Below are 234,956 nucleotides of genomic sequence, written 5' to 3'. Positions count from 1 at the left end.
AGAAAATTCTAAAATCCAATGTCATAAAAAGGATTTTAACTTGTTTAATCACCTTGAAGCACTGGCTTTCTTTGTAGATCTTTATTCAGGGCTGATTTCCAGTTACACCTTATTTTTGAGCTGTCAGTTTTGGATGTCAACTTTCTTGAAATTGTTGCCAGCTTTTCCAGTTGTAGGTTGGCATATATGCATCATCATGCATTGTTTCCAGAAGTTTTGTTATATGAAAAAAAATCTTGTGATTCTGTGATAATGGATTGATGCTAATTCCAGATTTTCAGACCAGATATATTCAGTATGACATTGTTCTTGCAGCGCAACCAGTCCAATTTTGTCACTCCATCCATTTTCTGGGGAGGTGGGGAATAAGGTAGAAATTATATCCACATTATATTTAAATCAGTTACTATTTCACGCACACGGGTGGATCTCTGTTTTCCCGCCCTGTTACAGAGAGAAGCGAATCTCCAGTTGCCCCGTGAGAATTGGACGCATCACGTGCCCGGACCTTGTGTTGTTGCCATGGAGACAGACGCCGAGCCTAGCGACCGCCGTTTGAAGCTTGAACGAAAACAAAATGTCGATTGGTGCACCTGCAGCGAGTAACGAGAGCCGGTCGGGTTTGATTCACGGTAGGAGCGATAATATTAGTCCTTGCAGTCAGTAATGTTTGAGTCAGAGGTCGAGGTGATATTTATCCGGGGGTGGGGCAGGGCAGGGCCCATTGGCCCATGTTTCTCCAGTCACCTGGTGCTGCCAGTGTCCTACACACCTGGTCTATGAGCGGCTCTGATGTTACACTTCACTTTCGCCTTCCTCCTGCTCTGTTCGGGGCAACTTTTCTGGTGACGTCCGAATAATATGACCACGGTATACTTGAAGGGGAAACATTTTCAGGGCTCTGGGGAAAGAGCAGGGAAGTGGGACTAATTGGATAGCTCTTTCACGATGGGCCGAATGGCCTCCTTTCTGTGCCGTATGATTCTATGATAGGTAATTATTCTCTCCTCATTAATTCAAAAGGCCTTCTGATTAGTCGTCATCTTTAACTAACTTTTTGTATGCGCACTAAACTCAAACTCCCGGTCCAATTGTTGCATTTGGACGCTGCTTTTGACTACAAATAACATGTAAACAATTTTACTTACTATTATCTTGATTTTATGGTTACACAAAAACTTTTTTTTTAGAAACTCTTCTTTTGCAATTGCTATCGCCTATTTAATCTTTTCATTAGTCCAGCTGTCTGTTGTTGTTATTACTCAAGTGCAAAATTTTAACTACTTGTCTATTTCTGTTTTGCTTACTTTTAAGGTTAAATTTTGGGAGGTCCTTTTTCTTTCGGGTTACCATTGACTTTATCGTATTAGAATTTAACTGCAAAGCCATAATATAAGCTCTGTACCGAAGCGTCCAGATATGTGTTGTAAGTTTCATTTTAGAAATAAATAACTGCTATACATACCTGACGCACACCTTTAATGTTAGTGTGTCAAAGGGTGAAGATTAAATGCTGAATCAGGTTCCAGAGTTATGATTTGCTTTTAGCAACTGTTTTTTAAATGTAATTCCTATATTTTAAAAGTCCCAAAATTGGCTAATTCAATGATAAAGAAAGAACTGGCATTCATACAGGGCCTTTCACATACTCCCAAATATTTTACAACCAAGGATGTGATATTGAGGTGTAGTCACTGTTGTAATGTATGGAAATGCAGCAAACAGTTTGAGCACAGCAAAGTTCCACAAACAGCAATGACCACATAATCTGTGTTTGTTTTTTTAATTGATGTTGGTAATGCCAGAAGATCTTTTATGCCCACCCGAAAGGGCAGATGGGGCCTTGGTTTAACATCTCATCCAAAAGGCAGCACCTCTGATGGTACAGCACTGTTTAGATTATGTCCTCAAGTGTCTGGAGTGGGATTTGAACCCACAACCTTCTGACTCAGGCGAGAGTGCTACCACTGAGCCAAGGCTGACACCTGTGTAAACTACTTGGTTGTATTATGGCAGTAATATCCTTAAGACATTATTGGTCCAGATCTTGCTGGAGTGGGGCATCTCGCAGCATACGCGTTATTTAGACTTTTTCCTGCCCTTCAGCTCAATTTTTTTGCGCCGTAACTTGTTGGAAGTGCGTGTTTATAACGGTGTGGCAAAGGCAACAGGGCACCTTAGTGAACAGTGGGACCAATAGTGTATCTCCTTAACCAATGAGATTTAAGGATTGAAGAAACCGAGGAAGGATGGATCAGGAGGGTGAATTAGAGTCAAATCAGGTACAGAAAGAGAAATAAAGAAGGGGAAAGAAAGATTGGATTAAGAGAGAGAAAAGAGACAGAAAGGAAAAGTAATTAAAAACAAAAATATAAATGTGATATTTTTAAAATCTCCAACAACAATTCACAACCTGAAGGAATGAGACTCTACACTTACAATTGTCCATTTTCTGGGCAAGAGAGGTTGATCGGTGTTGCATTAGCAGTTATCACGTCATTGAACAGGGACTTACGCTGTTAGGTTCCGGCCCTAACGTTCTGTGGCGAGTTTAATGGGCAACTAATGTGCAAATCCAGCAAGTTCTTAAAAATAATGGGGAGGCTAAAGGTGAGCTGCCGTTTGTGCGAAGCAAACGGCGGATTGGCATAAATCGATCAGCAAGTTCTGGAGATTCGCAACCTTCACCGTATCTCTTAATCCTCTGAACTTGTTGGCAGGTTTGCGCATTAATAACTGCCCATTTTGTTTTTCGGAAGCTTTGGTTCCTGGAACTGCCTCCACTGAAAATTGTTTTTAATCAGTGCCAAGTTACCCAATGGGCTTTCAAATTCCAGTAAATATCATATTTATAGTAATATGGTTTTTACAGGGATTCATTTTTATTAATATTTCAGTGTTATTTTATGGTCAAATTAGTGGAATGTTGTAACTTTACCATTGAACTGCTAAGTGAAAAATGTCATTTTGGATGGCAAAGATCTTTTTGGTAGGAAGATGGTAGTGGTTGTTGGTGGCCAATCATCTCAGCCCCAGGACATTGCTGCAGGAGTTCCTCAGGGCAGTGTCCTAGGCCCAACCATCTTCAGCTGCTTCATCAATGACCTTCCCTCCATCATAAGGTCAGAAATGGGGATGTTCGCTGATGATTGCACAGTGTTCAGTTCCATTCGCAACCTCAGATAATGAAGCAGTCCAAGCCCGCATGCAGCAAGACCTGGACAACATCCAGGCTTGGGCTGATAAGTGGCAAGTAACATTTGTGCCAGACAAGTGCCAGGCAATGACCATCTCCAACAAGAGAGAGTCTAACCACCTCCCCTTGACATTCAACGGCATTACCATCGCCGAATCCCCCACCATCAACATCCTGGGGTCACCATTGACCAGAAACTTAACTGGACCAGCCATATAAATACTGTGGCTACAAGAGCAGGCCAGAGGCTGGGTATTCTTTGGCGAGTGACTCACCTCCTGACTCCCCAAAGCCTTTCCACCATCTACAAGGCACAAGTCAGGAGTGTGATGAAATACTCTCCACTTGCCTGGATGAGTGCAGCTCCAACAACACTCAAGAAGCTCGACACCATCCAGGACAAAGTAGCCCGCTTGATTGGCACCCCATCCACCACCCTAAGCATTCACTCCCTTCACACTGGCGCACAGTGGCTGCAATGTGTACCATCCACTGGATGCACTGCAGCAACTCGCCAAGGCTTCGACAGCACCTCTCAAACCCGCGACCTCTACCACCTAGAAGGACACGAGCAGCAGGTACATGGGAACAACACCACCTGCACGTTCCCCCTCAAGTCACACACCATCCTGACTTGGAAATATATCGCCGTTCCTTCATCGTCGCTGGGTCAAAATCCTGGAACTCCCTTCCTAACAGCACTGTGGGAGAACCTTCACCACATGGACTGCAGCGGTTCAAGAAGGCGGCTCACCACCACCTTCTCGAGGGCAATTAGGGATGGGCAATAAATGCCGGCCTCGCCAGCGACGCCCACATCCCATGAACGAATTAAAAAAACATTATATTTTCTATTACTCCAGGATCATCTGGGAGACCCCATGACCTTTTTTTCTCCATGACAAACCGTCTCCTCAAACTGTTCCACAGCCACTCCAATCACTTTTACCACCCTAGCCTCTCTCCAAAAAGTCCACCCTTACCTGTCCAACTACTTCCCCTTATCCAACCTCCCTTTTTTTAAGTCCTTGAACGCATTATTGCCTCCCAGCTCCATTCCCACTTCTCCCACAACTCTGTTCGTATCCCTTAAGTCTGCCTTCTTCCTTGTTCACTGCACTAAGTCTTCTCTCGTCAAAGTAATGAATGATATCCTCTCTGACTGCAACTCCGTGTCCTCCTCAACCTCGCTGTTGTCCTCCTCCACTGCCTCTCCTCCATGGTCCAGCTCCATGGGAATGTCCTTTCTTGGTTCCACATCTATCTATCTAAATGCATTTAGTGCATCTCCAACAATGACTTCTTTTCATTTTTTTTATGTACCCACGTGATGGCCTCTGGAAAACCCCAGAATTTATCCTTGGCCCACTTCTCCTGATCTACATGCTTTGCTTTGGTGACATTGTCTCTTGGAACGAAGTTAGCTTCCATATGTATGCTGATGTCACTCAGCTTTATCTTTCCACCACTTCCATCATTCTGTGCTGTCAAACTGCCTGTGTGACATTAACTTGTGAATGAGTGAGAATCTCCTCCAGTTGAAGGTGGGGCACATCAATCCTGGTTCCCAGCAAAAACTCTGTTTCCTTGCCACTGAATCTGTCCATCTCTCCAGTTGCTCATTCTGGATGAATGTTTTCAACCTCAACGTCCTGCTTGACTCAGCTGAGCTTCAAATGCCATACTCTATCCATTGCCAAGACTGTTTACTTCCACCTTCACAGCATTGCCTGCCTCCGTTCGTACCTCACCTGCCAAAACTCTTATCCACACTTTCATTACCTCTAGACTCAATTTCTCCAGCGGCCTTATTGCCAGACGCCTGATCTATACCCTCTATAAACTCCAACTTGCCCAAAACTCAGCCACCCATACTAAGTCCTGATTGCTCATCACATATGTCCTTGCCTACCTAGAATACCTCCCCGTCTCCTGAAGCATCAAATTTCAAATCTTCATGCTTATCTACAGATACCTCCACCATCAATCTATCTTATCTCTGCAACCTTATGTTGCCTTCCATAGTCCCTGATTCCCTGACTCTGGGAGGTGCATCCACCTCTCTCTGTTCCACCATTGGCGGTATAGCCTTACTCTGGCATTCCCTCTCTAAATCACTCTGCCTCTCTATTTCTGCGGTTGCCTCTAAAAACTTCCATAAATCCCACAAGCAATTGGTCATCTCAAGTCCCTCACAAAGGCATGGCATTCGTTGTTTTGTTGCTCTTCGAAGCACATGAGACGTTTTTCTACATTAAAGATGTTACATAAAGGCAAGTTGTAATATTTTTGTAATATTTCTATAGATTAGAATTTGGATATACAATAACGCATATATTTTGAAGAAAATTAACAGACTCAATATGCCACCTCCGCCTCTCCTATCCTCTTAAAGCTTTCTGCACTGATACTTCTGCCACTTTTCTTCTACACTAGATAAGCTTCTTCAGCTCCTGTGGTTCCTCTCCCAGCTAGGCAATTGCTCACAATATTTTCATTGAGGGTCATTAAAACCCATCCGCATCTCATGCCAGGTTCTTTTATTTTTTTGAGATTGCGCTCAGTTGCCAACCAGTCACAGCCCCCCCTTACTCTTTGGAATACTCACTAAGCAGATTAATTTTAGTGCTGAATATTGATCTACTGTCCATGACCTCATTCACCTTCTGCTTGTGAACTGGGTTTCTTGCTTTTTTGACAAGGTTTTAAGAGCAGATTTGCTATTGATATTACTATTCAATAACTTCTAGGGTTCATAGCCGTTATACCCATGTTATTTAGTGATTACTAATGAAATCTCTGATTGGATTGCTTTACCATATATAGACATACCTAGAGACACAATGGCATGCAAGTTATTTTATCAGGACAATAACTGTTTTAAAACAAATTCTACTTTTCATTTTTCTCCTTCTAGGAATGCAGTATTTTTTGGGAATTGATTATCATAATTTGCAGAAATTATGCAACATCAGTGGCCTACAGAACAGGTACCACACAAAATAATGAAACTGATTCGATTCTGTTTTGTGAACTGCTTACAGCCTTTACAGACAAGCGTACAGACGAGCTGCAATGACTCTGAAAGCTGCTGTTTCTAGCAAAACTGAAGTATGATTTAAATAAGTCAATTCCTGCCCTCCCCTAAAAAAAGATATAAGGTCAAGCTTTTATGTGACACTCAGCCTGGCTAAAAACAAACGAATTACACTACCCAAGGCAGAAGTATTTTTGTGATGAGCAACTCTAGCACTTGAACTCATGGCTTTCTGGTTGGGAATAGAACACTGAACCATTTGACTTATCAGAACATTCACAGTTTGAACTGATCTATTCATGCAGGATTATAGTGTCTCAGTATGACATACTTCTAGTGCTGTACCTTTATGTGATTCCTATGTCTTAGAGTTATCACTGAGTGAAATTAAGCCTCTGAAATGAAAGACTGTTCTATAAATAGGCACTAACAAGGTGATATCTGACACATGCAAATGTCAGTAGACCATATTTTAGTCTCAATTTTACACTAAGCACACTGAGTCAAACTGGCATCAAATCCACCTTTAATGAGCCAAGTTTCAATTTATGTCAGTATAGAACTAGAGTTCTTATTCTAGTACAGTTTATGCTACTGTCACCTTTGTTCTGGAATGAATTCTGCTTTTATAATGATTCAGTGCAAAGTTGGCAATTGAAACACTGCTGAATTGCAGAATCTAATCTTGTATGGCCATGAAACATCAAACCTTCAAGGGCTGTTTTGATGCTGGTGTGAGCTTAGAACAGGTGTCAAAATCATGTTCCAAAGTTCCAGGCTACCAGACATCAAAATCTAAAACCACCTTTCAAGGACATACTGCCAGTGCTATCTTTTCTCCTCCACCACTATCAGAAATGCTTTATGGAACGTATATTAAAGCCATGTATGCCTACATGGAGTACTTACGGAAAAATCAGTCACCATGTAACTTTTATGAAAGACAACCTACTGATAACAGTAGCAGGACTGTGAAAATTGATGGTCTTCAAATAAACAATTAAACAGAAACCACAGGAGATGTGAGAAGAAATACAACTGTTAAAACTGTAACTTAATACAGTGTGATAAAGCTACACTCTATGCCAGAGAGTGTCAACTCTTTGTTAAACCATGCATTAACCCAACTGTCTATGGTAGAATAAGGTCTTAGGATGAATATAATGAATGGAACTACTGGACAAAAACAGATTGTCTGGTGACCAGTGGGAGTCAGGCAAATTTATAGTAGGTACCTTGGCCACTGTCCTAGAGAAATGAATTTGAAATCCAAGCAGAGTAGTACAGGTTCAGCTAAGACAAGAAGATTTGAGGAAACCATTTTAGAGCTAACTAAATTGATATGGCTGCTGTAACTAGTATATTCAATGGTGTTGATGGAATCACCAGCGATAGCATTTTCTGGCTGATACGGTCTTCTGATGGAGAGTAAAATTAGGTCCAGAGTCTTGAAAATGAACATAGTGCATTCCACTTTGTAGATTCAATGTCTACACAGTGAACAAGGAAGGAACTTTGGGGCAGCTGTCTTCTTGGAAATGTGCAGTGTGCTTAGGGGTTGGGAAGACCTCAATCAAGTATCATGAGCTGTGGAAGATGATTGACTGTTCGCTGGAGTGGAGGATTGTAGAGGGCGGCGTGTGTATCTAGTGACTGAAGGAGCAACAGGACAATATGATCAAGCCCACTTAAAATGATTAAACATAGAAAATAATGATGGTATGGTCCACAGTCAAAGATGAACAAGAAGAAGTATGGTTGTACAACTAATTGAGAAGATGTTTTCTGCAACTTTCAATAACGATGAGGTGAGCTGCATCTGTTTTTAAAGTGGTTAGATAGTATTTAAACAATTGCAGCCTCTAATTGATATAGTTTATGTGGATCACCTCAAATCATGTCAGGGCAGGAACATATCCTGCTGAATGCTTATGATCCTGTAGGAAGTTTCCCATGTGAAGCTAAAAAAGCATGGAGATTCAGATTTAGAGAGTGATGTGAAGCTGAAATGGTCAATAGATGGCAGTTTTATTCAGTGACAACATTGTTACTGGGGTTTAAGGCTGAGGTAAAGTTGTCTTCTCAGAAACAGCAACAAACTACCAATAAATTAATCTATTGAGATTTTACACTGAAGGGCTGAATGTATGCCCCTGGCTCACTGGGAGTGCATGTTGGAAAATTGTGGGGCGTATGCCTGTGGTTTCCTAATATGTGCTCCATGCTGGGAACATGCATTCATAAAGTTCACCCTTGAATTTCAAAATAAATTTAAGTTAAATGTTCTAGAAAGGAATGGGAATTGATGTCATCTGTTTTGTACTTGTGAAATACAATCTTATTTTGACCTCAGCTAATTATTTAAAGTATTTTGGGTTATTAATCTAAAAATACTAAGCTTTTCTATTGTAATCAAAACATTATTATTCTTTCTTTACATGCTACCATCTAATGCCTGTTATTATCTTTCAACATATCATTTTTGGAAGCTTTGAAGATAAAAATAAGGGTTCTCCTAATAATGTCAAGCTTCTGAGCTAATGCTGCCATGAATTGACCCCGTGGATGTAGCTCTTCAAGTAAACGGGTTAGTTTGTCTGGAGTTGCAGAGGATGCAATGTAAAAACACTCCAAAATCCTTTTTAATGTCATTGAGCAGTGCCATGAGGTTGTTTGCTGCCAGACAATTAGCACTACATTCCTCTGCCTGGTATTAGCAAAGGGGTTTACATTCCCTACCCCAGCACCAATGCAAGTTGCTTCCAGGCACTAGCTGCCCACCAGAATTGCTCCCAGTTCCACCTACTCCCTCTGAGATCTAATCTCTCACTTCCGTCCACTCCTAGATCCTAGCTTGCCACCGTTTCCCATCCTGAGTCTCCATTTCCACCCATGCCCAGCCTCCAGGTCCCTCCTGGCCTGAGCCCGCAGGCCAGGAGTTGATTCCCTCCTTCTTACCCAGGAATAGATAAAATCACTTCGGCCATCTGAGGGTTGAAACCTCTAAATTTCCATGAGAGGTTAGATAAAAAGGTGAGAATTAGAGTGGGAGATAAGCAGTTAGTTTTAAGGAGAGAGAGAGAGACATACACCAATGTTATTTTTATTTTTGACTGTAACACCCACTTTGGAAGACTGACCTAGTCATAGAGTCATAGAGTCATACAGCACGGATAGAGGCCCTTCGGCCCATCGTGTCCGCGCCGGCCATCAGCCCTGTCTACTCTAATCCCATATTCCAGCATTTGGTCCGTAGCCTTGTATGCTATGGCATTTCAAGTGCTCATCCAAATGCTTCTTGAATGTTGTGAGGGTTCCTGCCTCCACAACCCTTTCAGGCAGTGAGTTCCAGACTCCAACCACCCTCTGGGTGAAAAAGTTCTTTCTCAAATCCCCTCTAAACCTCCCGCCTTTTACCTTGAATCTATGTCCCCTTGTTATAGAACCCTCAACGAATGTTAGGAAAATTTTCTATGATTCTATGTGTATAATTTTCTGCAGTATTTGGAAATGTAATGAATTGCATGCTACAAAATGTTGGAAGAATTAGTAATAGTTGTCATAGGTAGAAAAAATTGGTTAGTTATTTCTTTCAGTAATAGAATGTTCTGGTTAGTTAGTTTATAGCCCTAAGTTCTTATAACTGAGCTAAATGTTTAAGGGCTTCCTGAACAAATTTATAGGAACAGGAGTAGGCCATTCAGCCTATTCCACCATTCAATTACATCATGGCCGATCTGTATTTTAACTCCATTTCCGCCTTGGTTCCATATCCCTTAATATCCTTACTTAACAAAAATCTATCAATCTCAGTTTTGAAATATTCAATTGACCCCCAGCCTCAACAGCTTTCTGGGGGAGATAGTTCCAGATTTCCACTACACATTGTGTGAAGATGTACTTCCTGACATCACTCCTGAATGGCCTAGCTCTAATTTTAAGGTTATGCCCCCTTGTTATGGATTCTCCCACCAGAGGAAATAGTTTCTCTTTATCTACCCTATCAAATCCTTTAATCATCTTGAACACCTCAATTAGATCACCCCTTAATCTTCTATACTCAAGGGAATACAAGTCTAGTTGTGCAACCTAGCCTCATAATTTAACCCTTTTAGACCCTGATTAGATGCTGAGAGGATGTTACCCCTCATGAGGGAATCTAAAACTACATAGTCTCAGAATAAGGGGTCGCCCGTTTAAGACGGAAATGAGGAGGAATTTCTTCTCCCAGAGGGTCATGAATCTTTGGAATTCTTTACTCCAAAAAGCTGTGGAGGCTGAGTCATTGAATCTGTTCAAGGCTGAGTTAGACAAATTTTTGATCAGCAAGGGAGTCAAAGGATATGGGGAAAAGGCAGGAAAGTGGAGTTGAGGTAAAAATCAGATCAGCCATGATCTCATTAAACGGCGGAGCAGGCTGGAGGGCCTGAATGGCCTACTCCTGCTCCTATCTCTTATGGTCTGTATCATTTTGGTGAATCTGCGCTGCACTCCCTCAAAGGCCAACATATCCTTCCTGTGGTGCAGTGCTCAGAACTGAACCCAGATGTGGTCTAGCCAGAGCTTCATACAACTATAGCATAACTTCCACCTCTTTGTATTCCAGCCCCCTTGAGATAAAGGCTAACATTCCATTAGCCTTTTAAATTTTTTTTTGTATCTGTCCACTAGTTTTTAGTGATTTCTGTACATAGACCTCTAAATCTCTCTGCTCCTCCACAATTCCTTGCTTCTCACCATTTGGAAAATACTCTGATCTATCTTTCGTAGGTCCAAAGTGCATGACCTCACACTTCCCCACACTGAACTCCATCTGCCACAGTTAATCTCGCTGGATGTCAAACCACAATTGAGAGCCAGAGCTCCAGTCTCCATTTTCTAGGACTGTCTGGAGCAGGACTCGATCCCTGCACCTTCTGACTCAGAGGTTGGAATGCTACCATTAAGCCAAAGGATTCACTCCAGAAAGAACTTACATTTATATAGGGTCTTTCATGACCTCCGGATGTCCCAAAGCACATTACAGCCAATGAAGTACATTTGAAGTTTAGTCACTGTTGTAATGTAAGAAACATGGTAGATGGGGCCTCGGTTTTAACATCTCATCCGAAAGACAGCACCTCAGACAGTGCAGCACTGCCTCAGTACTGCACTGGAGTGTCAGCCTAGATTTTGCACCAAAGTCTCTGGAGTGGAGTTTGAAACCACAATCTTCTGACTCAGAGGCCAGAGTGCAATCATTGAGCCACAGCTGACCTCCAAATTATTTCAGTGGATTTTTGAGCATATGACTAAAGAGTTGAAAATTTCTATTCCACACTATATAAAGCCTAGCATTTTCAATGGAGGAACAAGGGCAGATTAGCTGAGAAGTAGGAAAGTTTGATGACAGTCTTGGAAGCTAGTCAATAATACCATTGTTCTTTTAATGTAATGACCTTGGCCTTTATAGATCTTCTGAATAAAGTCTGCAACCATGTTTAGTGAATTCATAATAAATTTATAATCAACTAAGTAGAGGTAAGGCTGGTAATTAATTTGTTGTACTGGACTACATAAACAATTCTCTTATTGCCCACCATGAATTCCCTTACGCTAAATCATTAATTGTACTTTACCTGGATTATTTTATTTTAATTCTGTACTGATTGAAAAATGAAGACTTTTGTTTGATTTGTTTCAGGTAGAAATAATAAGTTTCAGGTAAACTAGCGTTTTATTGACTTATTTGATTTTCAGGGATAATCCTCATACTACACCTGAGGCTCATCATTCATTCCTACAGTTATATCGAAATATATTCATCCAACCAAAACCCGTGTTACCCAAGATTCCTGTGCTAAAAAGGTAAGAAATTAAAATTGTCTTGCAATCAGCATTAGTAAGGATGAGGATAAAAATATACCATTTTAAAAAGGCAAACTTCAAAGGCTGAATTGAAACAAATTAACTGGGAAATATTGCTGAAGGGTATATTTAACTGAGGAAAATAAAACACTTTTAAATGATAATGTTGTATAAGCAAGATAAGTAAACTAATTGTAAGCAAAACAAGCATAGGAACATAGGAACAGGAGTAGGCCATTCAGCCCCTCGTGCCTGCTCCGCCATTTGATAAGATCATGGCTGATCTGTGATCTAACTCCAAATACCCACCTTTGGCTATATCCCTTAATACCTTTGATTGCCAAAAAGCTATCTATCTCAGATTTAAATTTAGCAGTTGAGCTAGTATCAATTGCCATTTGCGGAAGAGAGTTCCAAACTTCTACCACCATTTGTGTGTAGAAATGTTTTCTAATCTCGCTCCTGAAAGGTCTGGCTCTAATTTTTAGACTGTGCCCCCCACTCCTAGAATCCCCAACCAGAGGAAATAGTTTCTCTCTATCCACCCTATCTGTTCCCCTTAATATCTTATAAACTTTGATCAGATCACCCCTTAACCTTTGAAACTCTAGAGAATACAACCCCAATTTGTGTAATTGCTTCTCGTAACTTAACCCTTGAAGTCCGGGTATCATTCTAGTAAACCTACGCTGCACTCCCTCCAAGGTCAATATGTCCTTCCGAAGGTGTGGTGCCCAGAACTGCTCACAGGTGCGGTCTAACCAGGGTTTTGTATAGTTGCAGCATAACTTCTGCCCCCTTGTACTCTAGTCCTCTAGATATAAAGGCCAGCATTCCATTAACCTTATTGATTATTTTCTGCACCTGCTCATGACACTTCAATGATCTATGTACCTGAACCCCTAAGTCCCTTTGCACATCCACGGTTTTTAACTTTTTACCATTTAGAAAGTACCCTTTCCTTTTTTGATCCAAAGTGGATGACCTCACATTTGTCTACATTGAATTCTATTTGCCACAGTTTTACCCATTCACCTGATCTATCAATATCTCTTTGTAATTTTATGTTTTCATCTACACTGCTTACAATGCCACCAATCTTTGTGTCATCGGCAAACTTAGATATAAGACTTTCTATGCCTTCATCTCAGTCGTTAATAAATATTGTGAATAATTGAGGCCCCAAGACAGATCCCTGCGGGACTCCACTTGTCACATCCTGCCAATGTGAGTACCTACCCATTATCCCTACTCTCTGTCGCCTTTCACTCAGCCAACTTCCTAACCAAGTCCGTATTTTTCCCTCGATTCCATGGGCTTCTATCTTAGCTAACAGTCTCTTAGGTGGGACCTTATCAAATGCCTTCTGGAAGTCCATATAAATAACATCCATTGACATTCCCCTGTCCACGACTTTAGTCACCTCTTCAAAAAATTCAATCAGGTTCGTCAGGCACGACCTACCTTTCACAAATCCATGCTGGCTCTCTCTGATTAACTGAAAATTCTCGAGGTGTTCAGTCACCCTATCCTTAATTATAGACTCCAGCATTTTCCCCACAACGGATGTAACGCTAACTGGTCTATAATTCCCTGGTTTCCCTCTCTCTCCTTTCTTAAAAAGCGGAGTGACATGTGCAATTTTCCAATCCAGAGGGACAGTTCCTGAATCTAGAGAACTTTGAAAGATTATAGTTAGGGCATCTGCAATGTGCTCACCTACTTCCTTTAAAACCCTGGAAAATGAATTAATACATTGATTAAAATGGAAATGAAAAAAAAGTCAACTTTACAAAGCTTAGGAGAAAATGGAGGGAGAGAACTCTGGGAAGAGAATAGAAGTTTGCTAAAACAGATTCAAGGTTTATCAGAAATGTAGAGAGCATCTCTCTCTCTCTAGCTTTTCTCCCATCTCCCCATATGTCCTCTCTGAGCTCATCCATGCGACCCACTTGCTTGCTTGACCTCATTTGCACTAAACTGCTGACCACCCAACTTCCTTTCCTGGTCCCCATGCTAGCTGACATTGTACATGATTCCCTCTCCTCGGGTTCTGTCCCCCTCCCTTCAAAAAGTGCTCTCATCACCCCTCCTCAGAAAACCCACTTTTGACTTCTCAGTCCTCGCCCCATCTCTTTTTCCTCTCCAAAGTTTTCAAACGGGTGTCACCTCCCAAATCCTTGCCCACTTTTCCCACAGCTCCATGTTTCACTCTCTCCAATCAGGTTTCTGCCCCTGCCAATGAAGTACTCTTGATGTGTAGTCACTGTTGTAATATTGGAAATGTAGCAATTAATTTGCTCACAGGTCCCACAAACAGCTATGATATAATGACCAGGTAATCTGTTTTAGTGACATTGCTCGAGGGATGAATATTGCAAAGGACACCGGGGAGAACTCCCCCCCCCCCCCCCCCCCCCCCCCCCCCCCCCCTCTTCGAACTAGTGTCACGTCCATCTGCGAGGGCATACAGGGTCTCGGTTTAACATCTCATCTGAAAGACGGCATCTCCGACAGTGCGGTACTCCCTCAGTACTGCACTGAAGTGTCAGCCTGGATTATGTGCTCAAGTCTCAGGATTTGTAAAGCAGTTTGCAAGTTTTGATGTAATATGCTTCTTACCAAATGTATCAATATGCATCTAAAATTAGAAAACTGATTAAACTGCAGGCAACGTTTCAAGCATAAGAATTTATTTTTGCCTTTAAATTTATGCTTTTTTAAAGCAGAAAGTTGCACCTGAAATCCCATATAAGTGCATCAATAAAAGACGATCATATTTATCTGGACAAGAATAACGAGGAGGATACACCTTATCATTTAAAAAAAGAGGTTAAAACCCTAATTAGGATACTTAGAAAGATGTAAGTACCACTATTAGAAAAATGAATAGCGTAACAGTTATTATTTAAGTATTGATTTTTAAAAAAAACTCACTAATTTAGTAAAAATAACCAACTGTTTTATAAAATTATTTTAAATTTGTCCCATGCTAATAATTAAATTCTAAAGTGTACACATAATGCACCATTCTTCCCACTATTTGTATTATATGTTTGTAGCAAATCACTATGTAGTTGACAAGGCCAGTGTTAATGTGGTGCGGTTTTAAGAGCAGTTTTGTGCCGCAGAGCCATATCTAATAGAAGTTGGATTGAGACTGTCCAAACAGGAATCATATAAACTGTGCATCCCTTTAGCCCAGATCAAACAAAATCCTGGAGATGAAAGGACAGTGTGCTGTAGAGCTCTGCTCATGAGAAAAAAATTACTTTTTGAATGAACTGGTTAATGAGGGTTGGGTAATCAGAAGTTAACTGCTATGAGGAAACCCTCGATTATTACAGGGGACATTACTTCAAAGCTCTGGAGAAAAGCAAAAGACTCCACTTCCACATAAAATTGGTTGGTTAGAGTTTCTAACCCATTTGAGACCACAGATTGTTTTCAGTGATAGTGGCATTTAGAATGAAGGGACATAGATATAATAAATGTAAGAAGTTTAGGACTGTGAGAACGAGAAACTTTTTCAGAGGGTTGTGAGGCTATGGAATGCACTACCATAGTTAATGATTGAAGCAGAGACCATCTCAACATTTAATAATAGGCTGTATAGTTGATGGAAGGAAAGGGGAAATAAAGAGGTATGGGAACAGAGCAGGCACGTGGGAGTAGGACTACAGCTCGTGTGGAGGATAAACATCAACGTGGGATTGGTTGTGCTGACCGGCCGGTTGCTGTGTTGTAATTTCTATGTAATTCCTCCTTTGGTCATACTTCAACTTCTTAGCATCCAAAAGGGTGTCCTGTTCATCGTCCTTCTCTTGTAAATAGCGGGCCAGATTTTGCTGAAAAAATAACGACGTCTGAACGACGCATGCTGTTATTAATTCGCAAATCAGTCAACAACTTGTCGAGAGGAAGAGATTGCGAATCACCACAAGTTGCTGGCTGATTTGCGTAGCTCCGCCATTAGCTTTGTGAAAACGGTATCCTGCGCTTAACCTCCATGTGATTTTCATGAAGTTGCTGCATTTGCACGTTAATTACCCATTAAACTCGCCACAGAAAGTTAAGTCTAGTAATTAACAGCATAAGTACTTTTTTAACGGTGTGATAATTGTTAATGACTGCCAGTCAACCTCTCTTGCCCAGAAAGTGAACAGTGAACAATGTGGAGTCACATTCCTTCAAGTTGCGAATTGTTTCAGGAGATTTTAAAAATGTCAATTTTTAATTATTTTCTTACTTTTCCTTTCTGTCTCATTTTTCTCTCTCTTCATCCAATTTTTCTTTCCCTTTATTTCTCATTCTGTACCTGACTTGACATTGAATCCACCCACTCTAATTCACCCTCCTTCTCAATCCTTCCTCTGTTTATTTCTCAATCCTTAAATCTCATTGGTTAAGAAGATACACTGTTTGTCCTGTTGTTCACCAAGGTCCCAATGCCCTGTTGCCCTCACTGCACCATTATCAGCTTGCGCTTCCAGCAACTTTGTGGGCAAAAAATGTTAAAACCTAAAAGTGCATGAACAAGTCTAACTAAAAGGGTATGCTGCGAGATGCCCTGCTCCAGCAAAATCTGGCCCAGTGTAATATAGAGGTATCCCAAAGGAGACTCCCATTCTGTTGCAGGGGATAATTCCCTCCTTAAGCTCCCAGATATCCCAGAAATTCTGGCTAGCGGAGTTAAATCCACAAAAGTGGTCCACAAATAATGTGTAATAATGACAGCCTGCCTTTGTATGTTTAAATAATTGCTTCTATTGCCTCAGCACCCAAACACAATGGGGGCAGCCTTCAACTGATCTCTGGCCAGCGATTGTAAAGAACACGTTACAGGCCAGTATGATGTCAATGTGGCACGATTTACATGCAACTTTGTATAAGACTGCCTCTTGAAGGTGCAGCGATGTGCCCATACTGGATCCATGAAATGAAGAATGGGCAGTGCAACAGGACAAAGACGCAGGTGTTATGAGACTCTGCCTATTTTTCCCGTACGTTGTATCCCTCCAATGATGAACATGGGTGCAAGGAACAGGCAGCTTCAAAATCTAACCTAATGCTCCTTCTAGGTAAGTAGCAAAAGTAAGTAAGGTGGCTGAATGCTGGGTGTCAGTGGGAACTTCTTTGGTTGAGGTGGCCCTTTGCATCCTTGTGCTGAGTCATAAGATGGCCCTGCAACTGGCTGTGACAAATCCACTGCTAAATTGACTGTCTGGTACTGCTCGCGTTCTGGCACATCTACTGTCATTTGGTGAGGTTGAGAGACTGGAGGGGCCAAATGTGGTGTCGTCCTGAGAGTCTCGTCTGTGTCCGCTCCAGCTTTGCCCTTGCTACTAAGCACTGTCTCACCATGCTCACTGATCTGTGTGGGAGCAGACCTTTGAGCAGCAATGAAGGCAGTGCACCCCTCCAATAGCTCAATCTGATATTGCCAACTTTATTGAAACCGAACAAGACAGCCTCTTTGAGATTGCAACCCAACGCCTCCTTAGCAGCAGTTTGAGGCATTCATGAGAGATACTGTAACTGGGATTAAGATTCAGAGACTCGGGGCTCTGTTGCAGATGGCTTTGGAGTTAACACACGTTCTGTGGGGGACTGAAGTTTTAAAAGTAGTTATGACTGTGCAGATGCAAAAGTGGACTCCTCCATACTTGCCCTTAGAATTTGGAGGTGCTTGGGACATCTTCTAATGAATGCAGGAAATGTTGGTGCTCATTTATCATCCTTTTTAGAAGGCACCATGGATCATATTTGAAGGATCAGCGGGTTCAGCAGCTGAGAAAGGACATGAGCTGGCCCTCAAGCCGGGACGTTCTTGGTTCTCTGCCTCCACCATCTGCTTCTGCTTGCTCATGCCCTGTATTTCACTAATTATCTGAATTTTTTGGGGTTGTTGATTTGCTGGTGCTTGCTACAGCTGGAGTAAGTGACAGAGTGCTTTGTGGTGCTACAGGGGCCTGCAGCTTGTTCTTTGGGATGCCTATAGATAAAGAGAAGAATGTATGTTGGAATGGTGGCTGAAAAGCACTCCTTGATATTCCATAGCTACCAGTGCGTCATGCTTTCACATTTATTCTGCAGGTTAGTTCTGCAGTAAGCTTCAAGTCCCCTCCAAGTCACATACCATCCTGACTTGGAAATATGTCGCCGTTCCTTCATCGTCGCTGGGACAAAGGCCTGGAACTCCCTACCTAACATCACTGTGAGAGAACCTTCACCACACAGACTGCAGTGGTTCAAGAAGGTGGCTCACTACCACCTTCTCAAGGGCAATAAATGCTGGCCTTGCCAGCGACGCCCACATCCCATAAATGAATTTTAAAAAAAGCTTGCTTTATGCAGTCACCTTTCCAAATGTTCATGCAAAACTGTTGCAGTTTAATTTGGCAGTAGGTAAGTATGCCCAGCTTCACTATGGGGGATGCATGTGAAGCTTGGAAAGAGCTATTTACTGAGGGCTTAGCTTGCAGCTTCCATCAGAGTGCAATAAGATGAGAAGAAACTGATAGTGTCTGGCATCCTTTGCCTATCTACTTGATATAATTCAATGCTGGCTAGCTTTACCTTGGCAGACTTCCTAAGGCTATTCATCTTTTTCCTCATGTGCTTCCATGTCCTTTCGCTGTTGGAGACTGTATTTACCTCAACAACCACCTCATGTCAAGCAATAAGAACATTTCTTCTAAGAAGATTGTGTCCTTGAATGGCAAAGAGGGCAATTTTTCTTTTCTACACTTCTAAGAGGACCTCCAAACATATATCTGAAAATGGAGCCGATCTCCTTTCTGCAGCTATTTCTACCTCTACCCAGCAACAATTAACCTGCCCTTTAAACAGCAGCTTCAAATGTTAAGAGCTGCCGCTGCCTGCAATTTCTTTCCCCCTACTGTCAGCAAACTCCCTCAGACAGGTCGAGAGCTTGCTGTGCATATATAATTAGGCTGGCCTCAGAAAATCGAACAAGACTGACCCAGCAAGTGCAAGTTCCATTATAGTGCTTTTTCTACCCCCCCCCCCCCCTCCCCCAAAATGGAAAATTTCCTTCTGTGGCTCTGATGTTATAAAGTTGACTCTCCGCTTTTGGACTGAGACACAATATGTGACAATGTTGTGCCAATTCATCGTTTTTTTAGGAAAGGTTTTTATTGAATTGCACAGTTTATATAATTTATTGGGTTATTGCTGCAGATTGCATTATAGGTACATATAATGAGGTTCTTGCATTTTATTAGCACGAGGTATTGGGACTTGACTAGGTTGGGGTCTGATATAACATTCATAATTGCAATAGTCATCATGCTTATTATGTTTTCTTATTTAATATTGCATGCTTCTGAACATTGTGACTTAATGAGAGTAAGGCTAGTGAGAACTCTTCTAACAACATACACAATGCACGTATTATTTATAAATGACGTACAATATTCCCTGTTCTCTCTTTTAACTACTGAACAACCTAGTAATCTGGTTATGTGAAAGATAAAACCAGCAGTATAAAGTATAATTACAGTTTTTGAAGATCACTTTTGTAATAAATTACTGAAAGTTGTCACTGGAATATTCTATTACCTTAATATTCACACAATATATTGTGATTTTTATATTTCAAGAGTAACAGTTGAGAGAAGTACCGTCTCTGTACAGTTTGCCAGTAGGTTTGTTTGCTACAGATGGCAAAGCAAGGCAGTTAACCAGTCACTAACTGTGCCAAGGCCTGCATGTATTGTCTCAGGCCTGCTTATCTCCAACATCCTTCTTTCATATTGTATCACCTAAACCAAAAAGTACTGTATTTCAGGAATTTTAAAAAAACCTCACCATAAGAAAGTAATAAAGAAATTGCCCCAACAAAAAAAAATTCTGAAATAAATATGAAAAATTAAAACATCAAAAATATGGGAAAAGTCAGTAATAAAGCAACATTGCACTAAAATTATACTGTAAGCATTGAAAATATAAAAAAAAGCAAAGTTTTTGGCATTTTGAGATCTCCTGCACTCAGGAGTTTCACTGCTTCATTCCAAATGGGTGATAAAAGGAAAAAGAACAATACGTTATGGTGCTATGTGCTCTTTTAAATAATTTTATATGAAACCTGAAGCCTTACTGAGACTTGATCATGACATGTGTGCAAGCCCTCAGCAAAGCAGGTGCTTTCCCACCGCATTATACTGCTCTACACGCAAAGGGAGTGTAGCAGGATCAGGCTTCTAGCCTAGATAATGTGATGAGTACCTGTAGCTGTAGTACAATTGCTCTACTGGAGCGCATTATCAATCCCACTGTCAACCAAGTTGTCTGACGGCACAGTATAGTCATTGGCACGAGAGAAGTGGTGGCGAAATAAAGTTGGTGACATCAGCATACGTATGGAAGCTGACCACATATGAGTGATGACTGAGGGACAGCATGTAGATGAGGAAGAGGAGAACTCCGGAGGTAACCACATGGGGTTGGGGGGAGAAACTGTTGCTGGAGAATCTCTGGCTGAATTGGGACAGGGACAAGCAGAACCAGTCCAGGGCATTCCCATGGAGCTGGACTACAGAGGAGAGTTGGTGGAGGAGAAGGGTGTCAGCAACCACGTCAAATACCATGGAGATGTTGAGGAAGGATAGTGCATTGTGCTTGCAGTCTCAGAGGATTTGTTGGTGATTTTGATCAGGGTGATCTTGGTCCTGTGAGTAGGTGTAAGTTGGACTGAAGGGATTTAAACAGTTCTTTTTGGGAGAGACAGCCATGGAATTGGGTGGCAGCATATTCAAGGATCTTTGAGAGGAAAAGGTCAGAGATGGATCATTATTTGGAGAGGATGGGTGGGTCAAAGGTGGGCTTTTGAGAAGCCGGATAGTAATGGTTATTTTGAATGGGAGAGGGACGGGGTCTGAAAAGATTGAACTGTTCATAATATTGGCAAGCATAGAGGCCAGGAAAGGTAGCTCAGAGATCACGAGTTTCATGTTGAGGCAATAGATAAGCAGGAAGTAGGGCTTATGGAAGAGATGAGCTTGGTGAGGGCAGTATGAGATGAGAGAACTTTTGCAGAGCAACAAGGGAGTCGGTCCTTGGTTGAGTGAAGAGCCAGGGATGGTCAGGCCAGGGAAATAGAAGAGAAATTGGAGGCTGAAACAGCTACACAGATGGTCCCAATCTTGGAGATGAAGAAATCCATGAGCTTCCTATATTGATGTTAGAAGGTGTTAGATGATGTAGGTTGGTGGGAAAGGGTTTTGAGGAGGGTTGTCATGGAGAAAATGAGTCATGGGTTGTCCTTGCACTCCAGGATGATACAGGTGGAGCAGGATGATTTGGTTGTAAAGAGGGAGGCATGGTAATACTTGATGTGATCAAGCCAGATTTGGCAATGCACTCAAATCTGCAGACATCTGAATTTTGGGTGTGAAGGTGGAAACTGTTCTAGGGGAGGGGCAGTGTGTAAGCTAGTTAGTGATTTGGTGGGGTGAGGGCATCAAAGGGAGAAGTGAGGGAAATAATTAACAGGTCGACAATTATGTGATGTGGAGGGTCAGAGGAAAGTTATCGAAGGTGTTGAAGTAGACTTTTTTCCTGGGGAGACGGGTGAGGATAGTGTGTTTGGAGGTGGGCAGGGAGAGGTGGATGGTAAGGGTAACAAAGAAATGGCCAGAGATAACCATATCAGTGATCGCAAGATGGTGAGGCTACGTGAATTAGTGACATTGAGAGTGTGGCCGTGGGTATGGGTGGTATGTACGTGAAGAGTGAGTTTGAATGAGGACAAGAGGGCAGATAAGTCAGAAGAGACCGGGCAAGGAGAATTTAGGTGTAGGTTGAAATCATCAAGAATGAGGAGTTGCTCAGTGCAGAAGTTCAAGTAGGAGATGTTGGTGAGGCAGTTGACGTAAAGTGGATACGCAGTACTTTCAAGATGGCGGAAATGGGGTTCACCAGATTCAGAAAAGCTGGTTTCCTAACAGCAGCCTGTTACAAAGCTGCTTTGTTTTGTATCACCAGAGCTCATTTCCCCCTTAAAAAAAAATTTCAAAATCCACCAGTACAAAAATTAGACTTCTGTGTACTTTTTTCCCTATACCACAGCTGATGGAATATTGGGTATAGCTGCAGCTTAATCCATAACAAGTTCATGTCTCACTGCACTCCCATTGTAACATAATCTTTTTGTAAGGCATAGATGAGGCCATTGGTTTTCAATTTTCACAGAAAAACAAGCTAAATTGTATACTGTGACCCTAAAACTTTGATGTGGTGTATATGGACTTTCAAAAGACGTTTGATAAAGTGCTGCATGGTAGGCTTATTATCAAGATTGCGGCCCTTGAATAAAGGGGGCAGTAGCAACATGGATACAGAATTGGCTAAGGGACAGGAAACAGAGAGTAGTGGTGAACGGTTGTTTCTCGGACTGAAGGGAGGTGTACAGTGGTGTTCCCCAGGGATCGGTGCTGGGACCACTGCTTTTCTTGATATATATTAATGACTTGGACTTGGGTGTACGGGAACAATTTCAAAGTTTACAGATGACACAAAACTTGGAAGGGTAGTAAACAGTGAGGAGGATAGTGATAGATCTCAAGAGGATATAGATAGGCTGGTGGCATGGGCAGACACGTGGCAGATGAAATATAACGCAGAAAAATGCGAAGTGATACATTTCGGAAGGAAGAATGAAGAGAGGCAATATAAACTAGAGGGCACAACTCTAAAAGGGGTATAGGAACAGAGAGATCTGGGGGTATATGTGCACAAATCGTTGAAGGTGGCAGGACAGGTCGAGAAAGCAGTTTAAAAAAGCATACGGGATCCTGGGCTTTATAAATAGAGGCATAGGATACAAAAGTATGGAATTCATGATGAACCTTTATAAAACACTTGTTCGGCCACAACTGGAGTATTGTGTCCAGTTCTTTAGGAAAGATGTGAAGGCCTTTAGGGAGGCTGCAGAAGACATTTACTAGAATGATTCCAGGGATGGGGGACTTTAGTTATGTGAATAGACTGGAAAAAGCTGGGGTTGTTTCCTTTGGAACAGAGACGGTTGTGAGGAGATTTGATAGAGGTATTCAATATCATGAAGGGTCTAGACAGAGTAGATAGAGAGAAATTGTTCCCATTGGCGGAAAGGTCAAGAAACAGAGGACATCGATTTAAGGTGATTGGCAAAAGAACCAAAGGTGACATGAGAAAAAACTTTTATACGCAACAAGTGGTTAGGATCTGGAATGTACTACCCGAGGGGATGATGGAGGCAGATTCAATCATGGCCTTCAAAAGGGAACTGGATAAGTACTTGAAAGGAAAAAAAATTGCCAGGCTACGGGGATAGAGCAGGGGAGTGGGACTAGCTGGATTGCTCTTGCATAGAGCCGGCGCGGACTCGATGGGCTGAATGGCCTCGTTCCGTGCTGTAACCTTTCTATGATTCTATAAAACACTAATAAAAATCCTCAAATCCAATGCAATAAAAAGGGTTTAACTTATTCAGTGGCCATGAAGAAGTGGCCTTGGTCATAGGCCTTTATTCAGGACTATTTTTCAGTTGTATGTTTTTTGAGTTGTCAGCTTTTTGAACCTGTTCATCAGGTTGTCTGAATTTTGTAGGTTGGCATTTATGCAATTATATTGGGTGTTCATGGTATCACTCTTCTGCCATGAGAGATCTGCTAGGTTTTTAAAAATTATTTTAAAAATATAATAATTGTACCCTCATTCATAGTGGCTGTGAAGAAAACGGCTACTTTAGTGGAAAACGTGTACTCAGCACTGTGTATGTTTGAGACACACTTAAAAGTTTGAGACCCACCAATGGTTTGTTACCACTGGCAGATAACAGAATAGTAGAAGTAAATTCTTTGGATTCTCTTTGGATTGTATTAAAATCTTTGCAAAATGTAATCCCTGATATCTTGCTCTTTGTGTAAATTTTGATATTCATAAATGCACAGTTTGTAAATGTGCAAAGGAAAATATTGGCAAATGACTACAGATTACAATGCTGATGTGCCACAGCAGATAAAGAACAAATTGAAACCTTTGCTCCTAAATGTATAAAATAAATTGTTTTTATCTTGATGGGGACTTGTTCATGTGCAATTAATGCAGGCAAATAAATATAAAGCAGGGTCCTAACGAGAGAAAAAAGTACATTTAAAGAAAAGGCTGTGCTATAAATATTAAAACACCTTTGGCAAACAAATGCCACTGCCTTTCTTGCATAGATAACACCTTGCAATATCTATAGTATGGCCCAAAGTATATCTAGTGAGAAGTACTTCAGCAATTGGCATACCATCAAAGAATTCCATTAATCGTTTTTTTTCGGGGGTGGGGTGGAAATCAACCTTTTTGTGAAGGTTTAAAGATCTCCTGAAACTTAGTTCTGTTGAGCTGGTACTTTTGCCTTGATTTATAAGTATGATGAGAGGGAAAACAAAAACAGAAGGTAGAATTATCGTGGGCTTTACAAGCTTTAACCAATAAAATCATAGAAAAGTTACAGCATGGAAGGAGGCCATTCGGCCCATCGAGTCCACGCCGGCTCTATGCAAGAGCAATCCAGCTAGTCCCACTCCCCCGCCCTAACCCCGTAGCCTTGCAAATTTTTTTCCTTTCAAGTACTTATCCAGTTCCGTTTTGAAGGCCCTGATTAAATCTGCCTCCACCACCCCCTCTGGCAGTGCATTTCAGATCCTAACCACTCACTGCATAAAAAAGATTTTTCTCATGTCCCCTTTTGGTTCTTTTGCCAATCACCTTAACTCTATGTCCTCTGGTTCTTGACCCTTCCGCCAATGGGAACAGTTTCTCTCTATCTACTCTGTCCAGACCCTTCATGATTTTAAATACCTCTGTTAAATCTCCTCTCAATCTTCTCTGTTCCAAAGAGAACAACCCCAGCTTCTCCAGTCTAACTATGTAACTAAAGTCCCTCATCCCTGGAATCATTCTAGTAAATCTTTTCTTGACCCTCTCTAAGGCCTTCACACCTTTACTAAAGTGCGGTGCCCAGAACTGGACCCAGTACTCCAGTTGTGGTCGAACCAGTGTTTTATAAAGGTTCATCATGACTTCCTTGCTTTTGTACTCTGCTTCGATTTATAAAGTCTGGGATCCTGTATGCTTTTTTAACTGCTTTCTCAACCTGCCCTGCCACCTTCAATGATTTGTGCACATATATCCCCAGATCTCTCTGTTCCTGTACCCCTTTTAGAGTTGTGCCCTCTAGTTTATATTGCCTCTCTTCATTCTTCCTTCCGAAATGTATCACTTCGCATTTTTCTGTATTAAATTTCATCTGCCATCTGTCTGCCCATTTCACCAGCATGTCAATATCCTCTTGAAGTCTATCACTATCCTCCTCACTGTTCAATACCCTTCCAAGTTTTGTGTCATCTGCAAATTTGGAAATTTTGCCCTGTACACCCAAGTCCAAGTCATTAATATATATCAAGAAAAGCAGTGGTCCCAGCACCGATCCCCAGGTCTGAAAAACAACAGTTCACCACTACTCTCTGCTTCCTGTTACTTAGTCAATTTTGCATCCAAGCTGCTCCTGCTCCCTTTATTCCATGGGCATCAATCTTGCTGATAAGCCTATTATGTGCCACTTTATCAAATGCCTTTTGAAAGTCCATATACACCACATCAACCGCATTGCCCTCATCTACCTTGTCTGTTACCTCATGAAAAAGCTCAATCAAGTTAGTTAAACACGATTTGCCTCTAATAAATCCGTGCTGGCTTTCCCTAATCAATCCACACTTTTCCAAGTGACTGCTAATTCTGTCCCGGATTATCGTTTCTAAATGTTTCCCCACCACCTTTATTAAACTGACTGGCCTGTAGTTGCTGGGTTTATCTTTACACCATTTTTTTGAACAAGGGTGTAACATTTGCAATTCTCCAGTCCTCAGGCACCACCCCCATATCTAAGGATGTTTGGAAGACTATGGCCAGTTACTCCACAATTTCCAACCTTACTTCCCTCAGCAACCTAGGATGGACCCCATCCGGACCGGGTGACTTATCTACTTTAAGTGCAGCTAGCCTTTCTGGCACCTCCTCTATCAATTTTTAGCTCATCCAGTATCTCAACTACATCTTCCTTTACTGAGACTCTGGTAGCATCTTCTTCCTTGGTAAAGACAGATGCAAACTACTGATTTAGTACCTCGGCCATGCCCTCTGCCTCCATGAGTAGATCTCCTTTATGGTCCCTGATTGACCGTTCCCCTACTCTTACTGCCCATTTATTGTTTACATGCCTCTAGAAGACTTTTGGATTCCCTTTTATATTGGCTGACAGTCTATTCTCATACTCTCTCTTTGCCCCTCTTCTTTCCTTTTTCACTTCCTCTCTGACCTTTCTATATTCAGCCTGGTTCTCACTTGTGTTATCAACCTGACATCTGTCATACGCCCCTTTTTTCTGCTTCATCCTACTCCCTATCTCTTTTGTCATCCAGGGAGCTCCGGCTTTAGTTGCCCTACCTTTCTCCCTCGTGGGAATGTACCTAGACTGTACCTGAACCATCTCCTCCCTATAAGCCGCCCATTGTTCGATTACAGTTTTGCCTGCCAATCTTTGATTCCAATTTACCCGGGCCAGATCTGTTCTCACCCAATGAAATTGGCCTTCCTCCAATTGAGTATTTTTACTTTAGAGTGGTCCATGTCCTTTTCCAAAGCTAGTCTAAACCTTATGATACTTTGATCACTGTTCTCTAAATGTTCTCCCACTGACACTTGCTCCACTTGGCTGGCCTCATTCCCCAGAACCAAGTCCAGCAGTGCCTCCTTCCTCGTGGGGCCAGAAACGTACTGGTGAAGAAATTTCTCCTGAACACACTTCAGAAATTCCTCCCCCTCTTTGCCCCTTATTATTACTATCCCAGTCTATATTAGGATAGTTGAAGTCCCCCGTTATCACAACTCAATGGCTTTTGCACCTCTCTAATTTCCCTGCAAATTTGCTCCTCTATCTCCTTCCCACTAATTGGTGGCCTATAGAATACACCCAGTAATGTAATGGCACCTCTATTGTTTCTTAACTCTAACCAAATAGATTCTGTCCTTGACCCCTCCAGGACATCCTCTCTCTCCAGCACTGCAATATTCTCCTTAATCTCTACAGTCAGCTCCCTCCTTTCTTCCCTTCCCTGTCTTTCCTGAACACCTTGTATCCAGGAATATTTAGTACCCAATCCTGCCCTTTTTTGAGCCAGGTCTCCGTTATCACCACTACATCATATTCCCATGTGGCTAATTGCGCCCGTAGCTCTCCAACCTTGTTAACCACGCTTTGAGTTTACACACGTGCACTGTAAACCTATCTTAGACTTTCTTGTACTGTCTCTTAGTCTGGTCCCATCTACTACCGTACTATTTCTTGCTCTAGTGCTATCTTTCTCTCTCAATCCTTTGTGCACCTTGTTTCTCGTTTCTCATGCTACAAACTGGTGTCCATCCCCCTGCCACATTAATTTAAACCCCACCCCCCTCCACAGCATTAGCAAACCTCCCCCGAGGACATTGGTCCCAGCTCCATTGAGGTACAACCTGTCCGGCCTGTACAGGTCCCACCACCCCCAGAACTGGTCCCAATGCCCCAAGAATCTAAAGCCCTCCCTCCTGTACCATCTCTCCGGCCACGCATTCATCTGCTCTATCCTCCTATTTCTATACTTGCTAGTGCGTGGCACCAGGAGTAATCCGGAGATTACTTACTACCTTTGAGGTCCTGCCTATTAATCTCTTTCCGAACTCCTTAAAATCTGCCTGCAAGACCTCATCCCTCTTTCTACCTATGTCGTTGTAACCGATATGGATCACAACCTCTGGCTGCTCACCCTCCCCCTCCAGAATTTTCTGCAGCCGCTCAGTAACATCCTGGACCCTGGCACTAGGGAGGCAACATACCCCATCCTAGAATTATGTCTGCGGCTGCAAAAACACCTGTCTGTTCCCCTAACTATAGAATTCCTTATCACTATTGCTCTAATAATAATAGCAACATATCCTATGCTATCCTAGTGAAGTGCATTTTTGTTCTGTTAACTCATGTATGATTATTGTCAAACATCAAAAAGAAAGAAAGAAGAATGAATTTGCATTTATATCGTGCCTTTCATGACCTCAGGACGCACTAAAGTGCTGTACAGCCAGTTAAGTATATTTGAAGTGTAGTCACTTTTAATGTAGGAAACCAAAAACACAACAGAGGAAAGTAAAATGTTGATAGTGAACACACTAAATATTTTATAGTTCAAAATTTGCCTTCACAGTTAATCTTGTAACAGATACCACACTATAAAGATGACTGAAAATACATGACAGTACACAAAAGGATGCTCTCTTACACAGACAATATTTCCACTCCAGGGAAATAAAATGGGAAAAATTCGATAGGGGCCGTTTTGGGCGTAGGTAGCGTGATGTGCTATTACCCTGTGCCCAATGGCCACTGCGCAGGTGGGACAAGTTTCAGCCCACCCGAGGACTTACCCGCAATCAGCGTTCCTTTCCAGGCCTTGCAGGTGGAATCAATGCAATTTGCACTTTCTACCACCAGAAGGAGCTCAATCTCTTAAAGGGAGGATGTTTCTTAGAAATCTCTTAAAGGTAGCTGTTATTAGCTGAAAATAACAGTCTACTGTCTGTACGGAGTCTGAACGGAGATCAGACATTGTACACGTAAAACACAGAAGCAGGTCCCATCCCTATGGTTACACACTGATGAGTTATGTTAAAACATTGAAAAAAGGTTGCACACCACTAAATCCCACATCCTCCAATCTGCATGCCAGACCTCACCAATGTGCCGATCTGAGTTGGTACCAGGCCTGCGAGAGTGCATGCATCAAGGTTCTCTGCTGATGCACTAGAGACCTTGGGTGCAAGAGGTGGTCAGAAGGAGTGACATCCTATATCCGTGGGGGTGGGGTGGGGTGGGGGGGGCAAGAAGCCCTCCAGACATATTCTCAAAAGGCAGTGGGAGGCAGCAGGGTACGAAGTCAATGCCAGATGCACAGCATCATGAACATGGATGCAGTGCAGGAAGAAGTTCAATGCTTTGACGTGAGTGAGGTCAACTGTCAAGTGGCGTCTCCTACCAACTGCACCATGCACCACACCGCCCATCCCCCACATACCAACAAACTCTTTCCAGCAGTACTCAATTCTTCCAATCAGATGCTTCCTCTCACCCTTACACATTATCACTGTTTCAAGCCGCCCGCCCGCAACTTATAGGCCACACACACTGGCAGCTATTCAACCATGATAGACACATCACCCAGACACACGTCCCGCTTTCTTGCAGGAGAAGGTGGCGCATATCAGGAGGCAGCAAGTGGCAGTGGCATTTAGCCACTCGAGCCTATTCCACCATTCAGTGAGATCATGGTGGACCTGTGACCTAACTCCATATACCTGCCATAGCCCCATATCCCTTAATACCCTTGGTTCACAGAAACCTCAGATTGAACAATCACAAGTGAGCTAGCATCAACTGCCATCTGCAGAAGAGCATTCCAACCATCTCCCCCCTTTTGCGTGTAGAAGCATTTCCTAACTTCACTCCTGCACATCCTCGCTCTAAATGTTAGGCTATGTCCCTGCGTCCTAGTATTGAAGTCTAGGAGACCTCCAAAAACAGTTACAAATGTCTCGGCAGCCAGAAGCTATAATCCAGCCACTAACCTGTAAATCCTTTATGGTCCCTTTAAATAGCACTGGTGGTGGGTCCTTCAGCCATTCTAAGACACGTTCAGATGGTCGGGGTTAAGACTGTGTGTTGAGTTGAGCGTTAAGTCCCAAAATGGTGTCATCACTTTAAATCAGCATTGCACACTGATTGAAGCCATTGTCTCCCTACTTTACATGATTCCAGCGTTCGTTATCTGCGCCTTTGCTAACTCCTATACCTAGATGGCGTCCAACGCATGGCATGCTGGAAACGTGCGTGCGCATCCAAGATGCCATCTTGGATGTTGGAGAGGCCGTGTAGTACCGAAACAACGGGTGCTACATGGCCCAATTTAGTGCCCAATGCTTCCACCGTTTAATAGAGATTCTCAGCATGCTGGAAATCCTTTGTGCTAAGAATCTAATCCACATAAAAAATGGTCATCAACACAAAAATTATCTGAGAAGTAAATAGAATATGGTGTTACTGTGAAAGTTATTTACTTTAAAAATATTTTAAGAAAATTACCTGGTGTGCTTAACCTGAGCATGGAATGTAAGGGTTAATTCATATAGGCGTGCTGGTCAGAAAATCATGGATATGACCCACAATCCCTAACTGGAGTGCTGAATTTATCCTATGGAGAAAATGTTGCCAATCAGAGAAAGCGATTCACAGGCTGTACCTGGAGCAAGGAAAGCACCAGGAGGCATGGTACCCTTTCTGAAGATCTACCCTAGCCATCCCAAGCCTCCATAACTGATCATTAAACCGGCAAATCACTGCTATCCAACATCTCTGCCTCTTCCACAGGTGCCAAGTGCTGCTTCAAGCCAGTGGCCCAACACAATGTAAAATTAATGAATGGTAAATCTATAAAACATGCAAGGAGTTTTAAGTGTCAACTTAGCTCAGTGGAACAGTCTCTCCTCTCAGTCTGAAGGTTGTGAGTTCAAGCCTCATTGCATGACTTGAACCTATGCTGACACTTCAGTGCAGTACAAAGGTGCCATCTTTTGGATGAGTTATCAAACTGTGGCAATAAAAAGTAAAATACTGCAGATACTAGTAATCTGAAATTAAAACAGCAAATGCTGGTAACGCTTGACAAGTCAGGCAGCATCTATGGAGAGAAAAACATAGTTACCGTTTCAGGTCGATGACCTTTCATCAGAATAGGCGTTCTGACAGGACTCCGCTTGAAATTATCTGGTATAAGTGGGTGAAGCATGCACTGTGCACACTCCGTCCATTTGTACCAGGCAGTGAGCGGTCTAACTAGCGGTCCTTAGAGGGACCGCTTGTTGTCTACCCGTGAAAAGGGCTGGCCAGAAGGAAAAAGAGTTCTCCTCGGCTCCACAACAATATAGCAGACTACTGCTGGGCTGTGCTTGATCCACTCCTAGATCGGCCCCTCACTCCTCCCCAGGCCTGACTTGCTCAGCGGGGTAGCTGCCTGATTTTCATCCCTCCCACAACTGGCAAGTTGCAACGGGACGCCCACAGCTCGCCAGCGACATTCAAATGGTCCGACTTCAGGTGGGCAGTGTGGCCATTGCACTGACTTTGCATCCATTTTGGGCTTCTACTTCCTGTGATCGATCAAAGATATGGCACAGAGGAGTCCTGCAAATGTTTTTTTTTAAAGTTGACTACAAAAAGACATAAAATCATTTACCATCCTTGCAGTTACCCCATATCAAAGCACTCATTTAAATTGCTCCTGCTCATGCATATTCTCTCATCTATAAGCAGTGGCAGAAATACCTCATATATCTGGCCTCAACTATCACCAGTAAAGGAGAATAGTCACGTAATATGAATTGACATAAAATACAAACATTACATAATAATTAATAGTAAGTAGCACATTAATTAGTGTTTTAGGTTTTATTTTTATGTTCAGTGCTTGATTCAATGTGCCCTCCTTCAGCTGACAAGGAAAGACAGTCTGGGCTGCTGCCTTTTAATTCAACTCTATAATCATTCAGTAGGTATGAATTAAGTGTTAGAACAAATGGCACCATATGAGTTTCGTCACCCCCCCCGCCCACAAGTTTGATAATCATGTTTCCGTATAGCATTCTATGTTGAGGCAAATGAGTTTGCGTGACAGATAGCTCTCAAACTCTCAACCTATGGGTTAAGACATTCTTGACTAGTTGAGTCAGTCCGTCAACCAGCAGATTAACAATAGCTTTAGTATTTGCTTTGTGGCACCTCTTCTAGTACAACGTTTACATGCCAATTTCTACTTCCTTAAGATAAGCACAACCCAAGCAGGTATTTCCTGTAGAAGCTTGGTATTCTTATGAACCTTTGACTTGTGACAATGACCTAGTTGCATGTAATAAAGGAAAATTGTAATATGCAAAGGATGTACGTTGCTTAGATTTACACTGATGTTTCTAATGACCAGTAAGGAAAGGAAGTCAGTTGATTGTTTTCCCTGTTAGAGGAAACATAAAATACAACTACTGTGTCTGCATTTTCTTGAGCAAGTGAATAGATCACTGGCTGTTATTTTCAATGACTTAAGGAACAGTGTGATAGATTCAAGGGCTAAGATTTTGCTGGAGCAGGGCATCTCACAGCATGCCCTGTTGGTTGGATTTGTCCCTGCACGTTTAGGTTAGAACATTCTTTGTCAACAAATTTGTTGGAAGTGCGAACTGATAATGGTGCAGCAAGGGCAAGAAGGCATCTAGGATCTTGGTGAACAATGTGACAAACAGTGTATCTCCTTAATCAATTAGATTTATGGATGGAGAAATACACCAAGGAAGGACTGAGAAGAAGGGTGAAATAGAGTGGGTGAATTCATTGTCAAATCAGGTACAGAAAGAGAAATAAAGCACAGTTAGCTCATCATCTGTAACATAATTTTCCCTTCGGCAGGCGGTAGTGGAAATCACAGATTTGCTACCACCCTATAATCTAAGTTTTTGTCCCCTCACTGCACAAATAAAGTTAATTCTTGAAATTTTTGTTAAAAATTTCAGGTGATAGTGGAGCGGGCAGGGTAGGAAGCCATTTATGGTAGCTCCCGTCAGCCTGCCACCACTTCTGGAATTTCCTGCTGGAAGTGGCAGCAGATATTAAATACAATTTGAGATTTTTGTTAGTTTATGGACATTTCTGTTTTAGACTGTATAAGTTGGCAAATAAACAAAGCACTTTAAGGCAAGAGTTAAAGGTAGGAATTGGGAAACAGTGGATAAAGCAGTGGGGGATGTTTTGCTTACTCAAAAAAGCGTGTGGATGGGTCAAGGGAGGAGACTGACAGATGGAAACATGCTGGAGAGGGGGCAGCTGACCATCTGTAAGGGCCCGAGGATATTTTGGATGCTAATTTCCTAGGGCCCTCTACACCTTATGGCTGCCAGACCCTGCTTTCCTAATACTGAAAAATCCCGACAACCCCCAGTGTTGCCAGACTCTGTACTCCAGTACTCTTGGACCCCTCCTCAATCCTGCTGAACTCTGGGACTGCCCTCCATAGGACTTCTCACACCCCTCCTGCTCTCAGATCCCAATTTCTTCTCAGAACCACCCCGAATGCTCCCAGACCTAGTAGGCCCTTCTAGTGCGCCATGATCTCAAGGCAGTACCAGTGGTTTCAGATCATAGGACCCTTTTTCCATTGATCCCAGATCCTGACCAAAACTTCCCGAACTCATCTGAATAGTACTCTTTAATGCCAGGGTCGTCGTCCTATTTCTTCCAGACCACAGGACCCTTCTGAAACTACTGTTAGAGTACGTGACCCTATCCCGCTACTGCCAAACTGCAGGCTCGATTCTTAGTGTACCTAGATTGTGGAACCATCCCAATTGCTGATAAATCAATGCCCCTGATAATTCTATTTGGGATAACACCCTGTTCTGGATCACCATGGGACCTGAGCTAGTAAAATATTAAAAGTCTTGTGTGTGCATGCACTTCCTGTGCTTCTAGGAAGTGTCGCGTCTTGCTATGTCTGTCATGCCTAGCAGTTACACTTGGATGTCATGCCTGGCTGTCATCTTTAAGCTGTTATCATATACTTACCTTCTAGTATCTCCAAAGTAAATAGCCCTCCAGTGCTATGCTCCCCTGCACCAATTTACGTGATTATTCTTTAGTCCAGTTCATTGTCCATTTATAAGGACTATTCCCCAAGGCTTCCAAATTTTGGCCTCAAAAATCCTTTGATCACACTGTTAGATGCTGGGATCCAATAGCTGATAAGCTCAGCCATTGACCAAGCTGAAGTATCTGAGGTCAGTATGTAGGTTCCCTCACTTAAATAAAACTGGTGGGTACCCACGCTTCTAAGGGCATATCTCAAGTGTCCAGCAGAGCATGAGCAGCAGTATAAGTGGTGGCCAGCAGCTTGTTGAATCTGGGAGAGCCTCAGCCTAAACTTCAATTTTGAAAGGGCCTGGCAGTCCCCTTGGAAGGAAGCCAATCAGAGTCAAAAGCTGGCAAAGTTCTTTAGGGCCCAGGCCTGGATCCCAAGGTGGGCCTCACATACGCTGGGCAGAAGGCAGGTTCGCCTTGTTTCTCCCAGTGTACCAGGCCAGGGCCATAAAATCCCTAGTCTAAGAATTCCCTCCCTTGCCCATACCCTCTCTGATGAAAGTGGCCATTTTTCAGGTGCACCGAGGCTTTACCCCAAACAGGCCCCTCTGGAAACTCAAACCGCAGAAAACCTATGTAAACGCCAGAGTTTCTGCAGCTTTCCCACTGAAGTTACAGTGGATGAGCAAGAGAACCCCTGCGGAAATTCACCTCCATGATGTCTGCAGCTGGAAGAAAATGCATTCACGCGTTTTTGTTTGACGACTGTGAATTTTACTTTATACATAGTTGTGGCTCGGTTGTAACACTCTCGCCTCTGAGTCAATAGGTTGTGGGTTCAAGTCCCCTCCAGAGACTTGAGCACATAATTCAGTCTGACTCTTCAGTGCCGAATGAGAAATTAAACCGAGGTTCCATCTGCCCTTTCAGTTGGATGTAAAAGATCCAACGGCACTATTCGAAGAAGAGCAAGGGAGTTCTCCCGGTGTCCTGCCCAGCATTTGCTAATCAAACAGCACCTAAAAAATGGATTATCTGGTCATTTATCTCATTGGGACCTTGCTGTGTGTCAATTGGCTGCCATGTTTCCGACATTATAACAGTGACTACGCTTCAGAAGTACTTCATTGGCAATAAAGCGCATTGGGTTGTCCTTGAGGTCGTGAATTACGCTATATAAATGCAAGTTTTTCTTTCTTTACTGCTAACTACTATGCGGAGCGCGGGATCAGCGATAAAAGGAGGAGCAAGAGAGGAGAGAAAGCGGAGCGCGGGATCAGTGATAAAAGGAGGAGCGAGAGAGGGGAGAGAGAGCGGAGTGCAGAATCAGTGATAAAAGGAGGAGCAAGAGAGGAGAGTGGAGCGCGGGATCAACGATAAAAGGAGACAGAGCGGAGCGCGGGATCGGCGATAAAAGGAGTAGCGAGAGAGGAGACAGTGGAGCGCGGGACTGGCGATAAAAGGAGGAGTGGGAGCGGAGCGCGGGATCGGCGATAAAAGGAGGAGAGAGAAAGAGTGAGTGGAGTGCAGGATCAGCGATAAAAGGAGGAGAAAGAGAGAGCGGAGCGCGGGAGAGAGGTGAGAAAACACTTAAAGTGACGTCAGCACAAGGGAAGGAGCTGTTTGGTGAGATTCTGGTGAGTGTTTTTTTTAAGTCTTCAATTTTATTTTTGTTAAGTTTAGTTAATAATATAAAGTGAAAACTAGAAGGTGTAAAATGATTAACCCAGCATCAAAGCTCAAGGTCAGGCTAGGGTGTGTGGCCCATCTAAGAGTTCTATATACAAACGCACAGAGTATAAGGAATAAATTAAATGAACTACAGGTTCATATTCAAACTAGAGGGTATGACATGATAGCTATTACTGAGACATGGCTGCAGGATGGTCAGGATTGGGAACTAAATATACCGGGTTATAAGGTCTACAGGAGAGATAGGGAAAATGGAAGAGGGGGAGGAATGGCCTTAGTGATTAGAGATGAAATCACTTCAATGATAAAGGGGGATATAACGAGGGGTAAGCAGCCAACAGAGACCTTATGGGTTGAATTGAGAAATAGGAAAGGATCTAAGACTATAGTGGGAGTTGTGTATAGGACCCCTGGCAGCAGCTCTGAAGTGCTAGATTGTATAAATGCAAAGATTAGACAAGCATGTAACAAAGGCATAGTGGTCTCAATGGGGTCTTTAACCTTCACATAGATTGGGAAAAACAGACATGAAACTGTCAGAAAGGTAGTGAATTTCTTGAGTGTGTCCGGGATAGTTTTCTGCAGCAGTATGCCCTAAAGGCAACAAGGGGGCAAGCCATACTAGATTTAGCAATGAGTAATGAACCAGATTTAGTTAACAGCTTAACTGTGCGTGAACATCTATCCAATAGCGATCATAACATGATCAAGTTCAAGGTAGTGTTTGAAAGGGAAAAAAGTGGATCAGCTGCTAAGATTCTAGACTTGGGTAAGGCTGACTTCAATGGGATGAGACAGAGACTGTCCACAGTAAACTGGGCAAATCTGTTAATGGGTAAAACGACTGATGATCAGTGGGAAATGTTTAAAGAAACATTTAACTTGATACAGAATCGGTTTATACCCCTGAGGGGCAAGAACTCTACTTGCCAAAAAACCAGCCATGGACAACTAAAGAGGTAAGGGACAGTATACGACATAAGGAAAGGGCATAAAAAAAGGCAAAAAATGGCACAGATCCTGGCGAATGGGAAAGAAACAAAGATCAACAAAGGGTCACAAAACAGATAGTAAGAGCTACAAAAAGAGAGTATGAAAAGAAACTCGCAAGGGATATCAAAACCAATACGAAGAACTTTTATAGTTATATTAGGAAAAAAAGGGTGGTCAGGAGCAGTGTTGGCCGCTTAAAAACTGAAAGTGGGGATATTGTCATTGACAATTGGGAAATGGCGGACATGTTGAATAATTACTTTGCGTCAGTATTTACAGTAGAAAAAGAGGATAGCATGCCGGAAATCCCAAGATAATTAATATTGAATCGGGGACAGGAACTCAATAAAATTAACATCAGTAAAACAGTAATGAAGAAAATAATAGCACTAAAGAGTGATAAAGCCCCAGGACCAGAATGGTTTCCATCCCAGGGTTTTAAAGGAAGTAAGTGAGCACATTGCAGATGCCCTAACTATAATCTTTCAAAGTTCTCTAGATTCAGGAACTGTCCCTCTAGATTGGAAAATTGCACATGTCACTCTGCTTTTTAAGAAAGGAGAGAGAGGGAAACTAGGGAATTATCGACCAGTTAGCCTAACATATGTTATGGGGAAAATGCTGGAGTCAATAATGAAGGATAGGGTGACTGAACACCTCGAGAATTTTCAGTTAATCAGAGAGAGCCAGCATGGATTTGTGAAAGAACATAAGAACATAAGAAATAGGAGCAGGAGTAGGTCAATCGGCCCCTCGAGCCTGCTCCGCCATTCAATAAGATCAGGGCTGATCTGATCCTAACCTCAAATTTAAATTCATGTCCAATTTCCTGCCCGCTCCCCATAACCCCTAATTCCCTTTACTTCTAGGAAACTGTCTATTTCTGTTTTAAATTTATTTAATAAAGGTAGGTCGTGCCTGACGAACCTGATTGAATTTTTTGAAGAGGTGACTAAAGTAGTGGACAGGGGAATGTCAATGGATGTTATTTATATGGACTTCCAGAAGGCATTTGATAAAGTCCCACACAAGAGACTGTTAGCTAAGATAGAAGCCCATGGAATCGAGGGAAAAGTACGGACTTGGTTAGGAAGTTGGCTGAGCGAAAGGCGACAGAGAGTAGGGATAATGGGTAGGTACTCACATTGGCAGGATGTGACAAGTGGAGTCCCGCAGGGATCTGCCTTGGGGCCACAATTATTCACAATATTTATTAATGACTTAGATGAAGGCATAGAACGTCTCATATCTAAGTTTGCCGATGACACAAAGATTAGTGGCATTGTAAGCAGTGTAGATGGAAACATAAAATTACAAAGGGATATGGATAGATTAGGTGAATGGGCAAAACTGCGGCAAATGGAATTCAAAGTAGGCAAATGTGAGGTCATCCACTTTGGATCAAAAAAGGATAGAACAGGGTACTTTCTAAATGGTAAAAAGTTAAAAACCGTGGATGTCCAAAGGGACTTAGGGATTCAGGTACATAGATCATTGAAGTGTCATGAGCAGGTGCAGAAAATAATCAATAAGGTTAATGGAATGCTGGCCTTTATATCTAGAGGACTAGAGTACAAGGGGGCAGAAGTTATGCTGCAACTATGCAAAACCCTGGTTAGACCGCACCTGTGAGCAGTTCTGGGCACCACACCTTCGGAAGGACATATTGACCTTGGAGGGAGTGCAGCGTAGGTTTACTAGAATGATACCCGGACTTCAAGGGTTAAGTTACGAGGAGAGATTACACAAATTGGGGTTGTATTCTCTAGAGTTTCAAAGGTTAAGGGGTGATCTGATCGAAGTTTATAAGATATTAAGGGGAACAGATAGGGTGGATAGAGAGAAACTATTTCCGCTGATTGGGGATTCTAGGAGTAGGTGGCACAGTCTAAAAATTAGAGCTAGACCTTTCAGGAGTGAGATTAGAAGACATTTCTACACACAAAGGGAGGTAGAAGTTTGGAACTTTCTTCTGCAAACTGCAATTGATGCTAGTTCAATTGCAAAATTTAAATCTGAGATAGATAGCTTTTTGGCAACCAAAGGTTTTAAGGGATATGGGCCAAAGACCGGTATATGGAGTTAGATCACAGATCAGCCATGATCTTATCAAATGGCGGAGCAGGCTCGAGGGGCTGAATGGCCTACTCCTGTTCCTATATTTCTACGTTCCTATGTTCCTAATATAATAAATAGAGGCATGGCAGGGCACCTCAGTCCCATCGAATGCATATCCTGTGCCATGTGGGAACTCTAGGACGCTTCCCGTGTCCTGGACAACCACAGGTACACGAAGTGTTACTAGAACTAGGGGCCACAGTTTAAAAATAAGGGGTCTCCCATTTAAGACAGAGATGAGGAGAAATTTTTTCTCTGAGGGTCGTGAGTCTGTGGAACTCCCTTCCCCAGAGAGCGGTGGAGGCAGGGTCATTGAATATTTTTAAGGCTGAGTTAGATAGATTCCTGATTAACAAGGGAGTCAAAGATTATAGTCGGTAGACGAGAAAGAAGGGTTGAGGTCGCAATCAGATCAGCCATGATCTTATCAAATGGCAGAGCAGGCTCGAGGAGCCAAATGGCCTACTCTTACTTTTAATTCGTATGTTCGTATGTAAGTGTCGTCAGCTGGAGGAGCTTAAGCTCCAGATTTCGGAGCTTGAGCAACAGCTGCCATCACTGCAGTGCATTTGTGAGGTTGAGAGCTACGTGGCTAGCAGCTTTCTGGAGGTGGTCACCCCACAGTCTATGAGAGTGCAGGCAGAGAGGGAATGGGTGACCGCCAGACAGACAAGGAGGACCAGTCAGGTAGTGCAGGCGTCCCCTGAGGGCATCTCGCTCTCTAACTAGTGTTCAGTTCTGAATATTAGTGAGGGAGAGGGTTCCCCTGGGGAGTGCAGCCAGAGCCAAGAGCATAGCACCATGGGTGGCTCAACTGTGCAGGGGGGAAGAGAAAGGTCAGGAGAGCAATGGTAATAGGGGATTCTATAGTTAGGGAAACAGACAGGTGTTCCTGCAGCCGCAGTTGTGATTTCAGGATGGTATGTTGCCTCCCTGGTGCCACAAGTATATCACTGAGCAGCTGCAGAACATTCTGGACGGGAGGTAGAACAGCCAGAGGTCGTGGTCCATATTGGTACCAACGACATAGGTAGAAAGAAGGATGAGGCCCTGCAGGCAGATCTTAAGGAGTTAGGAAAGAGATTAATAAGCAGGACCTTAAAGGTAGTAAGTAAACTCCGGATCACTTCTGGTGCCGCATGCTAGCGAGGATAGAGCAGATGAATGCGTGGCTGGAGAGATGGTGCAGGAGGGAGGGCTTTAGAATCCTGGGGCATTGGGACCAGTTCTGGAGGAGGTGGGACCTGTACAGGCTGGATGGGTTGCACCTCAACGGAGCTGGAACTAATCTCCTCTTGGGGAGGTTCACTAGTGCTGTGGGCGGGGGCGGTTAAACTAATTTGGCAGGGGGATGGGCACCAGGATGTAGCATTGGAAAGGAGAAACAAGGTGCACAAAGGATTGGGAGAGAAAGATTGCATTAGAATAAGAAATAGTACGGTATTATGTGGGAGCAGACTAAGAGACAGTTGAAGAAAGTCTAAGATTGGTTTGTAGTGCATGTATGTAAATGTACGAAGCGTGTTAAATAAGGTTGGAGAGCCGCAGGCGCAATCCGCCTTATGGGAATGTGAAGTTGTGGTGATGATGGAGGCCTGGCTCAAAAAAGAGCAGGATTGGGTACTAAATATTCCTGAATACAAGGTGTTCAGGAAAGATAGGGAAGGAAAGAAAGGTGGGGGGGGTGGCAGTATTGATCAAGGAGAATATTGCAGTACTGGAGAGAAAGGATGTCCTGGAGGAGTCAAGGATAGTATCTATTTGGTTAGAGTTAAGAAACAATAGAGGTGCCATTACATTACTGGGTGTATTCTATAGGCCACCAACTAGTGGGAAGGATATAGAGGAGCAAATTTGCAGGGAAATTACAGAGAGGTGCAAAAGCCATAGAGTGGTGATAAAGGGGGACTTCAACTATCCTAATATAGACTGGGATAGTAATAATATAAGGGGCAAAGAGGCGGAGGAATTTTTGAAGTGTGTTCAGGAGAAATTTCTTCACCAGTACGTTTCTGGCCCCACGAGGAAGGAGGCACTGCTGGACTTGGTTCTGGGGAATGAGGCCGGCCAAGTGGAGCAAGTGTCAGTGGGGGAACATTTAGGGAACAGCGATCATAGTATCATAAGGTTTAGAATAGCTATGGTAAAGGACATGGACCACTCTAAAGTAAAAATACTCAATTGGAGGAGGGTCAATTTTAGTGGGATGAGAACAAATCTGGCCTGGGTAAATTGGAATCAAAGATTGGCATGTAAATCTATAATTGAACAATGGGTGGCCTTTAAAGAGGAGATGGTTCGGGTACGGTCTAGGTACATTCCTATGAGGGAGAAAGGTAGGGCAACTAAAACTTTCAGAGCTCCCTGGATGACAAAAGAGATAGAGAGTAAGATGAAGCAGAAAAAAGGGGCGTATGACAGATGTCAGGTTGATAACACAAGTGAGAACCAGACTGAATATAGAAAGTTCAGAGGGGAAGTGAAAAAGGAAATAAGAGGGGCAAAGAGAGAGTATGAGAATAGGCTGGCAGCCAACATAAAAGGGAATCCAAAAGTCTTCTATAGGCATGTAAACAAGTAGTAAGAGGAGGGGTGAGACCGATTAGGGACCAAAATGGAGATCTACTCATGGAGGCAGAGGGCATGGCCGAAGTACTAAATGAGTAGTTTGCATCTGTCTTTACCAAGGAAGAAGACGCTGCCAGATTCTCAGTAAAGGAAGATGTAGTTGAGATACTGGATGAGCTAAAAATTGATAAAGAAGTGCTAGAGAGACTAGCTGTACTTAAAGTAGACAAGCCAGCTGGTCTGGATGGGATGCATCCTAGGTTACTGAGGGAATTAAGTATGGAAATTGCAGAGGTACTGGCCATAATCTTCCAAACATCCTTAGATACAGGGGTGGTGCCAGAGGACTGGAGAATTGCAAATGTTACACCCTTGTTCAAAAAAGGGTGTAAGGATAAAACCAGCAATTGCAGGCCAGTCAGTTTAACCTCGGTGGCGGGGAAACTTTTAGAAATGATAATCCGGGACAGAATAAGCAGTCACTTGGACAAGTATGGATTGATTAGGGAGAGCCAGCATGATTTGTTAAAGGCATATCATGTTTAACTAACTTGATAAAGTTTTTTGATGCGGTAATAGAGGGTCGATGAGGGCAACGAAGGTGGTATATGTCGACTTTCAAAAGGCATTTGATAAAGTGCTGCATAATAGGCTTGTCATCAAGATTGATGTCCATGGAATAAAAGGGGCAGTAGCAGCATGGATACAGAATTGGCTAAGCAACAGGAAACAGAGAGTAGTGGTGTCCGGCTGTTTTTCGGACTGGAGGGAGGTGTACAGTGGTGTTCTCTAGGGGTCGGTACTAGGACCACTGCTTTTCTTGATATATATTAATGACTTGGACTTGGGTGTACAGGGCAATATTTCCAAATTTGCAGATGACACAAAACTTGGAAGTGTAGTGAACAATGAGGAGGATAGTGATAGACTTCAAGAGGATATAGACAGGCTGGTGGAATGGGCGGACACGTGGCAGATGAAATTAAACGCAGAAGAATGCGAAGTGATACATTTCACTAGGAAGAATGAGGAGAGGCAATACAAACTAAATTCTAAAAGGGGTACTGGAACAGAGAGACCTGGGGATATATGTACAAAAATCATTGAAGTTGGTAGGTTGAGATAGTGGTTAAAAAAGCTTATGGGATCCTGGACTTTATAAATAGAGCCATAGAGTACAAAAACAAGGAAGTCATGAAATGAACCTTTATAAAACACTAGTTCAGCCACAGCTGGAGTATTGTGTCCAGTTCTCGGCACCGCACTTTAGGAAAGATGTGAAGGTCTTAGAGAGAGTGCAGAAGAGATTTACTGGAATGATTCCAGGGATGAGGGACTTTAGTTATGTGGATAGACTGGAGAAGCTGGGGTTGTTCTCCTTGGAACAGAGAAGGTTGCGAGGAGATTTGATAGAGGTATTCAAAATCATGAAGGGTCTAGACAGAGTAGATAGAGAGAAATTGTTCCCATTGGTGGAAGGGTCAAGAACCAGAGGACACAGATTTAAGGTGATTGGCAAAAGAACCAAAGGTGACATGAGGAAAAACCTTTTTACACAGCGAGTGGTTAGGATCTGAAATGCACTGCCCGAGGGGGTGGTGGAGGCAGATTCAATCATGGCCTTCAAAAGGGAACTGGATAAGTACTTGAAAGGAAAAAAAATTGCAGGGCCACGGGGTTAGGGTGGGGGAGTGGGACTAGCTGGATTGCTCTTGCATAGTGCCGGTATGGACTCAATGGGCTGAATGGCCTCCTTCCATGCTGTAACCTTTCTATGATTCTATGACTTGACACTGTGGGGGTCATTTTAACTTTTGGCGATAGTGTGAATTGGGCGATATGCGATCGCCCGCCTGTTTTACAACTCACCCGACATCGTCCATTTTACACTATCACCAAAAGTTAAAATTACCCCCAGTCTCTATTCTTTGTACTTAAATCTTGCAAACCCGTGCTCCTATCCACTTACTTCTACATGATGCTCCCTGAGTATCAGGAGGCTGAGGTGTGGGTGGCTGAAGTGCTACATCATGTAGACTATCAACTCAAGCACAAATATTTGCAAAAATGTTTTGAACAGTATGATGCTAATAATAATGAATTATAAAATTGAGAGTTGGAGGAAAACTCATTAGTCTAGATTTTCTGATCAGCGTTATTTTAACATCAGCATTAACCTATTTAGTTTAAAATAATGCCGATTGTAACATTGAGGTATTGTCTCACGTGTTAATTTTCCAACATTGACTGGTTCTTAAGTTTGACAAATAGAATAGTATTCATATTCTCTTAAAAAATAAATATCAAAAACAACCAGTAAATGAGTATTGATCATTTGTCTTTGAAATATGAATGTTGTAGGAATATCACTAGAGACTTTACAATTTAACAGCTTAGAGTCAAGAATACCCTTCATGCCATCTTCATGTAACTGGTAAATACAGAAATATTTGGATTCCAGTGCCTTCCATACACTTTTGTGAAAATGGAATATATTCATCATCTTGTCATCACCATGATCAAAATCTTTTCTCAGCTGAAAAAGGAATTCCCCATGTGATGAATAACAAAACAAGAAAAATATCAATTTAAAATGTAGAGAAAAAAGTAAATGAAAAAAAAATTGTGTTGCTGTTGATAAACCTAAAGCCTATGTTAGAAAATGAGTGGTGTTCAACTGCTGATTAGATACAAATAAACCTTTCTAAGTGACCTTTAAATAATCATAATACACTGCATGTCATTTACTGTATTGTATCAACTCAACTGTTCATATCTTTATAATTTCATTCTTTAGAAAACAATATTAGGCTGTCTACAGCAGCTCTTTGTGTACTAGATTTTTAAAATTCAGATTACTATTTTAAGCCCATCAGTCATGAATCTCCAACTTAAGAGAGCAGAATTTTTTTATTACATCTTACAACAACATGCATTTATACTATTAATGTAGAAAAATGTCCAAAGGCACTTCACAGAGGCAGGAGGTAAAATGGATGCCAAACCAAAGAAGGAGAAATTAAGAGGGTTGATCAAAAGCTTGGTCAAAGAGGTAGGTTTTAAGCAGGGTCTTAAAGGAGGTGGAGAGATAAATGGCGTTAGGGAGGGAATTCCAGAGAGTGGGACTTAGGTAGCTGAAGGCATGGCTGTAAATGGTAAGGCAAAATGCGGGGGGAATGCACAAGAGGCCAGGGTGAGATGAGGACGAGGTTCCAGGGCTGAAGGAAGCTGCAGAGATTGGGAGAAACGATGCCCTGGAGTGATTTAAACACATGGATGATAATTTAAAATTTGAAGCAGTGTAGGTTAACGAGGACATAAAAACATAAGAATATAAAAAATAGGAGCAGGAGTAGGCCATCCGGCCCCTCGAGCCTGCTCCGCCATTCAACAGGATCATGGCTGATCTTTTACCTCAACGCCATTTTCCTGCACCATCCCCTTTAATATCTAGCCCACTGGGGCAGAGAATTCCAAATATTCACCACCCTCTAATTTCTCCTCATCTCATTACTAAATGGCCTACCCTTTATTCTGGGACTTTGACCCCTGGTTCTAGATTCCCCAGCCAGGGGAAACATCCTTCTTACATCTACCCTATCGAGCCCCGTAAGAATTTTGTATGTTTCAATGAAATCACCCCTCATTCTTCTAAACTCTAGAGAATAGAGGCCTAGTCTACTCAATACGAACATACATACGTACGAACATATGAATTAAGAGCAGGAATAGGCCATTCGGCCCCTCGAGCCTGCTCTGCCATTTGATAAGATCATGGCTGATCTGATTGTGACCTCAACCCTACTTTCCCATCTACCTACTATAATCTTTGACTCCCTTGTTAATCAGGAATCTATCTAACTCCGCCTTAAAAATATTCAATGACCCTGCCTCCACCGTTCTATGGGGAAGGGAGTTCCACAGACTCACGACCCTCAGAGAAAAAAATTCTCCTCATCTCCGTCTTAAATGGGAGACCCCTTATTTTTAAACTGTGGCCCCTAGTTCTAATCTCTTCCATAAGGGGAAACATCCCCTCAGCATCTACCCCTTCTAATCCCCTCAGGATGTTATATATTTCAATAAGATCACCTCTCATTCTTCTAAACTCCAATGTATACAGGCCCAACTTGTCCAACCTTTCCTCATAAGATAACCCCCTCATCCCAGGAATCAGTTGAGTGAGCCTTCTCTAAACTGCCTCCAAAGCAATTATGTCATTTCTTAAATAAGGAGACCAAAACTACACACAGTATTCTAGATGTGGTCTCACCAATGCCCTGTACAACAGTGTCAAAACATCTCTACTTTTATATTCCATTCCCCTTGCAATAAATGACAACATTCCATTTGCCTTCCTAATCACTTGCTGTACCTGCATGCTGACTTTTTGTGATTCATGAACCAGGACACCCAGATCCCTCTGTACCTCAGGGTTCTGCAATCTCTCTCCATTTAAATAATATACTGCTTTTCTATTCCTCCTGCCAAAGTGGACAAGTTCACATTTTCCCACATTACACTCCATCTGCCAAATTTTTGCCCACTCACTTAACCTATCTATATCCCTTTGCAGACTCCTTATGACCTCTTCACAACTTACTTTCCTACCTACCTTTGTATCATCAGTAAATTTAGCAACCATACATTCGGTCCCTTCATCCAAGTCATTGATATAGATGGTAAATAGTTGAGGCCCAAGCACTGATCCCTGTGGCACTCCACTCATTACATCTTGCCGACCTGAAAATGACCCATTTATGCCTACTCTCTGTTTCCTGTTAGCTAACCAATCCTTTATCAATGCTAATATGTTACCCCCTACACTATGAGCTCTTCTCATATGACAATCCCGCCACTCCAGGAATCAGTCTGGTGAACCTTCATTGGACTCCCTCTATGGCAAATATATCCTTTCTTAGGTAAGGAGACCAAAATTGTACACAGTACTCCAAGTGTGGTCTCACCAAGGCCCTATATAATTGCAGTAAGACATCTTTACTCCTGTACTCAAATTCTCTTGTAATAAAGGCTAACATACCATTTGCCTTTCTAATTGCTTGCTGCACCTGCATGTTAGCTTTCAGTGACTCATGTACAAGGACACCCAGGTCCCTTTGAACATCAACATTTCCCAATCTATCACCATTTAAAAAATACTCTGCATTTCTGTTTTTCCTACCAAAGTGGATAACTTCACATTTTTCCACATTATATTCCATCTGCCATATTCTTGCCCACTCACTTAGCCTGTCTATATCCCCTTGAAGCCTCTTTGCATCCTCCTCACAATTCACATTCCCACCCAGTTTTGTGTCATCAGCAAACTTGGAAATATTACATTTGGTCCCCTCATCCAAATCATTGATATAGATTGTGAATAGCTGGGGCCCAAGCACCGATCCCTGTGGTATCCCACTAGTCTGCCAACCTGAAAAAGACCCGTTTATTCCTACTCTCTCTTTTCTGTCTGTTTACCAATTCTCAATCCATGCCAGTATATTACCCCCAATTCCATGTGCTCTAACTTTGTTCACCAACCTCCTATGTGGGACCTTATCGAAAGCCTTCTGAAAATCCAAATACACCACATCCACTGGTTCCCTCTTATCTGTTATCACATCCTTTATAATAGATTCCAGCTATTTTCCCTACTACTGATGTCAGGCTAACAGGTCTGTAGTTCCCTGTTTTCTCTCTTAACGTGGCTTCCGGGTTTCCTGTCGTAAACCTGCGCAGTGGGTGGACTGCGCACTCGCATCACAGGCTGTTAGCTAGAGGAGCCCTATTTAAAGGGGCAGTCCTCCAAAGCTGCTCCTGGAGCAAACACCCAAAATTACCGAATGGAGCAGCCCAGGGGAAAGGCTCGTCCTAGATTTAGTGATTCCTCACTCCAGTTGCTACTGGATGGGGTGAGGAGGAGAAAGGATATATTCTATCCGGCATATAGGGAGGAAGTAGCCTGCCTCTGCCACCAAGAAGGCCTGGTTCGAGGTGGCAAAGGAGGTCACCAGCGGCAACAACGTCTCCCGCACACGGTTACAGTGCAGGAAGCGCTTCAATGACCTAACTAGGTCAGCCAAAGTGAGTACACTTACTCATTCTCCTACACTCTGTCTTCCACATCACCGCCCCCACCCCCCAACTCATTCTGCACTGCCAACACTATATCGCATCACTCCTCACACCCACTCAAACCTCACCTTCAACATACCTGCACTTCCTCACCTCCCCATTACTCACCCCACCACGACTACTCAACCCAATCCTCATACAATGTCATGGCTCTGTCTCATGCTCACCCTCTGATGCATTTCTTTCACGGTTAGTCGCACTCAAACCAATGCATTCATTGGTTGGCCACGTCACCATCACTCACTCATGCGTCTGTACTTTCTCCCCTTATAGGAGAAGAGACCCCAGAATGCATGGGAGAGGGCAAGGTCCGGAGGGGGGCCACAACTAATCATCATCCTCACAGACATGGAGCAGGAGGTGCTGAAGCTGAGCCGCACCCTCGAGTGCCTGTCCGTCGGGGACGTCGAGCCTGGCACCCGCCAAACGTCTGGTGACAGAACTTTAACATTCAGCACACACAATACGAATTGATGTTAACACGCCTTGCCGCCTTCAGCACCTCAGTATGCTCATCGCAACATGACACATCTGTGATGCTTAATATTGCCTTCTATTCTCTTACAGGGCCTTCAGCAACCGCAAAACTTTGTCTGAAGTGACAGAGTGCCCTGCTGCGATAAATAAGGTTTTCTCCCCAACTGTCAAATAAGCATTTGCATCTCCCACTGGCTGCTGGCTGAAACACGTCTGTTGCAACAGGGAGTGTTTCCCACAGCACGGGAAACACGCTGAGGATCCTTCAAAATTTCACCACTGCCAAAATGTCTAGTCAATCAAGTAGTTCAAGTACCTCAGCTATTAGAGAAACTATGCAAATTATGACCCCGCCGGCTTTAATTGCTGGTGGGACTCCCGCATTCGGGAGGCGCACGCGCACCCGGATGTGTAACTGGGGAACCTGGAAGTCAGCGGGTTGGAGCCAGGCTCTGAACCCGCTCCGGATTTTAGCGATTTTTGGAGCTCCCAACGTACCCGCTCCATCACTCGAAGATCGGCCCCAAATATTTGTTTAATTTCTCTGCCATTTCCTTATTCCCCATTATAAATCCTCCTGCATCTGTCTGTAAGGAACCCACATTTGCCTTTGCAGTCTTTTCCTTTTTACATACCTATAGAAGGACGGGGGTGATGGATGAGCAGGACTGGATCTGGGCAGCAGAGTTTTGGATGAGCTGAAGTTTATAGAGGATGTGAGGGTGGCCAAAAGAGCGTTGGAGTAATCAGATCTGGGGGTGACCATGGCATGGATGAGCGTTTCAGCAGCAGACCAGCTGAGGCAGGGGCAGTGATGAGGTTGTGGAAGTGGCAGTAGGTGGTCTTTGTGATGGAGAGGATATGAGTTTGGAAGCTCAGCTCTAACATCAATGTTGTTTGTTTAGTTGCCAGTAAAAAAGCATAACTTAAAAATGTTACCAAGGAGCTGGTGATGAATAGAATATGTGTCCTTGTGGAAGAACCACCTTTTAAAGCACATTTAGCAAAAATGCATAAAGTTAAAACCCACAAAAAAATGAAAATGTACAAAAGGCAGACGTTCAGTTTATCACCTATACCACCTACTTCCACCTCCATAATATCACCATCTCAGTTCCTACCTCACCTCACCACTGCTGAAATCTTCATTTATGTCTCTATTTTAACAGTGCTGTTCTCTCGAGCACCATCGTACATGAACTCCAACTCATCCTGATCTCCACTGCCTGGATCCTACCCCACGCACAATCTGCTTACCAATTCCCGCCCTCCGCCCCCCCCGCCCCCCCCCCCCCCACCCCCACCATCTTTATACACCTCTATATTGGTGCACCATCCCTTAGCACATCAATTTCAAAACCTTCATGCTTGCCTATAAACCTCTTTGTCACATCATTCCTGTGAAACCCATCCAAACCCTATGTCCTTGCTTTCATCCTCTGCTCTTCTAATTTTGATGTGGAGATGCCGGTGATGGACTGGGGTTGACAATTGTAAACAATTTTACAACACCAAGTTATAGTCCAGCAATTTTATTTTAAATTCACAAGCTTTCGGAGATTTTCTCCTTCCTCAGGCAAATGTTTCAAGATCTCCTTGAAGCCTACGCATTTATACATATTGAACAATAATACATGGTGTTTACAGACTGCCCCTGCAACTGCCCGTTGCCAAGGCAATCACCGTGTTCAGACAGAGAGGTGTTACCTGCAGAACCTCCGAATACACATTCAACAAAAAAACAAACAGGGAAAATTTTGGGACTTCTAATTTTGGTGTACTGTGTGTTTGCCCATCCCTCCACTTGCTCTCACACTTTGAAGTTCTCTCTCTAAACTCCTCTGTCTTATTACATCTTTCCTTCAAAAGCATCCTTAAATGTACCTCTTTGGCCACCTCCCATAACTTATCTGCTGTTCCTGCTCTCATCTGACTGCCAATGCTTTGAGCCAATTTGCTATGTTAAAGGTATAAATGTAAGTTCTTGCTTTGTTCAGAATAATATAGGTCTTGAGAACTGCCATAGAATTATATTCCCCTTTGTAACAATATTGTCTGGAATAACCCAGCAATATTTTTCAATCTGTCAGCATCCAGATATCAAAAATTGACAGTTCTATATTTGGATGGTGTAGATACAATGACACCAATAGAGCAATAAAATAAAACCAGGTACCATTACTGAATGTATTTTTTCTTGTCTCTATTGCCATTGTCTCTGCTGTTATTGGCACTGTATGACTTTATTTACAAAAGTTGATGATTTATTAAAGTTGTCAGGATGACGTCTTTCATTACGGAGGTACCCTTTGTTATTGTGAGAGCTTCTTTTTCAGTAAACAAATCACATTGTTCTAAGTCTTTAACCGTGACTGCGATAGCTAGGGATAGCTTGGAATAAGATGAGTTGTATATAAATAAGGATTCATCCATTCACAGCTGCGTGCGAGCTGACATATGATCTGAGAAGCTCTAGATTCTTTCAGTATAATTGGTTTCATAAATAATAACCCCATCAGACCATGTCAAGGCATCAGCTAATTTATCTATGGCATCTCATTCTGTCATAAAAGGCTGTCCAAACAACACAGTTAAATGAAACTTAACCAGTTTATTTCTGTGCTACTTGCATTTTTGACAAGAGCACGATACAATGATGTGTAAAATTAATCTTCAGTACAGTTCTGTAAGAGGAAATTATGTTATCCTTTCCCTGGAAAAGCTGCCAAAGTTGTGATTATAGTACATTTGTAGAAAGCACATTAACGCTGGTGAGAATTTTATGTAGATTTTGTCACATTAAGTCCTTCTGCTTAGATTACACCCTGTGCATGTCTCCAAACTTCCAAGGATGTCAAAGACAAATATAGCCAGTATTGCTGTTAAATTATATGTGGGCACAGTTACTGCAGTAGTTTTGTACATTGTTTTTCACCTCTGGAACCTGAGTTTGAATTCAGTGTAGACTGATGCAATGATTTCAATGGATGGAAAATGTGGGCAGTGCACCTGCAATTTTCTGATAAACTGCCTGCTTTGGGCAAGGCCCAGCCAAAAATGTCTGATAAAAAGCAGCCTAATCCTATATTCACTGCAATTTATTAGATACATTTATACAATTGGCAGAAGAAAATGTGTGTTTAGCTTTGTCTGTGACTGAAATATAACTATACGTTAACATTTTCTGAGTAATCTACGAAAACAAACAAGAGAGATAAAGCAAGAGTGCTATCTATTTGGAGAGTCAGACAGATCTGATTATTGCCTTCTCACATGCTTTTCAATCTTTTGTAGGCCTTTTCACAGAACACGTTCCGAACATCTGACTATTTATAAAATACTGAAGATGTTTCCAGCAATCAATACACAGTTTACAGACAGTGTGCTGAAACAACTCGGTCAACAGCTGATATTAGAATCATGGGATAGAGGTTGCATAGGTATCTCTTCTGTATCTTGCTTGTATGTTTGTAATATACTAATTTTGAATTGACAATTTTTATGTTTTTTCTTTTTATTCCATATACTGAAGTAGACATAAATGTATATGGATTAAATCTTTCCAGATTCTGCTATCTTACTACCCTTTTTGTGTGACTAATCCAGTTCACAAAACAGTTGTCATAAAATAGGTCATAAATATAGCGATGAGTGAACAAACTGGATGTCAGTAACCCCAAGAGAAAGTACTCTGATCTTCCTTGATTATTCTCCCTCCATTTTTAAACTAGATATAGTACTGTTTCAGTGAAAAAAGCCTTGGGTAGGATTATCTGCTGAAGTTATCCCTGGATCCATGGATAGCAACCGTTTGAGCTTCTATAACTGCTGTCAGAACTGTCAACAGAGGCTCTACCAAGGTGGGCGCCACTGTTGTGCTGATGGAGCTGACCACTCGGTCCATGTTGGACAGAATGGTCTGGGCGAATCCTTGTCACAAGTTGGAGCTGTACTTGAGCTTTGAGCCATTGTGTGCAAGCTTGCTGGCCGGCTGCCCAGTGCACCTAGCATTTCCTGACGTATGCCCATCAGCCTTCGGCAGCCTCAAAGTCAGCATCTGAGTCCTCGGTAGCAGAACTAGTATGCGACATCACCCTCCGGCAAGCTGGCACCTGTGGTGTCCTATCCCCCCGCCCTAGCTCCTGTACACGTGATTCACCATAGCAAGACTCCTTCTCCAGCCTATCCTTTAAAGTATGCGCAGTGCCAGTATCTGAGCTGGCAAAGTTATGAGGTGCTGGCACTCTTTTCTTTCAAGGCTATGAAAAGAAAAGCATGATGTATATTCCTCTCCTGGACCCAAAACCACAGGATCATGCAGACAGCATTGATCTTGTTTGCTGTTATGAGTTCTGCCATTCCCGCACTTCTATTAGGAGCTCTGACTCTGTTATCAAAGCAAGTTTGGAATTCTACATTTGTCAGCAATTTCAAAATGCTAACTGCAGGTGTGCTCTGCCATGCACAAATGCAGTGGTTTAAATGCAGATTAACCATTTAAATAGTGCTCAGCTACATAATTGGAGCCGGCATTGCATTGGTCAGCCTACTGTGTGAATTGGAGTTTGCAACATTTACACGTGCTTTTAAAAAATCAATATTGCGGGTTAATGGGCAGGTTCTTCCAAAAACATTCACTAACTTACCATTAGCTTCCAAACAGTGTGGCAACAATTTCCAAACTTATAACAACACTTAAAAAAAATCTTTTATTGTACCAAACACTAGTCTCAAAATAAAAATTTCATTCAGAATGATTATTTGAAAATCTCAGTAGTGATCCCTTACATTCTGATAAACTTACTAACAAACTTATTAGGGGTAATTTTCACCTTCACCATTTGGACTTTAAACTGGCAGAGCGGATTACCCGACAGTTATAGAACCTGCCCTACTTTCATTTCCATTTAATCAGGCGGGTTTCCTAATGGGCGGGCTATCGACCAAGCGGTTAAGGTGAAAATTATCTTAAAATAGCCTCCCTGTGGGAAAGTGACTAGCCTTAGCTTGGTACCTCCTGACAGTGGGGATTGAGCCTGTGCCTTGATATTCAATGTGTTGTACCACTATGCTACAGAATACTTAAATCTTTAATTTAATGTTCTTAAAAGTTTAAATTTTTAATTTAATGTTCATGCCACTTGGCAGCACCACAGAAATACTGGTGCACCAAAATGTAGAAAAAAGAATAAATCTGGGGTATTGTTCAAGGAAAGTTCACAGTACATTTTACAACTGTATGATATTCTTCCATAGCTTACCAAAGCAATTTATAAAACTGCAGTGCTCCACATTTATCTCAAAAATATATTTTTCAATTTATAAGTAGGAGCTCAGGAAGCCTACCTGTTTGCATTTTATCCTTAATTTTGAAAATATACAAGTTTTTGCAAAACATGCCCATTGTTGCTTGCATTTTGTGTATGATACGGGAATAGACAAAGTCAACATGGATTTATGAAAGGGAAATCATGTTTGACAAACCTACTGGAGTTTTTTGAGGATGTAACTGGTAGAATAGATAAGGGAGAACATTTGGATTTTATGTGGGACTTTATCAAAGGCCTTCTTAAGAGGTTAGTGTGCAAAATTAAAGCACATGGGATTGGTGGTAATATACTGGCATGGATTAAAAATTGGTTAACAGGAAACAGAGAGTAGGAATAAATGGGTCTTTTTTGGGGTGGCAGGCAGTGACTAGTGGGGTATCGCAGGGATCAGTGCTTGGGCCCCAGCTATTCACAATATATATCAATGATTTGGATGAGGGAACCAAATGTAATATTTCCAAGTTTGCTGACGACACAAAACTAGGTGGGATCGTGAGTTGTGAGGAGGATGCAAAGGGCTTCAAGGCGATTTAGACAAGTTGAGTGAGTGGGCAAATACATGGCAGATGCAGTATAATGTGGATAAATGTGAAGTTATCCACTTCGGAAGGAAAAACAGAAAGGCAGAGTATTATTTAAATGGTGATAGATTAGGAAATGTTGATGTACAAAGGGACCTTGGTGTCCTTGTACACCAGTCACTGAAAGCAAACATGCAGGTGCAGCAAGCAGTTAGGAAGGCAAATGGTATGTTGGCCTTCATTGCAAGAGGATTTGAGTACAGGAGCAAGAATGTCTTACTGCAGTTATACAGGGCCTTGGTGAGACCACACCTGGAGTATTGTGTGCAGTTTTGGTCTCCTTACCTAAGAAAGGATATACTTGCCATAGAGGGAGTGCAGCGAAGGTTCACCAGCCTGATTCCCGGGATGGCAGGACTGTGGTATGTGGAGAGATTGGGTCGACTCGGCCTGTATTCACTTGAGTTTAGAAGAATGAGAGGGGATCTCATTGAAACTTATAAAATTCTGACAGGGCTAGACAGACTGGATGCAGGGAGGATGTTTCCCCTGGCTGGGGGGTCCAGAACAAGAGGTCACAGTCTCAGGATACGGGATAGGACATTTAGGACTGAGATGAGGAGAAATTTCTTCACTCAGAGGATGGTGAACCTGTGGAATTCTCTACCACAGAAGGCTGTGGAGGCCTAGTCACTGAATATATTTAAGAAGGAGCTAGATAGATTTCTAGACACAAAAGGGATCAAGGGGCATGGGGAGAGAGCAGGAATATGGTATTGAGGTAGAGGATCATATTGAATGGCGGAGTGGGCTTGAAGGGCTGAATGGCCTACTCTTGCTCCTATTTTCTATGTTTCTATACCACTGAAACAATTTTTAGACTTCTTGTCAATATCAGGGCCAGAATGCAGGGCAAAAGCAGATCCAACAGTATCAGTTGGGAAACCACAACCCTGAATATCCTCTAGCCTTATAGTGCGCCTCCGTCGTAAGTTGGGCAGCAGTACGACAGAAGGCCTGTGTTTTTGGCCTGCGCTGCCATTACCCACAGGGCTTTCCTGTGTGTGGAGGCAGAAGACGTGGGTACGGTTCTTAATGAATACTTTGCGTCTGTCCTCACAAAAGAGGGAGACGATGCAGGCATTGTAGTTAAGGAGGAGGAGTGTGAAATATTGGATGGGATAAACATAGTGAGGGAGGAAGTATTAAGCAGATTAGCATCTTTGAAAGTAGATAAATTGCCAGGCCCGGATGGAATATATCCCAAGCTGTTAAGCGAAGCAAGGGAGGAAATAGCGGAGGCTCTGACCATCATTTTCAAATCCTCACTGGATATAGGTGTGGTGACGTAGGAGGACTATTAACGTTGTACCGTTGTTTAAAAAGGGAGAAAGGGATAAACCAAGTAATTACAGGCCAGTCAGCCTAACCTTGGTGGTGGGCAAATTATTGGAAAAAATTCTGAGGGACAGTATTAATCGTCGTTTAGAAAGGCACGGATTAATCAAGGACAGTCCCATTTGTTAAGGGAAGATCGTGCCTGACTAACTTGATTGAATTTTTTGAGGAGGTAACAAGGAGGGTTGATGAGGGTAGTACATTTGATGTAGTCTACATGGATTTTAGGCTTTTGACAAGGTCCCACATGGCAGACTGGTCAGCAAAGTAAAAGCCCATGGGATCCAAGGGAAAGTGGCAAGTTGGATCCAAAATTGTCTCAGTGGCAGGAAGCAAAGGGTAATGGTCGACAGGTGTTTTTCTGATTGGAAGGCTGTTTCCAGTGGGATTCCACAGGGCTCAGTACTAGGTCCCTTGCTTTTTGAGGTATATATCAATGATTTAGACTTAAATGTAGGGGGCATGATTAAGAAGTTTGCAGATGATACAAAAATTGGCCGTATGGTTGATAGTGAAGTGGAAAGCTGTAGACTGCAGGAAGATATCAATGGACTGGTCAGGTGGTCAGAAAGTGGCAAATGAAATTCAATCTGGTGAAGTGTGAGGTAATGCATTTGGGGAGGGCAAACAAGGCAAGGGAGTACACAATAAATGGGAGGATACTGAGAGGTGTAGAGGAACAGAGGGACCTTGGAGTGCATGTCCACAGATCACTGAAGGTAGCAGGACAGGTAGGTAAGGTGGTTAAGAAGGCATACGGGATGCTTTCCTTTATTAGCCGAGGCATAGACTGTAAGAGCAAGGAGGTTATGTTAGAACTGTGTAAAACACTAGTTAGGCCACACCTAGAGTACTGCATACAGTTCTGGTCACATTACAGGAAAGATGTGATTGCACTAGGGAGGGTACAGAGGAAATTTACGAGGATGTTGCTAGGACTGGAGAATTTTAGCTATGAGAAAAGATTGGATGGGCTTGGGTTGTTTTCTTTGGAACAGAGGAGGCGGAGGGGAGATTTAATTGAGGTGTATAAAATTATGAGGGGCCTAGATAGAGTGGATAGGAAGGGCTTATTTCCCTTGGCATATAGGTCAATAACCAGGGGGGCGAAGATTTAAAGTAATTGGTAGAGAGATTAGAAGGGGGCTGAGGAGAATTTTTTCTCCCAGAGCATGGTGGGAATTCACTACCCGAAAGGGTGGTAGAGGCAGAAACCCTCATCACATTTAAAAAGTACTTGGATGTGCACTTGATATGCCGTAACCTACAGGGCTATGGACCAAGTGCCGGAAAGTGGGATTAGGCCGGATAGCTCTTTTTCGGCCGGCACAGACACGATGGGCCGAATGACCCCCTTCTGTGCCGTAAATTTCTATAGTTCTATCATTCCATAATTCCTTTGGGGTGGAACCTCTGCCCAACCCAAACAAGGTCACTCGTCAGAAGGGGCATTTCCTTGGGAATCTGCCGGCAATCTAGTATGCCAGGTGAGAAAAGGCATACCAGCCTGCTGTCCAGCAGAAATGGGACTCTGAGGCTTGGCTTGGACCTCTGAAGACTTTTCTACAATTTTTTCATTGTGCAACTAGATCGCTGCCATTTTCTGGTGCATTCTGCAGGACTCCTGCCAGAGTTACCCCTGAGGAATTTTGGTTCCCTTTTCTCTATACCCTGCAAAAGCTTTTTGCTAAGTTCAATAAAGCTATACAGTAATTCTTAATCAGTAATTATTTGTATTTTGTGCAGTATTTGGAAATCAAGCATTCTATATGATCCTAAAAGGCTGTGCCAGGCCTTACACGACGCTGGGTGACTTAACGAGTTTTGGGTATTCCACTCCTTTGTCCGATCCATTTCCAAAAATGGTATGAATAATTTATATTGTATATAATTTTATCTTGTTAATATCTAATAATGCAAGAGTAACAAAATACTGTACACATTGCTTTGTAGGTTGCAATGACCATGAAGATAAATACATTGAGGGTAGTTTACTTAATACAATTCTTTGCATGTGGGCAGGATTACTACTTAGCAGGGTTGTGCTCTTTCCTTGTTGGGTGGCTCTCATCATGTTGAGAAGGGGAGGGTTGAGGAATTTTTGGGGGGTAAGGGTTGGCACATTGCCTGGCACCTGAGAAAGGTAAAGGGTTCAGTGGAAACTGGGGGTTTATCAGTTCAAGAGTTAGCCTAGGATCTCTTCAGGTATGGGGCTTGGTGTGCCTGGGGAACAGGCGAGCAGGGAGGATGACCACATCTTGCAGTGTTTTCCTAGTTCCAGGCATAGTCTGTGCACCATTTGCTTCACTTGGCAGATGTCCCACAGTTTCTTTGACCATGTTTGCTGTGCAGGGTATTGGGTTGCTCTGGAATTGAGAGATGCACTTTTGTGCTGCCTGGAACGAAAGCTGGACAAATCTATAAGTGGATGTTTGGCCCACTACTAACATGCAGAATAGGACTGGGAGTTGGATTGTAAAACTGTCATAACATTCTTGACCTCCAGGTCTCCCTACCAGAAGTTACTGTGAATAGGACTAGAACATGTGCTGAACTGCATACAGCCAACCTAAAAAACTAGCAGAAATGATTGCACAGCCCAGAAAGTGGACAATTCAAATAATAACTCTGAATATAAGAGATATCTGTTAAATGCACAAGATTTATTATATTACCTCCAGAAAAATTAGATTTTTTATACTTTATTTGATGCATTTCCAGCATTTGGCAGTCTAAGATAGTCTACATGGAATCCCCTCCCCAAATCCACTTGAGTAGGCATGTTACTATTATGAATTAATAATACAATTAACATATCAACAAAATAGACATTTAAGATATTAAAGTGGTGATATTTTAGTTAAGCTAACATTTTTGATCTCTAAAATAAAGGAAATCTAAAATAAATCACTTATCTGAAGGATGAGCAATTTAAAATAAACACATGGAGGGATAAATTTTGCAAATTAGTGCTGTCAGTGCAGAGCTTCGCATTATGAAACTTTAATGGACAGAAAATTATTCAGGGTGCACTGACCTCTTGTGCCTAAATTCTTGATATGTACAATAATGGTTAGAAAATTCTGCAAGATGAACCGATCTCTGACAGTTACACTTTTCCAGCAGTCTAATTAGATCAAGTCAACCTAAAAGTAAAACAGTAGTTCCCCTAATTATAAGCAGATTTTAAAAGTATGTAACTATTGCTGTCTTTCCATTACGTTTTTACAATTTGCTGCCAGTCCAGTTAAATGTTGTGAGAAAATGATCATTAATTATCATATCAAAAATTACTACTTGTTTCTGATTGAAAAGAGCTGCTGAACTATATCGCAGGCTGCTAACTCCCAGAAAGGAATTGCATCTGAGAAAGACTGAGCACCTCCCTCCAACTGGGAACGGTTCAAAGGCAGGAGGCATCTTGTGCAGGTGTGCTGCTATCTCCCCTTAGCAAGAAGATGGACAGAGTAATATACAGACCACAAGTGGGCAGAATCCACTTGCTGGCAGAGGATGACCAGCTTGCATCCATTCTGCACTTATGAGGTCATAGATCTGGACCTCGGGAAACCTTATGATTAATTTTAGAAGAAGAATGTTTTCTGATTATCAAAGACTGCTGCTTTAGAGGCCTTGCCAAGCAACCTTCAAGAAATAATACCTTGTGTGGAGGAATCTACTACTTGAATGTGCGCTTTGTTGATGATCCCAACACTGCACTTCAACATGTGGCATCTGCAGTGGAGCCCTCCATGGCAGAGGCCCTAAGGCCACTTGGAGCATATGTCATCAATGCTCAGTCTGCTGCCATAGATGCCTTCAGCTGCAATGTCCAACAGGCTTTCTAATATTGCTTGGACAGGCTTGGGAATGGGATGGAGAAAGCTGTTAATTAGATTTCAACAATTTAATTGCTGTCATTAGGTCTGCTATCACGCAGATCAGTGGGCATGGTGAGACAATGCTCAGTGGCAGATGCAAGGGTGGAATGAGCATGGATGATGGTGCTGTCCCTCAGGATAACAACACATTCAGACATGAACATGGCCAGGCCACCTACGCAACTGCAGATGTGGTGGTGCCAGAAGCTGGGCCATGTGAAGACCAAGCTCACAGAGGTCAAGGCCAATCACAAGTGCCTTTCGTGGACACATAGCAGCCAGCCAACTCACATACTCCTGTAGTGGGGGAGCACATAGAAGAAGTACTAGGTTGTATAGGACAACGGTGCTTAACACTAGGAAGACACATGCATCATATTTAGGGTAATAAAAAGTGTAGTTGTTATGGTGTTAGATAACGTATCAGCAGGTGACATGAATGGGATTTTTGCCAGCATGTAGAAGGGTAGGTAAAGGGCATTGAGAAGATGTAGGGAATAACAGTTGATGCAATGGCTGGATGGGGCCTTAAGAGAAGGTCTTGTCAATAAGGAGCTGATGAATGATCTATCCTTGGCTCCCTCCTATTTCTCATCTACATGCTGCCCCTCGCATCATCATCTGAAAATACAACGTCAGGTTCCACATGTACGCTGACGACATGCAGCTCTACCTCACCACCACCTCTCTTGACCCCTCCAGGTTCTCTGATTTGTCACACTGCTTGTCCGACATCCAGTACTGGATGAGCAGAAATTTCCTCCAACTAAACATTGGAAAGACCGAAGCCAGAGTCTTCAGTCCCCGCCACAAACTCTGTTCCTTAGCCACTGACTCCATCCCTCTCCCTAGCCACCGTCTAAGGCTGAACCAGACATTTCGCAACCTTGGCGTCCTATCTGACCCTCAGATGAGCTTCCACCACATATCTGCCCTATCACCAAGACTGCCTACTTCCACCTGCGTAACATCACCCGTCTCCACTCCTGCCTCAGCTTATCTGCTGCTGAAACCCTCATCCATGTCTTTGTTACCTCTAGACTTGACTATTCCAACACTCTCCTGGCTGGCCTCCCATCTTCCACCTCCATAAACTTGAGCTCATCCAAATCTCTGCTACCCGTATCCTGACTTGCACCAAGTTCCGTTCACTTATCACCCCTGTGCTCACAGTCCAATTTGGCTCCCAGTCCGGCATCACCTCAATTTTTAAAATTCTCATCCTTGTTTTCAAATCCCTCCTTGGCCTCGCTCCTCTCTAACTCTGTAACCTCCTCCAGCCCTACAACCCTCCGAGATCTCTGCACTCCTCCAATTCTAGCCTCTTGCGTATCGCCGATTTTAATCGCTCCACCAATGGCGGCCGTGCCTTCAGCTGTCTAGGTCCTAAGCTCTGGAATTCCCTCCATAAACCTCTCCGTCTCTCTACCTCTCTATCCTCCTTTAGGATGCTCCATAAAACCTACCTCTTTGACCAAGCTTTTGATAACCTGTCCTAATATCTCCTTATGTGGCTTGGTGTCAAATTTTGTTTGATAACGCTCCTGTGAAGTGCCTTGGGATGTTTTACTGCATTAAAGGCGCTATATAAATGCAAGTTGTTGTTGGTTCTAGCAGCTGGAGGATATGCTTCAACCTCCTGCTTGTCTAGGCCATCTTGATGCTATTTGTTGTCTTCCTTCTCTGGGCGCTCCATAATCATGCTTAGTTGGATGGTGATCTTATACAGCATTCAGCAAATTACGATGATCCAGGCTGCATTATAGGATGCCCTGTGATCTGTAAAAGGCATCTGAGACAATGTGATAACATATCTATGGTGTGTTCTATTATAATTCGAGTAGATGCATGCACCTCATTGTATCTGTGCTAGCATATGACTGCCATTGAAGTACCATGAGCCAGGTGTGGAGTTTGTGGCGGAGGCCAAAGACTTTGGCTTCGGTCTTTTCAGTGTTCCAACTGGAGGAAATGGCGGCTCATCCAGGACTGGATGTCGGACAAAGAGTTTGACAACACAATGGCGGTGAACTCGAGAGAAATAGTGGATAGGTACAGCTTGGTGGCATCAGTATACATGTGCAACCTGACCCCATGTCTTTGGATGATGCCAAAGGGCATTAAGTAAATGATGAAGAGGAGGGGACCAAGGATAAATCCTTGACTGAATCCAAAGATAACATTGTGAGGATGGGAAGAGAAGCCATTGTTTGAGATGCTAATATTGGATAGGTAAGAGTGGAACCAAGCGAGGGCAGCCCAACTGTGTTGGACAACGGAGAGGTATTTGCAGTGTTGTCGACGGAGAGGTTGAGAAGAAAGAGGAGGAATAGTGCACCACAGTCACAGAGGATGTCTTTTGTGACTTTGATTAGGGCCCTTTCAGTGCTATGGCAGGGCAGATACATGGAGTTACGGGAAAGATGGGCAAGGATTGGGAGACGACAACATATTCAAGGACTTTGGGGAAGAAAGGGAGTTTGGAGACGTGGCGGTTGTTCCCATTTGAATAAATAGTTGCTGCGTGTAAGGGTTTTGCAATACTTTGAGAAAGCACACAAGGCTGAGACAATCTATGATGAGCATTTCCTGGCTTTTACCAACCTTCTGTTGCCACCTGGCCTTCAACCTTGCCCTTTCCCAAAGGTTCTCCTGTCTGACTGCCCACAGTATACAGCATCTCACCTTCATGTGTGCTCAGGGTTTTCAGCACTGCTACAGCTCCTGTGGTTCTGTTTCTTTGAACTGGTTGTAGGCCATCTTTTCTTTTGGAAAATGAAAAGACAATGTTAAGGGCATGTGAGTGGCATATGAGTGCATGCATGCCATAATGACCCTTTAAATGAAGTGTTCTCGAATATTAGCTGTAGCCCTTACGGTAGGCAGAGTAGTTTTGCATGTTTGCAAAAGTTGCTGTTTGCAGAGTTGAGTTCTCCTGACACCCAGATTCTGCAAGAAAAAGAGATAAGGAGGTGAGTGAAGGCTGTCTGAGTGGTAGCGAATGTGTATTAGGGTTAAGAATGCAAGAATTACCTTAGCTACCCTTGTGCGGTCAATTAACCTTTTCTGGCTCCGTGTGGCAGTTCTTGGGGTGCTGGAGGTAGCACTGACTGCTTCTGCCCTCTCCCTCCACACAGCCTGAATCATCCTCTCATGGGGCTTCCTCCCTACAGTGCCCAGCAATCTTACTGTTCTGGCCCTGACTTCTGCCAAAAGGTACTCCATTGTAAACAATTTTACAACACCAAGTTATAGTCCAGCAATTTTATTTTAAATTCACAAGCTTTCGGAGATTTTCTCCTTCCTATGAGGAAGGAGAAAATCTCCGAAAGCTTGTGAATTTAAAATAAAATTGCTGGACTATAACTTGGTGTTGTAAAATTGTTTACAATTGTCAACCCCAGTCCATCACCGGCATCTCCACATCAAAAGGTACTCCATAATGCATCTGAGAATCTGGGAGCCCTTTCCAGTGGCTCACATCTCTGAGGTTGCTGTTGCTTCAGCCATTCTTGCAGAAAAGTGATGCTTTTTTTTAAATGGCTTTTAACAGCAGTATTTCCCTCCCACCCTCCCAGCAGCAGTATCGCTATCAGTGATATTACCATTCCAAACCTGCCTTGTGCAGCAAATGAGGTCCCCGAAAGGAATTTGCAACATATTAGCAGTGGATTCACATCAGTGTGTGGCATTCTTGATCTGCCACTATGCATGACATAGGCAATTAATATGCATCCGAGTTCTGATTAATATGTTGATTGTTTAAATTGCTAAGCTTTTCGCTTCAAAGTTTCTGAACCACAACAGATTCCAGTCCGCTTCCACAAGTTTGAATACTTCTTTGATTTCCCCCTCCACTCAATTCCTGATCAATCAGCTCCCCTCTTGGGTCCTATGCTAACTTACATAGTCAGTGCTTTCCATTCCTCAGCTGATGTTGCTTTCCCCTTCAAAACTACACTCATCACCCCTCTCCTTAAACAAAAAACATTCTTGATCCATCTTTCCTCACGAGGTTGGATTTTCCTCTGTAAGCCTGCCCAAAATCAGTGAGGCCTACCCACACCAACCTGGATTTCCTGCCCTCTGCAACTGGCCACCCCTCCCCCACTCACTGCATGTAAATCTGGGTAGGGGTGGGCCTGACTTCCCAAACCATTTTCCTCCCATCGGTCCCAGATATCATCGCTCCCATGGGACTACCTGATGGAAGGAGATGGTAGGTCCAGGGTAGACTGGAGAAGATAATAGAAGGGGAGGGAAAGCAACCAGTCATGGTGGTTCATGTGGGAGCAAATGATATAGGAAAGTAAAGTCCTGAAGTCCTGCAAAAGGAGTTTAGATTAGGAATAAGGTTTAGGGGCAGAACATGAAGTGTGGAAGGTCTCTGGATTACTCCCCACACACATGTTGTAATAGGGAAGCATAGGAATGTTCGGGAGCTCAACACATAATTGAAGAGATGCTATCAGGAAGCAGGTTTCGGCTTTATGGGCATAGGTACCAGTTCTGGGGAAGATGGGAATTACTCCGCAAGGATGGGCTATATCTGAAAGGAGGGAAGTTAACATACTGGCAAAAAGGATAAATAGGGAAGTGAAGAATCATTTAAACTAGGATGAAAAGGGGTAGGGAAAATAAAAGCAATTGTAAAGAGCTAGTCGAGAAGATTGAAATAGATGAGGTTAATATATAAGTAAAAAAAGGAATTTAGGAAAAGGGATAGATTGCAGGAATATTAAAGGGAATAGAGACAGAAAATCGAATTGACCAGTTATAAGCAGAGGAAAGACTGAGATGAAGGAATGAAGGGGAAGAATTTCCAGGGGGTTTCCCCATTTCCCAATAGCTTCATGGAAGATTGGCAGAAACCCTGGAGAAAAGGCATAAATGCAAGTTTTTAGCCATTTATGCCGTTTCTCCAAAGGTCCAGCTGATCTGCTGAAGAATCCCTGTAGAAATTCTAGGCAAAGTTGTTAGCTTGATCAAAAAAAATCAAGAGAAAAGAGCATTGTTAAATCAAAAGAAAAGATGAAGTACATGTATTGCAATGTTCAAATTATGAGAAATCAACTGAGGGAATTAGGAACAATTTCCTCCCCCTGCTTCCAACTCCCTCCTCCCTTTCCCCCTCCTCTCTTAACCACATTGATGCTGAATACAATAAAATGAAATTGCCTTGTACTAAAGCTTTAAAATATATATTCAATAAAATCAAATTGGCCATGATAAAATAAAACTGTCCCAATTGCTCCCAATCCCAATTCCCCAAACATGTTGATGCTCAATATAATAAAATTAAATTGCCTGGCTGGAAAGTAGGTAATATATATGCAATAAAATGAAATTGTCCATCTGCAATTAGTATCCCAGTCCCGATTTTTTGAGTCTGCCAAAATGAGGGCTATTTCTTGCTGCTAATGGGGAGCTGCCTGCAATTGTTCAGTTGAAAGGTGTAAGTGATTTGAAGCAAGTGTGTGATGAGGGCAGCATCAAAGATGTGCCTTCAGTAATGATTTCTTGGAGGTTTTACTGCTGGAAGTGCAACAAAGAAGGTTGTCCCTGTTTGGTGCTGATATCTGTAAAATCTCAGATATAAGCTGCATGGATGGAGGTCACTGACTGAACTAATGTATTCCCCAGGTTTTCTATTCCTGGAAGCAAATGAGAAATAAGTTCACTGGCATCAGACTGCCAAGGTAAGTATAGGTACCTTTATATACATATGCTGCACCCTCAGAGAAATCAGCTGCAAAGCATGCACAGATCACCGACTCCTTTTGGCAGCACTCTTTCACTCAATAGATGCTCCGCAGCACATTTGCAGTAGGGGGATAATAATACCATGAACATAGCAGCTCACATGTCACCGGCAAAAGAGTACTGACAAGATAAACACCCTGCAAACATTCAGCTTCGAAAAGCTTGGCAATCAGTTACAGGGAGCCACAGAGCAGGGGTTCACTGATCTCATTGGTACTATTAAGTCTGCTTTCCTGCAGATGAGTGGTCATGAGAAAACACGAGCAGGGCCAGACAGCCAGTGCAGCCTGCAGCTGGTCCATCTCGGGACTTAGCTACCTGGAAAACTCCTACTGCAACACAGCAGCCACCTCATGCACGCTTGCCACTGAGATGGCACCTAGGGGAAGCTCAAGACTAGGTTTAAGAGCACATACATCACACACTATCATCAAGGGAAAGCATTGAGAAAGCAAACACTAGGCACACACACTGTATGGTTTCACATTATAATTATCTTTTTATAATTATAATACTCTATGCCTCTATTTATAATTTATAAATAGAGGCATAGAGTACAAAGCTGCCTTCTTGTGCTGGTGTGAAAGGAAGTTTTGTGAGTTGTTGAGCATGGAGAAGCATCTATAGGTGATGGCATTTTTATGGAGAGAAGGGAGTAGATGGACACAGGATTGTTAATGAATTAGCTAGATACGGTATTTAAGAGAAGTCTCCTGTATGAGAATGACACAAATCCCTCTTGCAGGAGGTTATCCTCTGCAGCCCCTTCATCCAACCAGTGTCCTCTTGCTGCTCATGTGGGCTTTTTCCTCTGGGGCATCTTTGTAAGGCAAAGTTGTGTAGCGTGCAGGGCACAACTATGATCCTTGAGACATTGGCAGGACCGCATTGCACGGTGCTACCAGATCGATCCAGATACCTGAAGTTTACCTTTAGCATGGCAATGACTTGCTCAATTATTACTCAGATGTATAAATGAAACTCATTACACCAATTGAGATACTGGATGGGCTAAAAATTGAGAAAGAGGAGGTATTAGAAAGGCTGGCTGTACTTAAAGTAGATAAGTCACACGGTCCGGATAGGATGCATCCTAGGTTGCTGAGGGAAGTAAGGATGGAAATTGCAGAGGTACTGGCCATAATCTTCCAATCCTCGTTAGACATTGGGTTGGTGCCAGAGGACTGGAGAATTGCAAATGTCACACTCTTGTTCAAAAAAGGGAGTAAAGATAAACCCAGCAACTACAGACCAGTCAGTTTAACCTTGGTGGTTGGGAAGCTTTTAGAAACGGTAATCCGGGACAAAATTAATAGCCACTTGGACAAGTGTGGATTAATAAAGGAAAGCCAGCACGGATTTGTTAAAGACAAATCGTGTTTACCTAACTTGATTGAGTTTTTTGATGAGGTAATAGAGAGGGTTAATGAGGGCAATGCGGTTGATGTTGTGTATATGGACTTTCAAAAGGCGTTTGATAAAGTGCCACATAATAGGCTTATCAGCAAAATTGAAGCCCATGGAATAAAAGGGGCAGTGGCAGCATGGATACTAAATTGGCTAAGTGATAATTAGACAGGAAACAGAGTAATGGTGAACGGTTGTTTTTCAGATTAGAGGAAGATATACAGTGGTGTTCCCCATGGGTCGGTACTAGGACCACTGCTTTTTTGATATATATGAAGGACTTGAACTTAATGTACAGGGCACAAGTTCAAAATTTGCAGATGACACAAAACTTGGAAGTGAGGATGATTGTAATAGACTTCAAGAGGACATAGTCAAGGTGTTGGAATGGGCAGACACATGGCAGATGAAATTTAATGCGATGATGTCCGAAGTGATACATTTTGGTAGGAAGAACGAGGAGAGGCAATATAAACTAAAAGGTACAATTCTAAAGCGGGTGCAGGAACAGAGAGACATGGGGGTATATGTGCACAAATCTTTGAAGGTAGAGGGACAGGTTGAGAAAGCGGTTAAAAAAGTGTACAGGATCCTGGGCTTTATAAATAGAGGCATAGAGTACAAAAGCAACAAAGTTATGTTGAACCTTTATAACTGGTTCGGCCACAACTTGAGTATTGTGCCCAACTTTAGGAAGGATGTGAAGGCCTTAGAGAGGGTGCAGAAAAGTACTAGAATGGTTCCAGGGATGAGGGATTTCAGTTACGTGGATAGACTGGAGAAGCTGATGTTGTTCACCTTAGAGCAGAGAAGGTTGAGAGATTTGATAGAAGTGCTCAAAACCATGAAGAGTTTAGATAAAGTAAATAAAGAGAAACTGTCTCCATTGATGGAGGGGTCGAGAACCAGAGGAGACAGATTTAAGGTGATCGGCAAAAGAACCAAAGGTGACTTGAGGAAAAACATTTTTACACAGTGAGTAGTTATGATCTGGAATGTGCTGCCTGTAGGATGATGGATGCAGATTCAATCATGGTTTTCAAAAAGGAATTGGATAAATACTTGAAGGGAAAAAATTTGCAGGGTTATGGGGAGAGAGCGGGGGAATGGGACTAACTGGATTGCTCTTACAAAGACCCGGCACAGGCTCGATGTGCCAAATGGCCGCCTTCTGTGCTGTAACTTTCTATGATTATACTGGTGTCCATTTTGTGTCTTGGGAAGTTGCATGGGTATTATCAGCTCGTGCTATAGAGAATAGCCTTGATCTCCCAGAAGCCACCCAGAGACTTGCCTTTCTGGGTCAAAGTGAAAGAATGAAAGATGAAAGAACTTGCATTTATAATGTACCTTTCATTACCTTGCGACATTCCAAAGGGCTATAAAGCGAATTAAGTACTTTTGGAGTGTAATTACTGTTGTAATTTCGGAAACCAAAAACACAACAGAGGAAAGTAACAGGCGGCCGTTCCGATATCGCCCATTTTACACTATCACCAAATGTTAAAATTACCCCCATAGTGTTAAGTAGCAGTGGTTAGCAGTAAAGAATGAAAGAAAGACTTGGATTTATAAAGTGTATTTCACAACTTCAGGATGTCTGAAAAGGCTTTACAGCCAATTAAGTACTTTTGAAGTGTCAGTGTTGCAATATAGGGAAACGCAGCAGTCAGTTTGCATGTAATAATGTCTCATCAACAGCAATGAGGTAAATGATTTTGATCATTTGTTTTAGTGATGTTGGTTGATGGATAAATAGTGGCCAGGACAGCAGAAGAACTCCCCTGCTTTTCTTTGAATAGTCCCACAGGATCTATTACATCCACCTGAGAGGGCAGACGGGACTTTGGTTTAACATCTCATCTGAAAGACAGCCCTCGGACGGTGCAGCAATCCCTTAGTACTGCACTGAAGTGTCAGAAGAGGTTATGTACTCAAGTCTCTGGCATGGGGATTGAACCCACAACCTTCTAACTGAGAGATAAGGATGCTACCACCGAGCTACAGATGACATCTGAGCAAAGTGTGCTGATAAAGTGGACTGCCTTAATATGAATACAGTGTGACAACTACTAAGGAAGCACCTATTCATTTGCTTAATGTCATGGTGCTGGTCACAAAAAAGCTGCACATTTTGAGACTGGATTCTTTTCTTGTTGATGTAGATCATAGCATGGAGCAAGTATGGCCATTCTACAAAGAAAGACTTGCATTTATACAGCACTTTACATGACCTCAGAATGTCCCAAAGCGCTTTACAGCCAATGAAGTATTGTCACTGTTGTAATGAAGGAAACGCAGCAACCAATTTGCGTACTGCAAGCTCCCATAAACAGTAATGTGATAATGACCAGATAATCTGTTTTTAGTGATGTTGATTGAGGACACCAGGGATAACTCCCCTACTCATCTTTGAAATAGTGCCATGGGATCTTATTTATAGATGCAGATTGGGCCTCGGTTTAACATTTCATCCAAAAGACAGCACGTTTAACAATGCAGTACTCCCTCAGTACTGCACTGTCACCTAGATTTTGTGCTCAAAGTGCTGGAGTGGGACTTGAACCCACGACCTTCTGACGTAGAGGCGAAAGTGCCACCAGCTGAGCCACAGCTGACTATGACTTCTTAGATTGGAAAACTTTCAATAAGCACAAAACTAACCAAATTACTCACATTTCTTTTCCAAACCCAACAATCTGGAACTAGAAATTACCACAGAATGAACCAATCGGCTGCTGTAATAATTTCTTTACACTTTTGGTTCAGTTTTCCTTCTTCAATCAGACTAATGCGTAGTGTTAAAAGAACTTTGATAACACAACAGATGCATAAAAAATTACACAATTCTGAAAACAGTCATTAAACTTATCCATAAAACTGGTCACTTAATATTAGAAATACCTTTCTATCTGAAGCTTAGGGCATCAGTTGGAGATTTTACCTGGGCCTTATTCACTGGAGATTTCCAGCTGAGTGTGTAAGAGAAAGATATAGCATAGAAGTTTTAATTTTCACCATGCTCCAGTGGGACTACAGTATCCAGAATGTACGAAGATAACCATGTGTTAGATGACAACAAGGTGGAAAATTTACAAATAACTGAAATGGAAAAAAACATCAAAAATAAAAAAAAATTAAATGTTCAGCCTTCAAACAGTTTAAACCATGAAATAAAAATTGTGAGCTAATGTATGTTTGGACTAAAATTCTTTTTGTGTTTGAGAGGGGCCAATATTTGTGTGAGACCAGTTGGAGATGTTTAAGGTACTTGTGATTAGACATTCTGGTTGGAGTCAGTCAGCCAGGCCTGGAAAGTGGAGTGTAACCGTTTGTTTAAGGTGCTGGTCAGAGGGAAAGTCTCCAGTGCAATGCTACACCAATGATCACTGCAGCAACAACTACAAATCCAGCATTGCAATCTAGTGAGAGGGAAAAAAAGTCTTTGGGAAAACATAAATATAAATCAAGTATTTGCATCTTAAGCAAATACTGCAAAATTGTTAATTTCTTAAAGTGTGACTAAGAGGTTTGTGAGGGAAGGGAAGAACAAAATTACATGTGTCTTAGCAACTTTTGTATAAAAGTATATAAGAATATACAAGACCAGAAAAGATCATTGCAATTCATCTAGCCAGTCCGAATGTCTAAGAAATATAATATTCCACAATACTTCTCAGTCCCTGCTATCAAATTTTTTTGCCAGGTATTGACCGAACTCTCTACATAGATAAATAGGAGCAAGAGTAGGCCATTCGGCCCTTCGGGACTGCACCGCCATTCAAAAAGATCATGGCTGATCGTGTAACTCAGCACCCTGTTCCCGCTTTTCCCCATTTAGCATTAAGAAACATATCTATCTCCTTCTTGAATACATCTAATGACTTGGCCTCCACTGCCTTCTGTGGTAGAGAATTCCGCAAGTTCACCACCCTCTGAGTGAAGAAATTTCTCCTCATTTCAGTTCGAAATGGCATACCCCGTATCCTGAGACTGTGACCCCTGGTTCTGGACTCTCCATCCATCGGGAACATCCTCCCTGCATCTAGTCTGTCTAGTCCTATTAGAATTTTATATGTTTCGATGAAATCACCTCTCATTCTTCTAAACTAGTGAATATAGGCCTAGTGACCCAATCTCTCCTCATACGTCAGTCCTGCCATCCCAGGAATCAGTCTGGTAAACCTTCGTTGCATTCCCTCCATGGCAAGGACATCCTTCCTCAAATAAGGAGACCAAAACTGCATACAATACTCCAGATGTGGTCTCACCAAGGCCCTGTATAACTGCAGTAAGACATCCCTGCTCCTGTACTCAAATCCTCTTGCAATGAAGTCCAACATATCATTCGCCTTCCTAACTGCTTGCTGCACCTGAATGCTCGCTTTCAGCGACTGGTGTACAAGGACACCCAGATCTCGTTGCATCTCCCCTTTTCCCAATCTATCACCATTCAGATAATAATCTGCCTTTCTGTTTTTACAACCAAAGTGGATAACCTCACATTCATCCACGTTATACTGCATCTGCCATGTTCTTGCCCACTCGCCCAACTTGTCTAAATCACATTGGAGCCTCTTTGCATCCTCCTCACAGCTCGCATTCCACCCCAGTTTTGTGTCATCTGCAAACTTAGAAATGTTACATTTAGTACCCTCATTCAAATCATTGATATATATTGTGAATAGCTGGGGCCCAAGCACTGATCCCTGCAGTACACCACTAGTCACTGCCTGCCACCCGGAAAAAGACCCGTTTATTCCTACTCTCTCTTTCCTGTCTGTCAACCAATTCTCAATCCATGCCAGTGTATTCCCCCCAATCCCATGTGCTTTAATTTTGCACACTAACCTCTTGTGTGGGACCTTATCAAAAGCCTTCTGAAAATCCAAATACACCACATCCACTGGTTCTCCCATATCTATTCTACTAGTTACATCCTCAAAAAACTCCAGTAGATTTGTTAAGCATGAGTTCCCTTTCATAAACCCATGCTGACTTTGTCCAATGCCATCCAAGTGTTCTGTTATCACATCTTTCATAATAGACTCTAGCATTTTCCCCACTACTGATGTTAGGCTAACTGGTCTGTAATTCCCTGTTTTTTCTTTCCCTCCTTTTTAAATAGTGGGGTTACATTTGCCACCCTCCAATCTGTAGGAACTGTTCCAGATTCTATAGAATTTTGGAAGATGATCGCCAATGCATCCACTATTTCCAGGACCACTTCCTTTAGTACTCTGGGATGTAGATTATCAGGCCCTGGGGATTTGTCAGTCTTTAGCCCCATTAATTTCCCTAGCACTGTTTTTTTACTAATACTGGTTTCCTTCAGTTCCTCCCTCTTACTAGACCCTTGGTTTCCTAACATTTCTGGGAGGTTATTTGTGTCCTCCTTTGTTCTGCCATTTCTTTGTTCCCCATTATAATTTCCCCCATTTCTGACTGTAAGGGACCTACATTTGTTTTCACTAATCTTTTTCTCTTAACATATTTATAGAAGCTTTTACAGTCAGTTTTTTTGCTAGTTTACTCTCATACTCTATTTTTCCCCTCTTAATCAATCTCTTTGTCCTCCTTTGCTGAATTATGAACTGCTCCCAATTATGGCAATTTTATATGTCTCCTCTTTGGATCTAATACTATCCCTAATTTCTTTTGTAAGCCACGGTTGAGCCACCTTTCCTGTTTTATTTTTGCGCCAGACAGGAATGAATAATTGTTATAATTCCTGCACACGTTCTTTAAATATTAGCCATCGCCTATCCACCATCATCCCTTTTAGTAAAGTTCCCCAGTCTATCATAGCCAACTCGCACCTCATACTTTCGTAATTTCCTTTATTTAGATTCAGGACCCTAGTTTCAGATTCAACTACTTCACTCTCCATCTTAATGAGGAATTCTATCATGTTATGGTCGCTCTTCTCTAAGGGACCCCGCACAACAAGATTGTTAATTAATCCTTTCTCATTACACAATACCCAGTCTAGGATCTCCTGGTCTGTAGTTGGTTCCTCAATGTATTGGTCTAGAAATCCATCACGTAAACACTCTAGGAATTTCTCCCCCACAGTATTATTGCTAATTTGGTTTGAACAATCTATCTGTAGATTAAAGTCACCCATGATTATAGTTGTACCCTCCTTGTATGCGTCTGTAATTTCCTGTTTAATGCCCTCCCCAACATCTCCACTACTGTTTGGGGACCAATAGACAATCCCCACCAACGTTTTCTGCCCCTTGGTGTTTCTTAGCTCCACCCATATAGATTCCACGTCGTGATTTTCCGAGACAATATCCTTCCTCATTATTGCATTGATTTCCTCCTTTACTAACAACGCTACTCCACCTCCTTTCCCTTTTTGCCTGTCCTTCCTAAATATTGAATACACCTGGATGTTCAGTTCCCATCCTTGGTCTCCCTGCAGCCATGTCTCCGTAATCGCAACTATATCATAATCGTTAATATCTATCTGCGCTGTTAATTCATCTACCTTATTGCGAATGCTCCGCGCATTAAGACACAATGCCTTTAGACTTATCTTTTTAAGATTGCTACTCATCTTTGTTTTATTTTGCGCTATGACCCTATTTGTTTTTCGCCCTTGTTTTCTCTGCCTTCCACTATTGCTTCTTCCCATTCTGTCTTTTGTTTCCATCCTTGTTTCCCCCTCCTCTGTCTCCCTGCTAAGGTTCCCATCCCCCTGCCATTCTAGTTTAAACCTTCCCTGACAGCACTAGCAAACACGCTGCGAGGACATCAGTCCTGGTCCTGCTCGGGTGTAACCTGTCCCGCTTGTATAGGTCCCACCTTCCCCAGAACCAGTCCCAATATCCCAGGAATCTAAATCCCTCCCTCCAACACCATCCCTGTAGCCACGCATTCATCTGGTCTATTCTCCAGTTCCTATACTCACTAGCACGTGGCACTGGTAGTAATCCTGAGATCACTACCTTTGAGGTCCTGCTTTTTAATTTATCTCCTAATTCCTTAAACTCACCTTGCAGAACCTCATCCCTTTTCTTTAACCTATGTCGTTGGTACCAATATGGACCACGCCTACTGGCTGTTCATCCCCCACTCCAGAATGCCCTGCAGCCACTCTGTGACATCCTTGATCCTTGCACCAGGGAGGCAACATACCATCCTGGAGTCACGTTTGCGGCCGCAGAAACGCATATCTGTTCCCCTTACAATTGAATCCCCTATCATTATAGCCCTGCCACTCTTCTTCCTCCCCTCCTGTGCAGCAGAGCCACCCGTGGTGCCACGAACTTGGCTCTTGCTGCTTTCCCCGATAAGCCATCTCCCCCAACAGTATCCAAAGCAGAATATCTGTTTGAGAGGGAGATGGCCCCAGGGGACTCCTGCTCTACCTGCCTAGTCCTTTTACTCTGCCTGGCAGTCACCCATTTCCTTTCTGCCTGCTTAATCTTTACCTGCGGTGTGACCACCTCACTGAACGAGCTATCCACGATAATCTCAGCATCGCGGATGCTCCACAGTGAATCCACCCGCAGCTCCAGCTCTGAAATGCAGTTAGCCAGTAACTGCAGCTGGACACACTTCCTGCACACATGGTCGCCAGGGACACCTGTAGTGTCCATGACTTCCCACATAGTGCAAGAGGAGCATATCACGGGTGCGAGCTCTGCTGCCATGACTTGCCTTAGATTTACACTGCGTGCACCTCTTGGACTCTCTTCCCACTTTCGGGACTCTCCTTTTACACTGTGCTCGCCTCTTGGAACTCTCCTTTTACTCTGCGCTCACCTCTCGGAACTCTCCTTTTACTCTGCGCTCACCTCTCGGAACTCTCCTTTTACTCTGCGCTCACCTCTCGGAACTCTCCTTTTACACTGCACTCACCTCTCGGACTCTCCTTTTACACTGCGCTCACCTCTCGGACTCTCCTCCCGCCCTCGGACTCTCCTCCCGCCCTCGGACTCTCCTCCTGCCCTCGGACTCTCCTTTCACATTGCGCTCACCTCTCGGACTCTCCTTTTACACTGCGCTCACCTCTCGGACTCTCATTTTACACTGCGCTCACCTCTCGGACTCTCATTTTACACTGCACTCACCTCTCGGACTCTCATTTTACACTGCGCTCACCTCTCGGACTCTCCTCCCGCTCTCGAACTCCTCGTAATTTACATGCAGCCTCCACCATTTCCTTGGCTGTTCATTCCATACATTCATTATCTTCTGTGTAAAGTAGTTAAATCTAAACAGTCATTTCACCCACCCTCTTCTAAGTTATGGATAATTTTACAAATTTATGCTCCCAGCAAGAGATTTGCCTTTTGGGAGCCCATATTAGAAATTCAGGTCAGTGGTGTCCACGGGATTTTAGGCCATTCCACACCAAATCAGAGCACAAGTTGGAATATTACAAGTATTATATCTGTGGGACCCTATATTTTTCAATATCAGTAAGTTGTGTAGTCATGTGATATATTGCTAAAGTAACAATGAGCATTAAACAGTTGGCACCCATGGTAAACATCAGAAACCAAATTGCAGACTATCTATAAGGAATGCAACAGGAGATGTACAAATTTTAATTAAAAATATATATCAAAACTGAGATATTTTTGTCCAATGATGCTTTGGTAACTGTCACTTTTAAACTCAGTCACTATGCGAAGGGAGTTGAGCAGCCAGCTGAAGTCAGTATCGCAAAGTATGTTATATTTGCTCTGGCAACAGATGTTAGACACAGTCTGATGCACGGGGTAATTTTCAACTGCTGGCTGCCCGTTTCTCATCTGAAAAACAGGTGGCTGGCAGTTGAAAATTCTGGGGTGGGGAGGAACCTTGCTGATGTCCCCATTGATGCCCAGGGCTAGCCTAATATGATCTTCAGGTGGACCTATAAATGGACGAGCAGCCCGTCCGCCTGTTTTGGGTGTAAGGCTGCTTAAATATGCAAATTGGGGTCCTACAACTGGTGTTGGACACCATTTGCAATTTTCAGGTATAAATGGGCAGAGCATATGCCATGCACATTTCTCCCACTTGCACCAGGCGGTGAGTGGTCTAACGAGTGAGACCACTGATGACAGCTCAAGAAATGGACCAGAATTTTTGGGGGAGAATTTTGTGAGGCCAGGAGTAGCAGGAGCACTCTTTCTAGCTCCATAAAAATAATGGGCCCGCTGCCAGTCCACGCTCAACCTCCTCCAGGATTGGTGCCTCTCCCAGGCCAAACCTGACAACCATTTCAGCCTGGGAGCCAGTCAAATTCCTGCACTCCCACAACTGTTGAGTTGCAGCAGGGTGGGTAGTTGGGTGCTCGCAGCTCACCGATGTCATTCAAATGAGGGCCGAACCCAAAATGGATCAGGCCTCCCAATGTCAGCTTTCGTGGGCAGTGTGGCTGATCTGTGACTTCCACTTCTATAGAAGTTGAATTTCCCACTCACAATGTTCAATTTTTTTTAATTCATTCATGGGATGTGGGCGTCGCTGGCAAGGCGAGCATTTATTGCCCATCCCTAATTGCCCTTGAGAAGGTGGTAGTGAGCCGCCTTTTTGAACCGCTGCAGTCCGTGTGGTGAAGGTTCTCCCACGGGTGCTGTTAGGAAGGGAGTTCCAGGATTTTGACCCAGCGACGATGAAGGAACAGCGATATATTTCCAAGTCGGGATGGTATGTGACTTGGAGGGGAACATGCAGGTGGTATTGTTCCCATGTGCCTGCTGCCCTTGTTCTTCTAGGTGGTAGAGGTCGCGGGTTTGGGAGGTGTGTCGAAGAAACCTTGGCGAGTTGCTGCAGTGCATCCTGTAGATGGTACACACTGTAGCCACAGTGCGCCGGTGGTGAAGGGAGTGAATGTTTAGGGTGGTGGATGAGGCACCAATCAAGCGGGCTGCTTTGTCCTGAATGGTGTCGAACGTCTTGAGTGTTGCTGGAGCTGCACTCATCCAGGCAAGTGGAGAGTATTCCATCACACTCCTGACTTGTGCCTTGTAGATGGTGGAAAGGCTTTGGGGAGTCAGGAGGTGAGTCACTCACCGTAGAATACCCAGCCTCTGACCTGATCTTGCAGCCACAGTATTTATGTGGCTGGTCCAGTTAAGTTTATGGTGACCCCCAGGATGTTGATGGTGGGGGATTCGGTGATGGTAATACCGTTGAATGTCAAGGGGAGGTGGTTAGACTCTCTCTTGTTGGAGATGGTCATTGCCTGGTACTTGTCTGGCGCGAATGTTACTTGCCACTTATCAGCCCAAGCCTGGATGTTGTCCAGGTCTTGCTGCATGCAGGCACGGACTGCTTCGTTATTTGAGGGGTTGCAAATGGAACTGAACACTGTGCAATCATCAGCGAATATCCCCATTTCTGATCTTATGATGGAGGGAAGGTCATTGATGAAGCAGCTGAAGATGGTTGGGCCAAGGACACTGCCCTGAGGAACTCCTGCAGCGATGTCCTGGGGCTGAGATGATTGGCCTCCAACAACCACTACCATCTTCCTTTGTGCCAGGCATGACTCCAGCCACTGGAGAATTTTCCCCCTGATTCCCATTGACTTCAGTTTTACTCGGGCTCCTTGGTGCCACACTCGGTCAAATTCTGCCTTGATGTCAAAGGCAGTCACTCTCACCTCACCTCTGGAATTCAGCTCTTTTGTCCATGTTTGGACCAAGGCTGTAATGAGGTCTGGAGTCGAGTGGTTCTGGCGGAACCCAAACTGAGCATCGGTGAGCAGGTTTTATATATATATATATATATATATATATAGATATAGAGACTTCAGGATTGTTTTTTGTATTTGAGATGTTATGAGAGTGAATTTGTTTTTAGAGTAGCAACTCTTTTATTTTTTCACTTTGAGGAAATAGATGAAAGAAGGTCATTATTTAATAAATTCACTTCTTCATTTTTTAAACTTTGAGGAAGTAACTCTATTCCCTTTAGAAGATTCAAGGAAAATGTTATGGCAGCGTAGGATAGTCCAGTACCTAATAGCAATTATAGTAAAGGGTATGCTCGATTCCCAGACCAGTTATCAAAACTTTCCCCAGATTTCGAACAAGGTAGTTCCTTCCATTTGCATCCTAGCAACACAGGACACCATAGATACCTGTACATCTTGAGCATCCGGTAGTGCTAAGGGCATTGGGTTAGGGTAGGGGGTGAGAATTAAGATCGGTTTCTGCCGAGGAGTCACTTAGAAAAAAAAATTGAAATATCATTGGGCGGTCCTAGAGCCCACTTGTGCTGCAACAAGGTGCCAGAGCAGATTTCCACTCCCACCCTCCCCTGAGGTTGGTGCCACAACTGCACTGCTAATGGTGTGGGTGCCCACCTGAAATATGCCCACCTCTGACCCTGGAAAGTGGGCCAGAGTTAGAGATATGTCAATGGAGTGGGCAGAAGTTCCATCCTACTCCAGATCCCTGGCTGGCCCTAGTAGTTTAAATGCTAACCAAAGAATTGTCACGTGAAATTACTGACTTAATGGGCACATAACAACAGCTGTGAAATCTCTTATGGACATCATTCAAAATGAAACAGCATTAATCATATGTTGAGAGTAGTAGCTATAAAACAGTTCTTTTATCTTTTACTTAAGAATAATTAAAAAATAGCACACCACTTTGGATTTAATGAGAAAAAAGCAACAGCAACTCTCACAGAATAATGAGGGCACTCACACACTATGATCAGACGTCCTTTGCCAGCATGGTCTAATCCATGTCTTTGAACTTCAAAACCAAGAGCAACTCCAATGTAAACATAAGATTACAAAGTATTGAATTGGACTTTAATCAAAGTACTGTTTCAGATTACCTACATGACATTGCCAGATATCAATGTGAATTCTGATTCACTTAAAGATTCACTCCCTTCAACTTCCCCCCTCAAAAAAAAACAATTATACATATTACCTGATGAATGAAGTTTCTGTTATAGCAAAGTAACTGACATTTTTAGATTCTCTGCAATTTCTCGAACATGATGTGAATGCACAATGGATGGAAAACATGATTGTTAATGATTTCACCGAGGCGCTGTTGAGTTCTGTCAGTGTATATGAAAGAATCTTCCACTAATATTAATAAATATAAAACAGTACCCTTTTAAGATCCTCTGATAAACGCAGCTGACATTTCCTGTTGGTGAATGTCTATGAAAGTAGCATGTCTAAGTATCTAATATGTTGATGAAATAACAAAAGCCCTGCCACAGAATTTTAAAACACTCACTGATCCATCAACATAATTTGACAAATCATGATAGATCTGTTTCCACTAGATGCATTGATGTCTGGTGACATCATTCAAATCCCACATTTGTAAAAAGATTTTTTTGCGAAGCTGGGCATAATGTGATATTGGACTAATAGGCCTTCTGGAGGACCATCTCTGCTGGTAAAAGTGCAGCACTCCCGTATACCCATGGACAAGGATACACGCCCTATTCCAAATCCCTGTGCTTCCCCCCACCCCCACAACACACATCAGAATTTGCAATGCTAGTTACATGAAGTGAAATCCTGGTGGAATTGAGTCCATACAAAATTCTGGCCCCCCAGCAGCTGATCCACCCTATCTGGTCACCAGAATTTCAGGGCCATAGTTTTCATAATTGATGTCAATGTTATATGGATTCCCATATATGGATTACACATGACTACTATATAGGGATTTGGATTTTCAAATGGTGTCAAAAAGTGCTAATTTAATGAAGTAACATTCTTGAAAACCAGAAAGGGGCGGGTCTGAAATGGTAGCAATTTTCAATGCATCCCCGCCCCCAACCCGTTTTTCACTTTCAAATTTGAGCCCATGGGGTCAGTTTCCACATATACGCTGATAAAACCCAGCTCAACCGCTCCACTGTTTTGTGTTGTCAAAATGCTTGTCATAGGAACATAGGAACAAGAGTAGGCCATTCAGCCACTCGTGACTGCTCCGCCATTTGATAAGATCATGGCTGATCTGTGATCTAACTCCACATACCTGCCTTTGGCCCATATCCCTCAATACCTTTGGTTGCCAAAAAGCTATCTATCTCAGATTTAAATTTAGCAATTGAGCTAGTATCAATTGCCGTTTGCGGAAGAGAGTTCCAAACTTCTACCACCATTTGTGTGGAGAAATGTCTTCTAATCTCACTCCTGAAAGGTCTGGCTCTAATTTTTAGACTGTGCCCCCTACTCCTAGAATCCCCAACTAGCGGAAATAGTTTCTCTCTATCCACCCTATCTGTTCCCCTTAATATCTTATAAACTTTGATCAGATCACCCCTTAACCTTCTAAACTCAAGAGAATACAACCCCAATTTGTGTAATCTCTCCTCGTAACTTAACCCTGGAAGTCCGGGTATCATTCTAGTAAACTTACGCTGCACTCCCGCCAAGGCCAATATGTCCTTCCGAAGGTGTGGTGCCCAGAAATGCTCACAGTACTCCAGGTGCGGTCTAATCAGGATTTTGTATAGCCGCAGCATAACTTCTGCCCCCTTGTACTCCAGTCCTCTAGAAATAAAGGCCAGCATTCCATTAGCCTTATTGATTATTTTCTGCACCTGTTCATGATACTTCAATGATCAATGTACCTGAACCCCTAAGTCCCTTTGGACATCCACTGTTTTGTGCTTTTTACCATTTAGAAAGTACCCTGTTCTATCCTTTTTTGATCCAAAGTGGATGACCTCACATTTGCCTACATTGAATTCCATTTGCCACAGTTTTGCCCATTCACCTAATCTATCAATATCCCTTTGTAATTTTATGTTTTCATCTCCACTGCTTACAATGCCACCAATCTTTGTGTCATCGGCAAATTTAGATATGAGACTTTCTATGCCTTCATCTAAGTCGTTAATAAATATTGTGAATAGTTGAGGCCCCCAGACAGATCCCTGCGGGACTCCACTTGTCACATCCTGCAAATGTGAATACTTACCCATTATCCCTACTCTCTGTCGCCTTTCGCTCAGCCAACTTCCTAACCAAGTCCATACTTTTCCCTCGATTCCATGGGCTTCTATCTTAGCTAACAGTCTCTTATGTGGGACTTTATCAAATGCCTTCTGGAAGTCCATATAAATAACATCCATTGACATTCCCCTGTCCACTACTTTAGTCACCTCTTCAAAAAATTCAATCAGGTTTGTCAGGCACGACCTACCTTTCACAAACCCATGCTGGCTCTCTCTGATTAACTGAAAATTCTCGAAATGTTCAGTCACCCTATCCTTAATTATAGACCCCAGCATTTTCCCCACAACAGATGTTAGGCTAACTGGTCCATAATTCCCTGGTTTCCCTCTCTCTCCTTTCTTAAAAAGCGGAGTGACATGTGCAATTTTCCAATCCAGAGGGACAGTTCCTAAATCTAGAGAACTTTGAAAAATTATATTTAGGGCATCTGCAGTGTGCTCACCTACTACCTTTAAAACCCTGGGATGGAAACCATCTGGTCCTGGGGATTTGTCACTCTTTAGTGCTATTATTTTCTTCATTAATGTTGTTTTACTTATGTTAGTTTTATTGAGTTCCTGTCCCCGATTCAATATTAGTTTTCTTGGGATTTCCAGCATGGTATCCTTTTTTTCTACTGTAAATACTGACGCAAAGTAATTATTCAACATGTCTGCCATTTCCCCATTGTCAATGACAATATCCCCACTTTCAGTTTTTAGGGGCCAACGCTGCTCCTGACCATCCTCTTTTTCCTAATATAACTATAAAAGTTCTTCGTATTGGTTTTGATATCCCTTGCAAGTTTCTTGTCAAACATCCAGCCCTGAATGAGCTAAAATTTCCTCAAGTTACATATTGAGAAGACGGAAGCCATCATCTTCAGACTCCGCTACAAACTCAGTACTGTCTCCACTGATTCCATTCCCTCCCTGTCTCAGGTTGAACCAGACTGTTCGCAACTATAGCGTCCTATTTTACGCTGAGCTGCACTTCTGACCCCTTATCCTCTACACCACAAAGACTTCCTACTTACACCTCCGTAACATCACCCATCTCTGCCCTTCCTGAGGACATTTTGCTGCTGAAACCCTCAACCACACATTTTGTCACCTTCAGGCTCGACTATTCCAATGGTGTCCTGGCCAGCTTCCCATCCTACACTCTCCATAAACTTCATCTCATCCAAAACTCTGCTGCTCATATTGTACCCTACACCAAATCTGGCTCACCCATTACCTCTGTCCTTGCTGACTTAAATTGGCTCCTGGTCCTCCAATACCTCAAATTTAACATTCTCATCCTTGTGTTCAATGCCCTTCATGGCCTCGCTCCTCCCTATCTGTGTAACCTTCTCCAGCCCTACATCCATCTGAGAACTCTGCGTTCCTCCAATTCTGGCCACCTGTGCTTCCCCCACTACCTTCGCCGCACGATTGGTGGCCATGCCTTCAGCCATCTAGGCCTTAGGCTCTGGAGTTCCCTCCCTAAACCTCTCTGCCTTTCCACCTCCTTCTGCTCCTTTAAGACCTTCTATGAAACCCACCTCTTTGACCAAGCTTTTATTAAACCCTCCGAATATCTCCTCCTTTGGCTCAGTTCCAGTTACACTTCTGTGAAGAGTCATAGGATGTTTTTCCTATGTTAAAAGGCACTTTATAAATGCAAGTTGTCATTGTAGTAGTCTTCTGGCAGATCACTAGAGGAACGAAGGCATCATCTGAACTCTCCTCATCACTGGGGATACAAAGGGACAAAGGATCACATGGGCAGTTAGGTTTTAAACAAGAGACTATGGGGTCTAAATTGTGCCACGTAGCACCCATTGTGTAGGCACTACGTGGACTCCGAAGGACCTAAAATGGCGTCCGGAATGCACGCGCGTGACATGCGCCGGATGCCATATTGGTAAAGATGTGCAGATAACGAACGCCGGCACCATGTAAAGTAGGGAAAATACATGGTAGATCAGTGTGCAGTGCTGATTTAAAGGGACAGATGCGATTTTGGAACTCAACGCTCCAGCCAACGTACTGTCTTAACCTTGAACAGCTGAACAGGCCTTAAACAGCATGGAGGATCCCCTACCAACACTATTTAAAGGGTTCATGCAGAAGTTTCAGGTTAGTTGATGTGTTATTGGTTCTGGCTGCTTATGCATTTGTAGAGATTTTTGGAGGTCACCTATACTTGAATACTAGGACTAGAGGACATAGCCTAAAATTCGAAGCCAGGACTTGCACTTCTACACGCAAAGGGTGGTAGAAGTTTGGAACGCTCTTCCGCAAATGGCAGTTGATGCTAGCTCAATTGTTAATTTTAAATGTGAGATTGATAGATTTTTGTTAACCAAAGGTATTAAGGGATATATGGAGTTAGGTCACAGATCAGCCATGATCTCATTGAATGTCAGAACAAACTGGAGGGGCTAAATGGCCTACTCCTGTTCCTAATTTCCTATGTTCCTATAATAAAGTTTCAGTACTCTACAGGGAGTGGACTGGCTAGCTGACAGGCAACAGCAAGGGCACTGGCGGAATGGCAGGAGTAGGACAGGAATGCTGTCATTCTGAGAGAGGACAGCAAGTTCACTTTCCATGGAGCCACTGCCACTTCTGCCTCCTGTTATGCGCCACCTTCTCCTGCAAGAAAGCTGGATGTGTGTCGGTGAATGTCCTGCAAGATGTTTGGGTGATGTGGCTGTCATGGTTGAATAGCTGCCAGTGTGTGTGACCTGTGAGTTGTGGGTGTGCGGCTTGCAACAGTGGTATTGTGTGAGGGTGAGAGGAAGCATCTGATTGGAAGAGTTGAGTACTGATTGAAAGAGTTTGTTGGTAGGTGGGTGATGGGAGGTATAGTGCGTGGAGCAGTGGATGTGGCGAGTGGTGCAGTTGGTAGGATATGCCACTTGACAGTTGACCTCATTCACCTTGACTACTTGGTCAAAGCATTGAACTTCTTCCTGCACTGCGTCTATGTTCGTAGTGCTATGCACCTGGCATTGACTTTGCCCCTACTGCCTCCCACTGTCTCGGGAGCATGTGACTGAAGGGCCTCATCCTCACTGCGGATATAGGATGCCCCTCCTTCTGTCCATCTCTTGCACCAAGGTCGCTAGTGCAACATCAGAGAACCTTAGTGCACTCTCTCTCACAGGCCCGGTACAAACTCAGACAGCAGATTGGTGAGGTCTGGCGTGCAGATTGGAGGATGTGGGATTTAGTAGTGCGCAACCTTTATTCAATGTTTTAAAATAACTCAACAGTTTGTAAACATAGGCACGGGACCTGCATCTGTGTTTTACGTGTGTGATGTCTGATCCCCGTTCAGACTCCGTGCGGACCGATATCTTATATTTTGCATATATCAGAGTCCCGCAAATGTTGAGCAGCCCAGTTGTTGCTGATTAAAATTTCCAGAGGTCCCATCATCACCATGCTGCACTTTATTGCAGCACAGATTCACTTCCCAATTGACTTCCACCACTTCCTGCAGCCACAATGCACCTTCCCTTTAAGAGGTGCAGGCTGCCTTTAAGTGGTTCTAGCCAGTCGCGATATCGGGACCCCCTGCTGGTGAACAGCCACTCAACAGTGCATTTACAGCTGGCTGGACGCAGCAATCAGGTAAATCACCAGGCAGCACGAATGTTACGTGTTGCCTGCATCTCAACGACCAGGCACGGGTTAATTGTGCAGCGTGACCCCTGCGCCCAGTTTCGGGGGTTATCCAATATAACCCCCTTAAGCACATAACTTGAGACCTGGAGCTGGAAGCTTAAAAAATGCAGGAGGTCAGTTTTTGTAGTTAGAAGCAGTCTGAAAGAAAGTTAATACCAAAAACAAGTTCGAGCATGAAAGGGACAGGATGTGTGGTTTATTATTTTTTTCGCTATGTTTTCAAGGAAATTGAGATAAGAAGTGGAATTTGCTTTGACTGTTACTCTGTATGTTCACTTTCTATCATTAATTGTTAGGCTTCATTATTTTAGTGTCTGGCCTCGTCTCACCAAGTTTCAATTTATCTTTGAAAGGATTGGAGAAGCACAAGTAAGAGAATGTGCAAAAGATAATTTATCCAGTTCAGCTCACAAGGGGATCCTATTGTTACACCCTTGGGTTACGCTTTCATAAAGTTAGATATTGGGCAGTGTGGCACATCAGCACTACTGTATCCGAGAAAATATCGATGACAGACCCTAAACCTGTAACATCTGTCTCTACCCTAGAAACGCTCAAGCCAATTATATATTGCCTCTACCGCAGTCCCAGCTGAGATCAGCTAATGCAACATAAAATAGCAATAAAGTCTGGAACCTTCCTGATTTGCATGGTTTAGGAGAAGATAATGCGTTACACCTTTGGGAATGTGACACTCGAATTTGAATAACATGAGGTAGAATTTCCCTGTTCTTTCATTGTAACTTCATCGGAGGATCAGCAGAAACCCCGAAGAAATGGCATAAATGGCCGTATACACTGTTTCTCCAGGGTTTCCGTCAATGTTCTGCCAAAGTTACAGCAGGAGATCAGAAGAACCCCTGTGAAAATTCCGAGCGCACATTTCCAACAAAGGTCATTATTTTTTTAACAATCTTTGTGACTGGCCCAAGGATAGAAAAGGACCTGTGAACTCTATCACTGAACTCTCTTAATTAGGGGAGAAAATCAACATAAAATAAAACTGCATGTTTGGGGAATTAGCGATTCTGCAGATGTTACCCTTTTGTAATTCTTAGCCAGTGAATCTTGCTGAATTTTCTGTAACTATTAATATTATTGACCTGGAAATTCTGGGGCCCTACTCTACTGGTGTAAGTCTGATGAAGTGGACCCGCCCTGCCCTCGTCCAAAGCTATAGACCCTGTTCCAAATTCTGGGGATGGGATTATTTGCATAACTGGGTACATTAGTAGCAGACGCTTCTGCCTGAGACAATCTGCTCTTTTCAGGTGGAACAAAGTCCTGTCAAGACCCAAATGGGCTGAAGAAAAAAAAATTTTTTTTTAACCCTTCTGCTCCCACTGGAGCCACTCCAACCAAAGAAGGTAATTGATCCTTTCTGCGATCAGTTATCTTATTCTATTGAAGGTCTTGCGCCTTTCAAAAGGTCTCAAAGGGACTCGCACCAGGATGAGTTCACTTGAGATCCTTCAAGGGCATGAAGGGAGGAATTCCAATGGAAGACCAGGAACACCCCCTGACATGACCCCTGACTAGGAGGAAGTGGGAGCAGGGGCACGTGGATGTAATAACCGTCCACCTGACTGAAATTTGAAAGATCTAGTCCAAATGGGGCAGAATCCTGACAGAGTCAGGATATGGTCCATTATCTATGACTCCCCCAGATATAAATGAGACTTGCACCGTCTTCAGCCCTAGGGATTTTGGGTCACTATCCTTAAATTATTTGTTGTTTCCTCAGTAATAGCAAGAATGATAAACTAACATTTTTGTTTCTTGCACATGAACATGTAAACATGAATGACATAGTGAAGACTAAATGCCACCTTTCAGGTTTAAACGGATACTGTTCAGAAGGTCATTCCTATTTTTTGTTTTCAGTTGACTCTTGGAGACAGCTTTGGCACCTTGGAACCAATTCCAGATCAGCAATTAACTAGCAGGGTTCTATCGGTGTTCACAGAAGCCAACTGTGAAATCCTCAAAATTTCCACCGGACAATATGAACATGTAAAACAGGTGAGTACATTGTTTAACTCTACTGACAATTGTTTGACTCTGAATTCCTCTTTTTTTCACAATTTTAACTGTCTGAACAAGAGAGCCAACAAGGAGTCACAAAAATGCTCTTCTTTTGTATTGAAGGAAATAATACTACACAATCACGCAGTGAAGCAAGAGCTGATCCAAGCCTGTCCCTTTTATCACCAATGGCCAAAACTGTCCCTCAATGCACTGGTTGAGTTAATTAAGTGGAAGAAATTTCCAGAAAATTATGGTTAGTGACCTTATTTAAGTGTGTTTCACTGCATAGATTTACTTGAGGCAATGCTAATCAAGTAATCAAATCATTGATTATTATTTGAAGAGACTGTATCATTTAATTTCCTGGTACAAAACATCTTCTAACGTAAGGCATATACCAATCTCCCATAATAATAGCTGGCCCAATGTACTCCTTTTGGACACTGACTCAAAAATTGAGAGGACAATATCCAATTTGGTCAAAAGCAATTTCATAATTTTTCCTCCAAGAAGAATGGTGGTTCACTTCAATATTTCAAGGGCACAATTTGGGGAAAACTCCTTTGAGGGCAGTACCTTTGATAAAATGTATTCCCAAGATAAAGAGTGTACAAAAGAATGCATTTCTTTTTTCTCCTATCTGGAAGGAGAAATAACTGGAAGTCTGCTGGGGAAATGACCATGATAAGACTTACAGCTGGAAGAGAGCTTCTTTGGTCCATATAGCAGATCCATCAGTGAACAATATTCATTGAAGAAGTGTTGATAGGCATTCTTCCCAACACTCACAAGATATATCAGAATTTTAACATTCGCATACATGGAAACGTCTTTAATCTGTCATATAGGTAGGACTAATGGATTGGCCCAGTCTGTAAATAAACATACTAAGGGAGAAAAAGTGAATTTGTGGAAAAAAAAATGATGGACAGATGCTTTTTTTCAAAAAAACATTTTCAATGACTTAATTAGTTCATTTATGTTTTTTTTTGATTGATAGATTTTTGTCATTTCCCATAGCTATTGACTTCTGATTTGTTATGCCCAAAAGGATTTTGACGTCTTTTTTGAGCGATTTAATTGGTTCAGTTTTAGTTACAGAGTTCTGTGGGGTAGATTTTAACTTGGGCAACCTGGAGTAAATGGGCTGTAGTGGCTCGAGAAAAGCTTACTTACCGCATTTACGCCAGCGCTTTGGCAGTCGCCACCCTCAAAGAGGCTTTCTGCTGGACGATTAGATCACCTTATCTCCCAGTCTTGCTATCTTCAGGGATCCATGGACATGAACTCCAAGATCTCTCACTTCCTCTACACCTGTCAGTATCCTCACACTTATTGTGTACTCCCTTGCCTTGTTTGCCCTCCCCTGTTTCAGCCATTAGATTGTTTCAATATGCAAATTAGGTTCCTATGGTGCACATAGGATCTCGATTGCAGTTTTGATGAACAATTGAGCAGAGGATGAGTTGAACACACTGCCCAGTTTTAACAGGCAGTACAGTAGAAAAAGCACCAAAAATGGTAAGTTTAAAATTAATGTGCTGCATTAATTAGGGCCATCTCAGTGTTGTGAAAGGGGTGCAAGCAAGACTGGAGGGATTTTTTTTTATTCGTTCATGGGATGTGGGCGTCGCTGGCGAGGCCAGCATTTATTGACGATCCCTAATTGTCCTTGAGAAGGTGTGGTGAGCCGCCGCCTTGAACCACTGCAGTCCGTGTGGTGAAAGTTCTCCCACAGTGCTGTTAGGTAGGGAGTTCCAGGATTTTGACCCGGCGACGATGAAGGAACGGCGATATATTTCCAGGTCGGGGTGTGACTTGGAGGGGAACGTGCAGGTCGTGTTGTTCCCATGTACCTGCTGCCCTTGTCCTTCTAGGTGGTAGAGGTTGCGGGTTTGGGAGGTGCTGTCGAAGAAGCCTTTGCGAGTTGCTGCAGTGCTTCTTGTAGATGGTACACATTGCAGCCATGGTGCGCCAATGGTGAAGGGAGTGAATGTTTAGGGTGGTGGATGGGGTGCCAATCAAGCGGGCTGCTTTGTCCTGGATGGTGTTGAGCTTCTTGAGTGTTGTTGGATCTGCACTCATCCAGGCAAGTGGACAGTATTCCATCACACTCCTGACTTGTGCCTTGAAGATGGTGGAAAGGCTTTGGGGAGTCAGGACGTGAGTCACTCGCCACAGAATACTCAGCCTCTGACCTGCTCTTGTAGCCACAGTATTTATGCGGCTGGTCCAGTTAAGTTTCTTGTCGATGGTGACCCCCCAGGATGTTGATGGTGGGGGATTCAGTGATGCTAATGCCGTTGAATGTCAAGGAGAGGTGGTTAGACCCTCTCTTGTTGGAGATGATCATTGCCTGGCACTTTTCTGGCACGAATGTTACTTGCCATTTATCCGCCCAACCCTGGATGTTGTCCAGGTCTTGCTGCATGCAGGCATGGACTGCTTCATTACCTGAGAGGTTGCAAATGGAACTGAACACTGTGCAACCATCAGCGAACATCCTCATTTCTGACCTTATGATGGAGGGAAGGTCATTGATGAAGCAGCTGAAGATGGTGGGGCTTAGGACACTGTCCTGAGGAACTCCTGCAGCAATGTCCTGGGGCTGAGATGATTGGCCTCCAACAACCACTACCATGTTCCTTTGTGCTAGGTATGACTCCAGCCACTGGAGAGTTTTCTCCCTGATTCCCATTGATTTCAATTTTACTAGGGCTCCTTGGTGCCACACTCGATCAAACGCTGCCTTGATGTCAAAGGCAGTCACTCTCACCTCACCTCTGGAATTCAGCTCTTTTGTCCATGTTTGGACCGAGGCTGTAATGAGGTCTGTAGCCGAGTGGTCCTGGCAGAACCAAAACTGAGCATCGGTGAGCAGGTTATTGGTGAGTAAGTGCCACTTGGTAGCACTGTAGATGACACCTTCCATCACTTTGCTGATGATTGAGAGTAGACTGATGGGACGGTAATTGGCCGGATTGGATTTGTCCTGCTCTTTGTGGACAGGACATACTTGGGCAATTTTCCTCATTATCGGGTAGACGCCATTGTTGTAGCTGTACTGGAACAGCTTGGCTAGAGGCGAGGCTAGTTCTGGAGCACAAGACTTCAGCACTATAGCCGGGATGTTGTTGGGGCCCATAGGCTTTTGCTGTATCCAGTGCACTCAGTCGTTTCTTGATATCACGTGGAGTGAATCGAAATTTGAATAGGAAGTTGGTTGGGAGGTGGGAGATATAGAGATAAAGGATATATACTATAATTGCAGGATTAATGAGGAGGAAAGCTGTAGACTGCAGGAAGATGTCAATGGACTGGTCAGGTGGGCAGAAAAGTGGCAAGTGGAATTCAATCCGGAGAAGTGTGAGGTAATGCATTTGGGGAGGGCAAACAGGCAAGGGAGTACACAAGAAATGGGAGGATACTGAAAGCTGTACAGGAAGTATGGGACCTTGGAGTGCATGTCCACAGATCCCTGAAGATAGCAGGACAGGTAGATAAGGTGGTTAAGAAGGCATATGGAATACTTTCCTTTATTAGCCGAGGCATAGAATGAAAGAGCAAGGAGGTTACGCTGGAACTGTATAAAACACTGGTTAGGCCATAATTTGAGTAGTGTGTACAGTTCTGGTCACCACATTACAGAAAGGATGTAATTGCACTAGAGAGGGTACAGAGGAGATTTACAAGGATGTTGCCAGGACTGGAGAATTTTAGCTATGAGGAAAGATTGGATAGGTTGGGGTTGTTCTCTTTGGAACAGAGGAGGCTGAGGGGTGATTTAATTGAGGTGTACAATATTATGAGGGACCAAGATAGAGTGGATAGGAGGGACCTATTTCCCTTAGCAGAGAGGTCAATAACCAGGGGTATAGATTTATAGTGATTGGTAGAAGGATTAGAGGAGAGCTGTGGAAAAATCTTTTCACCCAGAGCATGGTATGGGTCTGGAACTCACTGCCTGAAAGGGTGGGAGAGGCAGAAACCTTCAACTCATTTAAAAAGTACGTGGATGTGCATCTGAAGTGCCGTGACCTACAAGGCTACAGACCAAGTGCTGGAAAGTGGGATTAGGCTGGGTGGTTCATTTTCAGCTGGCGCGGACACGATGGGCTGAATGGCCTCCTTCTGTGCCGTAAATTTTCTATGATTCTAGGATTTGACAAGTGGTGTTCCTCAAGGATCTGTTCTAGGGCCTCAATTTTTCACCATATTTATCAGTGATTTGGAGGAAGAAATAGAGAGATGTATATCCAAGTTTGCAGATGACAATAAGTTGGGTGGCACAGTGAGCTGTGCAGATGGGAGCAGGAAGGTAGAAAAGGACATTGACAGATTAAGTAGTGGGCAAAACTATGGCAAATTAAGTTTAAGTTGGGGAAATGACAAGTCATCCATTTTGGATCCAAAAAGACAAATTGGAATATTTTCTTAATGGTGAGAGACATTTTTGGGTGTCCATGTACTCAATTCACTAAAAGCTAGTGCACAGGTACAAAAAGCAATCCAAAAGGCTAATGGGATCTTGGTCTTTATCTCAAGTAATGCTTCAATTGAATGGATTCTTGGTCAGACCCCATCTGGAGTATTGTGTTCAGTTCTGGGCACCTCTCCTCAGGAAGGATATATTGGCCTTGGAGGGGGTAAAGCGCAGATTCACGAGAATGATAAGAGAGATGGGGGGAGGGGTTAGAGGGTTAAATTATGCAGATAGCTTGCATAAACGTGGTTTGTATTCCCTAGAATATAGAAGATTAAGGGGTGATCTAATCGAGATGTTCAAAATTATAAAAGGATTTGATAGGGTAGATAAAGAGAAACTATTTCCTCTGATGGGGGAATCCAGAACAAGGGGGCACAATCTTAAAATCAAAGCCAGGCCATTTAGGAGTGAAATCAGGAAACACTTCTTCACACAAAGGGTAGTAGAAATCTGGAACTCTCTCCCCCAAAAGGCTGTGGATACTGGGTCAATTGAAACTTTCAAGACTGAGGTCGATAGATTTTTAGTAGGTATGGGTATCAAGAAATATGGATCAAAGACAGGTAAATGGGGTTGAGGTACAGATCAGCCATGACCTAATTGAATAGCAAAACCAGCTCGAGGGGCTGAATGGCCTACTCCTGTTCCTATGTCAGGAAAGATGGGTGCAGAGCTGGGAGGCGATTATAGGTTCATTGTCCTTTGAGATGACCATAACCATAAGACCATAAGAGATAGGAGCAGGAGTAGGCCATTTGGCCGCTCGAGCCTGCTCCACCATTCAATGAGATCATGGCTGATCTGATTTTTACCTCAACTCCACTTTCCCGCCTTTTCCCCATGTCCTTTGACTCCCTTGCTGATCAAAAATTTGTCTAACTCAGCCTTGAATGTATTTAATATCTCAGCCTCCACAGCTTTTTAGGGTAAAGAATTCCAAAGATTCACAACCCTCTGGGAGAAGAAATTCCTCCTCATTTCCGTCTTAAACGAGCGACCCCTTATTCTGAGACTATGCCCCCCTAGTTTTAGATTCCCCCATGAGGGGTAACATCCTCTCAGCATCTACCCTATCGAGTCCCCTCAGAATCTTGTATGTTTCAATAAGATCTCCTCTCTTTCTTCTAAACTGCAATGAGTATAGACCCAACCTATTCAATTTTTCCTCATAAGACAACCCTTCTATACCTGGAATCAACCTAGTGAACCTTCTCTGAACTGCCTCCAATGCAAGTATGTCCTTTCTTAAATAAGGGCACCAGAACTGTACGCAGTACTCCAGGTGTGGTCTCACCAGCACCCTGTACTGTTGTAACATGACTTCCCTGCTTTTATACTCCATCCCCCTAGAAATAAAGGCCAATATTCCGTTTGCCTTCCGGATTACCTCCTGCTGTATGTTGACTTTTTGTGTTTCATGTATGAGGACACCCAGATCCCTCTGTACCGCAGCATTTTGTAGTATTTCTCCATTCAAATAATATTTTGCTTTTTTATTTTTCCTCCCAAAGTGGATGACTTCACATTTTCCCACATTATATTCCATCTGCCAAACTTTTGCACATTCGCTTAACCTGTCAATATCCCTTTGCAGACACTTTGGGCCCGATATTACCATGGTGGCGGGTTCGCGGCGGGGGATAGATTGGGTGTGTGGGTAACGCGCCCGGTGAAATCAGTCTGCTCCGTGCACAATCGCAGGCTGATTGGATCCATTTACCTGTTCTTCCGGGTTCCCCGCTGCTGAGCTGCGCGGCGGGCGGACTGCGCATGCGCAGTAAGGTCTGTCAGCTGGAGGAGCTCTATTTAAAGGGGCAGTTCTCCACTGACTGATGCTGCAAGAAATAGGAAAAATTACAGCATGGAGCAGCCCAGGGGTTTAATGATGCCTCACTCCAGCTCTTATTGGATGGGGTGAGGAGGAGGGGGGAGGACAGAGATCTTCCCCCCGGCGGGCAGGAGGAAGCGGCCTGCCTCTGCCATCAAGAAGGCTTGGCTTGAGGTGGCAGAAAAGGTCACCTGCACCACCAACATATCGCGCACCTGCATACAGTGCAGGAGGTGCTATGATGACCTAAGTAGGTCAGCTAAAGTGAGTACACTTGCTCATTCCCCTACACTCCGTCTGCCACATCACGCCCCCACCCCACATCTCCTTCTGCACAGCCAACACTACTCTGTCACATCACTCCTCACACCCACTCAAACCTCATCCTCATCTTACCTGCACTTACTCACCTTGCCAGTACTCATCCCACCACTGCCACTCAACCCAATCCTCATACAATCTCATGGCTCTATCTCTTACTCACCCTCTCATGCATCTCTTTCACAGTCAGCCTCACTCAACCTGCCACTACCTGTGCTGCAGCCACAGAGCATGCATCACATATGTGCAGTAGGAAGCGTAAGGCAAACGTGTCATGAGCATGAAGGGGATGCACAAGGGTGTTTGAGGGCTTGTCATGGTTTTTACTTATATTTAATTTCTGATCAATTCACATTACATATTATATTGTCACCACTACTGCCACGTCTTTGCGAATCTTGTCTGGTTTGTGCAATAATGCCCTTTCCTGAGGATCACAATGAAGACCCACAACTGATGCCATCCATTGTGTCACTGCAGAGTGGGTGTAGGTGTATTTGCAGGGCTCTTTTGTGCAGACGACTGAGAGACGTCGGCGATGTCCCCGATGGCACCCTGGAAGGATGCGTAGGAGAAGTTGTTGAGGGCAGTGGTGACTTTGACAGCGACAGGTAAGAAGATGGTGCTCGGGCCAGCCGGGTGCAGCTCGGCATGAAGGAGGCTGCAGATGTCCACGACTACATGTCGAGTGACTCTGAGCCTCCGTGTGCACTGCTGCTCAGAGAGGTCCAGGAAGCTGAGCCTCGGTCTGTGGACCCTGTGGCGTGGGTAGTGCCCTCTGCGACGCATGTCTCTCTGCGGTTGCCCTCCCTCCTGCTGTGCAGGTGGATGTGTCACAGCACCGTGTTGTGGAGCTCCACGTGTCAGAGGTGGATGGCGTGGCCGGCAAGGCTGGTGATGCTGTTCACCCTCCGAGGAGGTCATGACTGCAGCTACGGCGGCCCCCATCTGGAAGATGTACATCTAAGGGGGTCCCAAGGTTGGTACATGTGTCTGGACACCGGGGTAAGTGTGCAAGTTTGTGAATTTTATTGTTAGGAGGAGGGTGGTGGAGGCCAAACTTTGTCCAAAGTGACAGAGTGGCCTCCTGCAATGCGTGAGGGTCTCCCCCCCCACCTGTCAAATGGACCTTTGCAGCTGCCACAGGCTGATGGCTGCAACACGTCCATTTGAACTGGGAGTATTTCCCCCAGTACGGGAAACAGTCCCAGTCAGTTGCAAAATCCCATCCCTGCTAAAATAACAGATCAATCAGGTCTGTAAACAACCTGTTCAATTACCTTAAGTGGCACCCCTCCGGCTTTAATTGCCGGCGGGAGTCCCACATGCGGGGGCTGCGTGCGCATGTCAGCGCGTCAGTGGGGAACCCGGAAATGGGGCGGGTTGGAGCCGGGCTCCTGACCCGCCCCGGGAATCCCCGATTTTCGCAGCCCCCCCGCCACGAACGCACCCGATCGCGGGTGCGAAAATCGAGCCTTCTGTGTCCTCATCGCAACTTGCTTTTCCACCTATCTTTGTATCATCAGCAAATTTGGCCACGAGACACTCTGTTCCTTCATCGAAGTCTTTAATATATATTGTAAATAGTTGAGGCCCCAGGACTGATCCCTGCGGCACCCCACTAGTTACAAATTGCCATTTTGAAAATGACCCTTTTATCCCGACTCCTTGTTTTCTGTTAGTTAGCCAATCCTCTATCCATGCCAGTATATTGCCCCCAACACCATGAGCTCTTATCTTGTGCAGTAATCTTTTATGTGGTCCCTTATCAAATGCCTTTAGGAAATCCAAATATACTGCATCCATTGGTTCCCCTTTATCCACCCTGCCCGTTACTTCCTCAAAGAACTCTAATAAATTTGTCAGACACGGTTTCCCCTTCATCAAACCATGTTGACTCTCCTTGATTGTATTATGAGTCTCCAAATGTCCTGCTACTACTTCCTTAATGACTGGTCTATAGTTACCTGCTTTCTGTCTCACTCCCTTCTTGAATAGGGGTGTTACATTTGCAGTTTTCCAATTCGCCGGGACCTTTCCAGAATCTAGTGAATTCTGGAAGATGAAAGGGAGGTCAGAGATGGGATAGCATTTGGAGGTGTTGGATGGATTCAGGGTGGGAGTATTGACAGAAGTTTTGAAGGGGAGAGGGACTATGCCTGAGGAGAGGGAACCATTGATAATGTTAGCCAGCATGGGGGCCATGAAGGCGAATAGGATGGTCAAGGTTTGAGTGGGAAGGGGATTGTGAGAGGTGGGTCTCATGGGCGAGATGATCTTCGAGAGGTTGGGATTAGGACAGAAAATGAAAAGAGATGGCATTCTGGATTGGAACGGGTGGGAGACTGGGAATTAATGGGGGGTGGTGGGCAGATAGCTGCAGGGGAGTAAGCTGCATGGATAGTCTTGATCGTGGAGATGTAGAAGTCCAGGAGAAATGAAGCAGTTCTATCTTGTTTTGTTCTCTTGGCTGTCCCTTTAATTCAGAGCATACTACCCACAAAGTTGAAAAAGGCACTTGCATTGTCCCAGACTATATCACTATATCACTTTGCAAAGTTTGTGATTATTGTTTCCATGATAACAGGATTGAGTGGAAGACTAAGACTCAATTTCACATATATAGGGGTGTAGATTCGGCTGCGTAATGCCCGTTGTGTAGGCACTGTGTGGACTTCTAAGAACCCAAAATAACGTCCGTGATGCGCACGCACACTTCCGGCGTGACGTGTGCAAGGCACCATATTGATAAAGGCGTTTGTGCACGCACATTTAACGAACGCCGGCACCATGTAAAGTAGGGAGATTATGAGACTCTGTAGTAGACCAGTGTGCAACACTGATTTAAAGGGACAGATGCGATTTTGGAACTACTCGCTCCAGCCAACGCACTGTCTTAACCTCGCACAACTGAACAGGTCTTAAATGGCATGGAGGACCCCCCGCCAACAGCGCTATTTAAAGGGATCATGCAGGAGTTACAAATTAGTTGCTGGATTATTGCTTCTGGCTGCTGATGTATTTGTACCTGTTTTTGGAGATCTCCTATACTTGAATACTGGGACGAGGGGACATAGCCTAAAAATTAGAGCCAGGACTTTCAGGAGTGAAGTTAGGAAACACTTCTACACGCAAAGGGTGATAGAAGTTTGGAACTCTCTTCCGCAAACGGCAGTTGATGCTAGCTCAATTGTTCATTTTAAATGTCAAATTGATAGATTTTTGTTAACCAAAGGTATTGGGGATATGGAGTTGGGTCACAGATCAGCCATGATCTCATTGAATGGTGGAACAAGCTGGAGCGGCTAAATGGCCTACTCTTGTTTCTATAATAAAGATTCAGTACTCTACAGGGAGTGGGCTGGCTAACTGACAGGCAACAGCAAGGGAAGTAACAGAGTGGCAGGAGTAGGACAGGAATGCTCTCATCCTGAGAGAGGACAGCAGGTTCATGTTCCATGGAGCCACTGCCACTTGCTACCTGCTGTTATGTGTCACCTTCTCCTGCAAGAAAGCAGGATGTGTGTCGGCGAGTGTCCTGCAAGATGTTTGGGTGATGTGCCTGTCATGGTTGAATAGCTGCCAGTGTGTGTGTGACCTGTGAGTTGTGGGTGTGTGGCTTCCAACAATGTGTGAGGGTGAGATGAAGTATTTGATTGGAAAAGTTGAGTACTGATTGAAAGAGTCTGTTGGTAGATAGGTGATGGGGGGGTGTAGTGCTGAGCAACCTTTAGTCAATGTTTTGAAGGAACTCAACAGTTTGTAAACATAAGGACAGGACCTACATCTGTGTTTTATGTGTGCAATTTCTGAACTCCGTTCAGATCTGTACCTTATATTTTGCAAATATAAGAGTCCCATAAACTTTGAGGAGCCAAGTTGTTGCTCATTAAAAATTCCAGAGTTCCCATCATCACCATGCTTCACAATATTGCAGCACAGATTCACTTCACCATTGACTTCCACCACTTCCTGCAACCATAGTGGACCTACTCTTTAAGAGGTGCAGGCTGCATTTAAGTGGTGCTAGCCACTTGCGATATCTGGGCCCCCAAATTAACCCCCATGCAGACTTTGGTTCAAAAGTGGATATAACTGCCTGTTATTTTTTAATGAGGCTGGCAGTTATGAAATTCTAACAAGCCTTGGCAACCATTCGAGGGGCGTAAAAAATAGTTAAGAGTTGCTAGTGGGTCTGAATCAAACAGTTTAGAATTTTCACAGAGGGACAGGTAGACATGCTAGGTACCACAATTAGGAAAGAATATGAGAAAAAATAACTGCTTATGTAAAAGTTGTTAGAAATCAACAGTTTAGCTTCTACATTGTGACCTTTTATTGTTTTTCCCTTTGAGGAGATAGTTATAAGAATATATATCATATTGTTATATATTCTCTTTGTGAAGGTATAGGAATAATTTTAGTAACTTAAAGATAATTAATAAACAGGGTTTTCTGCTTATTATCCAAGGCACTTTACTGAATGCTTACCTAGATGTTACGGCTAGTGAAGACACTCTTAAAGATATGAGGAGTTGGGACTCTCCTTGAGAATAATCTAAGATATGAGCCAAAATATCTATAATAAAGAAAGGTTAGAAAACACCCAAAATCTTAATCATTATCAGTAACATTTACAGCATATTAACTTCCACTTAGAATGGTGTCAGTGTGCGCTCCTGCTACAAGCGTTACTTCCTGTACCAATATGGTGGACGGCAGAATTCCGGCTGGAAGTGTGTGCGGACTTCCTGCCCGCCATATTGGGGACGTAGTCTGCTTTTGCCTGAGAAATGGGCGCTATTTGGCCCAATATCTAGCCTATTATTGCTGTCTAAACAAAAGACTTCTAAAGTTCGGAATTACAGCTTCAAATTTCAAAAGAATATCTTCAATATTCTTAGTATTTCATAGAAGATTATAGCACAGAAACAGGACTCTTAGGAAACCATCTGTTCACTTTTTAAAGCATTCATAATGTTTGTAATATATCTGCTAAGTACAAATTACTCAGTGCCAAGAGTGCTTTAAAAAGTGAATGGCTAGTTTCCCACCAGTAGGAACAGCCAGCAAGCCTAGGGCACAAAAGAACATAGGAACAGGGGTAGGCCGTTCAGCTCCTCGAGCTGGTTCTGCCATTTAATTAGATCATGGCTGATCAGTACCTCAGCTCCATTTACCTGCTCTTGATCCAAATCTTTGATAATAAAAATCTGTCGATCTCAGACTTGAAAATTTCAAATTACCCAGCATCCACAGCCTTATGGGGGAGAGAATTCCACATTTCCACTACCTCGTGTGAAAATGTGCTTCTTGATTTCACTTCTCCATGGCCTCGCTCTAATTTTCAGAGTGTGCCCCCTTGTTCTGGATTCCCCACCATTGACAATAGCTTTTCTGTATCCATTCTATCAAATCCTTTTTATCATTTTAAACACCTTAATTAGATCACTCTTTAACCTTTTAAACTCAAGGGTATACAACCTGAGTTTATGCAACCTGTCCTCATAATTTAACCCTCAAGCCATTTTGGTAAATCTGTGCTGTACCTTCTCTAAGGTCAATATATCCTTCCTCTGGTGTTCCATGCCATTTATGGAAAAATAGGCAGCAAGTATGCAAAGGAAAGACCATTTATCTTGGCACTTCCGCAGATAACACAAAAATTTCTACTGCATTTCTCACAGGTCTGCCAGACCTGGGAGACCGTGTTGACCTGCTCCACCGTCTCCTTCAAGACAGCTTGAGCCTCTAGTCCATATCAGAAAATTGCAGGTGGACTTGCTTTCTAATCTTCAAACAGTGGGCTAGATTTTCCTGTTTCTGAGCATATTGGGTTATCTGGGCAAAGCACATAGAAGAAAATCAGGTGAGCAGGATTGCATGGCATGCAATGCTACCTGCCCAATTTTCCTCTTGAGGTGATCCACTATGCCTCGTGAGTTCTGAACTCTGTGAGGAAGTAATGTATGATCTCCAACTCTTAGCATTTCATTATTTCTCATGAGTAATGATAGTTTATTTTTCTTGACTGCTTATTTCATATGGGGCAGGGTCCAATGATCGGCTCACTACTATTTTTGAAACCGTACATTGCTCTGGACGACATAAGAGTGCTGTGATGTACTGTATATTTGTTTTTCAAGATGGAATTGATTATTTGTTAATGATGTAAGCATCACTTCTTGAGTTGGTCCACTTTTTTCAATCTTTTTGGTGTTCTGCTCTATGAGCCTTCATCCCTCACCTAAGGTTCTCAAAAATAAGAAGTATTAAAGGCAAATCGTGTCTAACAATCTTGAGCTCTTGAAATGACGAAGAGGGTTGATGAAGGTACTCCAGTTGAGTGTATATGTAGTTTCAAAAGGCATTTGATAGGGTGCCACATAATAGACTTGTTAGCAAAATTGAAGCCAACGGGATTAAAGGTTCAGTGGCAGCGTGGATATGAAATTGGCTAAGAGACAAAAGCAGAGAGTAGTGGTGAACAGTTGTTTTACAAACTGGAGGAAAGTATACAGTGGTGTCCCCCAGAGGTTGGTATTAGGGCACTGCTCTTTATGATATATATAAATGACCTGGACTTGGGTATAGAGGGCATAATTTCAAAGTTGGAAATGTAGTAAACAGTGAAGAGGATAGAAGCAGACTTCAGGAGGACTTATGAAATGGCAGACACGTGGCAGATGAAATTTAATGCAGAGAAGTGTGAAGTGATGCATTTTGGGAGGAAGAATGAGGAGAGGCAATATAAATTAAATGATACAATTTTAAAGGGGGTTCAGGAACAGAGAGATCTGGGGGTTCACATACTTAAATATTTGACGGTGGCAGGACAATTTGGTAAAGCTTTTAAAAAAGCATACGTGAGCCTTGGCTTTATAAATAGAGGCATAGAGTACAAAAGCAAGGAAGTTATGCTAAACCTTTATAAATCACTGGTTAGGCCTCAGCTGGATTATTGTGTCTAATTCTGGCACCACACTTTAGAAAAGATGTAAAGGCCTTGGAGAGGGTGCAGAGGATATTTACTGGAATGATAACAGGGATGAGGGACTTCAGCTATGTGGAGAGACTAGAGAAGCTGGGATTGTTCTCCTTAGAGCAGAGAAGGTTAAAGGGAGATTTAATAGAAAAGTTTATGTGCAGACATGTGTGGCAACAAATATTGTTAAATTTCCCATGGAATTATAACAAAATAAACTGTATCGCCAGCAGCACTGGAAATCCGAATGGCTGGTATTTTCCAGCCAGATACACTGCTATTACGTGAGGCTCTTGTTACTCAAAACATTATTTTAAAATAATTAAATGATCTCACCTGCCTTAGTTGTCTTATTAAAGCTAGGTCATTGTTTGCATAATTGAATTTGAAAATTGCTTAACATTCTAACTTAACAGGGATAATTCTATGAAATTGTGCTGCCATCATGGAGCTTTTGCTGATGGGATAGCATATTGGGAACTTGGACACGAGTATCCCATGATTTTCCATCCTTTAAATCTGAGCGTAGTTTGGTAAAATTGGTCCTAGCATTTCAGCGCTGGTGTATTTTGTACTCTACTTTTATTTGTAAAATTGTATCTTTTGCTATTTTTCCAAAAACCTTGGTTTTGTATCGAAGCCTTTCCTGTAGTCATTTTAATTGTTGCTGCATTGTAACTTGTACCTAGAAAAGTTAATGTTATTGTTATGTACCCAGGATGAGAAAAGGCAATAAGGACCACAGCAGCTCGTCCCATTTTTTGCTGGACCATTTTACTCCTGCTCCCCTTACCAAGAGCCAAAAAAACACACAGACCAATGGTCAATTTCAGGAATTCTCCATCAAAAAATCTTCTCTGACCTCTGAAAAGTAATCAGACATGCCCCAAGCAGTCCCAAATCCATTAGCTGCATAACGGAATTTTTTTTTTAACTTCCTTCTGCCATGATCACATTGTTTTTCAAAAATGCTTCAATTGCCTTCCTGAAGAACTTCAAGGAGTCAGTCCTTCCTACCACATGTATTTGGGTGGTCCCATTGCATTGTGTGATTTAGATGCGAATCATAGAATCATAGAAAATTTACGGCACAGAAGGAGGCCATTTGGCCCATCGTGTGTGCGCCGGCTGAAAATGAACCACCCAGCCTAATCCCACTTTCCAGCACTTGGTTATGGCACTTCAGGTGCCCATCCAGGTATTTTTTAAATGAGTTGAAGGTTTCTGCCTCCACCACCCTTTCAGGCAGTGGGTTCCAGACCCCTACCACCCTCTGGGGGAAACATTTTTTCCTCAGCTCCCCTCTAATCCTTCTACCAATCACTTTAAATCTATGCCCCCTGGTTATTGACCTTTCTGCTAAGGGAAACAGGTCCTTCCTATTCACTCTATCTAGGTCCCTCATAAGTTTATACACCTCAATTAAATCACCTCTCAGCCTCCTCGGTTCCAAAGAGAACAACTCCAGCCTATCCAATCTTTCCTCATAACTAAAATTCTCCAGTCCTGACAACATCCTTGTAAATCTCTTCTGTACCCTCCCTAGTGCAATTATATCCTTCCTGTAATGTGGTGACCAGAACTGTACACAGTACTCAAGCTGTGGCCTAACTAGTGCTCTATACAGTTCCAGCATAACCTCCCTAATCTTATGTGCTATGCCTCGGCTAATAAAGGAAAGTATTCCATATGCCTTCTTGACCACCTTATATACCTGTCCTGCCACCTTCAGGGATCTGTGGACATTCACTCCAATGTCCCTCACTTCTTCTACACTTTTCAGTATCCTCCCATTTATTGTGTACTCCCTTGCCTTGTTTGCCCTCCCCAAATGCATTACCTCACACTTCTTCGGATTGAATTCCATTTGCTACTTTTCTGCTGATCCTCTATTTCAATACCATATTCCTGCTCTCTCCCCATACGCCTTGATGCCTTTGTGTCTAGAAATCTATCTAGCTCCTTCTTAAATATATTCAGTGACTTGGCCTCCACAGCCTTCTGTGGTAGAGAATTCCACAGGTTCACCACCCTCTGAGTGAAGAAATTTCTCCTCATCTCAGTCCTAAATGTCCCACCCCGTATCCTGAGACTGTGACCCCTCCTTCTGGACCCCCCAGCCAGGGGAAACATCCTCCCTGCATCCAGTCTGTCTAGCCCTGTCAGAATTTTATAGGTTTCAATGAGATCCCCTCTCATTCTTCCAAACTCGAGTGAATACAGGCCGAGTCGACCCAATCTCTCCTCATATGACAGTCCTGCCATCCCAGGAATCAGTCTGGTGAACCTTCGCTGCACTCCCTCTATGGCAAGTATATCCTTTCTTAGGTAAGGAGACCAAAACTGCGCACAATACTCCAGGTGTGGTCTCACCAAGGCCCTGTATAATTGCAGTAAGACATCCTTGCTCCTGTACTCAAATCCTCTTGCAATGAAGGCCAACATACCATTTGCCTTCCTAACTGCTTGTTGCACCCGCATGTTTGCTTTCAGTGACCGGTGTACAAGGACACCCAGGTCCCTTTGTACATCAACATTTCCCAATCTATCACCATTTAAATAATATTCTGCCTTTCTGTTTTTCCTTCCGAAGTGGGTAACTTCACATTTATCCACATTATACTGCATCTGCCATGTATTTGCCCACTCACTCAACTTGTCTAAATCGCCTTGAAGCCTCTTTGCATCCTCCTCACAACTCACGATCCCACCTAGTTTTGTGTCGTCAGCAAACTTGGAAATATTACATTTGGTTCCCTCATCCAAATCATTGATATATATTGTGAATAGCTGAGGCCCAAGCACTGATCCCTGCGGTACCCCACTAGTCACCGCCTGACCCCAAAAAAGACCCATTTATTCCTACTCTCTGTTTCCTGATAAACCCAGCAACTACAGGCCAGTCAGTTTAACCTTAGTGGTGGGGAAACTTTTAGAAACAATAATCCAGGGCAAAATTAACAGTTCTTTGGACAAGTGTGGATTAATTAAGGGAAGCCAGCATGGATTTGTTAAAGGCAAATCATGTTTAACTAACCTGATTGAGTTTTTTGATGAGGTAACAGAGAGGGCTGATGAGGGCAATGTGGTTGATGTGATGTATATGGACTTCCAAAAGGCATTTGATAAAGTGTCACATAATAGGCTTATCAGCAAAATTGATGCCCATGGAAAAAAGGGGCAGTGGCAGCATGGATATGAAATTGGCTAAGTGATAGGAAACAGAGTGTAGTGGTGAACAGTTGTTTTTCGAACTAGAGGAAGGTATACAGTGGTGTTCCCCAGGGGTCGGTACAGGACCACTGCTTTTTTTGATATATATTAATGACTTGGACTTGAGTATACAGGGCATAATTTTCAAATTTGTAGATGACGCAAAACTTGGAAGTGTAGTGAACAGTGAGGATGATAGTTTTAGACTTCAAGAGGACATAGACAGGTTGGTGGAATGGGCGGACACGTGGCAGATGAAGTTTAACGCAGAGAAGTGCAAAGTGATACATTTTGGTAGGAAGAATGAGGAGAGGCAATATAAACTAAGGGCACAATTCTAAAGGGGGTGCAGGAATAGAGAGACCTAGTGGTATATTTGCACAGGTCGTTGAAGGTTGCAGGGCAGATTGAGAAAGCGGTTAAAAAGGCATACGGGATCCTGGGCTTTATAAATAGAGGCATAGTGTACAAAAACAAGGAGGTTATGATGAACCTTTATAAAACACTGATTTGGCCACAACTGGAGTATTGTGTCCAATTCTGAGCACTGCACTTTAGGAAGGATGTGAAGGCTTGGAGAGGGTGCAGAAAAGATTTACTGGAATGGTTCCAGGGATGAGGGACTTCAGTTACGTGGATAGACTGGAGAAGCTGGGGTTGTTCTCCTTAGAGCAGAGAAGGTTGAGAGGAGATTTGATAGAGGTGTTCAAAATCATGAGGGGTCTAGACAGAGTAGATAGAGAGAAACAGTTGCCATTGGTGGAAGGGTCGAGAACCAGAGGACCCAGATTTAAGGTGATTGGCAAAAGAACCAAAGGCGACATGAGGAAAAGCTTTTTTACACAGTGAGTGGTTATGATCTGAAATGCACTCCATGAAAGGGTGGTGGAGGCAGATTCAATCATGGCTTTCAAAGGGAATTGGATAAGTACTTGAAAGAAAAACAATTGCAGGTCTATGGGGAAAGGGTGGGGGAGTGGGACTAGCTGGATGCCCTTGCAGAAAGCCGTCACGGACTCGACGGGCCTAATGGCCTCCTTCTGTGCTGTAACCATTCTGTGATTCTATGATTCTAAGAGCCAGCATGATGGGCCAAATAGCCTCCTTCTATGCTGTAAACCTCTACTGTTCTATAAGGTGCTATTTTGCTTTATTGATGTCTGTATTGAATTCTACTAAATACTACGATGGATTTCACCACCAGTTTAGCAAATATTTTTCAGTGTTGGTACATTTACGGTACCTCATGCAAATTTCTTATTGTTAAAATGTTTGTGAACTGATTTTAATAATACTATCATCATACATAAACAAAAATGGTGGATAATCACATTTGTTGAAGTACACTTGAAGCTATGGAAAATCTGCAGCTTGACCACTGATAACCTGGTAACATTTCTGCGTGTCTTTCTATGATGCCGAAAATTACAACCTAATTTGCTTCTAGGCTTTAATTTAAGTTGCTATGTATTAATCTGCTATGAGGTGCACTAAAGTGGCTCAGAGTGACCTCCAACTGGTTTTCCATCTCTCCCTTTGAGGAAACCCTGGCTTCTGCTTGGAACCTTCCCACAGCAACATGGCTGAGATTTGAAACTTACTCACTGCCGTGATCAGATTTATTTTCATGAGTATTTGTAATTTAAAAACACTGCAGTATGAAATAATTTCAAAACAACCAGAAGCAGTAATGAACCACTGAATAGCTATTTTGGACATTTATGAATGGTTTGTACCTATACTTGGTAATGTGACAAAATAATAATTTATAGTCACAGGAGAGGTAGAGAGTGATTTTGTTGTCACTTCATAGGAAATAATAGTTTCATGTTAAATATTTATTTTCAGAGTTGTGTGGCCTTGGGAGCAGTAGGATTGAAAAATCTGCTGCCACTGTGATTTACTATGGCCTAACTAGAGTTAAAGACACCATAAATCAGGGGACTACATGCCTCACTTTACTTGACCCCTACCTCTGCCAAGTTGGAAAGAAAATCTAATCTTCTTTCTCCATAGAAAATTTTGCAACCTGTTATACACTTCCCAGGTATAAAAATGGGAGTGTATGATGGTCTACATTAAATGTATTGACTGGACAATACCCTGCACTCAAGTATCCATCAGGTGTGAACTTCAAGATGTAAATTTAAGTCATATATTCAGTGGTCATATTTCACGACTGGGCTTCTGATGACCTGAACATTGGCTTCAGAGAAATCAATAGATTGATATCCAAAGCTCAGATCAGAATTCAACTTTGGTGGTACTTTTTATCAAGAAAACACTGTGGTGTGAAATAATTTCAAAAGAGTATGCTATTGGAACTTTTCAATTATGTTTGGAGAACAGGTACCTTGCCTCATATTTCATTAGAGAGCCATTGTCATCATCCATAGAAAGAGAACAATTTCCATAATTGTTTCTTTCCATCTCACTTTTAAACTATGAGCCATATTTCTGAAATCAAATGGTTGCACTCCTGCTCCTTCTGGCTCAACAAGCAAACTAAACTAAAGCTTACCTTAAATGGCCTTTTCTGGTCCCAGGTCCTCTCCTGCTTCTTTCATCTGGTGGAAAAGCCACAATGGCTTTCCTGCGCAGGCCACAGTTAAAATTGTAGTCAGGGCCCAATGAAGTCATCATACCCTGATCTGCATATTTAAAGAAGGGCCCTGCCGGCTTCAAGTGGGTGGCTGTGCCACCTGCCTAGAAGAGCAGGTTAAAATTGAAGATGGCAGGATCCAGGTGGAACATCGATGGATAAGTCAGCCAACCAATTTTAACTGTCCACCTGCCTGTTTTCTGCCGAGAGGGTAGGGTTAAAATTGCCTCATAAGAGTTAGGGAATGTGGATGTTCCTTGGACTGGAGAAAAGTTGGAAATAGTGCACCCTGGAGTATGTGCTGGGTCCACTTTTGTTCTTGGTATACATTGAAGATTTGGATTTGCGTAAAGGGAACACAATCTCAAAATTTGCTGACAGCACAAAAGTACTTGGTTTGGCAAATGGTGAGGAGGACTGTAGAAGATTTCAGAAAGATATTGACAGATTAGAATAATGGACAGACAGGTGTTAGATACATTTTAATATGAATAAGTGTGAGGTCTGACATTTTGGGAGACAAAATAAGTAATGGGAGTATACACTTAATGAAATAACATTGAAAGCTGTGGATGAACAGCCTCCCGATATCCCCACCATCACAGAAGCCAGTCTTCAGCCAATTCGATTCACTCCACGTGATATCAAGAAACGGCTGAGTGCACTGGATACAGCAAAGGCTATGGGCCCCGACAACATTCCAGCTGTAGTGCTGAAGACTTGTGCTTCAGAACTAGCTGCACCTCTAGCCAAGCTGTTCCAGTACAGCTACAACACTGGCATCTACCCGACAATGTGGAAAATTGCCCAGGAATGTCCTGTCCACAAAAAGCAGGACAAATCCAATCCGGCCAATTACCACCCCATCAGTCTACTCTCAATCATCAGCAAAGTGATAGGAAGATGTCATCGACAGTGCTATCAAGCGGCACTTACTCACCAATAACCTGCTCACCGATGCTCAGTTTGGGTTCCGCCAGGACCACTCGGCTCCAGACCTCATTACAGCCTTGGTCCAAACATGGACAAAAGAGCTGAATTGCAGAGGTGAGGTGAGAGTGACTGCCCATGACATCAAGGAAGCATTTGACCGAGTGTGGCACCAAGGAGCCCTAGTAAAATTGAAGTCAATGGGAATCAAGAGAAAACTCTCCAGTGGCTGGAGTCATACCTAGCACACAGGAAGATGGTAGTGGTTGTTGGAGGCCAATCATCTCGGCCCCAGGGCATTGTTGCAGGAGTTCCTCAGGGCAGTGTCCTAGGCCCCACCATCTTCAGCTGCTTCATCAATGACCTTCCCTCCATCATAAGGTCAGAAATGGGGATGTTCACTGATGATTGCCCAGTGTTCAGTTCCATTCGCAACCCCTCAAATAATGAAGCAGTCCGAGCCCGCATGCAGCAAGACCTGGACAACATCAAGGCTTGGGCTCATAAGTGGCAAGTAACATTCGCGCCAGACAAGTGCCAGGCAATGACCATCTCCAACAAGAGAGAGTCTAACCACCTCCCCTTGACATTCAACGGCATTACCATCACCGAATCCCCCACCATCAACATCCTGGGGGTTACCATTGACCAGAAACTTAACTGGACTACCCATATAAATACTGTGGCTACAAGAGCAGGTCAGAGGCTGGGTATTCTGCGGCGAGTGACTCACCTCCTAACTCCCCAAAGCCTTTCCACCATCTACAAGGCACAAGTCAGGAGTGTGATGGAATACTCTCCACTTGCTTGGATGAGTGCAGCTCCAACAACACTCAAGAAGCTCGACACCATCCAGAACAAAGCAGCCTGCTTGATTGGCATCCCATCTACCACCCTAAACACTCACTCCCTTCACTACCGGCGCACAGTGGCTGCAGTGTGTACCATCCACAGGATGCACTGCAGCAACTCGCCAAGGTTTCTTCGACACACCTCCCAAACCCGTGACCTCTACCACCTAGAAGGACAAGAGCAGCAGGCACATGGGAACAACACCACCTGCACGTTCCCCTCCAAGTCAAACACCATCCCGACTTGGAAATATATCGCCGTTCCTTCATCGTCGCTGGGTCAAAATCCTGGAACTCCCTTCCTAACAGCACTGTGGGAGAACCTTCACCACACGGACTGCAGTGGTTCAAGAAGGCGGCTCACCATCACCTTCTCAAGGGCAATTAGGGATAGGCAATAAATGCCGGCCTCGCCAGCGACACATACATCCCATGAACGAATAAAAAAAAACATCTTAGGGGTCAAAAACATAATTCCACATGTACAGGTAGATAAAGTCAGAAAAAAAGCCATAATATTTTGAGTTTTATAAATTGGGACAATATTAAAGAAGTAATGATGAATTTAAACAAAATATTGGTTAAACCACATTTAGAATATGATGTACAGTTTTGGTTCCCCATGATAGAAAACACATTAAAGCCATAAAGAGCATTGCAGCATTAGATTCACCAGGATGAAGCCGAGGTTGGGAAACTATAGTTATGAGGAGACTTGAGATACTGGGACTATTTTGACTGGAGCAGAGAAGTTAAGAGAAAATTTAATAGAGGTTTTTCACATAATGAGTTTTTGTAGAGTAAATAGGGAAAGTTTATTTCCTATGATTGGAATGATGAGAGGTATCAATTTAAAATTATCATTAAGAAAGTGAGGAGAAAGTTTAGGAAAGGAAAATTGGGCAGAGTGTATAACTGGCAATCGATCTGCTACTGCCCATATTATGCCCTGACCTAAGTTGAAAGTTTCATCCAGTGTTCCATCATTACTGGGAGTTTTTTTCTCTAAATGATATGATATCAATTGCTGCACAACACCACTCTGCTAAGAATTGCTGAGGAAACTCTAGGTAAACCAGAATAACTAATACATCTTTACTAGAGACTTAATTCAAACAATTTCAGACTTTAACTTTTTGAAATGTTGATAAATAAAGAACCTGCACTTATATGATGCCTTTCATGACCTCAGCATGTCTAAAGCAGTTCATCGGCAATAAAGTATTTCGACGTTTAGTCACTTTTGCAACTTCGGGAAATGCAGCAGCGAATTTGCTCACAAGCTCCGGCAAACAGCAATGAGATAAAATTACTAGATAATCTGTTATTGAAGGTGGTGGGAGTTGAGGGATAGCTGTTGCCCAGGACACCAGGAGAACTTCCCTTATCTTCGAACAATACTGTGGCATTTTTTATGCCATCTAAGAGGGCAGACAGTACCTCGATTTAACATCACATCCGAAAGATGGCACCACCGACAGTGCAGCCAGCACTCCATTAGTGTTGCACTGAATTGTCAGCTTAAATTAGGCAAGATTAGTGCTCAAATTTTCGGAGTGGGGCATAAATATAGTCCCTTTCATGTCCTCAGGATGGACTGAAATGCTTCACAGCCAATGAGTTACTTTTAACGTGTAGTCACTGTTGCTTAGAAAACAAATGCAGCAACCAATTTGCACACAACAAGGTTCCACAAACAGCAATTAGATGTGACCAGTTGATCTGCTTTAGTGGTGTTGAGGAAAAATATATGAAGTATGTCAAAATGTACAATATTTTATCCAAGCCATCACACATAAAACTGGCAATATGCTGCACATTTTTGGTTCATACATGGGGCATAATGATCATGTCATCGTTATTGCCAGTACATTGAGAAATAACCTACAGTTAACGAGGTAACATAGGAACATGAATAGGCCATTCATCCCCTTGAGCCTAGACTCCCATAATCACTTTGGACCTTGACTGTTCCTAGCTTTTCACCATTTAAAAAATACTCGCATCTATCCTTTTTTGTTCCATTGAAATCTGCATTGCGATCCATCTGCCACATTTTTGCCCGCTCACTTAATCTATTAATGTCTCTTTATAATTTTATGCTCCCGTCTACATCACTTACTATGCCACCAATCTTTGTGTCATCGGCAAACTTGGATATATGGCTCTCTATTGTGTCATCTAAGTCATTAATAAATATAGTGAATAGTTGAGGCCCCAGCACAGACCCTTGTGGGACACCACTAGTCACTTTCTTCCACTTCGAGTACATACCCATTATCCCTACTCTTCTACTGCCTAACCAATCTCCTAACCAGGTCAATAATTTGCCTTCAATTCCATGAGCTTTAATTTTAGCTAACAGTCTCTTATGTGGAACCTTATCAAATGCCTTCTGGAAGTCCATATAAGCTACATCCATAGACATTCCCCTGTCTAGTACTTTAGTTACTGTTCAAAAAATTCAGTTAGGTTCGTTAGACTTCACCTACCCATTACAAATCCATGTTGGCTCTCTCTAATCACCTCAAATTTCTTTAAGTGCTCAGTCACACTGTCCTTAATTATAGTTTCCAATAACTTCCCCACAACAGATGTTAGACTAACAGATCTATAATTTCATGGTTTCTCTCTCTCACCTTTCTTAAATAATGGACTTACATTTGCAATTTTCCAATCTAAAGGGATAATTCCTGGATCGAGAGAGCTTTGGAGGATTATGGCTAAAGCAACTGCAATTTCCTCTCCTACTTCCTTTAAACCCTGGGGTGGAAACCATCAGGTCCTGGAGATTTGTCAGTCTTTAGTGCCATTATTTTTTCTAATACTGTTTTCTTGCTTACATTAACTTTAGTGAGTTCCAGTCCTTGATTCATTATTAGTTTCCCTGGAATGTCAGGTATATTATCCTCTTCCTCTACTGTGAAGACTGACACAAAGTAATTATTCAACAAGCTTGCTATTTCCTTATTTTCATTTGCAATATTACCCGCATCTGTTTTTAAAGGGCCCGCATTACCCTTGACTACCCTTTTCCTTTTAATATAATTGTAAAAATTTTTTGTGTTATTCTTAACATCCCTCACAAGTTTCTTTTTGTATTCCCTTTTTGTAGCACTTACTACCTTTTTTGTCTTCCTTTGCTGTTCTTTATATCTCTCCCAGCCCCCTGGATCTACACTATTCTTTGCACTTTTGTATGCTCTTTGCTTTAATTTTATGTTATCGCCCATCTCTTTTGCCAACTATGGCTGTTTTATTTGGCAAGTAGAGCATTTGCCCCTTAGGGGCATGTACTGGTCCTGTATTAAGCTGAATTCTTTTTTGAACACCTCCCACTGTTCATCTGTAGTTTTACACAATAACAGTTTTGACCAGTTTGCTGTCAGTCTCTGTTTCATCCCATTAAAGTTAGCCGTACCAAAATCTAGAATCTTAGTAACTGTTTTACGTTTCTCCTTTTCAAACCTAACCTTGAATTTGATCATATTACGATCACTGTTAAATAAATGTTCCTTTACTGTTAGATTATTAACTAAATGTGGCTCATTACTCATTTACTAAATCTGGTATGGCCTGCGCTCTTGTTGGTTCTAGAAAATATTGCTCCAGAAAACTATCTTGAATGCACTCAAGAAATTCACTACCTTTCTGACGAGCTACTCTGCTCTTCCCAATCAGTATGAAAATTAAAGTCTCCCATTAAAACAACTCTGCTTTTGCTACATGCCTCTCTAATCTCTGAAAATGTTGCATATGTTGTAAAATATATAGATCTCTATACGCTATAGACACTTTCCGTTTGTCGCATGATTATAGATTGAGAAACATTCTGGGAGGGTAATATTCCATGGAGTTATCCCACTCCTCTGCTGTAACTTCAGTAGGAACCCTGGATAAAAAGGCGTAAATGGCATTACATTCTTCTACGGTTTCGGTGGCTCTGCTGCCGAAGTTATGGCAGACAAGTGGGAGAACCCCCAGGGAAATTCATCCCCTAGGATTCATATACAGATCTTTCTGTAATTCTAATTTATGATATCCAGCATTAGTTAAAAAATGGTTATATAGGAAGATAATTTATGACAGTAAATAGAGAAGCAGTCTCATTCTTGATGTGAGTTATGGTGTTGATACAAAAAGACTGAGAACTGCCAAGTGCTGCAGGCATGAGTGAGGTTGTAAAGGTCTTTCATATGAGTAAAATGACATAGATCCTGGTGAAATAGTTGTTTATTCTGTATTCTATAGGTTTATTCTGCAACACCTGGTAGATCTTTAGGCATCTTTTGTAATGAACTCTAAAGAATGTTCATGCCACTTATACAATTATGTATTATATCACGTGTAGATTATTATTTTGCATTTTTACACATGTGAACTATTGATCTTCTGTGTAATGAAATGATCAATCATACTGAATACAAAGAATACTCAGAGAACTGACCCTGTTTCAGATTCTTTCATCTGTTATTTCAGCTATGGCCTGAATACATAAATAGATGTTAGCAAACTGATATTACCATGTTTTCACAACTGGCAACCCAGCCACATAATCCTACCTACTCCAGTATTCATGTCACAAATGTACTGATTAATTTCAGCATTTTCATAGTGTTAACAACTTTTTTTAAAAAAGCTAAATACGTGTTGGCTACTGTGGAAGCAGACCACTACCTACAAAGTATCATGAGTTACTGAGAAACAAGCATGTCATTATTAGTGAATTTGATTCTGAAACTAAAATTATCTAAATTGGGCTTGTTCAAATCAATTTTACATCATTCTATTTCTGCCAGTGTGCATTACCTTTCATTTTGCCATATTAAAATATCAGCCACCATTCCTTATCTATGTAATTTATTCTGATTCATTTAATATGATTATTCTCCTTCATTGATTACCTGACTGCACAGTTTGGTATAATCTGTCAATTTGACTATATTAGTAGTATTTTGTAAACCTATTGAGAAACCTAGGTGAAGATCCACCCCCTTGGGCCACAACACCCTAGGGGTGGGATGGGGCTGGGGGGTTGGGGGTCAGAAATACATAGATGTTAAACACAAACGAATTAAATGCACTCTAATTAAAAAGTGATCCTGCAGTTGTATGATTGAATTCTAACAAAGTATATTAACAATAATCTTGCCTATAGATTTTAAAGCATCCAAACTGCCTAATATTTATGTGTTATTTTTCCTTTCAGTGCTAGTAAAAGAAGGCGAAATCAGTTCTTTTGCAGGATACATTAAGTCTGGCTACTGCTACATTTTCAAAGACACAGAAGTTCTGGTGAAACTTCCTCTGGGAAAAGCGGTAAAAGCTTTTGTGAATTGTACCCTGTACCATGTATGGTCTAGTTCAATGAACTGCAGCTCATCATAATTGTCAAACTGCTGTCACTCACACTATGTGTAAATGAATGAAATGTGGCTCAATTAACATCCTCTCTGTACTTTACTGACACACTTGACTTGTATTTTTGCAACTTATTTTGTGGTTGCATGAAAATTATTTCTATATTTTTTTCTTTCAGTATTTTGGAATATGAAAGTGATTGAATGAAATCATATGCATGTAAATCCCAGTAGTTTACAAATGATTTGCCAAAAAAAATGGATACAAATGGACTTCTGCTTTCATTCCACCTGAGTTACGCTGGTCAAAAAAGCTGGTTGAGTGTCAGTATTCGTTCAACTGTTGATCCACCAGGGGTGAAGCCACTTTGTTCTTGTTTTCTTATGTAGAAGAGGTCCCAATCTGCTGAGAAACACATGAGCAAACCTATTTTCTGTGACAGAAAAAAGGTTGATGCCCCGATAGTTACCGCACTCAGCTCTGTTTCCTTTGCCCTTATAGGTCGGCAAAATAACCCCATGAAGCCAATCCTTAGAGATAATTTAGAATTCCTATACCCAGGCAAACAGATGGTATAGATAGTCAATCACTGCATCCCCACCAGCTCTAAGACATTCCATTGATATATCACAGCAGCCTGAAGACTTGCTCAGCTTATTACTTGTATTTGCTTTAGCGACTTCCTCTTGTGATGGAACAGGCACAATGCTTGAGTCAGGTACTGTCATGGAAGCTAGTTGGGACAGCACTACAGAAAGAGGGCGGGTGGATGTTTAAGTTGGCTGCTGAAGTATTCTGGTTCTGTTATTTTGGAGAGCATCCTTAGCTTCATCTATAATTTTATCAGCCCAGGCTCTTTGATCATTGCTTATTCCACACCTTCTCCGTGAGTTAAGTTCTCTGTACAGAGCCGCATTCCCTGAAAAGCAGACAGAACACCATCTTTCAATGATGTCTGGATGTCTGAAGAAAGCTGCTCCTTCTTGATCCAAGAGCCTCTTGGGCAGCATCACACAATGTACTCTTTGAAAAAAAGCCATTCATTTCTGACACTGTTCTGTGATAAGGTACTTGAAGATGCTGTTAAACCTGCTCAACACATTGCCCAATATGCAAAATTGACATTGAAGTCATCCAGTTTGTGGAGGTCAAACCTTCTTCCTGCTGCTTTCTTAGTTAGAGCTTTCTTCAGGTGTGGACGAATGGGCACCACTACAGGTCTGTAAAGTATTCAGAGTCAAATTATAAATTGGAAAACTCTGATTTGCCTGAGTGATTTCCACCTGGTCCCTACCAGAATGTGGACAATTACTTTCTTGGTAACTCCATCATTCGGGTAACAAGTCCAGCAATGAATATTCTTATGTTGGAACCAAGATCCTGTAATCCTGAGGTGGTAGTTGCAACAAATGCAAGGTGGTGGCCAGTTTTGTCTTTTGGGTCTGCATTCCCATGAGGCTCATGACAGCTTGTCACACTCCCAAACTGCATTAAAGTCACTAAAACAGATTTTCTCAATTTCCTCTCCAGATAATTGTGGAACTCATCTTTAATTGATTCATTAACCTCCTCAGTTGGTGCATCAGCAACCAGCACAATTATATGGCTGTGAATTAGACAGATCCTGGCTTTAAGCAGTCACTGTGATAGTGGAGTACAGTTTAATACTGTAGATCTGTATCTAAGCTACCCCTTCTGTTTTGGACTCATCCGAAGTACGAGATCATAGGTATGACATGTCGCCCACCTGCAGCTCTCTGGAGCCAGGCCGTCTGACCGCTTGTTGTCCAGCAAGCGAAATGCGAAGTCGCGATAGCTCTTTCGAAAGGAAAGACGCCGCACCAGAATTGTTCCTGGTGCAGTGTCTTTCTGTCTGTAGCCATATGAACATCTCTGGCCGGCAAGACATCAGAAGGTATGCTCCCTGGTGACCTTCATGATGGGCGATGTGGTATAGTGTCAGTAGATGACCGATCCATCAATTAAAGAGATTTCCCAGCCAACTTGCCAAGTTGACATGGTGCATCTACGATGATCAAGCATAGATACCCTAGAATGGTTACTTTTTTTTTTATTCGTTCATGGGATGTGGGCATCGCTGGCGAGGCTGGCATTTATTGCCCATCCCTAATTGCCCTTGAGAAGGTGGTGGTGAGCCACATTCTTGAACCGCTGCAGTCCGTGTGGTGAAGGTTCTCCCACAGTGCTGTTAGGAAGGGAGATCCAGGATTTTGACCCAGCGACGATGAAGGAACGGCGATATATTTCCAAGTCGGGATGGTGTGTGACTTGGAGGGGAACGTGCAGGTGGTGTTGTTCCCATGTGCCTGCTGCTCTTGTCCTTCTAGGTGGTAGAGGTCGCGAGTTTGGGAGGTGCTGTCGAAGAAGCCTTGGTGAATTGCTGCAGTGCATCCTGTGGATGGTACACATTGCAGCCACTGTGCGCCGGTGGTGAAGGGAGTGAATGTTTAGGCTGGTGGATGGGGTGCCAATCAAGCGGGCTGCTTTGTCCTGGATGTTGTCAAGCTTCTTGAGTGTTGTTGGAGCTGCACTCATCCAAGCAAGTGGAGAGCATTCCATCAGACTCCTGACTTGTGCCTTGTAGATGATGGAAAGGCTTTGGGGAGTCAGGAGGGGAGTCACTCGCCGCAGAATACCCAGCCTCTGACCTGCTCTTGTAGCCACAGTATTTATATGGGTGGTCCAGTTAAGTTTCTGGTCAATGGTGACACCCAGGATGTTGATGGTGGGGGATTCGGCGATGATAATGCCGTTGAACGTCAATGGGAGGTTGTTAGACTCTCTCTTGTTGGAGATGGTCATTGCCTGGCACTTGTCTGGTGCAAATGTTACTTGCCACTTATGAGCCCAAGCCTGGATGTTGTCCAGGTCTTGCTGCATGGGGGCTCGGACTGCTTCATTATTTGAGGGGTTGCGAATGGAACTGAACACTGGGCAATCATCAGTGAACATCCCCATTTCTGACCTTATGATGGAGGGAAGGTCATTGATGAAGCAGCTGAAGATGGTTGGGCCTAGAACACTGCCCTGAGGAACTCCTGCAGCAATGCCCTGGGGCTGAGATGATTGGCCTCCAACAACCACTGCCATCTTCCTTTGTGCTTGGTATGACTCCAGCCACTGGAGAGTTTTCCTCCTGATTCCCATTGACTTCAATTTTACTAGGGTTCCTTAGTGCCACACTCGGTCAAATGCTTCCTTGATGTCATGGGCAGTCACTCTCACCTCACCTCTGCAATTCAGCTCTTTTGTCCATGTTTGGACCAAGGCTGTAATGAGGTCTGGAGCCAAGTGGTCCTGGCGGAACCCAAACTGAGCATCGGTGAGCAGGTTATTGGTGAGTAAGTGCCGCTTGATAGCACTGTTGATGACACCTTCCATCACTTTGCTGATGATTGAGAGTAGACTTATGGGGCGGTAATTGGCCGGATTGGATTTGTCCTGCATTTTGTGGACAGGACATACCTGGGCAATTTTCCACATTGTCGGGTAGATGCCAGTGTTGTAGCTGTTCTGGAACAGCTTGGCTAGAGGCGCAGCTGGTTCTGGAGCACAAGTCTTCAGCACTACAGCCGGGATGTTGTCGGGGCCCATAGCCTTTGCTGTATCCCGTGCACTCAGCGGTTTCTTGATATCACGTGGAGTGAATCGAATTGGCTGAAGACCGGCTTCTGTGATGGTGGGGATATCGGGAGGAAGCCGAGATGGATCATCCACACGTCCAAAGTTCTAATGGGCCCATCCACCCCAGGTGTGAAACCAGAATTTTCCTTCTCCTATACATATTTTCCTGAGGAGGCTGAGTGAGCCGTGTCTGCTTCGGTTTACAATCAGAGCTTTCCCTCTCCTAGCTACAGTTGGTTCACAGAACCTTATTCTGTATTATGCAGTGCAACCCCTCTGGATTTCCCCAAGAAGGACTTCCCACATCCACTACCCAGGTGACACGCCTCTACACCTTTGTATCCCAGCTGATGTTCTGCGAGAGACTGCCTAAAGCCTGCCCCAAAAGAGACCTTTTTTAAGGAAAATCTAGGCCAATATCTCAGAAGTCAGAACAAAAATATTGAACTGGAGAATTCTGAGGGGAGGTGAGAAGAAATAGAGAGGCTGGAACCTAACTACGCTATTTAAAATGGCAGTGCTGCTTATTATACTCCTTAGCATAAGACTGTTATAACTCACCCTAGAAGCATGTGTTTGTTTGTTCCACTCCACTACAATTTTATTTCTGAATTTACAAATCAACTGGTATGCCATTCCCGTTGCATGAAAGTTTATATTAAAAAAATTCTGGACAAAATTGATGTTGCTTATAAATTCCCAACCAAATGTATGTGGGCTTGAATGGCACACTCCTGGCAAGACTGCAGAGAGTTCAGTGTGAGACCTGGGAATTATGCGGGAACCTGAATACTCTGGGTCCAGGTCTTTGCGCTGCGATTCAGGGAGCCCTTTATGGGGCAGAACTTTCAACTGTATCAAACAAACTTCCCTTCCGTCAGAGGGGGTGTTGCTTGTGGAGGGGAGTTTCAGGCCAGAGCTTCCTCACCCCAAGCCTGGCATCCATCAGGTAGCTGGTACTCCGGTTAATGGGGACATATTGGCCTCTCGTCTGATGGAAGTGGGGCCCACTTAGGGACTTGGCCAGAGCCTCTGAAGATTGTGTTGCATTTTTTTATTTCTTCGGCCTCCTTTCCTGGACAACAGGAAAAGTGGTCCAGCCATGGCTAACAAGAGAAATTAAAGATCGTATTAAATCAAAGGAAGAGGCATATAAAGTTGCCAGAAAAAGCAGTAAGCCTGAGGATTGAGAACATTTTAGAATTCAGCAAAGGAGGAACAAGAAATTGATAAAGAAAGGGAAAATAGAATGAGAGTAAACTAGCGAGAAACATAAAAACGGACTATAAAAACTTCTATAGGTATGTTAAAAGGAAAAGGCTGCGAAGGCAAATGTGGGTCCCACACAGACAGAGATGGGAGAATTTATAATGGGGAATAAGGAAATGGCAGAGAAATTAAACAAATACTTTGTGTCTGTCTTCATGGAAGAAGACACAAAAAACCTCCCAGAAATACTAGAGAACCAAGGGTCTGGTGAGAATGAGGAACTGAAAGAAATTAGTATTTGTAAAAAAATAGTACTAGAGAAATTAATGGGACTGAAAGTTGGTAAATCCCAAGGATCTGATGATCTGCATCCCAGGGTTTTGAAAGAGATAGCTATAGAGATAGTGGATGCATTGGTTATCATCTTCCAAAATTCTATAGATTCTGGAATGGTTCCTGCAGATTGGAGGGTAGCAAATGTAATTTGCCTAAAATGCAAATACAAATTTAAGAAAGGAGGGAGAGAGAAAACAGGGAACTACAGACCTGTTAGTAGTAGGGAAAATGCTAGAATCTATTATAAAGGATGTGATAACAGGACACTTGGAAAATAATAATAGGATTTTGCAGAATCAACATGGATTTATGAAAGGGAAATCATGTTTGACAAACCTATTGGAGTTCTTTGAGGATATAACTAGTAGGATAGATAAGGGGGAGCCAGTGGATGTGGTGTATTTGGATTTTCAGAAGGATTTTGATAAGGTCCCACACAGGAGGTTGGTGAACAAAGTTAGAGCACATGGAATTGAGGGTAATATACTGGCATGTATTGAGGACTGGTTGACAGACAGAAAACAGAGAGTAGGAATAAACGGGTCCTTTTCAGGTTGGCAGACTGTGACTAGTGGGGTACCGTAGGGATCAGTGCTTGGGCGCCAGCTATTCACAATCTATATCAATGATTTGGATGAGGAGATCAAAAGTAATATTTCCAAGTTCGCTGATGACACAAAACTAGGTGGGAATGTGAGTTGTGAGGAAGATGCAAAGAGGCTTCAAGGGCCTATAGGTTACGGGTATGGAAGCATCGTGGTTATGTTACTGGACTAGCAATCTAGAGTCATGAGTTCAAATCATGCCATGGCAGCTGGGGAATTTAAATTCAATTAATTAAATAAAATCTGGAATAAAAAGCTAGCATCAGTAATAATAGCCATGAAACTACCAGATTGACGTAAAAACCCATCTGGTTTATTAATGCCCTTTAGAGAAGGAAACCTGCCGTCCTTACCCAGTCTGGCCTATATGTGACTCCAGACCCACAGCAATGTGGTTGATTCTTAATCGCCCTCTGAAATGGCCTAGCAAGCCACTCACTTGTACACTCTCGCTATGCATGTACTGTGGTAGTTCAAGAAGGCACCACCTTCTCAAGGGCAATTAGGGATAAGCAATAAATGCTGGCCTTGCCAGCAATGCCCACATCCCATGAACAAATAAAAAAAATATAGACAGACTAAGTGAGTGGGCAAGAACATGGCAGATGGAATATAATGTGGAAAAATGTGAAGTTGTGAACCTTCATTGCACTCCCTCTATGGCAAGTATATCCTTTCTTAGGTAAGGAAACCAAAATTGTACAATACACTTCGATAGGAAAAACAGAAATGCAAAGTATTTTTTAAATGGTGAGAGATTGAGAAATGTTGACGGTCAAAGGGACCTGGGTGTCCCTGTACATGAGTCACTGAAAGCAAACATGCAGGTGCAGCAAGCAATTAGGAAGGCAAATGGTATGTTGGTCTTTATTACAAGAGGATTTGAGTACAGGAGTAAAGATGTCTTACTGCAATTATATAGGGCCTTGGTGAGACCACACTTGGAGTATTGTGTACAATTTTGGTCTCCTTACCTAAGATAGGCTATACTTGCCATCGAGGGAGTGCAATGAAGGTTCACCAGACTGAGTCCTGGGATGGTGGGATTGTCATATGAGGAGAGATTGAGTAGACTAGGCCTGTATTCCCCAGAGTTTAGAAGAATGAGAGGTGGTCTCATTAAAATGTACACAATTCTTACAGGGCTCGACAGAGTAGACGCAGGGAGGATGTTTCCCCTAGCTGGGGAGTCTAGAACCAGGGGTCACAGTCTCAGAATAATTTAGGGCTGAGATGAGGAGAAATTTCTTCACTCAGAGGGTGGTGAATCTTTGGAATTCTCTATCCCAGAGGGCTGTGGAGGCTCAGTCATTGAGTACATTCAGAACAGAGATCGATAGATTTCTAGATATTAAAGGCATCAAGGGATATGGGGATGGTGCAGGAAAATGGCGTTGAGGTAGAAGATCAGCCATGATATTGTTGAATGGCGGAGCAGGCTCGAGGGGCTGGATGGCCTACTCCTGCTCCTATTTCTTATGTTCTTTATAAGGGGGCTGATGCATGCTCACTTCTGCGTATCCTGGTCTGGTGGTGCTAGTTACCCCATGAGTGGCTGGCCAGTACTCCATTTGCCACCCCTTTTACCCACTCATTTTCGGCCTCAAATGTCTTTTGTTTTGTGTCATTTACTTCTGTCACTGTGTACGTCATCTTTTTTTCCTAGCATAGTGAAGTGAAGCATATCATCATGGGAAAGCTCCAAGAAAAGGAATCCTTTGGAGAGATCAGCATTCTTCTTGAAAAACCTTTCACCTGCACAATTATTACAGCAACAAAAGTTGAACTTGGAGTTATTTCTGCCCCTGATTTACGAGGTAATGTTAAATTAGCTGCCTCCTTTGTGTTCACTATGACATACTCATGTGCAAAAGACACTAATAGTTACTACAACCATTATGGTAATGCACTTCTCTGGTGAACCTAAAATGATATTTCCTATCTTCTTGTTTTGAAACAATGTATTTGTAATACATCTGTGAAGTATATGTCCTTTGAGATTAATTGTTTATCATTCATTTTAGATACAACTGAATCATTTTTTTCCTAAACTTCCTTTTGTTCACAGAACTTGACCCAGTAAATCAGATGCTTCTTCAACAAACAGCAGAACCAATCTTGGGCAACCTCACTCAGGTGAGTGAAGCTATACATAAATTGTAAGGAATAATTTCAATATCCTATCGGGCCTTATTAAATTCTATAAGGGAACACAAATCTTAGTCCAGCACTGAAACCTGATTGGTTAAAGAGCAGAGTCTTCAAATTATATTTTACTGGACAGAATGACTTGCACCAAAGGCAGGAGAGGGCTGCAAATAACCCAACATTTGAAAACATTGCAAAAAATAATGAAAATATAAAATGATTGGCAATCTTGAACTTTGGTCTTATTCAGTTAGCCAATCAGTTTTCCATTTAACAGTTGTATTTGTATCCATTATTTATTAAATATTTTCCTGGGTCTGGCTGATTCCTATCCCTTCATGAATTCTGAGTTTTGTTTCCTCTGTCTTTCTTCATCATGGCACACATCAGTTTCTAAAACTGATTATATCCTTCATGTAGCAAATGGGTTTCAATGTAGGCAAGTGTGAGATTATCCACTTTGGACCTAAAAAGGATAGGCCAGAGTACTTTCTAAATGGTGAAAAGCTCGAAACAGTGGAGTTCCAAAGAAACTTAGAGATCCATGTACATAGATCATTAAAATGTCATGAACAGGTACAGAAAATAATCAAAAAGGCTAATGGAATGCTGGCCTTTACATCTAGAGGACTAGAATACAAGGGGGTAGAAGTTATGCTACAGCTATACAAAGCTCTGGTTAGACCACACCTGGAGTATTGTGTTCAGTTCTGGGCACCGTACCTTAGGAAGGATATATTGGCCTTGGAGGGAGTGCAGTGTAGATTTGGTACAATGATACCTGGACTTCAAGGATTAAATTATGAGGAGAGATTATACAAACTAGGGGTTGTATTCCCTGGAATTTAAAAGATTAAGGGGTGCTTTAATGGAAGTTTTCAAGATATTAAGAGGGATTGGTAGGGTAGATAGAGAGAAACTGTTTCCACTGGCTGGGGAGTCTAAGACTATGGGACATTGTCTAATAATTAGAGCCAGGACTTTCAGGAGTGAAGTTAGGAAACACTTCTACACGCAAAGGGTGGTAGAAGTTTAGAACTCTCTTCCACAAACGGCTAGCTCAATTGTTAATTTTAAAATCTGAGATTGATAGATTTTTGTTAACCAAAGGTATTAAGGGTTATGGGACTAAGGCAGGTATATGAAGTTTGGTCACAGATCAATCATGATCTCACTGTATGGTGGAACAGGCTCGAGGGGCTAAATGGCCTACTCCTGTTCCTATGTTCCTATGTGGTAGCAGCAAACATGCTGAAAAACTTAAAAAAGAAAATTCTGTTCCTCATAGTCCTGGAATTAGTGGCTCAGTGACCTTACTAAACCACTACTACGCTAGTTTTAATAACAGTGCCAGCTATTAGCCTATGCCCCAACAAAAACTAAACTAATAATCATTCCTTCATGCATATCTGTCGATTGATGGAGGATCATAGATACCCGTGGACTTCATGGTTTCTGCAAATAGGACCTCTCAGGACATAGGAAGGAACATAGGAACAGGAGTGGCCAGTCAGTCCCTAAAGCCTGTTCATAATGCCATAGTAGGTACAGCACAGGGGGAGGCCATTCAGCCCATCATGCCTGTGCCGGCTCATTTGAAAGAGCTATCCAATTAGTCCCATTCCCCTGCTCTTTCCCCATCGCCCTGTAATTATTTTCCCTTCAATTTTTTATCCAATTCCCATTTGAAAGTTACTATTGAATCTGCTTTCACCACCATTTCAGGCAGTGCATTCCAACCATTACAACTTGCTGCGTAAGAAAATGTTTCCTCATGTTGCCTCTAACTCTTTTGTCGATCACCTTATCTATGTCCTCTGGTCACCGACCTGTCTGTCATTTGAAACAGTTCCTCCTTGTTTACTCTGTCAAAACTGTTCATGATTTTGAACACCTCTATCAAATCTCCCCTTAACCTTCTCTGTTCTATGGAGAACAACCCCAGCTTCTCCAGTCTCTCCTCATAACTGAAGTCCCTTATCCCTGGCACCATTCCAGTAATTCTCTTCTGTACCCTCTGTAAGGCCTTGACATGCTTCCAAAAGTGTAGTACACAGAATTGAGGCCTAACCAGTATTTTATAAAGGTTTAGCATAACGTCCTTGCTTGGTACTATATGCCTCCATTAATGCCACCACAGGTGCCTCAGCTGTATGGGGTGGGGAGGAAGAAGATCGGGAAAGCAATAGTAATAGGGAATCCAATAGTTAGGGTAACAGACAGGCATTTCTATGGCTGCAGATGTGAGTCCAGGATGGTATGTTGCCTTCCCTGTGCCAGGGTCCAGGATGTCATTGAGCAACTGCAGAAAATTCTGAAGGGCAAGGGTGAACAGCCAGAGGTCGTGGTCCATATCCAGCACTATGGAAGAACCTTCACCACACGGACTGCAGCGGTTCAAGAAGGCGGCTCACCACCACCTTCTCAAGGGCAATTAGGGATGGGCAACAAATGCCGGCCTCGCCAGCGATGCCCACATCCCATGAATGAATAAAAAAAAATATCGATACCAACGACATAGGTAGAAAGAGGGATGAGGTCCTGCAGGCAGATTTTAGAGAGCTAGGAAAGAGATCAATAAGCAGGACCTCAAAGTAGTAATCTCCGGATTACTCCCAATGCCATATGCTAGTGAGTATAGAAATAGAAGGATAGAACAGATGAATGCGTGGCTGGAGAGATGGTACAGGAGGAAGGGCTTTAGATTCCTGGGGGATTGGGACCAATGTCCTCGCAGGGAGGTTCACTAGTGCTGTGGGGGAAAGCTTAAACTATTTCTCAGGCGGTTGGGCACCAGGATGTAGCATCGGAAAGGAGAAACAAGGTGTACAAAGGATTCGGAGAGAAAGATAGCACTAGGGTAAGAAATAGTACAGTATTAGGTGGGATCAGACAAAGAGAGAATACAAGAAAGTCTAACATAGGTTTATAGTGCATGTCTGTAAACGCACAAAGCATGGTAAATAAGATTGGTGAGCTGCAGGCGCAAATAGCCACATGGGAATATGATATCGTGTCAATAATGGAGACCTGGCTCAAAAAAGGGCAGGATTGGGTACTAAATAATCCAGGATACAGAGGGCTAGAAATTGGGTCATGTGGCGGCAGTTGTTTCGGAGCGGCCTCCCGAAGTGGCAAGATGGCATCTTGGCTGCGCACGCACGTTTCCAGCGTGATGTGCGCTGGACGCCATCTTAGTATAGCTATTAGCGCATGTGCAAATCCCGAAGGCTGGCAGCATGTAAAGTAAGGAGAAAATGCGTACAATCAGTGTGCAATGCTGATTTAAAGTGATAGACACAATTTTGGACCTTAATGCTCAACTCAATGCAAACCACGCAAACCTGAACATGTTTTAGAGTGCCTGGAGGACCCCCCCCCCCACCAGTGCTATTTAAAGGGACCATGCAGGTGTTGCAGGTTAGTTGCTGGATTGTTGCTTCTGGCAGCTTGTGGAATAGGAATTGTTTTTTGAAGCTTCCCATGCTTATTGAGAGTTCCTAGAGTACATTTGAAAGTGGCTTGGCAGGTACTGCCTTATGGTTCGGAAAGTTACAACTGTGGTTGAACAACATTCCTGGCAACCATGGGTGGTCTGCTAGGGCTCCCGCTGGGCATTAAGCATGACTTGGAGCATACAGAGAGGCCACGCACAGCAGGTCAAGCTGCGAGGAGAGGGAGGAGGAGGAGGCACAGGGCACTGAGCAGAAGGCCATATCCAATGAGGGCCTTCCGGGATCAATTCTCTTACCTCAATATGAACGAGGAGCATTGCATCCGACGGCTGAGGTTCACCAAGGAAGCCGTGACTGAGATCTGTCAACTGGTACAGCCACAACTGTAGCCTCAGAGCAGGGCAAGGACAGCATTACCTGTGGATGTGAAGGTAACCGTGGCGCTGAACTTCTATGGCTCAGGATCATTTCAGGCCTCTGCTGGGGACATGTTCAATGTCTCGCAGTATGCAGTGCACTGCTGCATAAGGGAGGTCACAGATGCACTGTACGAGATGAGGAACAGGTTCATCACCTTCCCTCTTGACAGAGACAAGCAGAAGGAGCATGCACAGGGGTTCGCTCACATTGCTGGCTTCCCCACGTGCAGGGTGCCATTGACTGCACGCACATTGCCCTGCATGCCCCACATATCAACTTGGCCATCTTCGTCAACCGAAAGAGCTTCCAATCCCTCAACATGCAGCTGGTGTGCGACCACATGCACCGAGTCATGGAGGTCGATGCCCGCTACCCTGGGAGCAGTCACGACGCCTTCGTTATGCGGCAGTACAATGTGCCAACTATCTTTCACCCGACTCAGAAAGTCAAAGGCTGGCTACTGGGTGACAAGGGCTATCCCGTCACGCCGTGGCTCATGACTCCGGTCAGGAATCCATGCACACATGCATAGCAGGCCCACAATGAGAGCCTTGGCACACCATAGGCCTCCTGAAACAACACTTCTGCTGCCTGGACTGTTCTGGAGGAGCCCTGCAGTTCTCCGCTGAGCAGGTGGGAAGATTCGAGGTGGTATGCTGCATGCTGCACAGTTCTTGCTTCTGATGGAGAAGACCCTGAGCCAGATCCAGAGGTGGAGGCTGAGGAGGAAGAGGCTGAGGAGGAGGAGAGAGAGCAGCTGGAGGAGGAAGTGGAGGAAGACACAAGGGTGCAACAGGGAACACACGCCTTGTCTGCAGGGACTCTGCGTGCTCGCCTGATCCATGCCCGCTATCAATAATGTCAACTACATCCCCCAACTCACCAACAGTCCTACACTCCCCACCTGTCACAGAAACATGGAAAATAGGAGCAGGAGTGGCCATTTGGCCCTTCGAGCCTGCTCTGCCATTCAATATGATCATGGCTGATCCTCTATCTCAATATCATATTCCCGCTCTCTCCCCGTACCCCTTGATGCCTTTTGTGTCTAGAAATCTATCCAGCTCCTTCTTAAATATATTCAGTGACTTGGCCTCCACAGCCTTCTGTGGTAGAGAATTCCACAGGTTTACCACCCGCTGAGTGAAGAAATTTCTCCTCACCTCAGTCCTAAATGTCCTACCCCGTATCCTGAGACTGTGACCCCTCGTTCTGGACCCCCCAGCCAGGGGAAACATCCTCCCTGCATCCAGTCTGTCTAGCCCTGTCAGAATTTTATGTTTCCCTCTCATTCTTCTAAACTCGAGTGAATACAGGCTGAGTCGACCCAATCTCTCCTCATACGACAGTCCTGCCATCCCAGGAATCAGTCTGGTGAGCCTTCGCTGCACTCCCTCTAAGGCAAGTATATCCTTTCTTAGGTAAGGAGACCAAAGCCGCACACAATACTCCAGGTGTGGTCTTACCAAGGCCTGTATAACTGCAGTAAGACATCCTTGCTCCTGTACTCAAATCCTCTTGCAATGAAGGCCAAGATACCATTTGCCTTCCTAACTGCTTGTTGCACCCGCATGTTTGCTTTCAGTGACTGGTGTTCAAGGACACCCAGGTCCCTTTGTACATCAACATTTCGCTCCCACATGACCATCAAATCGCCCTCCATCTGATTATACGTTGGTTCCTCCTTCAGCTCATTGCACAAATAAAAACCACCACCAAATGCAAATTCAAAGTCACATTTATCAATGAACAAATAAAATTATGGAAATAGAACAGAACTATTCACCCTTGTACATTCCCTTAGTGCCTGTTGTTCGTGCGCCTTTACCTATCCTAGTGCTCCTACGGGGTGCTGCTCCAGTGGTTGGAACATGGGTGGTGGAAGGCTGCTGGCCTTCAATGGAGGAGGAGCGTGCAGATGGCCTTGGAGGACAACCTCGAGCAGTTCTGGGCCAGGAGGGCCGGCTTCAGTTTGTACCATCTCAGCATGGGCTGCAGCAGTCTGGCCTGGCTGGCTGATAGGCAACAGCAAGGGCACTGGTTGAGTGGCAGGGGTGGGAGCAGGAATGCTGTCGTCCTGAGAGAGGACAGTAGGTCTGACTGCCATGGCGTCACTACCACTCTCCCAGGGCGTGCCTCAGCAATCCTGGTGATTATCTGGAGAACGGATTGCTGGAGTGCTGTGACACCCTGGAAGCCCCGTTCCACAGTGGTCCCCAGAGCCATGGTAGCAGCTGTCAGAGCTTCCATTGCAGCAGTCTGAGCTTCCACTGTAGCAGTCTGAGTAGCAACCGTAGCTTGCAGACCTTTGATGACATCGGTTTGTGCTGCAACGGAAGCTGTGACATCGGCCATCAGGCGCTGCGTCATGGTGAGTTCCACAGGTGTGCTGATGGAGTTGACTGTCCATTCCATGTTGGAAAGGATGGGCTCCAAGCTCTGCGCAAAGCCCTGTGCCAAGTTGGAGCTGGATTCCTCCATGCCCCTTCATATTGTGCGCAGGCTTTCTGGCAAGCTTTCCAGTGCCCCAAGCTTTTGTTGATATACGCCCATCAAAGTCCTCATCTGACTCCTCTGCAGCAGAACTAGTGAGCGACCACACCCTCCGGCGAGCTGGCACCTGTGGTATCCGTTCCCCCCGCGCGTCTCCTGCGCACTTGTGCCTGGTGTCTCACCACGTGCAGATCCCTCCTCTAACCTAGCCTCTAAAGGATGCGCAGTGTCAGTCTTTGAGCTGGTGGAAGCGAGTGTCAAATGGAATGATGGTGTGCCTTCAGTGTCCCCCACCCCCTCCTCCTCCTCCTCTTCGGACGTTACCACCACGTGTTCTTGGGTATCTGCAATGACAAAGGGAAACAGGTAGAGTTGTGGAGCGGGGAGAGGAGCAAGTAAGACACGCGTGCCAACAGCATCTGCAGCACTTGAGTCAGAAAAGATTATGGGAGGAGGGAGATGTGGGAAACGAGAAGGAGCATTAGATATGCATCAGGACCTCCAGCGCGGCATGTGGTCACGGCTGCAGCGACGGCCCGCCCAATGATCCGAAGCACAGTCTCCTCTGGGGGTGGTGAGGATGTGTAGGCGTACCTGTCCACTCTCAGGTCTCTCCTGCTGCCGGTTGTTATGCGCCACCTTCTGCTGCAAGACAGAGGGCAGTGTGTCAGTGAATATCCTACAGGGTGTCTGGGTGATGTGCCTGTCATGGTCAAATAGCTGCCATTGTGTGTGACCTGCAAGTGTGATACTATGTGCGCGTGAAATGTGCGCGAGTTCAACATTGCTTACGGATGGGCAGTATTTGTTGGCGGGTGGGTGACGGGGTGTCGTACAAGGAGCAGTGATGCAATTGGTAGGATGTGCCACTTGACACTTGCATTCACTCGGCTTGACCACTTGTGTCAAATCGTTAAACTTCTTTCGGCACTGCTAGGAGCATGCGTGGTGCCATGCTCCCAGCATTCACTTCCTGGGCCACAGCCTCCCAATGCCTGTGGAGCTGGAGACTGAAGGGTCTCCTGCCACCCTGCGGGTACATGTTGCCCCTCCTTTCGTCCACCCCCTCCACCAGGGCCTCCAGTGCATCATCGGTGAAGCATCGGGCCCTCTCTTGCACCGGTCCCGCCATCCTTCTAGCCATCGTTCCCTCCTCCCAGTGGACTATGCGTCTGCCATTTAAAATGTGCATCTGCACCTTTAAGAGGTGCAGGCTGCTGATGACATGCACTGAGCATGCCCCATTTCGGGCTTCTGAGAGGCTGCACGGGACTATCATTCTAATTACCAGGCAATGCAAAATTCATGTGCTGCTTGCGTAGGGGCCATCGGGCATGGGTTAATAGCGGATCGCGCACCCCCGCTGATAATAGGCCCTATCCAATTTTTTTCCCCTCAAAGTGTTCAGGAAAGATAGGGTAGGAAAGAAAGGAGGGGGAGTGGCAGTATTAATTAAGGAGAATATTGCAGTGCTCGAGAGAGAGAGGATGTCTTGGAGGGGTCAAGGACAGAATCTATTTGGTTAGAGTTAAGAAACAATAGATATGCTATTACACTACTGGGTGTATTCTATAGGCCATCAACTAGTGGGAAGGATATAGAGGAGCAAATTTGCAGGGAAATTAGAGAGATGCAAAAGCCATAGAGTAGTGATAATGGGGTACTTCAATTATCCTAATATAGACCAGGATAGTAATAGTGTAAAGGGCAGAGAGGGAGAAGAATTTCTGAAGTGTGTTTGGGAGAACTTTCTTGATCAGTACGTTTCTGGCCCAAAGAAGAAGGAGGCATTGCTAGATCTGGTTCTGGGGAACGAAGTGGGTTAAGTGGAGCATGTGTCGGTGGGGGAACATTTAGGGAACAGTGATCATAATATCATAAGGTGCAGATTAGTTATGGAAAAGGACACAGAGCAATCTAGAGTAAAAATACTTAATTGGAGGAGTGCCAATTTCAGTGGGTTGAGAACGGGTAAATTGGAATCAAAGATTGGCAGGCAAAACTATTCGAACAATGGGTGGCCTTTAAAGAGGAGATGGTTCAGGTACAGTCTCGGTACATTCCTACGAAGGGAAACGATAGGGCAACCAAAGCCAGCGCACCCTGGATGAAGAAAGAGATAGAGAGTAAGATGAAGCAAAAAAAGGGGGCGTATGACAGATGTCAGGTTGATAATACAAGTGAGAACCAGGCTGAATTTAGAAAGGTCAGAGAGGAAGTGTAAAAGGAAATAAGAGGGGCAAAGAGACAGTATGAGAATAGACTGGCAACTAACATAAAAGGGAATTCAAAAGTCTTTTATAGGCATATGAATAGTAAACGGGTAGTATGAGGAGAGATGGGGTTGATTAGGGACCAAAAAGGAGACCTACGCATGGAGGCAGAGGGCATGGCTGAGGTACTAAATGAATAGTTTGCATGTGTCTTTACCAAGGAAGAAGATGCTGCCAAAGTCACAGTAAAAGAGGTAGTTGAGATACTGGATAGGCTAAAAATTGCTAAAGAGAAGGTACTAGAAAGGCTGGCTGTACTTAAAGTAGATGAATCACCTGGTCCAGATGGGATGCATCCTAGGTTTTTGAGGGAAGTATGGGTGGAAATTGTGGAGGTACTGGCCATAATCTTCCAAACATCCTTAGATATGGGGATGGTGCCAGAGGACTGGAGAATTGCAAAAAAGGCTATAAGAATAAACCCAGCAACGACAGGCCAGTCAGTTTAACCTCGGTGGTGGGGAAACCTTTAGAAACGATAATCCAGGACAAAATTAACAGTCACTTGGACAATTAATTAAGGAAAGCCAGCACAAATTTGTTAAAGGCAAATCGTGTTTAACTAACTTGATTGTGTTTTTTGAAGAGGTAACAGAGAGGTCGATGAGGGCAATGCGGCTCATATGGATTTCCAAAAGGCGTTTGATAAAGTGCCACAAGCAGGCTTGTCAGTGGAGTTGAAGCCTGTGGAATATAAGGTGCAGTGGCAGCATAGATACAAAATTGTCTAAGTGGCAGGAAACAGAGTAGTGGTTGACGGTTGTTTTTCGGAATGAAAGAAGGTATGCAGTGGTGTTCCCCAGGGGTCAGTACTAAGACAACTGCTTTTCTTGATATATATTAGTGACTTGGACTTGGGTGTACAGGGCACAATTTCCAAATTGTGATGACACAAAACTTGGAAGTGTAGTAAACAGTGGGGAGGATAGTGATAGACTTCAAGAGGACATAGACAGGCTGGTGGAATGGGTGGACATGTGACAGATGAAATTTAATGTAGAGAAGTACCAAGTGATACACTTCAGTAGGAAGAACGAGGAGAGACAATATAAATTAAAGGGTACAATTCAAAAGGGGGTGCAGGAACATAGAGACCTGTGAGCAGGAACATATTTGCAGAAATCGCTGAAGGTGGCAGGGCAGGTTGAGAAAGCGGTTAAAAAAGCATACGGGATACTGGGCTTTATAAATAGAGGCATAGAGTACAAAAGCAAGGAAGTTATGATGAACCTTTATAAAACACTGGTTCGGCCACAACTGGAGTATTGTGTCCAGTTCTGGGCACCACACCTTAGGAAGGATGTGAAGGCCTTAGAGACGGTACAGAAAAGATTTACTAGAATGGTTCCAGGGATGAGGGACTTCAGTTACATGGATAGACTGGAGAAGCTGGGGTTGTTCTCCTTAGAGCAGAGAAGGTTGAGAGAAGATTTGATAGAGCTGTTCAAAATCATGAGGGTTCTAGACAGAGTAGATAAAGAGGAACTGTTGCCATTGGTGGAAGGGTCAAGAACCAGAGGACCCAGATTTAAGGTGATTAGGAAAAGAACCAAAGGCGATGTGAGGAAAAACTTTTTTACGCAGCAAGTGGTTAGGATCTGGAATGCGCTGCCTGAAAGGGTGGTGGAGGCAGATTCAATTGTGGCTTTCAAAAGGGAATTGGATAAGTACTTGAAGGGAAAAAATTTGCAGGGCTGCGGGGAAAAAGAGGGTGGTCAGGAGCAAGGTTGGCCCCTTAAAAACTGAAAGTGGGGATATTGTCATTGACAATGGGGAAATGGCGGACATGTTGAATAATTACTTTGCGTCAGTATTTACAGTCGAAAAAGAGGATAGCATGCCGGAAATCCCAAGAAAACTTATATTGAATCGGGGACAGGGACTCGATAAAATTAACATAGGTAAAGCAACAGTAATGAAGAAAGTAATAGCACTAACGAGTGACAAATCCCCAGGACCAGATGGTTTCCATCCCAGGGTTTTAAAAGAAGTAGGTGAGCACATTGCGGATGCCCTAACTATAATCTTTCAAAGTTCTCTAGATTCAGGAACTGTCCCTCTAGATTGGAAAATTGCACATACCACTCCGCTTTTTAAGAAAGGAGAGAAAGGGAAACCGGGGAATTATAGACCAGTTAGCCTAACATCTGTTGTGGGGAAAATGTTGGAGTCTATAATTAAGGATAGGGTGACTGAACACCTCGAGAATTTTCAGTTAATCAGAGAGAGACAGCATGGATTTGTGAAAGGTAGGTCGTGCCTGACAAACCTGATTGAATTTTTTGAAGAGGTGGCTAAAGTAGTGGACAGGGGAATGTCAATGGATGTTATTAAAATGGACTTGCAGAAGGCATTTGATAAGGTCCCACATAAGAGACTGTTAGCTAAGATAGAAGCCCATGGAATCGAGGGAAAAGTACGGACTTGGTTAGGAAGTTGGCTGAGCGAAAGGCGACAGAGAGTAGGGATAATGGGAAGGTACTCATATTGGCAGGATGTGACTACTGGAGTCCCGCAGGGATCTGTCTTGGGGCCTCAACTATTCACAATATTTATTAACGACTTAGATGAAGGCATAGAAAGTCTCATATCTAAGTTTGCCGATGACACAAAGATTGGTGGCATTGTAAGCAGTGTAGATGAAAACATAAAATTACAAAGCGATATTGGTGAATGGGCAAATCTGTGGCAAATGGAATTCAATGTAGACAAATGTGAGGTCATCCACTTTGGATCAAAAAAGGATAGAACAGGGTACTTTCTAAATGGTAAAAAGTTAAAAACAGTGAATGTCCAAAGGGACTTAGGGGTTCAGGTACATAGATCATTGAAGTGTCATGAACAGGTGCAGAAAATAATCAATAAGGCTAATGGAATGTTGGCCTTTATATCTCGAGGACTGGAGTACAAGGGGGCAGAAGTTATGCCGCAGCTATACAAAACCCTGGTTAGACCGCATCTGGAGTACTGTGAGCAGTTCTGGGCACCACACCTTCGGAAGGACATATTGGCCTTGGAGGGAGTGCAGCATAGGTTTACTAGAATGATACCCGGACTTCAAGGGTTAAGTTACGAGGAGAGATTACACAAATTGGGGTTGTATTCTCTAGAGTTTCGAAGGTTAAGGGGTGATCTGATTGAAGTTTATATGATATTAAGGGGAACGGATAGGGTGGATAGAGAGAAACTATTTCCGCTGGTTGGGGATTTTAGGAGTAGAGGGCACAGTCTAAAATTAGAGCCAGACCTTTCAGGAGCGAGATTAGAAAACATTTCTACACACAAATGGTTGTAGAAGTTTGGAACTCTCTTCCACAAACGGCAATTGATACTAGCTCAATTGCTAAATTTAAATGTGAGATAGATAGCTTTTTGGCAACCAAAGGTATTAAGGGATATGGGCCAAAGGCAGGTATATGGAGTTAGATCACAGATCAGCCGTGATCTTATCAATTGGCTGAGCAGGCATGAGGGGCTGAATGGCCTACTCCTGTTCCTATGTTCCTATGAGTGGGATTGCTCTTGCAGCGAGCCGGCAAGGGCCAAATTGCCTCCTTCAGTGCTGTAACCATTCTATGATTCTATGTTTATATAATAAATCCCATGGTCCCATATGCTTTTTTAACAGCCTTCTCAACTTGTCCTGCCATCTTCAAAGATTTGTGTATGTGCACCCACAGGTCTCTCTGTTCCTGCATCCTCTTTAAAATTGTACCATTCAGTTTATATTGCTTCTCCTCATTTTTGCTACCAAAATGCATCATTTCTCTCTGTTAAATTTCATCTGCCATGTGTCTGCCCATTTCACCAGTCTGTCTATGTTCTCCTGAAGTCTATTACTATCCTCCACATTGTTTACTACATTTCCGAGTTTCGAGTCATCTGCAAACTTTAAAATTATACCCTGTGTACCCAAGTCCAGGTCATTAATATATATCAAAAAGAGCAGTGGTCCTAATACTGACCACTGGGGAACAGCACTGTATACTTCCCTCCAGTCTGAAAAACAACCGTTCACCACTACTCTCTGCTTTCTGTTCCCTAGCCAATTTTGTATCCACGCTGCCACTGTCCCTTTAATCTCATGGGCTTTAATTTTGCTAACAAGTCTATTATGTGGTGCTTTATCAAATGCCTTTTCAAAGTCCATATACACAACATCAACCACACTACCCTCATCAACCCTCAAGTTAGTCAAACACAATTTTCCTTTAACAAATCCATGCTGACTTTCACTTATTAACCCATACTTTTCCAATTGCCAATTTATTTTGTCCTGGATTATCGTCTCTAAAAATTTCCCCACCACCGATGTTAAGCTGACTGGCCTGTAATTGCCGGGTTTATCCCTCTCTCCTTTTTTGAACAGAGGTGTAACATTTGCAATCCTTTAGTCCTCCGGCACCATCCCCATATCTAAGGAGGATTAGAAGATTGTGGCTGGAGCCTCTGCAATTTCCACCCTTACTTCCCTCAGTAACCTAGGATGCATCCCATCTGGACCGGGTGACTTTTCTACTTTGAGTACTGCCAATCTTTTAAGTGCTTCCTCTTTATCTATTTTTATCCTATCCAATTCGCTACTACTTCCTCTTTTACCACTACAATGGTAGCATCCTCTTCTCTAGCGAAGACGGATGCGAAGTAATCATTTAGTGTCTCAGCCATGCCCTCTGTTTCCACAAGAAGATCTCCTTTTTTGTCCCTAATCAGTCCTACCCTTCCTTTGACTATCCTTTTACTATTTATATGTTTATAAAAGATATTTGGGTTCTCTTTTATGTCAGCCACTTATCTATTCTCATACTCTCTCTCTTTGCCCCTCTTATTCCCTTTTTTAGATCTCCTCTGTACTTTCTGTATTCAGCCTGGTTCTCTACTGTATTATGAACCTGACATTCATCATAAGCCTCCTTTTTCTGTTTCATTTTAATCTCTATATCTTTAGTCATTCAGGGAGCTCTCGCTTTGGATGCCCTTCCTTTCCCCCTCATAGGGATGTGTCTACTCTGTACCCGAACCCACTCCTCCTTGAAGGCCTCCCATTGTTCAATTACTGATTTGCCTAGCAATTTTTGGTTCCAATCCACCTGGGCAAGATCCCTTTTTAACTCAATAAAATTTGCCCTCCTCCAGTTAAGCATTTTCACATTTGATTGTTCCTTGTCCTTTTCCGTAACTATTCTAAACCTGATGATATTACGATCACAGCAAATGCTTCCCCACTGAAACATTCTCCACCTGCCCCACTTCATGCCCCAGAACTAGATCCAGCACTGTTTCCCTCCTGGTTGGGCTGGAAATTCTCTTGAACACATTTTAGGAGTTCCTCCCCCTTTTTGCCCTTCACATTGTTCCTGTCCCAATCTATAGTGGGATAATTGAATTCCCCCATTATCACTACTCTATAGTTCTTGCATCTTTCTGCAATTCAATTGTTCCATTCTGCCATTCAATTACATCACGGCTTCATGATTGCAACAAATTAACAACTTATAGCCTGAGAATGACTTTGCCATAAAAGCAACTGACTTTCTTCATCGAGAATACTTTTTCTCCAATGCAAAAAATTCCAGTTCTGACGAAGGAAAACAAATTGGCATTTCTTAAACTACTTAAACTTCAAAAACAGCTTCATTATCAGGAGGTGGTGCATAAAAGCCAGGAAAGGTCTAAGCCCCAACTTTTTTTTTACAATACAGTTTATTATTTAATGTGTGGTGTCTTTTATTATGATGCAATAATATTAGGCCAGAATTTTTAAGTCAAAAATTGTTTAATTTGCAGATTAGATTTATATGTGGATCCGATATAAGATTTAGCCTAGTCTTCAAATAAAGAAAAAAAAAGAGGATAGACAGGCTTGTTAAACCAGGTTACCAGCCTGGTCCTGTAAAACATTACAGAGGTTTGACTCCATTATGAATTGTGAACCAAGCTAGTTCCGTTCACATAAACCTAAAACAAGATTATGTGCTTTAACTGAATGTAAGTGAGGACCAGGTACAAAGCAGAAAAGGCTGGATTATACGGTCCAATATAGGGTGGCATAGCAGCAGAAAAAGAAAGGAATAGGCAGGAAGGCCTACTGCCAGATCCCTGCACCTCAGCGCACCACTGGGAATTTTACTCTCCCCTCTCCCCCTCAACAGGAAAGAAAAATTGGGCAGGGTGTATAACGGGTGCCCGGTCTGTTATTGCCATCTTTCTGCCGGTGGTGAAAGTTAAAATCTACCCCAAAGTTTTTATACATTTAAAAAAAAAATTTAAGCCTCAAAAATTTTAATTGAATTTTCACCAGCAATAAACAGAAATTCATTCTCTATAAACAATCTCTGTTTTGTTTTTGAATCATTAATAAAGAAAGCACAATAACAGGTATTGTTGTTCACATGTGTTATTCACAGTTGCTACCCCTCACGGTCATTGTTTGTCTATGAGGAATTCAGAGTAGAAAAGCACAATTGTTAATACATTTGTCTAAATGCAATTCACTTGCCTGAAATAAAAGCTTTGAGAATTCAAATGTCCACTTTCTTTCTAAAGTGTACATTTCATCTTCACCGTTTAGGTGGTAAACTGGCAGAACAGTTCACCCGCCCAATATAGAACCCGTCCAATTTTCATTTCTACCAATTGGAAAAAGCAAAGAAACTCTTAAATATACACAGGATGAGGAGGCACACCCTTCCATCCCTCAGCTCCTTTGATGCATGGGTTACAGCAAACTGCATATGCCCAGAATGCACAAATGGGACTAAAAAGAATTTGGGCACAATTTTAACCCCCTAGATCGGGTGGGTTGGGAGTGAGGGGGCAATCAAAATCAGAGAATTCTGGAGAGGGAACGAATTCCAGCTCCAACCTGTCGACTTCCACGTTCGACCTAGACATATCTGGGTGTGCACCCGCTTCAGGAAGCTGGAAGTAATTGCCGGCGGGCCAATATTTAAAGCAATGAATAAGATAGTTAAACTCGTTAAACTGTTTAATTTTTTGTGTATTGAGGCAGAAAAACGATTTTACCTCTGCCTCAACATGTTTCCCGTAGCCTCTGAAACACACCTTGGAAACTGAGGCGAGTTGCAGCCGGCAGCCACTTGGACATTTAAATCACTGTTTAACGGATGGGGATAAAAGGTGAGTTTTTGCAGCAAGGCACTCAGTTCTCTCAGACAAACCTTCGGCTGGGAGTTCTTTGTGTTTAGACTCAGATTTCTTTGTTCACACTCAGAATTCTTGTGTTCAGACACATTTACCTACATTTTGGAACCCCTCAAACTAACAACATCAGGATGGGTGGGGGGGGGGTCACAATGATTGTATTCAGCAGTACACCTGAGGAGATGGCACATCAGCATCCGCTGCAGGCATGGCGTGCATTTCTGGGACCTGCAGCTCCACAAGACATAGGTGCACCACAAGGACCTGCAGAAGAACAGAGAGGGGAACAATGGATGGGCCAACGTCGCAGGAGGCACTACCCGCGGAGAGGATCTACAGACAGAGGCTGAGCTTCCTGGACCTCTCTGAGGAGCAGTGCCTATGAAGGCTCAGATTGAGTCGCTAGGTGGTCGCAGACATCTGCAGGCTCCTTCATGCAAAGCTGCTCCCAGCTGGGCCTGGTGGCAACTCATTGCCCGTGGCAGTTAAAGTCACCATTGCCCTCAACTTCTTCGCCTCCGGATCCTTCCAGGGCGTCACCGGTCACATCACCAGGATCTCTCAGTCATCTGCACATAAGTGTATATGACAGGTCACGGATGGATTGTTTTGCAGAGCATCCCACTACGTCAACTTCCCCATCGACGACATCAGCCAGACTGAGAGGGCAGTGGGTTTCCATTCTCTAGCTGGCTTCCCACGGGTACAGGGCGCAATTGATTGCACACATATAGCAAACCGAGCACCTCCACATCAACCAAAAGGGATATCACTCCATCAATGTGCAGCTGGTTTGCGACCACCGGAACAGATTTCTACAGGTGTGTGCCAAATTCCCTGGCAGCTGCCATGATTCCTTCATTCTGCGAGAATCCAACATCCTGGCCTTCTTCAATGCACAAAACAGACTTAAGGGCTGGCTCCTTGGTGATGTGGCTCATGACAACTCTGAGAAACCCCACTAGTGAGGCACTGCACCGGTACAATGACAGTCACATCACCACCAGGTCTGTCATTGAACATGCCATAGGACTGCTCAAGATGCGCTTCCGGTGCCTGGATCGATCTGGGGGAGCCCTTCAGTACTCATCAGCAAGAGTGTGTAAAATAATAGTCGTCTGTTGCGTCCTGCACAACATCGCTCAACAGGGAGGGTTACCGGTGGATGAGGTCCCATGCACACGTGAATCATCCGCATCTGCCATCAACATTGAGGAGAATGAGGAGGATGGGCAACCTATTGGCAGGGGAGCAGCTCACCTGGCTGCTCGTGATGCCAGGGAGTCACTCATATATGATAGATTCTCATAGGGAGATCTGAAAAATGAGGATAGTCAAGTTCTCAGACCACCTGGAACGAGCACCACCAACACTAACACCTCCCCCCCCCCAACCCCCGGAACAAAACATTCCTACAACCACACATACACCAACTGTAAACGCACCCAATGGGTGGCATCAAGGCTCGCCGTTCATGATGAAGCACACCAAAGTGAATCAAGAATGGGCATGACGTGGCAGTGGTGGTGAGAACTATAACATTTAATGTGCATTTAACAAAAACCAAATATAAATGAAAAACATGCCATCCTGTCAGACACCCTTGTGCATACCCTTCGTGATTACAAAACTTTAGCCTTTCTCTTCCTACAACTTCTACATGGTGCATCCCCTGTGGCTTGGTTCATGCCCTGACTGCTTAGGTGCTTTTGGCCTATGCCCTCTGGGTTTTGGATCCTGTGAGGGCCACGCCAAAGACTACTCCACCTGCACCTGTGCAGGGCTGGACTCGGCCACCCGGAGAGGAGCCAGCATTGCGGGTACTGGTTGAGAGAGGGGCAACGGGTGAGATGTGTGAGTGCTTTGAGCGATGTCCCCACTTCCATGTCCCTTTTCGCCATCATCCCTCTCCTGGGCCACAGTCACATCACACCTGCCACCCTGCTGGACAACAGCTTGGAGCAGATCTGTAATGCGTTCTAAGGCCACGGCTAAAGTATCTGTCTGCCTGTTTAAGGTGGCAGAAATGTTGGCATCTAGAGTCCACACGGCCGTTGTTGGGGCCTGAATAGACTCATTTGGGAGCCTTTCTCTCCATCGCAGACATTCCCACACTTATCTGTGTCCCAATTCCACTAATGCTGGAGGTGGACTCCTCCATCCTCTCTGCTTTTGTGGAGAGTGTGCGTGGCACTTTTTCCAGTACCTCGCAAAGGTGCTGCTTTCCCTCGATCATTCTCCTTTTCAAAGATGGTCCCCGGGGTTCAGTATCTGCGTTCAGCTGAGCAGAGCTTGGAGAGGTGTGTGCTCACCGACGCGGACTCTCCACAGCTGCCCCTGACACCAGTGTCTGCTCATGCTCACTTGTGTGTGGTGATTCAGCAGGTGATAACCCAACTACCTCTCTAATAGGACCCACCGAGGTGTGAGTATCTGTGCTGGTGTATGGCTTGCTAAGGTGTAACGGTGCACACGCAGAGGCAGGGAGCTCCTCTGAGGAATCACTCTCTTCTATGACTTCAGTCCTTTAAGGGCCTGGAAGAGAACATAAGGCAATATTAAGAATCGTCACAGATGTAATGTTGAGATGAGCATACTGAGGTGTGCAACATGTCAATCATTAATAACATAAATTCATGTTGTGTGTGATGAATGTTAAAGTTCTGTCACCGGACATTTGCCAGTCTTGGCATCCGCGATGACCAGGCATTCCACCGTCCGGCACAGTTTCAACGCCTCCTTCTCCGCCTCTGTGAGGACCACTATTTGTGGTGGCCCCCCTCCAGTCTTCACCCTCTTCTGTGGATTCTGAGCTCTTTTCTCCCACAAGAGGAGAAAGTGCAGACACGTGAGTGAGTGAGGGTGAAGTGGTCACCCAATGGATGAGTTGCTTTGGGTGAGGCTGCCAATGAAAGAGATGCATCAGAGGGTGACCACATGACAGATCTATCACATTGCATCAGGATTGTGGTGAGTGACAGTGGTGGGTTCACAAATGGGGAGGTGAGGCAGTGCACAGTAAGTGAAGGTAGGTTGACGATGAGTCTTAACTGGGCATGAGGAGTGATGTGACGGAGTCGGCTTTGCATGGTAGAGTATGAGGGGGGTGATGTGCATCGTAGAATTCAGTTGAATCAGTAACTGTACTAATTTTTGCTGACCTGGTTAGGTCATTAAAGTGCTTCCTGCACTGAACCCATCTCCGGGAGATGTTGCCATACTGGTCACTTCCTCCATGACCTCGAGTCAGGTCTCCTTGGTGGCAGAGGCAGAGCACTTCCTGCTGTCCACTGGGTACAGCATCTTCCTCCTCCTCACCCTGGCCAGCAACACCTCAAGTGAAGAGTCATTGAACCGTGGCACCGGCTTGGTCCTTTGTTGCTCCATTTTAATAGATTACTTCTCTCTCCCGCAAAAGCCATTCATGCAATGGCTCTTTAAATACTCCAGTTGACAGCACTTCATTCGGATGCGTAGTGCCAAACCCGGAAGTCACATTCATGAGCATCAATTACGTCGCGATCACTCGAGAAAAGGTAGGAAATTTTTTTCCGCGTTTACCACGCACCCATTGACCCCGCCCCCACTGACATCCCACTGCCACTGTTGTGAGGCGAAAATATGTAGCCACGCCAAGGCTTTTGAGACAGGCTGAGGCCTTGAAGTAAAAACTTTAATGAATGCATTAAAAGACACACAAGACAATTCAATGGGTAAGTTTCTAGTAACATTATTGAGAAATATATCATTTTTGATTTTTAAAATTTATTTAACACTTTATTTTTTACATTAGAAGTTTCAGTTATTGAGAAAGATGGTAGATGAGACAGATGAGAGTTTTTTTGTCATAAAGCCTTTTGAGCGACTTGTGGGGATAAATATGTGCCATCTACAGACTGACAGGTAATAATGATAGGTCAGTCTTCTCTGAATTCTTATTAGATCACCACCTAGTGATGTGACAGATAATAGTTTCAGGTAAGTTTTGGCATTTTAACATTGTAATTCCCATTGGAAATGTTTACATAACCAGGTTTCAATGGAATGTACACCCTTGGCAAGATTTTTAATAAAATATAGATAGATTGGTAAGGATTGTAACTGTGCTTTGATGTGCTTGGTTTATTTATTCTCCTTCACAGATCACCCGTTTTACAGTTTAACTCCATGTCCTTAAAACATTTGGCCAATATAAATGTAGCAGGTGCCCTTAATATGCCCCGCTGCCTGGTGTCCAGCAAATGGAATGTTGTGGTCTATTTTAATAATTCTTTTTGATAAACCTGCAGCACCAGTGTCTTGTTCCTTCAGGTTCCTGACCCTAGGTTCCTTTTGAACAACAAACCTTCAATGTAGCAGAGCAACCCTGTTGGTTTGGACTTTGGCTTGCTCTCTCTTTATCTGTTTAATACTTTACTGGAGTAATTGCACTATTAGAATTGGGGCAAACTATTCTTAAAATTGTGATGTCTACCGGAAACGAATTAAACTATCTTTGCAAATAAATTTCTTTATTTAACTATTTACGTGAAGATTCCGGGCATGTTTTATTGAGGACTTTTTTTCATCATGCAGGAAGAGGTCAACAACAGATATATTTTTCTGGAAAAAGAGAGAGAATGGCAGGAGTTTAAGGTAAATATGCTTTTAATACCATGGGTTGAAGCAGGGCATTTCTTGGAAAAGAGCAGATCACCTTCTAGCAGAAAATATCACTGCTTCACTTTTAATTCTACAGATTTCAGAGTGTTTATGAGTTACCAGCTTAGAGCTTCTGAGCCTCATAACTCTGGAGTTCCTTCGTACAACATTAATATAGGGAAACCTAGATGAAGGGCCAACATTCATGATGCAAGATGCCACCAAGGGTAAAAACGCAGGAAAGACGACTAGGCAATTTAACAAAATAAGATTAAGTGACACCAGGCTTGAGTTTTAAGAGCTTCTAGATTTTAGGAGGAAGGCAGGACTCTGGAAGGTATACATACTATGACCAGATGCAGACCAAACTTTCTCTACTCTGTTTCAACAAAGGCCTGGATTTTATGATTGGCATTATTTTAGCGCTAGTGTTAACCCATTTATTTTAACACAGGCATTGCTCAACCAGTCCCTCACTGCCACTTTAAATGCCCTTGTCCCCAGTAAACCTATACTCTCCCATCCTGGTTATTCTCTTTAGTATGGTCCCCATCTTCGCTCCTTGAAGTCCAAGGTCACAAACTTGAGTGCAATCAAATAACTAGTTTAGCCATCTATTCCCTTCTCTGGCTGGACTACATCAAGCGCTATCAGGCCTCACTTTCCTCTGCCAAAAAGCCCACTATTCCAGGATAATTGTGGAGAGCAAAGATAACCCCGGCTTCTTTTCTCCACCACCAACCATCTCCTTAAACTCTCTCCCCTGCCCACTCCACCCTCACCTCCAAAAACAAGTGTGAAGAGCTCATGGACTTCTTTGTCACTAAGATTGAGACCATCTGTTCAGCTGCCTCTGATAAGAACATAAGAACATGAGAAATAGGAGCAGGAGAGGCCATACGGCCCCTCACGCCTGCAACGCCATTCAATAAGATCATGGCTGATCTTCGACCTCAACTCCACTTTCCTGCCCGATCCCCATATCCCTTAATTCCCCTGGAACCCAAAAAATCTATCTATCTCAGCCTTGAATATATTCAACAACTCAGCATCCACAGCCCTCTGGGGTAGAGAATTCCAAAGATTCTCAACCCTCTGAATGAAGAAATTCCTCTTCATCTCAAATGGCTGACTCCTTAGCCTGCAACTATGCCCCCAGTTCTAGACTCTCCAGCCAGGGGAAACAACCTCTCAGCATCTACCCTGTCAAGCTCCCTCAGAATTTTATATGTTTCGATGAGATTATCTCTCATTCTTCTAAACTCCAGAGAGTATAGGCCCATTCTACTCAATCTCTCCTCATAGGACAACCCCCTCATCCCAGGAATCAATCTAGTGAACCTTTGTTGCACCGCCTCCAAGGCAAGTATATCCTTCCTTAGATAAGGAGACTAAAACTGTACACAGTACTCCAGGTGAGATCTCACCAAAACCCTGTACAATTGTAATACTCTTGCACCGCAATCCCCTTGAAATAAAGGCCAACATGCCACCCATCCTCCCAATTGCTTGCTGTACCAGCATGCCAGCTTTTTGTGTTTCTTGTACGAGGACACCCAAATCTCTCCGAACATCAACATTTAACAGTTTCTCATCATTTAAAAAATAATCTGTTTCTCTATTCTTCCTATCAAAGTGAACAACCCCACTTTTCCCCACATTATACTCCATGCTTCCTCCCCCTCCCCAATACCCCTTCACCTTTCCCACCAAACCAAACCTACCCCCAGGCTTCCTCCACCTAGCCCTGATCCTGCATAATACTCCAATTTTTCTCCTATCTCCCCTCATGCCCTCTCCAAACTCATCCTGCTCTCTCAACCCCATTTTTTGGCCCCTATGGTAGCTGATATTGTAAATGGTTCCTTCTCCTCAGATACTGTCTCCTTTTTCAAAACTGCCATGATCACCCTGCTCTTCTTTTCTGGGAAATTATTATGCTAAATAAATTCCAAATACAGTAGTGAATTTGCATAATATTTTAATGTGAGTTCCTATTGGACCATGTAAATGTAAATTTTGCAAGGTCAGACTAATGACATGGAGCTTTACTCGGCAGGGGCACAGATTGGATAATTGGACATGGAGATAAATGCACCCAATTTGCAGTAATTCTGATTTCTTTTTGGTCATTAATTTAAATAATTAGGAAATCAGGAGTGCTGTGCATTAGGTGTGCTGACCTCCATGTCTGATTCTCTGTTCTGCTCTCCCATTAAGCTCGCCTTGTAATATCTAGCCTATATCTTAGAATTGCTACTTCAAGGAATTAGGCTGCACCTCTGGGGGTGGAGAAACAACTTCCACCTGCCTCAGAGATGCACCCCAGATCTCAGACAATCCTCCAGCCTTGGGGTTATTTAAATATTTAAAGTTGGTTCTGCCTGGCCTCCTCCAGATTGATGCACAGCTTTGCTGGGGCAGATCTCCATGCTGCTTGTAAAAGGGAGCAAATTCTTTGAATTTTTTTTAATGTTTCCTCTTCGGTCTGTACAATCCAATACTCTGAGAGCGATTGTACAACTCTGTCAGCAAAAAAAAACTTCCGGGCCCCCTCCACTGCCATACCAATGCTAGCACTAGGGACTAACAGGTATCCTGGTATCTAGTACTGCAACGTCGTGAATAACAAAGAATATGTAATTTCCCTATTTTACATCTTGTTTCAATATGCCCACCCAAAAACGAATGGGTGCATTCTACACTGTAGGCCTGTGCAGTGGGAAATAGGGCCCCCACCAATTTTCTGCCCCCATCCCCTCCACACACCTCCTCCCCCATATCCAGCAAAAAAATTGGAGGGAGGTACACAGGAAATTGTGGTCTATATATCCATTAGTGCTTTTTCCGGAGAAGATGTTGAAAGCATTTGAATAAAATTATGCAAAAAAAAATACTGGCAATTATCTACTTTTAACTTAATTGCTACCGATAATGTGAGTTTGTGCTCTTTGCATAAGAGAAAACACCAAAATGATCAAATTGAAGTTTTTAAGATTGGTCCAAGCAAATTGTTCACTATGTTGAAGAGTTTAAATACCAGTGAGAGAAGTTAAATATTGAGGACCTTTCTTACTCAGAATCCATTCAATCACTATTGACCCAGCTTTCCCATTGCAATGTATGTTATGGGAACAAATTTATTAAGCTTACAATTATGTCTGTCACCCCAGATGGTCATAAAATTATTTTATTTAAATCATTCGCCACTGCCCTATTTACCCTTCCACAAGGACATGGGTGCCTCTTTGGTTTAGGCGAAAGACATCCTGGGGTAGAGATTGCGTTTTGGGCACAAGTGGGAAATTACACCCAAAATGCACTTGAAATTGCGCTGGTTAGGTTACAGTTCAAATTTCCGCTAAAATTCATTTGCATAATCACAAACTTAAAAACGTCAATGAACCAGTGCAATCGGGAAATGCAATAGGATGCAATTATTTCTTTTTTTTCCTTTTCATTATAAAGTATTCCTTGATGTATTTAAGAGTGGTAACCTGGTGCAGTTTTATTAATACAGCTGGTTTATCACCAAAAATAAGCATTTTTAATAAGGGTGTCCAGCATTTTTAATAAGAGTGTCCAGTCATCCACCTGTGAGTAACCTGATTTAAAATCACTGAAAATGACTTTAAAAAACTATACTGAACCATTTACTAGTTTCATAAGAAACATAAGAAATGGGAGCAGGATTAGACCTTACGGCCCCTCGAGGCTGCTCCGCTATTCACTCAGATCATGGCTGATCTTCGACCTCAACTCCACTTTCCCGCCCGATCCCCATAATCCCTTGATTCCCCTAGAGTCCAAAAATCTATTCATCTCAGCCTTGAATACACTCAACGACTCAGCATCCACAATCCTCTGGGGTAGAGAATTCCAAAGATTCACAACCCTCGACATGAAGAAATTCCTCCTCATCTCAGTCTTGAATGGCCTTCATTGGTTAAACTACTCAGTTTCTCAGTAAATTAAATATTTTTTGATATGAAAAAACTTTTCAAACATGCCTAGTAGTGCCTGTGTGCTTACGAAAATGAGCACAATTTGAAGAGCCTTCCCTAACCAGTGCAATCGGTGGAATCAATGTTGATCTGGGGGCGTGGCCAGTTTTGTGGGTGTGGCCTGATCCAGGCAAATTGAATCTTAACCCAGTGTAAAAGATGGGAGAAAACACGAATGTAAGTGGTTTTGGGTGCAACTCACTTACGCTTAAAATTCCCCGATCTTTTGCGCTGGTTCAGCCGATTTTGCCCAGATTGCGCTGATATTAATGGCGGAAACTCTATCCCCTTGTCTGTAAAGCCTTCCCTGGCCCCAAAAGTGGTCCCACTGTCTCAGGAATATGAAACCCTCCCTTCTACACCATCCTTCCAACTACATGTTGACAATCCTAATTTTTCTCTCCTGCCTAGTCCATCGCGTCGCACTGGGAATAATCCAGGGATTACTGCCCTGGAGGTTCTGCTCTTTAATCTAGAATTGAGTTCCTTAAAATCCTTTTGCAGAACCTTGAACCTACTCCTGTCTCTGTCATTGGTTCCCACATGAACCAAGATCTCTGGCTGCTTGCCTTCCCATTCTAGAACCTTTTGTATTTACTCGTGAGGTCCAGAATCCTAGCACCTGGGAAGCAATTTACCATTTCATAGAATCATAGAATCATAGAAGTTACAACATGGAAACAGGCCCTTCGGCCCAACATGTCCATGTCGCCTAGTTTATACCACTAAGCTAGTCCCAATTGCCTGCACTTGGCCCATATCCCTCGATACCCATCTTACCCATGTAACTGTCCAAATGCTTTTTAAAAGACAAAATTGTACCCGCCTCTACTACTGCCTCTGGCAGCTCGTTCCAGACACTCACCACCCTTTGAGTGAAAAAATTGCCCCTCTGGATCCTTTTGTATCTCTCCCCTCTCACCTTAAATCTGTGCCCCCTCGTTATAGACTCCCCTACCTTTGGGAAAAGATTTTGACTATCTACCTTATCTATGCCCCTCATTATTTTATAGACTTCTATAAGATCACCCCTTAACCTCCTACTCTCCAGGGAAAAAAGTCCCAGTCTGTCTAACCTCTCCCTGTAAGTCAAACCATCAAGTCCCGGTAGCATCCTAGTAAATCTTTTCTGCACTCTTTCTAGTTTAATAATATCCTTTCTATAATAGGGTGACCAGAACTGTACACAGTAATCCAAGTGTGGCCTTACTAATGTCTTGTACAACTTCAACAAGACATCCCAACTCCTGCATTCAATGTTCTGACCAATGAAACCAAGCATGCTGAATGCCTTCTTCACCACCCTATCCACCTGTGACTCCACTTTCAAGGAGCTATGAATCTGTACTCCTAGATCTCTTTGTTCTATAACTCTCCCCAACGCCCTACCATTAACGGAGTAGGTCCTGGCCCGATTCGATCTACCAAAATGCATCACCTCACATTTATCTAAATTAAACTCCATCTGCCATTCATCGGCCCACTGGCCCAATTTATCAAGATCCCGTTGCAATCCTAGATAACCTTCTTCACTGTCCACAATGCCACCAATCTTGGTGTCATCTGCAAACTTACTAACCATGCCTCCTAAATTCTCATCCAAATCATTAATATAAATAACAAATAACAGCGGACCCAGCACCGATCCCTGAGGCACACCGCTGGACACAGGCCTCCAGTTTGAAAAACAACCCTCGACAACCACCCTCTGTCTTCTGTCGTCAAGCCAATTTTGTATCCAATTGGCTACCTCATCTTGGATCCCATGAGATTTAACCTTATGTAACAACCTACCATGCGGTACCTTGTCAAATGCTTTGCTGAAGTCCATGTAGACCACGTCTACTGCACAGCCCTCATCTATCTTCTTGGTTACCCCTTCAAAAAACTCAATCAAATTCGTGAGACATGATTTTCCTCTCACAAAACCATGCTGACTGTTCCTAATTAGTCCCTGCCTCTCCAAATGCCTGTAGATCCTGTCCCTCAGAATACCCTCTAACAACTTACCCACTACAGATGTCAGGCTCACTGGTCTGTAGTTCCCAGGCTTTTCCCTGCCGCCCTTCTTAAACAAAGGCACAACATTTGCTACCCTCCAATCTTCAGGCACCTCACCTGTAGCGGTGGATGATTCAAATATCTCTGCTAGGGGACCCGCAATTTCCTCCCTAACCTCCCATAACGTCCTGGGATACATTTCATCAGGTCCCGGAGATTTATCTACCTTGATGCGCGTTAAGACTTCCAGCACCTCCCTCTCTGTAATATGTACACTCCTCAAGACATCACTATTTATTTCCCCAAGTTCCCTAACATCCATGCCTTTCTCAACCGTAAATACCGATGTGAAATATTCATTCAGGATCTCACCCATCTCTTGTGGTTCCGCACATAGATGACCTTGTTGATCCTTAAGAGGCCCTACTCTCTCCCTAGTTACCCTTTTGCCCTTTATGTATTTGTAGAAGCTCTTTGGATTCACCTTTGCCTGATCTGCCAAAGCAATCTCATATCCCCTTTTTGCCCTCCTGATTTCTCTCTTAACTCTACTCCGGCAATCTCTATACTCTTCAAGGGATCCACTTGATCCCAGCTGCCTATGCATGTCATATGCCTCCTTCTTCTTTTTGACTAGGGCCTCAATCTCCCGAGTCATCCAAGGTTCCCTACTTCTACCAGCCTTGCCCTTCACTTTATAAGGAATGTGCTTATCCTGAACCCTGGTTAACACACTTTTGAAAGCCTCCCACTTACCAGACGTCCCTTTGCCTGCCAACAGACTCTCCCAATCAACTTCTGAAAGTTCCTGTCTAATACCATCAAAATTGGCCTTTCCCCAATTTAGAATTTTAACTTTTGGGCCAGACCTATCCTTCTCCATAGCTATCTTAAAACTAATGGAATTATGATCACTGGTCCCAAAGTGATCCCTCACTAACACTTCTGTCACCTGCCCTTCCTTATTTCCCAAGAGGAGGTCAAGTTTTGCCCCCTCTCTAGTCGGGCCATCCACATACTGAATGAGAAATTCCTCCTGAATACACTCAACAAATTTCTCTCCATCCAAGCCCCTAATGCTATGGCTGTCCCAGTCAATGTTGGGAAAGTTAAAGTCCCCTACTATTACCACCCTATTTTTCTTGCAGCTGTCTGTAATCTCCTTACATATTTGCTCCTCAATTTCCCGTTGACCATTTGGGGGTCTGTAGTACAATCCTATCAAAGTGATCTCTCCCTTCTTATTTTTCAGTTCTACCCATATAGACTCAGTGGGCGAACCCTCGGATATATCCCCTCTCACTACTGCCGTGATGTTCTCCCTAATCAAGAACGCAACTCCCCCTCCTCTCTTACCTCCTGCTCTATCTTTCCTATAGCATCTGTACCCTGGAACATTGAGCTGCCAGTCCTGCCCCTCCCTTAGCCATGTTTCAGTAATAGCTATAACATCCCAGTCCCATGTACCCATCCATGCCCTGAGTTCATCTGCCTTGCCCATCAGACTTCTTGCATTGAAATAAATGCAGTTTAATCTAGACTTCCCTTGGTCTTTGCCCTGCTTTCTCAGACCATCTGTCCGGTCATGTTCTGTACACTCTCCCTTACTGCCTTTTGTTTCTGTCACCACTTTATTTCCCACTGACTTCCTGCATCGGTTCCCATCCCCCTGCCACATTAGTTTAAACCCTCCCCAACAGCACTGGCAAACACTCCCCCTAGGACATTGGTTCCAGTCCTGCCCAGATGCAGACCGTCCAATTTGTACTGGTCCCACCTCCCCCAGAACCGGTTCCAATGGCCCAGGAATTTGAATCCCTCCATCTTGCACCATCTCTCAAGCCACGTATTCATCTTAGCTATCCTGTCATTCCGACTCTGACTAACCCGTGGCACTGGTAGCAATCCTGAGATTACTACCTTTGAGGTCCTACTCTTTAGTTTAACTCCTAACTCCCTAAATTCAGCTTGTAGGACCTCATCCTGTTTTTTACCTATATCGTTGGTGCCTATATGCACCACGACAACTGGCTGTTCACCCTCCCCCTCCAGAATGTCCTGCAGCCGCTCCGAGACATCCTTGACCCTTGCACCAGGGAGGCAACATACCATCCTGGAGTCTCGGTTGCGTCCGCAGAAACGCCTGTCTATTCCCTGGGAAAACGCCTGGGACACTAGAGCACATCTACACTAGAGCACATCTACAAAAGAAGCTATTTATTCCCCGACTATAGAATCCCTCACAATCACCAATCGCCTATTCGTTGTGAATGTAACAGTTTCATGGCAGGGCTGGTTCATGTTTACCTCTGCTTGGATGTCTGGCTCACTGAGGCTCAATTTGTTAATGGAGGATGCTTGGACAAGCACTCCATGAAACACCTTCAGAACAATCGCTTTAGGATCAAACTACCCATTGGTGGGCTTTAAATGTATCTATAATTTCTGCTTCCAGATGATCTTTTGACATGGCTTATTGAAAGTTTGGCTTTCAAGTGACAGATTCTCAGCCATGCTGTCACTCATTAAGATGTCTTGGGTAAGCCACACAATCGCAGCAGGCGATTACTTTGTAACGACATCGCATCTGGTCCTCTGGATAAAATTCCACATGGGATAATGGGGGCATGGGTGAAAGACTCGCTCGCCGCCCCCACAGCCGGAATTTAGGGCGCAACTTAAACAGGGCGGAAACCTGGCAGAACCAGGTTCTGCACCGAATTTCTGGCCCACTTAGAAATTGTTTCCATCGTTCTGCAACCCAGGAATTTCAGCCACTGAAAAGAGATTGTGTTCTGTGGCTGGAATTATCTAGTTACATAATGGACTAGGAACTGTTGTGTGGATTTATCTTTGCTTGAATGAAATGAAGCCTTCATTCCAATACAAAATGGTCCAGATGGTATCCTTAGACAAAAAGTAAATAATCCTAGACAACAGCAGCAACAATTATTAAACTACATTTTGGCTCCAAATATGAGCTTAGTCAAAGTAGTTAACAACTACTCATTAACATAATGAGCTGAATTCACAAAACTGTTCCGTGGACTACATTTTTGAGTTTGCGATTGAGTGAAATAAAGAAAGAACTTGCATTTATATAGCGCCCTTCACGACTTTAACGTGTCCCATAGCACTTCACAGCCAATTAAGTTCTTTTGAAGTGTGATCATTGTTGTAATGTAGGAAACGTGGCAGCCAAATAGCAATGAGATAATGACCAAATAATCTGTGTTAGTGATGTTGGTTGAGGGATAAATGTTTGCCAGGAAACCAAAGAGAACTCCCCTGCTCTTCTTTGAAATAGTGCCATGAGATCTTTTATGTCCACCTAAGAGTACAGAATCGATTTGATGTCTCATCTGAAAGATGGCACCTCCGACAGTACTTCCTCAGTACTGCACTGAAGGTCCAGCCTAGATTATGTGCTCAAATCTCTGGAGTGGGATTTAGGCCCACACCTTCTGACTCAGAGGCGAGTGCTACCACTGAGCCGGGAAACTCTTCTATATGGGGATGAACAGTCTTATTGAGATGTATTTATTTTAATGTGAATGAACATCATAATTAGTCATTTCATTTTGAAGAGAGCAACTGAGATTGAAAATTCCGATTCAACTCTGTGTTGAGCTCTAAGTCTCTGCTGAATTAGCTGATCTCAGACAGGGTGAAGGTAGAGATGTTGCAATTGGCTGCACTGTTCTTGATCAATGAAGGAAAAGTTCCTGCTCTTGATCAACAGCTGACGATCCCTCCTGGAAAATGTGGATGATAGGTAAATGCAGGGTCAGGCTTGGCTGTGATACCCTACCTGGTCAAAAAGTGGCCAATATTTGTTTGTGAGTCTGCCAACACACACCAGCCAAACTCACACACAAATAATGGCCAATTGCACAAAGTACTGAAGGAGTGCTCAAGTTTATGGGACAACTAAATGAGACACAACCTTTAGGAGAGAAGCAGAAAAACAACAAAAATAAATGACAATTATTTGAAATCAAAATGGAACTATTAAGACGTGAAATGGATGATAAAATATGTTCACATTTGGTAATAGTACACTCGCAGTTTAAAATATCCTAGCTCTGAAATTTGATTCAGAAAGGGGAGGGCACAATTGGGACAGACTTACAGTGGGTGCCTGAAATTAGGAGCAGAGGGATGAGGTCCTGCAGGCAGAGTTTAAGAAGCTAGGAAAGAAATTAATGAGCAGCACCTTATAGGTAATAATCTCCGGATTACTCTCAGTGCCACGCTGTAGTGAGTGTAGAAATAGGAGTATAGAACAAATGAATATGTGGCTGGAGAGATGGTGCAGGAGAGAGGGCTTTAGATTCCTGGGGCATTAGGACTGGTTCTGGGGGATGTGGGACCTGTACAGGCCGGATGGGTTGCAACTCAACAGGGCCGGGACCAATATCCTCCGGGGATAGCTTGGCAAGGGCGTGGGAACCTGAGTGTAGATTCAGAAGGCAGAGAAGCAGAGCTAAAAATGGAAGAGAAAAAATTAGTAAGCGAATTTGGAAGGCAGAGGAAACAAAGATTAGAAAATAGACAACAAAAAAGTTTGGAAGTGCTTAATTGTATATACTTCAATGCAAGGAGTCTAGTGAATAAGGTAGATGAGCTAAGGGCACAGATAGACACATGGAAGTTTCATATCTCAGCTATTACTGAAACATGGCTTAGAGGGGCAGGAATGGCAGCTCAACAATCCTGTAATAGTAGGGGATTTCAACTATCCTAATATTAACTGGGATAGAATCAGTGTAAAAGGTATAGAGGACACAGAATTCTTAGATTGCATTCAGAAGAACTTTTTTTAGCCAGTACTTAACAAGCCCAACAAGAGGGGGGACAGTTCTGGACTTAGTTTTAGGGAATGAAGCTGGGCAGGTGGAAGGAGTATCAGTGGGAAAGCATTTTGCTGGTAGTGATTATAATTCAGTTAGATTTAACATAGTTATGGAAAAGGACAAAAATAGAACAGGAGTAAAAGTTCTCAATTGGGAAAAGGCCAATTTACTAAGCTGAGAATTGATTTAGCAAAAGTGAACTGGAAACAGCTACTTGAAGGTAAATTAGTGTCAGAGCAATGGGAGGCATTCAAGGGAGAGATTGTGAGGGTTCAGAACAAACATGTTCCCACAAAGAGAAAAGGTGGGACTGCCAAATCTAGAGCCCCCTGGATGACAAGGAGCATACAGGGTAGGATACAGCAAAAAAGGGAAGCCTACGTCAGATACCAAGAGCTCAATACCGCAGAAAGCCTGGAGGAGTATAGAAAGTGCAGAGATGAAATTAAAAAGGAAATTAGGAAAGCAAAGAGAGGGCATGAAAAAATACTGGCAAGTAAAATCAAGGAAAATCCAAAGATGTTTTATAAATACATAAAGAGCAAGAGAATAACTAAGGAAAGAGTAGGGCCTATTAGAGACCAAACAAGTAACCTACGTGTGGAGGCGGATGATGTGGATATGGTTCTAAATGAATACTTTGCATCTGTCTTCACAAAAGAGGGGGATAATACAGACATTGTAGTTAGGGACGAGGAGGAGTGTGAAATATTGAATGGGATAAACATATGAGAGAGGAAGTATTAAAGGGTTTAGCATCTTTGAAAGTAGATAAATTGCTAGGCCGGGATGAAATGTATCCCAGGCTGTTAAGAGAAGCAAGGGAGGAAATAGCAGAGGCTCTGACCATCATTTCCCAATCCTTCTTGGCTACAGGCATGGTGCCGGAGGATTGGAAGACTGCTAACGTTGTACCATTGTTTAAAAAGGTAGAATGAGATAGACTGAGTAATTATAGTCCCGTTTAAGGCTGTTTCCAGTGGGGTTCCACAAGGCTCAGTACTAGATCCCTTGCTTTTTGTGGTATATATTAATGATTTGGACTTGAATGTGGGGGGCTTGATCAAGTAGTTTGCAGATGATGCAAAAATTGGCCATGTGGTTGATAGTGAGGAGGAAAACTGCAGGAAGATATCAATGGACTGGTCAGGTGGGCAGAAAAGTGGCAAATGGAATTCAATCCAGAGAAGTGTGAGGTAATGCATTGGGGAAGGCAAACAAGGCAAGGGAATACACAATAAATGGGAGGATATTGAGAGGTGTAGAGGAACAGAGGGACCTTGGAATGCATGTCCACAGATCCCTGAAGGTAGTAGGACAGGTAAACAAAATGGTTAAGAAGGCATACGGGATACTTTCCTTTATTGTGGAGGCATAGAATATAAGATCAGGAAGGTTATGCTAGAACTGTATAAAACACTGGTTAGGCCACAGTTTGAGTACTGCGTACAGTTCTGGTCACCACATTACAGGAAGGATGTGATTGCACTAGAGAGGGTACAGAGGAGATTTACGAAGATGTTGCCAGGGCTGGAGAATTTTAGCTATGAGAAAAGATTGGATAGGTTGGGTTGTTTTCTTTGGAACAGAGGAGGCTGAGGGGAGATTTGCCTGAAGATTGGAGGGTAGCAAATGTTGTGCCTTTGTTTAAGAAGAGCGGCAGGGAAAAGCCTGGGAACTACAGACCGGTGAGCCTGACATCTGTAGTGGGTAAGTTGTTAGAGGGTATTCTGAGAGACAGGATCGACAGGCATTTGGAGAGGCAGGGACTGATTAGGAACAGTCAGCATGGTTATGTGAGAGGAAAATCATGTCTCACGAATTTGATTGAGTTTTTTGAAGGGGTAACCAAGAAGATAGATGAGGGCTGTGCAGTAGACGTGGTCTACATGGACTTTAGCAAAGCCTTTGACAAGGTACCGCATGGTAGGTTGTTACATAAGGTTAAATCTCACGGGATCCAAGGTGAGGTAGCCAATTGGATACAAAATTGGATTGACGACAGAAGACAGAGGATGGTTGTAGAGGGTTGTTTTTCAAACTGGAGGCCTGTGACCAGCGGTGTGCCTCAGGGATCGGTGCTGGGTCCGCTGTTATTTGTTATTTATATTAATGATTTGGATGAGAATTTAGGAGGCATGGTTAGTAAGTTTGCAGATGACACCAAGATTGGTGGCATTGTGGACAGTGAAGAAGGTTATCTAGGATTGCAACGGGATCTTGATAAATTGGGCCAGTGGGCCGATGAATGGCAGATGGAGTTTAATTTAGATAAATGTGAGGTGATGCATTTTGGTAGATCGAATCGGGCCAGGACCTACTCCGTTAATGGTAGGGTGTTGGGGAGAGTTATAGAACAAAGAGATCTAGAAGTACAGGTTCATAGCTCCTTGAAAGTGGAGTCACAGGTGGATAGGGTGGTGAAGAAGGCATTCAGCATGCTTGGTTTCATTGGTCAGAACATTGAATACAGGAGTTGGGATGTCTTGTTGAAGTTGTACAAGACATTAGTAAAGCCACACTTGGATTACTGTGTACAGTTCTGGTCACCCTATTATAGAAAGGATATTATTAAACTAGAAAGAGTGCAGAAAAGATTTACTAGGATGCTACCGGGACTTGATGGTTTGACTTATAGGGAGAGGTTGGATAGACTGAGACTTTTTTCCCTGGAGAGTAGGAGGTTTAGGGGTGATCTTATAGAAGTCTATAAAATAATGAGGGGCATAGATAAGGTAGATAGTCAAAATCTTTTCCCAAAGGTAGGGGAGTCTATAACGAGGGGGCATAGATTTAAGGTGAGAGGAGAGAGATACAAAAGGGTCCAGAGGGGCAATTTTTTCACTCAAAGGGTGGTGAGTGTCTGGAACGAGCTGCCAGAGGCAGTAGTAGAGGCGGGTACAATTTTGTCTTTTAAAAAGCATTTGGACAGTTACATGGGTAAGATGGGTATAGAGGGATATGGGCCAAGTGCAGGCAATTGGGACTAGCTTAGTGGTATAAACTGTGCGACATGGACATGTTGGGCCGAAGGGCCTGTTTCCATGTTGTAAACTTCTATGATTCTATGATTTAATTGAGGTATACAAAATTATAATGGGACTAGATAGAGTGAATAGGGAGGACCTATTTCCCTGAGCAGAGAGGTTAGTGACCAGGGGGCATAGATTTAAAGTAATTGGTAAAGTAATTGAATATGTAAATTAGAGCCTGCCACCTTCAGTTTTCTTCAGCAGCCCCCATGGCTGCCAATGAGAGGTAAATTGTAAAAATATATTCTTTTTAAAAAACACCTTCCTGTGGAGCTAGGAGGAGCAGGAGTGCTCCCCGACTCCACAGGCATTGCAATCGATTCCCCTCCTTCCCCCCCCCAACCCTGTGGCCCGATCCAACCCTCCCTCCCTCGACTTACCTGAGGCCCAACATTGATACCCGCTTCACCAGCGAGCTGCTTGGGGACGTGCAGCAAGTTTTTCACAGCTCGCTGGTCTAATTTAAAGTAGGCCCAAGGCCTAATTTCAATTGGCCTTAGGCCTACCTGTTCCAGCGCAGGGATCGTTCCCTGCATCCAGTTCAAAATAATAACATTTGATTTGCTCGAATATCCAATTAAAGGCTTTTCCTAATACTAGATAATTCCTTCTGATCCAAATTGGTTACTGTATTTTCTGCCACATTACTTAACATATTTCCATTGGAAAAAAAATCGGGCGGGTGTAAACGAAGCTGCTGATTTGCTATCTCCCGTTGTGTGCTCCTGCCCGTTGGCCCAATTTCACCCATCGGTCTCGAGTCCCAGAAATATATGGAGAACTGTAAAAGGAAAAGTAATCAACTGATCAATGTTTTGCAGAGTTATTTACTACAATGAAGACTTATTAACATCCTTTCCATTAGTAGTCCTGCACAGTAGAGAAAAATAGTACTGGAAAAAAATGATGTATTTAGTATATTTGATAATGAAGGGTGTTGATTAATTTTTCTATCTTTTTTTCCAACAGCAAAAAGTGATAAGGGAAACAATGTTTTACAAAGGAATAAAACCTGGCATTGGAAAATGGAACCATGACTGGAATAGAAAAAAACACTCAAAAGGAAATGCCTCTCATTCATCTTGAGAATGACACCAGATTATAAAGGTTGGAACAACAGGGTGGACCTGAATCACCTAATTAGCATCTGGAGTCCAACACTTGTGCTTCCATTTCCCATCCACTTCAGCAAAAAAGACTCTCTTCTTCCTGTAGAGCAGAAAACAGAAGCTTTGAAAACTGCATATCACCCTAATCATTTCCTTTGCCATGAATTGCTATGACCATGGATGATTCAGAAAAACAACGTACATTATGTGATTTTTCACAATTAACTTCCCTGTTCCCACTCTTACTTTCATATCCTGAATACAAAATAAGAATTTTTGCTCAACTACAAGAGATTTTCAATTAACCCTTTTGTCCCTGGGAGCAAAGAAACCTTGAAAGATCTTACAATTAAAGTTAGATTTCAGTAACGGCTTTATTTTTTTGCGCTTTTTTATCTTATATTTAGAATGTTTACTTTGATAAGCCACTGAAATGTAGAACAGCATGACTTGTTGTGGTGAATACATTGCCATCAAATTAATCTCACAGCACTGTGTTTTAACAACTGCAACCACACAAACCAAACTATCACTCTACTAATATACCTAGTATTTCTACTTGAGCAAAGCCAATCGTTGTAAAATACATTGTAAAATAAGCATCTGCACACAGGTTTTTACAAACTACATGCCTAATTGTGTCCGTTTTACGTGTTGGTACTATTAATTTTATTGTCAATCCAGCACAAAAGTCACACATACCCCTTCCGTTTCCATAGGAAAAAAAATCGAAGGTCCCAGAACAAAACCCTGTGGGAACTATCTGCTTCCAACCACTGTGAGAAACTACCTGTAACTCCTACTTTCCATTTTCTCCCTTCTAACCAGATTTTAATCCAATTTGCTACCCTTCCCATAATTCCATGCCTCTTGATCTTTTCCAGAAGTCTCCAGTATGGTAAAGTCTATGTACGCCACATCTACTGCATTTTCCCCATCCACCACAAAGTCACCTTCTCAAAGAACTCTGTTAGGTTTGTGAAGCATGATCTTCCTTTCTGAAATCTGTGTTGGCTGCCTCTGATTTATGATGTGATATATGTTAATGACTTGGACTTGGGTGTACAGGGCACAATTTCAAAATTTGCAGATGACACAAAACTTGGAAGGGTAGTAAACAGTGAGGAGGATAGTGATGGACTTCAAGAGGATAAAGACAGGCTGGTGGCATGGGCGGACACGTGGCAGATGAAATTTAACTCAGAAAAATGCGAAGTGATACATTTCGGTAGGAAAAACGAGGAGAAGCAATATAAACTAGAGGGCACAACTCTAAAAGGGGTACAGGAACAGAGAGATCTGGGGGTTTATGTGCACAAATCGTTGAAGGTGGCAGGGCAGGTTGAGAAAGCGTTTAAAAAAGCATACGGGATCCTGGGCTTTATAAATAGAGACATGTACAAAAGTATGGAAGTCATGATGAACCTTTATAAAACATTGGTTCGGCCACAACTGGAGTATTGTGTTTGGTTCTGGGCACCGCACTTTGGAAAAGATGTGAAAGCCTTAGAGAGGGTGCAGAAGAGATTTACTAGAATGATTCCAGGGATGAGGGACTTTAGTTACGTGGAAAGACTGGAGAAGGATACTAAGGAGCTTTTTCCCTTCATTGAGGGTTCTATAACAAGGGGACATAGATTCAAGGTAAAAGGCGGGAGGTTTAGAGGGGATTTTAGAAAGAACTTTTTCACCCAGAGGGTGGTTGGAGTCTGGAACTCACTGTCTGAAAGGGTTGTGGAGGCAGGAACCCTCACAACATTCAAGAAGCATTTGGATGAGCACTTGAAATGCCATAGCATACAAGGCTACGGACCAAATGCTGGAATATGGGCTTAGATTAGACAGGGCTGATGGCCGGCACGGACACGATGGGCCGAAGGGCCTCTATCCGTGCTGTATAACCCTATGACTCTATGACTCTATGACTCTAAGTTGGGGTTGTTCTCCTTGGAACGGAGAAGGTTGAGAGGAGATTTGATAGAGGTAGTCAAAATCATGAAAGGACTAGACAGAGTAGATAGAGAGAAACTTTTCCCATTGGCAGAAGGGTCAAGGACCAGAGGACATAGATTTAAGGTGATCGAGAAAGGAACCAAATGTGACATGAGGAAAAACATTTTTACACAGCGAGTGGTTAGGATCTGGAATGCACAGCCCAAGGGGGTGGTGGAGGCAAATTCAGTTATGGCTTTCAAAAGGGAACAGGATAAGTACTTGAAAGGAAAAAATTTGCAGGGCTACGGGGAAAGGGCGCAGGAGTGGGACTAGCTGGATTGTTCTTGCCTAGAGCCGGTGCGGACTCGATGGGCCGAATGGCCTCCATCCGTGCTGTAACCTTTCTATGATTATTTTCACTTCATCTCGGTATTTAGTAATTTCATCTTTAATTCGAGATTCCAAATTTTTCCCTACCACAGATGTCAAATGAAATGGCCTATAATTAATGTAATTAGTTCTGTCTACCTTTTTGAAAATGTGTATTACATTGGCCAGTCTCCAATCCTCTGGCAGACATTCACTCTCAATTGAACCCTGAAATATAATTTCCAGGGCCTCTACTATTTCTTCTCCCATTTACCTCAGATCCTGGCATTTTGACCTGCTTTAGCTTAAATAACTTCCCTACTACTTTACTTTTATTTATTATAATATATCTTATTTCACTTTTAACTAATTCAGGATTTATCTTCTCCCCAACATTCATTTTGTGAAGTACTGGTTAAGTATCCCCACCAATTTCCGTTTGTCCTCTAGTAACACACTACCCTCTCCCAGGGTTCTCACCTCACATTTAACAATTTTCTTTTTACTGTTTATTTTTAGAATACTTTACTGTCCTTTTTAATAGTTTTTGAGATTCTCTCCTCATTTTCCCTTATTTCCGTTATCCTTTCCTTAACCTCTTTCCTTATTTTCTCAGACTCCACTTAATTTTATCATATCTATGGGTCCCATACACCCACTTCCTCGATTTTAGTTTTTATCTAACCTTATTATTTATCCACAACATTCTGAAACTTGAAGTAGTTTTTTTTCAAAATATATATTTATTCTTCAACTTTGCAATCTCCTGTTTAAAAATATCCCATTGTTGATCTACAGTTCTGTGTGCCAATTTTTCTTTCTACCTCACCTCAGCTAGTTCACTCTTCATCCTTCTAAAATATTCCCTATTCCAATCTGGTCTCTTGTTTTTTGCACCAGCTTTTCCCCTTTTGATTTGGAACATAGGAACAGGTATAGGCCATTCAGCCCTTCAAGCTTGTTTCGCCATTTAATTAGATCATGGATGACCTGTGCCTCAAAACCATTTACCCGCCTTTTCTCCATATCCCTTGATACCCTTACCTAACAAAAATCTAGTGATTTCAGTCTTGAAAATTTAAATTGACCCAGCATCCACAGCCTTTTGGGAGAGTATTCCTGATTCCCACTGCCTTTTGTGTGAAAAAGCGCTTCCTAATTTCACTCCACAGCTCCTAGACTCTTGCTATTAGGAAAACATTCTGATTTGTCTTTCTCAGATCTTAAGTGGATAACCACACACTTCCCCACATTGAACTTCACCTGGCATAGCTTTGCGTGCTAACTTAGTCTGCCTATGGCCCTTTGTAACTTCCTGCTTCCATCTACACAACTTATTGTGCTTCCTAACTTAGTGTCATCTGGAAACTTGGATATACAACTCCCTGTTCCTTCATCCATTGATATATGTGGTGAAAAGCTGAGGCCCCAGTACAGGTCACATCCTGCAAATCAGAACATTCCCTTTCCCCCTGCTTTCTGTGTGACACCTATCAACCAATTACCCAGCCATGTCACAAGGTTATTTCCAATTCGGTGCGCTTTTATTTTTGCTAATAATCTCTTTCGTGGAACCTTAATAAAATGCCTCTTGAAGTCCATGTAGACAACATGCATAGAGACTCCCCTATCCACCATGTTTGTGACCTCCTCAAAAGGTTCAACTAGATTAGTCAGACATGACCTACCCATCACAAATCCATGCTGACTCTCTTTTGTCATCTAATACCTGTTCAAGTGCTCAGTCACTCGGGGTAATTCTAACCCCCATGTTGGGCGGCAGAGGGTCGGTTGGGGGGTTAAAAATTTTAAAATCAGGTAACGTGACCCCAACCCGCTGTTGACGCGCCTACTTCCATTTTAACTGTGGCGGGTTTGGGGATGTCCAAGTAACCCACTCTGGAGAGGCAGGTCCATCATTATAACATGTAAATGAGGCTCCGTTCCTAATATTTTGACAGCGATTTAAATTTAACGCTGGCCAACCGGGTTTCCCAGGGCTCGAGAAACCTGGCAGCTAAAGGGAGGCTGAATCAGCCGGATCAAGCAGGAAAGTGCTTTTTATAGCATTGCATGTGGGCCAGGAGGAGCAGGAGCACACCCCCGACTTCTCAAGCAAATCTTCTGCCACGATCAGTCACCCCACCCGCCCCCCCACACAAACCTGTGATCTTTCCCAGTCCCCCCTCCCTCGCGATTGCTGGTCCAGCTCCCCTCCCACCAACCCGCAATGTTTCCCAGTCCTCCCTCCCTCCCGATTGCCGGACCGACTAGGCTCCCTTGAATTGCTGGTATTTTGTCCTCTTTCTCCAATGTGAAAACAGATACAAAGTACTCATTTAACGAGTCTGCCATTTCCTTATGGTCCTTTATAGTCTCGCCTGGACCTTAAATCTTATCATGTTATGGTCACTGCTCCCGAGGTGCTCACCAATGTTTAACTCATCGACCTGATCTATTTTATTACTCATAACTAGATCTATTAATGCCTTTCCCCTTATAGGCATGCGACAAAGAGTCCTGCACACATTTTAGAAATTCCATTCCTATTTCTCCGTTTATTCCCTCCCTGCCCGATCAATGAGTGGGTTCTCCTAGAACAATAATTTTGTTATATCCAGTCATCTCCCTGATCTGTCTATGAATTTCCTCTTCCACTTCCCTCCCACAATTGGTGGGAGGGAACCAAAAGGTGGTTTGTAGTACAACACACTAATGTAACAACCCTTTTTTAAAATCTTTGATCACTAACCATAATTACTGTGTCTGAACCTCTTGTTCTCTTGTTTGTGTACATCAGTCTTCTCTACAGCATGTATTCTCGCCATCACTAATATTATCACTTTTCCTCCTCTCTTACCTATTTTGTCGCTCCTAAAAATATTATAACCTAATGATTATTTTCCACTCTTGTCCAGTTTGAAACCAAGAGGGTAATTTTAATCCCCCCACGATGGACGGGAGGGGGTCGGTTGGGGAGTGGGGTGGAAGGGGAGGTTAAATCAACAAATACACAAAACCCGATCCCAACCCGCTGCGAACGCATCTACTTCCATTTTAACCACGACGGGTTTGGGGGCGTCCAAGTAACCCGCTCTGGAGAGGCAGGTCCGCTTTATAATATGTTAATGAGGCTCCGTTCCTCAGATTTGACAGGCATTTGAATTTAACGGCTGTGCGCTGTGTTTTCCAGGGCTCAGGAAACCCGGCAGCTAAAGGGAGCATGACGATGCTGGCCCCAGCAGGTAAGTGCTTTTCCAGCACTGCTTGTGGGCCAGGAAGAGCAAGTGCTTTCCCCCTGGCCCCTCAAGCAAACCTGCCACGTTCGGACGACCTCCCCCACCCACCATCCCCTCCAAACTCACGATCTCTCTCGGTCCCTCCCCTCCCAATTTCCAGCCCGACTCCCTTCCCCCCCCCCCCCAACAACCAACCCATGATGTTTCTCAATCGGCGGGGATCGTCCCCAAAAGTCGCCGGGGACCGTCCCCAACGGTCCCCGTCTACAGCCTTTTACCGCAGGCTTTCCTGATCGGCAGCCGGCCAGCCTGTCAATCTGGCCGGCTGCCGGATGGAAAACGAAGTTAAAAAAAATGATAATGTGGTTATGCGGTTAAATTTAGCCGGACCTCTGCCTTCCCGGCATTTGCAGGTACCCCCTGCAAACACGTGACCGCGCGCTTTCCCCGTCTCCCCATAAATATTGGGGCCTATGTTTCTGTTAGTGCTATTAATTCTATATCTTCTATGACATAATTGCTTCTAAATCCCCAGTTTATTTTCCACTCTGAGCATTGCAATACGTGCATGTTATCTTTTTTCTCATATTTAACACTACTTTCCTTTGATTTTTTTTCCCTTTTTCTCAATCTTTTCCTTGCTTATAACTGGTCAATTTGATTTTCCTCCTCTACTCTCTTTATTCCTTCTGCATGCTATCTTTTGTGCTAAATTCTTTATCATATGTATATTTACCACTTCTATTTCTACCTTCTCTACTTGCTCTTTCTGATTGTGCTTATTTCCCCTGTGCATAGAATCTATGTAATCTATGCACAGAAACAGGGCATTCGGCCTAACTGGTCTATGCTGGTGTTTATACTCCACATGAGCCTCCTCCCACTATAATTACCCCTTCTCATTTCTTCTAAAACCAGAAGATCGTACAGTATAGCGAACTTTAGAAAATATTGGAGTCTGGCCAGTGAGTTGCTCCAGCACTTTAGCAGCTCTGGTGAGTCTGTCACCACTTTCACCTACATAGATATTAAGACATAGCTTCCTAATGCGGAGCTCATGCGTAGGATTTTCCTTGCCTGTCCCCATATCTCTCTATTCCTTTCTCCCTCATGTATGCATCAAGCCTCCCCTTAAATGTGTCAATGCTATCTGGTCAACGACCCGTTATGGCAGTGAGTTCCACATTCTCATCACTCTCTGTGAAAAGAAATTCCTCCTAAATTCTTTATTTTATCTGTTAGTGGCTGTCTTATATTTATTCCCCTTTGTCCTGGACTCACTGACAAATGAAAACAGTTTCTCCACATCCACTCTATTGAACATTTTCATACTTTTAAAGACCTCTAATCAGGTCTCCTCTCAGTCTTCTCTTTTTCAGGGAAAAGGGCCCCAGCCTGCTCAATTTTTCCAGATGGTTTCCTTCCTAGTTTACATGACTCTCCTATTTATCCATTTTGCCAGTTCATTAGTTCCACTCCAGTTCAAATGTAACCCATCCTTGTTGTAGGGGGTGGTGGCGTGTGTCAGCTTCACCTCTGACTTCTGATCGGTCCGAATTGCTCCCACTCCCTGGGTTCTAGACCTTGGACTTATTTGGGGGTTGTGACAAAGTGCAGCAGACAACTGGTTTTGGTGCAAGAAACTTTGACCTTTATTCAAGAGAGGAAATACAACACAACAATCTTAACACTCTAACAGGAAGCAGAGAGTTGGGATAAATGGTACATTCTCGGACTGGCAACCAGTAGCCAGTGGTGTTCCGCAGGGGTCGGTGCTGGGTCCCCAACTCTTTACAATCTATATTAATGATTTGGAGGAGGGGACCGAGTGTAACATATCAAAGTTTGCAGATGATACAAAGATGGGAGGGAAAGTAGAGAGTGAGGAGGACATAAAAAACCTACAAGGGGATATAGACAGGCTGGGTGAGTGGGCGGAGATTTGGCAGATGCAATACAATATTGGAAAATGTGAGGTTATGCACTTTGGCAGGAAAAATCGGAGAGCAAGTTATTATCTTAATGGCGAGAAACTGGAAAATACTGCAGTACAAAGGGATCTGGGGGTCCTAGTGCAAGAAAATCAAAAAGTTAGTTTGCAGGTGCAGCAGGTGATCAAGAAGGCCAACGGAATGTTGGCTTTTATTGCTAGGGGGATAGAATATAAAAACAGGGAGGTATTGCTGCAGTTATATAAGATATTGGTGAGACCGCACCTGGAATACTGCATGCAGTTTTGGTCTCCATACTTAAGAAAAGACATACTTGCTCTCGAGGCAGTACAAAGAAGGTTCACTCGGTTAATCCCGGGGATGAGGGGGCGGACATATGAGGAGAGGTTGAGTAGATTGGGACTCTACTCATTGGAGTTCAGAAGAATGAGAAGCGATCTTATTGAAACATATAAGATTGTGAAGGGGCTTGATCGGGTGGATGCGGTAAGGATGTTCCCAAGGATGGGTGAAACTAGAACTAGGGGGCATAATCTTAGAATAAGGGGCTGCTCTTTCAAAACTGAGATGAGGAGAAACTTCTTCACTCAGAGGGTGGTGGGTCTGTGGAATTTGCTGCCCCAGGAAGCTGTGGAAGCGACATCATTAAATAAATTTAATACAGAAATAGACAGTTTCCTAGAAGTAAAGGGAATTAGGGGTTACGGGGAGCGGGCAGGAAATTGGACATGAATTTAGATTTGAGATTAGGATCAGATCAGCCATGATCTTATTGAATGGCGGAGCAGGCTCGAGGGGCCGATTGGACTACTCCTGCTCCTATTTCTTATGTTCTTATGTTCTTAAAATGGGGAACACTTCAGTACACACGAGGCAAATTACAGTAGAAGGATACCTCACCCCTCCCAATCCCACTGTACTAGCTAAGTTGGATTCTAAAGGGCCAGAGATAATGCTCACCAAACGAATCTTTGACAGTAATTCACCCAGCGGTAAGTCAGAAATAGATTGTAGAGTGGAAACTTTGCGGATCTTCGGTTTTCTCCCGAGTTGGTTTTCTTTTGTTGCGGTGGCCCAATATTACCCGGTTGGTTGGTGGCAATATTCGGTTGGTTGTTTCGTAAGGTTCTTGTTGCCGCGAGGTGTCTGATGGTCACTGGGGCTGTTGCTCTCGTTTCTTCTTGTGTGTGTCGGCCTGCTTCTAGAGCTGCTGACCTTCCCTGTCGAATCCCTTGCCTTGTTGTTGCTGGAAGCTGCTTTCCTTCCAGAGACAGGCAGAACCAAGACAAGCAGCCCACCAGAGCCAGCAAGCCAGAGAGAGAGCAAGAGAGAGAGCGGTTTTGAGTTTCCACTTGTGTATCCCACTCTTACAAAGGTCTTCGACACTTTTAAAAAAAAACACTTCATGTCTGTTTAAACAGTTCTTACAAAGTCCTTAAGAATCTTTGATGGCTTTTTGATGGTCGCTCATCATGTTGCAGTTGCTTCTCCCGTTGGGTCATTGTTAATTCCGATTTTTAGAGCTTGTCACATAAGGCTTCCTTTTGTATCCAACGTCCTAGGTGTTGATGGTTTTGCTTTAAAACAAAGGCATGGCCCCACCATGTCTGGAGCAGTTGCCTCTTTCAATGGGAGTGATTGTCGACCACCTGCTGTCGGTTTTGCATTAAAACAGAGACATGTCTGAAGCATTAATTCTCCCACCTTCCACTGTGTGGGTTGTGGATTCGTCTGGTGACCTCTCACCTATCCTTCCATCTTAGGATTTTAGTCAGGAGCCAAAGTTTTTCCATACTCAGGGAAAAGGTGAATTTCTTTCGGGTTTTTCTCTGAGTTTTTGGGGGATCTGTGAATTTTGAGAATCTTACATTGTAGAATAGCTCCCATTTTCCCCTGAACTGGTGCCAAAGCCCCATAAAATGGAATTCCTCTTCCTGACAACACCCCCTTAGCCACATCTTGACCTCATTGATCTTCCTGTCCTTTCTTATTTTTGCATGTAGCTGGGGGAGTAATCCAGAGACTACCATCCTTGAAATTCTGCTCCTAAATCTGCTTCTCAATTTCCCAAATTTATTTTGCAGGATTTCAAACCTTTCCTTTCCTATATCATTGGTCCACAATGGCTGCCTCGTCTCATTCTCCTTCTATAATTTTCCAAAATGTCCCTTACCCTAGCACCTGGGATGCAACAAAGATCTGGATCTCTAAGTTTGGACTACAAACTCAAGGGGAAAAAAAAATCGATAGGGCCCATTTAAGGGCGCGTGGTAATAACGGATCACATTACCCATGCCCGAAAAGGGCCCATTTTTGGGCGTGGGTAGCGTGATCTGCTATTACTCCGCACCCGACGGCCTCCTCGCAGGCAACACGTCAATTTTGAGCTGCCTGCTACTTACCATGATATCTCTTGCTGAGCCAGGTGATAGATAGCTGGCACTTTGGACTGCCGCATGACAAAGGCGTAATGGCTGCTCCCAGGGTCGCACCTCCATGATGTGATGTGTGTGGTCACACACCAGCTGCATGTTCAGGGAGTGGAAGCCCTTTTGGTTGACGAAGATGGCCGAGTTGATATGTGGGCCATGTAGGTCAATGTGCATGTAATCAATAGCACCCTGCACCATGGGGAAGCCAGCAATGCGAGCGAACCCCCAAGCACACACATTCTGCTTGTCTCTGTCAAGAGGGAAGATGGTGAACCTGTTCCTCATCTGGTACAGTGCGTCTGTGACCTCCTTTACGCAGCAGTGCACTGCATACTGTGAGACATTGCACATGTCACCAGCAGAGGCCTGAAATGATCCTGAGCTGTAGAAATTCAGCGCCACGGTGACCTTCACAGCAACAGGCAATGCTGTCCTTGCCCTGCCCTGAAGCTGCAGTTGTGGCCGCACCAGTTGACAGATCTTGGTCACGGCTTCCTTGGTGAACCTCAGGTATCGGATGCAATCCTTCTCGGTCATGTTGAGGTAGGAGAATTGGTCTCAGAAGGACCTCATTAGATAGGGCCTCCTGCTCAGTGCCCTGCACTTCCTCCTCCTCCCTCTCCTCGCAGCTTGACCTGCTGTGCGTGACCTCTCTTCATGCTCCCAGTCATGCTCAATGCCCAGTGGGAACCCTAGCAGACCACCCATGGTTGCCAGGAATGTTGTTCAACCACAATTGTAACTTTCCGACCCGTAAGGCAGTACCTGCCAAACCACTCTCAAATGTACTCTAGGAACTCTCAGTAAGTATAGGGAGCTTCAAAAAATACTTCCTATTCCACCAGCAGCCAGAAGCAATAATCCAGCAACTAACTTGCAAATCCTGCATGGTCCCTTTAAATAGCGCTGGTGGGGGGTCCTCTAGGCACTGTAAGACACGTTCAGGTGCGCGTGGTTAAGACAGTGCGTTAAGGTCCAAAATGGTGTCTATCACTTTAAATCAGCGTTGCACACTGATTGCACACATTCTCTCCTTACTTTACATGCTTCTGGCTTTCGGTATTTGCACATGCACTAACTCCTGTATCAAGAAGGCGTCCAGTGTACGTCACGCTGGAAACGTGCATGTGCAGCCAAAACACCATCTTGGATGTTAGAGAGGCCGCGAAGCACCAAAACAACGGGCGCTACACTGCCGAATTTAGCGCCCATAGTGTCCACCCTTCTAACTATCGAGTCCCCTGTTGCTACTGCATTCCTAATTGTATTGATAGTCTTATTCCCATCTCATGTTTTTCGTGCCAATATATTCCATTTAATGCTCCTTCCCAGATTCATCATCATCCCCACAGGAAGCCAGTGCTTCCAACTTGTTAGAGAGAGTAATTTGCTCTGCGTGTTCCTGCTCTAGCCAGTCTTTGCTTGTTTTTCCTTTTCTCTAGATAGTCCTCTACCATTGCCAGCTCTTTATCTCTCACTGGGGTCACTACCCTCTGAAATTCCAGCTCAGAAACCTCTCTTCCTTCCTGCTTTATCTTATAGCCTCCAACTCCACCTCAAGTTCTGAGATTTTGAGTCTCAGTTCGAGACTCTTCCCGTAGATGTGTTTATCTGAGTTAACACCTGTTAACTTGGAACTCCCATATCCTGGAGAAACCGCATACCACTGTCCCTTCCTGTGCTGCCATTCTCACTGCAACTGTTAGTTAATTTTACATTCTTATCTACTTAAATTTCAATCAAACTACTCTGCTCCTCCTTCACCCCTGCTTCAAACTCCCAATCTCGTCAAATTCCTATCATAGAAGCACTGTTTTCACTCACTCCCTTACCAGCTTACTCTAAAGTGTGTTCTCCACTCGAACTGGTGTGCTTTCACTACTATTTTTATTTATTTGACAAGAATGAGAACTGCACATAAACCATGAAGTAGTAATCATAAAAAAGAGCATTCTTCACCCATCACTGATCCACAGGGAAACAAGGAGGTGCGCAAACATCTTTTGCAATAGTCAGAACAAGATCTCATCAGAAACGTTAACCTGCCTTGCCCTTTCAGCTGATTGACCTGCTTTGCATTTTGTGTTTTTATTTTGTTAGTGGGAGTGGAGGAGGGATTCCTCCACACTGTACTTGTGAATAAACCTGTTTAAATTACATTAAATCTGGAGCATTTGTTTCTCCTGATGGACTAATCCTTATTTTAATTAATGTGAGAGAAGTAAATGATTTAAACTATTAATATTTCTCACGATTATTGTAAAAATCACTTTGTACCCTAATACTTAATAACAGGAAGGCTGATTTCCACTCACATTTTTATTATATGGGACCTTTTCTTTGCATAGCACACTTGTGTAATATCAAGCTGTAACCACATCCAAAATATCAAACACATACTGTGTGAATAAAACTACTGCTTTTATGTGGAGATGCCGGTGATGGACTGGGGTTGACAAATGTAAGGAATCTTACAACACCAGGTTATAGTCCAATTGTTTTATTTGAAAATCACAAGCTTTCGGAGGCTTTCTCCTTCTGCTTTTATGGACAACAAGTAATGCAACTTTAAAAAATGATGCAATTAGAACTGCCATATGCCCATTATCTGATATTTTAGTGTATGATGGGTAGGGGTTTTACTCAAATGAATAGTTTTAACCAGTTAAATTCCATTAACTATAAACTGGAAAACTGCAGGTAGACCTAAAAGGAAGTGATTAGGGATGAAATAAACTGACAAGAGACGGGAAGAAAAATTTGTTTATGTCTGTAATGGTCAGAAAATGTGCGGAGCAATGACTCCACACATTGGATCACTTAAGCAAGAGGCATGAGCAACATTGATGCTCATGCCTCATTTGATTAAAACAGACTAAATGGGATAGATTCAGAACAGATCTAGCAGCTCAAAACTGGGCATCCATGAGGCGCTGTGGGCCATCAGCAGCAGCAGAATTGTATTCCAGCACAATCTGTAACCTCATGGCCCGGCATATTCCTCACGCGACCATTACCAACAAGCCAGGGGATCAACCCTGGTTCAATGAGGAGTGTAGAAGAGCATGCCAGGAGCAGCACCAGGCGTACCTAAAAATGAGGTGCCAACCTGGTGAAGCTACAACTCAGGACTACATGCATGCTAAACAGCGGAAGCAACATGCTATAGACAGAGCTAAGCGATTCCACAACCAACGGATCAGATCAAAGCTCTGCAGTCCTGCCACATCCAGTCGTGAATGGTGGTGGACAATTAAACAACTAACGGGAGGAGGAGGCTCTGCAAACATCCCCATTCTCAATGATGGCGGAGTCCAGCACGTGAGTGCAAAAGACAAGGCTGAAGCGTTTGCAACCATCTTCAGCCAGAAGTGCCGAGTGGATAATCCATCTCAGCCTCCTCCCGATATCCCCACCATCACGGAAGCCAGTCTTCGGCCAATTCGATTCACTCCACGTGATATCAAGAAACGGCTGAGTGCACTGGATACAGCAAAGGCTATGGGCCCTGACAATATCCCAGCTGTAGTGCTGAAGACTTGTGCTCCAGAACTAGCTGCGCCTCTCGCCAAGCTGTTCCAGTACAGCTACAACACTGGCATCCACCCGACAATGTGGAAAATTGCCCAGGTATGTCCTGTCCACAAAAAGCAGGACAAATCCAATCCGGCCAATTACCGCCCCATCAGTCTACTCTCAATCATCAGCAAAGTGATGGAAGGTGTCGTCGACAGTGCTATCAAGCGGCACTTACTCACCAATAACCTGCTCACCGATGCTCAGTTTGGGTTCCGCCAGGACCACTCGGCTCCAGACCTCATTACAGCCTTGGTCCAAACATGGACAAAAGAGCTGAATTCCAGAGGTGAGGTGAGAGTGACTGCCCTTGACATCAAGGCAGCATTTGACCGAGTGTGGCACCAAGGAGCCCTAGTAAAATTGAAGTCAATGGGAATCAGGGGGAAAACTCTCCAGTGGCTGGAGTCATACCTAGCACAAAGGAAGATGGTAGTGGTTGTTGGAGGCCAATCATCTCAGCCCCAGGGCATTGCTGCAGGAGTTCCTCAGGGCAGTGTCCTAGGCCCAACCATCTTCAGCTGCTTCATCAATGACCTTCCCTCCATCATAAGGTCAGAAATGGGGATGTTCGCTGATGACTGCACAGTGTTCAGTTCCATTCGCAACCCCTCAGATAATGAAGCAGTCCGAGCCTGCATGCAGCAAGACCTGGACAACATCCAGGCTTGCGCTCATAAGTGGCAAGTAACATTCACGCCAGATAAGTGCCAGGCAATGACTATCTCCAACAAGAGAGAGTCTAACCACCTCCCCTTGACATTCGACGGCATTACCATCGCCGAATCCCCCACCATCAACATCCTGGGGGTCACCATTGACCAGAAACTTAACTGGACCAGCCATATAAATACTGTGGCTACGAGAGCAGGTCAGAGGCTGGGTATTCTGCGGCGAGTGACTCACCTCCTGACTCCCCAAAGCCTTTCCACCATCTACAAGGCACAAGTCAGGAGTGTGATGGAATACTCTCCACTTGCCTGGATGAGTGCAGCTCCAACAACACTCAAGAAGCTCGACACCATCCAAGATAAAGCAGCCCGCTTGATTGGCACCCCATCCACCACACTAAACATTCACTCCCTTCACCACCGGCGCACTGTGGCTGCAGTGTGCACCATCCACAGGATGCACTGCAGCAACTCGCCAAGGCTTCTTCGACAGCACCTCCCAAACCCGCGACCTCTACCACCTAGAAGGACAAGGGCAGCAGGCGCATGGGAACAACACCACCTGCACGTTCCCCTCCAAGTCACACACCATCCCGACTTGGAAATATATCGCCGTTCCTTCATTGTCGCTGGGTCAAAATCCTGGAACTCCCTTCCTAACAGCACTGTGGGAGAACCGTCACCACACGGACTGCAGCGGTTCAAGAAGGCGGCTCACCACCACCTTCTCAAGGGCAATTAGGGATGGGCAATAAATGCCGGCCTTGCCAGCGACGCCCACATCCCGTGAACGAATAAAAAAAAAAGACGAGCTACGTGTGTTACACTTCATTGGCAGCTCACCTAATGGTGGTGGGATGGGGGAGGGGAGCGAGCAGGCAGATATCGGGCATCAGTAATGCCATTTAAAGGCAGCCTGCACTTCTTAAAGGGGAGGTGCACTTTACGACTATATGAATTATGAGCAGGAGTAGGCCATTCGGCCCCTCGAGCCTGCTCTGCCATTTGATAAGATCATGGCTGATCTGATTGTGACCTCAACCCTACTTTCCCGTCTACCTACTATAACCTTTGACTCCCTTGTTGATCAGGAATCTATCTAACTCAGCCTTAAAAATATTCAATGACCCTGCCTCCACCGCTCTCTGGGGAAGGGAGTTCCACAGATTCAGGACCCCCTGAGAGAAAAAATTTCTCCTCATCTCCGTCTTAAATGGGAGACCCCTTATTTTTAAACTGTGGCCCCTAGTTCTAGTCTCCCACAAGGGGAAACATCCCCACAGCATCTACCCCTTCAAGTCCCCTCAGGATCTTATATGTTTCAATAAGATCACCTCTCATTCTTCTATCTCCAATGTATACAGGCCCAACTTGTCCAACCTTTCCTCAAAAGATAACCCCCTCATCCCAGGAATCAGTCGAGTGAACCTTCTCTGAACTGCCTCCAAAGCAATTATGTCCTTTCTTAAATAAGGAGACCAAAACTGCACACAGTATTCTAGATGTGGTCTCACCAATGCCCTGTACAACTGTAGCAAAACATCTCTACTTTTATATTCGATTCCCCTTGCAATAAATGATATTTCATTTGCCTTCCTAATCACTTGCTGTACCTGCATACTAACTTTTTGTGATTCATGTACTAGGACTCCCAGATCCCTCTGTACCTCAGAGTTCTGCAATCTCTCTCCATTTAAATAATATACTGCTTTTCTAATCCTCCTGCCAAAGTGGACAAGTTCACATTTTCCCACATTACACTCCATCTGCCAAATTTTTGCCCACTCACTTAACCTATCTATATCCCTTTGCAGACTCCTTATGTCCTCTTCACAACTTACTTTCCTACCTACCTTTGTGTCATCAGCAAATTTAGCAACCATATATTCAGTCCCTTCACCCAAGTCATTGATATAGATTGTAAATAGTTGAGGCCCAGCACTGATCCCTGTGGCAGTGCTTGGGCCTCAACATCTTGCCAACCTGAAAATGACCCATTTATGCCTACTCTCTGTTTCCTGTTAGCTAACCAGGCTGCAGGCAACTTCAATTGTTGAGTTCATTGAAGATGGCAGGAACAGTTGATGCTGCAAGAGTCTCCAGATTCTCAGATGCTGTATTAGAAGTCCTTGTGGAGGGGTCAGTCGGAGGAGGGAGGTGCTCTTCCTGATGATGGTCTCTGGACAAGTATCCCCTCACCAGTAGCAAGAGATGGCTGAACAGGTCAATGTCAGTAGCATTGCAGCAAGGACTTGGTTTCAATGTAGGAAACATTTTACTGACCTGACCAAGGCTGGTAAGGTAAGACTCCTAACTTTTATATGTTACTTTCTACTGAGCTCTGCACCACCTGTAGCCCCAGTACTCACAAGCCTTTCCTCCCCCACTTCCCTTCACTCTCCTCTAATCAAATCAGCACACTTCACTGGCTCACTTGACACTTGCTACTATCCTCCCTTTCACACAATATCCACAGTATTCTACCCTGATATGCAGATCCTCAAAACACCTTCACTAGGCTCTCTAACACATTCCTTTCTTGCAGAAGAAGCTGGCGCACAACACCTGGGAGCAGGCGTAGACAGGAGGGGGAAGCGAGCATACATCTATGCCCTGTGCCCACAGGAGGAAGAGGTACGGAACATTGTGGGCAGGGGGCGCCTCGGGCCCATGTGACTGGCAAGGCTGGAGGACACGTCCTGCAGGGTTTCTGCACATCTTACCTTCTTTTCCCCTTCTCACTGCAATCTCATGATAAATACCGCACAGACTGCAGCGATTCAAGAAGGCGGCTCACCACCACCTTCTCAAGGGCAATTAGGGATGGTCAATAAATGCTGGCCTTGCCAGCGATGCCCACATCCCATGAACAAATATAAAAAAATAAAGTGCAGCTGCTTTGAGCAGCCTCCATCTGTCTCTGCTTAGCTTTGCCATTAACTGCTAACCCTATTCCCTCTTTTTGACGTATAGGTTAAGGGCCACCTTCACCTTGACAGCCGCAAGCAGTGCTGTTCATGCCCTGGCAAGGGGGTCCAATTTGTACTGTAATAGGTGACACAGCTCAGTGATAGCGTCCCTTGTGAAGCAGAGGCGCTGGACACAAGGGGCATGATTTTTATTTGGAGCCGGGAAGTCAGCGGGTGGGTAAATAATCACGTGGGAAACCCGGAAGTAAAGTGAGCGCGTCGGAACCTGCCATCGCAACTCAGTTGAATGCACTAAATTTTACTTCCGGGTTTCGCATCTCAAAGCTGCGCAGCGGGCATACTGCCCACCCACATGATGTGATCTGAAGTCCACTATTTAAAGGGCCAATGCAAAAATAGATTTGGGAGGAGAAAGGAGGAAGTGAAGTGATGGATGAACTTAGAGGAAAAGTAGCACCCAGATTCTTGGTCACATCACTTGAAGTACTGCTCGGTGCTGTGAGAAGCAGGAGGGAGGTCATCTATCCAAGTGATCGGAGGAAGAAACCTGGTTCTGCCACCAAGAATGCACGGCTGGAGGTGGCAGAAGAAGGTGAGCAGCAGGAGCACGGTACCCAGGTCTTGGTTGCAGTGCAGAAAGCGTTTTAATGACCTAACCAGGTCAGGAAAAGTGGGTACATTTGCTGATTCACGCACATCCTGTGTTGTGCAACAACCCCCTCTCACGCTGTGTTGGCACACCTACTCCATCACATCACTCCTCACACCCACTTAAGTTTCAGCATCAACCATCCTTCACTCTCTATGCACTTCCTCACCTTCCCATTTATGCACCCACGACTGCCATTCACCCTAACCCTGATACAATGTGATGCATCTGTTTCATAGTTAGCCTGACCCAAAGCAATGAATCTATTGGGTGAATACTGCACCTTCAGTCACTCACAGGTCTGTTCTTTCTCCCCTTGTAGAAGAGAGTGCAAAATGCACTGGAGGTGGACCACCACAGATAGTCCAACTCACAGATGCAGAGGAGGAGGCAATGGAGATAAGTGGGACGCTGCATTCCTATCCATCGAAGATGGGAACCCGCAGATACCTGGTGACAGAACTTTAACATCTTTCACACAGATTATGACTTTATTTCATCAATCACTGAACTCTGACAAATCTGAGTATGGTGTTTGGCAAGGTTGTCACTTTGCCGATGAATAATTCTTATCGCTTTCTGTTGTCTTCCATGGCCTTTATGCGCACAAGAAGAATGTGGCAAGATGGAAGAGATCGATCCCTCAAAGGAGCACATTCCTTCTGAGAGTGCACCATCATAGGAGGTACAATTATGCACCAGTGCAGATACTGACACTTCGGTGGGTCCTATTAGCCAGATAGTTGGCTTGTCACCTGGTGATTCACCACTCACAAGTGAGCACAAGTAGACACTGGTGACAGGGGCAGCTGTGGAGAGTCTGTGTCAGAGGGCGCACTCCTCTCCAAGCTCTGCTCAGCTGGACACAGATGCTGAACCCCGGGGGCCATCGTTGAGAAGGAGAATGATTGAGGTACAGCTGCAGCTTTGAGACATACTGGAAAAAGTGCCGTGCATACTCTTCACAATAGCGGAGAGGATAGAGGAGGCCAACTCCAACACTAGTGGGTTGTTGTCGCAAGTAAGTACGAGAATGTCTGCAATGGAGAGAGTGGCCACCTCTATTAAGCTTCAAGCATGGCTCTCAGATGAGTCTATGCAGGCCATGACCACAGCCATGCAGACTTTGGATGCCAACATGTCCGCCATCTTAAACAGGATGACAGATACCTTTACAAGGCATCACTATTCTCCACCAAACTGCTCAGCAGCACAGTGGTCGGAGTGATATGGCGCTGGCCCAGGAGAGAGATGATTGCAAGAGGGGACATGAAAGTGGGAACTTCACTCAAAGCGCTCCCACGTCTCACCCGTTGCCCCCTCCCCTTCCCCCTCAACCAGTACCTGCAATGCTGCCTCCTCTCCCAATGGCCCAGTCTGCCGCTGCACAGGGCAGATGGAACAGTCATTGGCAGGGCCCTCGTGGACTCCAAAGCCCAGAGGTCATAGGCCAAAGGCATCTCAGCAGTCAGGGCAGGGATCTGAGCAGCCTGCCTCTACCTCTGCTAAAGCCACAGAGGATGCATCACATAGAAGCAGTAGAAAGCATATGTTAAAGCAATTGTAGTTCACCAAGGATATACACAAGTTGTGGTTGGAAATGTGGTTCTTAAATACACTCATGATGCAGCACCTCCAGTGTCCTTCCCTCTTGCCCTCTTCTACCAGCATCTCCTGATCTGGACATTCTTCCTTGTTCTCATCCTCCAGCCCCAATGTAGATTCAGCAGAGCACCCATTATAAAAATAAAAATGCTGAATGCAAAGCGCAGAAAAACTCCTGCAACTCCAAAAAGTTCTCCATATATTTAAGGAAAGCAACTTCAGCCAAAACGCCCGCCCGCCTGCCCGCCTGCCCTCCCTCCCTTAAAAAAAGGCCACTAACATCCTAAAGCACCTAACCAGAGACATAGCTTAATGGAGATGAGGATCCCTTTAAATAGCACTTCTGTTGCCTGTTTCTCCACTGTTTCAGCCATGATTTACTGAATGGGGCTTAAGAATTAGCAAATCAGGTGCTGGAACAGACCAATTTACAGAAGGGTCCTGAAACAAGCAAAGGACCCTGATTTAAATATTTTAATTGGCTGAATGCTTATTTCAGGCATGCACCCAGGACTATTAAGGAACGCCCAAATTAAAATGGTTGATGCACCTCCAGGTGCGTATCAGGCTTGCGTAATGGCCAGCTGATATTGGAATGTTTTACACCCGAAAAGTAGATGAGACGAGGTCCAATTTCTCTCCCACTGTCTCATAGGGTGACCACACCTTCAACTTCGAAGATTCATGGAAAAAGCAATGAATAAAAGATAAACTAGACAGCTTAATGCATTACTGTCAATAATGGCTTGCTTAACTGAGAATAGTAGAACTGATTGAGTAATGTTTGAAGCTGTTGAATTTCCTGGCTGACAACAGAATTATATAGAATAATTGATATCAACATAAGCTGAAGTTAGAAAAGAAACCAATCTTTTCCATGCTATGCAGTACATGGGAACTGTGGTATGCATGCCCTGGTGGTAACCAGTCCCTCAAATCAAATATAATATAAAACAAACACAGTAGAGTCTGACTTTGTACCATCTGTGATCAAGTAAACATAATTCTGTCCATATTAAGCTGTTTCCGGTTTAGAGCCCAAAGGTAAAATAACACTTCAAATTTTTAAAAAATTATTTTCAAGCACCAAGTGGCTTGAAACGGATAGGAACAAGCCCAGCTTCTATGTGATATTTAAGGAAGACTTTCTCTTTTTATTTTCTGCTCGGACAGTGTTACTTCAGTGTGATGGGTGACAAGTCGCTTTCTGTTGAAGTCCTTTATTTGTTAAGATACAGTAGAATTCTGTGGTTGCGTGACTTGTGGATGATATTTATCTGCATGTAATTGTCTTCAAGCTATGTTGAGCACAGATTGGAAGTTAACCAGATAAATGCCGCTGAGTAATCACTGCAGCAACTGCTGCTAACATGTGGGAAGAAATTTCCCTGCTATCATTTTCTATCCATACAAAATAAACTGTAAATTATTCTTATACATTACTGGCATAAGATGACCAAAGTAGCTAACAATATTTTATATGATAGTACTAATAAGTTTGGAAATCTTGGACTTCACTTGTGTTTTTACTAAACTGCTATAGCAATGACAACTTTATAAAATCATACCAAGACAGGGTGTAATTGGGACCTAAAGCAGTTAGAGGACCATTTATGAAATGGCACAAGGGAGCAAGAGGAAGCAGATCCTTCAGTGAGGGGACTAATGGGGAGGAAGGGTCTTTGAAGTAGACATGCTGGAAGGGTTTGGAGATAGCAGCATTTAGGATAATTTTAGGAATGAAGAGCAGGATGAGAATCTCATCTCAAAGAGGCAGGGAGGTTGGGGGAATCTCAAAAGGTCACTGGGGCTAAGTGTCCTGGCAATACAGTACAGATCAGAACATCTCAGAGATATAGGGGTAATTTTTGGCTTTGGGCGATAGTGTAAAATGGCCGATATCGGATCAGCCTCCCGCTGTACATTTCTCCCGATTTTCATTTCCATTGAAGTCAATTGACAACATGGAATAAGTGGAAGGGTGAGATTTTGTAGGCTGTAGTAATCAGGCAGCATTGAAAATGGCTTCAATATGTTTCATAACTGTAAAAAGTATCAATGTTTCAGGAAAGGTCAGCTACAGCACCGCTAGATTCAGTCTGTTCCCTCTGTTCTAGTCCAATGATATACCTTAATACCAATATCAGGAGAACACTCCCTACTGCACCATTGTTAATTTTTCCAATTCGTACATTAACCACCCTAATGATCTATTTGTGCTGAATCGTAATTGGTATAGTGACAAATCACGTTGAATCCTCTCAAGTTCTCATCCTCGTGTTCAAATCCCTCCTTCGCCTCGCTCCTCCCTATCTCTTTCCATTTCTACAACCTTCAGAGAACTCTGCGTACCTCCAACTCTGGCCTCTTGTGCATGCCCCACTTCCTTTGCCCCACCATAGGCAGCCGTGCCTTCAATTATGCCCTAAGCTCTGGAATTCTCTCCTTAAACCTCTCCACCTCTCCACCTCTCTCTCCTCCTTTAAGACGCTGCTTAAAACCTACCTCTTTGACCTGGCTGTTGGTCACCTGTCCTAATGTCTCCTTCTTTGGCTTGGTGTCAGTTTTTGGTGGATTATGCTCCTGTGTAGCACCTTGGGACATTTTACTACATTATATAGAATTACATAGAATTTTTTTTTTATTCGTTCATGGGATGTGGGCGTCGCTGGCGAGGCCGGCATTTATTGCCCATCCCTAATTGCCCTTGAGAAGGCGGTGGTGAGCCGCCTTCTTGAACCGCTGCAGTCCGTGTGGTGAAGGTTCTCCCACAGTGCTGTTAGGAAGGGAGTTCCAGGATTTTGACCCAGCGACGATTATATGCACAGAAACAGGCCATTAAGCCCAACAGGTCCATGCTGGGGTTTATGCTCCACACGAGCCTCCTCCCTCCCCACTTCATCTAACCATAACAGTATATCCTTCTATTCCTTTCTTCTTCATGTGTTTATCTAGTTTCCCCTTAAATGCATCTATGCTAGTCGCCTCAACTACTCCATGTGGTAGCGAGTTCCACATTCTAACCACTCTCTAGGTAAATAAGTTTCTCCTGAATTATCGATTGGATTTATTAGTGACTACCTTATATTTATGGCTCCTTGTTCTGGTCTCCCCCGCAAGTGGAAACATCTTCTCTAAGTCTACCCTATCAAACCCTTTCATAATCTTAAAGACCTCTATCAGGTCACCCGACAGTCTTCTCTTTTCTAAAGAAAAGAGCCCCGGCCGGTTCAATCTTTTGTGATAGGTATAACCTCTCAGTTCTGGTATCATCCTAGTAAATCTTTTTGCACCTTCTCCAGTGCCTCTATATCCTTTTTATAATCTGGAGGCGAGACCTGTTCATAGTGCTCCAAGCATGGTCTAACCAAGGCTCAATACAAGTTTAACATAACTTCTCTGCTTTTCAATTCTATCCTTCTAGAAATGAACCCCAGTGCTTTGATTGCTTTTTTTATGGCCTTCTGTGTCGCTACTTTTAGTGATTTGTGTATCAATACCCCCGGATCGCTCTGTTCCTCTACCCCATTTAAACTCTTATTTTCCAAGGAGTATGTGGCCTCCAAATTCTTCCTACCAAAATGTACCACCTCACACTTATCTATGTCGAAATTCATTTGCCAATTACACGTCCATTCTTTAGGTTTATTAATGTCTTTATGTATTTTGTTGCAGTCCTCCTCAGTATTAACTACACCCCCCAATTTAGTATCGTCTGCAAATTTTGAAATTGTACTTCCGATTCCCGAGTCCAAATCATTAATGTAAACGGTGAACAACAGTGGCTCCAGCACTGATCCTTATGGAACACCCCTTCCTGCCTTTTGCCAGTCTGACTAACTACCTTTAACCCCTACTCTCTGTTTTCTGCTTTGTAGCCAGCTTGCTATCCATTCTGCTACTTGTCTCCTGACTCCACGTGCTCTGACCTTAGTCATGCATCTACTATATTAAAGGGGCTATATAAATGCAAATTGTTATTGTTGTTGTTGTTCAAAAGGTTTCACAGAGAATGAATTACTTTGAAGTACAGTGATTATTTATATAGGCAAATGCAGAAACTATTCTATTCCAGTAAAGTCCCACAAACAGCAGTAAGATGAATGACCTTTTTTTATGTAGTGTTGGCTGAGGGATGAATATTGGCCAGTACACGAGGTGAACTCTCTGCTCTATTTCAAATAATACTACGGGTTCTTTAATGTTCATCTAAGTCACCAGAACAGGCAGTCAGGGCCTTTATTTAACATCTTATTTGAATGTTTTGAATGCTTTGTGCCGTGGTCACATGTCCTTTAATACCTGGGCTGCCCAAACTTATTTTGTATTGGATCTCCTTAAAACTATCATTGGAGATTTTCATCCCATAAGTCTGAGCTGTAGTTGTGAATCATTTCTTTTCTTCCACTCCCCTCCTGAATGTGCTGATTTATGCAGAGATGCTGCTCTCCTTCTATACTTCACACAAGTGCTCACTCTTCATGTGTGAACCGCGATAATGAATGCCCAGCTGAACTGCGGACAGCATCACAGCTGAGCTCAATCCTGTCCTCATCTGACATTTACACACATGCACTTTCCAGTGGGAATCACTGGAGCAGGAGTCCTGGCTGATTTCCCCCTCAGCCCTCCCTTGTCCAGGGACGATGAAGCTAAATGTATCATCTCTACTGCTGCCCAGGCTGTGATCAGCCAACTGAGCCAAAGCAGAGATTGAAACTGGGCTTATATGACTTTATACCAAACCAGGTTAGGCATTTACCCACTGAGCTAACAGGGCATCATGCTTTGCATGTGTAAAACAAAACTTCTTAAACTTTAGAACTTAATTTTTAAATTATGTACAAGAACAAAACTCTAAGATCTCTTGTAATTAAAAAGTTAATTTCTTCTGATTTGTTTATACATCACTAGCTTCTTGTACATACACTTAGAGAAATGTTTTTTCACTCTTTGACTACTGTGTTTCCATCACCTCCAGGGTGATTGTATAAGAATTCCTGTGTATAATATAGGAAGGGGGCCGCAAATAGTACAGATGAGATGTGTTTACTTCCAATAACTTATGTTTATACAACAGCTTTCACAGAACAAATGATCCAAGGAACAGGAGAACACTGAAAACGATGTAGGAGAGAAGTTTCTTTTGGTAACCGAAGATGCACATGAAGGCGTAGGTTTTAAAAGGAGTTTTTGAAGATGGCGAGATGGAGGGATTTGAGTTCCAAAGTTCAGGATCATGGTGCCTGAAAGCTCTGCTATCAGTGGTAGAGTTGCGGGGAGGGACTCTCGGACAGTAGACCACAATCAGAAGACAATAAGAGCTGGGACACAAGACTAGGAAAGGTATGATGGGGTGAGGCCAGGGGTGGATTTGAAAATTAAAAGTTGTTATGCTGGGAGATGGGGAGCCAATGGAAGTTGGCAAGGACAGAAGTGATAGGCGTGTGGGACTTTGGATGAGCTGGGATAGTTCTGAATAAGTTGGAATTCATATAGGCTAGAGTTTGGGAGGCCAATGATGAGTATTGAAGAAATAGATCTTGGAACTGATGAAGGTGTAGATCATGGTTTCATTGACAGGTGTATGGTACGCTGCTAATTATATGGAGTTGGAAGTAGGTGGTCTTGACAATGGATTGGATGTGGGATTTTAAACTCGACTGGGTTGAACAGAACACCAAATTTGTACAACGTCAGGTTCGGCCTGACTGAGCAGCTGAGAAGGGGGTTGGAATCATCATCTGAGTCATTAAGTTTCTGGTGAAAGCCAAACCGGGTGACTAACATCTTACTAATGTTGATTTGGAGAAACTTCTGGCTCATCCACAACTTGATGCCAACAGATTGTCATACATCTTGGCAGCAGTCGTGGAGTGGAGAATATTGGTACAGAGTTGAATGATATTGGCATACATATAGGAGTTGACTGTGGGTTTACAGATAAGGTCACTAAAGGACAGTAGGTAGATAAAGAAAAGGAGGGATCATTGGGGCATGACAAAAGTGACTGTGTGGGAGTGGGAGGAGAAGCTATTGGAGGAGATCTACTGACAACATGTAACGGATATGCCTGGAACCAAGATATGGCAATGGTACAGAGATAGACCACAGAATAGTGGCAGTGGAGGAGACTGCAATGTCTGCTTTATGTTGTACGCTGCTATATGTATCCAAGATACTTGATTAATAAAAAAAATCCTCCACATTTTTTCCACTCCTGAAGGGACAGATTCATTCTGGTTCCAAACCTCTTGTATATCATTCAACCCTCAAGTACCTTTGAGGAGATTTCACAAGTGCCTCATGAATGGTTCCATAGCGCTGTACTATTGGCACCCCCTTTTTCTGTGAAAATCCTAAAGAATCCTGCGCTCTTTTATGAGAGGTAGTCCAATCCTGGGCTATTTGACAATAGGGAGAAAATCAAAAAGTTAGTATGCAGGTGCGGCAGGTGATCAAGAAGGCCAACGGAATGTTGGCTTTTATTGCTCGGGGGATAGAATGTAAAAACAGGGAGGTATTGCTGCAGTTATATAAGGTATTGGTGAGACCGCACCTGGAATACTGCATGCAGTTTTGGTCTCCATACTTAAGAAAAGACATACTTGCTCTCGAGGCAGTACAAAGAAGGTTCACTCGGTTAATCCCGGGGATGAGGGGGTGGACATATGAGGAGAGGTTGAGTAGATTGGGACTCTACTCATTGGAGTTCAGAAGATTGAGAGGCGATCTTATTGAAACATATAAGATTGTGAAGGGGCTTGATCGGGTGGATGCGGTAAGGATGTTCCCATGGATGGGTGAAACTAGAACGAGGGGGGCATAATCTTAGAATAAGGGGCTGCTCTTTCAAAACTGAGATGAGGAGAAACTTCTTCACTCAGAGGGTAGTAGGTCTGTGGAATTTGCTGCCCCAGGAAGCTGTGGAAGCGACATCATTAAATAAATTTAAAACAGAAATAGACAGTTTCCTAGAAGTAAAGGGAATTAGGGCTTACGGGGAGCGGGCAGGAAATTGGACATGAATTTAAATTTGAGGTTAGGATCAGATCAGCCATGATCTTATTGAATGGCGGAGCAGGCCCGAGGGGCCGATTGGCCTACTCCTGCTCCTATTTCTTATGTTCTTATGTTCTAACCTGTCATCCACAAACACGTACTTTCCAACAGGATAGTGACACAAACCATAACTAGATAGTGATCAGGAACAGGAAACTTGGTTAATTTCTATTCCCTAGAGGAGACGAGCCGAGCGGAGGGAGCGTCCGATAAAAGGCGGGATTTCAGAGCGCTGAGAACAGCTGAGAGGAGCCGAGCCGAGCGGAGGGAGTGTCCGATAAAAGGCGGGATTTCAGAGCGCTGAGAACAGCTGAGAGGAGCCGAGCCGAGCGGAGGGAGCGTCCGATAAAAGGCGGGATTTCAGAGCGCTGAGAACAGCTGAGAGGAGCCGAGCCGAGCGGAGCTGCGACCGATAAAAGGCAGGATTTCAGAGCGCTGAGAACAGCTGAGAGGAGCCGAGCCGAGCGGAGCTGCGACCGATAAAAGGCGGGATTTCAGAGCGCTGAGAACAGCTGAGAGGAGCCGAGCGGAGCTGCGACCGATAAAAGGCGGGATTTCAGAGCGCTGAGAACAGCTGAGAGGAGCCGAGCCGAGCGGAGGGAGCGTCCGATAAAAGGCGGGATTTCAGAGCGCTGAGAGGAGCGGAGCCGAGCGGAGGGAGCGTCCGATAAAAGGCGGGATTTCAGAGCGCTGAGAGGAGCCGAGCCGAGCGGAGCTGCGACCGAGTTCGAAGTGACGTCAGGAATCAGATCGGGACGCGACACAGGTGAGTAGGTTCAGGTGAGTATTTCTACTTATCGACAGTAACTAAAGTAAAAAGAAAGGGAAGGTCTGCAGGTCTTATAGGAAGTAGCGTTTATTTTTTAGTGAATCAAGGTCCCTAGTGTAGTTAACATTCTCTAAATTGAGAACAATTTAAAGGAGTAAACTCCTTAAAGGGAGTGGTAAGTAGTTTTTCTTTCCTTTTTTTTTCTCTTGACATTGTAGTTGTTCTTAAGCTAATTTAAGGGTTAAGTCATGGCAGGAGATCCCAGGGCCGTGTCATGTTCCTCTTGTGGGATGTGGGAATTCAGGGCTCCTTCCTGTATCCCTGATTCCTTCACCTGCGGGAAGTGTGTCCAGCTGCAGCTATTGTTTGACCGCTTGACGGCTCTGGAGCTGCGGATGGATTCACTTTGGAGCATCCGCGATGCTGAGAAAGTCGTGGATAGCACGTTCAGTGAGTTGGTCACACCGCAGATAAAAATTACTGAGGGAGATAGTGAATGGGTGACCAACAGACAGAGGAAGAGTAGGAAGGCAGTGCAGGGGTCCCCTGCGGTCATCTCCCTCCAAAACAGGTATACCGTTTTGGATACTGTTGGGGGAGATGGCTCACAAGGGGAAGGTGGCAGTGGCCAGGTTCATGGCACCGTGGCTGGCTCTGCTGCACAGGAGGGCAGGAAAAAGAGTGGCAGAGCTATAGTGATAGGAGACTCGATTGTAAGGGGAATAGACAGGCATTTCTGCGGACGCAACCGAGACTCCAGGATGGTATGTTGCCTCCCTGGTGCAAGGGTCAAGGATGTCTCGGAGCGGCTGCAGGACATTCTGGAGGAGGAGGGTGAACAGCCAGTTGTCGTGGTGCATATAGGCACCAACGATATAGGTAAAAAACAGGATGAGGTCCTACAAGCTGAATTTAGGGAGTTAGGAGTTAAACTAAAGAGTAGGACCTCAAAGGTAGTAATCTCAGGATTGCTACCAGTGTCACGGGTTAGTCAGAGTAGGAATGACAGGATAGCTAAGATGAATACGTGGCTTGAGAGATGGTGCAAGAGGGAGGGATTCAAATTCCTGGGCCATTGGAACCGGTTCTGGGGGAGGTGGGACCAGTACAAATTGGACGGTCTGCATCTGGGCAGGACTGGAACCAATGTCCTAGGGGGAGTGTTTGCCAGTGCTGTTGGGGAGGGTTTAAACTAATGTGGCAGGGGGATGGGAACCGATGCAGGAAGTCAGTGGGAAATAAAATGGTGACAGAAACAAAAGGCAGTAAGGGAGAGTGTACAGAACATGACCGGACAGATGGTCTGAGAAAGCAGGGCAAAGACCAAGGGAAGTCTAGATTAAACTGCATTTATTTAAATGCAAGAAGTCTGATGGGCAAGGCAGATGAACTCAGGGCATGGATGGGTACATGGGACTGGGATGTTATAGCTATTACTGAAACATGGCTAAGGGAGGGGCAGGACTGGCAGCTCAATGTTCCAGGGTACAGATGCTATAGGAAAGATAGAGCAGGAGGTAAGAGAGGAGGGGGAGTTGCGTTCTTGATTAGGGAGAACATCACGGCAGTAGTGAGAGGGGATATATCCGAGGGTTCGCCCACTGAGTCTATATGGGTAGAACTGAAAAATAAGAAGGGAGAGATCACTTTGATAGGATTGTACTACAGACCCCCAAATAGTCAACGGGAAATTGAGGAGCAAATATGTAAGGAGATTACAGACAGCTGCAAGAAAAATAGGGTGGTAATAGTAGGGGACTATAACTTTCCCAACATTGACTGGGACAGCCATAGCATTAGGGGCTTGGATGGAGAGAAATTTGTTGAGTGTATTCAGGAGGAATTTCTCATTCAGTATGTGGATGGCCCGACTAGAGAGGGGGCAAAACTTGACCTCCTCTTGGGAAATAAGGAAGGGCAGGTGACAGAAGTGTTAGTGAGGGATCACTTTGGGACCAGTGATCATAATTCCATTAGTTTTAAGATAGCTATGGAGAAGGATAGGTCTGGCCCAAAAGTTAAAATTCTAAATTGGGGAAAGGCCAATTTTGATGGTATTAGACAGGAACTTTCAGAAGTTGATTGGGAGAGTCTGTTGGCAGGCAAAGGGACGTCTGGTAAGTGGGAGGCTTTCAAAAGTGTGTTAACCAGGGTTCAGGGTAAGCACATTCCTTATAAAGTGAAGGGCAAGGCTGGTAGAAGTCGGGAACCTTGGATGACTCGGGAGATTGAGGCACTAGTCAAAAAGAAGAAGGAGGCATATGACATGCATAGGCAGCTGGGATCAAGTGGATCCCTTGAAGAGTATAGAGATTGCCGGAGTAGAGTTAAGAGAGAAATCAGGAGGGCAAAAAGGGGATATGAGATTGCTTTGGCAGATCAGGCAAAGGTGAATCCAAAGAGCTTCTACAAATACATAAAGGGCAAAAGGGTAACTAGGGAGAGAGTAGGGCCTCTTAAGGATCAACAAGGTCATCTATGTGTGGAACCACAAGAGATGGGTGAGATCCTGAATGAATATTTCACATCGGTATTTACGGTTGAGAAAGGCATGGATGTTAGGGAACTTGGGGAAATAAATAGTGATGTCTTGAGGAGTGTACATATTACAGAGAGGGAGGTGCTGGAAGTCTTAACGCGCATCAAGGTAGATAAATCTCCGGGACCTGATGAAATGTATCCCAGGACGTTATGGGAGGTTAGGGAGGAAATTGCGGGTCCCCTAGCAGAGATATTTGAATCATCCACCGCTACAGGTGAGGTGCCTGAAGATTGGAGGGTAGCAAATGTTGTGCCTTTGTTTAAGAAGGGCGGCAGGGAAAAGCCTGGGAACTACAGACCAGTGAGCCTGACATCTATAGTGGGTAAGTTGTTAGAGGGTATTCTGAGGGACAGGATCTACAGGCATTTGGAGAGGCAAGGACTAATTAGGAACAGTCAGCATGGTTTTGTGAGAGGAAAATCATGTCTCACGAATTTGATTGAGTTTTTTGAAGGGGTAACCAAGAAGATAGATGAGGGGTGTGCAGTAGACGTGGTCTACATGGACTTCAGCAAAGCATTTGACAAGGTACCGCATGGTAGGTTGTTACATAAGGTTAAATCTCATGGGATCCAAGGTGAGGTAGCCAATTGGATACAAAATTGGCTTGACGACAGAAGACAGAGGGTGGTTGTAGAGGGTTGTTTTTCAAACTGGATGCCTGTGACCAGCGGTGTGCCTCAGGGATCGGTGCTGGGTCCGCTGTTATTTGTTATTTATATTAATGATTTGGATGAGAATTTAGGAGGCATGGTTAGTAAGTTTGCAGATGACACCAAGATTGGTGGCATTGTGGACAGTGAAGAAGGTTATCTCGGATTGCAACGGGATCTTGATCAATTGGGCCAGTGGGCCGATGAATGGCAGATGGAGTTTAATTTAGATAAATGTGAGGTGATGCATTTTGGTAGATCGAATCGGGCCAGGACCTACTCCGTTAATGGTAGGGCGTTGGGGAGAGTTATAGAACAAAGAGATCTGGGAGTACAGATTCATAGCTCCTTGAAAGTGGAGTCACAGGTGGATAGGGTGGTGAAGAAGGCATTCAGCATGCTTGGTTTCATTGGTCAGAACATTGAATGCAGGAGTTGGGATGTCTTGTTGAAGTTGTACAGGGCATTGGTGAGGCCACACTTGGAGTACTGTGTACAGTTCTGGTCACCCTATTATAGAAAGGATATTATTAAACTAGAAAGAGTGCAGAAAAGATTTACTAGGATGCTACCGGGACTTGATGGTTTGACTTACAGGGAGAGGTTAGACAGACTGGGACTTTTTTCCCTGGAGAGTAGGAGGTTAAGGGGTGATCTTATAGAAGTCTATAAAATAATGAGGGGCATAGATAAGGTCGATAGTCAAAATCTTTTCCCAAAGGTAGGGGAGTCTATAACGAGGGGGCACAGATTTAAGGTGAGAGGGGAGAGATACAAAAGGGTCCAGAGGGGCAATTTTTTCACTCAAAGGGTGGTGAGTGTCTGGAACGAGCTGCCAGAGGCAGTAGTAGAGGCGGGTACAATTTTGTCTTTTAAAAAGCATTTGGACAGTTACATGGGTAAGATGGGTATAGAGGGATATGGGCCAAGTGCAGGCAATTGGGACTCGCTTAGTGGTATAAACTGGGCGACATGGACATGTTGGGCCGAAGGGCCTGTTTCCATGTTGTAACTTCTATGATTCTATGATTCTATAACCCAAGGCTACTAAGACCAACTGTGGCACCCTATCACCACTCTTGCTGATGTCAGCTAAATTAACATAGATCAAATATTGAGTCTGGGACTTTCCTGGTCTGTATGGCTCAGTACTAGAACAGATAATGTACTTACCCACTGAGCCATCAGGTATTGATGAAATTAATACTTTTATCACTTACCCAATTAGTCCTTTTCTTGAACAATTACAGTCTTCTCCTCCCTTGCCATCATTGCCACCCAATTTATTTAGTTTACAGCATACATGTGTATAGAAGTCATATACAAATCAGATGTGACTGCATTGCTAACTTTTAACATGCTAAAATCTTTAATAATATTGGATTTATTTTTTAGCTCTCTCACTAATTGGGAAGCAATATTAAAAAAAAAATCTCAATAGCAAACTTTTTCTGGGCTCCTAAAGCCAACATATAGGGGTAAATTTTAACCCCCAAGAACGAGTGGGGTTGGGGGCAGGTAGGCAGTCAAAATTCTCTGATTTCGGAGCAGGATCATATCCCAGTTCCAATGCACTGACTTCTGGGTTTGACCCAGTGCGTGCATGCTTCTGACACCCATAAGTCCCGCTGGCACTTAATGCTGCAGGGATGATATTTAGAGGGCCAATTCAACTATTTAAAGTCCTTAAAGCTGTAAATTGTTTGTGTATTGTAAGATTCTCAAAAATTCACAGATCCCCCAAAAACTCAGAGAAAAACCCTAAAGAAATTCACATTTACCCTGAGTATGGGAAAACTTTGGCCATTGACTATAATCCTAAAATGGAAGGATAGTTGAGAGGTCACCAAACGAAATCCACAACCCACACGTGGAAGGTGGGAGAATTACTGCTTCAGACATGTCTCTGTTTTCATGCAAAACCGACCGCAGGGGGTCGACAATCACTCCCATTGAAAGAGGCAACGTTTTCCAGACTGGTGGGGCCATGCTTTTGTTTTAATGCAAAACCTATCAACACCTAGGACGTTGGATACAAAAGGAAGCCTTATGTGACAAGCTCTAAATCAGAATTAAAACAATGACACATTGGGAGAAGCAATTTGCAATATGATTGGGACCATCAAAAGGCCATCAAAGAACTTTGTAAGAACTGTTTAAACAGACCATTGTAAGAGAGACAGCCACAAGGCGAAAGCTCTCTCTCTCGCTCTCTCTCTGGCTTGCTGGCTCTGGTGGGCTGCTTGTGTTGGTTCTGCCTGTGTCTGGAAAGAAGAGCAGTTTGCAGTTTCCAGCAAACAACAAGGCGAGGGGAAGGCAGTTTGACAAGGAAGATCAGCAGCTCTAGAAGCAGGCCGACACACAAGAAGAAACTGTCTTGGTTCTGCCTGTGTCTGGAAAGAAGAGCAGTTTCCAGCAGACAACAAGGAAAACCGTTCGACAGGGAAGGTCAGCAGCTCTAGAAGCACGCCGACACACAAGAAGAAACCAGAGCAACAGACCCAGTGACCGTCAGACACCTCGCGGCAACAAGGGCCTTACGAAACAACCAATCGAATATTACCACCAACCAACCGGGTAATATTGAGCCACCGCGACCAAAGAGAACCAACTCGGGAGAAAACCGAAGACCCGCAAAGTTACTACTCTACAATCTATTTCTGACTTACCTCTGGGTGAACTACTGTCAAGGTTTCGTTTGGTGAGCATTATCCCTGGTCCTTTAGAGTCCAACCTAGCTAGTACAGTGGGATTGGGAGGGGTGAGGTATCTTTCTACTGTAATTTCCCTCGCGTGTACTGTAGTGTTCCCCATTTTATTAGAGTGTTAAGATTGTTGTGTTGTATTTCCTCTCTTGAATAAAGGTCAAAGTTTCTTGCACCAAAACCAGTTGTCTGCTGCACTTTGTCACAACCCCCAAATAAGTCCAAGGTCTAGAACCCAGGGAGTGGGAGCGATTCGGACCGCTCAGTAGTCAGAGGTGAAGCTGACACACACCACCACCCCCTACAGTATTGACCTAGACAAGCCATTTTAACTTCTTATCAACATATCTTCTGTGGCCTCTGAAACACGCCATGGAAATAGAGGCAGCCTACCCTCATTTGGACCTTTAAACCAGTGATTGACATGTAAAAACAAAAGAAATAGGAGCAGGAGTAGGCCATACGGCTCCTCAAGCCTGCTCCGCCATCCAATAAGATCATGGCTGATCTACGGCCTCAACTCCACTTTCCCGCCTGAACCCTATATCCCTTGATTCCTTGAGAGTACAAAAATCTATCTCAGTCTTGAATATATTCAACAACTGAGCATCCACAGCCCTCTGGAGTAGAGAATTCCAAAGATTCACAACCCTCTGAGTGAAGAAATTCCTCCTCATCTCTGTCCTAAATGTGAGACCTCTTATCCTGAGACTATGCCCCCTAGACTCTCCAGCCAGGGGAAATATCCTCTCAGCATCTACCCTGTCAAGCCTTCTTAGAATCTTATATGTTTCAATGAGATCACCTCTCATTCTTCTAAACTCCAGAGAGCATAGGCCCATTCTACTCAATCTTTCCTTATAGAACAACCTTCTTATCCCAGGAATCAATCCAGGGAAACTTTGTTGTACCACCTCTAAGGCAAGTATATCCTTCCTTCGGTAAGGAGACCAAAACTGTATATAGTACTCCAGGTGTGATTTCACCAAAGCCCTATACAATTGCAGCAAGACTTCCTTACTCTTGTACTCCAACCCCCTTGCAATAAAGGTCAACATACCATTTGCCTTGCTAATTGTTTGCTGTACCTACATGTTAACTTTTTGTGTTTCATGTACAAGGACACCCAAATCCCTCTGAACACCAACATTTAATAGTTTTTCGCCATTTAAAAAATATTCTGCTTTTCTATTTTTCCTACCAAAGTGAATAACCTCACATTTCCCCACATTATACTCCACCTTCTTGCCCACTCAACCTGTCTATATCCCTTTGTACACTCTTTGGGCTAGAAATTGGGCCATCTTGCACCTGTTGTTTCGGAGCTACATGGCCTCTTGAAGTGCCAAAATGGTGTCTTGGCTGCGCACGCACGTTTCTAATGTGACGTGCGCTGAACGTCATCTTGGTATAGGAGTTAGTGCATGTGCAAATAACGAACGCAGGCTGCATGTAAAGGAGAAAATGGATACAATCAGTGTACAACACTGATTTAAAGTGACGGACACCATTTTGGAACTTAACGCTGAACTCAACGCACAGTCTTAACGTGTCTTGAAGGACCCACCCCCACCAGCGCTATTTAAAGGGACCATGCAGGATTTACAGGTTAGTTGCTGGATTATTGCTTTTGGCTGCTGATGCATTAGTAACTGCTTTTGGTGGTCTTTTATACTTGAATACTAGGACACGGGGACATAGCCTAACATTTAGAGCCAGGACATGCAGGAGTGAAGTTAGGAAATGCTTCTACATGCAAAGGGTGGGAGAAGTTTGGAATGCTCTTCTGCAAGCGGCAGTTGATGCTAGCTCAATTGTGAATTCTAAATCTGATATTGATAGATTTCTGTGAACAAAGGGTATTAAGGGATTATGGGGCTAAGGCGAGCATATGGAATTATGTCACAGGTCCACCATGATCTCGTTGAATGGTGGAACGGGCTCGAGGGGCTAAATCCCACTGCCACTTGCTGCCTCCTGTTATGCGCCACTTTCTCCTGCAAGCAAGCGGGACATGTGTCTGGGTGATGTACCTGTCATGGTCGAATAGCTGCCAGCGTGGGTGGGCGGCTTGCAACAGTGGAAATGTGTAAGGGTGAGAGGAAACATCCGATTAGCAGAGTTGAGAACTGATGGAAAGAGTTTGTTGGTATGTGGGTGATGGGGGATGTAGTGCATGGAACAGTAGATGCGGCTAGTGGAGTAATTGGTAGCAGACGCCACTTGACAGTTGGCCTCACTCACCTTGACCACCCGTGTACAATCTTTGAACTTCTTCCTGCACTGCAGCCATGTTTGTGGTGCTGTGCGGCTGGCATTGACTTCGTCTCCCACTGCCTTTTGGGCACCCTGTGGATATAGGATATCCCTCTTTCTGTCCACCTCTTGCACCAAGGTCTCTAGTGCTTCAGCAGAGAACCTTGCAGGCAGGTACAAACTCAGATCGGCAGATTGGTGAGGTCTGGCGTGCAGATTGGAGGATGTGGGATTTAGTAGTGCGCAACCTTTATTCAATGTTTAACATAATTCATCAGTTTGTAAACATAGGGACGGGACCTGCATCTGTATTTTACATGTGTGATGTCTGATCTCTGTTCAGACTCCGTGCAGACAGCAGACTGTTATTTTTAGCAAATAACAGGTACCATTTACCTTTACGAGATTTTAAGAGACATCCTCCCGTTAAGAGATTGGGGCTCCCCTGCTGGTGAAAAGTATGTATTCTCACAGATTAACCAATTTAACCCCCCTGTGTCCTCCTCATAGTTTACATTTCCATCTAGCTTTGTATCGTCAGCAAACCTGGATACATTACACTCGGTCCTTTCATCTAAGTCACTGATTTAGATTGTAAATAGCTGAGGCCTAAGCACCGATCCCTGCAGCACCCCTCTAATTACAACCTGCCAACCCGAAAATGACCTGTTTATTCCTATACTCTGTTTTCTGTCCATTAACCAACCCTCAATCCATGCTAATAGATTACCCCCAATCCCATGAGCCCTAATCTTGTGTAACAACTTCTTGTGTGGCACCTTATTGAATACCTTTTAAAAATCCAAATATACTACATCCACTGATTCCCCCTTATCCACTCTGCTAGTTACACCCTCAAAAAAATCCATTAGATTTGTCAAACACGATTTCCCTTTCATAAAACCGTGTTGACTCTGCCTCATCGTATTATGATTTTTTAAGTGCCCTGTTACTACGTCCTTAATAATAGATTCTAGCATTTTTCCTACCACTATTGTCAGGCTAACTGGCCTAAGGTTCCGTTTTTCTCTCTCCCTCCTTTCTTGAATTGCGGGGTTACATTTGTTACCTTCCAATCCACAGGGACCGTTCTAGAATCTAGGGAATTCTGGAAGATCGAAACCAATGCATCCACTATCCCTGCAGCCACCTCTTTTAAAAGGATGTAGGCCATCAGGTCCAGGGCATTTTTTTTTGGTTTTTGGTCCCATTAATTTTTCCAGTACTTTTTCTTTACTAATCTTAATTACTTTAAGTTCCTCCCTCTCATTAGACCCTTGGTTCCCCACTATTTCCGGTATGTTATCTGAAGACGGATCTGTGAAGACAGATACAAAATATTTGTTTAAAGTCTCTGCCATTTCCTTATTCCCAATTATAATTTCTCCTATCTCTGTCTCTAAGGTGCCCACATTTACTTTTGTTAATCTCTTCCTTTTTACATGCTTGTAGATGCTCTTACAATATGTTTTTATATTTCTTGATAGTTTACTCTCATATTCAATTTTCTCCCTCTATCAATTTCTTGGTCATCCTTTGCTGATTTCTAAAACCCTCCCAATCCTCAGGCTTACTACTCTTTTTGGCAACATTGTATGCCTCTTCTTTTAATCTAATATTATCCTTAACTTCTCTTGTTAGCTACGGTTGGATGACCTTTCCTGTGGAATTTTTATTCCTCAAGGGTATGTATATTCATTTTGAATTATGAATTATTTCTTTAAATGCTCTCCATTGCTTATCTACCATCATATCTTTTATTTTAATTTCCCAATCTACCTTAGCCAACTCACCCCTTATACCTACATAATTGGCCTTGTTTAAATTTAAGACCCTAGTTTCAGACTTAACTACATCACTCTCAAACGCAATATGAAATTCTATCATATTATGATCACTCTGCCCCAGAGGCTGCTTTATTAAAAGATTACTAATTAATGCTGTCTCATTATCCAATACTAGGTCTAAAACAGCCTGTTCCCTAGTTGGTTCCTCGACATATTGTTCTAGAAGACTATCTCGAATGTATTCCATGAACTTATCCTCCAAACTATTCTTGCCAATTTGGTTTGCCCAGTCTATATGAAGATTAAAGTCCCCCATGAGACATGTGTGAAGAAAAAGTGAATTTTTGCCTAAGGGCAATATGTTCTCTCAGGCAAACCTTTACCTGGGAGTTCTTTGTGTTTAGACTGAAATTTCTTTGTTCACACTCAGAATTCTTGTGTTCACGCATATTTACCTACATTTTGGACCCCCTCAAACTGACGATATCAGGATGGCGGCACAATGGATTTATTCTACAGTACATCTAAGGAGGAGGTACATCACCGTCCACTGCAGGCACACTGTACAGTTTTAGGAGTTGAAGCGCCACAAGGACCTGCAGAAGAGCAGAGGCGAGACTAACAGAAGGGCCGATGTTGCAGGAGGCACTACCCAAGTAAGAGGGTCCAAAGGCATAGGCTGAGCTTTCTGCACCTCTCTGAGGAGCATTGACTACCCAGGCACAGATTGAGTCACCAGGTGGTTGCAGATATCTGCAGCCTCCTACGTGCAGAGCTGCTCCTGGCTGGGCCTAGTGGATACGCATCGTAGTTAAAGTCACCACTGCCCTCAATTTCTTCGCTTCCAGATCCTTCCAGGGTACCACCAGTGACATCACCAGGATCTCTCAGTCGTCTGCACATAAGTGAATATGACAGGTCACAGATAGCTTGTTTACCTGGCCATCCGATTACGTCAACTTCATGTGCGATGATATCAGCCAGACTGAGAGGGCAGTGGGTTTCTACTTTCTGGCTGGCTTCCCAAGGGTGCAGGGCACAATTGATTTCACACATGTAGCAACCCGAGGGCCTTCACCTGTGCCAGGACTGTTCATCAACTGAAAGGGATATCACTCCATCAATGCGCAGCTGGTTTGCGACCACCAGAGGAGGTTTCTGCAGGTGTGTGCCAAATTCCCTGGCAGCTGCCATGATTCTTTCATTCTGCGCGAATCCAACATCCCGGCCCTCTTCCACGCACAAGACAGGCTTAAGGACTGACTCCTTGGTGACAAGGGATACCCCCTGCAGACGTGGCTCATGACACCTCTGAGAAACCGCACCAATGAGGCACAGCAACAGTACAACGACGGTCACATCACCAGGTCTGTCATTGAAAAATCCATTGAAATGCTGAAGATGTGCTTCAGATGCCTGGATCGATCTGGGGGAGCCCATCAGTACTCACCGGCGAGGGTGTGCAGAATAATAGTCGTGACTTGCATCCTGCACAACATCACTCAACAGCGAGGGTTACAGGTGGAGGAGCACCCATGCGCTCATGAAGCATCTGCATCTGCCGGCAACATTGAAGAAGACGAGGAGGAGGAGGAGGATGACGAAGATGGGCAACCCATTGGCAGATCAGCGGCACACATGTCTGCTCGCGATGCCAGAGAGTCATTCATAGCTCATAGATTCTCATAAGGAGATCTGCAAAGTGAAGATAGGGAAGTACTCAGCCAGCCTGGAACAACCACCATCACCAACACCACATACCCCCATCCCAGCTTGTGCAAAGCTGTCCTTCAACCACACATACACCCATTGTAAACTTGCCCAATGGGTGACATGGAGTCTTGCCATTCATGATGAAGCACAAGCAAGGCCGCTTTCACAAAAGGGACTTAAGAATGGACAAGACATGGCAGTGCTGGTGGCAAGCATGACATTTAATGTGAAAGTAACAAAAAAACAAATATAAATGAAAATTGCATCAGACACCCATGTGCATGCCCTTGGTGATCACAAAATCTTCGCCTTCCTCTTCCTACCGCTTCTACATGGTGCGTACCCTGTGGCTTCAGCAGAGGTAGTGGCAGGTTGCTCAGGTCCTTGCCCTGACTGCTGAGATGCTCTGGGCCTATGGCCTCTGGGTTTGGGAGCCTATGACAGCACTGCCAAAGACTGCTCTTGTGTAGGGGCAGACTCGGCCATTTGGAGAGGAGGCAGTATTGCTGGTACTGGTTGAGGGGGGGGGGGTAACGGGTGAGACGTGGGGGCGCTTTGAGTGGCGTCCCCACTTCCATGTCCCCTTCCGCCATCATCCCTCTCCAGGGCCATGGACACATCACTCCTACCACTCTGCTGGACAACAGCTTGGAAGACATCTGTGACACGTTGTAAGGCCACAGCTAAAATATCTGTCTGTCTGTTTAAGGTGGCAGAATAGTCGGCACCCTGAGTCCGCACGGCCTTTGTCAGGGCCTGAATGGACTCATTTGTGAGCTGTGCTTGAAACTCAATGGAGGCTAGCCTTCCCTCCATCGTATCATTCCCACACTTACCTGCGCCACCATTTCACTAATGCTGGAGGTGGACTCCTCCATCCTCTCCATTATTGTGGAGAGTTTATGTGGCACGTCTTCCAGTATCTCGCAAAGGTGCATCTGTATCTCTATCACTCTCCTTCTCAACGGTGCCCTCTGGGGTTCAGCATCTGCGTCCAGCTGAGCAGAGCTTGGAGGGGAATGGGCCCCCCGATGCGGAATCTCCACAGCTGCCCCTGCCACCAATGTCTGCTCGTGCTCACTTGTGTGTGGTGAATCAGCAGGTGACAACCCAACTAACTATGTAATAGGATCCACTGAGGTGAGAGTATCTGCGCTGGTGCATGGCTCGCTATGATGCGACGGTGCGCCCTCAGAGGCATGGAGCTCCCCTGAGGAATCACCCTCGTCCAGGTCGCCTGCTGCTTCAGCATTCCTTTAAGGCCCTGGAAGAGAACATACAGCAATATTAACAATCATCGCAGAAGTTATGTTACGATTAGCATACTAAGGTGTGCAACAGGTCAATCACTGATAACATCAATTCATGATGTGTGTGAAGGATGTTAAAGTTCTGTCACCAGATATTTGCAGGGTGCCAGTCTCGGCATCTCCGACAGCCAGGCATTGGACCATTCGGCTGAGGTCCAAGACCTCCTCTTCAGCCTCTGTCAGGGCCACTGTTTGTGGTAACCCCTCCAGGCCTCGCCCTCGCCCTTGCATTTTGCGCTCTCTTCTATGAGGGGAGAAAGAACAGACGTGTGAGTGAGTGAGGGTGAAGGGGTCACCCGATGGATGCATTGCTGTGGGTGAGGCTGCCAATGAAAGAAATGCACCAGAGGGTGAGTATCAGACAGATTCATGACATTGCATCAGGATTGGGGTGAGTGGGAGCGGTGGGGTCACAAATGAGGAGGTGAAGAAGTGTTCAGAAAATGAAGTTAAGTTGATAAGTGGGTGTGAGGATTGATGTGATGGAGTAGGCTTGGCAGGACAGAGTGAGAGTTGAAGTTGAAGATCGGCCATGATCTTATTGAATGGTGGAGCAGGCTCGAGGGAACTGGCTAGGTCATTGAAGCGCTTCCTGCATTGCACCCGTCCTGGAGACAGTGGTCCTGCTGCTCACCTCCTCTGCCACCTTAAGCCATGCCTTCTTGGCAGAGGCAGGGCGCTTCCTCCTGTCAGCTGGGTACAATGTATCCCTACAGCTACTCACACTGGCTAGTAGCAACTCCAGCAAAGAGTCACTGAACTGGGGTGCTGGCCTCATCCTTTGTTGTTCCATTTGGCTCAATTCCTCCTTTCTCCCTCAAAGTCCATGGTTGCAATGGCCCTTTAAATAATCCAGCTCCCAGCATGTCATTCGGGTGCACTGTGTGCCCGCTGCACAGCTTGGAGATGCAAAACCCGGAAGTCACATTAAGAGCCTTCAACTGAGTCGCGATCGCTCAAGAGAATGCACGAAAGAAAGTTTCAGGTTTCCCACGCATGCATTAACCAGCCCCCTGCCCCCGCTGAGTTCCTGCCAGTATGTTAAGATTTACCCCATAAGGTTAGAAATTACTATTGGTGATAATAGCAGATGAATTTGTATGATTTCCTTTGTCCACTATTTTAATGATTATCTGTAATCACCAGGTATTGTTCTGTGATTTATAAATGCGAAAGGTTCGAGGATTTCTTGACATTCACCTGAGGAAGGAGGAAGCCTCCGAAAGCTTGTGATTTTCAAATAAAATTGTTGGACTATAACTTGGTGTTGTAAAATTGTTTACAATATTTTAATGGAGGCATTGACCTGTTTAAGATAAATGGGTTGACAACTCTGTTAAAATAGTGGACAGAGGATTGGCATATTAATGCATAAAAGGGCCACTACTCTGATGTTGCAAAGCTGGCAGGACGCTTCGCCCACTGGCAGCACTTATTGGGAAATCATGGACAGTCTGCCTGTACTTTCTCAATATGTGTGGCCAGCGGGCACCAGTCCCCGCCAGCTGCACAATCTCAGATAATTACTCCCTCAATGTTCATCTGCTAATATTACCAACAGTAATTTCTAGCTGGCATGTGCTTTATATCCATTTTACTCCACAATACTACACCACTAGGAAATATCCTATTAGTAACTGAACAATACAAAAATACTTAACATTTATTCAACGTGGTGATATATTATATTTAAACAGAAAGATTTCAAATTGCACACATTTTAACTCTCCTGCTGCTCCTTCGCTGACGTTATTAGGACCATTGCTAATTTGCAACGTAAAATAAAGGTGCTTTTACATGAGAAGTGTATCACTGATAGCAAACTTGCAGTTCGCCTGCCATGGGATGCAGTTATATGCATATAAATATAAATGCCCTGACCTTTATTGTTCTAATAGCCACGAGGACCCACTTTCTTTGGATGTTACAAATTGCCATTGGATCTCTGTTTAAAAGAAAAGTGGAAATTATGGGCTATTAGCTTGCAAAAGGTTGCCCTAGGACCAGTGGCAATAGGTAAAATAAACAAGGGAGAGTGACTCACAGAGTTTCCAGCATTCTGTTTGAGCATTGCTCCTCTAGGATCCTTAACAGATGTAAAAGTGTTTTAAGGTTCTTGTGGAGTGCTGCTAACTGGAGCAGCATTTCATCTTAAATAGCTCTTGTGTCTTTGTTTTGTGTTAAATGGCATGTCAGCTGTATATCTCCTGTAGATTCACTGTTGCATTTCCTGAGTTCCCACAAAATTGGAATGCAAAGATAAAAGAGATTAAAATTTACATGTATTTTCCAAAGGGAAAAAGAATTCTCAGATGTGTAAAACAACCAAGATATAGAACTGGTCTTTGAATGTCCCCAATGCATATTCTGCAGAAATCTATCAGACAAAACAATCTTTTAAATTGTCTACCAGTACACAATTGATCTGCACTGTTGATAAGGCCCTGATATCACTTCACTTCAAAATAATTAGTTCATTTAGAAACTGAATCTGGTGCTACATTCTTTCTTCTGTATGTTTTAAATTGTACAATTCTGTTTTCACCTCTAAATGAAATTTCTGCCTTAGTTATCTCAGTCCCAGTGCATTATTCTTAGATAACAGCACAAAGTTCAACTAGTTGAAAATAACCCCATTCATAGCTTTTCATATGCTAGGAACGATCAATGGGGATTTTTTAAATTAGTACTTCATAGTCTAATTAAATTATGCAAATATTGCATGAAGTGAATAAAAGACTTGACGTAGCAGCAAGTCCAGATTATGCAGGATAAACAAAAAGAATAATACTGCAGATGCTGGAAATCTGAAACAAAAGGTTGAGAAAGCGGTTAAAAAATCATAAGGGATGCTGGGCTTTATAAATAGAGGCATACAGTACAAAAGCAAGGATGTCATGATGAACCTTTATAAAACACTGGTTCAGCCACAACTGGAGTATTGTGTCCAGTTCTGGGCACCAGACTTTAGGAAAGATGTGAAGGGCTTAGAGAGGGTGCAGAAGAGATTTACTAGAATTATTCCAAGGATGAAGGACTTTAGTTATGTGGATAGACTGGAGAAGCTGGGGTTGTTCTCCTTGGAACAGAGAAGGTTGTGAGGAGATTTGATAGAGGTATTCAAAATCATGAAGGGTCTAGACAGAGTAGATAGAGAGAAACTGTTCCCATTGGTGGAAGGGTCAAGAACCAGAGGACATAGATTTAAGGTGATTGGCAAAAGAACCAAAGGTGACATGAGGAAAAACTTTTTTACACAGCGAGTGGTTTGAATCTGGAATGCACTGCCAGAGTGGGTGGTAGAGGCAGATTCAATCATGGCCTTCAAAAGGGAACTGGATAAGTACTTAGGAGGAAAAAATTTGCAGGGCTACGGGGATAGGGCGGGGGTCTGGGACCAGCTGGATTGCTCTTGCTAGAACCGGCACAGACTCGATGGGCCAAATGGCCTCCTTCCGTGCTTTAACCTTTCTATGATTCTATGATTCTAAAACAGGAACCACTGGAGACACTAAGCGGGTCAGGCAATATCCATCAAGAAAACATGAGTCAGTTCTGAGGAAGGGTTTATACCTGAAATGTCAACGACTCATGTTTTCTCAACTGCCTGACCTGCGTAGTGTCTTCACAGAATTTGCAGACAGACCTAGATGAAGGACTTACAGAATTACCTGTACTACAGGTACATATAAGCACGACATTTCCTCATAGCTTCTCTTGCTCTACCACTGTAACTTCGCTGGAAGACTTTTCCTGGTTTTAAGTACTGTACTGGCACTATTTTAAAACATTTAAACTGTTTTTCAGTGTTCATTTTTTTAAACTAAAAACATTATTGAAACTATTAAAATGTGTTTAAGGTTTATAATAAAGTTAATTTCGATTCAGAGCTTGGAGATGTTTCTCGGGGGAGAAGAGATGCTCACATTTTTCAATTTTGTCAAATGTCTTCCTTTTTAACAAAGCCTGAATATAATGTACTTTAAGCATCACCTTGGGTGAGTTGGTAGCGCTCCTTGAAACATATAAAATTCTGACAGGGCTAGACCGACTGGATGCAGAGAGGATGTTTCCCCTGGCTGGGGTGTCCAGAACAAGGGGTCATGGTCTCAGGGCACGGGGTAGGACATTTAGGACTGAGATGAGGAGAAATTTCTTCACTCAGAGGTTGGTGAACCTGTGGAATTCTCTACCATAGAAGGCTGAGAAGGCCAAGTCACTGAATATATTTAAGAAGGAGCTAGATAGATGTCTAGACACAAAAGGCATCAAAGGGTATGGGGAGCGAGCGGGAATATGGTATTGAGATAGAGGATCAGCCATGATCATATTGAATGGCGGAGCAGGCTTGAAAGGCCGAATGGCATACTTCTGCTCCTATTTTCTATGTTTCTATGTTTCTTGTTTCTGAGTCAGAAGGTTGGGGGTTCAAGCTCAGCGCCATGGTTTCAGCACATAATCTAAACTAGTACTTAAGTGCAATACTGAGAATGTCTGGTCTGCCATCTTTCTGATGAGATGTTAAATTGAGGCCTGCGGATGGTACTGTGGGCAAGCCAGAACTGAGAAGGGATGGCAGGTGACAGAACAGGAGGCCACAGCAGTTGGAAGATGGGGTTAACAGATCTAAGACAAACCCAAGATGGGAGATGGCAGCGTGTGCTTGATGGAAGCATCAAGAATGAAGCGGGCAGGTCAGAAAGCATGAGGTGAGTGCGATTTCTGTGGGAATGGAAAAGAAGGCTTTGGTGGTGGTTAGTATCAAGGGCAGGCCCAAAACAGCTGAGATATAAGCCCAGGAACAGCTAAGAGCTGAAGTAGCCAAGAAGTAGCACAGTAGAAGGGAAAGCAGAGTCTTGCAGTGAAGGAGGTGGGTGACTGGATGGGGAGGCAGAGCAGGAGACCTGTCACGACAGTGTAACAGGAAAATAGGACTTGACCATCATAAAGTTTTGACATAGGCCTTTTCCATTATAAATGTTGTCATAAAAAGTGTTACACTTGTTAGCTCAAGCATTGATGTTATCCAGGTCCTGCTGTAGGCTGGCATGGATCACTGCATTTTCGGGGGAATTGTGAATGGAGCTGAATACTGTGGAACTCCATCACTTTACTGATGATAGAGGCGGTTAATAGGGCAGTAATTGGTTGGGTTAGATTTATCCTGTTTTTCTACCACATTGCCCATTAAACTCACCAGTGTTATAACTGTACTGGAGCAGCTTGGCTAGGGAAGTGGCTAGCTCTGGTGCGCAGGTCTTCAACACTACATCCAGAATGTTGCCAGTCTGATCTACCTGTCTGTTATTTCTGTACTGCCTGATAGTTCTGGTGAGCTATGTTCAAATTTAGTCTTATGGGACCTGGGTTGTTATAAATAGACTATGTTGAATGGCAGTCTGTTTAATATGGTTTTATTTCTACAAATGCTCAACCAGTGATGAAATCTCAAGTGAATAACAGATGGTCTACCTGTCTGATTGGAAGTAAAAAACATGTCACATGGACATAGTCGAGTATCGGCAAGAAAGAACAATTTGAATAATTTATGCAGCATAATTTTGAAAAAGTGGAATAAACTATGGGCCCACTGTTTCATTGTACTATCACCAACAATGCTGTTAATTTTAATTTCAACTACCCTGGGACACATGTGCATTATAGGAATAGTGTATTGGGAGTTATTACCATTCTGTGGCTGTCTTAATTTAGCACTAAAGGAAGTAACAATTCTGCTTATACATTAGGCACCTTAACCTGGAGAAATTTGCCCTGTACTCTGCCTGTTCCAAAATTTTGTTTTAATAAGTACTAAAGGTGCATTATTGAAGCTTGTGTATATATTTCCAATAGGTTCAAACAATGCATCAAGTAACAAAAGGAAACGCCAAACACTCCATACGCTTGTTTTATCAATAGGAAAATTGATGCTTTTTGTTACCTTACCAATTCTATTGTAACAGCGGCTTCATTGTATTCTCTAGAAGAAAACCAAAATAATCATAAAACTGTCAACACCTTCTGCATACATAGACCTTGTGCAGGGCCTTTTAACAGCAAACAATTGTATCTTTTTATAACCACAAAACCTGGTATGCTTCAAATGCTTTATTATGCAGTTGCATCTTATCTACAGGATGCTATAAGGAATAGCTTCATTTCTGCTTGAGCTCAAAATAAACATGTATAGTTTATCACACTGATGGGAACGTTAGAAGATTTTTTCAATACATTGGGCCGGATCTTGCTGGAAAAGTAACGGCATGTTGACGAAGCATGCCGATATTAATAATGCAAATCGGCCAGCAAGTTTTGGGGATTAAGAGATACGCCGTGAATTGCGAATCTCCAAACTTGTTGGTCAATTTAAACCACTTCGCCGTTTGCTTCGATCAAACAGCATGTCGCCCTTAGCTTCCCTGTTATTTTTAAGAACTTGCTGGATATGCACATTAATTGCCCATTGAACTCACCACAGAAAGTTAAGTCTGGTAATTAACAGCATAAGTACCTTTTTAAAAATGTTATAATTGTCAATGCAGTGCCAATTAACCTCTCTGGGCCATAAATTTAACAATTTAACTGTGGAGTCTCATTCCTTCAGATGGTAAGTTATTCTTAGAAATTTTAAAAATGTTAAATTTTAAATGTTAAAATATTTTTCTTTTCCTTTCTGTCTCTTTTTTTTGCTCTCTCTTAATCCAATCTTTCTTTCCCTCTCTTTATTTCTCTTTCTGTACCTGATTTGACTCTAATTTACCCTCTCTAATTCATCTTTCTTCTCTGTTACTCCTCTGTTTCTTTCTTAATCCTTAAATCACATTGGTTAAGGAGATACACTGTTGGTCCCCTTGTTCACTGAGGTCCCAAATGTCTCGTTGCCCTCGCCATGCAGTTATCAGCTCGCACTTCCAGCAAGTTATCTATCCTTTTCTATTCAACCTCTATGGGATTATGTGAAAGGTTCCCAGAAGTACCTGTAGATTTTTTGATTTCTTCTGAAAATAGTAACAGTGCATTTATAAATAGTCTGGTTGCGTTCCAGTCTGTTGCTAAGTTGGAACTGTCATAATAAGCTATTCCTTGTTGTTAGTTTGATAATTTGATAATTTGGGGCATATTTTTCTCCTGTCACAAATGTTAGCATAAAGGTTAGTGTTATTATATAACAGGAATACCTGTTTTATACTCACATGAACCTTTTTTATTAGCAATAATAACTCAAGGAAAATATACCCCATTGTCATCCTTGTTTGAATCTATGATGCTTGGCATACTACTGAGGGATGAAATTTCTCTATATTTTAGTGCAAATGTAACCACTAAATATGTGTTAATGTGCAGTAATTTTACATTAATGGAACACTAGTGCATTTTTAATTTTGCCTCCAAAATCTTCCAAGGACCAAACTGGTTTATCGCATGTAAGGCACAAGGTTGCATCAATAGTGTTTTTGGCTTGTTTAACACCAATTAAAGGCAAATGTGTAAAGTTATTTATCCTGATTTCCAGTCTATAGAGTAATACAAGCTATTGAGTGGTGATAACTGGGGACTTCAACTATCCCAATATAGACTGGGATAACAATAAAAATATAAGGGGCACAGAGGGGGAGAAATTTTTGAAATGTGTTCAGGATAACTTTCTTAACCAGTACGTTTCCGGCCCAACAAGGAAAGAGACATTGCTGGACTTGGTTCGAGGGAATGAGATGGGCCAAGTGGAGCAAGTGTCAGTATCATAAGGATTAGAATAGCTATGGAAAGGACACGGACCACTCTAAAGTAAAAATACTCAATTGGAGGAGGACCAATTTCAATGGGATGAGAACAAATCTGACTCGGATAAATTGGAATCAAAGATTGGCAGGCAAAACTGTAATTGAACTGTGGGCGGCTTTTAAAGAGGAGATGGTTCGGGTACAGTCTAGGCACATTCCCACGAGGCAGAAAGGTAGGGCAACTAAAGCCAGAGCTCCCTGGATGACAAAAGAGATAGTGAGTAAGATGAAATGGATAAAAGGGGCGTATGACAGATGTCAGGTTGATAACACAAGTGAGAACCAGGTAGAATATAGAAAGTTCAGAGGAGAAGTGAAAAAAGAAATAAGAGGGGCAAAGAGAGAGTATGAGAATAGACTGGCGGCCAACATAAAAGGGAATCCAAAAGTCTTCTACAGGCATGTAAACAGTAAATAGGTAGTAAGAGGAAGAGTGGGGCCAATTAGGGACCATAAAGGAGATCTACTCATGGAGGCAGAGGGGATGGTTGAGGTAATAAATGAGCACTTTGCATCTGCCTTTACAAAGGAAGAAGATGCTGCTACATTTCAGTAAAGGAAGATGTAGTTGAGATACTGGATGGGCTAAAAATTGATAAAGAATAGGTACTTGAAAGGCTAGCTGTACTTAAAGTAGATAAGTCACCTGGTCCGGATGGGATGCATCCTAGGTTGCTGAGGGAAGTAAGGGGGGAAATTGCAGAGGTACTGGCCATAATCTTCCAAACATCCGTAGATATGGGGGTGGTGCCAGAGGACTTGAGAATTGCAAATGTTACACCCTTGTTCAAAAAAGGGTGTAAGGATAAACACAGCAACTATAGGCCAGTCAGTTTAACCTCGGTTGTGGGGAAACTTTTAGGAACAATAATCCGGGACAGAATTAACAGTCACTTGGATGAGTGTGGATTGATTAGGGAAAGCCAGCATGGATTTGTTAAAGGCAAATCGTGTTTAACTAACCTGATAAGAGTTTTTTGATGAGGTACAAAGAGGGTAGATGAGGGCAATGTAGTTGATGTGGTGTAAATGGATTTTCAAAAAGCATTTGATAAAGAGCCGCACGGTAGGCTTATCATCAAGATTGCGGCCCATTGAATAAAGGGGGCAGTAGCAACATGGATACAGAATTGGCTAAGGGACAGGAAACAGAGAGTGGTGGTGAATGGTTGTTTTTTGGACTGGAGGGATGTGTACAGTGGTGTTCCCCAGGGGTCGGTGCTGGGACCATTGCTTTTCTTGATATATATTAATGACTTGGACTTGGGTGTACAGGGCACAATTTCAAAATTTGCAGATGACACAAAACTTGGAAGGGTAGTAAACAATGAGGAGGATAGAGATATATTTCAAGAGGATATAGGCATGCTGGTGGCATGGGCGGACACATGGCAGATGAAATTTAACACAGAAAAATGCGAAGTGATACATTTCGGTAGGAAGAACGAGGAGAGGCAATATAAACTAGAGGGCACAGCTCTAAAAGAGGTACAGGAACAGAGATATCTGGGGGTATATGTGTACAAATCGTTGAAGGTGGCAGGGCAGGTTGAGAAAGAGGTTAAAAAAGCATACGGGATCCTGGGCTTTATAAATAGAGACATAGAGTACAAAAGTATGGAAGTCATGATGAACCTTTATAAAACACTGGTTCGGCCACAACTGGAGTATTGTGTCCAGTTCTGGGCACCGCACTTCAGGAAAGATGTGAAGGACTGAGAAAGTCCTTCTAAGTCCTTCACAGTAGAATGATTCCAGGGATGAGGGACTTTAGTTACGTGGATAGACTGGAGAAGCTGGGGTTGTTCTCCTTGGAACAGAGAAGGTTGTGAGGAGATTTGATAGAGGTATTCAAAATCATGAAGGGTCTAGAGAGAGTAGATAGACAGAAACTGTTCCCATTGGCGGAAGGGTCAAGGACCAAAGGACATAGATTAAAGGTGATTGGCAAAAGAATCAAAGGTGACATGAGGAAAAACTTTTTTTACACAGCGAGTGGTTAGGATCTGAAATGTACCGCCTGAGGGGGTGGTGGAGGCGCAGTATGGAGCATAGCAGGACAGATTAAGAATAGTGATTCAATAATTGCAGTCCACAGAGTAGCATGGGTTCACTTATTGAAAGGAAAAAATTTGCAGGGCTATGGGGAAAGGGTGGGGGAGTGGAATTAGCTGGATTGCTCTTGCATAGAGCCGGTGCGGACTCGGTGGGCCGAATGACCTCCTTCTGTGCTGTAACTTTTCTATGATTCTATAGGACAACAGCAACTACTTGTGGGAACCAGGAATGAAAATCGACTGGTGAGGAGTTGGCAGGGAGGGGGTTGAGGGCTAATGTTAACAATGCCTCCTAGAAAAATGAAATGAAAGCAGAGCCCAGTATAGAGCATAGCAGGACAGATTAAGAATAGTGATTCAATAATTGCAGTCCACAGAGTAGCATGGGTTCACTTATTGAATGTTACTGATCTTTAGTTCCTTTCTACCTCTGTGGTAGTATATATATATATATATATATATATTTCAGACTATGCTTGTTCATGCTCATTCTCATTCCCCACTATGGCACTTTTCTTTAAATCTGACACTTTCTTCTGGATATACTTCCCATGTCTCCTTGGGTCTTTGGATGTGAGCCAATGATAACCTCCTGTGTAGTAGGCTATCGCATCTGTTTCACCTTCTTGGCATTGTTGGCTTGCCCCTCTTCTTCAAGGAGAGAATTTTTTGTCCATGTTCTCTTACTGCAGAGCTTGATCTTTCATTCTACTTTTACACTTTCTATATTCTCCTTCTATTTCTCACAAATGACATGCAACAACAGCTTGATTGGCCCATAGTGCACTACTTATATAAATCAGTTAGCTACCTAGGCAGAATTCTTGCCAGTCGTTTCCAGCTGCTATTAAGTTGTGTGTGACGTTTAGTGCACTCTAATGCATCAGAACTTCTAGAACTTGCACAGAGTAAAGTCGAGTGGAAAAAGGTAAAAATTTTTAACATTCGTTTAATGCACTGCCTATGCACTAAGAATACTTCCACCGACTAAGAAATATTAGATGTCAAAGGTAAGAGTGATAATAATATTACAAAATGATTTTTAAAAATTAATATTTTATCTGACATTTTAGCAGATTTTGTTGAAATTCAATCTGACTTCTCTCAGTTGGTATTCTTAACATTTCTCTGAATTTCATCTTTGCAGATGAGATATTACAGCTGTCAACAATGCCAGTTACAGTTAAAGAGAGATTGATAGGGTACTGTGATAATGAGTAGTTCTCGGTCTCACCAAAAAACAGAATATCTTCAAAAAATTTATAGTAATTTATTTACCTCCAATGCAGCTATTTTCACATTGTTGTGAGTTATGAGTCTTTCATTCTTATCATGCATAATATAACTATACTGAGCAAAAAGTTCAGATTGGATAAGAATTTTAAATGGCAACAGAGCTTTTTTTTTGGTAAAGGAAAAGTAAATGCAACTATTAAGCATGGAACATTATTAATATTCCGGCCCTAAAATTAGTGAACAGAAGAAAATATACTTCTTAGTGTCGATTTATTTTGGAATGTTCCCACCCTTTATCTGACCCCCCTATCTGTAGAAGGATTACTGTTTCTTTGTAATGTTTTCAACTATGTTTATTCCCAGAGAAATAACAAATTTGATCAGAAATCCAAGAACTGAGAGTCCAGGTAGTACCATTAAAACATGGGCAGTAAAATGCCTTTACAGCGACAGATTAATAAGAAATAGGAGCAGGAGTAGGCCATATGGCCCCTCAAGCCTGCTCCGCCATTCAATCAGATCATTGCTGAACTTTGACCTCAACTCCACTTTCCTGCCCGATCCCCATATCCCTTGATTCCCCTAGAGTCCAAAAATCTATCCATCTCAGCCTTGAATACATTCAACGACTCAGCATCCACAGCCTTCTGGGGTAGAGAATTCTAAAGATTCACAACCCTCTGAGTGAAGAAATTCCTCCTCATCTCTGTCCTAAATGTGAGACCTCTTATCCTGAGACTATGCCCCCTAGACTCTCCAGCCAGGGGAAATATCCTCTCAGCATCTACCCTGTCAAGCCTTCTTAGAATCTTATATGTTTCAATGAGATCACCTCTCATTCTTCTAAACTCCAGAGAGCATAGGCCCATTCTACTCAATCTTTCCTTATAGAACAACCTTCTCATCCCAGGAATCAATCTAGGGAAACTTTGTTGTACCACCTCTAAGGCAAGTATATCCTTCCTTAGGTAAGGAGACCAAAACTGTATATAGTACTCCAGGTGTGGTTTCACCAAAGCCCTATACAATTGCAGCAAGACTTCCTTACTCTTGTACTCCAACCCCCTTGCAATAAAGGCCAACATGCCATTTGCTTTCCTAATTGCTTGCTGTACCTGTATGCTAACTTTTTGTGTTTCGTGTATGAGGACACCCAAGTCTCTCTGAACACCAACATTTACTAGTTTCTCACCATTTAAAAAATATTCTGTTTTTCTATTCTTCCTACCAAAGTGAATAACCTCACATTTCCCCCATTATATTCCATCTGTCACCTTCTTGCCCACTCACTTAACCTGTCCATATCCCTTTGCAGACTCTTTGTGTCCTCCTCACAGCTTACTTTCTCATCTAGATTTGTATCATCGGCAAAAGTGGATACATTACACTCGGTCCCTTCATCTAAGTCATTAATGTAGATTGTAAATAGCTGAGGCCCAAGCACCGATCCTTGCGGCAACCCACTAGTTACAGCCTGCCAACCTGAAAATGACCCGTTTATTCCTACTCTCTATTTTCTTTTCTTTTTTTTTATTCGTTCACGGGATGTGGGCGTCGCTGGCAAGGCCGGCATTTATTGCCCATCCCTAATTGCCCTCTAGAAGGTGGTGGTGAGCCGCCTTCTTGAACCGCTGCAGTCCGTGTGGTGACGGTTCTTCCACAGTGTTGTTAGGAAGGGAGCTCCAGGATTTTGACCCAGCGACAATGAAGGAACAGCGATATATTTCCAAGTCAGGATGGTGTGTGACTTGGAGGGGAACGTGCAGGTGGTGTTGTTCCCATGCGCCTGCTGCCCTTGTCCTTCTAGGTGGTAGAGGTCGCGGGTTTGGGAGGTGCTGTCGAAGAAGCCTTGGCGAGTTGCTGCAGTGCATCCTGTGGATGGTACACACTGCAGCCACAGTGCGCCGGTGGTGAAGGGAGTGAATGTTTAGGGTGGTGGATGGGGTGCCAATCAAGCGGGCTGCTTTATCTTGGATGGTGTCGAGCTTCTTGAGTGTTGTTGGAGCTGCACTCATCCAGGCAAGTGGAGAGTATTCCATCACACTCCTGACTTGTGCCTTGTAGATGGTGGAAAGGCTTTGGGGAGTCAGGAGGTGAGTCACTCGCCGCAGAATACCCAGCCTCTGACCTGCTCTCGTAGCCACAGTATTTATATGGCTGGTCCAGTTAAGTTTCTGGTCAATGGTGACCCCCAGGATGTTGATGGTGGGGGATTCGGCGATGGTAATGCCGTTGAATGTCAAGGGGAGGTGGTTAGACTCTCTCTTGTTGGAGATGGTCATTGCCTGGCACTTATCTGGCGCGAATGTTACTTGCCACTTATCAGCCCAAGCCTGGATGTTGTCCAGGTCTTGCTGCATGCAGGCTCGGACTGCTTCATTATCTGAGGGGTTGCGAATGGAACTGAACACTGTGCAGTCATCAGCGAACATCCCCATTTCTGACCTTATGATGGAGGGAAGGTCATTGATGAAGCAGCTGAAGATGGTTGGGCCTAGGACACTGCCCTGAGGAACTCCTGCAGCAATGCCCTGGGGCTGAGATGATTGGCCTCCAACAACCACTACTATCTTCCTTTGTGCTAGGTATGACTCCAGCCACTGGAGAGTTTTCCCCCTGATTCCCATTGACTTCAATTTTACTAGGGCTCCTTGGTGCCACACTCGGTCAAATGCTGCCTTGATGTCAAGGGCAGTCACTCTCACCTCACCTCTGGAATTCAGCTCTTTTGTCCATGTTTGGACCAAGGCTGTAATGAGGTCTGGAGCCGAGTGGTCCTGGCGGAACCCAAACTGAGCATCGGTGAGCAGGTTATTGGTGAGTAAGTGCCGCTTGATAGCACTGTCGACGACACCTTCCATCACTTTGCTGATGATTGAGAGTAGACTGATGGGGCGGTAATTGGCCGGATTGGATTTGTCCTGCTTTTTATGGACAGGACATACCTGGGCAATTTTCCACATTGTCGGGTGGATGCCAGTGTTGTAGCTGTACTGGAACAGCTTGGCTGGAGGCGCAGCTAGTTCTGGAGCACAAGTCTTCAGCACGACAGCTGGGATGTTGTCGGGGCCCATAGCCTTTGCTGTATCCAGTGCACTCAGCCGTTTCTTGATATCACGTGGAGTGAATCGAATTGGCCGAAGACTGGCTTCCGTGATGGTGGGGATATCGGGAGGAGGCTGAGATGGATTATCCACTCGGCACTTCTGGCTGAAGATGGTTACAAACGCTTCAGCCTTGTCTTTTGCACTCACGTGCTGGACTCCGCCATCATTGAGAATGGGGATGTTTGCAGAGCCTCGTCCTCCCGTTAGTTGTTTAATTGTCCACCACCATTCACAACTGGATGTGGCAGGACTACAGAGCTTTGATCTGATCCGTTGGTTGTGGAATCGCTTAGCTCTGTCTGTAGCATGTTGCTTCCGCTGTTTAGCATGCATGTCGTCCTGAGTTGTAGCTTCACCAGGTTGGCACCTCATTTTTAGGTACGCCTGGTGCTGCTCCTGGCATGCTCTTCTACACTCCTCATTGAACCAGGGTTGATCCCCTGGCTTGTTGGTCATGGTCGAGTGAGGAATATGCCAGGCCATGAGGTTACAGATTGTGCTGGAATACAATTCTGCTGCTGCTGATGGCCCACAGCGCCTCATGGATGCCCAGTTTTGAGCTGCTAGATCTGTTCTGAATCTATCCCATTTAGCACGGTGGTAGTGTCCACGCAACACGTTGGATGGTGTCCTCAGTGCGAAGACGGGATTTCATCTCCACGAGGACTGTGCGGTGGTCACTCCTACCAATACTGTCATGGTATTCAGCAGGAGGTTTCCTTGCCCATGTTTGACCTGATGCCATGAGATCCAGAGTCAATGTTGAGGACTCCCAAGGCCACTCCCTCCTGACTGTATATCACTGTACCGCCACCTCTGGTGGGTCTGTCCTGCCGGTGGGACAGGACATACCCAGGGATGGTGATGGAAGAGTCTGGGACGTTGGCTGAAAGATATGATTCTGTGAGTATGGCTATGTCAGGCTGTTGCTTGACTAGTCTGTGGGACAGCTCTCCCAATTTTGGCACAAGTCCCCAGATGTTAGTAAGGAGGACCTTGTTTTGCCGTTGTCGTGTCCGGTGCCTAGTGATCCGATGCCGGGTGGTCCGTCCGGTTTTATTCTTATTATGACTTTTCGTAGCGAGATTTTACAACTGAGTGGCTTGCTGGGCCATTTCAGAGGGCAATTAAGAATCAACCACATTGCTGTGGGTCTGGAGTCACATATAGGCCAGACCGGGTAAGGGCGGCAGGCTTCCTTCCCTAAAGGACATTAGTGAACCAGATGGGTTTTTACGACAATCCGGTAGTTTCATTATTACTGATACTAGTATTTTAATTCCAGATTTTTATTTAATTAATTGAATTTAATTAATTAATTGAATTTAAATTCGCCAGCTGCCGTGGCAGGATTTGAACTCATGACTCTGGATTTTAGTCCAGGCCTCTGGATTACTAGCCCAGGAACATAACCACTATGCTACCGTACCCGTCCATTAACTAATCCTCTATCCATGCTAATATGTTACCCCCAACCCCATTAGCCGTTATCTTGCGTAACAACCTTTTATGTGGCGCCTTATCGAATGCCTTTTGAAAATCCAAATATACTACATCCACTGGTTCCCCTTTATCTACCCTGCTAGTTACATCCTCAAAAAACTCTAATAAATTTGTCAAATACTATTTCTCTTTCATAAAACTATGTTGACTCTGCTAATCATATTATGATGTTCTGAGTGCTCTATTACTACTTCCTTTATAATGGATCCCAGCATTTCCTCAATGACTGATGTCAGGCTAACTGGCCTGTAATTCCTTGTTTTCTCTCTCCCTCCTTTCTTGAATAGCAGTGTTACATTTGCTACCTTCCAATCCACTGGGACCATTCTAGAATCTAGGGAATTTTGGAAGATCTTAACCAATGCCTCCACTATCTCTGCAGCCACCTCTTTAAGAACCCTCGGATATAGGCCCCCTGATCTCGGGGATTTATCGGCTTTTACTCCCATTAGTCTCTCAAGTACTTTTTCTCTCCTGATATTAATTACTTTAAGTTCCTCACTCTCATTAGCCCCTTGGTTCCCCACTTTTTCTGGTATGCTTTTCGTGTCTTCCACTGTGAAGACAGATACAAAATATTTGTTTAATGCGTCTGCCATTTCCAGATTCCCCATTATAATTTCTCATGTCTCAACCTCTAAGGGACCAACATTTACTTTCGCTACTCTCTTCATTTTTACATACTTGTAGTAACTCTTACAATTTATTTTTATATTTCTTGCTAGTTTACTCTTATATTCAACTTTCTCCCTTTTTATGAATTTCTTGGTCACCCTTTGCTGATTTCTAAAACCCTCCCAATCCTCAGGCTTACTACTCTTTTTGGCAACATTGTAAGCCTCTTTTAATCTAGTATAATCCTTAACTTCTCTTATTAGCTATGGTTGGATGACTTTTCCTGTGGAATTTTTATTCCTCAAGGGTATGTATATTCATTGAGAATTATGATTTTTTTCTTTAAATGTCCGCCGTTGCTTATCTACCATTACATCTTTTATTCTAATTTCCCAATCAACCTTAGCCCACTCGTCCTACTTAATTGGCGTTTTTAAATTTAAGATCGAAATAGCTCCAATTTTTCAAGTCCTTCTTTGTATTTGTATTTGTGTTTCCTTATACCAGGCTGCATCCTAGTGAACCTGCACTTCCCCCTTGAAGGCCTTTTAAGGATCGTTGATTTGGCTGCTGAACGCCTGAAGAAACTGACCACAGCATGCATGGCGCATGCTGTGGCCATTCGCAATTTAATTTCGCAAAGGGACCTGGAACAGGCATTAGGTCACCAATTTGCATACGGAATAGGCCTAATGCTAGCTTGTGGCGCATCCCCTAGATGCTTACGGAGAAGCCCTAACCAATATGGCGGGTGGTGCACTTCCAGTGCAGAATGAGCACGCCCATGCCGCCTGCCAAATTGCCTAAGGTGCCCATTTCATGCCTGTAAAACAGGCGCAGCACAATCCAATTTCTAGGCCTATACCTCCTAACATGAAAACAATTATTCCATAAGCTTTTTTATGGCTGTGTCCACTTGAAGTGCTGCTATTAATGTCTTGTGAACCTGACCCCCAAATCCTCTGATCTTCCGCATAACCCACCTTTCCCTCATTCAAAATATAATTATTGCTTTTTTTTAACCAAAATGTACCACCTCACTCTTACTGACATTGAGTTCCATCTACCACTTTTTTACCCATTCCATCACCTTATCAATATCCTCTTGTAGCTTCCTTTGGTCCTCAGAACTATTTATTAGCCCTCCTATTTCAGTATCATTGCAAATTTGGGTGTCACTCCTTATATCCAAATCATTGGGGTACATGGTGCAAAAATCTTGACTAATAAAAAATTAGCAAATTCCTGATACAAACCAAATAAATGATTTACGACCAACAATTGGAAAAAAATTACCTCCTGTTTCTGGACAGCGTAGGCACAGAGATTTCAAGACTGCTCCCACCTCACATAGGTGGGAGAATGCACATCAACACGCCCCATTCACTGTACTCCCAAACTATGCTCCATTGAACAAGATTCCATATAAGAAACTCAATTTCACGATATGCATTCCCAGGGCACGCTAGGAACAACAAAACGGAAAATCTCCCCTATACTTTTTTATTGGTCTGTGAGAGACTCCGTTATAGAGAGGCAACTTTCTTTATTCCGGGACTGAATAAATTGGCTCATATATGAAGGTTCGGCATTCTGGACTAAGCTACTGTAAAATGCAGAACCTGAGCTTTAAATTCCCACTCCTACATCCTCCACAATGACAGTTCTAATCTCTACTGATAACCATTACGAAACATGGAATATGAAAAGATTTAGATGTTTTGTGCTTATGGCATATCCAAATCAAGTTTCAAAATATCTTTTATGTGCATTACACACAATCAGAATACTATAATGAATAAAAAGCACATAACTACTCTCACCATTGAGGAAGAAACATTTTGATATTTATGGATTGTTGTAGCCTGGAGACATCATAATGTTTTCACCATGGTAAAGAGATTTTCTAGCATTTCCCACTAATTCATCTGCACCCAAGAGAAACAAAATGACATCTTAGTTAAAGCCACAGGGTCCAAAACATTTTCTGGAGAATTAGCAGAAAATTACATTATACAATTCACAAATAAGAAGCATTTGAAACAAAAGTCTGTTACATTGCAAATGCTTCATCTACATAATTGTGAATGCTTAATGCACTACAAAATAATATCACCCTGTAAGTACATTTTATATTCATTTTCACCAATTAAATCATGCGATAAAATGAGATTCATTAGAACCTAATCAATTAAAGCAATTGAAGCTTGAATCTGGTTTGTTTCTCTCAATAACATTTACTGATGATGACTAGAAAGAAAAATAATGATGAATAATTATTGATGCAAACTGCACTTGTTATAGATTTGCAACCCCTCGAGCTTTACAATTCTTGTTGCTCCTCAAGGTAAATCTGACGCTCAGGGATACTTTAACCAACATTATTCTTTATTGTACAATATGTATATAACAGAGGAAACTCACTTTGCTTCCTACATCTCTGCTTTCCCCATTACAGCTACAATCTACTTCAAATGGCAGAGACTAAACACTGAGGGCCGTTCATAGAATTTGAAATTCCCATTGCTTTGTGCTCTGCCCAGTGACATTGCCGTATTGCTAAAGCAACTCGCTGCCAGTAATTGGTTATTCAAAGACACTGTACAAATTGCATTCAGATTTTATCTAAGTTCTTTTATACAATCATGAGGCGGAGGGTGTAAAAGCCCACACCAACTGTTTTGCTTTTTGTGCTGCAAGGGCCCTGGTAGCCTATATTTAACATGCTTTAGTGTTAGCTTTTACCCCCACCCCAACCTTAAGGATACGCATACATGAAGTCTATTTCAGAAGGCTCCACTCTGTACACAATTAAGCATGGTAATTTGAGTCAAATAATTATTTCAATTTCAAACACACTGCAGTCTAAGTTGGTTGCAGGCACATTACTGGTTGCACAAGCTGACGTTGCTAATCTGATAATAACACATAGGGCCCAAGCCTTCAAACCATCAGCTTTGAGGAGAGAGTGGGGTCAGAGAGAGAGAGAGAGAGCGAGAACAATTCTGAATCTGGAGTAAATAGAAAAGGAGTTTGTCCTAGTCAATTTGCATATAGACACACAATTTACAATAACATTTTCTAGCTTGCCCTGGAAATTGCTAAATTAACTGTCGCAAGACATCTCTTCACTCCAAAGACATTTTTTCTCCATAACTACTGTAACAAGGTTCGACCCCATGGTGATGGGAGGGTAAAAATTAAATAAAAGTTTTTTCTCTATTAGACATCTTGGTGCTGCAAAATTCTTAAGCAAAACTAATTTGGCTGTTAAAGCAAATAGTAGTTCTTTGGAAAAGCCAAGGCTTGCCCTTTCCCAGAGAATAATTTGAACACTTTGCTATCATTTTGAAATATGCTTTTTCTTAAAATACCATTTATCTTTTCTCTGAGCCATCATATGAGTGTGTGTCAGTATCAGCCACTGTATGGGTGTTATGGAATATAGATAGCATACTTTCCCATGGTTTTGCCACTTTAAAGATGCCATATAAATGCAAGTTGTTGTTGTGGTTGTAGAAACCTAGAGCAGGATGAGTTGAGATAATGATTGTTTACTGTAATATTTAGGGATTTAACTGAACTGCATCTTTAATAATATGAACAGTTTAGCAAAAGGAGACAGTTTGAAGATTACAATAAAAAAAGGCATAATAAGAGAGCTGTATTTCTTAAATCAACTAAGCTAAGCTTTCACCATCAGGCTGGAAAAATGTTTGAACCACAACAAATGTGGTCACCCTACATCTTAAGAGTGTGCAGACAGAGAGGGAATGGGTGACCACCAGTCAGACAAGAAGAACCAGGCAGGTAGTGCAGGAGAACTCTGAGTGAATCTTGCTCTCTGAATGCTGAATGCTGATGAGGGCGAGGGTTCCTCTGGGGAGTACAGCCAGAGCCAAGTCCACGGCACCATGGGTGACTCAACTGTACAGGGGTGGGGGGAGGAGAAAGGTCAGGAGAGCAATAGTGATGGGGGATTCAACAGTTAGGGGAACAGACAGGCAATTCTGAGGTCGCAGACGTGGTTCCAGGATGGTATGTTGCCTCCCCGGTGCCAGGGTCAAGGATGTCACTGAACGGCTGCAGAACATTCTGAGGGGAGGGTGAACAGCCAGTGGTCGTGGTCCATGTCGGTAACAATGACATAGGTAGAAAGGATGTGGAGATGCCGGTGATGGACTGGGGTTGACAATTGTAAACAATTTTACAACACCAAGTTATAGTCCAGCAATTTTATTTTAAATTCACAAGCTTTAGCTTGTGAATTTAAAATAAAATTGCTGGACTATAACTTGGTGTTGTAAAATTGTTTACAATAGGTAGAAAGAGGGATGAGATCCTGCAGGCAGATTTTAAGGAGCTAGGAAAGAGATTAATAAGCAGGACCTCAAAGGTAGTAATCTCTGGGTTACTCCCAGTACCACACGTTAGTGCATATAGAAATAGGAGGATAGTGCAGATGACTGCGTAGCTGGACAGATGGTGCAGGAGGGAGGGTTTTAGATTCCAGGGGCATTGGGATCAGTTCTGGGGGAGGTGGGACCTGTACAAGTCGGACGGGTTGCACCTCAATAGGGCCGGGACCAATATCCCCGCAGGGAGGTTTCCTAGTGCTGTTGGGGAGGGTTTAAACTAGCTTGGCAGGGGTATGGGAACCTGAGTGTAGATTCAGAAGGGAAAGAAGCGGAGCTGGAAATGGAAGGCAGAAAATTAGTAAGCGAGTTTGGAAGGCAGAGGAAACAAAGATTAGAAAATAGACAACAAAGGAGTTTGGCACTGCTTAATTGTATATACTTCAATGCAAGGAGTATAGGGAATAAAGCAAATGAGCTGAGGGCACAGATAGACACATGGAAGTATGATATCATAGTTATTACTGAAACATGGCTTAAAAAGGGGCAGGAATGGCAGCTCAACATTCCTGGTTACAGGGTTTTCATTTGAGATAGAGAGGGTGATAAAAAAGGAGGGGGTGGCAATATTGATTAAAGAAACAATTATAGCTGTGAGGAGGGATGATATGTTAGAAGGATCATCAAATGAGGCCATATTGGTTGAGGTAAAGAACAAAAAATGGGCAATCACACTACTGGGAGTGTACTATAGACCCCCAAACAGTCAGAGGGAGATAGAAGAGCAAATATGTAGGCAAATTTCTGAGAAGTGCAAAAACAATAGGGCAGTAATAGTTGGGGATTTCAACTACACTAATATTAACTGGGATACAAACAGTGTAAACATTTTATAGGGTGCTGAATTCTTAAAATGCATTTTTTAGCCAGTATGTAGCAAGTCCAACATGAGAGGCGGCAGTTCTGGACTTAGTTTTAGGGAATGAAGCTGGGTAGGTGGAAGGAGTATCAGTGGGAGAGCATTTTAGTGGTAGTGATCATAATTCAGTTAGATTTAGCATAGTTATGGAAAAGGACAAAGATAGAACAGGAGTAAAAGTTCTCAATTGGGGAAAGGAAAATTTTACCTGAAAAGTGATTTAGCAAAAGTGGACTAGAATCAGCTACTTGAAGGTAAATCAGTGTCAGAACAAAGGGAAGCATTCAAGGGGTAGATAGTGAGGGTTCAGAGCAAATATGTTCCCACAAAGAGAAAGGGTAGGAATGCCAAATCTAGAGTCCCCAAGATGTCAAGGAGCATACAGGGTAAGATAAGGCAAAAAAGGAAAGCTTATGTCAGATACCAAGAGCTCAATACTGCAGAAAGCCTAGAGGAGTGTAGACAGTTCAGGGATTAAATTAAAAAGGAGATTAGGAAAGCAAAGAGAGGGCATGAAAAAATACTGGCAAGTAAAATCAAGGAAAACCCAAAGATGTTTTATAAATACATAAAGAGCAAGAGGAGAACCAAGGAAAGAGTAGGGCCTATTAGAGACCAAAAAGGTAACCTATGTGTGGAGGCGGAAGATGTGGGTATGGTTCTTAATGAATACTTTGCGACTGTCTTCACAAAAGAGGGGGACGATGCAGAGATTATAGTTAAGGAGGAGGAGTGTGAAATATTGGATGGGATAAACATAGTGAGAGAGGAAATATTAAAGGGTTTAGCATCTTTGAAAGTAGATAAATCGCCAGGCCCAATGAAATGTATCCCAGGCTGTTAAGAGAAGTAAGGGAGGAAATAGTGGAGGCTCTGACCATCATTTTCTGATCCTCCCTTGCTATAGGCATGGTGCCGGACGATTGGAGGACTGCTAATGTTGTACCATTGTTTAAAAAGGGAGAAAAGGCCAGTCAGCCTAACCACTGTGGTGGGCAAATTATTGGAAACAATTCTGAGGGACAGTATTAATTATTGTTTAGAAAGGCATGAATTAATCAAGGACGTTAGCATGGATTTGTTAAAGGGACGATCCTGTCTGACTAACTTGATTGCATTTTTTGAGGAGGCAACAAGAAAGGTCGATGAGGGTAGCCTGTTTGATGTAGTTGGATTTTAGCAAGGCTTTTGACAAGGTCACACATGGCGACTGGTCAGAAAGGTAAAAGCACATGGGGTCCAAGGGAAAGTGGCAAGTTGAATCCAAAATTGGCTCAGTGGCAGGAAGCAAAGGCTAATGATTGATGGGTGTTTTTGTGACTGGAAGGCTATTTCCAGTGAGGTTCCGCAGGGCTCAGTACCAGGTACCTTGCTTTTTGTGGTATATATTAATGATTTAGACCTAAATGTAGGGGGCATGATTAAGAAGTTTGCAGATGATACAAAAATTGGCTGTATGGTTGAAAGCTGTAGACTGCAGGAAGGTATCAATGGACTGGTCATCTGGGCAGAAAAGTGGCAAATGGAATTAAATCTGGAGAAGTGTAAGGTAATGCATTTGGGGAGGGCAACCAAGGCAGGGGAATACACAATAAATGGGAGGATACTGAGAGGTGTAGAGGAACAGAGGGACCTTGGAGTGCATGTCCACAGATCCCTGAAGGTAGCAGGACAGGTAGATAAGGTGGTTAAAAAGGCATACGGGATACTTTCCTTTATTAGCCGAGGCATAGAATATAAGAGCAGGGAGTTTATGCTAGAACTGTGTAAAACATTGGTTAGGCCACAGTTTGAGTACTGTGTACAGTTCTGGTCATCACATTACAGGAAGGATGTGATTGAACTCGAGAGGGTACAGAGGAGATTTATGAGGATGTTGCCAGGGTTGTAGAATTTTAGCTATGATAAAAGATTGGATAGGTTGGGATTGTTTTCTTTGGAACAGAGGAGGCTAGGGGAGATTTAATTGAGGTATATAAAATTATGATAGGACTAGATAGAGTGAATAGGGAGGACCTATTTCCCTGAGCAGGGAGGTTAGTGACCAGGGGGCATAGATTTAAAGTAATTGGTAAAGTAATTGAATATGTAAATTAGAGCCTGCCACTCTGGGGTTGTTTTCTTTGGAACAGAGGATGCTAAGGGGTGATTTAAATGAGGTGTATAAAATTATGAGATAGAGTGAGCTAGATAGAGTGGATAGGGAGGACCTATTTCCCTTAGCAGGGGGCTAATAACCAGGGGGCATAGATTTAAAGTAATTGGTAGAAGGATCTGAGGGGCGCTGAGGAGAATTTTTTTCAACCAGAGGGTGGTGGGGGTCTGGAACTCACTGCCTGAAAGTGTGGTAGAGACAGAAACCCTCAACGCATTTAAAAAGTACTTGGATGTGCGTTTGAAGTGCCGTAACCTACAGGGCTATGGACCAAGTGCTGGAAAGTAGGTTTAGGCTGGGTAGCTCTTTTTCGGCCGAATAAATAGTCTGAGAAGGTAAGCAAATACAAGAATTTTAGGTCAAGGAAGTACCTCTGATTTTTTTTTTCTCTAACACATTACATCCCTATTAGGGTACGGTAGCGTAGTGGTTATGTTACTGGGCTAGTAATCCAGAGGCCTGGACTAAAATCCAGAGTCACGCGTTCAAATCCCGCCACGGCGGCTGGCGAATTTAAATTCAATTAATTAAATAAAAATCTGGAATTAAAATACTAGTATCAGTAATGATAGCCATGAAACTACCGGATTGTCGTAAAAACCCATCTGGTTCACTAATGTCCTTTAGGGAAGGAAACCTGCCGTCCTTACCTGGTCTGGCCTATATGTGACTCCAGACCCACAGCAATGTGGTTGATTCTTAATTGCCCTCTTAGGGATGGGCAATAAATGCCGGCCTTGCCAGCGATGCCCACATCCTGTGAACGAATAAAAAAAAAAAGATCAAATCAGGAAAGGTCAGTTCTCACCTATGTAATGATATATCAATGTGAGCGTCAGAATGTTGTCAATGTTATAATTAAGCCATACTTAGAATCAGACTGGAGAAGATAGAGGGTGTGGGAAAGATTTTCTTTTTTAGCATGTGGGCATAAATCTTCACTGGGTTGGAGCAGAAAGAGGATAGGGAGGATCACACAGATGTAACGGAGCCTGCCCCATTTTCCACTTCCGTAAATTAAAGAGGAAGCTCTGACCTAGACAGGCTGAAACATGGAGACTGAAGGGCAGCGGTAAACTGCCGAATGTAAATTTGTTTTAAACCATAATTAGCTGAGTTGCTCTTCCTCTAGCATTCAATGCTGGATTATTAGAACCCTAAGAATAATGTAACATGAGAGCAATAATCTGAATGCTGGTAATGATGTCGGTGTTATGAAAATTCTTCCAGGCAGTAGGCAGAGATTAGACACAGCCATATTAGCAATTTAGCTATTTGTTTTGCTGCACAGCCATCTATTGAGTTCTCTCCCAGCTACAGATCTGAGTGATAAATTAAAGAAACTATGGCCTTGAATTTACTTGCTTTTTCCAGCATTTTATCAACATGAGAATGGCATAACTTCACTTTGCACGTTGCAACTTGTGACAGTTTTCGACCCCATTTCCCATCAGTTTTATTTCCGATCATGCTTGGAGGCTCTGTTGGCTTCATCTGCCATTCATGTATGAGCTCATTTAAATTTATGCAAATTATGAAGGTGGCATGCCATTTTACCCAGTGTAAGTAACGCTGAGGTCAAAGAGGTGCGTCCATTGCCAGCCGATACCAATGGAAATGCTTCCCGTTTGCAGCCTACATTCTGGAGAAGCTACTTCCGGTTATATCTGGACTTAGGAGTAACCTTTTTGAGAACTTTTTAAAATTTGGTGACATACAGAGGTAGACTTGCATCTGACAGACCGAGTGCTTGTCAGGCCCCTAGGAAATTTTCACTCCTCGCCACCAGATTTAGTGGTTCCTATTCATCAGTATGGTTTTCTTATGAGGATTCCTTTCCATATTAATGGAAGGGTGGGGGGAAAGGGAAGGAAATCAGAATGGTGCAGAGGAGAATGAGGCAGCATCTCAGGACGGTGCAACCAGCAGATATTACACCCTACAAAGAGTCTGTAGACCACACAGATCGGTAGCGAATTGGAGGTGGTAAGTCATTGCCTGATTTTAACGCCTGCCCACTCAGTTTTCAGCACATTACAGGAGCTCCATGTCTAGCATATAAAATGGGCAGATGTTCCTGAGCTGTGTAAGCTTCAGGGGTCAAAATTTATTGGGAATATTTCTAAGAGTACATGGCAATTTTATGAGTAAATTTAATGTCTTTTTTTTACAAATTATTTATTTTCTTACAACCATATTTTATGTAGTATACGCACAAGGTTACGGATCAAATAAAATGGTGGCTGAAAGGATTTAAAAAAAAATTGGATCCCTTTCTGTTTTTATCATTGTAAAGAATCTTACAACACCAGGTTATAGTCCAACAATTTTATTTGAAAATCACAAGCTTTCGGAGGCTTTCTCCTTCGTCAGGTTTTTATCATTGGTATTGTTTGCAGTTTGTTAATTCTCGATTGATATTTTGGTCCCTGCTTGCAACATTTCCTGTAAGTCTTCAGTTATGATTTGTTGATGTTTTCTAAAAAATATTTGTGCCAATGGTTGGAAGTTTTGATGTATACTTCCAAGTGTGACTCTTTGAGCTGGGAGAGTGTGGCACTGAGGTGTGACGGATGTGCATCAGATAGAAAACTTTTATATATACAATCAAATCTTCTATGGCATTGCTCACAGTAAGTGACAGGATATGGTATTTTATGAAAAGACTTTAATACCATGAAAGACAGACCATGTTACTATAGCTAAGGCAAATGATTTGTTATGATGCAATATCCTGCACCAAGTCATGTGATTCTTACTCTAGAATTCATTTTTTTCCTGTCAGTTCCTCTAATCACTTTAATTTTAATCAGTTTTACAAGTTACCAGTGTTCTGCCTCTCTCAATCTTCCTAAGGCTGAAGGAACTTCTAGCAGGTTACTGCAACAGTTACTTATACAATCAGCATGCACTTTACTTACTGGCAAATTAATCCAAACCGTAATTTTCAACATCACCAGCGAGCTCAGCACTTACTAATGGCCAGCTGCTGTGGTAATCGGCTGAAAACTTCCTTCAGTGATCGATGAGCTGAGAAGAGCAGAACACTGTCATTTTACAACATGCTGTGGATTATTTCAGCTAGTATATAGTATACACCATCTTACAACATGCTGTGGATTATTTCAGCTAGTATATAGTATACACCATTTTACAACATGCTATGGATTATTTCAGATAGTATATAGTATACACCATTTTACAACATGCTTTGGATTATTTCAGCTAGTATATAGTATACACCATTTTACAACATGCTATGGATTATTTCAGATAGTATATAGTATACACCATTTTACAACATGCTGTGGATTATTTCAGCTAGTATATAGTATACACCATTTTACAACATGCTGTGGATTATTTCAGCTAGTATATGGTACACAGCATTTTACAACATGCTGTAGATTATTTCAGATAGTATATAGTATACACCATTTTACCACATGCTGTGGATTATTTCAGATAGTATATAGTATACACCATTTTACAACATGCTGTGGATTATTTCAGATAGTATATAGTATACACCGTTTTTGCTTTCAAAGTTAACTCAGAAAAAGTTGAAGAACCCATGCTTTATCTTGTTTTGATGTTTTATATGAAAATAAATAAATTAAAGTTACCTTATCTGCTTATAATAATGGCACCCCTAGCGGGGTTCATTGTCAAGTCCCTGCACCCTCTCTGTGAATGGCCAGGCTTGCTGTCAATCATAAATAAAATCTAGAAGTTGTAGGCACAGGTGCTTGCTGGGAGGTGCAGCATGTTGGCATGAGCCTATTTGACTAACTGTGATGGGTCTGGACACCTGCATGAATTCAAGACTTAGGTTTCTTACATAGGTACAGGCCTTTGATGGGAAACATCATTACAGACATTTCAAACAGAAAATGCGATTGCACAAGTGTGTTTAATCATATTTTGTAAATCTGTATTTTTTAATTTATGTTATAAATTTTACTTCTAATATGTCATGCTTTTTTCAAGTTGTATTACAATATATAGTCATTCTACTGCTAATTACAGGAATGCCTCCCATGCTTTTCCACTTTATATATATATATATATATATATATTAAAAATCAGCTGTGGAGCAAATATAACATTGAAAATGTCTGTTCTTTAGCTATTATCTATACTCAGCTGTACTCTGTGAGTCTGTGCCAATAGGTGTGATTAGAAATCAGTCTTTATTGAAAAAAGATGCAAATAAGAAATTGGCACAGTATTTCCTTATAATCACAGTAAATCTTCTCTGTAGCTTTTAATGCCTAACATATGCTTGGTCCCTAAATTACAAATTGTTATATTTCCAGGGAGGTCCTGCATATTAGAACACTGAAGCTTAGATTTTTCACTCACCAAATTTTAATGCGAACATTAACTCATTTATTTTAAGTGAGTCAACCTTGGCATTAAATGCCAGTCGGAAAACGTAGGTTAACTTGTTGTGTTATAGAGGAGGGCAATTGGTGATTTGAGACCCTTTCTGTTCTGTTTTTGATTTGACCCATATTAAAGCTGCTGAGTGGAGGCTGTGGTATCTACTCACAGGGCACAGGGATAATTGGAAGGAATTGGCATGCCTGGGCACTACCTAGTGCCTCCTGCTGTTTAACGCCAGGAAATGTTGGCAGTCGGGTAAACTTGAAGGTAAAACAAGGGATAACATGCCAGCAAAAATGACATAACAATAAAGTATAGAGAACATAACATTTCCACAATCACATCACAAATATTTCAACTTAAAACAATCCAGCACTCCAAGTGGAGAGTGGCACTTGTAGGAAGCACACCTCAGAAAATTATGGCTGAAAAATACAGCCTGTGGCTGTGCTGTAACATTGGAACAAGACACCTAACCCGTCTTCACTCACCGCCGCTCGTCTTTCCTCACCCGCAATCAGTAAGTTGCCCTATATTTACTCCTAAAAACACAAGTCCAAGTGCAGCGGGTTGTAGAGATAGCATTGGCCTCCCATGCGATTGCCTCGAACACCTGTTTGTCCAGTTCTGGCCTGCGGAGAGCACTCCTCCATCCCTTCACAATAATCTGAAGGGCCTCGTCAGTAAAATAGACTTTCTATGTCTTACTCCTTCGCTGAGTGCTCCAATTTGTTTGCTCCATAGTTGGATAGATGCAGCAGGCATTATTTACAGCACCTCTAAACATATTAAGGGGCTAATAGGGGAATTAGCACCATCATTGCAGTTTGTTTCTAACTGGCTGCTCAATTATGCATTAGTTGTAACGAATCCTAACTCCTCCGAGCTCCAAGAATGTGTTCTGAGTAAATTTAAAAGAAGAGGACAAAAAAGCTCTCATTTAATGCAGAACCGTTACATTTAGAGCAAGTTAAACCTCTTATCTATTGATGAGTTTTAGAGTCAATTTCATACATGCTTATAAAATTCCTTTAACCTGAGCATTCATTCAGTGTCCTGGACTGAAATATTATCTGCTGCATGAGAATATTATTTCATTTCTACATCAAAAAGGATATTTGAGGTGCTGAAACCCTTTTCTTAATGTCTGTGGTAAGTTGTGTTGATGAAACAAGTTTTATGGGCCATTTTCGTGCAAGAACATAGAGTTGCAGCTCCATATAAATAAATCTACAGTTTTGTGATAAGGAGGCTGTATATGGATTGTTTTTGTTTCCTATTTTTAGGCTCAGTAGGTGTTCATTTCCAGTCTCAGTCAGAACTTTTGTGGTTACCTGATCTCTTGAGTAACAACAGAAATGTTCCCTAAGGTCTCATTATAGTGAGTAGCTGCAGAACATGAAAAGAGAGCAATTCTCTTTCTTCCATGAAGTATCAAAACCGTAGCTACTACCGCACAATAAAGCCTATTTTCAGGTATGCATGGAAGTAGCAAGGTAAAGATTATTGTACTTCTACATCAGCCACAAAAAGGGAGCATATAGCAATGCTTGGAGTGCATTTCAGCACTTGAAGATAATATGCACAGACACTACCTATTTAACGCATACTACTGATGCACAGGCTATCAATAATTAAAGCCGTCAGATGGCGATCAGCCAAAATCAATTGGAGTGCAATGTTGGCAGTACCTACTATTATTAATAAAGTGAGGACTGTCATGGCACAAGGCTTGTTTTTTGTGATGGAATAATTGCACAGATACCGATCTTAGAATGCTGTTCTATTGAGGTTGGTTTTGTTTCAACAACCTTTTAGTGGCTGTGTGCTTTATTTGATTATGGCAAACTTTTAACTACATGAATACCACAATCAGCTTGCCTGTTAGATCTAAATATAAGGACTTTTGCTGCAATTTTCAGCGGGAGCCTGTTGCTTTTGTCTCTCATCCAGCCATAGTTTTGCAAGGTATAGCAATCAGTCACTTACTGCCTGGGCAAAATGCAATCACTTGATATAGAAGGAGAGAAAATTGGGCAAGCTCCATTACAGGGGTGTGATCCTTCCCTTCTGATTTTCCTTTGTGCACTTTGCTCAGGCAATCATCTGCAACCAAGTACAAAAGAAGAAAATCTGTCCTTCTCCTGCCCATTCCAGGGACAGGATTCCACAGCCCAGATTTTATGATATGGCACTGCTTAGACCCAAATGGCTGGTGCAGATTTGGATGGGAACAATGAACACACGAGTGGTGGGAGAAGACAACTGCACAGAATTTAAAGGGATGGAAACAATTAAAGGGGAGTGTCAGATAAGGAGACAAAAATTCTGAAAGCCTTTGGAAAGGCTCAAAAGGCATCTCAACTGATTTGCAGCTTTGCAAGGCTGATGGTGCAAGCAAAGTATTAAGTGACAAGCAAAAGAGATGACAAAGGAAACCCAAGGTGCAGGTTTGAGTCTGCAGGCAAATGAAGGAGCAACCCAGCCTCCAACTCCGTTTGACGGTTGCTGAAGTGTAGGTGGTGCTGCATAAAGTGGTTGCGAGAAGGGTGGCCCTCTGTACCACTGCATGCCACCAATCTCATCAGCATTGCAGCAGGCCTGCAAGTAGCTGGAGCCAAGTTTCAGGCCACAGTTGCCTGTTACTCTTACTGGATGTGCCAAGCAAGATAGCTGCAGGCATCCTTGCAGCGGAGAGCAGAGTTCTGCCTCTGGTTCTCTGCTAACCTGGCCCTTGTGAAAATAATTCTTCATGGTTACTGCCAGAGTCATCAGAAATAGTTGGCGGCACCTTGGCAGATTTTGGCAATTAGAGTATGCTGCCTGTTGATCACCCTGGCGTGTTTTCTTTCATACAGCGCCACTGAAAGCATCATATACAGTGATGGGGAAGCATCCGATTATAAATAGAAATAATTAGAAGTCACAGCATTCAGCCGAATCCGTCCGTGTTGGCATTTACACTCTGTGTGAACATATAGTCCTAATCACATTTACCCACCGTGGTTCCATATCCCTTCAACTCCTTTTTCTTCATTCACCCATCCAATTTAATCGTGAATGTTGACATAGTTTCTGTCTCAATCACAAACCCTGGAAGTGAATTCCACATCCTCACAGCTCTCTGTGTAACCAAGTTTCTCTTAAAGTTTAAATGGCCTAAAAGCCAAAGCAATTGATGGTGTTAACTTAAAAAAAAATATGGGCAACATCCTCAGCCATCACAGAGGCCATCGGCAACACCACACTGTGGGAGCCCTCCAAGCCTTGCCACAGCAATATTCCGTGCCCCCTTTAGGTGGACTCTCCAGCAGAGGCTGGGGAGCCCAACATAATTATGGTAATGCCTCTGAGGCTGAAAAATCAGTTGAGATCAGGATGCATGCTTGTGGTGGGTGTAAGTCCTGCTAAGCCAAAGATGTACCCCATTTCTGCAAAAGTTGGTGGGCACAAGTAAGATTTGTTTCCCTGCTGATCTAATGGCTGGATACCACTGATTCTTGGTGGTCTAGAGGTGACTAAAGTGAGGACTTATTTACCCATGGTGAGATATCTTGCCCATGACAATGCATATTGGAAAATTGCAGGTGAGGACTTGGAAAGTTTATCCTTAAGTGTTATTTCTTGTGATATACTGGCCAGGAATGCATCTAATTCTGAACAAATTAAAATTAAAGTCAACTAGTGCATCGAGTGTTAATCTAGGCTTGGCTTTGTATTGCTATTTTCCTTGTTGAACTGTCAAATAAAAAATCACAGCTGTGTAACTTTCTGCGACTAACAAAGCCATGCAGCAAATGTTGCACAATCAAGAACTTTACTAAAGTATGTTGAGTATTAAATTAAATTAACAAAAGCCAGCTTTGTGCATAGCCTTGTAGCAATGAAAATGTTGTACAGTTTTAAAGGCCCAGTGTCATCCTATGGACAGTTTGATGTATTTTATCACTAAACTATTTTCTGACAGTCATTTCTTTCAGATATAATAAGCAGTACTACATTGTGAATGGAAGCAAAATTATTGGCATATTAATATGAATGAAAATACTTCAACACACCAAGTTATCCCCATATTAATGTTGTTTATAATCTTACAACTGCTGGATAAAACTATAATTTTATAGAAACAGTAGTTGCCACCTCTGAAACTATCATAACAGAGAGAAAGATACAAATATTCTTCAATTTACCAAACAAAATCTGCTTTTATGTTGGAATCCATTGCAATGTGTGGCCAGATCTGATTTTGGTGGTTATCAAATACTTGGCATGTCCTCACACAACTGCTCTTTGAAAGGTACATTCAACATCAGGTGACACAAGCAGCACATAAATCCAGGTGACAGTTGAACATATTCAGGAAGTGTTGTTGGATTTACAAACCTTACATGGAGTGGCGTGGGAACCAAAAGTCATTCATAACTTCTCTACTGAACCAGCTAAGGGAGGTAATAAACAAGACTCTCAAACTTTAACTAATTTGTCCTCATTATTTAGCAATATAAAGTATTCTTCTGCCTTGTCCTTAGGTGACATGACAATGTTGGATGCTCAGTTGGACGCTGGCTAGTTTTCAGATTTTTGTTGTTGCCTGCAGGCAAATAAATAGATGAAACAGGGGCTTTCAGGGCTTTACAGCAAATGTGATGCACAAGCAGAAGGGTTAGATCTTCTAAAGGGATATCAACTATCCCTTTCTGCTAACCCTGCAGCTGGTGTCCATTGTCGGTACTTTTTGAAATTAAGCATGTGACAACCTGTGCCAAAGGAGTAATTTTGCTGATGGAGAGCCTCACCTGTCACCGGTGTATATTGGAGATGTGTGTGCATGCAACACATGATTTTCCATTCACTTAGAAAATCGTGCACAGCACTCTCCCGAATTTCCGACATGTGCTACCAGTGAGTTAAGCTCCCTGTCGAAAGGGCAAAGTTGTAAAATTACTCCTTAATACAGATAAAGATTTCCTAGCAGTAATTTTTTTGATGTCTGGAAGTTCTTGTTCTCTGATATAGTCATTCCAGTTTTTTGACAGTGTGGAGAAGGAAAATCTATATAATTATTCTCTGTCACACAGGGTCTTTTATTGTATGAAAGGAATAAGACTTAAAAAGGTTAGGGTGAAAATACTCATTCTTTATATGACTGTGACCATTACTGTCATTCCCGTTTCTTGTTTCAGGGACAATCATTACATGGTCAGGGGATTAAATACATTCCTAATATAATATTGATTGGGAGCAGGTGCTATATTCCAATATGAAGTGCTTGCAGTTACTTCTTTTCAGACTTCAATCAACTTGCACATAATTCATCTTAGACTTTATTTTAACATAGGCAGTTTTTGGATACGTTTACAATTAGCTTTTGATTGAACTGTGCTTTTTTTTTGTTTAGTCACTTTAGCTGCTTCAAGTAACTTGACATCAAGGCAGCATTTGACTGAGTGTGGCACCAAGGAGCCCTAGTAAAATTGAAGTCAATGGGAATCAGGGGGAAAACTCACCAGTGGCTGGAGTCATATCTAGCACAAAGGAAGATAGTAGTGGTTGTTGGAGGCCAATCATCTCAGCCCCAGGACATTGCTGCAGGAGTTCCTCAGGGCAGTGTCCTAGGCCCCACCATCTTCAGCTGCTTCATCAATGACCTTCCCTCCATCATAAGGTCAGAAATGGGGATGTTTGCTGATGATTGCACAGTGTTCAGTTCCATTGGCAACCCTTCAGATAATGAAGCAGTCCGAGCCCACATGCAGCAAGACCTGGACAACATCCAGGCTTGGGTTGATAAGTGGCAAGTAACATTTGCACCAGACAAGTGCCAGGCAATGACCATCTCCAACAAGAGAGAGTCTAACCACCTCCCCTTGACATTCAACGGCATTACCATCGCCGAATCCCCCACCATCAACATCCTGGGGATCACCATTGACCAGAAACTTAATTGGACCAGCCACATAAATACTGTGGCTACAAGAGCAGGTCAGAGGCTGGGTATTCTGTGGCGAGTGACTCCCCTCCTGACTCCCCAAAGCCTTTCCACCATCTACAAGGCACAAGTCAGGAGTGTGATGGAATACTCTCCACTTGCCTGGATGAGTGCAACTCCAACAACATTCAAGAAGCTTGACACCATCCAGGACAAAGCAGCCCGCTTGATTGACACCCCATCCACCACCCTAAACATTCACTCCCTTCACCACCGGCGCACAGTGGCTGCAGTGTGTACCATCCACAGGATGTACTGCAGCAACTCGCCAAGGCTTCTTCGACAGCACCTCCCAAACCTGCGACCTCTACCACCTAGAAGGACAAGGGCAGCAGGCACGTGGGAACAACACCACCTGCACGTTCCCCTCCAAGTCACACACCATTCCGACTTGGAAATATATCGTCGTTCCTTCATCGTCGCTGGGTCAAAATCCTGGAACTCCCTACATAACAGCACTGTGGGAGAACCTTCACCTCACGGACTGCAGCGGTTCAAGAAGGCAGCTCACCATCACCTTCTCAAGGGCAATTAGGGATGGGCAATAAATGCTGGCCTTGCCAGCGACGTCCCCATCCCATGAACTAATAAAAAAAATATGATACAATGGAATATAATTAAATCACCTTCACCTTATTAATCAACTCTTATATTCAACCAAGGAGTGAGTAACCCTTTCACTGACATAAACCTATCTATAAATATGGATTAAATTCCTGCAGAACCCCACAAGACTTTTGCATTTAGATTTTTTGTTCAATTTTTGTGTTCTTCAAGGTGAAGGATGTAAATGGAACACTTCCTTCTGCTTTTGGCAAGTGTTAGCATCATGTCCTCTCAGGCCAGCTATAGCCTGGTTAGGTGCAGAATAAACCCCCTCAATTCAGCCCCAAAAATAGCCTGGAATTCCACCGGACACAGGCAGGAAATGGTACATCAGATGGCACTCCTTCTTACAACCATCCAATTTTCTCCCATCCTTTCCTGTTGTCATCAGAAGTGTCTGCCCTAAAATCGGCGGGTGTGTTTAAATAAGGTGGTAAAGATGTGGTGGTATCATACATCCCATCTGCTGCCTCAATATTGTTGAATGTAAGTCATGCCCATATAAAATGGGTGTCCAGCATTGCCACATGAGAAGAGAACTGGCTGCAGCAGGTGCTTCAAAGTCTTGTAAAATCCATGGGGTCAATTTTAAGTCTCCCCTAGCTGGAGAGAATGGTGAGTTAAAATCAGCCGAGTCCACTTACCATTCTCACCCAGCAGAATTTATCTTTTCTGTCTTTGAAGTCGGCCAAGGCTGCCACTGCAGGTAGGCCGGGATCTAATTTAAGTCTAAATGTTGCAACCTGAATATGTCATTGGCACCACAACGTAATTTTAACGAGGACCCGATTGCGAGGCCCGCACAGTGTCAAGCCCCCAGTTGGCTACTTAAAGGTAAGTGCAGAATGTAGGATCAGTCATTTTTGGCCACTTGTCCAAAGGCTGCATGCAGCAAATGAAAAAGCTGGCAAAAACCAGTGAATAGCAAAACAAATGTGGAGGCAAGAAATTGAGTTTGTAGACAAGGTCACCCGCCCAAAGCCAGTGGGATGCTTTTTTACACATGCCTGTTTTGTTCTGATGATGTCATGGAGGACCCAACTTCAATTTTAACTCAGCAGCCTGAGCAGGAAGTCGCAGTGAGTTTCCTGCTAGGCCAACCTAGCGCGGAAGTGGATCGTGGCCAGAAAAGGCCCAAAAAAGGACGTTTTGAAAACTTTTTCTAACTTTCATTGTGGGGTCTGGAGGAGCAGAAGTCTTCCTCTGGGCTCCACAAGGATAGCTTAGGTCTACCCTGCCATGGACTCTTCACCCCCCAGCCCCCATCCTGATCACAAGACCCCCCGCAGGTCCCTGGCAATCAATCCCACCACTTACCTGGTCTTGGGGCCACATGATTCGTCACTTCTCGCCGACTTCCCAGCCAGAAAAGGTGGGAAGTCTGCCATTGGGACTTTAATGAGGCTTGGGAGTTGAGTACCCCAGGGCTCATTTCTGGAGCTGTGGGGCAGTTACTAACTCACGCCATTGCCTACATGCCCAAAACTGGCCTGGAGTTAAAATCAGGATGATAAGTTGGTAATGGATTGAATGCCTTTTGACCTTTCGCAAAGGCTCTAATAATTTTTGCCTTTTATGCTGTTAACCTTTATCCCATTAAATTTTATCTGAAGTGCAATTTTCTCCCATCCCTCCTTTAAATTAGGCTACCTCCAAGGCCAGAGCAACACTTGGGACTAAGAATAATTAGGCTAATGAATTGTCCACAGAAAATTGCATACAAATGGCACACCACATGTCTGGTCAGCTTTTCACTTGTTTCTAGCCATTTGGGACTAACCAGAACTGGAAAATCTAGACTAGACTGTCCACACTCTCGTGAAGAATTGCCACTTTGCTGAGATATCAAAGGCCTGCCTTTGCCTGTGGAGCTATGCTGCAGCAAGAGTTGGTGCCTTCAGAGATGAGAGATAAGGAAGAAAATCTGGAAAATAAATAACCTAGCGTGACTGCTGTCAGGAATTCCCAGCTCAGAAGTTGAACATTCCTTCTACAAATGATAATGATGATAATCTTTTCATCTTATCAATTAAAGTGAGTCATTAAACCAAGGAAGACTAAATGTACATTAAACCTATTCCCAGAGTCCCACTGGCATTTTAAGCTTTCAAATAAGAGAAATCAACAAAGTGTGTGTGATAGGAAAGGAAAAGCATATTATGAACTATTTGACTTCTGAAAAAGTGAAAAGACAGCAAAGCTACAGTTTCACAAGGCAAGAGAAAGCCAAGGTTAATCCAGTCCTGTCATCTTGTGTGAAGTATACAGATGGTAAAAATCACCAATCTCCAGGGCTAATAAACACCAGATGGAATGATGACTTTCAAAAGCTGCTGAATGAATGGAACCTGATAGATATCAGCCTGCTGAACCCACTGAGAGTTAGGCAGGAAGTGTCAATGACGATCTGATGAAGCAGAAGGTGGCAAAAGTGCTCAACAACATGAAAGGTGGCAAGGCACTAGGTCCCAATGAACTCACACTGGACCGTGTTCAAGCTGCAGGTCATCAGCATTCATTAGCTGCACTATTCTGCTGACAGCATGGAGAGAAAATCGCATAGGAAGAAATATGTTTTTGCTCTCATCTCCGAGAGGAAGTGCAATGCCCAAACAAGCAGCCATTACCATTGTTTTGGCACATATTCTGTAGCAAATTGAAATGAACAGTTAACCAACTGTAGTAAAAGCACAGCATAATTATATGACTAACAGAAAGCTGGACTACAGTATTTCTAGTGCTCTATAACTTAGAGAAAGCATGCAACAAGGTTTTGAGAGGTTTACTGTGGAAAGTATCCAGCATTTTTCGATCTCTGAGTTCCTGGTAGGGTTAATTCAATACGATATCAGGGGACACATTCAGACTAACTGATGATTTCAGGGTTAATGTATGCTGCTAGACATCAACAGGAAGGACTGCTCTTTTTTCATAGCTATTAGCCACAAGTGAAAAATATCATACCGTACATCAATGAAGATGACATAATGATGATTGATAATGACTAGAATTTGTAGCAGGACCTTTGTATCTATCAGGAGTTGTTATAAGCATATGTAATAAAGCTGTATTAGAAATAAAGTGTTACAACTGGGAAGTAAGCATAGGCATTATACTAAGTGCATGAATAGTAGGCATGAAAACTTGGCGTGCTACCTGGAGGAAAAGATAAAATGGTAGAAATAAGTGTCACAATGTTATTGTATGAATGCTTAACGCACTCATGAAATTCTGCTTTGCTGTTTTAATGGAAACATTAATCCCAATAACCAAATGCCTTTATTAACATAATAAACAGAGGATTTTTTTTATGAGCAGCACTGTAATTTCTATCCTAAAGAGAAGAGTTAGGAGGGAAAGGATTTGTTTGTTTCATTTATGGTTGTAAATTGGGCTTGTGTTTGGTGCATCAGCTGAGGTTTTATTTGTCACTGTGACATGGATTGGAGATGTGAACTATGATAACTGTTAATATTTAAGATTAGAGCCTAGAAATTATGGTCAGTACAAAGGTTTACACCAGCTGCAGTTGAACGTTAATGGCTAGCAACTTGATAAGTCTGTTGTATTGCGTGATTTCCGCCCATTTTCCACTTGTCCTAAAATTGCTGTGTGAGCATTAAGCTGCAGGGTAGTATTGCACCTAAATCATGCATTAAACTTGTGCTCATTATTTGGAAGATTATTGGTGATTCAGGGGCAGCCAAAAAATTCCAATTTTTATGTGTTACCGATAGAATTTACTCATTCCATCCATTTGAAATGGGTGTTACAACTGAGGCTGGCTCTCTCATTTCAGGATTCAGAGAGGAACTGCTAAACTTTCACAGCATTTGTGCAGGCAGAAAGTCACAACAGTAGAGATTGTTTTTAATGCTGCCTTGGCACTTAGTAAAGGAGCATGAAGAGGAACAGAGACGAGCTGCCAGAGATGTTAGATGGCACCAGACCTGCCCAAATACCAAAGTCCTCTGTAGGTCCAGATACAGCTATTTGGTATTGACTGAAGAGCATTGCCTCCAGGGGCTGAATTTTATCATGGAGGCAGATACAGAGCTGGGCCATCTACTACAGAAAGAACTACAGACAAGCTCAGATACTGGAAAAGCACTGCCAATGGCCATGAAGGTTACTATGGCCCTTAATCTTTATACTTTCGGCTCCTTCCAGAGTGGAGCAGGGGATGTGAGCAGTATCAACCAATTTGCTGTCCACAGATGAATCAAACAGGTGATTAATGCTTTACTGAAGTGGGTGAACACCTTTATCTCCTTTCCCATTCACCTGCAACAGCAGCAAGACAGCGCGTTCTAATTCCACCTTTCCAATTCCACTAGCCTTCCAACATTCT

General features: G+C 43.3%; 1 protein-coding gene across 1 annotated transcript; it reads left to right on the top strand.

Moving 5' to 3' along the window:
* Nucleotides 1–532: 532 nt before the first annotated feature.
* On the top strand, nucleotides 533–156,076 carry cnbd1 (cyclic nucleotide binding domain containing 1). The gene is given in 14 exon segments (XM_067975348.1): nucleotides 533–632; nucleotides 6,114–6,186; nucleotides 11,973–12,080; nucleotides 14,807–14,944; nucleotides 51,118–51,263; nucleotides 56,819–56,937; nucleotides 85,627–85,764; nucleotides 85,891–86,023; nucleotides 112,196–112,305; nucleotides 119,809–119,959; nucleotides 120,211–120,278; nucleotides 140,671–140,730; nucleotides 155,599–155,709; nucleotides 155,711–156,076. Coding segments are annotated over 14 exon segments (1,473 nt in total). The 5' UTR covers nucleotides 533–577; the 3' UTR covers nucleotides 155,774–156,076.
* Nucleotides 156,077–234,956: the final 78,880 nt, after the last annotated feature.

This window comes from Heptranchias perlo, chromosome 3 (genome assembly GCF_035084215.1).
Source record: "Heptranchias perlo isolate sHepPer1 chromosome 3, sHepPer1.hap1, whole genome shotgun sequence".
NCBI lineage: Eukaryota > Metazoa > Chordata > Chondrichthyes > Hexanchiformes > Hexanchidae > Heptranchias > Heptranchias perlo.
Note: the sequence above shows the minus strand (reverse complement) of the source record. Positions and strands in the feature narration are given on the sequence as shown.